The 287744-nt window shown below is 51.1% G+C and overlaps 3 protein-coding genes across 9 annotated transcripts; 1 reads left to right on the plus strand and 2 right to left on the minus strand.

Moving 5' to 3' along the window:
* Positions 1 to 5870: 5870 nt before the first annotated feature.
* Positions 5871 to 13119, minus strand: Asphd2 (aspartate beta-hydroxylase domain containing 2). The gene is made up of 3 exons (XM_059249327.1): positions 12105 to 13119; positions 7849 to 7962; positions 5871 to 7381 (listed from the first exon to the last, which is right to left on the minus strand). Exons 1-3 carry the CDS (start codon positions 12910 to 12912, stop codon positions 7272 to 7274), a joined length of 1032 nt encoding a protein of 343 aa, XP_059105310.1. The 5' UTR covers positions 12913 to 13119; the 3' UTR covers positions 5871 to 7271.
* A 40326-nt stretch (positions 13120 to 53445) lies between these two features.
* Positions 53446 to 217483, minus strand: Sez6l (seizure related 6 homolog like). 7 transcript variants are annotated; one of them, XM_059249854.1, is made up of 17 exons: positions 217387 to 217483; positions 111534 to 112103; positions 109304 to 109437; positions 108610 to 108802; positions 107867 to 108052; positions 102695 to 102860; positions 99006 to 99172; positions 98072 to 98266; positions 96613 to 96751; positions 77702 to 77898; positions 74515 to 74709; positions 71842 to 72033; positions 62646 to 62840; positions 61093 to 61125; positions 58796 to 58904; positions 57786 to 57888; positions 53446 to 55447 (listed from the first exon to the last, which is right to left on the minus strand). In XM_059249854.1, exons 1-17 carry the CDS (start codon positions 217481 to 217483, stop codon positions 55418 to 55420), a joined length of 2901 nt encoding a protein of 966 aa, XP_059105837.1. In that variant the 3' UTR covers positions 53446 to 55417. The 7 variants fall into 7 exon arrangements, with proteins under 7 accessions (XP_059105837.1, XP_059105836.1, XP_059105835.1 ...); XM_059249853.1 differs by having other exon boundaries at positions 58796 to 58907; XM_059249852.1 differs by having other exon boundaries at positions 58796 to 58910.
* On the plus strand, positions 84790 to 87123 carry LOC131898647 (coiled-coil domain-containing protein 121-like). Its single transcript, XM_059249860.1, has one exon. It carries the CDS (start codon positions 84989 to 84991, stop codon positions 86348 to 86350), a length of 1362 nt encoding a protein of 453 aa, XP_059105843.1. The 5' UTR covers positions 84790 to 84988; the 3' UTR covers positions 86351 to 87123.
* Positions 217484 to 287744: the final 70261 nt, after the last annotated feature.

The raw sequence follows: 287744 nt of genomic DNA on the forward strand, positions 1-287744 counted from the left end.
GAGGCCCTGAATACAGGGTCCTTTAAAATATCCCCAGGGGTTTTCCTATAAATCAGGAACATGTTCTGTCTTGAGCATGGACATGTCAAGTGGTTAGTTTTGTGTGTATGTTGTGTGGTACATGTGTGTGGAGGAAGACAGAGGACATGGGATATCCTGTCTTCCCCCACCTTATTTGATACAGGGTCTCTCTCCAGAATGAGCTAAACTGCCTTGCCCCTCAGTGCTGGGGCTGCAGGCGCATACATAGCCACACTCAGCACTTTATGTGGGTCTAGGGATTTGAACTGGGGTCCACATGCTTGGGCAGTAAGCTTGCTCTTACCCTCTGAGCCATCCAGCAGTCCACACCTGTAATCCCAGCTCTGAGGCAAGGCAGGAAGACCCCGCGTTCAGGGCTGCCCGCACTACTGTGTGGCTCACCGCCAGCCGTGGTTCTTGCCGAGTCCGTAACTGGAAATGAGGAAGGACTGAGGGTTTAGCTCAGATAAGGTGCTTCTTGGCATGACGCTCCGGCCTCAACCACTGGTAGCACACACGCTTATTTGGGGGGTGTGGGCTACACGTCTTGAAGACACACAGGTAGCCCAGTGGTAAAGCCCCATGAGAAACTGTAGCCTCAGCCAGCAGCCTGTGAACCTTGTTGGGAGTGGATCTGTCAGGCTCCATATGACCCTGCTGGCCGCTGCCGGTGAAGCTGAGGTGTGAGGTGAGGATATGCATTCATAGGCTCTTCCCAGGAGTACGCTCGAAGTCACATCTCCCATGCGTGGGGAGGCTTCCACACACAGTGCCCAGAGACCCAACTCCCTCCTGCCTCAGCCTCACTGGTCCCTTTGGTGCAGCCTCTTAACAGGATGTGACGGAAGCCCAAGGCTCTGCTTGTTCTCGGGGCCGATGGAGGGTTGGGATCTAAGGTAAGAGGCATTCTCTGGTCCCAGGATGCCTCACTGGGATGTGGACAGGCAGTGGCAGGGGAGGGGGAGGGGCAAAGGTTCCTCCCCATTCCTGATGACAGCCCAGTGGCCCAGTGCCTGAAGCAGGGAGCTGCTTGCCATTGACTTTGTGTTTTCTATCTGTAAACTGTCACTTCGGCCAGAAAGAGCCTTCCTGTTACTTCCCTCAGATCTGCAGACCCCCTTGTATCTCATCCCAGGGCTAACTCAAGAATCCGGGTCCTGAAACACTCCAGGCATCGTCTCTCTCCTTCCCCAAAGCCAGCCGGCGCTGCTGGACTTACACTGAGCCATCCCAGGGCCTTCCGAGCCTTCTGTCTGCTTCTGACATGGAGGTTCCACTGAGGCCCGTCTGAGCCCAGGGAGGTGTGGTCCACTGCTGCAGCCTCTTCAGCTGGCGACTGTCCTGGAGGATGCTGGGAAAGAGTATCCGGTGTCCTCGGTGCAGCCTCTCAGGACAGTTTGTGCAGAGCCCCACACCCACAACCTCCAAATTACCCTCTGAAGTGGTTTGTCCCCACAGCAGAATCTGTGGCAGACTCCTGGTGGATGGGCACCAGGCCCTCCATGGCAGCTTCGGGGCAGTGTCTGCCAGAGAGTTCTAACTGCAGCTTCGTAGTTGACACCTGGAGTGTCACTGTGGGTCTGGACAAAAGACTCCACACAGCAGGAACCACAGGAGGAAAGAGGATATCAAGCCTCGCTAGGGTCACTCCCTGCCCTGCCCCACTATGAACTGTGGGGCCCACGTTCCCAGGAGAGATTCACCTGGCCATCATTCGAACTGGGGAGAGACCCAGATGTACACTGAAGTACATCCATTCACATCACTTCCACGTGACACCGTCGTGGTAGGCAGAGTCCCGGTGCTGTGTCAGAGTTGCCCACTCGGGTGGGTGGTCCCTTCCAGGTGGCTCAGTCACTCTTCTCACCCCATTAGTGTCCCCACTCTGAGGCGTGCTCCTGGCCCGTATCTGTGACTGTTACATATGTTAACAGTCCTGTGTAGCCTCGTGGTGTCCAGGCAGGCCCTGAGTGCCGTCCTTGGTGCTTCTGAGCAAGGCTGAGGAAGATGAGTCACAGGGAGAGGGGCTGTGTGAACAGGGAGGCTGAGGGGGAGGCCAGTGGTCACTGGGTGTCAAGAAGCAGCGAGTGGGCCTGTTTGAGAGCCTGTGAAGGGGCCTGGATGGACTCCTGCCCTCCAGAGCTGTGAAGGGGAATTCTGGACACTTAAGCCAGCAAGTTTGCAGTCATTTGTTACAACCACTGCAGAATTCTACTACATCCGTGTGTCTGCAAACTGGACTCCTGAGTGCGCCGTGGGGCCAGGAGGCTTGTGGAGGGGCAGGCCTGGTGAGGTTGCTGAAATGCCAGCTCCTCACAGGAGCCTCTGAGCATGACAGCATGCCTGTCCTTGGCTGGAAGGTCACTACTCCCAAGCGGGTAGGAAGCAGGGAGGGTGGTGGTGGTGGTGGTGGTGGTGGTGGTGGTGGTGGTGGTGGTGGTGGTGGTGGCTTCTCGAAGGCTGTGGCTGTCCCTGGGGAGGGTGTGCAGCCTGTAGCCCAGGGAGAGTGGACAGTAGGTGGACCTGGCAGTAGACAAGGGAGCGAGTCTACTTGATGGGTGACAGGTACTCACCATCTTGAGATGTAAACAGCAGTGCAGGGGAGTGCTGGGGTGCTCAGCCTGCATCCACCTTCCGCCCAGTACACACACCTCCCAGCCCTCAACTGCTGGCTTCTGCGAGGACAGTGGCAGGAGGATGGCACCTGCCTCCAGGCCTCTCTGTGAGGGGACAACTGTCTTGTGTTCTTCCCGGGTGTCGGTGAACCCTGGCAGGAGCCCAGAGCCTGCTTCGGAATTGCCGAGTGGCAGTCCCTCTCTGTCCTACCTTCCTACAGCCAGGCCCGGCATGCCACGGCAATGGCTCGGGGCTCTGGCCGGAGGCCTGTGGAGGCTGCTGGTGGCACCACATTGACCTCCCTCCCCAGCTGCCAAGCTGATGCCAGCTTCAGCATCCGGGCTCCCATTACAGCACCTATTATTACCAGGGACAGTGAGCGGCTGCCGTGTCCTGTGTCCCCCCCCCCCCCCCCCCCAGTTTGCTCAGTATCGTTGTCCTCAGGATGCTAGTTCCCCCAGGGCCTCAGGAAAAGGCCTTCTGGGAGGGTCCAGGACATCAGCTGTTTTGGGCCTCAGCACCAAGGCATGTCCACACCCTAGGAGATCTGCAGTGCATGGGCACCGGCAGGACACCCAGATCTGGACACTAGAGTCCCTGTGGTGTAGCTGTCCCCACACCCCAAGCTGCCTCTGGGTGACTACAGTGTAAATCACGGGAAACTATGTAATCTTTGCTGAGAAGCAATGACAAAGGGTGGGTGTCCCCAACACGGCTGCTGCCGTGGAACCTGGGGCCTCACACACGCTAGTTAGCTTCTACCACTGAGCTCCCTCCCTTATTATTTTTTAATGTGTTTGCCCTCTGGTGGTGTGGCTCAGTGGCAGAGCACCTGCCTCGAATCCCCCAGCGAGGGGCTGGGCTCGTGGCTCATGGTAGAACATCTCTCTAGAATCCCTCAGTGAGGTGCTAGGGGCGTGGCAGTGGCAGAGCACCTGCCTAGAATCCACTAGTAGGAAGGAGGTGGCTGAGGACAGAGTGACTGCCCAGGATCTTACCAATGGGGTATATCTCAGCAGGAGTCTGCCCAGTGTGCAGCAGCTCCGGGTTCCGTCCCCAGCAGTGCAGTGAGCCAACCTCAACACTCACTCTTACCATGAACTTGGGGTTGGCTCACATGGGAAGTGGGGTCAGGGAGGAAGGCAGAAGGGAGGTGACCAGAAGTCACCTGGGAAGGTGGCAGGAAGTGATCAGTCCAGTGCACCTCCAGCCACGGAGCCCTGCAATCTGCTTGAGCGTGCCCACGGCCATCTGTCAGCAGCTCTAATGTACATGGCCTCATTCTGTCCTGTTCCCATGTTCACAGCTGGTTAGCAGCCGTTGGCCGGGGAGGTAAATGTCGGGGAAGGCTGCTGGCAGTTGTGCCTGCGTTGGGGATCCTTGGAAAAGCATTGGCCCCTCGCCTATCTGCATCAACGTGCATGTGCGCCCCTCCCTGCACAGGCCCTCCCATCCGACATCACTGCCTGATCGAAAAGTCAGGCTAAGCTAACAATGCAAGTGAGAGACCCACCCCGTGGACGAGACTGAGTGGGCTGGGACTTCTTGGTGGCACAGCTCAAACTGGGCTCAAGAATCAGCGCGGCTTCTTGGCTCGTGGAACCGAACACTCAACAGGCAGGTTTGGCTCCAGGCAGAGTTGCCTGCGGATGCAGATGGACTCCACAGGTGGGGCCGGCTAGTCTCCTGTGGTTCATGGGCTTTCTCAGCTGTCTCCTTCTCTTTCATGGTCCCGGGGCGTAAGAACTTGTATCATGTGCCCAAACCTGAACCAACAGGATAGGACTTCAGGAGGCTGGTTGGTCAGGCCTGGGTCAGGGGTCCAACCTTCAAGTTCAGATTTGCCAGACCCGAAACTCACGGACTGATTGTGGGGTGCTAGTTTATTGCGGGACTCAGTGGTAGGGTGTTTGTATTGTTGAAGACCCTGGATCCATCCCAGCACAGCAAACACACACACAAAACTCGGTGCCCAGGATTCTGTTGTCAATCATTGCAAACTGGCTGTTGTAGAGACCAGGGTCAGGTGGCCCGTCCAGCATCACACAGAACATGGTTCAGACCTACCCACTGCTGATTCTCCTTGCTACGCAGAGCAGCGACCCTCAACCCCGGCTGTTCAAACCCCAACAGCAGTTAGGTCTGAACTATAGATGGGTCTGCATTCCACCCCAGAACAGAGAAGGCAGCTGCTGTGGGGTGGGGGTGAGGGGCACCGAAGACCTGCCTCGGCTGCATGCAACCAAGCACCCAGTTGTCACCACAGCACCCGCACAGCCCAGGAGAGGTGATGCACAGGAATGGTGAGGGTCTAAGGACCTGATGGCGACCTTAAGCTGATCAAGTAACTGGTGTGGTCTTGGCTGGAGAGGCACGAAGAGCTGGAAAGAGCAGAGAGTGGGGATTCCTTCCGTAGCAGGCCCTGGCTTGCTCCCCTTTCTCACCTCCAGCGGTCCTAGCGACACACAGAAATAGCCTCAGTGACTGCTTAGTTGGCGGTGCACGTGGCGGAAGGTGAAAAACATCTTGGCCCTGGGAAAGCCTCGCTCTTCCTTTCCTGGTGCAGCAGCTCCGTGTGGCTGCTGGCTGGCATCAGGCATGTGTGCCAATACCCTACAGTCAGGCTGCCCCCAAGGCACCTGGCTGCCACCACTGTGCCCTCTTAGAAGGGGACACGGGCCGTCCTCCTCTGCCCCTGCCTCTCGGGCATCTGTGGCTTTGCTATGCAGAGGGATCCCATGCCTGCCCAGCACCTGTTCATTCTGTGACAGGTCCTGTCTTTCAGGAAACCAACTGAGACTGCGAGAGGGGACTTGAGTTTCCATAAGTGGCAGGGGAGTGAACTCCAGGTGCTGAGCCTGAGTCCAGAAAATGCAAGAATTACAAATTCTTACCATACAAATATTGTCCATTTCACCATTCGAGCCGACTCAACGCCGCAGACACTGGCTGGTTCCTGTTCCCGCCCTCCCTCGATCGCATACGTAGTGCAGATGGAACCCAGAGCCTCAGGCGTGCTAGGCCAGCGCTTCACCCCGGGTCACAACCCTAGTACTCTCTGTTAGGACGACCATTTGGCCTCACCCACTGTTGACCGTGGCCTCAGCCATTGGTGCCGATTCAGAAACCAAGAGTCACCCTGCCACGCCAGCCCGTCACTTCTGGCTGCCCAGGCCCTGCCTTCTCTCACAAGCTACATGACCACATCACTTGTCAGCAAGCTCTTTATTTACTTCCTGTTCCCCAGCCATGTCCTCGGTGTGTGGTGGGGGCAGCTGGGATACGTGGAAATCGTGCACTTTGTAGGTCTCTGCTGAGACCCCGAGTGCAGCAGCTCCGGAGCCCGGTAGTTCCCTTCCCGACTCTGAGCACAGAAATGTTCTAGGTGTGTTTCCCTCCCATTGTGGACTGACTTCATCCAATTACCTTCTAGAGGTGTCAGGTTTTCATTTGGACCTAACACTGGACCTGGACCAGCATTACATAAGGCAAGTTGCCCATTGTGTCCTGCTCTGGACAATGCCCATGGGCCACTACTCCCAAAGTGTCCTGAGAATGGCTGGCTGATTACATTCTCACATCTAGCTGGGCCTCCGGCTAGCCTTCACTTTGGGAAGAGAACTGTGTGTTTTCTCTGGAGACCAAAGGCCAGTGGCATGTCTGTGGCTCCAGGGGTCTGTAGCTCTCTTCAGCGTCCTCAGGCCCACATGGGCTTGAGTCACTGTTTTGACCAACATGGGGCTGACTCTTCGCTGTCTCCGAGTCTAGGATTTGAACATTTAAATACACATAAATAAATGCCAACTCTAGGGCAACAGACTCCAAAGCATGATGGACACTCTGGTCACATGGTTGGTGGCAGAGGTTCAGCCTGGCATGATTCTGGCCAATCTCGGTGGACTCCCAACCACAACAGCAGCATGTGTCAGGCCTGGCTTGGCAGTAGGCTTCGGTAGGCAGTGAGCTAAGTGTATCCCTGTTCTGTGCTGACCTGGGCGCCCTCACTGGTCATCAGCTCTGTAGGAAGCTGTGGTTAAAACAAAGGCCCTGGTCACAAGCTACCAGGACTCTGACAGACTTTGTGTGACAGCAATAATGACAGATTCCCCGGGCCCCGACCTACGCACCACCCTGATGGTGTTTGGCAAGGCCCTAATGAAGCCGACCAGGTGTGCGGGCTGCAGGCCAGCTCCTGCTCTGGGACAGTGAAGGGTCCTCCGAACCCCAACATCAGAGGTCAAGCTGTCGGGCCCGATGGCTTGCGGTCTGTGCTGCTTTGATTTTTCCTCTTGAGACAGCTACAGAGTTTGAGATGATTACATTCAGACAAGTGGCCATTTGGTTACTCTATTCCGGGACACGGAGAAGGAGACACCAGGTAGCAAAGTCACAGACTTGAGGGACACGGAGTCTCTGGTCACAGCCAAAGGGACACACTAGTAGGCCAGAAGTCCCAGCAAATAACTGGAAGGGAAAAGAAACCTAGGAAGTTCCCAGTAACCAAAGGAAAGAGGGCTCCCACCGTGGCAGGAAGCCACTCAAGCGTCCAGTGTGGATCAGGGCAGGGACTGAGCTGTCCCCACAGCCCACCTGGGTCCCACTCAGCCTGGCTCCAGCCCAGGCAACGTCCTCACTCATCGTCCTGGAGCAAAGATGAAGTCCAGGGCCTGCCGCTCGGCAGCTGCCACGTTGGGGTGCCAGAGATCCACCATGAAGACCACCCGTGGGCCGTCCTCTGCGGAACCTGGGGAGGAGGAGCGTAAGGGGGGTCAGGCTGGCCTTGGCACACTCAGTGTGGCCTGAGCTGTAGGACCAGCGGGCACGGGAAGACCTCCCTTTCCCAGATGGAGAATGTTCGTGCGGTCTCTCCCATGCCTGCGAGGAAGGTGGATGAAAAAGGGTAAAAGCGGGGGAAACCGGGCAGGACAGTAGGGCTGTCACTGTGGACACAGTCAGACACAGAGTGTCTGACACTGAGAGTGAACCTGAAGGTGACGATAGCCTCTAGGTCATGATAGCTGGTTAGAGTTGGCTTGTCACCTGTGACACCAGCTTACCCATGTGGAGAGATTACATTGGAGGGTGAAGCAGGGGAGGGGGCTTAGGAATTCCTGGTCAGTTTTGTCTGGCACCTGGAAAACTTCTCTTGAAAGAAGTCCGATAACCATAAAAAGCAAGCAGTGGGCAAGCTCTGGGGGAGGTGGCGCCCACCTTCATGGAATGCAGTGTGCAGGAAGGAATCATCGAAGAGCAGGCAGCGGCCTTCCGCCCAGCACTGGGGCTCACCCCCCACCACCAGCTCACAGCCATTGGGAGTCTTCAGACCTTGGGGAGAAACACAGGATTGAGAATGAAGGTGCCCAGGGGTCAAGGCTGCTGGAAGGTGGAGCCGGGCTGCTCCGGGGAGCGCTCGAAAGCCTCAGGCCTTCCACACCCTCCCCTGGAGTCCACACTGTGGGCTGTCTGTGACCCACGATTCAGAGACCGAGACCACCCTGAGAGGATGGTGTTGGGGGTCTTTGGGGACCAGGTCACGAATGGGATCTGTACTGTAAAACGGACCTTTCTACCACATGAGGTCACGGCAAGAGGGGGCCATGCCCACTGCCCTGGCGAGTCTTACGTCCACTTGGCACACAAACTAGAGTCATCTGAAAGGAGGGCGCCTCAGCTGAAAAGACGCCTCCATAAGATCTGACTGTAAGGCATTTTCTTAATTAGTGACTGACGGGGGAGGGTCCAGCCCACGGTGGGTGGGTCCAGCCCACGGTGGGTGGGTCCATCCCTGGGCTGGTGGCCCTGGGTTCTATAAGAAAGCAGGCTGAGCAAGCCATGGGGAGCAAGCCAGTAAGCAGCACCCCTCCATGGCCTCTGCATCAGCTCCTGCCTCCAGGTTCCTGCCCTGCTTGAGTTCCTGTCCTGACTTCCTCCAGTGATGGACTGTGATCTGGAAGTGTAAGCCAAATTAACCCTTTCCTCCTCAGTTTGTTTTTGGTCTAGGTGTTTCATCACACAGCAAACAGGAACTCTGACCAAGACACCCACCTGGCAACCAGAGCAGCCTTGGTCTCACAGAGCTCCACCTCGGGCCTCCAGCCTCAGAACCATGAGGAGTACACCTCTGGGCTGTTGGTTTGTTGTTCAGGCAGGGTCTCACTGTGTTGCCCAGGCTGGCCTTGAACTCTCAATTCTCCTACCTCAGCCTCCTGAGAACAGGCACCACCACCCGGCTGTTTTTTTTGTTTGTTTGTTTGTTTTTTGTTTTTTTAAATTTAAAACTTTGTATGATTATTGTGTGGGGTGTGCTTGACACCACATGTGTGTGGGCATTAAAGGGACAATTTCCAGAAGCGGTTCTGACTTTCCACTGTGGGTTCCAGGGATCCAAGTCAGGTCATCAGGCTTGTAGGGCAAGCGCCTCCACCCACTCCCACTGAGCCATATCCCCAGCCCTTTTCTGTTTTCTGAAAGCCATCCAGCAATGTGGAACTTGCCCTCACAGCCCAATAGATAGGTCAGTCTTCCACCTAGGTCCTCAGCAAAGCTCCTCCTTTGCCAGTTTCATCTGGTCTGGGTCCTGGACTCTGGCTTACATCAGTAGCTTGAGGGTCTCATGACCTCAAGAATTCCTGATGTCTAGTACTGGGACCCATGGGAATCCAGGGATGCTGAGTTCAAACCAGCTTCATCCATGCACAGCCAGCCGACAGCAGGGCCTCTTCAGAAGACGTTTTCCTGCTGTACCCAGGGATATCAAGGACCCATTACCTCCTACAAGTCACTAGCTGGCCTGAGAAGGGAATGAGAGGTGTGCACATTACACATACACACACACACACACACAACCTACCTGGTACACGCCCCGTATCAGATGTTAACACAGGAATCCAAACCTAGTGTCCTCCTCCCAGCCTGCCTACTCCACACCCCTGGATCCCCGCGACATCAATCTCTGAGGCCTTCCCCTACTCTGCATTCCAAAGCTTCGGATCAGCATGGTAGCTGAGGGCACACTTCAGGGGTTCAGCACTGGCCCAGCATGCCTGAGACTCGGGTTCATCCCAGTACCGCGTAAATCAAAAGCTCCCACAAAGCAAGACCTTTCAAAAGAAAAACCTCATTTCCATGGCCGACAGTTCCGAGCCCCAGCCAGGCCCCAAGTCAGCCACTGGCTCCCACCTGATCTACCTCAGCCTTCCTGCTCTGTTTGCAGCCTAGCTCCCTTCGTGGATTCTTGCCAGAGGTTTATTAACCAAAGCCACTGTGTGGATCAAAGCCTACCTGGTAATAGTGATGGACTCTGACTGCCAGGAACTTCAAATGCACAAGCTACTTACTTTTCCTCAAATAGCCCCGAAGGCAAGAGTTGAGCTCCCCTCCTCCCCCGGGGTTCAAAGAGGAAGCTTGGCTTCCAGGGCCTGACAGTGGGGGATGAGTGAGGACCTGAGTCCAGAACTGCTGGCCTCCAGTGCCCCAGGGTCACTGTTCCCTGGGGAAGAGGCCGTGCCTTACAGAGCATTGCGTAGTCATGAGCGCCACTACCGCGCTCCAGAGAGACTGCCAGGCACTATGCCAAACGGCCACTTAGTGAGTTGTGTCCCCAAACTTCTCCACAGCACTGGTGCTATGTGTCCACTTTGCAGGGAGGCCGTGAGGTCTACAGACCTGGACTCTGTCCAGCCCCACAGCTGCTCACGGATCCAGACGCCAGCTTCAAGCTTCCGCCCTGTCCCACCCGCCTGTCAAAACCCCATCCACAGCAACCCTCTGACAATAGTACTTCTGCTTCTCAGCACAGACATCTTCAGTCCAAACCGTACCTTACCCAGAATCCTCACCCAGAGAGCAGAGGGAAGGAACAGAGCTGCTGGGGCGAGAGGGGGTGGGTGGGGGGCCTAGCAACTGGCACAGGCTCCCTGCAAAGCACATTAGCGAACCCCACCACAAGCCTGCTCAGGACGCGCATCCCCCGCTTCCCCCATCCCCTGCAGGCAGCCAGCACCGCCTCTTACAGCTGCCACCCAGCTCCGCAGGCTCTGCCCTGGCATGTTCCACCAGCAAGGCCTGTCCCCATTCACCAGGAAGAAGGTACCACATAGTTTCGAAGCCTGCCTCCATGCACCTCATTTTGCACCTAGCTCTGGCGACCACTCTGAGACACACCTCATCTGACTGGATCCCCAAGGGAGAGCTGCTCCCTCGCTTTCTATGGAAGCTCAGAGGAGGCAAGCAGCTGGCCCAAGGAAGCACCGCTAACTCATAGGTGGGCTAGATAAAAAGGCAGCTTAGTTTGACACTCAATTTGCACGCCACACACACAGCGCACAAGATTCCTAGGCCTTGAATAAAGTGACCAGAATACTGGGCACCATTTATCCGTGGTGACTCTCACATTCTCCCGGGCACCATCGGGGACCTCCGTCATCGTCAGAACTCCCGTGGGTTCTGTGTCAGCCACCACAGAGCACAGCAGCCTCCAGCCAGCCATACCTGGACACACAAACTTAAATGAAAACTTCTGGTCAGCTGTTCCACTGACCACAGCCCACGCCCTCAGCAGCCACACGTGGCCAGCAGCTCACGTAATGGACAGAAAAGATGGAGGACACGGTTACCACCCTCTCCTCCAAGAGTTCTTCCAGGCGGAGCTTTTCCTGCCAGACACTAGATTTAAGTGGGTGTGTGGCCTGGCGGCAGAGAGCATGCCTGAGTGCCTGGGTTCCATCTCCAGCGCCGTGAGAGAATGAATGAAAGTTTGAGAGGATAAGATGAAATGAGGTTGACATTCTGCCATTACAGTTGTTTACGGACCACCACCAAGGAAAGGTTTTCTAAGGCCGGGGATATGGCTCAAGTTTTGTAAACCGCTTATGGTACAACATGAGGACCTGAGTTGGAGCTTCAGCATGTGAACCAGCTAGGCACTGTGGGACACTCTTTTTGTTTTTGGTTTTTCAAGACAAGGTTTCTCTGTGTAGCTTTGGTGCCTGTCCTGGAACTCACTATGTAGACCAGGCTGGCCTCGAACTCACAGAGATCCACCTGGCTCTGTCTCCCAAGTGCTGGGATTAAAGGTGTGTGCCACCACTGCCCGGCTCCTATGGCACACTCTTATAGTCACAGGGCTGGTGAGTCAGAGACAGGAAGACAGACACCCTCTCTCCCCTGGGGCTTGAGGCCAGCTAGCCTAACCTAGCCAGTGAGCCCTAGGTCACAGAGAGATCCTGTAAAAACAAGGTAGATAGCTCCTGAGAAATAAGACTCAATGCTGACCCCTGGCCTCAGCACGCACATGCATACAAGTACAGGCTAGCCCTTCAAGCCTCGACCCTTCTGCCTCAGCCTCCTGAGTGTTTGGACTGCAGGTATGTGCCACTGACTGCATCCAACTGAATTGTCTGTATTTGACCAAAGCACTCAGGAGGCAAAGGCGCCTTGCATGCTGGGGCTCCGCCCCCTCCACGTACCTAGGTGGCACCGGATGCGGATGTTGGTGGGTCCATAGTGCTCCGTGATCACAGTCCCAGGACTCAGCACCGAGATGCAGGCGTTCCCGAAAACATTGTTTCCAATACAGGTCCGGAGGCTGCCGAGCAAGCGGTACGTCCGTGGGCACTTCCTGCAGTTCCTGGGGACACAAACGCCCTGGTTGACAAAGTCAAAGGTGAACCACTCCCCGCTGGGGGTGCTGTTCACTTTCCACCCCTGCGGGAGGCTGCAGTTGGAGAAGGCCTTGTAGAGTGTCTCGAACTCGCAGAGGATGGCCTGGAAGTTCCGCTCCAATAGCTCCACGTCATGCTTCTGGGCGTCCCGGGAGAAGTAGGGCGTAGTGGGGAGATCAGGCAGGAAGAAGACCTCGGGCTTCTGGATGGAGGGCTGGCTGCTGAGGTAACGGCCCTGCTCCCGGATGCCCTTGTGGATGCGGCCCATGCCGGACCATGAGTACCGTTTGGCGTACTCCTGCAGGTTGTGGTAAAGCTTCTGGTTGAGGCCATCGTGGTGCGTGCAGCGCACGCACTCGGGTGACTGGCAGTACGTGGACCCGTTCTGCAGCCCGTTGGCGTCCACTCCCTGCAGGAGGGAGTTGACGGACACATGGGGTCGAGGCTGCTCTCGGCCCACATGGTAACAGTACCACACAAACATGACCAGCAGGCAGGCCACGGTGACGACAGCTGTGCTGTCACAGTCCCGCACGGACTGGATGCCAGTGGCAATACAGTCCCTCAGGCCATCCAGAGACCAGCTCCAGGCCACCAGCCACTCCAGCCACATCTTGAGGGACTCAGTACGTGGAGTGAAGCTGGCTCAGATGATCAGTCCTCTGGGGGTCGCCGGGGCACCCACAGCACGCAGGTTAGCAGACGGTGGAAGGAGCGGCTGGAGCAGGGGAAGGCATGGCTGCCACTGTCCCTCAGTTCCTGCCAAGGGCGCCATCGATGAACAGTGAGGCCTGCCAATGGGGCCCACCAGGAAAAGTCACTGAAGTTGGGCGCAGGGCGCTGCCTTATATCCCATTGGCAAATGCAGCCAGTCGCTGGGAAAGGATTTTCATGATGTCCAAACCTGAAAACAGCACCATGAAAAGTTATGACTAGAAAAGTCCTAAACAGCAACCGTCTCCGGAGAATGGAGATGCATCATCAGAACAGCCGAGGGCTGCTGTCAGAATGGCATTCTCCCTTCTCTCCTCAAGCACGCTGTAAATCAGGCTAATATGACGCCGGGAAAGGAAGTGGGTGCCCTGGAGCGGCCTCTGTGGCAGATACACCTCTTTGTGCCACTCAGCTGGAAGCTGACCTCACCCACAGGATTACAAAAGGGAAAGCAGGAGCCTTCCAAGTCCCTGACTCAGTTTCTCCACCTCTGACAGCGGTGATACTGCTTTGGGGAGGTGGAGTCCACATCACTGTAAACCACGATGCAAGCCCAACTGTGCCTCCCAAGTCTCTAGAACCCGCAGTGTCCTCCGGTTTCTCTGAAACGCTCTGTCCACCCCACCGCCAGGTCCTCCTGAAAGCCCTCCATCACCTGGAGGAACTCATCTGGGAGCATGTCAGTGCTCTACCCCCCCTCCTGCCCTAGGGGAGAATGACAGCGAAACTGTGTCTCCCGCGGCCTGGACCAGCGAGGCCTGGGAGGTCCGCAGCACAGCGGAGAGAGTTACACACCCAAGCTAGACATGGCCTGGACCAGGTGTGGCCACCAGCCGTGTACAGGGCATTCCCCCTCTCTCAGCCTCAGTGTTTTCATCCATCCGCTGGCTGGGGATAACATCACGGTAAGCCCTCCATGTGCGATTGGCCGGCAAACCAAACGTAGGGGGTGTCCCAAGACTCCCACCCCAAGCAGAAGGCAAAGGCCGAAATACCCCGACTCGGAGTGATGTCCACTCCTGGACTCAAGGAAAACCTTGGGTGTTCATTCACCACCTACTGGCACCACCCCGGTGTCAGCTGAATAAAGAATCACTTGACTATAATGTTTAGGAAGTAAAAAACACACATACTGAATATTCATGGGGACTCATGCTTCTAGGAAAAGAACAGGAATGGAGAGATGAGAAGCCAGTTTCTTCTCAAGATGCAGAGCCTGGGTGTTAAGCTCCTTCACCCGCCCCTCCTCCATGGGTGATACCATCGCTCCGCTGTTTCCACTTTAGGAAAAGGGAAAAGGCCCTAGAAAGGCATCTTCTCTGCACTTGCTCTTCAAGACAGTCCAAGGTTCCCGAAATTCCGTGTGAGACTCTCACCCAGGTGAGGAAACACATTTCTTCCCTAACCAAAACTCTAAACTGCCTCCAGCAGCCAGGTTTCCTCGGATGCCCTGAGACTGAGTTGGTGGCAGTCCCTGGCCTGAGAAACTGAGTTCCCACCAACCTGCTCCTGTCAAAATGCAGATTAAAAAAAAAGAAGAAGAAAAAGAAAAAGAAAAAGAAAAAACCCGGGTAGGTGGCTAAGGGAGCTCTCCAGGGGCCGTGAGCCCTTCCCGGCGTCAAAACAGCCTCCTTCTGGACAGAGCAGACAGGAGTCCTCCCCAAGACAGAACTGTAGAAGATTCAGCAAGGAGAGACCCTCACCTCTTCACGGGATCAAATCCAGCACTAAGAAAGTGAACTGGGACCTGCCAGTCACTTAGAGCCCCGAGAGGCTGGCTGCCCCTACCACCAGGGAGGGATGTGCAAGCCCAGAGCCGACAAGAAAACAACTCTGGGTTTGGTAGAGTGAGTGGCAGCAGGAGGTTGGATGGATGCACACTTCTGGCTCCCTTCACACATCCGTTCCCATCAGGGATGGGCATCATGCAGCCCTGCCCCTCAGATCTCAAAGATCAGCGGGCTCCGGGGGAATAAAGGCCAAATTCAAGTCCAATCAAAAGATAACTTCTAACACGAGGAATGCCTGGGGAGACAGTCTCCATTTGACCCAGTTAACCCGGGTCAGATGACCAGCTCAGGAGGCTTTCTGATGCTAAAGAGCCCGGGTCACCCTGAGGTGAAGCCAGGAGACCCCGGAAGCCCCCCGCAAGGCACAGCACAGCCCGAAAGGATAGGGCTGGCTGTGTGATGCTTGCGATCCTCTCTACCAGGGAGCTAGAGAGCCGTCCTGAAACAAGCCCTCCCTCTCCTCCAGGGACCTTCCCTCCTCACAGTCTCCCAGTGTCACAGGCCCTGGAGAGAGTACGACAGGAGAGAGGTCAGAGAGATGCCTTAACGCAGGTGGTGATGCCAGTAGCCAGGGGATGAGATGGTGAGGCGAAGGCTACCTGGAAAAGTGGGAAGGAGGTCCAGGGCGCGTGACAATTCATGGGACAGGGAGGTGGGTCCAAGTGGGCGATGCTGAGGAGGAATGGGGGACCAGGAGAAGAGGCGGTGGAGGAGGGGAAAGGGAGGAGGAGGAGGAGGAGGAGGAGGAGGGGGAGGAGAGGAGGCGGGGGTGATGCTGCGCGGCGCCATCCAGCCCGAGCGGCACTCAGCACGCAGCCGGTGCTAGGCGACCGCGGGCCCTGGGCCGGCCCCGGGGATGCAGGCGCGGGAGCCCAGAGCATCGTCCTCCGCAGCCCCGGCAGTCCCGGGAGACGCCGCTTACCTGCGCGGGCGGCTGCGGGGGACCCGGGCGACGCCACTGCCCCAGGGACGCGGCCACCCCCTGCCGCGCCCGCAGCAGCCGCCCGGCCCGAGCCGCGAGCCCCGCCGAGCCGGTGCCGCCCGCGCCGCGCTCCGCGGCCCCGAGGACCACAACTCCCACAATGCCGCGCGCGCCTGTAGGCGGGGAGGGGGCGGCGGGGCGGGGCGGGGCGGGACCCCCGGCGCGTGCACCTGCCGCGCGTGTCCCGGGGTGGGGTGGGGGGCTCCGCGCGCGTCCCGCCCCCCTCCACCTCCATCCCCCCTCCCCCCCCCCGCCGCGCGCCAAGTTGCGCGCCTCGGGCTCTGGGTCTTCGTGTTTCCACCGCCCTGGGTCCAGCTGGGTCCTTCCTCCCGCATCCCCCTCCGCGCGGTCCTCCCTCCCGCATCTCTTCCCCTCGGCGTCCTTCCCCTTGCCCCTCTTGCCTGTGATGGATCCCACACGCGCGCGCGCGCGCGCGCGCGCGCACACACACACACACACACACACACACACACACACACACACACACACACACTTTTGAGGCCCTGCGGACACGTGGGATGAAATTGCAAATGGAACAGCCTGGAAGATCCGCGGCTCCGTGCCCCGCCTGGGCGCTGCCGTCTGGAGCTGTTGCAGACCTGGCGCCTGCCCACAGGGAGGCCCAGTCTAGCCAGCAGCGGCCGGTCCTGCCCAGCTCACAGGAGGGAAAGGGGCGACTGAGCCGGGCCTGGGGACACCGCGCTGCGAGCACCCGGGGAAGCGTGGGCTCCGAGGAACAGTGCATGGGCGTTCTGGGAGCGTGGGGTGGGATGCCAGCCCACGGCCCATCTGTGTCTGTCCTCGAACCTACTGCTTCCAGTCCCAGCATGCATCTCTGTCATGGCCTAGAATCCTCATTTTTGTTCAGGGTCCATCTCCCGGGCCTGTCCCAGAACCCCCTGGCCCTTCACCTAAGCTCGAACTTTTACTGTTGGTGGCCGAGAACCCTCCTCCCTCACCCAGAACCTCAGTTTCCTGGCTCAGAGCCCACTCCTCGTGTCCTGGAGTCCCCGCCTCTATCACTTAAGCCCTTGTCACAACTCCAGAAGTAGACAAACATTTTTTTTCCTTTTTTTAAAAATTTTAATACAATAACCCAGCCTGCGCCCATTGATATACTAGGTTCTTCCATATGGCTGCGACCGAAACATCTGACAGAAACCGCTTCAGGAGGAAAGGCTCCTCCGGGCTCGTGGGTCAAAGGCTTTTAGTCCATCATGGCAGGAAAGGCAACGGAGAAATGGTGGACATGGAAGTGTGAGATACAGGCTCCGGAAACTGGGGTGAAAAACAGCCTATCAGTCTGTCAAAGCCCGCTTCCGCTGCCTGCTTCCTGCAGCCAGACCCACCTCCTGTCTGCTCCAAGGCCTCCCCAAATGGTCAATCCATGAGCACGACTTAGATCGGAACAATTAAGAGCCTGTAAAATGCACCCCGGGCGGGTGCTGAAACAGGGGCATGGGCTGCCCCAACAAGCCCCTCCTGCTCCAGCGAGTACCTGGGCTGAGTGGCCAGAGGAAGAACGGGGCTTGTGTCCTGCTTCACATTTAGAAAGTTGCTCAAATTTAGCCTTGTCCAAGGAAGGCACTTATGCATAAAGAACGCTGTTTTTCACACGGTCGTCCGTATGTGTTCCATTCCCGGATTACACCATCTGCAGTGCATTATGAATTAATATTGTCTATGAATCTTGTAATTATCTGTGACCAGTGTGATTAGAGGGCTCCGTGTTTGTTAAGGAGTGTTTACTTGTTCGGTGGCCAGATTCCAGGGTACAGCTCTGCTAACCTTTCTGGCCATTTCATTTTTTTTTTTTTTTTAATTTGCTGGGAGTCTCAGAAAATGAAAATGACCCCAATCTCTGTCAAGCTCCAACGGCTTTAGTAGGTGAGTTCTGCCAGCAAAGGGTGTCCAGGACTTGCCGAGGGGACTCTGGGGGTGAGAACTGTGGACACACTGCCACTGTGCTCGCGGAAGGGCTGAGAGCGGGACTAAATGCGTCTAAATTGCCTGCCTTCAGCACAGCTGCCATGGTCTTCTCCTCCCTCCTGTCTGTGGAGGGCTGTCATTGCAGCCCACTCTAGACTACACAGCCCATCATTACACTATACCGTAGGAGCTGGTGGGCCACCCAATTCCCTGCTTCTACTGATGGAGTGTGTGTGTGTGTGTGTGTGTGTGTGTGTGTGCGTGCGCGCGCGCGTGTGTGTGCATGTGTGTGTGTGCGTGCGTGTGTGTGCATGGGGGGGTGGGGCAGGCTTGCATGAGGACACGGCTCAATCAAGGTCACAGTAAAACCGCGGAGAATGCGTGAAGGGACCGGCATGGCTGCTTTAGAATGGGATTCGGAGTATCTGTTAAAATGACAAATGTTTATAGGTTAAGAACCAACAGCTTAGTTTGGTGTAGGGACCGAAGGGCCCAGGTAGGATGGGAGTTCTAGGCCAACCTGGGCTCTATAGCTAGGCCCTGTCTCAAAACACCACACCAAAGAAAACAAACAGCCTGTCTCAGTTAGGGTTTCTATTGCTACAACGAAACACCATGACCACAAGCAAGTTGGGGAGGAAAGGGTTTATTTGGCTTACACGTAAGCATTGCTGCTCATCACTGAGGGAAGTCAGGACAGGAACTCAAACAGGGCAGGAACCTGGAGGCAGGAGCTGATGCAGAGGCCATGGAGGGGTGCTGCTTACTGGTTTGCTCCCCATGGCTTGCTCAGCGTGCTTTCTTATAGAACCCAGGACCACCAGCCCAGAGATGGCACCATCCACCATGGGCTGGGCCCTCCCCCATCAGTCACTAATTAAGTAAATGCCTTACAGCTGGATCTCATGAAGGCATTTCTTCAACTGAGGCTCCTTCCTCTGATGGCTCTAGCTTGTGTCAGGTTGACACACAGAACCAGCCAGTGCACTGTCGATAACTTACTTCACTGTGCAACACTTTCATGATGTAATACAGTAACGTTTTGAGAAGGAAGGGGTGGATTCATGGATGATCTAGAAGGTTAAGTTTCTAGGTAAATTATACAGCAAAGAAAATACAATTACATTGTGGTATCATTTTACTCTGGGGGGGGGGTTTGCACGAGAATGCCCCCCATAGGCACATCTGTTTGAATGCTGGTTCCCCTGGTGGTGGAACTGTTCAGAATTAGGAGGTGTGGCCTTGTTGGAGGAGGTGTGTCACTGGGAGCGGGCATAGACCCAGTTAGCGCTCTTTCTCCTCTCCTCTCTCCTCCCCTCCCCTCCCCTCCCCTTCTCTCTCTCCCCGTCAGTCTGTCTGTCTGTCTCTTCCCCCCCTCTCTCTCTCCTGCTTACAGAAAAGATGTAAGCAGCCAGCTACTGCTCCAGCGCCATGCCTGCCTGCAGCCATGCTCCCAGCCATCACTCACCCTCTGGAACTGTAAGCCCAATAAACTCTTCTGTAAGCTGCCTTGGCTGTGGTGTCTTTACAGAAACAAGGATGCAGCTGAGACGCCTGCTTAGTGTGCGTGTGCAGGTCTATATGTGTGTTCTTGTGGGAGCAGAAGAGGGACGCATGAGTGCTCTCTTACATAAGATGCTCTGTGTTCATACATGCACGCAGAAGATATCCCTTGGAGAAGGCATTCTGAAATCACAGATTTTTCAAGTTCATGGAAAGCTAAGAAAGGAAAAAAAAAAAAGGACTTGGAATGGAGGACAGGGAATACCTACATTTTTCATCGTGTCTAACTTAACGCGTTTTTAGACAGGTTTGCTCGGCAACCCAGGCTACAACTCAGGCTGTCAGGTGTGGTGGCGCGCACCTTACCCACTGAGGCACCTCTCTGTCCTACTGACAGAATTTTAAAACTTGTCTGTGATCATCTTAAATATACAGAAAACAATTTTGACAAAACTCAGCACCTAAGAACTCAGAGCCAAGTATGAGTAGATGGGGGTGACAGACAGCAGGAGAGAGTGCCTGGTGGTGTAGTGAGTGGTGTGTGTGTGTGTGTGTGTGTGTGTGTGTGTGTGTGTGTGTGTGTATGCACATGTGTGTATATGCATGTGTGTATGTGTGTGTATTTGCACGTGTGTGTATGCATGTGTGTATGTGTGTGTGTATGAAGAGAGATCCCAACATATGGTACTTTTCTGACAGTGCCTGGAAGTTAGGAAAGTTTAACACTCTTTGTTCTGGATAAATTTTCAGAGTAGGAGATACACACACACACACACACACACACACACATACATATACATACACACATATATATATAATATGTTCAAGAACTTTCCTTGCATTTTTTTAGTGTAGAAAAATGAATGCAGTGAGCATTCATGGAGAGAAAAAGAAAATAATGAAGAGGAAAAATGGGGGCACAAGCCAGAGACAAAATCCATTGGTCTAGAAAGATCTCCAAAGCATCATTTCTGTAATCCCAGAATTCAGAAGGTTGAGGCAGAAGGATTGCCACAGGTTTGAGGCCAGCCTGTAGCACAGAGATGAGTTAGAAAAAATCCTGTATTGGTGTGTACTGTAGTATAAAGTGCAAAAATATATACTAATATTTATTAATAGCAAAAACATTGTGTGGGGCCGATCAACACAAACGCAGGTTAGTAGTTACTACCCAGGGCTAAGAAGGGCAGAAGTCACACATTTGGGATCCAAGGGCTGTGGAGACGGCTCAGCGAGTAAGTGTGCTTGCTGTAGAAGCTTGACCTGAGTCCAGAAGCCCAGAATCCACGTAAGAGCCTAGGCATGGCTGTATGTGAGCTGGTAACCTTAGTGTTGCAAGGGGCAGAGACAAGAGGATCACTGGGGCTCTCTAGTCACCAGCCCAGCTCCAGCTTCAGTGAGAGACCCTGTCTCAAGGGATTGAGACAGAAAGTGACTGAGCAGGGCACTCCCCTGGCATAACACACACACATGCACACTCACTGTTAAGAATTACCAAAGCCCAGGCTAGAGAGATGGCTCACTGGTTAAAAGCACTGGCTGCTCTGGCAGAGGACCAGGGTTCGATTCCCAACACCCACATGGACACTCACAACTGCATGTAACTTCAGTTCCAGAGGATGTGACGCCCTCTTTTGGCCTCAGCAGGTATCAGGCATGCATGTGGGGCACATACATATATGCAAGCAAACATTCATACACATATATGAATAAAATCAAATTTAAAAAATTTAAAAAAAAACACCAAAGCCATGAAGCTAAATGTTAAGATTTGATAGAGGTGAGCATGACATGTGGCTTGTTTGATTTGTCTCTCTGCATGGGGGAAATGTCCCAAATAATAAAGGGTCAACGTGACTAGGGGAAGTGAGTTTTTGAAAGTTTGGATTGTGGGTTTCAAATGTGATGAGTGTAGTTCAGCTTGGGGTTGCTGGTGCTGCCTTTGGGGTTTCTGGTGATGATTCCCTCTGAGCAGCTGTCTGTCTGTCAATTGTACTCACCATCGTGTGTGTGTGTGTGTGTGTGTGTGTGTGTGTGTGTGTGTGTGTGTCTGTGTGTGTCTGTCTGTGTGTGTGTTTGTGTGTGTCTGTGTGTGTGATGGGCAATGTTACCATCGAGTTCACAGGATGTGTAGTCTCCTGGGAGACACCTCTGGGCGAGTCTGTGAGGGTGTTGGGATATATTTAACCGAGGTAGGAAGGACCACCTTGAGTGTGGGAAGCACCATCCCATGGACTGCAGATCCCGGCTGAGGAAAAAGAGAAGACAGGGCAAGCGGAGCGGAACGCCGGCGTTCCTGACCTCAGGTGGTATGGGACCAGGTGTCCTGGACTCCTGGCTGACTGTGGTCCCTGAACTAGGTGTTTGGTCGTAAGCATGAGGAATCAACTATTACAGGAGATAAAAATAAGTTCAGACCGCTTCCCTCAAGAGCCCCAGAAAAAACAGGAACCTCCATTCCGGGAATCACCAAGAGAAGTCAGAACCCAGATGAGATTACCACTCTCCAAATGGGTCCCGCACTGGATGGTAGCGTTTGTCTGGTTGGCATGGACGCCAGGGGCATTCTGTCCAGAAAACAGAGCCACAAGCAGGTGTTCCAAAATGAACACGTTCCAAGCATGGTCAAAAATCACCCGCGCTAATCCAATAACGCACTGCTGACATCCATTTAGCATTTGAACTTCCTGCTTATGGCGTAAATTGTGGGGCCAGACACGTGGGCGGTGAGGACCTGCTTCCAGATGCTGGCGTAAGTAAATTACTCAGAACCTCTCTGCACAGCCTGCCTGTCACTGGGTCAGCCTGCTTCATCTCCTCGTTACTCTTACTGGGTCACTGTGTTACAGTCTGATTGTGGAAAGCCCAGGCTTGGTCCCAAGCGGATGGAGCTGTCCGGGAACATCCTGGAATCTTTAAGAGGATGGCTTCACGGGAGTCGGCCTTGAGGTTTGCAGCCCAGACTCTCTTTCTGTCTGCTGTTTTCTACTCCACTGAGTTGGAAGGAGGCGAGCCATTTGCCACCACATGTTTCCTGACATGGCATGTGCCATGCTGGTATTCTGCCATGGTGACGACAAAATTAACCGACATGATCTGGGTGATTCTGTGTCCCTTGGATGCATCGGACGAGCTTTGAGCAAGTGCCACACGCCTACAGATAGGTTCTCGAGAGGATAGTGTTAAGAGAGGATCGGAAGTTTGATGGATGAAGTAGTAGGTGACTACTAGGTCACTGTGGTTGATAGTCTCAAAAAGGATTAATGTAGGCCTCCAGCGACTTGTATTAGTTCCCGTGAGAGCTGAGTGTTATACAAAGGACATTCCCGGCCCCCAAACCTTTCTGGCTTTCTCTGTTGTCCCGTAATGCTGTACTGACCTCTTGTTCACATCCCTGCAATGATGCAGACTTTGATGAAGTCCAGGATCCCTCAGCGGAAGTCAGACACAAGAGGCTGCCCCATCATGGACTGTCAGCCTCCAGAACAGAATCAAATACCCTCTATTCTTTATGCAGTTATTCAAGTTTGGACATTTTGCTATAGCAGCATCCAACTGGCTGGCTTGTTGGGCAAAAAGGCGAATACTCCCAATGTCTCCCATAGGAGACAACAAATGAGTAGGGGTTAGGTTCCGATATCGAAAGAGCCAGCCCAGAGCCAAACCTGAAATCAGATTCAGCTCTTGTATGCAATAGATCTTGTCTTGATGCTGCACTTTGTTTCCAGGAGACCTTCTTATGGGAACAGACTGGACCAAGTACACAGGCTCCCATTTCTGAATCCAGCTAGGGTGATACTGACACCGTTGAACTTGCGCTGGGGAGTTTACTGAGTTGGCCAAGTGCTGGCTGTGCTGGTGTGAGGAGCTGAGTTGGATCCTAGGACCCGCCTTCCAAGGGTAGTGGCACATGGCTACAATCCCAGCCATGGGGAAGTGGAGACAGACACCTTGGGGATTTCCTGGATAGCCAGTCTCATCTAATCAGCAAGCTCCAGGCCAATGAGAGACACTGTCTCAAAAAAACAAAACAGTCAGCCCCAGAAGAAAGACAGGCAAGGTTGATTCCTGGTTTCCACGTACACCTCTCCCCAACATGCACCACACATATGCAAATTATTGAACAGCCAGTGCCCAGACGATGTACCCAGAAGGAGCAATAAGAAGGAATACAGACATTTAGTCTTTTTATTTACTCATTTTTTTGAGACAGGGTCTTTCTACATAACCTTGGCTGGCCCTGAGCTTGGTGTAGAGACCAGGATTGGCCTTGAACTCATGGAGATCTCCCTGCACAGCCTGAGGCCTGAGATGAAGTGTGAGTACTACCACACCTAGCTTAGGAATCTTGTCTTTACGAACAGTCTGAGCCCAGGGGCAGATGAGCCAGGGCTAGCTCCACAGGCTTCCCAGTGGAGACGGATTCTCCCCCATCCTCAGCCCACCTTTCCATACCCCAGCAGAAGAGGCCTCTACCTCTCAGCTACTTCTAAACTGTGAAAAGCTTCCTGGGGAGGCCTCTGGAGTTCCATGACTCACTCGGCACACAACTGGATATACAACGTCCGTGGGATATGGGCAAGCACTGTGGGAACTCGGTGCCTGTAATGCAGTCTTCAGAGAGGTTTTCAAACATGTCAACATTTAAAAATTACAAGACACCTTTTGTCCCAGCTCCTTTCTCTGTCGCTGCGACCTGATAGCTGACAGAACAACTTCCTGGAGAAAGAGTTTATTCTGGCTCATGGTTCCAGGGTGTAGTCCATGTGCGAGGGGGCCATGGCAGCTGGATCACGAAACAGATGCTCATGTCACATCCACAGTCAAGAAACAGCAAGGAAGGCTTGTATTCAGTACACTTTCTCCTTTATATTCAGTCCAGGATCCCAGACAAGGGTGTGGTGCTGCCCACCTCAACCTAATGAGGGTAGACTCTCATAGGTGTTCCCAGAGGGCCATCTCCCAGGTCATATGAGGCCTATCAAGGTGACAACTGAAGATTAACCATCATACAAACTAAACAAACAAAGAAGCAAAACACTGGGGCTAGCAAGATGGCTCATCAGGAAAAGGGGGTTGCCGCACACATCTGAAGACCTGGGTCCCACATCTGGGACCCACATGGTTGTTAAGACTATTGGGGTCCAGCCTCTAATAGTCTTTTCCCAGGGTTCCAGAAGAGACGCTACCCGTGGCGAGAATTAATCTAAGGGAATGAATCTAAGTCCACCGTGCTCTTTAGTCCGTTCACTTTATTCTTCTAAGACAAAATTCGCCAGTCTTCTCTGGGACCAGGTCTACACACACTTACAAGCAGTAGTTCTTTTACAATGCAGTGCAAGGCTTCCAAGGTCCCCACAAGAGCAGTGATAGTCAGCTTCATTTGCAACCCCAAAGGGGAGTGAATAAAGGAGGTGGGGTCAGTTAAGGGCTGTAATTGGTTAATAAATCAGAAAGGGAATTTATGTGCTCAAACTATGTTCTGAGACGTGATTAGGTGAAACATTAAGAGCTTATAAGTCACTAGGTCATGAATGTGCTCAAACTATAATCTTGGAAGTGGTTAGGTAAAATGTTAAGAGTCACTAAAATAAAACTGCTCTTTTTTTCCTATGTTGCCATTTTTTAGCATGGCAGGGGAGGAATACACATTTGCTAGGTAACCTGCGTCACAGCTTGATGCACCTGGTATGAAAAAAGCCCTTTTGTTCTGAGTAAATTGTTTGAGGGGAAGTCTAGAGGTGCCACTTGGGCTGTGAGAGAAAGGGGGGGGCTGAGCTTAATTTGCATAAGAGACAAAGCTATGTACCTAACAGCTGTCTGGCCTAGGTGGCATCTCTGTATGAATATTTACCTTAATTCAGGAGACTAGCAGATGGTCTGGAATGCTTATTCTGTCTGCTCCGTGTCTGTAGATATTTGAGGGATATCCCAGATAAAATGCTTTTGTCCAGAGCTGGCCATGGCCTTGGATGCTTGCTGAAAGAGATAATTACAGAAGGCAGACATCTGAGTCTAATTCGAAGAAGAAGAAGAAGAAGAAGAAGAAGAAGAAGAAGAAGAAGAAGAAGAAGAAGAAGAAGAAAAGCCAGTGACTGTTTATCTAAATACCTTAGTTGTATATGCCCAAAGAATGATCAATCCACACTGTTTAGAAGTTCTTAGGAAAAAGAATCAATGGGGTAGCTATAATAGCATGCATGAAATTCATAGTAGAAAACAGCTGATATATTAAAAAACCAAATAACACCAATACTCCTTGAGCCTTGGCTTCCTCTGGAAAAATTCCTTGACTCTTGGCCACAGTCAGCTGAATTCCTACTTCATATTTCTGCATCTTGTAGCACATGGTGAAGGAGAGACCTAACTCCACAAAGCTGTCCTCTGACCTCCACATTCAGGCACCCCCACAATGTGTCACCCCCATAATCATAATAAACATTTTAAAAGTCTCTTAAGAAGAAAAATTTCCAGGCTCTCTTGAAAAGAGGCAATATTCAGCCATGGTGGGACATGTTTATGAGATTACATATCAGCTAGTGTATGAGGCTTGCTGTTGTCCACGGCACCAGTGATGACTGTTACTCGTCACTGTCTTTACTCTGTACATGTGTGTGAGTGCTGATGGTGATGTCCCTATCACCGTCAAAAGTGGAGAGACAAAAGCCAGAGCAAGAGTGTGGGCTGGTCCGTTGTCAGCCTCTGTGTCCCCATAGACTCTTGAGTTTGAAGACCCCAGAGCCACGTGGCAAAAAAAAAAAAAAAATAGAAAGGAAAAGGTGGCTATATGCTACAAGAGTTCACAGGGTTGAGGATTAGGCTTGGCAATGTCTGAGAATTCTCCACCTGGAACCTGAAGCAGGCAGAGATGAAAAGGGACAGGAATATGAAGGCTACGGTGTGCACATACTTGGTTAGGGGGTGGCACAGAGCTCATGTGGCAGAGGTGGGGTGCATGAGAAGTGTGGGTGAACAGGAACTGGACAACAGCTCAGTGTGTGTGTGTGTGTGTGTGTGTGTGTGTGTGTGTGTGAGAGAGAGAGAGAGAGAGAGAGAGAGAATGTGTGTGTGTGAGAGAGAGAGAGAGAATGTGTGTGTGTGTGTGTGTGTGTGAGAGAGAGAGAGAGAGAGAGAGAGAGAGAGAGAGAGAGAATATGTGTGTGTATGTGTGTGTGGTGTGTGTTTGTGTGTGTGTATGTGGGTGGTGTGTGTGTATGTGTGTGTGTATGTGGATGGTGTATGTGTGCGTGTGTGTATGTGTGTGTGTGGTGTGTGTTTGTGCATATGTGGGTGGTGTGTGTGTGTGTGTGTGTGTGTGTGTGGTGTGGCTAGAGGCTGACATTGAGTGTCTTTCTCTACTACTCTCTCCACTTTATTTAATTTTTCTTTATTCTTGAGAATTTCATACATGTATACTTGAAATATGATCATATCTAACGCCATTTCTCCCTTCAACTTACCCCAAAACTTCCTTCTCCCAATTTTGTGGGTTTTTTTCCTTGTTTTTGTTTTTTTGAGACAAGATTCCTCTGTGTAGCTCTGGCTGTCCTGGAACTTACTCTGTAGACCAGGCTGGCCTAGAACTCACAGAGATCTGCTTGCCTCTGTCTCCCAAGTGCTGGGATTAAAGAGGTGCGCCACCATTGCCCGTTTTTTTTTTTTTTTGTTTGTTTGTTTTTGTTTTTTTTAATAATCCACTAAAGTCCAGTTAGCGCTGCCCATGGGTGTGGGTCATCCACTGGATTGTGGGAAATGCTTGTGGCCACAGTTTCAAAAAAGAATGGTTCTCCCTTGCCCTCCAATGCCAATAGCTCAGAGAGGGGTGAGGCCTGGAGGTCAGGTACCACGTTATGCTGGAATGCTGGCTGATTTGATCTTTTGCAGATAACCACAGCTGCTGTGGTTATCTGTGAGTGTGGTTGTCTGTGAGTGAGATGGCCATGCCAGGTCCAGAAGACAGTGTTTCACAGCCCTTCTCCTCACCCTGACTCCTACACTCTCTCTGTCTCCTTTTCCGTGATGTTTCCCAAGCCTTGGTGATGGTGGTTGTGGGGTTAATATGGATGTCTCACTTAGGGCTAAAGCACCTGCACTCTCTGCACTTTGGGAGTTCTGCATCTCAGCATGGGCTGCTGCTCACGGCACAGGAACTCTTCTCCGATCGAGGCTGAAGATGGCCCAGGTCATGGCTATAGACACTAACGTTTACAGGGTGTTTTAGTTTCTGTTATTGTGATAAACACCACAACCAGAAACAGCTTGAAGAGGAAAGGCTCCATTTCAGTTTTCAGATCACACTCCATCATTGAGGGAAGTCAGAGCAGGGACTCAAGGCAGGAGCATGGAACAGAAACCAAGGAGAAGTGCTCCTCACTGGCTTGCTCAGGTTGCTTACTTACACACTCCAGGACCACCTGCCCAGGGGTGGCATCCTTCCAGTGTCCCCAACTGGATGCCAAAGAGGAGAGCACCCACTGTTGGAGTCCTCACAGTGAGCCTCCTAGGACACCAGGACAGTGAGGATGATTGAGAGTGGCCTTTTGAGACACAAGAGGAAGGTACCAGCTCACCATCAGGGACACAGATCAAGCACATAGGATCCTTGCTTGGGACACTAGAGGCCTGCTTTGGTGTCTTGTGGGTCTGCTCAACTATTGCCCAAGTCCTTTGACTTCCAGCCAGAAAGGTGTCTGGGTTTCAGGAAACCTGGGGCCCAGAGCAAGGGCAAACTTTAGCATCAGAAGCAAAGCTGTCGAGGTGCTGACTTAGCGCAGTCTGGATGGAGTAAGCGGCACCTTCCATTGGATTGCCGTCCCTGGAGACGTGTCCCTGATCTGCTGTTTCTGGAATCTGCAACTCCAGTGAAAAGTTGCCTGGGGCATGACTCATTCAGTGCACATCCAAACCAGTGCTTCTGCAGTATAGGGCCAGGCGTGGAGCACCAGGCTGGAGCACCTCCTTCCTGCTGCAGCTGCTGTTCCAGAGGCAGGTGTTGCTCTGAGAGAGGAGCCTGGGCCTTAACAGCCACCTTGCCTGGCCAGCTGGCTTGGCACGCTGCAGGTACGCAGACTTTCCTGGTATCCAGGGAGAAGGAAACAAATGAAGTCCAAGGAAAAGAGATAGTAAGTCCCCTGGTCACCAGCCACATTCCTAGAGAGGTTAGAGTCATCAGGTCATGTGGGGGGTGGGGAGGTGGGGGGGTAGGGTGGGGGGGTGTTCGGTGTTCTAAGCTGAGCCTTTGGAAATGAACACAGGATAGTTCCACAGAGATAAGTCTTCTTGTATTCATCATTGATTAATTTGGCTTTCCCATACCTGGGAATTTGTTGAGACCTAGAGAGGAAGGATGAATGCCTTAGGGCCATCCCTCTCATCTTTTTGTGCACGATCTTCCTTCCTGCGGCCTCTTGGCCTGCATCTTCACTTTCTTGGGTAGTGATTTATCAACTCTGCCAGACGCTGTCTCACTGATTTGGCGGTGGAGTCAGGGTGGTCAGGTCATGATATAACCATCACAGACTCACTGGCTGATGAGTTTGAAAGGTCGTGGAGTCCAGACTCTGTCCAGTGACTGGGCAGCAGGGGAAGGGACCGTGCTTCCCGTCTCTGTGAGATTGCTGCTCAGCACTTTCCTCTGTACAAATACTCACTTCACTTGGCAGAAGAATACAAGGAGCTTTAGAGTATCGTGAATGAATGAATCCCATTTCTACCCATCACTGCCTATGGGTCTTTAGACATGGCTCAATGGGCCTCAGTGTTCTGTCTGTGACAATGGGCCCATGGCTACCTAGGAGCAGTGTCTTGTTTTGATGGGATGACCTAGGCAGATCTCTAACATATTCTGGCTTAGGGTGAACAAGCGTTTAGTTTGTGCATCCTCAGCTTCCTAAGCCACAGGATGTAGTGATAAGTTTCTCTGGTCCCGCTGGGCCCCATGGTCCCACACTCACTTATAAAATAATCACACAGAGGCTTAATATTATTTACAAACTGTATGGCCTATGGCAGGCTTCTTGCTAGCTAGCTCTTTCATCTTAAATTAACCCATTTCTATTAATCTGTGTTTTGCCACATGGCCGTGGCATTACTGGTCTGCTGGCATCTTGCTGCTCCCTGGGTGGCGGCTGCTAGGCATCTCTCCCTACTCTTCTTTCTCCTCTCCATACCTCTGCTTGGGTTTCTCACCTGCCTGTAAGCTGCCCTGCCACAGGCCAAAACAGCTTTATTTATTAGCCAATGGGAGCAACACATATTCACAGCTTACAGAAAGACATCCCCCAGCAACAGGACACCTTCACATTAGCATCTCCCTGAAGCTGCTCCCCTCCATTCAGGATCTTGCATCATAGAAAGTGTCACGCTTCTCACTGGCCAGCCAGTCTAGGTGACCCACTGCACTCCAGCCCCTCTCTGACGGACAAGGTGGCTCACTGGTCAAGGCCATTGCTGTACTAACTAGTCTGATGACTAAATTCAAGCCCAGATCCCACAGTGGAAGGAGAGAACCAACTCCTGAGAGTAGTTCTCTGACCTCCACACCCATGCTGTGGTACACACACACACACACACACTCCCAACCTGATGCACACATTCAAGAATGATAAGAAAAATTAATAATAATAATGATTAAAATATAAAATGTAAAAAAACAAGTGGAGAAGTGATTGAGGAAAGCATGTGGCCTGCACAGCATGTACACACACACATGCATGCACACACATACACACACACATACTAGCCACAGAAGGTGTTGGATTTGAGTGACGTGTTTGGGAAGTTGTACATGTACAGTGATGGACTGAAAGGGCAAGTGTGGGAGCCCGTTTTCAGGTTCCTCGTGGCTTTACCCAGCAGGTCCCCATAGAGAGGATGATTAGGACCATGGGCCTGAGTGCAGGTGTCTGAGATGGTCTGCACTTGGCTGTGCTGGGGGGGGGGCGTCTTTTGCTTTACCCCTTGGCATTTCTATAAATACTCTGGGGCAGAGACAGTCAGGGCTTGTTGGAAAAGGTTCCAGGTTCTCTCGAGGCTGTCCTGTATTTTCTATCTGTTTATCTCCACAATATAAATCCTTCTAAAATTTCCTGCTGCTTGCACTCAAGAAAACTCTGGGGAACTGTGGGGTTGATGGGTAAATGCCCCGCAGGCAAGGGGGTAATTATGGCATGGGGATCATGAAGGGACTGTGAAAAACCGTAGTGCTGCTGAGAAGCACAGAGAATGCAAGCCAGGCACCCTAGATGGAACTGGGCCGGGAGTACAGGAGACAGCGGTGGGCAGGAGGTCCTGAATCAGCATCAGCGGGTGAGTGAATCCAGAAGGCTGGAGGAGGAATAAATCGACAAGCTAGTGGTGGCCTTAGAGGACTTAATGGCACTTGTCAGAGGGGCCCCTCTCAACCTCGGATACACGCTACTGTCCCATGATGCTTTGGGACCCCACTGTGCCCCTTGTCACTATGACAACGACACCAGAGACAGACAACCTGAAGGAGAGGAGGTTTAGTTTGGTTTATAGTTTCAGGAGTTTCTGTCCAAGATGGCTGGCTCCACTGTGGGAAGTAGAAAAGTGTGTCTGAAGGGCACGGTGAAGCTATGGTGCTCGCCTTGTGGGAGCCAGGGAGGAGGGAGGGGAGAAGAGAGGGAGAAAGAGGAAAAAGGTGAGAAGGAGCAACAGGGGAAAGAGGAGGAGAGAGGAGAGGTGGAAGGGGCCAGGGGCAAGAGTTACCCTTCAAAGACACAACTGCCCAGGCTGGCCTCGAACTCGTGATCCTCCTGCCTCCACCTCCTTCAGCAAATCCTACCCGCCTGTCTCAAAAAACCAACCCCCCCCAAAAAAAAACCCAAAAAACAAAAAACAAAAAAACACAGCCGCAGTCACCCATGTCCTCCAACTTTGTCTCACCTCCTGATTTCCATGGCTTCCAATAATGCTATTGAATCACCAACATATCACTGAGGAAGGCTGATCCCTCAAGATCCAACCACAGCTCAGTGATGGGATCCACCAGCTGAGGCCAAGCACATGAGCCTTTGAAGGGACACTTGGCGTTCAAGCTCTAAAAGCCCACCTTGCCTGGGCTCCCCACATTTCTCATTAGTGCGGGAGGCCAGATCCCACCTTTTAAAAGGGTTCCTATGAGGAGGAGAGAGGGATAAGAAACTTTTAGATAGAAAGATAGCGAAGAGAAGAAAGACGGGAACACAGGATAGTTTTGGGAGGACCTGGGTTAAAACCCAATGGTTCCTTCTGGCTCTTCAAAAGAGCTTTTTATAACAATGCCAAGGGGCGGGGCAAAAGACCTCCCCCTTGCTAGATCAAAGCACACCGCATAGCCAAGCGTAGACCCTTCCAAACACCTGGTAACCATGTCCGTGGTCCAATCATCCCCTTATGCAGCCCTGCTGGGTAAAGCAAGCTCAGATCCTTGGACCCTGAATAAGTTCTCACTAGAAAACCTCTGTTGGTCTCTACACATCCGCAGACTTCATGTTGAGTCTACACACTTGGTTCATTCTGTTGCTGAGATAAAATACTCCAATCAAAAGCAACTCACAGAGGAGAGTGTTTGGCTTACATTTCCAGGTCACAGGCTGTCACTGAAGTCAAGGCAGGAACCTGGAGCAGAAACCAGGGCTGATGCTGCCTGCTGGCTCGCTCAGGCTCATACTTAGCTTAGTTTTCTTATGCAGCCCAGGGTTACTCACCTAGGGAATGGTGCTGTCCACAGTGGGCTGGGTCCTCCTGCATTGATGGACATCCAACACACTGCCCCATAGACCATGCACACAGGCCAAATTGATGTGGATAGTCCCTCAACTGAGACTCGATTCCCAGGGTGACTCTGTGTTTAGTTGACAGTCAAAGCGAACTAGGACAGCTTGTTTGATTCATAGACTCCAAGGGGAAGGACTTTGTCCCTTTTGTCTTCCCCTCCCCGTCTGCAGAGCCTGGGACCAAAGCTTGGCCCCAATGCTCAGGCTTGGGAGATCTGTTTTGTGGTGATATTGTGTTCCCCAATATATTGTGAACACTAATAAACTTATCTGGGGTCAGAGAACAGAACAGCCACTAGATATAGAGGCCAGAAAATGGTGGCACTCACGCCTTTAATCCTAGCATTCTGAAGGCAGAGAGCCATCCAAATCTCTGTGAGTTCAAAGCCACATGCCTTTAATCCCAGGAAGTGATGGCAGGAAGCAGAAAGGTATATAAGGCATGAGGACCAGGAACTAGAGCCTGGTTAAGCTTTTAGGCTTTTGAGCAGCAGTTCAGCTGAGATTCATTTCGGATGAGGACTCAGAGGCTTCCAGTGTGAGGAACAAGATCAGCTGAGGAATTGGAGAGGTGAGGTTAGCTGTGGCTTGTTCTTTTTCTCTGATCTTTCAGCATTCACCCCAATACCTGGCTCTGGGTTTGTTTTTATTAATAAGACCTTTTAAAATTTGTGCTTCATTGTTTGAATCAATAATTGCACACAGGGCATTAGAGCAGGAGCAGGTGCAGGTGGCAGGTTCTGGGGAAACGGTCTGCCAAGGTTCTCAAATTCACAGGGTCCCAGATTCACCAGGGACTGCTGTAGATGTAACCAACCTTCTTATTTAATAAGAAACACAGAACCAATGCAAAGAAGAAAGCCAAGAGGTCAGAGCTAAGAGCTAAAACCTTACCCTTCCTCCTGCAGTGGTCCTACCTCTCAGAACTCACTACCCCTGTGTTAATGTCTTTATATAGTGTTCCTGTTCTGCCTTCTCATTGGTTGTAAACCCAACCACATGACTGCCTCGTCACGGCCTGTCTGTATAGGCCTCCAGGTTTTCCTTGCTTGGTATTGAGATTAAAGGCATGTGTGTCCAATAATGGCTGTATCCCTGAACACACAGAGACTTACCCAGCTCTGTATACCAAGTGCTGGGATTACAAGTATACGCCACCACTGCCCTGCTTTCCTATGGCTTGCTAATAGCTCTGACCCCCGGGCAACTTTATTTATTAACATACAAATAACATTTTAATACAAATAAAATATCACCATATTTCCCCTTTTCTATTTTAATAAAAAGGAAAAAAGAAAAAGCTTATAACTAACATAAGAAAAACTATATACAAAAGTACAATAACTATATACAATATATACAAGTAATAAATACCTAAACAATGTCTAGTTCATTTGTATTTGACAAATTCAGAGAAAATAATTCCATTATCTATTCTATTGTATCTAATTCACTTTCTATCCTAATTAATCGTCAACTATAACTAACTAATCTTCAACTCCCTCAGAGACCCAAGAAGGAAATAGTATTAGCTAACAAAAAAATAAAAACAGGAAGTATATGCAAGCAACTTCCAAAAACTTGTGAGTTGACAGAAACAGCCAGCTGCCTGGACAATCATCTGAGGTTTCTCCGCAGTGTTGGGGCATCATCTTCAGCCTATAGGCTTAGCGTATCTGACAGACTCATTTGTGAAGTAGAATGTACACAAGGTCAACAGTTCAACCTCACATTGGGTGAGAGCAGTCTATATACCAGAAATACCTGAATTCCACTAGTTTCATGTCATGATTCAGGATTTTAAATTCTGGAAATTGTTGATGTTTTTTGAATTCAGCTGTCCATTCTTCTTGGCTATGTGTGTATGTGGCTTCATTTCAGCATCCCGTTCTTCTCCACATCCCTCTATTAAATGCCATTCTTCTGTTGAGAGGTGTGAGCTTAATTACTCTTCAAGAATAACTGTTTCAGCTACCTCCCCATTACACATCAGAAGCCATCGGCCCACTGCCTGTTCAGCTGCCTTCGAAGAAAAGGGCACTGTACCTTTCCCGGATTACGAAGGCCACTTCAGGGATGGTGCCATATTGTCCTGGCCTCAGAAGATGCCTTTTAATAAAGCCATAACCACACTTGTTTTGACAAGAATCAGTAGTCCTTTGTTTCGTGTCTTGTCTGTCCTGTTCGTCAGCAGTTGATTTGAGGATACTTTGTTGTCCAGTGGCTAACTTTTGCTACAATGAAAGTTAACTCCAATTACAGTTTTTTCAATGCCCATATTTTCTCTGAAGTAGATTGGTACTGTCAGGAGCCGACATGTCTCATAGTCATAACAAAAAAGAAAATTTTTCTAAGTTATTAAAACATTTTAAATGCCATATTCTGTAGATCTCTGAAGGGTTTGAAGATAACCTGTCTATCTAAAATATATCTACTCAATCTTGAAAACATACCTAATATAACTACAAGTTCTATTATAATGTCTAACTACTAACTTTCATTTCTTTATATCCTAATAGTTGGTAATAACAACATTCAAGGATTAGAAAATTGCATTACATTGTTAAATGAATGGTACAATTAGAAATATACATATAGCATTTTCTAATAATATCAATTTCAATATATATAATTTATATACACTATAAAACAATCCAATCCAATGTAAAGTATTTACATTTTTTTCTTTCTTTCTTTCTCTCTCTTTTTTTTTTAATAAGAACCTTAAATCTAATCTCCTTTGCTTAGCCCTTTTCCTCACCCTTTACAACAACTTATAACCAACCCCCCTAATCAATGAAAATTATCCCAGACCCAAAACCCATTAAAAGACCTAAAAGACCAAAAAAACCAACCACCCCACACCACCTCTTTAGGAATGTGGGCGTCGTATTCTTGAAATTGCTTCCTGCTGGGTATGGGCGAAGTTATCTTTATCCTGAAAGAAAAATTTTAGGTTAATTGTCAAATTCTAGGAAAGGTAACTATATCCTTCGTTATCCAGTCTGTGTATAATGCCAAAGTTCAGGGTTTATCTCAAATCCTTATTCAAGTAGTCTTTGAGACTGGATCATCTCAGCTAGCGCTCTCAAAATTGCTCTGAGCACTTTGTAGTTCAAAGCTGATCTGTAGATGATGTTTGTCAGATTAGTGATGTTATTATTGTCCATGTGGAATTGTTGTTGTTGTGGGGCCCCATCTTCTTCCTGGAGACTTCAGTTGATGTTAGGCCTGACCGTGATTTCCTGCAAAAAACTGATAAGAGACTCGAACACAAAGACTATATATGCGGCTTTTTAGAATTAGTACTCTATATGACCATTTATATCTTAACAAAGTTTAAAATGTATATATATCTATATATATTAATCTTGTAAATTTTGATATAAATTTCATACTTTAAGAAAAGTTTAAAGAATCAGAATAGAATCAAAGAGTTGAGATTAGTAATAGAATAGTCCCTTAATTAATTTGGCTTTTCTCCTGTCCCATAGCAGAAGATGGCTCTTTTCCTCTGGCATGATACAGAGAGTCTGTATTTTCCTTTTAACAACATGCTTGAGTTTAAAGAAGGAGCGAGCCATTCTCCAACTCCAAAGTCAGCTTTAAATTTTAATTGAACTGGGACTATTAGAAGTTAAATAGTGTTAAATCTTTAAAGAAAAGCAGAAACAAACATTTAGGAAGACATAAAATTTTTTAGATAACATACCCATACGCCATTTCACTCTGTTTCTTAGGATAGACGATTTGTCCCTTTTCTTCAGTTGTCTCATTTGTCCAGTGTTCTTCAAATTCCTTAACCTTCATTCTCCTAAAAGACAAAAACAAAAACCTTTCCCCAAGGTTTTTTGGGGATGTTCCTTTTTGGCAAGTTACTATCTGATTAAATGAAAAGATATATGTTACTGGTGTAAGTTAGTTTAAATTGGATGTTCATGATAGTTGATGAACTATCACCTCCTCTAATTAAGAAGTCTCTCTTGTTCAAATCGAACCTTTATCAATTTTGATGGTACCCACAGCTTATCTTCTCCTGTAGAAATAAAAGCAAAACCTCGTCCCCAATGTAATACATATCCTGGTTTCCATTCTGAGGTCAGCACATCCTTAAAGTATATAGGTTGATTTAATTCTGTAGTTTTTTCTATTATCCAATGTCTCTCTGCAGCTGTTGTTCCTTTCTCATTGGCATTAAGAAAATTCAAAGTTAATAGAGCATTATGTAGTCTATTTCTGGGGGTTTTTGTTACTCCTTTCTGTTTATTTAGCATATCCTTTAGAGTTCTGTTTGATCTTTCTATAACTGCTTGACCTGTAGGATTATGTGGTATACCTGTAATATGGTTTATATTATAATAAGCAAAAAACTGTTTCATTTTAACAGAGACATATGATGGAGCATTATCAGTTTTGATTTGTGCAGGTATACCCATAATGGCCATAACTTCTAGCAAATGAGTGATTACAGAATCAGCTTTTTCAGAACTCAAAGCAGTTGCCCATTGAAATCCTGAATAAGTATCAATAGTGTGGTGTACATATTTCAATTTTCCAAATTCTGCAAAGTGAAACACGTCCATCTGCCAGATTTCATTCCTCTGAGTACCCTTTGGGTTACATCCTGCTGGTAATGGCGTTTGATTGTAGAAGGAACAAGTAGGACATTTCTTTACTATTTCTTTGGCTTGTTGCCAGGTTATGGAAAAATCCTTTTTTAAACCTTTACTATTTACATGATGTTTTTTATGAAATTCTGAGGCCTCCAACACATTTCCTATCAATAATTTATCAATCTCATCATTGCCTTGTGCTAGAGGGCCTGGCAGACCAGTATGGGATCGGATGTGAGTTATATATAAAGGATGACTCCTTTTTCTGATTGTATCTTGTAATTGAATAAATAATGTAGTTAATTCTGAAGTATCGTGGATAAATTCTGCAGTCTCAATATGTAATACTACTCTTTCAGCATACTGAGAGTCAGTTACTACATTGAGAGGTTCTGAAAAATCCATTAATACCAACAGAATAGCATACAATTCTGATTTTTGAACTGAATTATAAGGACTTTGAACCACTTTACTTAATTTTTCTGATTTGTAACCTGCCTTTCCTTGTTTGTTGGCATCTGTATAAAATGTATGAACTCCAGATATGGGTTTTTTCCTCACAATTCGAGGCAAGATCCAATCAGCTCTCTTTATAAGATCAATTCTATTGCTTTTGGGATATTTGCTGTTAATTTCTCCCAAAAAATTACTACAAGCTTTTTGCCAAGCTTCATTTTCTATCCATAATTTTTCAATATCCTCCTTAGTTAAAGGTACAACAATTTCTGCTGGGTCTATTCCTGCTAACTGACGAAGTCTCAATTTTCCTTTCCAAATCAAGTCAGAGATTTTTTCTACATAAGTTTTTAATTTTTTATTTGGTTTATTTGGTAAAAATATCCATTCTAATATAATATCTTCCCTTTGCATTAATATTCCTGTTGGAGAATGCCTAGAAGGTAAAATAACCAAAATGCAATCCAGCTTTGGATCAATACGATCTACGTGCCCTTCATGTACTTTCTTTTCTACCAAGGCCAATTCTTTTTCAGCTTCAGGTGATAATTCTCTTGGACTGTTCAAGTCCTTATCACCTTCTAAGGTTTTAAACAAATTATTCAGTTCATCATTTTTTACCCCAACAATAGTTCTTAGATGAGAAATGTCTCCAAATAATCTTTGAAAGTCATTAAGAGTCTGTAGTCTATCTCTCCTAATTTGCACCTTTTGAGGTCTAATTTTTTGAAGTTCTATTTTATATCCTAAATAATTAATAGAATCTCCTCTTTGTATCTTTTCGGGGGCAATTTGTAAACCCCAGCAAGGCAAAATTTTCTTTACTTCTTCAAACATTCTTTCTAAAGTATCTGCATTTGAGTCAGCTAATAAAATATCATCCATATAATGATAAATTATAGATTTAGGAAATTTTTTACGTATCACTTCTAATGGCTGTTTTACAAAATATTGGCACAAAGTTGGGCTATTCAACATTCCCTGTGGGAGAACCCTCCATTGAAATCTTTTAACCGGTTGAGAATTATTATAAGTAGGCACTGTGAAAGCAAATCTTTCTCTGTCTTTTTCTTGTAACAGTATTGAAAAGAAACAGTCTTTTAAATCAATAACTATGAGAGGCCATCCTTTTGGTAACAGAGTAGGCAAAGGAATTCCAGATTGTAAAGAGCCCATTGGCTGAATTACTTTGTTAATTGCTCTAAGGTCTGTTACCATTCTCCATTTACCAGATTTCTTTTTAACAACAAATACAGGAGAATTCCAAGGGCTGGTTGATTCTTCAATATGATGAGCATTTAACTGTTCTTCCACCAGCTCTTGTAAAGCCTGGAGTTTCTCTGTTGTTAAAGGCCATTGCTGAACCCATACAGGCTTATCTGTTGACCATTTTAAAGGTAGAGCTGTTGGTGTTTTTGGAAAATTATCAGTTGTGCCCTGTTCTTGTATGACATGGATGGCTGGTGAGCACTCATTAGAATAATATCTTTTAATATTTCTCTCAGAAACATGTACTAATTTATGATTTGTTTCTGAGATTGGAGGGATATTAATCTGAGTATTCCATTGTTGTAACAAATCTCGACCCCACAGGTTCATAGCTATGTTAGCCATATATGGTTTTAATTTTCCTTTCTGTCCTTCTGGACCTATACATTCAAGCCATCTTGCACTTTGTTTCACTCGAGATAATGTCCCAATTCCTAACAGTTGAACGTTTACCTCCTGAAGAGGCCAAGTTGGATGCCAAAATTCTGGTGCAATTATGGTAATATCAGCACCTGTGTCTACCAGACCAGACAACAAAACACCATTTATTTTTATTGTTAGTTTTGGTCTTTGTTCATTAATAGAAGTTTGCCAAAAAATTTTCTTTATGTTTTTTCCTGAATTCCCTATTTTCTCTGTTTCATCATCTCGACTAACATGATTTATTCCTATAGACATTTGGTTATTTAGTTGCTTTGAGTAGGGGTTTCCTCTACAACTGCAGGAAAGGTTTGAACTGGATTTACTGTGGGGGCCTGCCTGAGGCCCCTCTGGGAGTTTCCCGAGGCTCGAGGCAGAGGATTACCCTGTCTGTCCCTTGTTGATCTACATTCGTTGGTCCAGTGTTTTCCCTTACCACACCTTCTGCATACTCCAGAAGGAAGGGGCATTCTGTTGCCAGTGTTCCTTGAAGAAACATTATTTCTAGGAATGACCTGTTTACAATCCCTTTTCAAATGTCCTTGCTTTCCACATCCAAAACATCTAACATTGCTCAAACCTTTTGAAATTGCTTTTCCTACCCACATATCATCATGGTCATAAGCCTCAACATTAACTGTATCTCTAATCCAATCTTCCAAAGGTGCAGATTTTGCCTTTAACGGCCTGATTATCCTTTTGCATGCTGCATTTGCATTCTCAAAGGCCAAAGATTCAATTATTATCTGACTAGCCTCTGAATTCGGGACCATTTTCTGTACTGCTGAAGTCAATCTTTGTAAGAAATCTGTGAAAGATTCTTTTGGGCCCTGTATAACCTTTGTAAATGACTCAGTTTTTTTTCCTGGTTCTTCAACTTTGTCCCATGCATTCAAAGCTGCTGTTCGACATAGAACTAGGGTTTGGACATCATATAAACTTTGTGTTTCTACTGAAGCATATTGGCCTTCTCCAATAAGCTGATCCTGACAGACTTGTATTCCGCTACCCCTCCATTGTTTTTCTATATTTTTAGCCTCATTATTGAACCACATTTTCCACTGGAGATGTTGTCCAGGTTCAAGAACAGCCTGTGCCAATTCCCGCCAGTCCTTTGGTATAATCCTATTACTAGTTGACCAGTTGTTTAACATTTGCTTTACATATGGGGAGTGCATGCCATAAGATGCTATTGCCTCCTTAAATCTTCGTAAGTCTAACATTTTAATTGGAGCCCAAGTATTTTGTTCATTCTCTTCATCAGGTAGCGTTGGAATGAGAGGCTGTGGTCCCGATGCTGACGAATATCATAGTTTGGCTTTTTATTGCTGTGATAAACACCATAACCAAAAACCTCTTGGAGAAGAGGGCTTCATTTGGGTCACAGTCCTCCATTGAGGGGATAACTCAAGGAGGAGGCTGGGAGTGGTTGTGCACACCTTTAATCCCAGCACTTGGGAGGCAAAAAAAAAAGCAGGTGGATCTCTGTGAGTTCGAGGCCAGCCTGGTCTACACAGAGAGTTCGTCCAGGGCCGCATAATAGACCATATCTCAAACAAACAAAGAACCTCAGAAGGAATCTGGAGGCAAGAACTGAAGCAGAGACCATGGAGGAACAGCGATTACTGGCTTGTACCTGACAGCTTGCTCAGCCTGCTTTCTTAACCACCCTGGACTACTTGCCCAGGGATGGCCCCGCCCACAACCCACTGGGTGAGTCACCAAGAATATTCCCACAAGCTTGCCTCCAGGCCAGTCCAGACAACTCTAGCTTTTGTCAAGTTCACAAAACCCAACCAGCATAGGTTGAACCCAGAGCCTCCAGGGCAGGGCTTGGGTCTACAAGTCATGGCTCAGGTGGTCAGTGCAAAGGTCTTGGGGGTCACACTAGAACTATGTGACTTGCCATACAGATCTAGTGGCTTTCCAGTGCCTCCCTTTGCTGTGGACTTCTCCCAGCTTACCTCCGAATCGCTCAGAAACATCTAGGCTCTGAGGTCGGGACAGTCACACGTGAAGCCTTTCAAAGCTGTCCAGGGTGACCTATGAAAGGAAAGAGTTACCTACCCCATGACCACTCCTCTCTACTCTGTCCGGGTCTGCCAGAACACGGCCACATATCCACCTTGCTCGCACACTAAGATACTGCCATCTTTTGCTCACCCATGTCTATTAGCTAACACGTCCACGCTCTGTCAGATGCTCCTCTACACGTGAATCTGCTCAGTTGTGCCTGCTGTGCTCTTAGCAAACTTAACCCAGTGACCCATTAGCAGCCAGAGCTGGGCTCTAAGTGAGTGCTTGGCGTGTGAACATGGCACCCAGGGCAGTCCTGACAGCAGCTTGTCAGAGACATGACTCCCCTCCTCTGCTTCCCAGAAGATGTGGCGTAGGAAGGAGGAATTTTCCTATTATTTTATAACTGTCTCTTTTGATTCTCTCTACTCCTGTTTTCTTTTGTTCCCCCTACCAACAGCAGCTGTCCCCGAAAGCACTGGTTTCGCCGGCCTCAGGAAGTGTGTGCCCACAGTCATTGTTTCCATGGGCACAGAGGGGCGGGCTTGGCAGGGAGAGTGACAGGAGAGCCACACACTCTTGCCTCTGATGACTTCCTGAAATTTAAAACTCATGCTGACAGGACAGATGGCCCCGACTCTCCAGCTCTGTGGAGAGGCTGTAGGCTCCGGGTCTGTTTCTGATGACAAAGCACTTGTGGGGAGCGTGAACGTGGCGGGGACCCACACCTGTCTGGAGCTGCTTGCAGGGTCAGGGCGGTGCTGAGGGTGAAGACGAAGGTGATGACAGAGTGATGGTCGCCGTGGTGATGGCAACATGATGGTGGTTGTTGTTGGTGGTGGTAATGATGGTGTTATTGATGGTGGTGGTAGTGGTAGTGATGATGTTGGTGTTGGTGTTATGGATGATGTTATTGGTGTTGGTGTTGGTAGTGATGATGTTATTGATGGTGGTACTGGTGCTAGTGATGATATTAGTGGTGGTGGTGGTGATGATGGTGATGGTGGTGTTGATGATGATGGTGGTAGTGATGGTGTTGATGGTGATGGTGGTAGTGATGGTGTTAATGATGGTGGTAATGGTGGTGGTAGTGATAGTGTTATTGATGGTGGTGGTGGTGGTAGTGATGGTGTTATTGATGGTGGTGGTGGTAGTGATGGTTTTAATGATGGTGGTGGTGGTGATGTGTGCATGTTCATGCAAATGTATTGCAGCAGGTAATCCTGTCTCTTATTAAAGCGCTTGTAAACAACTTTTCAGTATTTCTGCCCATGCCATGGTCTGTCTTTCCTTTCCCTCTTGCTGGACCACATTCCTCCGGAGTCTTTGCTTTGAATATGAGCTACCAAGTCCAGCCATGTTCCCTCATTTGCTATGCCCAGATTTAGCTCCATTGTCTCCCTAGTGACCATCTCGCTCTCACACACGTGCCTGGTGGCCATAGTGACTGTATTCATGAGGACTTCCACTCTGCACTCCCCCCCTCACCCCACACATGGGGGCAGCTGGAGCTGCCTATGCCACAGCATTCCAACAGCCAACCCACCACTTGAAGCCCTTGTGTTGCATACAGTTTGGATTTTTGTCCCCGAGCCCTGTGTCAGCGACAAGGCTGCCAGACCACAGTCCCCTTCTGGTAGAGCCTTTAATCTCCCCTCGAACAGGCTAACTACACTATGGATAGCCTGGAGGAGGGCAAGTTCATGGAGCAAAAGTGTTAGGTAGGAGGCTATTGCAAGTGCACCTCTTAAATAAATACTAAATAGCGTCTCATGGATAGTGGTCACAATCCTGGAAAAGACAAAGTAACTTGAGAAACGTGGAGAATACAAAGTGGACAAGATACAGCGGTTGGAGGCTGTGGTTTGTCCTTTGAACTCACGCTGAAGTCTGGTCCCCACTGTTAGGTGTTGAGTGATAAGAAGAAGTCCTACTGTGGTATTCAGGGATGTGGTCTGTAAGAGGTGACTGTGATGGGGCAAGGCCACTAGGGTGAGCCTGTGTGGCTTTAGAGGAAGAGGGGGAGAGATCAGACACGCACAGACCCACTGTTTCTTGCCACGCAGCCTTCTTTCTGCGCCATCTTGGGACCCTGCCAGCATGAAGGCCTTTAGCCGATCAGGCCCTCAGACTGTGCACCTCCTGGGCTGTGTCCCAAATAAAAACAAAATGCTTGGAACAGGGTCTCACTCTGTAGCCCAGGCTAGGCTGGAACTTATCTGTTACCCGGGCTGGCTTCAAGCTCAGAGCAATCAGCCTGCCTCACCCTCCCAGTTCCGTACTTGATACCCAGCCTTCTTAAGGTGGCCCCGCTGAAGCTTTAGTAATAGCAATGAGAAATGGATGAAGACAGTGCATGGAAGGGCTAAGGAAGGATCCAAAGTTAATCCCAGTTTCTCTCTTGGGCAGCTGGAGGGAGAGCTGAGACGGCAGTGTTTGAAACAGATGTGTCACTGGCCATTTGCATCATGGGAAAAGTGAAATGGCAAAGACCACAGGTATTTTTAGGGGCGTGTGTGCAGGTGCACTTGTGAGCACGTGGAGGTCAGAAAACAGCTTTGGTGTCTTTTCCTCAGACACCTTCCTCCCGTGTCTTGAACCGGTCTGTCACAGCTGACTGGCCAGCAACCCTCTCATCTTCCACCCCAGCTAGGATGACAATGGATGCCGCCAAGCCCGGCTTTTTTACGTGGGTGCTGGGGATTGACGTCAGGTCCTCATGCTTATGTCCACGGCAAGCACTTTGCCCACGAAACCGTCCTCGGCCAAGACCAAGAAAATCCACTAGCAATCAAGCTTGGACTTCATAACAGGAAAAAAATAAAGGGAAATTTCTCTTTGTCACCTTGCTTTGAGTCAGGGTCTGGTAGTTCACGTGGTCTGAGCTAGCCTCGTCTTCTGCTCCACCCACCTCTGCTCCCCAAGTGTTGGGATTACAGGCATCTGTCCTCATGCCTAGCTTTGGTCTATAGCTTTTGCTCTAAGTACTTTTTCAATGTCCTTAAAACAAAACAAAACAAAAAAACAGAGTCTTTGGTTGTCTTTTAAAATCCCTTCCTGTGAAGCGCTGGCCCGGCAGCTGTTAGAAGTCCTTCCCTTTCATTTTGCATTCCTGTCTCACATAGTGGATTTTGAGAACAGAAATATAATCACCTCAGAGCAGGCAGCCCTTTCTCAGCCTGGGGAGGAGGAGGGAGGGAGATCAGCAGCAGGGGACTCGGGGTTGGCGCGGTGCCCCCAGGCACGTTGTGACCCGTGGTGACTTGTCAGACCACGAGGCTTATAATCAGCATGCCAGACCCTAATGCCAGGAGCCCGAGCATCCCAGATCCACCTTCTCTGCATCCCCTGGGAGATCATTTTGAAAAGGAAGCAATCCAGTCAGGTTGCTGGGATCGAGAGAGTGTGATGGGGTCAGACAGGACGGTAGGGTCTGGAAACACTCAAGGCTCTGCCCCCACCCCTACTCCACCCCCACCCCATCTCCTCCAGTGCAAATCTGAGCTACTGTTTCTCCTTCAAATCTGGGCTTAGAAATGAGCTGCAGGGGTAGTTTGGGGCATCTTGATTTGCAATTCCCAGCAGCTCTTCCAGCAGAAGAGTGCTTTTCGGTTTCCGTGGCAACCAGCAGTGTTTTGAAGAGGCGGTGGCAGGTTCAGAGCCTAGGAACTGCCACCGGGGAATGCCTGTCAGTCTGTTAGTGAAAGGGAACAGTGAAAGGACTGTGCTCTGGGGTTTCCTCTGACACTGTCCACTTGACCTTCTCAAGAAGAAGAAGCGGAAGAAGGACAGCCCCAACCCCAGCACTCACCATTCAGTCGCTGTTCCAAACGTCTACAACATTGGAGCAGTAGGTCAGATGTGGCGACCCGCACCTGTATTATTCCGCTGATCATGGAGCTGGGTGGTGGAGCTGGCTAGGTGGGGTGATGTCCTCACTGGCTGGCATTTCCTAGCCCGGAAGATTTGTTCCTGATGGGACATATTCTTAGCAGCCTGAGGTATTGTTCCGTAGCAAGTTTCAGGCTGGACTGGTTGCTTTAGGGGTTTGTGGGCTTTACATATTTGCATGTATGTGGGAAGGCAGAGCCTGTGTTTTTCTCAGCTCTGGAATGCTGCTGGAGGTTCCTGGTCAGTCCACAGGCGTGTGATCTACCTATATAAGTGTGCAGGGACCATAACTGGACTCCAGCTGCAGCTGCACAGGCTGACCTCGGTCTCCATCCGATTCCCACCCTAAAACCCACAAATGGCCGCTGGGCAGACCACACCATGGCATTCCTCCCTTAGAGGCCCCACGCTGGAGAGTTCCTCCTCCCTTTAAGAAAAAAGAAAAACAAACCTGCATTTGCTCAGCTTGCCCTTGCTTCCTTACTATTGGGGTGGGACAATGACAGGGTAAGCCACTGGCTTGAGGTGGCTCTGGTGGCTGTTGAAGACCCAAAAGCAACACCCCGCAAGTTAAACCCACTCCATCACACTGAAGCCACATCAGCCGCAGCAAGCTATCAATATGAACGTATCATGAAGAGGAGGCAACATACATCCCGTTTCTACATGGGATCTCTGGTGCTTTCATGAAAAAAAAAGCCATGGTGGGGAAGGGCAGACATCACACGGCACACAACAGTGTGTCTCAAACATGGAGTGGAAAGGTATGGGATCTGGGCATTAAGAAAGGGTACTTCCTGCCTTTCAGACTGGTCCTGCAAGATTCAATCATTACAATTACCACGAGGCTCTTTCATACTTACTATGTAGTTCAGGCTGGCTTAGAGCTTGCCATCCTCCTGCCTCAGCTTCCTAGGTGCTGGGATCGCAGGCCTGTACCACTCAGCCTGGCCAGAAAGTGACATTTAAAACATCCATATATTTCACACACAGTAAAGCAAAATGGAAAACCACTGAGACTCACATACAGGACTGTGCTTGGACACGGGATAGGTGACACTTTTATTTTTCTTTGTGATGAAAACCTTTGTTGTGGGCAGAACACCACGTGGGCTTTACCCTCAAAGGAGTTATCCAAGTGTCCCAGGCAGGGTCACGTCTACAGGCTGCAACACTGTGAGTGGATCTCAGGATGGTCCAGGGCCTGCTGCTAGACAGAATGTGGCGTAGGGTGGTGAGACAGTGGGGTTCAGTGGGCAAAGGCGTTGCTGCCCCGCCTTACAACCAGAGTTTGATCTCCAGACCCATCAAGTGTGAGGCAAGAACAGACTGTTGCAAACTGTCCCTTGACCGTCACACATACAAGCGCACACACATACAAGCGCACACACATACAACTAACAGCACAGCCAGCTCATATTTAGAACATTTTTTAAAAAATTCACTTTAGACTTTATTTATAAAAAAAAGTTGCAAATGAAAACAATCACACATTGAAATTAACCTGGGCTAAAGATTATACAGCTCCACGAACCCATATGTCATTAGAGTTGCCATTCAGGGCGGAAGCTGTGGAGCCTCCCCCTGCATTTTATGCTCTCATTATCGAGTCTATTCTTATACACTTACCCACTACCAAAAATGAAAAATCCACAACAGGGTTAGAGTGAGACGCTTAGCTCTGTATCCCCTTCCATGACCCGTGTCCACTGCCTGCATTGCCTGCGTCCTCGTCCCCGCCGGCCTGTCTTGCTCTCCCGTCTGTCTGTTACACTGCACCCACATGTACATCTGTGTACACGCACACACACATCGTCTGGATGCCACATAAGAGAGAGAACAGGTGGTTTAGCTCTTTCTAACGTTGTGTGGCCTCACTTAATAGTATACACTCTCAGCCAATCCACTTTCCTGCGAATTTTGTTATGTCATTTTCCTTTAGAGCTGGATACTATTCTATTCTATACCTATGCACCAAATTTCCGTTCTCCACCCACATGGGGTGCAAGCATCTCTGTGAAGGGGATGGAGTTTCCAGGAGAGAAATAGCCAGGTTGTATCAGAGTTCTATTCTTAATTTTTTTTGATTAACCTCTAAACTGATTGCCACCATGCTTTTATTAATTCACGCTCCCACCAGCAGTAAATCAGGATTTTTCTCTCTCTCCACAGCCTTCCTGACATTTGTTGTAGGGTTTATTGGTGACAGCCATATGACTAGGTGAAGTGGTCTCACAATGTTTTCATTTCCAATAATAACATTGTTTTCGGTATTAGTATGTTTCAAATTCCATCTTTTCCCACTGGCCCAGATTAAGTCATGATGCACATCTGAGCCAATAGTGAACTGTCTGCACAGTGGCCAGGGACTCCAGAACCATGGCCAAGGACCCCAGAAACATGGCCAGACACCCCTGAGTCATGGCCATGTGCTCTCAAACCATGGCCAGGCACTCCAAAACTGTGGACAGATGTCCTAGAACCATGGTCAGGTATCCCTGAATTGTGAACAGGCACCTCAGAACCATGTCTGGTCACCACAGAGTTAAAGATACATTGAAGACTTTTTCATTATTATTTTTTAAAAAATCATTTTGCGTCTTGCCTTTTTTGTTGTTTTGTTTTGGGAAGACGAAAGATTAGGACAAGTCTTAGGAAATATGTGGCACAGGGCAGAGATGGACACACAGGATTTGAAAGGAAGTTTCCCTGTGTGGTGGGCTTGACATTTTGCTTCCCATTCTGTCCCCCTTAGGAAATCTCAGAAGTCAGATTTTCCCATGGATTGAACACGGGTACATGCTCTAGACTGAGCCACACCCCAACTCACTACCTGCCTTTTTTTTTTTTTCTGAGACAGGTCTAGAAGTTAGGTTAAACATCTTCGTGGACTAGAGGTGAGTCTCTGTGAGTAAAACATAGGAGCCAGGAGTCCATGGTAACCATGCAAATCTATATCCATCATCTCTAACTACATCTGTCTCTGTCTTTAGCTGTATCTTTTATCTCTATCTCTGTCTTTCTGTCTTATCTCATCTCTGTCTCTCTCTATATATCTACTTCTCTTTATATATATTCATATATATATATATGTGTGTGTATTTTCAATCTATAAGCTGGGCCTCCTTCATGAGCAAGGGAGAGATTCCAATGACCTTGGTTTCTTTTTCTCTGCCAAGAGTGAAAGGCAGCCTGCCACTTCTCCAGACAGAATTCTGCTTCACTGGATAGAATCCATTTCATCAGATGTCATTATCCACAGAAAACAGCCAGCACCCTGCAGGGCAAGTGTAGAGACGAATGGTGTATAAATAAGTCAGGGTTCTCTAGAGGAACGGAACTGATAGAACACACACACACACACACACACACACACACACACACACACACACACACACACACACGGTGGGGTGGGTGGGTATTTATTAGAATGGCTTACAGGCCCAGTTCCAACAATGCCTGTCTGTCTACCAATGGACAGTCTGAGAATCCAATAGTTGTTCAGTCCACGAAGCTAGATGTCTCAGCTGGTCTTTAGCAGATGTTGGAATCCTGAAGAAGCAGGCTTTAATGCCTTTGAAGGAATTGCCTTAGCAGCAGGACGGAGTGAGGGAGGGAGCCGGCAAAAGCTTCTGTCGTCCGTGTCCCTTTGTGTGGGCTGCCACCAGAAGGTGTGGCCCAGATTAAGGGCAGTCCTTCCAACCTCAGATTATCTACATTTAGGGTGGGTCTTCCCACTTCAAGTGATCCAGTAAAGAAAATCCCTCACAGCTGTGCCCAGGTGCTTGGGTTTTAGTTAATTCTAGATGTAGTCATGCTGTGACCTGTTTTTATGTATGGAGGGTAGGATGAGGAGGCTTGGTGTGAAAGTGGAGAGCTGACTGGCAGAGCCCCTGCTGGCACTGTCTGGAGCATCACAGGGCTGGCCTCAGGCCTTTGGTCCTAGCAGACTCCAAGTTAGGTTCCTGGCTCATTGCCTACCTTCCTCAGGTGAGTCTTGATGTCACAGAAATAGAGGCAGGTGTGCTTAGGGGTGCCATGGAGCGTCCCTCTACTGGCTCCATTCCTGGAGCCCCCTAGCCAGGGTGATGCTTGCATGAAGCCCCCCTGGGGTAGACAAACAGGCTCCACACTTCTGATGTACCCGAGTAGGAGCTGGCTCAGCCCAGTGGAGGACCCAGGGAGCCCCGGAGGGTTGGACGGGGCAGGCCCACACGTGGATGACTGAGGAGACCACGCTGGGTTCCGATCCCATTCCTCTTCCCACAGGTCCTGCTGTGACACCTTGGGTCTCTGTCTAGGCCCAACCAGTGCTGGCTGCCTGGCTGCTGGGTCAGGAAACCAAGTTGTGTCCATTGCCAAGGGAGCAGGGGCACCTTGGAGACCGGAACCATGGCTGTGACCCCAGGGGTCTCCTGAGGAGCCTGAGCAGCCGAACTGGTGAAGAGATGGGAAGAAGCAGGTCCACCCTGCCGGACTCTCGACAGCACCCAGCACTGACCTGCCCGACTCTGTGCTGTGGTGGTATTGTGTTCTCCAAAATATTGTGCACCCTAGTAAACTTATCTGGGGTCAGAGAACAGAACAGCCACTAGATACAGAGGCCAGAAAATGGTGGCACACACGCCTTTAATCCTGTCACTTGGGAAGCAGAGATCCATCCAGATCTCTATGAGTTCAAGGCCACACTGGAAACAGCCAGGTGTGGTGACTCACGCCTTTAATCCCAGGAAGTGATGGCAGAAAGCAGAAAGGTATATAAGGCGTGAGGACCAGGAACTAGGCGGGTTAAGCTTTTAGGCTTTCGAGCAGCAGTCCAGCTGAGATTCATTTGGATGAGGACTCAGAGGCTTCCAGTCTGAGGAAACAGGGTCAGCTGAAGAATTGGCAAGGTGAGGTGGCTGTGGCTTGTTCTGCTTCTCTGATCTTCCAGCATTCATCCCAATACCTGGCCCTGGGTTTGTTTTTATTAATAAGACTTTGAAGATTCCTGCTACACTGTGCTCTCAGCTCCTTGGCACCCACTCCATGCCACCCTGGTCCGAAATCACTAACTGCACTTACTGAGCACTCCCAGCCCACGTTTCGCTGTGACATTCTCTGGTGACACAGAAGTGTGAGCACAGTGCCACACATGGCCGTGTGAGCGGGCTGCTTGCCCCTTGCCTTGGCCGGATGGCTTTTGTGAGTAGTGGGGATGTTCAGGAGCCAGAACACGAGATGTAATAGTACCGACTACCATCCTCTCAACCCACATCACCCCTTCCCCAGAGCCTGCCCATCACCTGCAGCACCTCTCACCTCTAGCAGCCACGTGACCACCCTGGCTGGTTTCTAGGTCCGGCCCTGTCCTCAGTTTCTCACAGACACCTGTACACATGTTCAGAGTCTCTCAGTATTCTTTCACATTCTCTCTCTCTTCCTCTCTCTGCTCTCTCTGTCTTTTCCTCTCTTCCTCTCCTCTCCTCCTCCTCCTTCTTCCTCTCTCTCTCCTCTCCTCTCCTTTCTCTCTCTCTTCCTCTGTCTCTCCTCTCTTTCTCTCCTCTCTCTTTCTCTCTCTCTTTTCCTCTCTCCTCCCCCTCTCTCCTCTTCTCTCTCTCCCCTCCCTCTGGCAGGGTCTTGCTGTTGACCCCAAGCTTTCCCCAATCCTCTTTTTTTCCACTTTCCATGTTCAGGGGTTCATTTTCTTTCCTCTTCCCGGTCACATGTAGCCCAGGCTGGCCTCAGCAATCACACACTCACATCAACTACAATCATTACCCTCTGTGCTCTGTAGCCTTAACTCCATGTAGGGAGGCCTGTGAGAAGATTGCCCCAGGGCAGGCAATCCTTGAGTCCCTGCCAGCACAGCAGGGCACTGACCCCTGGGCTCTGCCTTAGCCTGGCCATGCCTTCCCTGCTGGGCCGTCCTCTCCACATGTTCTTCTGCAGTCTCCTCAGCTGGTGAGAACCTGCAGCTGACAGCAGAGACTGGTATTATTAAGTCACACCCACCGCTTGGCCTGGCACCATGTACATGCCAGCTCCAGACACTCCATGGAATGAGACTCACTGACATACCTGCTTGACATTGTACTGGCTAGTCGTATGTCAACTTGACACACGGACTAGAGTTATCTGAAATGAGGGAACCTCAATTGAGAAGATGCCTCCATGAGATCCAGCTGTAAGACATTTTCTTAATTAGTTATTCAGGCAGAGCCTAGTCCACTGTGGGTGGTGCCATCCCTGGGCTGATGGTCCTGGGTTCTATAAGAAAGCAGGCTAAGCAAGCCATAGGGAGCAAGCCAGCAAGCAGCACCCCTCCATGGCCTCTGCATCAGCTCCCGCCTCCAGGTTCCTGCCCTGTTTGAGTTCCTGTCCTGACTTCCTTTGATGATGAACAGCAACATGGAAGTGTAAGACAAATAAACCCTTTCTTCCTCAACTTGCTTTTGGGTCATGGTGTTTTTGTTGCAGCAACAGAAACCCTAACTGAGACACACATATATGTGTAGGGCAGGTCTGTGACTCCAGGCTTAAATGTCTGGATAGTGAGGTTGCCCATGTGTTCTCTCCTCCTGGGGCCTCTGGGGCATAGTGTCTCCTTCCCAGGCCAAAAAAAAAAAAAAATGTCTCTACAGAGATGCCACAGTGGCTTAGTTTGAGCCGTGTGCAGTGGCTCACCTGTCACTCCAGCACTTAAGATGCTGAGGCAGGAGAATTGCTGTAAGTTTTAGGCAAGCCTGGGCTACTCAGGAGATCCTTAGCACTGGGAAAGCAGAAACAGGAGGATCCCTGGGTCTTGGTGAGCTCCAGGCCAAGGAGAGACCCTGTCTCAAAGGAGTGTGTGGTGGTCGGAGGATGACAACAGGGGTAACAGATGTGAATGAAACCAACCTCAACCCACAGTCTGAGGCTGTGCTCACTGTGGCTCGTGGCTGAGACCCTGTCTCAGCAAAGGAACACACGACAGACACATAGAAATTGCTGATGTAGGAACCAGCACATTTCTTTATTCGTGTTTACTGGGGAATTCTACTGGGTTCCGATACATGAACCGAAAACTTTCTAATCTTTGGAAATGTTTTTGGTTTTTGTTGTTGTGTTTTTTTTTTTTTTTTTTTTTTTTTGAGACACACTCTTACTGTGTAGCACAGGACAGACTTGAGTTAATAATCCTGCCTTTGTCTCCCTTGCTCTATTACAGGAACACATCCTTTCCAACCTTGTTTTCCCTTTAGAAACAATCTGGAATTCTCTTTTGAAAAACACAGTTGAAAATTTAGTACTCAAATACATTATTACCAGAAGGGAAAAGGTTATCTTATTGGATCGCTTTGAATTTTTTGGTCTATTGAATAGAAAAAAAAGTATTAAATTACACTTACTTTTTTAGTGTGCTTGTTTGCTAGGTGTGTAGGGACATGTCACGTGCACGAGGAGGTCAGAGGGGAGCTAGCCTCAGTTTTCTCCTACCTTGTGGGTCCCAGGATCAGATTGAAGTCATCAGGCTTGGTGGCAAGCCCCTCTACCCACTGAACCACATCACTGGCCCTAGTCCATTAACTTTGCTTTCTCCTTTGGTACCCAGAGGCAGGGAGTGTGGGAATGGGCCAGCCTGTTGCAGAGCCACGGAGGCGATGCTGTCCTGCCCTGGGAGCCTCTAGGACTGAAGGAAGCAGATCATGCCTGAGCCTTGGGGTCTGCTGGGATGGATTTTCTTGGGACCGGCACCCTTCCGCTCCTCTCTCTACTTCCTTGGCTATGTAGAGGCTGCATTTTAAAAGGGGCCACTTCAAGCGAGAACAAGAATCCTCACCAGGAACTGAACAGGCCAGCGTATTGATGTTGAACCTGCAGCCTCCACAGCTTTGAGAGGTGGGTCTCTCTTGTCAAGACTGCCTGAGATGAGTACTGAGACATCTAGGACTGAGACTGGCTGTGTTGGTAGCCGTCCCCCAGACAGGCCTTGTTCTAAACATCCCTTAAACATGCCTAGGGCCACTGTAGAGAGAGCAAGTCCTGTCTCTGCATCCCAAGTACCTCACCCCAATCCTCAGAAGCTGGAAACATGGCCTTTGGTGTCAGCCTGGAGCCTTGGGAACAAAATCCACACCCATCACTCTTTTACATCTGTTTTATTAGCAGCAATATATACAAAGTGGAAAATGATTTCATTTCATTTTTCTAGCTTATAAAGTTTGCTTTTTTTTTTTTAAATTCTGTTTGATGATAAATGAAAAAGCGAGCATCTGAGAAGACGCCTACCTCTGCAGGTGCTGAGTGCTGCCCAAGACGGGACCTGGAGTGCCATGTCACTGGGCCTCATCAAAGACACAGAAAGGTCACGCCCAAAGGGAGAGGTCGCTTTGCCTGCGGTTTCTGAAGCTATCCATTGGTTCGTCGGAGTCCCCGTGGCGCCACCCATTCCGGCCGTAACCCTTCTCTTTCTCCGGGGCTGTGCGTGGATTTCCAGAGTTGTCCCCTGAGGTTTGTGAATTCTCCAAAGAGCTGGTTTCAAAGGCTTGGGGTGGGATCGCTTGGAAAGACGGCTCCCCCAGACAGAGGTCAGAATACGTATGTTGGCAAAGTGAGTCAACCAGGGAGGAAGCTAAGGGGGGGAGGTGGGTTCCAGGCAGGAGAGGGAGGAGCTGTGTGCATGAAGGTGGTGGTGACAGGCACAGCCTGCATCAGTCAGCATGAAGGATGCACACATCCTGGAGGCCTGAGCTTTGGAAATGCGTCTGTCTCCCCACTGACGTCAGAACAGGGGACCGCTTGTGGAAGGGACTCACGAGTGCATCCAGTTCAAAAAAATATTTAATCCCCATGGGTTCAAATTTCCATCTTGTAAAAACAGACAGGGATGGGCCTCGATGAGGATACCTGGTATACATTCGGCACTGATAGCATCATTTTGTTTTTGTTTTTGTTTTTGTTCTTTTCAAACCTTTACATGTTACAAATACAGAGTCAGGTATTTAAAAAAAAAATAGACACCAGCATGTCCTTTCAATCTTTGTACATTGTGAGCTCGCAGGAGCCAACTCTAGGCTAGAACACATTTTAAAACATGGTTACAGACACTGCGCCACCAAGACAGAATTAAGACACTGGTCTCCTGCAAAAAAGAAATCAACATTTGTTTTTTTTTAAATCTACCCCAATAGCCAAGAGACGACCTGGGCATGACCTGGTCAGCTTTAGGGAACGGGATTAGAGGGGCCTCACACACGTCAGACCTTATAGAAGGCAAGCGCTCAGTTTTCACAGGGCCATAGAGTGAACTAAAACCAAACATCACGGACAGTGTTCACAGGTGACCCAGTGCTGGGGTTGGAAGCATCTCCGATAGGTTCTGCCTCTGGGAGAAAGGGTCTTTCCCCAAAGGGTCGCTGTTCCCTAGAGCCTGCACGGTTTCTCCTCTGGTTCCTCTGTGGGTGGATGGGCTGGATGGCCAGACACCCCTAGCCACAGTGGTCAGGCCTATGCATGCAGGGGCCTTTCCTGGAGGAAGATGAGTCCTCTCCTCTTCCCCACATGGTCCTTGAACATACGGTTCCCTCTAGCACCTCACCCCTGCACCTTCCTTCATGACTGTACTTAGAAAGTAAACTTCTGGAGAGCCAGGACCCTGATGATGGAGCCGTAGATGAAGACTGGGAAGGGCCTGACGTTTGGGAACATTCTGTCTTTACTGAGGTTCAAGCTGGGCTTTGTGTCTCGTTCTCTGTGGTTTCCACCCTGCTCTGCACACAGGGCATCTGCTTGGGCTTCCCCCACTCAGAGCCTCAGAGGCCAGGGAGGGGATTCTCTCTTTCAGCCCTTCCCTGCCAGGGAGCACGTGAGAACCAGAGAGCTGGAGGTAATACCTTCCTTACTTGAGTCCCATCTACATCAAAGGTCATTCGAGAAGCCCCGGTGAGTGAGTGTCAGAGCTGATCCCTGGCTTTCGGGTCATGGCGTTCCTCCCTCCCCACAAGACCCTGTGACTCTCTAGTCCAAGCTGCCAGTAGATTTCTGAACCTCACCTCAGGGTGATCCTGCCAGCAGAGGTGGGTTCCAGCTCACCTGGTATCCATCCCTCTTTGGAGTCCCCTTCCCCAAGATCCCTGTGCCTCATCCCTGACAGTCCTCCTTGGGACTTATCACCTTTTAAAAAGGGGGCTATTTTCTTACTTATTCAGTGTTGCCTGAGCCCAAGGAATGCTTAGAAAATCTTTGCTGCCTTTGAAGGCCTTGGGAGGGAGAGGGTAGGCTCCGACCTTTTAGAAACTTTTAAAGAGGAAAAGAGGACATAGCTTTTGTTTTGGAGGAGAAATAACTGGGCTTAAGGACTCAGGCTAAATTCCACTCCAAGGCAGCCCTGCAGGGACACTCTGACAACCCCAGGGCTTCCGTTTGTACCAAGTACGCTGTGGCCTGCTGTGGAAGACCATGCAGGGCGGCGCGGCCCAAGCCTGGCACTGCTGATCCATCGTGGCCTGCTGGCCCTGTTACCCGCTGCCGTTTGCCGCTCTGTTCGCCTTGGGAATGAGGCTGTCACGTGACCTTGGCTGCAGTCCCAATGTACCAAACCCGCCAATTTCAATGCCTTCGATTTTAAATATAGTAAGGAGTGCGAAGAAACAGTGAGTCTTTGAATCAAAAGAGTAGAGGGAAAGAGGGGCTGCAGCCCAACACCACGAGGTCGCTGATGGATGTCCGAGGAGGTCCTGACAGTTCACGTCTGCACGTCCGTCTCTGAAGTCCCCCCTTTCCAGGGCAGCTCTGGTTAGATGGAAACTTCGTACTCTCTCGTTTCCTGCAGGACAGAGTGGCACAGATGGGTCAAGTCCTGAGTGGCAGAGTGACATCCCAAGTCTTCCAGGGTGCCACATCTCCCTGTGTCCCTGGCCTTGGCCCTGTGGCTCTGGACTGGAGGTCTGCTCTGTCCATTCACTGTTACATGTGTGTGCGTGTGTGTGTGCGCGCGCGCGCGCGCGTGCATGTGCGTGCACTGTGGCATTCTCTGGGGTCTGACCTCCCTCCAACACTGTGACCATAAAGATGGAAAGGACAAGAGTCGAGCCCACAACAGCTGGTCCTCTAGGAGTCCCACCCCACTGATGCTAGCACCTCCTACTGCATCAGGCAGACTAAGGAGTGTGTGCTCCGACTCTCGGGTAATTGGAGCCCCTTGCTCTCCCCAAATCGATACAGATCCGTCCTCTGAATGCCATCTCCACCAGCTGTGGTCGGTTGCCTTTCTCCAATGCTCCCTGAGCCAGTCCCAGGGGGAGGGTCAGGAGCCAATGCAATCACAGGCCCCAACTTGGAAGCGCCGTTTCCTGTGAGGCTAACACAGCTATGATGGCCGCATCAACACTTCCTGGAAGATGGGAAGTACAATGGGCAGAGTGTGAGGTGGTCCCACGGTCCCCACCTTCCAAAGCGCATGCCTGGGTAGGTAGGTAGAATAGAGCACGTCATGGGAGGGGGATTCCAGAGGCACCAAGACAGACATGAAAGAAGCCAAGATCAGATGACCGGAGGCCTCCCCAGGCTTCAGGGGACAAAACACCCTACGCAGAGAACTCCAACAAACACATAAGGGACCGTCAGAGGACACAGGGCGGCCAATCCAACCCTGGCTCATTTCTAAGCTCGTTCATGTCTGGTGGTAAACTGCTTCTTTCCCTGTTACTATCCACAGGTCTCCCTGTCCAAGGCTATAGGCAACCATGGGAGCCAGGGTGGCGTGGATCATTCCCTGGCCAAGCCTGTGGCTATGGCTTGTGAGCCGCCCCTAAGCAGAGTGTTTATATAGGAGATATTTTACACAGGGGATATTTCACACAGGGATCAAAGGAGGAGGCATGGGGACAGGTCAGTGTGGACAAGGGACAGGTTTGCTGTTTTCCTAACAGCAGGGAGAATTACATGTCATGACACAATGACTTGAGGGCAGAGCTGTCACAAAGCCCCGAGCCTGGCGGCTCCCCATGTGCACGCTTGGACCTTTTTCACACACCCCATCTGCCATGTATTTTAACTTTCACCCACGTCCGTATCTCCGTTTTACGAGCTCTTCCTCCAAAAGTGTTCCCAACCCTCTCAAGGGTCCCCGTCATGCAGCCATAGAACCTGGCTAGCTTTTCACGGTCCTTCAGAGTGGGAATTAATCATAATCACGGACATGCTCGATTGAGGCAGGAGGGCACGAGGGCTCGGGATGTCAAGCCAAGCTGGCCTCCTTCCTCCTGGCTGGGTACAGCCTTGTCCAAGTCGCTCTCATCTCTCTGGACCTCCATGCCCTCATGAGTCACAGGGTAGTGTCTGAGGGTCACATGCCTGTCACATGGTACACCACCCACCAGCGTGATGCCTGCGTGCTCTGCCAGGCTTTAGCGCTCACTGGAGTGAGAGATCGTACCTGTAGCCAGCTTTACAATCACAGCCACAGCTCCTGGTGATCCTGGAAGGTTCTGCGCAAGCTGCAAGAGCCCCACTGCCTTGGGTGGACGTAGTCACCCACCCCAGCACTTGGGAACAAGAGGTCAGGCTCTGGTGCCTGCGGTGCACAAGCCCAGCATGTGCAGGTGCACCTGCCCAATGTCCGAAGAGGACAGGGGACGCCAGCCCAATGCCTGAACACTGTTCCCTGTGTTTACACTGCTCACCCCACTCACACAAGTGGACTTGAAATGCAAGTCATGTGGGGCCTCAGCTTACCCTACATCTATGGTTTAACTCTCAAGGCCCCAAAGAGAGAGTGATCCGGGCCATCCAGGTTCATGGGAGAGTGCTCTGTGAGGTTTTCCTGACAGGGAGGTCAGGAGACACTTTTTTCTCAGATCGCATGCCTGTCTGTCAGTGAGGATGGCTATAGCATCAGTACCATGCCTGGCTGCTGCACTGCAAGATGGAGAATGGACCATGCTACCTTTAAAGACTGGAACTCGGTTAGACACAGCAACTGTCCCCCGCACCCCCACATGCCTCAGCCGTGCTCTGGTCACACTGGGGAACAGAGCTGGCTCTCCCAGCACCCTGCTCAGGAGGGGATCTGGTAGGGATGAGGCAGGACTCCCCACTGGTCCCTCCGCCAGCCAAGCTGTGGGCAAGGGGGAGCCCTCCAGGAGAACAGTGGTCCCACTTACCCCAGTCTCATAGATGGGGTTGTCAAACTCGGTTTCCACGGTGATCTGGCTGTAGGGATGGGAGTACATGAGGGGCAGGCGGAGGCTGGAATATTGTCGGCACCTGAGGGACAGACAGCAGAGCTCCAGTCACACCTCTGCCCCACTGGCCCCCAAGGCTCTGCAGGAGTCTCTGCAAAGGGCATGGGGTACTAGACAGCCCTGAGCGTGTGAGAATCCCATTGAGGGCAAGCGCTCTCCGCTCATCGCTCTACAGGGTTGTAGGGAGCCGGCCCTGTCACCTCCCGCCCTGGGAAGGAGGAGCCCAAATTGCTTTGACTTGTGAAGTAATTTCTGTGTCTACTGACTCTTCCCCCTGCCTCCCTGGACCATGCCTCCGTCACACACTGCGCTGCAGAGAGCAGGGATGAAGGCCCTAGGAGGGCCTCTCCTGCACCTTTCTCTGCCTGCTCACCTCCTGGTTCACTCACTGTCACTTTAAAGTTGGTTCAAAAGCGTTCCTCATTGCAGCCTCTCCTACCTGCTCTACCCACCCACCCAACCTCCAACCCAGGGCCTTTGCTCTCCCTCCCAGGCTCTCTTCCGTTTATCTGGTGCTTGCTTTCCTTCTGTGCTTGGGAGATCCGCTATCTTTCCTCACTGGGATCTGCTTTGTTTCCCGAGCCCAGAAGCTGCTGGCACACGGCGGCAGCTCTGAAACCATGCAGTGGATGTGCCTATGACTGTGTCTGGATGTGGCTTTTTGTCCATCGAGGGCAAGCGCTGTGACCTTCAGCACCCAGGACCAAGCCCTGGGACCACGGCACATTCCTGTGCATTTGCTAAGTGACCGAGTGAACGGAGGCCTGGCTATGGCTGAGATGTGGCAGGGGAACCGGGAGGCGCCAAGATGCTTTCTGATTCTGACCACAGCACCCCACATCACAGGAGACCGCTATATCCAAGGGCCAGGTGGAGACGTTGAGGCCCCAGAGGTGCAGTTCCGGGTGGCACCCCCCCCCCCCACCTACCTCGTGATGTAGATGTAGGCTCCTCCCAGCAGCAAGGAGATGAGAAGGACCGGAATGAAGATGGCCAGCGCCATGTTCCCACCTTCCAGTGAGGACTCTGCTGCCGCTTCTGCTACTGAGCACAGAAGCCACTGAGGTCCTTGTTTCCCACCAGCTCCACACCCACGGGGAACCTGGTTCTCAAGTGGGTGCCCCACCCCGGCTGACATCCCACAGAGGGACAGAGGCAGAGAACAGAGGCCAGGTTGCTGACCCTTGCTAGGGAGCCCAGAGTCACCCTTGGCTGTGGTAGCCAGAGGGTGGCTGAGAAACAGTTTGGATCTGGTCATTCTAGACCCATTGGAGTACCGTGGAGAGGGTAGACATCTGGTTCAAATTCAACTCAGGGGGCGACTTGGACAAAGCTCAGGAACAATCTTGCCTTGCTCTCTGCCCTCCTCTCTGAGCAGCTGCACCAGGCTGGGGGACCCTTCTAGAGATTGCCAGTGGGGATGCCACCCAGCGGTGGCTCGGAGCAGTGGGGACAGTTCGGCTGCCCAGCCTCCTCTTGCCCCCCAACGCATGTGGCAACTGCAGAGATCATGGCCGCTATCTTGGGGTCTGGGGGCACTTGCCCAGCACAGTTTGAGGTTGAGTCCCCCTCTCTCACATCGCTTCTAGAAGCTCGACCTCCTCTGCCCCTCTCTGTGGTTATGTCTCACCAAGTTCAGCTGCGCCTCCATCTGTAACCCGTTAGCCACCACCTACGTGGGTGGAGATAACGGATCCTGATCTCCACAATGAATATGCACAGCTGGGATTCTGGCTTCGTTCACACTTCCTGAGCCCCGGGGCCCTGGGTGGTCTTCCCACCGCTCACTGGGCAGCAAGAGGCAGCGGGGCATTCCCAGGTAGAGGGACACGGTGGGGCCACCCTGCTTCTCACGAACAGCTGGCCCGTTATCCTCCCAACATTTATCTTTGTTCCCTACTCTTCCTGCCAGATTAAAGTGAACATCAGCTAATGACCTGTAGTTCACACGGCCTGATACCCAGCTGTGTTGGCAGAATGACGCTAATGGTGCCAGAGACAACGGGAGCAGCCGTCGAACTGGTTAACGAACGGGTCACCGCCATCTGTGTGCACAGCCCTGCACTGCACTGAACGGACATGGTGCACAAGGGTGGGCTGCTGCATGTGTGGGAGGGCTCATCTTCAACCGTTGCCCTGACCGGATCAGGAGACACACCTAGGAGATGTGGCCACCTGTGGTGTGAGGTATCTGGAAAGGTCTAAGTGGGGCGGGGAGACCCAGCCTGGATGTGGGCAGCTCCGTCCCATGGGCTGGGGTCCCTGACTGAATGCAAAGGAAAAAGTGAGCTGAGAGCAGCATTCATCTCTGCTTCTCAACTGTGGGTGCCGTGTGAGCAGCCGCCTCATGCTCCCGCCGCCATGCCTCCCCTTTCACGGCAGATCGGACCCTGGACCGGGGAGCCACAATAGGCACCTCCTCCTCTTAAAACGCCTTTGTGGGGTGTCCTGTCATACCAGGGGTGCAAGTAACTAAGACGAGGAAGGAAGGAAGGAAGGAAGGAAGGAAGGAAGGAAGGAAGGAAGGAAGGAAGGGAGGGAGGGAGGGAGGAAGGAAGGAATCTAAGAAATGAGAGACCCTGGTCAGCTGTTGTTGCCTGTCCCACAAAGCACACTTGGGAGAGGGAGACAGGGCTGTGCCAGGGAGAGGGGGCAGAGGGAGGCAGGGCCTGGATGCCCCCAGCAGGCTTTCACTCAGCTGCCAGAAGATGCTTTGCCCAGGAGGTGAGGTGAGGCTGGTTTTATCCCCACTGCGCCTATGGGTCAGAAGCGTCTGGCAGGGACAGGGTTCTCAGGCTTCTCTGGCTATATTACCACTGTTATCCCTTCAGGCACTACTTAGATACCTAAGTTGAAAATGCCTTTATTATTGTCCCCCCTCCTCTGTGTGTGTGTGTGTGTGTGTGTGTGTGTGTGTGTGTGTGTGTGTATGTGTTTGTATGTGGTGTGTGTGTGTGTGTGTGTGTGTGTGTGCGTGCCACGTGAGTGCAGTTGCCCACAGAGGCCAGCAGAGGGCATCAGATCCCCCCAGAGCTGGAGTTACAGGTGATTGTGAGCCACCTGACATGGGTGCTGGGAACAGAACACTGATCCTCTGCAAGAGCAGAGCACTCTTAACTGCCTAGCCTTCTCTCCAGCCTCAGTAGCTGCTTTTGGAGCCCCCAGGGAAAAGATAACGACACAGATGCCGGATGTATTGGAACTTTTGAGATGGAGTAAAACTCACCTTCTAGCGCGTGTTCGAAACTGTCTTGATTCACTGAAACAGAAACCAGGAAGCAGCATCAACACCAAGGGAGTTCACTGTTTGCATAAGGAGAAGCCGATGGGCCTACATTCGAAAGCCCAGGGTGCACGGTGTGGGGGTGGTGCCTCTGGTGTTACGCAGCATGGTTCCCCCCACAGCACCTCCCAAGGTGGTGAGGGGAAAGAGATGGGCAAGTAGCCTGGGCATCACGGATGGTGATGGCGCCTGCTGTGTGTTCTGCATTGTGCCAAGAGCTCTTGCATGCTCCCACCCACCCCTTGCCAGTCTCCTTTGGCACATGTGATTGTTGACTGTCATCGACATTTTACAGATGAGCCAATGGGTTCACAGAAGTGCAGCAAGCAGAGAGCCTGGGATTCCAACCCGGCAGCTCCAGCTTCGTTCACAGCTCTTAACTTTTTTTTTTTTTTAAACAGCCTCTTGTGCGGGCCTTGAATATTCAGTGTCAGCCTCCCAATGGCTGGAAAGACAGTTGTGTGACCCCACACCACCTCTAACTGCTGGTCTTTTCATGGGGTCTTTTTATATTATTTCCAAGGAGGTGTGTCTCAAGACCCCAACACCGACTGCAGCCGGGGTGAACCGGCTCCAGCTTCGAAATCCATGTCACTCAGGCCTTTGCATTGCATCTGTCACCCGTATTTATTGACCGGGGTCTTCATTCTATATCAAATTATTTCCATAAACTCCTATTTCTTACAAAGCCCTGAGGTTCAAGGTACCAGGGATGATATCCCATGCTCTGTCACCAAAGTCACCATGCTGGCCGAGCGCTCAACTGCCCAGACCAGGGCACTCCCAGATGCAGAGCCTGGAAGTGAAGTCTTAAGTGGGAAGACTGTACCCATAGCGGCCAGGCAACCCTGGCCACTCTGCATTTACTATGTCCTGGCTGGTCCCAGGACTCCTGATTACACTTCGACTAACTGAAGTCACCATCGATCGGTGACAACAACCTTGGCTAAGAAGCTGGCTAGCTGCAGTCTTCCAAAGGTGCCCCCAACTAGAGAATCGTCCCCAGATTTACAGGCTGATGTTGTTTGAGGCGGGGGCCTTTGGACGGCGACGGGGCATAAGATAGCCTTGCCATGTCAGCAGGCGGCAGGGATACCCTACAGGTGCAGAGTCAAGCTTTGGGCTCTCAGCCTTCACTACCCTGGACCAAACAGACTTCTATTCTATATAAACTACCTGTTCTCAGATGTTTTGTTACAGTCACAAAAAAGGGACAAAGAAGAGATGTGGTGGGGGCACATCTGCAATCCCAGCACTTGGGAGGTGGAAGTAAGTGGATCGGGAGTTCAAGGTTAGCCTTGGCTACCAAGGAAGATCTAGGCTAGCTTGGGCTACATAAGACTGTCTCAAGAAACAAATGAATGGACCAAAGAAAGAAAGTAGACTGGACAGGAACCCACTGGATTTGGATTCCACGAAGCCACAAAGGCCAGCCTCAGAGCAAGCTCGGCTTCTCCTGGAGCCAGCCCTGACCCTGGCTCCTCTGGTCTCTTTACCTTTACAGATGGGCAGGGGCCCGCTCCAATGGGACGGCTGTCCCAGAATGCAGCGGATGGTCACTTCGCCCATGAGCTCAAAGCCCTCATAGCACATGAAGGTGAGGGATTCTCCAGGCAGGTACAGCCGCTTATACAGGATCTGGTACCCATTCTCAGGCAACCCTGGATTGTCACATGCCAGGGACTCCTCAGCTGAAACGAAGCCAGACACGGGCTCTGAGAGTCTGTCTCAGACTCAGTACCATTCTCTGGGTGAGCTAGCCCACCCCACAGCATCCCCTCTCCAGAGCCCCATCCTGCACCCAATGGTTTCCCCTCATTCTCTCTCCCATCTCTGGGTACACACTACACATGAGCATCGCAGGATGAATAGGGTTCCAGAATCGGGTTAAAAACTATCAGTTCTTTCATTTACTAGCTCGGTGACCTCCAGAAAGTATTACATCTTCTCTGATCTCCAGTTTTCTCCTTAGCAAATGGGAATAGGACTGCAGGACTCCCTAAGAGAATGGATGTAAGAGGTGGAGAATGTCCTCGCCAGGTGGAGGGTGCTCACTAAGTGATGGATCTTGGAGGCGATCGATTGAAAAAACTGTCCACTCCTCCAGAGCCCATCTGGCATGTCCAGGTCTGGTCTCTGTCACTCATCATTTCTCCTCTAGGAGTCTTTCCCTGATGCCACCAGCCACCAAATTTCTTAGTGTTTTCTTCTTCCGCCCAGCAGCGCCCACACTGTAAAATGCTGCCATTATTCAGGACAATTGTCTGTGGAATCAAATGACAAGAGCCTGAAGTGGCCGCAACTAACAGGTTCACACTCCCCTCTGGTGGCTGCTTTTGGGTACTGCCGACACCAAGTCCTGGGAGACCTAGAGTGTGGAACTTGCTGGGTGAGCCTTGTTTGCCCCTGGGTAGCAGCCAGCAAACATCGCTCAGCGCCACAAATCCTGAGACAGATGCAAGATTTTAAATCGCGGAAAAATCCTCACAAAGGTTACCGACTTAGCCGTGAACAGCTGACCTCTAGGACTCGGCACACCTTGCCCCAGCTTCCAGAAGCCATCTTTCCACGTTCAGTGTCTGTGAACCCGAGGAAAACAGGGATTCACACAGGTGTGACTAGACTCTGGGAGGAATGGCTTATTTCTCTTAGCCGAGGTCCTCGAGGCTCCTCTCCGTGTCCTAAGTGCTTCCGTTTTTAAGGCTGAATAGTATTCCGTTGACAAGCAGACCATGGCCTGTGCCCCCATTTCCCAACAGTACTGATGTCACTCTGAGTGTTCGAATCCAGCTGAGTTCCACTTCTGGTTCTTTTGGGGGTAGACACCCAGAAAAATAACTACCGGGTCCCAGGGTGGTCCCCATTTTGATTTTTGAGGACCTGTATGCAGTCTGGGACATCAGCTACCCCATGCCACGTTCTCACTAATGATGCACACAGGTTCCAGTTTTTCCACAGAGACCCACCGGTGGGACCGACCTCTGGCTTGAGAAGAGCCGTGGCTCCAGGTGTTGCCTCCTGCACCAGCTGCCCGCCGTTCAGAAAGATGAGAGGGAGGGAGTTTCATCAGCAGCTTTAGGTGCCCCCAGGTGAGCAAGCCTCAGGAGGGACCCAAGGCAAGCCTGCAGCCTATGCTTCCATCTTCTGAGTGTAAGCCTTCTTCTCAAACCCACAGTGCCCAGACCAGGACTCAGGGGGACTGGTCTGTTGAGACTCACAGGACCTGGACGCATTTGACAGCTGCTCTCGACGGTCCCCCAGGGCCACTCCATCTTCCTTTCCCTGCAGCTGTGCCTACCTCACACTAAACACCTTGCTGAGTGAAGGGCACTCTCCTCTCCTCCCTGCCTTCTCTTCTCTCTCCCTCCCTGCATGTTCTCTCTCCCTTTGTCACCGGTGAGCTCCACAGACGGAAGTGGAGATAGCTCTGAGGTTCCTACCTCCTGGTATTCCTGTCCCCTGGGTATTGCCAGGACCCCAGACTTGCTTTCGGCTGTGAACCTGGGAAACCTCCTCTGATGACACCGCCTGGGATGGGCACTTCTTTCTAACAAATCACCATGGTGGGTGAGACACCCGGCTTTGGTGTGTGCCGCCACCTAGATGGGTCCACATGGTGCGGGCTGAAGGGCCCACAAGGACCCCAGACTTGTGACCCACAGCAAGGCCCTGAAGTGGTTACTACCTCTTCTTCTGTAAGATGTATCATCTAAAGACCCCTTGCTGACCCAGGTCTGTCCTTGGGGATTTCAATGTCCCTGGAGTTTCTGTAATGTCCCCAGCACTGCATGTGGCAGTGGTGTGTGTGTGTTCTCTCTAACACTCCTCCTTCCTGGAACTCAATATTATATTATGCTCATTTTGAGATCCTAGCACCCGGCACAGGGTTTGTTTCACAGGAAGTACCAGTTATTCCACCAGCTAACATATCCCATAAGCATGAGGTGTGTTGTGGTTTGAATCACACCACAAAGTGTCACCTGCAGGCTCATGTAATTGAACACTTGTTGCCTGGCTGGGAGCGCTCCTTGGGAAGGTCACTGAACCTTTAAGAGGGGAAGCCTCTCTGGAGGATGTATATCTTTGGGGGCGGGCCTTGAGGTTTCATAGCCTGGCACCATTTCCTGTTCCTCTCTACCTCCTGAGTGTAGATGCAATGTGACCAGCCGGTCTACCTGCTCCCACCCACACTTCATCCCCCACCCCCACCATGCTGGACTGTAGCCCCTCCACTGTAAGCCAGAATCAACCCTATTCCCTTTAAAATTGCATCTTGATGGCGTGTTGTCCTCACAGTATTCACAGAGATAAATAAAACAAATCCAAACGTGGCCCCACAAGACTGAGGCCAAAGGCACACAGCAGAATACAGGGCCAGGCTGGAGCCTCTTCTCTGCCAGAGTGACCAATACAGTGTGGATGAGGAGAAAGGGATCTTCCTGGCCACCATACAGTTGGAAGCTTATCAAAATTATACAATGGAAAAAAGAAAGTGTCTTCAACAAATGGTGCTGGCATAATTGGATGTTGGCATGTAGAAGAATGCAAATAGATCCATATCTGTCACCATGTACAAAACTCAAGTCCAAGTGGATCAAAGACCTCAACATAAATCCAGTTACACTGAACCTGATAGAAGAGAAAGTGGGAAATAGTCTTGAATGCATTGGCACAGGAGACCACTTCCTGAATAGAACATCAGTAGCACAGACACTGAGATAAACAAGTGGGACCTCCTGAAACTAAAAAGCTTCTCTAAGGTGAAGGACACCATCAATAAGACAAAACGGCAGCCTACAGAATGGGAAAAGATCTTCACCAACCCTACATCTGACAGAGGGCTGGTCTCCAAAATATATAAAGAACTCAAGAAACTAGACATCAAAATATCAAATAATCCAATTTAAAAATGGGGTACATATCTAAACAGAGAATTCTCAACAGAAGAATCTCAAATGGTTGAAAGACATTTAAGGAATTGCTCAACATCCTTAGTCATCAGGGAAATGCAAATCAAAACAACTCTGAGATACCACCTTACACCCGTCAGAATGGCTAAGATCAAAAACACTGATGACAGCTTATGTTGGAGAGGATGTGGAGCAAGGGGAACACTCCTCCACTGCTGGTGAGAATGCAAACTGGTACAGCCACTTTGGAAATCAATATGGTGGTTTCTCAGAAAATTGGGAATCAATCTACCTCAAGACCCAGCTATACCACTCTTGGGCATATACCCAAAGGATGCTCAATTATACCACAAAGACACTTGCTCAACTATGTTCATAGCAGCATTATTCATAATAGCTAGAACCTGGAAACAGCCTAGATTCCCCTCAACCGAAGAATGGATAAAGAAAATGTGGTACATTTACACAACGGAGTATTGTTCTGCTGTAAAAAAACAATGACCTCATGAAATTGCAGGCAAATGGATGGAATTAGAAAAAAAAATCATTCTGAGTGAGGTTACCCAGACCCAGAAAGACCAACACAGCATGTACTCACTCATAAGTGGATATTAGGAGTAAAGTATAGCAAAACCAACCTGCAGTCCACAGCCCCAGAGAGCCTAGATAATGAGGAGGGCCCAATGAGGGATGCATGGATTTCCTTGGGAAGGGGAAATAGAAGAGATCTCCTGGGTAAACTGAGGGCAGGTGATGGAGGGATGGGAACTTGAGGGAGCAGGTTGGGTGGGCTGGGTGCTGGAGGCGGGACAGAGGGGGAGAGTAAAGACATCTTGATGGAGGGGCATTTTGGGGTTAGGGAGAAACCTGGCTCTGTGGAAACCCCCAGGAATACACAAGGATAACCCCAGCTAAGACTCCTAGTAATAGTGGAGAGGGTGCCTGAACTGGCCACCTGCTGTAATCAGATTGGTGTCTACCCTGATTGTCAGCAGAGATACTCTATGTAGTAACTGATTAAGCAGATGCAGAGATGTTCAGGCAAACACTGAGCTGAGCTCTGGGAGTCTTGCTGAAGAAAGGGAGGAAGAATTGTACGAGCCGGGGTGGGGGGTGGGTCATGACGTTGGAACCCACAGAGACAGCTGATCCAACCTCGTGGGAGCTCATGGACTCTGCACCAGCAGTTAGGGAGCCTCCATGGGACCGACCTAGGCCCTCTGCATGTGTGTGACAATTGTGCAGCTTGGTCTCTTTGTAGGGCTCCTAGCATGAGATCAGGACCTGTCCCTGGAGCTTAGCTGGCTTTGGGGAACCTGTTCCCCATGGTGGATTACCTTGCCCAGCCTTGACACAAGAGGAGGAGCTCAGTCCTGCCTCAACTAGATATGCCATGCTTTGCTCAAGCCCATGGAGGCCTGCCCCTTTCTGAGTGGAGATGGAGGAAGAGTAGAAGGAGAGGGGGGAGGGAGACTGCAGTTGGTATGTAAAATAAATGAAAAAAATGTTATTTAAAAATAATAAATAAAAATTCCATAGAAACAACAACAATTGGAGGCTTATCTTGGCTGATGCATTTCAGATGACAGTGATAGTGTGGACATGTCCTGGCAGGCACCCACACCTGTTTCCTAGAGCCTTGCCTGGCTGTGGGACCTGCAGAGAAACTAGGGAGGGTCACTCGGTGTCCTGCCTTTGAGAGTGTGTGCTCTCCACGTTCTCAGGAGTCCACCAGACACACAGGTGGGAGGAGACAGCTGCAGCCTCCTGTGCCGGAGAGCACCCCTTCCCAGGGAGGAGGGTGTCACAGCCGTGACGGGTGGGGTACAGACCAGCACAGAGTCCCCTTCAGATCAGCTCCCCAGAGTGGCTCATGAGGACCAGGCTTGGCCAAGGCTACTGTCACATGTGATGAAGGTTATCCACAGACTTCAGGTTTGCCCTTGGCTCTGTGAATAGTTTGAGACTTAGTTGCAGCCAGGTCCACAATCACGCCACAGCACCTCCCTTCAGTCAGCCCTGGGAAATCTCCAAGACTCCTTGTGTTACACATCCGTGGATGAGACCCGAGGCACAGCAAGGGGTTGTTAAACCCTGAAGAGTGAGCCTGGGCTTGTGGGAGGGAGGACTTTTAAACTTAATTCAATTTTCAGTTTATTTTCTGAGTCTTAGGTAATCTAAACAGCGAGTCATACCCCTAGCCTTTGCTTTTCAGTGACAGGTTGGCTTGAACTCATGAGCTTCCTGCTTTAGCCTTGCCACAGGGAGAGAGGACAAGGGTGTGCTGTGACATCTAGTCTAAACGTTGGTTCTAATCTTTGCTTAGATGAAGTGAGTCATTAACTTCATGGAGAGAGTTCATCAGACTCTGTGACACTCGGCTTGGTAGACAGCTGACGTGCACTCAGCCTGTGCCAGGCCAGTGCTGGGAGCTGGCTGGAGTGGAGGTGGTGAGCTGGTGTCTGTTCTGTTCTGCCAGAGCTCAGCCGTCCTGAGCACTGAGGAGAATCTGGACCCCCATGTTTCCAGAGCAGAGAGGCACCTTGAAAGTCCCACACAATTCCTGTAGTACCCAGAAGGGACCAGCAGATGGCAGTAGCACCCCAGGCGATTTCTCTATAATCCTTTCGGGAATCGTCTACCTTGAATGTTCAAATGACTCCACAACCCTCTTGCCCCACCCGTGTGCTGGGATTGCAGGTGTGGGCTGCCACGCTGGCTGCAGGGTGCTGTTCCGAAAGGCCCAGTGAGATCTACAGTTCTCTTTGACGCATCTGTGACTTGTTTTCTGGCTGCTGAATGACCAGGTTTCAACCCCGGAGTGGCTCAGGAAGGAAGGGTCTAGTCGGTCACCCAGTTAAGGGTACAGTCCATCGGGGCGAGGAAGGCGTGGCGGCAAGAGTGTGTCACACTGTGTCCCCAGTCAGGAGGCGGAGAGATGAAACCCTCTTTTTATTCAGCCCATAGGATGGTACCACCCATACCAAGGGGTCACGGTGACAGTGTCTTCTCTCTGGAAACTGCAGGAGTATGTCCAGAGGTGTGTCTCCTAGGTGACTGCAAATCTAGTTGGGGCCACAAGGGAAGAGGTGAACTCACAGGATGGTCAATGGGTCAGTCTGTCACTTAGTTCATTTTGGATAGATGACAGCCATCCTAAGTCTCCAAAGTCCCGGGGAGTCAAGACCACAACGCCTGTGCTATCTCACGGCAACAACCTGCAGCCAGCGTTGTTTGGAGATGGGGTCTTGCTACTATGCTGCTCAGGATGGCCTTGAACTTGCCATCCTCCTGCCTCAGCAGTGCTGAGATTATCAGTATACACCAACCACCACAGATGGTTCGGAAATCTTTTCTTTATATAGGGTTGTCCAGTGACCCGGAGACACAGATCCTCCTCCCTGCTTAGCTGGTGGCCATCGGGTCACCTGACACTCAGCCGTCAGGGAGTGTGGACAGGCTTGGTGGGGAGGTTGCCTCCACCGGCCAATGGCTCGCTGCACTGCCATTTTATAGACAAGTAAACCGAGGCCCAGGCAACTCATTTGTCAAGCGTCTCACAAGGAGGAAGGGGCCGAGCTATCATCGGAGTCTGGTGATACTTTGACCCTCAAGCTGGTTCAATTCAGTTTTCAGCCTCCCCATCATGAGAAGGAACTTTCCCTCTCCCCTCCCCCAGTGAGGCTGCTCCATCCCTTCTCTGTTCCCCAAGGTTCTCTAGTGTCCTGACACCTCCTGTGACTTGCAAGCTCATTAGCATGGGTGTCAGGGAAGCTGGTACTACTCAGCCCTGTACCTGATAGGGAGATTTCCAGGAACACTGGTCCCGGTGGGGGGAGGCTCCAGGGTTCGGTGGCCTGGGGAGTGTCTTTGGAGAGAGTTAGCTTTCTCCATCTTCTCACTTGGGGTCTCTGCAGCCTTGATTGCAAGAACAGTGCTTCTGAGCACTCGGGAGAGTCCAGAACTCATGCTTTAGGCTCTGGAGGCTGCCCCCCTCCCTCCTCTGATGTTGCCTGTTCTTTGGAGGTCCATGTGTTGACGGCTTGTCCCCAGGCTGGTGCTGTGGGGCATGAGACCTAATGGAGGTCCAAGCGTCATCTGGCTATTCCTTTAAAGGCGAGGGGACCCTGGTCCCAGCTCTTTGCTTCACAACAAACTCTGGCCACGATGTACATCAGACCAATTGCCCTTGGACTAGGACCTACAGACTGGGGCTCAATGAACCCCTTTACTTTCTAAATCAATCTGTCTCAAGTGTCTAGTTATAGTAACACAGGCCTGTGGATCTCAGCTTTCTTAGTTTGTACATGTATGCGTAAGTATATATGTATACAGGCTCTTGGTCACAAGCCGAGGAGAGGAGAAGGCCTCTAGGACTTGGTTTTCTCTCTCTTCTCGATCAGAAGCGACACACCTCGGATTTCTTTCCTTCCAGCAGCAGAGGAGTTGAGGCAGGGGTGCACTGCCCAAGGCAAGGCGCACCAGCACCGTGAGCAGCATCCTCGGGACAGGCTCCTTGTTTCCCAGTGGCTTTGACTGCCTGCTGGTGGGCCTCCTTGCTGCTGCAGTCATTGGGGGCCAGGCCTGGCTGACAGGTCACAGAATGTATTCCCCCTGGAGGAGCAGCCAGGCCACCAGCTGTCCACTGCCAGGGTTCTGTTCTCCCCTAGGCTCCTGAGTCTCAGGGGTGTTGTCTGGGGTCTCACTGCCCACACCCCTCAGTGACCTTCTCCCAGCCTACTGTTCCAAAGTCTCTGTGTGGCCGACTGAATTTAAGTGTAAGCATGTGCATCTGTATGTCCATCAGAGGATGTCACGAGTGTGGCCATCAGAGGGCAGAAGAGGGGGTCAGGTCCCTTGGAGCTAAATTACAGGCAGTTGTGAGCCCCGGACATAGGTGCTGGGAATGCAGCTGTTTTAAACCTCAATGGCCTGTGAACTCTCTTCTGGCCATGCAACTCCCCTACTTCACACTGTCTTGGTCTGTAGTTGCTGTGGGCAGGACTCCTGGGGGCTCATCAGAAGCCTGGCTTTGCAACTGAACTCTCTGTTAAGTAGGTGGCGGCCAAGGCCTTTCTGAACCTTGTATCCCTCCCCCCATCTCTGAGGTAGGGTCTCCCTGTGACGCTCAGCCTGGCTGAGAACCCCTAGTCCTGCTTCAGGCTCCCCAAAGGGATGACAGGCACACGCCACGCCTGGCTTTAGAATCTTCTCCTTATCCTCGATCTCTCTCCCTCTCCCTCTCTTTTTGCACGGACATGTGTGTTGTGCAAGCACGTGTTGTATTGACATACATGCGTGTGACTGTGCGTGTGCAGGTATACGTGTGTGTGTGTGTGTGTGTGTGTGTGTGTGTGTGTGTGTGCCGAGGCCAGAGGTCGATGTTGACGTCTTCCCGTACCACTTGGGGCAGTATCTCTCTCTGAACCGGGAGTTCTGTTTGGCTAGTCCAGCTCAGCCTGGATCCCTTGTCTCTGCCTCCTCCATCGGCGTGGGTGCTGGGGATTCAAACTCCAGCCCTTAAGTTAGCAGAGCAAGTCTCCAAGTCTCCCCAGCCCCACGTCTCATGTTCTTCTGAACATGAAACAAGAGAGAAGTGAGGGAAACCCGGGCAGAGGGCTGACGTGTTCACCTGAGAGCCATTGCCCCGGCAGTGCCCGCTGCTGTGGTGTGTGGTGGTAGCAACACAAGCGTGCAATGTGATGCCTCCCCCAGGCCGGCCTCCTCTGCGGCAGGAGAGGCAAGCCCGAAACAATGACCCCAGTTTGAACGCAGGACTCACAGACACAGTGGGGCAGGCGAGATGTCCAGATGGGAGTCCCGGTCTCGCGGCTGTAGCAGGTGAGAAGCGAGCTCCCTTCGAGCACAAATCCGGGGCTGCAGGTGTACTGGATGGTGGTGCCCACCAGCAGCACGGGGTCGGAGATGAGGCGGGTGGAGTGCTCCACCTCCCCAGGGTCGGTACAGTACATAACTGCGGACAGAGGAGCACATGGGTGCACGGGGACACCACAGGTCACCAAGACTGACGGGAGGATCTAGAAAGTTCCTCAAGTCAGCCCTTTACCCTTTGCGGATACAGCACACGGCTCCACAGAAGTGGCTGGAGAACAGGTCAGGTGGGAAGAAACCTGAATTTTATTCCTGAGTGTGCCCCCAAAGTTTTCGCCAGGCCCCAAACCTATATCTAAGGTATAAATCATCACTGAGGAGGGTGAGCATAGTGTGTGTGTCGGGGGTGAGCATGGTGTATGTGTGGGTGAGCACGGTGTGTGTGTGTGTGGGTAAGCACGGTGTATGTGTGTGTGTCGGTGAGCATGGTGTGTGTGGAGTGAGCACGGTGTGTGTGGGTGTGGGTGAGCACGGTGTGTGTGTGTGTGGGTGAGCACGGTGTGTGTGTGTGGGTGAGCACGGTGTGTGTGTGTGGGTGAGCACGGTGTGTGTGTGGGTGAGCACAGAGTGTGTGTGTGGGTGAGCACGGTGTGTGTGGGGGTGAGCAGGGTGTGTGTGTGTGTGTGTGTGTGAGCACGGTGTGTGTGGGGTGAGCAGGGTGTGTGCGTGGGTGAGCACAGTGTGTGTGTGTGTGTGGGTGAGCATGGTGTGTGTGGGGTGAGCACGGTGTGTGTGTGTGGGTGAGCATGGTGTGTGTGGGGTGAGCATGGTGTGTGTGGGAGTGAGCAGGGTGTGTGTGTGGGTGAGCATGGTGTGTGGGGTGAGCACGGTGGGGAGGGAAGGGCTGTTTGAGCATCCGTTCTATGAAATCCCTCGCAGTGGCCAGAGTGGGAGGAACAGAGTGGGGGTTATTCCTGCTCTCTGGGATGCCTGACCCTGGGAAACCAGCATCAATTGCACTTTAATTAGAAAATCAATACAGATAAAAGGGAAACAGTAAACTAATTAACAAGGAAGGAAGTGAACACCTGAGTGATGTGAACAACGTCCACCACCCTCAGAATGGGCAGTTTACACACGTGCATCCCTTCGTGTAGAATACCCTTCTGCAGCCATTTCCATCTGTAAACCATCTGTCTGTCTATCCACCCATCTGCCAATCCTCTGTCCATCTGTCCACCCATGTAGCCATCTATCCTGTCTCTCTGTGTATCTGTCCATCTAACCATCCATCTAGATATAGTTTTATATAGATACAGAGAGACAGAGTCATATGTCACATACAGAGTTATGCATTAGTTACCTTGTACACATATATCATACACATTGTATATTAAACGCATGGTCTATAACTCCATCTTACCTGCATAAATATCCATGTCTAGGAATCTGCACACATTTATCTACCAACAGATATGAGCAGACATCTACACATGGAGAGATGTAGAGAAATACCTACATAGAAAATGTCAGGATCTACCTATGCACAGACCAGGCTCATCCGTATCTTTAAAACCCATCCATCCATCCATCCATCTGTCCATCCACCTGCCTCCCTGCCTCCCTGGGTCCATCTGAGTGTTCCAGGTGCCACAGGTACCACACATGTGCACGTGGCTGACCATGGTTCTTCGGTAGCTCTTCCCGTGTTGCCTGGCTACTGTCTTTCCCCTTAGGTGGCCCGGTCCCTGATCTGTCCCTTCCCCATCTCCCTCACCCTCTGCCAGCACTTGTTATTATTGAGCTGTTCTGATTCCAGTCTTGTGGAACAGGGACATTAAACTGTCACCTGGAGGTCCCTGCCACAGGGTTGGAGTTGGGAGTTTGATGCGGGAGGTGGGGTAAGAAACCGGCCAGGAGAAGAGGCCACATCAAAGCTCTGCTCCTTCCCTTGCTGTAGGACATCAGCAAGAAGCTAGCAGTGCTTCCTTTCCTTAGCCCCCTGTCAGGACAGGGAGCACTTCCCCTGTCAGGACAGGGAGCACTTCCCCTGTCAGGACAGGGAGCACTCCTGGGGCAGCACCCAGGAGTCAGCAGGAAGGAGACTGGCTGCCTGTGCAGGGAGCTCAGAACTGGAGGAAGATGGCTTTTTTTTTTTTTTTTTTTTTTTTTTTTTTTTTTTTTTTAAGATTTAGCTATTTATTATAAGCGCCAGAGATGGTTGAGAGCCACCATGTGGTTGCTGGGAGTTGAACTCAGGACCTCTGGAAGAACAGTCGGTGCTCTTAACCACTGAGCCGTCTCTCCAGCCCCGGAAGATGGCTTTGATTTGCTCTGCTTGGCTCTACAGACATGTTAAAGACTCAGCATCACTTTCACGAGGCTGGGCACACTCATTTGCTACAGTCCCCACTGCTCCCTGTGACCCTCCGCCCAATATATTTCATTTATTTTCATTTCTACTAGACTGTAGGCAACAGAGCTGGGGTTCTAGTGAAACCATTTGAGAAAGGAGGCCAGCTCCCACTTTAAACAGGTAGGGTTGATTCCACGTGACGTGTGTCTTTGGGAGGGTCTTTCCACCCAGTTTGACTTAGGGAGAGAGAAAAAAAATGACTCTTACTTTTTTCACAAAATGGGGGGTCACTGCTCCAACTCAGGTCCCACTGGCAGGTGAGGGTGTCGCTCCCCACGATGTCATAGCCGGGGTCGCACTGGTATGTGATCCGGGCTCCCCTGACCAGCTCTGTGTGGGAAGTGGTTTTCCAGCCGTTCTGGATCTCGGGCAAGTCTGAGCACGAGTCGTTCCGTGACACCTCTTTAAAACAAAACATCTTCCTTAGGTTTGGGAAAAGCAGTTAGAGGCAGGTGCACTGTAGGGGGATCCTGTAGCCTGTGGAGGATCAGTTCACGGCAGGACAATAACTTACCACTCGTGAAAGCCACCACTGGCAAATTCTTCAGTTCAAATGGCACATTTCTGGAGAATATTTGCCACAACCTGGGACACCCAAAGGTGTCACTATGGCGGGATCCTCTCTCCCTCCTACAGACCTGTCACTGAGGTGGTCCAAACCCGACTCTTGGCTGTCTTTGTGTGTGAGAGTGCACGGTGAGCAGGTCTAAAACAGTTTAATATACTTCTGGGGACAGCAGTGGCCTCGACTGTCAGGAAAGCCACCCCGAGCAGCCAGAAGGGGCTTTCCCAGGATTTCAGCACACTTTTATTTGGAGAAAAGACCTCTCCTGGCTGCCTGAAGGAAGGGGCTGGGGAAATGACTTCTAGAGTTTCCTGGACGGGAGCAGGGGCCCCTATTTTTAGGTCTTTGAAAAATCAGCCAATCGCTGGATTTGGGACTCAGCTGCACATGCATGCTGGAAGATGGATGGGAAGGAAGAAATGGGGTGGGTGCTGCAGGCTTTCTCTGGCCAACTGCCTTCAGACAGAAAGGTCTGCTCGCCTGACCCTCAGTGGGAGCTACCATGCCACATCCTGTGGAGGACCCTGTCCCCTCAGTGGCAGGAGTCACGTTGGCACCATTCTCTACCTGGGTGGCCATGGCTGAGTTACCTACACTTGCCATGTTTCAGTTTTCAGAGGCCACTACCAGGAAAATGGCGATTCTGCTTTTCCCCAGCAGGTAGCATGGAGGCACCAAACTGCCCGTCCCTAGAGGCTCCTGTTAACTCTACGAGCAAGGAGACCGGCCTGGGAGTCAGACAACTCTCTCTCTCTCTCTCTCTCTCTCTCTCTCTCTCTCTCTCTCTCTCTCTCTCTCTCATCTTCTACTTTCATAAAGTCTCATGTAGCCTGTGTCAGCTTTGAACTCACTGTACAGCTGAAGGTGACCTTGAACCTCTAATCTTCCTGAGTGCTGGGGTCACAGCTATGAACCACCCTGGGATGGAACCCAGGGCTTCCAGAGTGTCTTTTCTTTTTTCTCCCCCACCCCCCCTTTTTTTTAATAGGGTGTCACTTTGCAGCCTCGGTTGGCCTGGAACTTGCTCTAGAGACCGGGCTGGTCTTGAACTCACAGACATCCATGTGTACCTGTCTCCTGAGCGCTAGCATTTAAAGGATTTAAAGGATTTCTGTTGACTGCACCAGAGCCCAGCCTGGTCCTTTTTTCTCCCTTAAGGAAGACATCCAGCTTCAGTTATGTTTGATACACATTCAGCCTCACTGGCGTCCTCTGCAGAGTGAGGCCAAGCATCACAACCTGTCTATCCCACACAGCAATGTGAGGGTTAATGAACATGCACATAGCATGTCCTGGCAACATGTATGGATCCTTCTGTGTATTCGCTTCTGGGTCTGTGAAGGCCTTAGCAGGCACCAAGGATCTGAAATCATGACTTCAGGTTTATGGTCAAGCTAGAACCAGGGTCCAACCAACCTTTGGGCAAAAAAAAAATTTCTAGAAGCATCAAACTTGCTGATTTCTCTTTCTTTTTCTTTCTTTCTTTCTTTCTTTCTTTCTTTCTTTCTTTCTTTCTTTTTTCTTTTTTTCTTTTTTTCTTTTTTTATTTTTTTTTGCTTTTTCGAGACAGGGTTTCTCTGTGTAGCTTTGGTGCCTTTCCTGGATCTTGCTCTGTATACCAGGCTGGCTTCGAACTCACAGAGATTTGCCTGGCTCTGCCTCCTGAGTGCTGGGATCAAAGGCATGTACCTCCTCCACCCAGCCTGATTTCTTGTTCACAGCAGACATCACTAATCAATCACTGCCTTTGAATCAAGTGGAACCCTCCGGCCTTCAGCACATCACTGCAGGGGCCACTGTCCCTTAGGTTGGACACGTAATGTGTATGACAGGACGTGGTGGTCTTGAACTGTCACAAGATGCCTGGCTTCAACTTCAGCATACAAGAACACTTTAAGACATTGCTGAAGAGCACTGGCCAGGCACCGGGTCACCTTGACCAGCCTTGGACAGAGTCAGAGCTTTGCCATCCAGCAGATGCTGGTCTGAAGGTTGCCTCTGGCACCAGGGGAACAGAGGAAGCTGAGGATGACTTCATCTTTCAGCCGGGAGGGAGAGGGAGTCTCTGGAGATAGATGGGAGCCAAGCCACCAGAAACCCTTCCTCCGAAGGCTTGCCGGTCAAAAGGGCGACCATCTGTGCCCCAGAGAAGAACTCAGGAGCAGCAGCAGAAATGTTCCCAGATGTTTGTAACACAATGAAGGGAAAAGGGCCCAAGAAGCAGAACTCAGAGGATGGATGCCTTCGTTAGCCTCTTGGAAAGAGTAATGGGGGCAGACAAGGCCACACTGAGAACCAAGGAAGATGTACTCTGCTGTATGCCCAAGCCTGAAGCATGTGAAGGAGGCTAGGCAGAGCTGCCCTGTTCAGTGACTCAGAAGAAGTGGCATCCTTAGGGAGAGCGGGCCGCAGGACAGGGGACAGGGAGCAGATGAGATGTGAGAAGTTGCAAATAGAGGGAAGCAGGTATGTGCAGTGAGGTCACAGCCGACAAGCCAGGAAACACCACGCCTTAGCGTTACGAGGCCTCATTTAATAAGTTCTCACATCCACCCCTTCAATGTTTCCACTTTACTCATGATAGAAGCATGCTCAGAGTGGCTCACTGAATTGCACAAGGCCACACAGCCCTCGACAATAGTGCGAGGATATAAACCCTGGTCCTCATGACTAGAGAGCCCGTGCTCCTAAAACCACCCAGGACAACTATGCCACTGCATTGACGGATCCACCAGCCCCAGAGCATCCACACAGATGTACCCACACTAGGAAACTACCATGCACAATCTTCCTCCAGCACAAACAAGGTTGATGGGTTGAAATACCTACCTATATAGTTCATGATAAATCCCTGGCCCTTGCCAAAGATGAGGCCGGCAGGGTCCGAGTGGAACTGGATGGTGAGGTCTGGCGTTGAGGAGTACAGCTTCTGAGGGCTGCTGGTGCCAAAGTACTGGCCCAGGACATGGGGTACAACCTCATCACCATCGTAGATAGTCAGGATATCGCTGTTGCTCAGGTTCAGGCTTGATGGGCAGAGAGAAGAGGAGGGAGTCACTGTAGGCTCGTCTGTCCGCGGAAACACCAAGTCACCTTTTCAGGGACACAGAATTCCTTCAGACATGCAATGTGTCAGGCCCTGGCTAGGAAGCAGGGATGAAGTGGTCCAGATGGCAAATGGGACCAGGACATACTGCTCCCTCCTATCAACAGGACAGGCAGACCTGTAGACGGCTGGGTTCTGGAAGAGATCTTTGCAACATGGCTCTCCCTGTCTGAGTCTCACTGTGAAGCCAAATCATGCACAGTAATGGGCCGGCTTCCCTGTCCCATGAAAACACTGTTTTGTGGTGCATGCTGTGCTGGGCATGGGGCTACATGCTGGGCTTGTGACATGGGTCTGTCCCTCTTTGATGCAGAAGATGCTGAGCAAAGGTGGGGAGGTCATCGGAAGCTGGTGTTGTCCTCCAGGCCCTGCTGAGCACAGCCCACCTGTTCATGTGGGAAAAACAAACTGCTTCTTATGATCCCTCCATCAGCAGAGTTCTCCACTGCATGCGGCAACAGTGAGGTGGGGTGCCTTGTGCAGGAACTGTGCTCAAGCCTGCTACCATGACCCTTATTAAGGGGTGATGCAAAGATGTGAGTGCAGGACTAGGCCTTGCCACTGACACAGAGGATGGAGGTGATGGTTAATGACGCAGAGGGCGGATCCAAGCCCAACTTGCTGTGTCTGCCCTACCCTAGCTTGCTTGTACCATGCCCAACCTCGAGACCTAGTGGGGGGTCACACATCTGTGTTCTTGTCCAGCCTGCTGGGTCTGCCTGACCCTAACCCATCTGTACTATCCTCCACTACCAGACCTAGCCAGAGTCTCACATCTTGAGCACCAGGGCAGTCTGCTGAGCCCGTCCTGTGTCCTTCCCAACCTCCAGGCTTGGACCCGGAAGCACATCCTGTGGACCAGCTTAGCCTTGCTGAATCTGCCTGAACCTGGTGCTTACTGATTCCCCGGCACCCCATCCAACCTCCAGACCTAGCATGGTCACACTTCCTGTGCTCCACTCCCGTCTGGTGAGTCACAAGATGCTAGCCCATGCATGCCATATCCAACCTTCAAACTTAGCCCAGGTCCCACATCCCGGGCACTGGTCCAGTTGACCCTAGCCAGCTTGCAGCACACCCAACTTCCAGCCCTAGACTGGGATGTACGTCTGTGCTCCAGGGCAGCCTGGCGAGTTCTTGGCCTGGCCACACCACCCCAAACTTGAAGCCTATTGCATAGCTTGTAAGGCAGCTGAGCCGGGTGTGTGCCCAAGACCCCAACCATGCCACCCTCACATTCCCTGGCAGAGCTCAGGTAGCAAATCCTAAGTAGATCGAACCATTTGTCCCACTGCTTTCTCTGTCACTCCTCAATTGGAATCACCTCCATTCCTCCAACCAAAATGACCACTGAGCAACTGAAGGCATTGCCTACCAACTCCCCATGTCTGATTGATTGAAAGCAGCCAAACTCGGGCAACAATAGAAAAAACAAACAAACAAAAAGCAAAAACAAAAATATACAAACAAACCCCAAACCAAGGTTACCCTCCGTAGAAGCTACCTAAAATCTCATATTAGACACATAACCAATGGAAGCCTGTGAGTCTATTTGTGTGTCTTATCACAAAGACACAAATATGAAGGGCCAGTACAGTATGTCATGGTCACGCCCCATGCCCATACACCATAGAATCATTCTCCAATAAGAATTACCTAGATGACCCCCAGGACACAGAATTTACAAGAACAATCATAAAATTTAAATCAAAGAACATAAAGAATCTCAAGGGACACACAGCTTAATGAACGCGAAGAGATCAGCGATGAATGTGATGTCCAAGAAAGCACAAACATACAGCTGAGTGAAATGATGAAGACAACTGAGACTCTGAAACTCAAACTGAATGAAGAGGTAGAAATAATGAAGAGACTCAAGCTGAAGGAAATGAGGTAATCGAAAAACTCATTCACCTAATTAGAAAATGTGGTGGGAAGCTTTGTAAATAGAACGGAGTAAGTAGAAGACAGAAAATGTCAGGACTTGAAGATAAAATAGAGATATTAGGGCCAATGGCATAGACTAGATATTTAACAACATCATAGAAGAAAACTTCCCCAAACCAAGGAAAGACACACATACACACACACACACACACACACACACACACACACACACACACGAAACACACAGAGCATCAGATAGACAGGGCTAGAAAAGGAACTCCCACAGCATAGCATAGTTAAACACTAAAAATACAGAACAAAGAGAAGGTATTAAAAACTGCAAGAGAAAAGTCGCAAGTCAGGAAACACCCAGAAAAACAACCGATTTCTCAATAGAAACATTAAAAGCCAGAATGGCCTGAAGCAATGTACTTCAGGTTCTGAATGATCACAGATGCCAGCATAGGCTATTTTACCTAGAAACGCTACCTGACATAGTTGAAGGAGGAAAAAAAAAACTTTTCCAAATGATGTGAACAGGCTAACTCATGTCCACTAAACCCTCTCTACAAGGAATACTGGAAGCAATACTTTAGACTGAACAGAGGAATAAGCTTAGCCAAGATAAGATAGAAAAGAAACAAAAATATAATTATTGAAACACAAAATAGGACTAAGAACACACACATACACACATACACATATACACACATACATATACATATACACATATACACACACATACATATACACATATACACAGAGGCAGCACCAATACATACCTTTCTTCCCAGCCCCTCTTCTTTAGACGAGAAAGGTCTCACAGTGTAGCCCTGGCTGACCTTGAGCTCACAGAGATCATCTGTCTCTGCCTCCATAGTAATAGAATTAAAGGTGTGTGCCACCACACCCGGCATCATATACCTTTCAATAATAACTTTAAATATTAATGGCCTCAACTCCCTAGTCAAAAGACACAGGTTGGCCGAATGCATTAAGAAATAAAATCTACCCACTCCCGTCTACAAGAAACTCATCTTGCCCTCAAAGGTTAGAACTGCCTTAACATGAACAAAAGTGTGCCATACAAATTGGACCAGGACGTGAGTGGGTGTCACCGTCTTACAAGATAGAATCCAAACCGAAATGCATCAGAAGAGATAAAGAAGGACACTTCATTTTACCGAGGGAGTTAACCAAGAAGACATTACCACCCTCAACATACACACATTTAATGTCATAGAAAGTGAACAACTGGACCTAAGGAGACAGATCAGCTCCAACTCAGTAATCAATTAATAAGTAAGTAAGAATACCCCACTTTCTCCAGTAGACAGGACATCAGAGAAACATCAGAATTAAATGACATCATAATTAGGTGGACCCAACAGTTGTCTACAGAGTATTCCACGTAGACACTGAAGAATGTACATTCTACTCAGAAGGTGATGGAAGCCTCTCTGAAATAGACCACATCACGGGATAGAAAACAAATCTTAACAAATTGAGGGAAACCGCAATAACTCTGTGTATTCTGTCTGACCACAACGCTATAAAGCTTAAAATTAACAACAAAGGAATCTCTAGTAATGCCAGAGATTAAACAACACGTTACTGAATGATGAATGGGCTGAAGAAGAAACCCAGAAAGAAATTTAAAACCCCCTCAAATTAAACGAAAATGAAAACACAACACAACAAAACCTCTGGGACATACTGAAAACAGTCTTAGGAGGGAAGATTTTAGCTTCAAGCACTTACATTAAAAAAAAAAATCAGAATGAGCACTAATAAATGACTTAATGATGCTGCTCAAGAATTTGGAAAAACAGGAACAAACCAAACCCAAATCCAAGAGATGGTAAGAAATAGTAAAAATCAGAGCAGAAATATTAATGAAACGGAAACAAAGAAAACAGTACAAAAGAATCAATGAATCTAAGAGAAGACAAACAAGGTTGACAGACCCTTGAAACAACTAACCAAAAGAAAGAAAGAAAGAGAGACCCCAGATGAACAGAATCAGAAATGGACAGGGAAACAGTACAACAGACACCAAAGAAATTCAGATGATTATGAGAGGATACTGTAAAAACCTGTACTCCATTGAGTTAGAAAATCTACCAGAAATGGGTGAATTTCTACGTTCATCCAAACTACCAAAGTTAAGTCAAGAAGAAATCAGCAACCTAAACAGACCCGTAACAGAAGAGGAGATAGAAACAGTGAAGAAAAGCCTTCTGGCTAAAAACAGTCAAGGCCCAGATAGATTCACAGTGGAATTTTACCAGATGTTCAAAGAGGATCTGTAAGCAATGCGTCTTAAGTTATTAAAAAACAAAACAAAACAAAACAAAAAACCAAAAAAACAAACAGAAGGAGTACTCTCCCCAAAGTCCTTCCATGAAGCCAGTATTACTCCAATTCTAAAAAGAGGTAAAAACACAAGAAATAGAACTACAGGCCAATATTCCTGATGAACATAGATATAAAAGTCCTCAATAAAGTATCTTCAAACTGAATATATAAAAGATCATCCACCATGATCAAGTTGGCTTAGTCCTAGAGATATAGGGATGGCTCAACATACATAAATCAATAAATGTAATAAATCATACCAATGGGCTCAACATAAAATTCACATGATCATCTAAGTGGATGTAGAAAAGTACTTTGACAAAACCCAACATGCCTTCATGATAAAGTCCCAGAGAGAGTAGATAAATACTGTATATGACAACTCCCTGCTAACATCACCCTAAATGGAGAAAAATCTCAACAATTCCATTAAAACCAGGAAGGAGGCAGGGCTGTGCACTAGCCCTGCTATTTCCAATGTCATGCTTGAAGAACCAACCAGAGCAGTAAGACCAGAGAAGGAAATCAAAGAGATACAAATAGGAAAAGTCAAATTATCCCTACCTCTAGATGTTACGATTTTTACATAAAAGATCCCAAAACTCCACCAGAGAGCTTCTAGAAACTGAAAGAAATGAATACGTCCAGCACAGTGGCAGGGCACAGAATCCACATACACAAATCAGTAGTCCTTCCTATAATGCTGATAACGAAGACTTTGAGAAAGAAGTTGGGGAAACACTCCCATTCACAACAGCCTCAAAAATATCTAGGGATAAACCTATTCAAGGAGTTGAAAAACTTCTAGAACGAGCTTTATGTCTCTGATAAAAAGAGATAAAGGAAGACATTAGGGAAAAAAAAAAACACTCATGCTTCCTATCTGAACCCCACTCTACCAAAAGAAACACAGATTCCATGCAATCTCAATCAAAATTAAGATTCTCCATGACATTCTTCACAGAAATAGAAACAAAAATCCTAAAATTCATATGGAACCACAGAAGACCCCCTAGAGAACCAAAGCAGGCTTGAGCAGAGAGAACAGTACTGAAAGGGTTACTATTCCAGATCTAAAGTGATACAGAGGATGGAGGTGATGGTTAATGATGCAGAGGGAGGGTCAGAGGTCACAGAAGCCTGTGCTTACATCCATCACTGAAAGACAGCATCCCAGGTTCCTTCCTCCCTTCCTTCCTTCCTTCCTCCCTCCCTCCCTCCCTCCCTCCCTCCCTTCCTTCCTTCCTTCCTCCCTCCCTCCCTCCCTCCCTCCCTCCCTTCCTTCCTTTTGGGATCAGGTCTCACTGTGTAGCCCTGGAACTAGCTCTATAGACCAGGCTGGCCCCAAACTCACAGGGATCTGTGGCCTCTGCCCCCTCCTCCCAGTGCTGGGATTAAAGGTGCGTTAGTGACCTCCTCCTTGTCCTTCAGTTTCCTCCTCCTGTTCACTAGTGTTTCCCAGGCACCCAGTCTGTGTCTGCACACAGAGCAGCCACGCAGCCGTGCTGAGACCCAAAAGCCCAGGAGCAGGGTAGGATTTGAGGTCAGTGGTGGCACACAGGGAAGGGCATCAGCTACACATGGCCTATCCCAGAAGCTCCTCCAAGACAGAATGACACCTCTCCCTGCTTCCTGCAGCTCCCTTGGGCCTCCTTGCCAGGAGGTGGGAAACTTGTGCCACAAGCCAAGTGATTTCTTCCCTGGGGAAGTGCCTCGGCTGTCCCTCACAGCAGGGAGAGCCAACCAGTGCAGTGGCCATCCTGGGGGCCTCTGCTCTGCTCAGCTCCTCTGCTCCCGGGAGGTCTTTCTCCATGTCCCTCCCTGGAGCCTTCATTCCACACTCCGGGCCTTCTCACTTCGCTTTCCCTGTAACCGCGGTACCGTGGTGTCTGTACAGGGCACCATTCTGGGCCGCTTTCCCTTCCTAGGACACTGAGGTAGCTTGATGTGCAAGCCCCACCCTTCAACACCAGCCATGGCATCAAGAGGACGCTCATGCTCCAGGGAACCCAGAGAGCACGGAGGGAATCCGAAGCTGGTGGAACAGACCCAGGCTGTACCCAAACCACACTGCAAAGCGAAGCCAGAAGCCTGGAGCCTCTCGGCCCTTGGCACCTGCCCAGCCCGCACAGTGTACATCACGACTGCAAAGGGTCATCCCAGGGCCCCATAATGGCACAACTGGTGTGCAAGGCCGAGAAAGCCCAGGTGCTGCCCTCCGCAGGAGCAAGCCGCTGCAGCTTTTCTTCCAACCTTGATGTATGCTACCCTATGGCTCCAAGCCCAGGGTCTATCTAGGCCCCACCCTCACCCCCTCTGCAGCTCCTGCCCGCCCTCTGGCAGGTCCTGCCTCTTTCCTCCCTCAGGCCCCTCCCATCTCTCCTGGGAGGTCCTGCCCTCCCTCCAAAGGCCGCCCCCCTCCCATTCTCCCACATAAGGCCCCGCCTTACAGACCCCGCCCATCACCATAGGCTCCTCCCATAGACCACACCCTCCCTCAGGCCACACCCTCTCCCACCTGGTCCTTCCTTCCCTCTCAGAGGTCCTGCCCTCCCTCCAGCAGGTGAAGCCCTCTCTCCTCACCTACTAGGGCATAGGAAGCCTGAGGAACAGAGACTCCCAGAGCATTCCATATTCTGAGCCCTCATTGTGCAGAGAACCCATTTGGTTCCAAGACTTGGACAAAGGCAGTCGGCTGTGCCAGAGCCGGAGCAATGTAGAGAAGGTGGTGACTGAGCGACGCAGAGAATGGATGGCTGGGGTCTATGAAGGGCCACGCCCTGTCCCGAGGAGGTGGAGGGACTATGGAGTCCCAAGGTCAAGGCTACCCGAGCTGGGACACTCGGGGCAGGCGTGCCACCATCTTTCCCCAGAGAGAAGGGACCAGGACTTTGGGACCCTCTGCACTCCCTGCTCAGGATGAGACTGATTCCTCAACGCCTCGTGAAAGGAAGTACAGGCTTCCCGTGACCAGGAAGAGGGCCGTGTGTGACTTCAGGGTGAGGTGGCCAGAGATCGTAAACAAGGACCAGGAGGTGCAGAGAGAGGACCTGCTCCAATCTGGACTGCAGCCCCTGGACAGGAAGTCCCTGGACATGATAAGCTTATGCTCCTCAGAAGCCAGCGTCAGCCTCAGACAACAGGAGAGTAGCCACAGTGATTTCCAGGACCCCCAAGAAGTCCCCGCCTGCTTCCCGGAGGCTCCGCACATGGCCATTCTCAACAACTATCTGAAGCCAGAGTCAATGACCAGGCTGGAGAAGAGGGTGAGGAAGAAGACCGTGGTGGCCATGAATCGGCTGGAGATGGAGATGGAAGCTGCCAAGTTCCGGAGGGCAGTGCTGCTGAGGGACACAAGGGAGCTGCAGGATGAGAGAGCGCTGGAGGAAGTAGAGGACAAGCCCTTCTTGGAGTACCTGAAGAAGAGACACCAGATAGCCCAGGAGAAGTACGACATCCTGTGGAATGATTACATCCAGCAGAGTCAGGAGATTGAGGACAGGAGGCAAGAGCTGGCCTCTGACTTCACCTCCCGCCAGGCTGACTTCCAGAAGCAGCTGGTGCAGGGCAGGAGGCTGGCGGCCAGTTTGAAGAGGAAACTGAAGGCCCTGGAGCCCATAGCAAAGATAAAGCAGAGCCAGGACGAGGAGAAAAAGGCCCTGGAGCTGGAAGAAGCCAGCATCGTGGCTGACATCCCTTTCATGGACCGAGAGGCACACCTCCAGTTCCTGAAGGAAAGGGCCGACCTAGAGAAGCAAGTGGAGGAACTGAACCTGCTGGACTCAGGAGAGGACATCACCAGGGAGCTGAAGAAGAAGACCAAGGCCTTGGAGGCTAGGATCCAACAGGCTCACAGGGCCTTCTGCAAGGGTGTCATTGCTGAGAACAAGCAGCTGCGAGCAGAGATCCAGCAGCTGGATCAGGAATTCTGCAAGCTGGAAGCCATTAGGGAGAAGCTGGAGCAGCGGAAACAGCAATGGAAAGAGCAGCAGTGGTACCTGGAGGCCCTGGCCCGGGGGAGGCAGCGCCTGTGGCAGATGGAGCACCGCCCCCCCAAACCACAGGCCACCCCACACCCAACCCAGGGCCGTCTACGGGGTGCCAGGCCGAGAGCCACTCCTAAGTAATGGCTGCCGTGTCCCAGGAAGGAGACTGGAGCTCAAGCTGGGAGTAGCACACAAGACTTGAAGATGTCATCAGGATAATGCACGGGGGGCAGACGCACCAAGGGGATGGAGGGCTGAGCTCCTCAGAGAGGCAGAGGGGTCCTGGCCTGGCCTGTCTCTCAGGCTTGGGCCCCTCACAGCAGCCTGAAGGGCTCTCCTAACCAAAGGCTTCCCAGCATATGGGAAACTTGGCTCTTTAGACTCCATACCCTCCTTGACAACAAGTTCCCTGTGGTAGTGTAGACTTTGGTGCTCAATCCCTGCTCTAGTGTGGACTTCATGACAATAGGGTGCATTTGTAATCAGCACCTTCCATACAGTCACCCCATCTCACAGTAGTGGGAGTGGTGTCATAGGTGGGTGCAGGGTGTTCTCTGGGGAAATGGGTTCTTCGCACTTGTGCGTGGCTGAGGCTGGTCTGCAGAGCTGTGGGTTGTGATGTGGCCTGTGGCCCCGGGTTTGGGTCCTGTGATCCTGTGTGACAAAATATAGACAGCTCTCTGAGTCCTGGGTGTTGCTGCAGACAAAAAGCCTCAGCATTACATTGTAGATTTTTAACTTTTACTTAGCTATAAAATGAACTCATTTGAAACTGTGCTGCAAGTGAAAATGAATGTACCTTTGGCTTACAGATTTTGCTTGCATGTGAAATATTTTGTTCTTAAACCATGTTATTGAAAAATAAGAGCCTGGCTGTGACTGTTCACAATAAAAGTCTGTTTATCGTTATCCAAGCACACGGCTCCTTCTTTTTATGTAGAACAAATAACTGTGGGGGACTTAAAATGAAAGCTGCTCACACCCTTGAAGCCTTGGCTACTACGTACAGATCGCTAAGGGATAATGGAATGAAGCCAGGCTGCACTCTGCTGCTGCCGGAACCTCTGGCTTAACTACGAAGTCCGTACCAGGCAGGGCTGTCCGGTGTCCACCTGCTCCCTGGAGCCTCACCCAGCTCTTTGAGGAGCAATTGAAGTGTTTGGACTAACTCAAGCACTCTACCCAGAGACCTTTATCTGGCTCTTCCTCCTTGTTATTGAGCACCTACTGTGTGCAGGGGAATGTGGTAACCCCACAGATTCAACACAGTAGGATTCAGGGGACCCCTGGCTACTTGGAAACAGGGGATAGGAGTCCAGGACCTACACCCTTAGACATATGCAAGGCAGACAGAGAGCTGCCTTAGGATAGGCTGGCTTAGGGTGTTGCTGAGGAAACTGGTGGACATGATGAGGACTGATTGAAATCTTCCCTAAAGCCACCAGACTGGCCTTAGTCTTCATGAGGTGCAGAGGCAGGTGTTAGGTGAGGTACTGGGGTATCACATGACCTCCCAGCCTGTACCAGCCACCCTTTCTGCCATCTTCATCCAACTCCCCGTGCAGCATTTACTGTTCTGTGTGCCGTGTCCACCCTCATGTGGGTGTTTCCAGTGGTCAGGACTGAGCAGCAAAGGATAAAAAACCAGTGAGCAGCACCCCTCCATGGTCTCTGCATCAGCTCCTGCTTCCAGGTCCCTGCCCTGCTTGAGTTCCTGTCCTGACTTCCTTCAGTGAAAGGAATAAGCCCTTTCCTCCCCAGCTTGCTTTTGGTCCTGGTGCTTCGCCATGGCAATAGAAACCCTTACTAGGACAGGCCCCTACCTGACTGGATTTTCACCTGTTTCAGCATTGGCCTGGGCCCCATCACCTGGTTCCATGGAAGCCTATGGGAAGCATGATGGTTCCAGCATTTCCCTGGGGCTCCTGTTGCTGCATCCCCATTTTTCTTGGACCTGAATGTTACTGGATAACTGATGATACTTCAGGCACCCTGCACACAGGATGGACCACAGCGTCGAATCTTCTCCAAATGGACCTTGCCCTAGGCACAGTCACAGTCCTGTTCCGGGGGCTCTCTCTCACTTCACACACCCCCATTCCTCCTCAGGGCCATCACCACAGCAGCCCCACTGGACACCCGCCAACAATAGCTTCAGAGCAACAACGTTTCCTGCAGCGGGGCAGCATTCAAACGGCAGTCCACTTTGGTTGATTGTTTCCAGGTTGCAGACAGGGAAACTGAGGCTCAATTGGGAGAAGCCGTTTGCCCAGGCCGCAGGAAATCAGATCTAGGGCTCACGGAAAGCCTGTCTGTGCTGAGCCTGGGTTCTTAACTAGCAGTTCACACCATGCTCTGAGAAAGCCACAGGTCCATGTCTTCAAGAAGTGTGTCTGGCTCAGCTCTGTGTCAGAAGATGGGATCAAACCGTTACAAGTGACGCCATGAGGTTGGGTCTCACTGCTCCCTAACATCGTCACAAATGCGATGCTGTCTGGTATCAGGTGTCCAGCCTTGCTCCTTAAGAAGGCGCTGTCTGCTCTCTGGGGAAACCCTGCCATCACTTTACCTCATTTATTATATATTCCTTGGTAGTAATTAACTTCATTTCATGTGTTGCTATGAAGAGTGCCTAACAAAACCAATGTGAAACTTGTTAAGTCTGGGTGCCTTTATTTTGGTAAATAAGCCATCTGTGCTGGGTTTTTTGGAGGTGTTTTAGAGGCATTCTGAAAGATAAGGATGAGAGTAATATGACAATGCCTTTGTGGGGGAGGAGCTGGCTTCATGTGGTAGGGGTCGGGGGTGGGTAATCCTTCCAAAAGTCTGTCTGTGCCTTTGAACTCTGGATCGCGTGGATGCATTGCCCCTTCAACAAGGATGCAAACGGCCCGCAAGAAGGTCATGCATCGTAGCTTTCACTGTGGTCCTGAGTGAGGTGAGGTCAGGACATCGGCGAAAATCTTCATCTGCCAAGTGAGGTGAGGTCAGGACATCTGCGAAAATCTTCATCTGCCAGGGCTTCCAGCCCGGCTCTGGGAATAGAATTCTCCCCATTGCCAGCAGAGGACAGTGTTCGGGCTTCTTACCCCAGCCAGGTGTGGAGGAGCCTCGGCGCAGGGAAAATGCCTTAGGTGAGGTTTATAGCTATGCACCTGGAGTTTGCCTTCCATAGTATTCCTGTGTAGGAAAAAATGACGATCCAGCCGTCCTGTCTCCCTTTATCCCTTCCAGACAAGTGTTGGACCCTTACGTCGTTATCATGCCCTTGAAAGGTCATCCAAGAGGCATTTGCAAGATGATTTAGGCAGGCAAACAGGGAAAAGCGCCAAAGCTTACACACTTATTTAAATGTGAATTATATACACGCATACACATGATTCATCCATCAATCTGCTAATTTCAGTGGAGAGGCAAGTCCATTTATATGCACCCTTAAGGCACTCAAAAGCAGCTGGGAATAGAACTGGGCTGTGAAAATAACAAAATGCAGAACAGCCACAGAACAGCCCTGTTTTCTTAGTCCATTCTCCAGCGAGGTCGGGAGTTGGGTCTCATGTTTTATCAAACGTCCGCAGCAGGGGACTCTTGGAGGTCCTAGATCTGCCTCTGGGCTTCCGCAATGCGTCAGTTCTCCATTGCTGTCACATTCTGACAAGAAGATCCTCAAGCGAGGATGGGGGTACCTTTTTTTGTCTCCCAGGTTAAGAAGGGACACAGTCCATCGTGACCAGGAAGCATGGCAACAGAAGCATGTGTCATCTGGTCACACAGGGTCTGTGCTCGGGAAGCCGAGTGTGGACAGGAAGTGGGGCTGACTACAGAAATCTCAAAACCCACCCCCAGTGCCTAACTTCCTCCACGGAGTTTCCATTTCCTAATGGCTCCACCACTTTCTAAAATAGCATTAGCGGTTGGGGACCAGGTAGTCAAACACACGAGTCTGTGGGGGTCATCTCACAATCACATCACGACATTACGTCCCCAATGATGACCATATAGTCTCATGGCCATCTCAGGCATCCACCCCAACCTCAAAACTCCCCAGGGTCTTTTAGTGGTCCCTTAGCTGTGTAAGGTCAAAAGGCATGGTCCATATGTCTAGGATAGGACGGTCGAGTGAATGTTCACATTCCAAGCAGGAGGGCACAGCAAGAAAAGATCAGACCAAACCCTCCAGATTCGTGTCAGGCATCTGGGGCTCATGATGGGATATACTGGGTCCCAAAGGGCTTGGGTGTCCTTCTCTGCTTCTACGACCTGCAGCACCCAGAGCCTCTTCCTCGGTCTGGCTCTATTCTATGCCTGCAGCTTTCCTTGGTGGACGCCCCATGGTCCTGGCACTTCCAGTATCCCACAGTCTCCATCGTAACTTCATTTTTATTTTCACATCTTCACGCACTGGCCTCTTGGGCCCTCTTTGCAGAGACTCTGATCCTGCCTCACACGGCCGGGCCTCGGTGGCTGTCGGGAATCTTCACACAAGCCTCTAGGACTCCCTTCACTACAAGGAGTCTCTTCAGGCCATTCTTAGTTCAGGCTCTTTTTAAAAAAGCATTTGCATGCTCACAATTGGGAGCCTTCGTGGTGGGTTCTTCTCTCACAGTGCCTTTCTTGTCAACCTGTGTGGAGCAGGCGGTTTCTGACAGGCCCAGCCTTTGCACGGCTCCACACCTCACATTTTTCTGGTCGCTCTGCAGTACCTGGTGCTCTCTCTCACACAGATGAGAGTATCAGCTATGCCACAGATCCTGTAATGCTCGATTCCAGCCTCACTCAAGTTCTCAGGACATAGGCAACATGCAGGTCTTTACCCTCATGTCACACAGGTGACCTCTAGCCCAGTTCCCATGGAGCTCTTATTCCCTGTGCTGGCTAGTTTCAATGCCAGTTTGACACAGGCTAGAGTTGTCTGAAAGGAGGGGGTCTCAATTGAGAAAGTGCCTCCATAAGATACAGCTGTAAACCGCCGGGCGGTGGTGGCACATGCCTTTAATCCCAGTATTCTGGAGGCAGAGGCAGGTGGATCTGTTCTAGTTTGAAGCCAGCCTGGTCTACAGCATGAGTTCCAGGACATCCAGGGCTACCCAGAGAAATCCTGTCTCAAAAAACAAACAAACAAACAAACAAGCAAGCAAAAAAGGAAGCCACGAGGAACAAGCCAGTAAGCAGCGCCCCTCCATGGTCTCTGCATCAGCTCCTGCCCTGTTTGAGTCCCTGTCCTGACTTCCTTCAGTGATGGACAGTGAGTGATAGGGAAGTATAAGCCAAATAAACCCTTTTCTCTTCAAGTGCCTTGGTCATGGTGTTTCATCACAACAAGAGAAACCCTAACTAAGACAAGTTGATACCAGGATATTACCTGGTATTGCTGTGACAGACTTGACCACACTGCTTTGGGGAGGATTGTGGAAGGACTTTGCAACTTTGGACTAGAAATGCCACTGAGTACTGAGAGCTCAGTGAGCTGTTCTGAGGAGCTTGGAAGATAAGAATGTTGAGAGCAGTACAGATGATGGAGGCCTGGCTTGTGAAGTTTCAGAGGGAAACAAAGACTCTACTGGGCCATTTGTGTGAAGAATCTGTGGTGTCTGCTCAGCTGGGGCTGAAGAATCAGCTGTGATTAACAGGAGACCAGAACCACTGAAGTGAAACCTTTGCTTTGCTGGGACGATGGATGCTGCTCATCTGGGGCTGAGAAATTAGCTGTGATTAATGGAGACCAGCATCACTGAAGTGAAGTCTTCTGGGAAGGGTTTCCTCAGGGTCAGCACACAGAAGCTGTGTTCCAGAGGTAGCCAAGGTTGCACCTCATGCTGGTAGCTGGACTTGGTCATGTAAGAGTCACCCAGGTGGTGCTGGTTTTGAAGGCATGAAGGCGTCATGGAGAGCAGCTGAGGCTTAGCACTGTGTGGCAGGACTGGAGTCCCTGAAGAGAGCCCAGGAGAGGCTATAGGTGAAAGTGCAGCCCAGTTTCGGCAGAGACCCCAGCATTTTGGAGATGCCAGTGCCATGGGATGACCACCAAGAACAGCAGCTGTGGAGTGGAGCCAGCCAGAGCCTAGAAGACAAGCTGTGAGTGCTGCAGAGGGTGGAGCCGGAGAAGTGACCCAAGTCCTTTGGAGGAGCCCAGAAGACTGTGAGTGAACCCCAGGTAACTGGTCACTGTCTCTGCCCCCCCCCCCCCCCCGCCACAGGATCACTGAGATTATAGAGGCACGCTAGCACACCTGGCTTTAGAGGAGCTCTGGGGACTTGAACTCAGATCCTCACCCTTGGGCGGCAAGCACTTTGTCCACCAAGTTGTCTCTCCAGGCCCTGAATAAGGTAACATATGAAAAGAGCCAATCATGGCCCAGAGGCGAGGGGCTCACACTGGAGACCTGCAGAAGCTTGACCCCAGCCAGCAGTGGCTTCCCCCACCCCCAGACTCTGTGCCGTCATGCCGGTGCCCCTCCCGACACGCCACCACTGTCTGGCCCCACAGTGCTGGAGGCCGCATCTCCCCTTAGCTCTCCTCTGACATCTGTGCCAGGGAACACATAGCCCTAGAACCCTGGGAGGAGGGGAGCAGGGGTGGACGTTCAGTCCAGCTGCCTGAATAACCAGAAGAGAGGGCGGCACCTGTGCTTGGTGATGGCCCGCCCGATGCCGGTGCCACGGCCTGGCCGTGGGAGAGGACTCTGAGTTAATGGTTTGAGCTTCTCAATGCATGGGCTTCGAGATGGAAATAAAGCCCAGTGTGGTGCCAAGCTCAAGGTTAATGGAATCGCAGCAAGGATGAAAGGAGATCCCACTTTCTCTCCGTCCTCAGCCGAGCTGAGACACCGACAGATGTGGCCAGGTGGATGTGGGCAAAACTGCGCATCTTGGAGGCTTCTGAAGGAGAGGAGGCAGAGATAGGCAGAAATGGGGGAGGCAGGGAAGGCGTCCTCAACAGCTTACTGGGTGGGGCTCAAAGCTGGGTGGGACTCCCTCCAGGAAAGCAAGAACCAGGAAGTCAAATTTTCCTTTTCCCCCTGAAGCTCAGGGAGTTTGCCTGGTTACTTCTTCAGGGAAATGTTCTTGTAAGTAGAATCGTGTGTTTTTAACTTATCACAGGAGCAATAGGGAGCCACAGCAGGCTTCTGAGAGCAAGGGGTGTGTGTGTGTGTGTGTGTGTGTGTGTGTGTGTGTGTGTGTGTGTGTGTGTGTATGCGTGCACGTGTGTGCCCATGTATGTGCGGGCATGTAGAGGACAGAGGTTGGTGTCAAGGGTCTTCCTCAACTGCGCTCCACCTTATATACTGAGGCAGAGTCTCTCACTGGTTAGTTAGCTTGCCTCGGGGGTCCCTGTCTGTCCTTCCTGGTACTAGGATGACAGGTGGGCTGCCATGCCCAGGTGGCATTTGTATGAGTGTAGATCTGAACTCAGATCCTCTCGTGTGTAAGGCAAGCCTCACTGGGCCATCTTCTCAGCCCCCCCATGCCACTCTAGAATGCAGTTTTCTCCCCAAAGCTTCAGAGATGCCCCCAGCATTGGTTCTTTCTTTGACGGACACCCCCAGCTTCCAGCTGAGGCAGACCTCTCTGAGTGGACCACCCTCCCTCACCTCCAGCTTACACGGATGTTGTCTTTGCTGCTGGGATGCTTGGCCTCTCTCTCTTCACCCACTTTCCTTCTTTTCCATCCTTTCTTGGAAAATGCTGCCTCCTCGCTACCCTTCTTGATTCATCCAGGCTCCCTGGCTGCCCATCCACCATTCAAGACTATTGCCACTCTGTGCGAGGCCCGCCTCCAGGAATCACAGACGTCGATGTCCCATGACCCCCACTGAAGATGAAAGAAACTGCAGCCAGGGAGAAGGCCTGGGTCTCACAGCTGGGGAGAAAAGGAGGTGGAACTCTGTCCCTGGCCCGTGAGATCAGCTGTTCAAGATTTGTGGGGCTTTTGGCTCAGCTGGAACGGGAAGGCCAAGGCCAAGCTCCAGGGACAGCTTTACATGACAGTCCAGTCACACACACACACACCCCTTGAGGAATAAATAGAAGATCCAGAAATGAACCCACACAGGGACAGCCGTGTGATCATTGACAAAGGTGTCCAAATCAGACACTTGAAAGAGAAAAAAAAAACCTTCAACAAATGGCACAGGGGAAATTTGTAACATAACAGAAAAGGATCTATACCACCCTCCAAAAAAAAAAAAAATCGATTCATCGTGGATCAAAAACTTCACTTTAAGACCAGAAATGGCAACTGTTAGAAGAAATAGAAGAAAACACCCCAAGATACTGGCACAGAGAAGGGCTTTCTGAGGGCGTCTAACAACTTAGGGAAAAACCAGCAAGAAGCAAGAGACTGGACTTCATCGGACCCAAAAGCGAGAGAAGCCGCCAGCCCAACTAAGGGACGGCAGTCGGAGCACTGGCTCTGTGCCAACGTCACGTCAGAGGATTGATAGCTAGTGTCTGTAAAGACCATGAAAAATAAACACCCCCCAATAACCTTATCAATCAGTGAGCGCATGAACCAGACAAACAGTTCTCCAAAGACAAACAATAAAGACGAGGAAAGCGTTCGGTGTCCTTAGTCACAAAGGAGAGACAAATGAGGAATCCATCTCTCCTAGTCAGAATGACAACACATGCTGACTCGGACGTGGGGAGGGGAAACTTCGCCATGGCAGGTGGGGGCTGTGCCAAGACAACCACGGGTCTCCAGAAACCGAAGGTAGAACTCCAGGCCATTCTCCGGGTAGACCACAAATGACCTAAGTTAGCCTTGCGCAGAGAGCTCACGAATCCAGGCACAATGGCCGAGTGATGTGGCTAGCTTAGGTATCTGGACAGATGTGTGGATAAAGAAAACGTGGCGTGTTTACACAACGGACTGTGTTCAGCCATAAGGAAAAACACAATGACGTCATTTGCACAAAAATAGATGGAATTGGAGACCATCCTGTTGAGCAGAATAGCCAGATTCAGACAAATGCAACATTTTCTCCCATATGCAAAATCTATTTTTTTTTTTTTTTTTTTTTTTTTTTTTTTTTTTTTTTTTTTTTTAGGATAAGAGGGATTTTTTGAGGAAAACTGAAAGAGTGGATGGGGGGCAAATCAGGGTGTAGGGATGGATCTGGTCAAATTGTATCAGAGATACCACAGCAACACCCATCCATCAGCGTACCCAATGAATATACACTACAAAGATTATTCACTGCGAAGATAACTAGTAGGCACGTGGGACCCGTCTGCGGCTCACAGAGCCAGAGGCCCTTGGACTCCTGCTCCTGGCCTCTTCCCAGCTACCTGGCTCTGCCAGAAAGACTATTTCTCCAGACACCACCATCTGTCCCTGTCCCCATCTCACAGAGGGCAGTGGGAGGAGGCGGCTGAGAGGCCTCCAGAGGCGCTCTCTCTCTCTCTCTCTCTCCTCTCTCTCTCTCTCTCTCTCTCTCTCTCTCTCTCTCTCTCTCTCTCTCTCTCTCTCTCTCTCTCTCTCCCTCCCTTCTTGGAAGCTGTCCTCCAGGCAGGGCTACGACCTCAGATACAAGCACCCAGAGGTAGCACCTTCACTCTGGGCTCAGCGTTGCCCTCCTGGGGTGCTGGGGGCTGTGTTTCCGATGGGCACGTTGTGGTTGTGCCCAGGGAGTGTGGTAAGCAGGCTAGGGCAGCAGCTGTCCCCATTCATCAAACATTTCCAGCCATTTGTCACTTCCTAGTCACCTAATGTAGTCCAAGGTCTGGCTGATGAAGACCAGACCCTGACTGACAGGGACAGCTGCACTAGCTGTGGAAGGCAGACAAGGAGAAACTGTAGTGGGGTGGGGGTACATGGCACAGCACCCTTCATTCCCGCCCACATGAGCCATTTGCTCCTTAAAAATCTCAAGATGACTTGGTGCGTAAAGGCACCTGATGCCAAGTCTGACAGCGCCCGTTTGATTCCTGGGACCCACAAGTTGCCCTATGACCGCCTCACACTTGCTGTGACATGCACGCCCCAACCTCCACTCACAATAGATACATAAATAAATAATAGAAATAAAACAAAAGGACCTCCGCACATCTCGCTCCACCCCATCTTTAGTCTGAGCTTTGCCGCGGAAGCCTTCCTCCCCTCCTGTATGTCAGATCCCCGGCCGCCACGACCCTCCCTTATGCTGTAAACTGAAGCCACGTGTGGATTATCTGTGCACACCCTCCCTGAACATCAGCCACCTTAGAACGAGTTCATGAGACTAGGGACCACTCTCTTCATGTGCTGCTGGCTGTGTTGCTGTGGCAACCCCGGGGCTCTGCAGCTCCCTGGCAAGTACTAGATATTCAGTTAATCCTGACTGAAACAACAAAGCAGGAACCTGCTCCTCCCCAACCACCTGCTGCGGTGGGCCTGGGTGAGGGGCGCCTCAAACACTCACAACTGGATGTCCAAGAAGATCCGCTTCTCCTCCCCCACGTGAATCTTCCACACACAGTCTTCGCCTTCTGCATAGGGCTCTGGCCAGTTTGGAGACAGCACCACTCCAGCCACAGCAGAGAGCTCCCCACCACACATGGCTGTAACAGACAGACAAGAAGACACCATTGTGAGGAAGCCAACAGAGCATAGTGGTTGGGAGTATGGGGGATAAAGGTGGCATCTCTGGGTCCCTGTGCAACATGACTATGCACCCACACGGGGTGGAGCTGGGGGACAGCATGTGTGTATATGTGCAGGCATGCACCTGCATGTGTGTGTGTATGCATTTGTGTGTGTTTGTGTTTGTGTGTGTGTGTGTGTGTGTGTGTGTGTGTGTGTGTGTGTGTGTGTAGACGGCTGGCCTCATCTGCATCTCTGAGAGGGCAGAGGTTGGCAGTGTCTTCCCCACTGAGGACAGCTCACACTGTTCTGCTAACTTTGGATAAGGTGTGTATGGTCTCATAGCCTCAGCTTCCTTCCTTGTGTGGTCAGGAAATGCCCTTGCCGGCCCACTGTCATATGATGGAGCATGACCGAGCTCACCATATCAGCTTGCAGCACCTCCCCTGGACCCACTGAATGCCCAGATGGCAACCAGGCTCAAGGTTCTGAAAGATTCAGCCTGGACCAGAAGCGGAGATGTGGCGGTTGCTTTCTCAGTTCTATTCTGTTTACTGCCTTGGAAAGTCCTCAGTACGGCAGAGGCTAAACCCTCAATAAATGCTGCTCTGTTAATGTAACACATTTAATTCAGGGGCCAATCCCTCACCAGGGCAAGGCTGTGACTTCACGCCAACTGCCAGGTGGTTGCCGGGAGTGAGGACACCCTTTATTCCTCCATATACCAGAGCTCAGTGGCCTTGGATACAGGGACTGGGGAGCCAGTGTGGGTGGGGGTTGTCACATCCAACATTGTCCAGGCCCTGAGAACAGGGAGGCAAAGCTCACTCTCTCTTCCAGTGACCCTAGAATGGGCTTGGGCGTGCACCTTCCTTCCATGTCTGATTCATTATCATGAATGGGGCTGGTGTCTACTGTGTGTGGCTGTAGAGACAGTGTTGTCCTGAGGGACATGCAGCCCTCAGCAGGGTGATGGTCCTTCATGACACCCAGAGCTGCCATGTGCAGTTGACTGGGTTGTGCACTGAGGCAGCGTTATGAGGCAGGGGGATTATATAGAATATGACACCAGAGAGGGCTCTCCTGCCACAGCAGCTGTACACTGCAGGTCTTGGGCCAGCAGGAAAGAGCAAGTTCCTAAAACGGACCATTTTGTGACTCCCCAAGAACCAGCAGCAACCAGATCCAGAGGACCGTTGGTAAGGGTCTCATCCTAAAACCAGTGTGTCGTGCGGCCAACATCTTCCAGGCTGAGGCCTTGTTCTTTGCAGCCGGTGTTGTGGGAGGCGGTGACTCACCTCTGCACAGAGGCTCTGTGTCATTCCAGTATGGGTCACGCATGTTGACACACTCAATGACAGCTGGGCCCTGCTCCAGCGAGTGGCCGGGGTCGCAGGTGAACTCCACAATGGTGCCGATGTTATAGGTGGGATCCGAGGTGGTGAAGTTCCCGTTCTGGATGTAGGGTTCATAGCAGTGACCTTTCTCAAAGGCTGAAGTGGGGACACAGAGAGCGGTAGTGGCCAGATGAGGTAAAGGACACCCTTTACCATTCAAAGAATAGGCACCCCAGAGCTAGGCCTGGAGGCTCACATCTGTATTTCTAGCTCTAGAGAGGCCAAGACAGTGTGTTCAAGGCCAGCCTAGGCTACATAGTGATTTACGGGATAGCCTAGCCTACTGAGTGGGACCCTGCCTCAGAACAGAATGGTGCCTTTGACCTGGGCCAGGCACCTGGACTCTTGGGGCCTCATTTTTTCTCATGTGTGATGCTGATTAGACTTTCTGTCTCCAGCCCTGAAGAAATACAGTGTTTTCATTTCCATGCCTCAGCACTGTGGGCCCTATCATTGGACACACAATGTCTGGCCTTCATTAGGACCACCCACTCCTGGGGAAGCCTGAGATACAGTCCCTAGGTAGGGTACATGGAATACCATGGTCTAAGCAGGAGACCATGCTGTTCTTGGAAGGAGGAAGAAAAGGAAGGGAGGAAAGGAGGGATAGACGGACGGATAGATGGAGGAAGGGGGTGCACTAGGTGCCAGCATAAGAGGTGCTTAGCAGGACGATGACATTAATAAAACTGAAAGCCCCTCTTGGAAATCACGGGCTAGTCTGGCACTGCGTCTCTCACCTTTATACCTCTATATCCCCCATCCCAGGCCCAGGTTCAGCCCTACATACTTTCCCCGCTCCCAGGCTCCACCTTACAAGAAGGGGGTCCCTCACCCTCAAAGCGGATGTTGAAGGCGGAGGCTGCCTGGCCTTGGTCAGACGTGAACTCGATGCGGATGCTGCTGCCCTCGCTCAGCAGGCCCTCGAAGGGCACGCTTTCTGTTCGGAGCGAGTCGTACAGGAGGGCCGATGTGTTTGTCCGTCCACTGTAGACAGTCATCCTGGCCGGAGAAAGGACAGAGGGGTGCTGACATGTCTTCTTGGGTCAGTGACACTGCGGCCAGAGGGGAGAGGCGTGGGAATGCTGATCTGTCTGAACTCAAATCCCGCCTCTTCCGTCTTCCCTGTTCCTTACAAAAATGGAGACCGCCTGCTCATCCTGAGTCCCTCAGGGATGCAGGGTGGGTTGCGAGTGAGGGGGTGTCCAGGGTAGTCACTGTGTCATGGGTTACTCTCCTGAGAGGTGGGGTTTGGACAGCAGTGCAGTCAGGTGATCCCAGTGAAGGTTACTATTGCTGTGATGAAACGCCACAGTCAAAAGCAACATAGGGAGGAAAGGGTTAATCTGGCTCACACTTCAACTTTGCTGCTCATCACTAAAGGAAGCTGGGACAGGAGCTCAAAACAGGGCAGGAGCCTGGAGGCAGGAGCTGATGCAGAGGCCATGGAGGGGTGCTGCTTACTGGCTTGCTCCCCATGGCTTGCTCAGCCTGCTTTCTTATAGAACCCAGGACCACCAGCTCGGGGATGGCATCACCCACAATGGACTGGGCTCTGTCCCATCAATCCATGGGGAGCAAGCCAGTAGCTCCTGTGCTTTGGGGTCCTTTCAGTGCAATCCTCTGAAAAGTTTCCATCCCCCTTGTTTCTGGGTAGAATCTTGTCAGGGATCTAAGTTTATATAACTCACATCCTGGGACATGTAAGCTATTTTTTTAATAACGTGCATAGGGTACATGAAACTGTCCAGGCAGTATCTTCAGCCACTACAGACACTGGAGCGCTAGGATCTCTGGGGCCAGCTGGGCTTCTCTGTAGGTGCCCTGGACAACAAGCTGAGCGGACTGTCTCTGGATCATTTGTCAGAATCTGCACAGCTTTCAGAAAGTTCCCGTTTTGATCTATCTCTCTGTCTCTCACTGTATTTGTCTCTGTCTCTCTTTGTCTGTCTGTCTCTGTCTCTCACTATATCTCCTCCCAACCCCTGCTCCAGTTATCACTCAGGTCTTGTACATGCCAGGCAATAGCTCTACCATCCACAGCCCTTGGTGGTATATATGCTGGCCCTGAATTTACAGCCCTCCTCCTGCAGCCTCTTGAGTGCTGGGATTACAGATATATGACAACGCCATTCTTGGTTTTCTCATTCTTTTTCTTTTCTCCTCTGCCTCCTTCTTTTCCTCATTCTTCTCTGACAGGGTCTCTGTATGCATTCTTTGTTTTGAGACAGGGTCTCACTAGGTAGTCCTGGCTAGCCTGGAACTCACAGAGACGTGGCTGCCTCCACTTCCTAGTGCTGATATTTAAAGATGTGTACTGTAGTTCTTTTTTTTTTCTTTTTGCAGATTTATTTTACGTGCATGTGTGTGTGTGTTTGCTCGTGTGTCTGTGCACTGTGTGCATGCAGGTGCTCTTGGAGGCCGGAAGAGGGCGCCAGGTCCCCAGAACTGAAGTTACAGAACACAGGCAGATCCTCTGCAAGAGCAGGGAATGATCATAATCACTGAGTGTCAGTGTAGCCTGGCTTTCCCATTCTCGTCTGCAATAACTGCCAGCTCTGTTCACCTCCAGTGTCACACAGGACAGGCAGACTGGAGATGACTGCTTGAAAATGTCCATTAGCAAGGTGTGCATGCCTAGCTATGTACAGGCCAGTCTTCTTGGGAAGGGCTGCAATCTGACACTGGAGCACCCCAGTGACGCTGGAGCACCCCAGGTAACACTGCAGCACCCCGGTGACACTGCAGCATCCCAGTGATGCTGGAGCACCCCAGTGATGCTGGAGCACCCCAGTGATGCTGGAGTACCCCAGTGATGCTGTAACACCCTGGGTGACGCTGGAGCACCCCAGTGATGCTGGAGCACCCTGGGTGACGCTGGAGCACCCCAGTGATGCTGGAGCACCCTGGGTGATGCTGGATCACCCCTGATGACACTGGAGCACCCTAGGTGACACTGGAACACCCTGGGTGATGCTGCAGCACTCCAGTGATGCTGGAGCACCCTGGGTGACACTGGAGCACCCTGGTGATGCTGGAGCACCCTAGTAATGCTGGAGCACTCCGGTGACACTGGAGCATTCCGGGTGATGCTGGAGCACCCCAGTTACTCTGCTGAGAATCTGTGGGAGAGCCCTCCTCCCTTTCACATTTCACACTGGTTGGTGACTTTTTGACATAAACCTACTCTATGTCCGATTCTAGAATTCCAAAGTGTTGGTGCTCTGGACACAGCACAGCTACCAAGTTCCTACCCCTCCACATCCCTGCAGCTCTGGTTGTCCCTGAAGCCTCCACTGGTTCCTCTCCGCTCAAGCCCCAAGGTCTGTAGCTCACCCAGCTCATCAAAGCGGGAAGGCGAGGCTGGAGAGACTGTGACCGTGAACACAGTGACTGATAGCTTCTCTGGATAAATTCACCAGCTCCTTCATCATTCCAGTATGTCCACTGTGAGGTCCTGGGGGCTAGAATCCCAGCTGTCCTGGGATCTGCTGATCACTCATACTGCATTCCCTTCCTGCAGTTTCCATGACACCCCACTGCTTACCAGGGTGTGGTGGTTTGGATTACTTGGCTCCCATAAACTCACAGGGAGTGGCACTATTAGGAGGTGTGGCTTTGTTGGAGGAAGTGTGTCACCGTGGGGTTGGGCTTTGAGGTCTCCTTTGTTCAAGCTTCGCTCAATGTGACACTGAGATCACTTCCTGTTGCCTGCAAGATGTAGGACTCTCAGCTCCTTCTCCAGCACTGTGTCTGCCTGCACACTGCCATGTCTCACTGTGATGATAATGGACTGAAGCTCTGAAACTGTAAGTGAGCCACCCAATTAAATATAAGTGTTTCCTTTATAGGAGTTGCCGTAGTTACGGTGTCTCTTCACAGCAACAGAAACCCTAAGACACAGGGCAAACTCCCCTCCCCCACATCCCCATCCCTCACCTGCTTTCAGAACACAACCTAAGACAGGCTCTGGTTTTCTAGAATGTTCTAGAATAAGGCCCTAGAATATTAGTCTTGAACCTGGATTTCTCATGTTTATTTATGGTCTGCACCCACAGGCCCGGCAGAGCTGTTACCTGCTCCTGCCTGCCTCACTTTCTCCAGCCCAGAGTTTCTTCCATCCCTGCTTCCTGTCTTCCCAGGAGTCAAGGCTGTGTGTGCTGGGCCTGTTCTCCATGGAGAATATGTCTTTGTCCAGAAGAGGTGCCCAATAGATGCACCTCCTTGTTCCACTAAGGAAAGAGATGCCTAAGAGGAAGTCCCAAGTCGTGTGTGTGTGTGTGTGTGTGTGTGTGTGTGTGTGTGTGTGCGCGCTTGATTTTCACCACCCTCCCCTAACTTCCTAGGTGGCTCAGGCAAGTTCCTCTCCCTTGAGTGCCTCGGTTTCCTGATGGTCGGAAGCAGAGAGGTCATAGGCTCTTGGTCATCCTCCCCCAGGGCTTTCTTTCTGGGGTTCAGCCACATCCAGACTACACACCCTAACGTCCCTGAGCTGGGGAGGGGCAGCCAGTGTGGACGGCTCACCTGTCCTTCTCCTGAAGCAGCAGCCTTTCAAGATGCAAGTGCAGCTTCTGGCCTGCTGGAGCCTCGATGGTCCACACGCACAGCTGGCTGCCGTTGGCGTTGCCAGGGTAACTGGGGGAGAGAACTCGGCCGATGGTGGCATTGTGCACGGCTCCTCCACACGGGGCTGGGTGCAGAAAGTGAGGGGTGAGGTGGTGAGAGAAGAGCAGAGAGGAAGCAGCGGGCTGGGGCTCCCCTCACTGCACTCAAGTCCTTAGCTAAGGTGGAGCTGGGAACCCAGGGGAGGGGGTCTGCTGTCGCGCCAACGCCCCACCCCCATGCCTGGAGCCACCAACATCTGTGTGCTGCTACAGAGAGGGCCTCCGTGTAAAGACCGAGCCTAGACGTTCATTAAGAAATCCACATTCACTCACTCACTCACTCGTTCATTCATTCATCTCTGTGTGTGCATATGTGACAATATGCCCCTGTGGAAGTCAGAGGACGACCCACAGGAGTCAACTCTTTCCTTCCACCACATGGGTCCTGGGGATTGAACGCAGGTCTTGAGGAGAGGCAGCAAGTGCATTAACTCACTGAACCACCTCGCTGGCCTTGATGCCTAGACTTTCGGTTATGAAATGGCTCGCGGAGGCAGATGGGAGCAGTTCGCAGAAGGAGAAGCATGTATTTAGGACTTAGTGCGCAGACACTCCAGCACAGTAAGGATGGAAGGTATCAATAAGATCAGAGCATTCTGGGCAATGGGCAGGGTCTTATTTATTCATGGTGGGTGGGTCACTCACCGGATGGATTGTGACCATCTCCTGAAGGGCAATTCAGCAAAAACTCTTTTAAAACAGAACACCCTGACCCAGAAATAAGCCCTGGCAGTATATCCTACGGGACGCTTTCGATTTGATCTGACTTGTGAATGAGGCTGCCCAGCTCCGCCTTCATCCTCGAATCCAAAGCCAGAACCGGAGTGAATCTCCCAGCACACACTGGGCTTCCACAGACCATCAAACACCGCATCTCAGGGACGGCTTAGGAATCCCAGAGCCTGAAGCAGCAGCGTGCTGGCAAGCGGCCTGCCTGGTCCTTTCCTGTGAGTGAGCTGCGGCGGGAGGTTGAGACCATTGGATATAAAAGTGATTTGTTCCTGTCTTCTGTACATTTGTGTTTCTGGAATCTTCTTTTAACCGGAGCCATATAACACTTTTACGTTAAAATAATATGGCGAGGTGACATTGCAAAGTGATTTGTGACCCACGGGAGCTGCACAGCTGTCAGACCACAGAGGAGAGGAGGTGCCGGGACTCGCTCTCAGGGGTCGCGGTGTGGGTCTGTTTTAATGTGGTGTTTGGGAGAGCTGGTCCAAAGCCTCTCGGTCCAGGGTGATCCCTGTCCTCGAGGAGGATTGAGGACGCATAGGCATCCTTCTTGTCCAAGCACAAGTGCCCAGTTCCCCCTCCAGGGTCAGAGCAGCAGAACACACAAGGACGGGGCCTCCATCCTGAGCCAGATCAGACAGGCTGTGTTATGGACTGCCTCTTCCTGTGGGGACAAACCTGGTTCCTGGCTCCTCCCCGTGTCCTGGGAGTCACTACTCAGGTGTCGCTTCTCCCCAACTCCTTTCTTTGATTTTATTTTCTTTTAAAGACAGGGTCTCATGTCCAGGCTGGTCTCAAATTCACTATGTAGGGGAAGACGACCTGATCCCCCTGCCTCCGCCTCCCGAGGGCTGAGATCACATGTGTGCTGGGGATCGAACCCAGGCTTTGTGCAACTTAAATTAATGCCCTCAGCCACTCATTGACATCCTCCGTGTTCCTCACACCTCTTCTAGACCAGGCTGGCCTTGAACTCAGAACTCAGAGATCTGCCTCCCCGGTGCTGGGATTAAAGGGTTGTCTTTCTTAAGAGTTTCTCTGCAAAACACATTTTACAACAGTGTGGGCTCTTGGCTGTGATGACAGTGGAGTCTTAGTGGACCCCAGCACCTGATGATATGGTTTATATAGTATGTGCACAGAAATAATAGAAATATTAATTTCTATCTATTTGCTTCTTAGAAACGTGAGAGAGGATCTTCATCTGTAGCCCAGATTGGCCTTGAACTGTGAATTTCCTGCCTCGGCCTCCCAAGTGCTAAGATTGCGGGCCTGGCTTCATGAAATATTTCTGAATGAATAACAACTGTTCACTTTACAAACGGGTCAAAGAAGTTAAGAGACATTAAGTCACTTGCTCAAGGACACACAGCTAACAGGTGGAGCCACTGGGATGTAGGCCGGGGTTGCTTCAAGCCCTGTCTCATTCACAGTGGCACCTGATGATTCAGAGAGAAGCCAGGGTTGGGGGTGGAGGGCGGAGCGGGTGCTTTACAAAGGGCAGATGCAGAGAGGACCGCTCTTTGCTTCGGTTCACTTGGCACCCCAGCTCAGTTTTTGACACGAGGCAGATGTTCACAGAGTGTTTGCTGAACGACGACATGATGGAATTGGGCTGGCAGTGGGAGACAAGGTTCAATAGCCTTCCTCTGCCTGGGACTCAGCTGTGTAGCAGGTGGAGAGAGTACCAGGAAGCCATCCCTCCTGAGTGCAAGGTTCCCTTCCTGTTCCACCCTAGGGACACTGTCCTGTCTGTCAGCCTGAGGCTCACATCACCATTCTGCCACATATCTGCAATGCACTATACAGCCAATGAAGCCCTCTGAACCTGAGGTGTGCCCACGGTGACTGGGGGTGGGGTATGATCTCACCCCTGACAGGTCCCTGATGGGGAATAGGCTGATGCCTCCCAACCTGTCCCCTCACCTCTGACATGTCAGTATAGTCTTTTTTTTTTTTTCCCTTTGGGTCAAGTATGTACCCCTGGCTGACCTGGAACTCGCTGTGTAGACCAGGCTGGCCTAGAACTCACAGAGATCCTCCTGCCTCTGCCTCCTGAGTGATGTTGACATATTCTGACTTCCTCAAACCTGCTGTGCCCTTTCACCTCTGGGTCTTTGCACAGATTGGCTCACTGGCTGGGACAACTTTCACCCTCTGCCTCCACTTAGCTTCCACAGCCTATTCCCTCGGGGGCTCCTTCCTGGGTCTCTGGTCTACCGTCACCTCTTGTCCCTGAGCCCCTTTACCCAGGGTGACAGGGTTTCTCCTGTCCCCACCTGCTCTATGACATTACCCCTGTGACCCCCTCTCTGGTACTTTCCGCTCTCCCGTGTCTGCTCATCTGGTCACATATTGTGGTGGTTTGCACGAGAACGGTCCCCACAGGCTCTTATATTTGAATGTTTATTCACCAGGGAGTGGAACTGTTTGGGAAGGATTGGGAGGTGTGGCCTTGTCGAAGGAAGTTTGTTACTGGGGGTGGGCTTTGCAGTTTCAAAAGCCCACGTCAGGCCCAGTCTCTCTCTCTCTGCCTCCTGCCTGTGCATCACGGTGTAAAGCTCTCGGTTAGTGCTCTAGCACTGTGCCTGTCTGTTCCCCACCACAATGACCACAGACTCGCCTGCTGAAACTGTAGGCAAGCCCCCAATTAGATGATTTTTTTTTTAAAAAGAAGGGTTCCCTCAGTCTTGGTGTTTCTGCACAGTCATAGAGCAGTAACTAAGACACACACCCTACACCAAGTTGCAGACTCTGAGAGAGCAGACTCTCACAGCTCCAGCCATGAGTATAGAACCCAGTAAATAGTGGACACTAGTGGGTGTTGGCAGGATGACAGACTCCCTGGGTCAAGAATCCTTGAAGGATGATGGGTCCTGGCTGTCCTTGGAATCTAGGATTCCACCTGCAGACCCACACCATCCACTTCTCTCCACCAGAGGGCATTAGATCGCCTTAGTGGGTGGCTGTCACCAACTTTTGAGTTCACATTAACTAAGCTCAAAAAACCAAACCAAACAGCACCAGCCATCCCCAAAGTCCAAACAACAAGAGGAACAAGGGACAAGTCAGCCCTCATCATTATAAAAAGGGTCATGACACAGGCCAGCCACATGAAGAGGTCAAAAGAAAACCACAGAGTGGGGGAGTGGCCTACACATCATTACTGTATCAAGGTTTGGATTCAGCATATATAAAGAGTGCTTTCAGCACAAACAACAACCCAGTAAGTAGCCTCTTGAACAATGGGCAAAGGGTTTGAAGAGCCTTTCTTTGGAGATGGCATCCGGACAGCCCCTGAGCATAGAGAAGCATTTGAAAAAACATGTGATGTCAGTACTTTATCAGGGAAACATGAGAACATGGTAAGATGCCTACAGACCCACAGTGCTGGTTACAGAGCACAGAAAATAATGTGTTGGTAAGTGCTGGGGCAGGACAGAACTGCTCTACCACCAGGGGGAAGGTGAAATGGTACAGCGGCTGTTGGAAGAGCCTGTAGGGGTCACTCTATAGGACCTAAGGATCATATTTAAGAGAAATGAAAACGTATTTCCATGTTTATAGCAGAGCAATTACTAAGATAAAAAGTGGAAATAATTCTAATGTCCAGTGATGGACAGGTAAACAAAATAGAATCTAAACCACATGACGGAATATTCCTCAGCCACAAAAGGAACAGCACGCTGATCTATCCTGAAAATCCCATGGCTAGTGGAAGAAGACAGACCCAGAAGCCATGTGCACTGATCTGCATGAGATCTCACAACAGAGACAGAAAGGTGGCCGCTAGGGTGTGGGCAGGACGTTGTATGTCTGATGAAGGCTTAGCATCCAGAATATGTAAAGAAGACAGCCGAAGCCACTAAGTAGACTGTTGAGTGACTGCTGAGGAGCAAGGTTCCCACTGGACAGAGCGGTGGTAGCACAGAGCACCACAGCATGCTAAGTGTCCTCGAGAGCCAATTTCATGCATTTTATTATCACAGCACAATTTGGGGAGTAAGAGCCTGGCCCAAGGTTACTCTAGATGCCACAGAGCAGCGGGTTTCTCAACCTGTGGGTCTAGATCCCTCTAGGGGTAGCATATCCGATATCCTGCATATCAGATATTTGCATTATGATTCAAAACAGCAGCAAAATTTACAAGTTGTGAAGTAGTAATGGATATAATTGTGTGGTTGGGGGTTGCCACAACGTGGGCAACGGTATTAAAGGGTCGCAGCATCAGGAAGGTTGGGAACCACTGCAACTCTAGGGTGCTGCCTCCCACCTCCCGGCGGGTGGATACTGGTGGTACCTGAGCAGACAGGCTCCTGGCTGCTCCAGTGGGGTTTGGAGGCATTGATGCAGGTCAGAGTCTTAGCTCCCTGCAGCTCATAGCCCAGGTGGCAGTGGAAGTGGGCCACCCCACCCGAGTGCAGATCCATCACCGTGACATCTCCAGCTTCAGGCCGGCGGGGGAAGCTGCAGCTCAGCATGAAAGCTGCAGAGAAAGGAGAAATGCAAGCGCATCAGCTGCAGGACAGGGAGCCTGCAGGACAGGGAGCCAGCGCGACCCACATCCCGGCAGCAGCCTTGTGCTGAGGACAGAGGGGAACTGACTCGGGGGAGGGGGAGGATGGGCGCTGGAGTTGCCAGCATTGTGGTTCCCCCACCTTATTTTTTGAGGTCTCTCACTGGCTCGGAGCTTGCTGATTTGGCTAAGCTAGTCCTAGGAATCCTCCTGTCGCCACCTCCTACCACTGGGGTTACAGCTGTGCCCCGCTTTGCCTTTTATGCGGGTTCTGGGGATGGAAGTGAAGTCCTCATACTTGCATGGCAAGCTCTTTCTTTACTTGAGCCCTCTCTCCAGTTCCAAAATTACGTATGTTCCATTCTTGGCTTTAAAAACCATTGCTCTCAGACAGGGAGGAGGGGTCTTTTGATTTAATCAGAGTGACAGTGGGGTCCCTGGCACAAAAATAAAGCCTAAGAGTGTGGCTGGGTGTTGGAGGAAACTGAGGCCGGTTTCTCCACCTCGCTGGCCTCAGCAGACCCTACCCTGGTAGTGCAACTGGAAGGTCCCGAGGCCGTCGTCCTGGAAGGTCCGGAAGTACACAGAGATGGCATTGGTGGGGCTGCGGATCACCTGGCCCTCCACCAGGAGAGTCTGGTTGGCTAGGACGGTCAGGGTGGGGCCGTCCACTCCACGGATGGAGAGCAGTTCCCCCTCGGACAGGTTGACACTCTTCACCTGGAACACATGGGATAGACAGGGAGAGAGCTGGGGCAGCAGGGGGGCAGCTCGGAGAGGATGGGGAGAGGCCCCTGTGCGGACACTGGGTGCTGAGTGGCTGCGTGGACTCAACACACTCCCTCCTGTCTGTGTGAACTGGTGAGCGAGGGGCGCTCTCCTTTCTAGGTCTCTCTTAGCTTTCTCTCTCCTGCTCTGTGACGGTGCTCCAGGCTGACCCACCCTTCTCCAGGCTGCTCACCTCTGTTCTCTGTGTTGTAGGGGGTAGGATGGGAGGTACGGTGGACCCAGGTGCACACATGCACATATGTGTTGTATGTGATGTCTGCTTGTGTTTAATAAGCGGGGTGTGAAGGGACTTCCTTTCTGGATAACACATCCGACACTTTGCCAACACGTCCTCAGGCTTCCACTGGACATGCCCTTGTGGGAAGTCCCACTCTGTAGACCCCGATTTGAGGAAAGGAGGTGTGACAGTCAGGCCAACCGAGGCTAGGCTACCTGCAACTCCACTCCGTAGCCGGTGTAGACCGTCACGTTGTATGTACACTCCAGGAAGCTGCCGAAGGGCTGAGGTGGGAAATCATTCGAGTCGATGTATCCCTCGGGGTCAGAGAAGCTCACACTGCAAAGAGCTGTGAAGAGACAGACGCTGCCGTCAGAATCAGGGGGCTGCGGCTGGCCCAGGAGCTCAGGGATGGGCTGTGGGTGGAAGCCGACCTCTAGGGGTCTGTGCTGTATCGTATGTCCACCAGACCCCATCCACCCTGGAGTCAACACAAAAACAAAGCCAGCCACAAGTTCTTACCTCTACAAAATCCTCAGTCTAAAAAGAGAGAGTTCCTGTTTCCTCACGCCTTTTATACCTTTCTCTGCCCTGCCGTATTACTTCCTGGGAAAAGGCATGTGTGCTTCTCAAGCAAAGGCATGAGATCTCAAGGGCTGGGATTAAAGGCTCTGTTCCCAGTGTGGCCTTGAACTCACAGAGATCCAGACGGATCTCTGACTCCTGAGTGATAGGATTAAGGATATGTGCCACCACTGTCTGGCCTCTATGTCTAATCTAGTGGCTGGCTCTGTCCTTTGATCCCCAGTTTATTAGGGTACACAATATATCACCACAGAGAAGGATGTCCACGGAGGTGCAGGGGAGACAAGATCAGAACCCTGCAGCTGTAAACTTGAGTGACGATTGCTGTCTTGTTTTCATTGAACCCTTGCTGACCTCTGCCCTCTCCTGACCGAGTTCCAAACCATCAGGGGCACCCCCATTCAGCCTTAGACAGAATGGCATTCCACTCCCATCTTTTTTTTTTTTTTTAAAAATAACAATTTATTAAGAGTTATTTATTTTATGTGTATGGTGCTCTATCTGCATGCACACCTGCAGGCCAGGAGAGGGCATCAGATCCCATTATAGGTGGCTGTGAGCCACCATGTGGTTGCTGGGAATTGAACTCAGGATGTTTAGAAGAGCTGCCAATGCTCTTAACCACTGAGCCATCTCTCCAGCCCATTCCACTCCCATCTTAAAGACAGTTAGGCCAAAACCCAGGGAGGGCCCCATCTGGGCCGAGCTCACACACACACAACACACATTCAGACCCAGCTGACAGTCTTAGTTGTTAGGTACAAAGCAGCCTCACCCCCCTAAATGTCAGTGCTGGTGACAATGTCCTAAACAGAAGGACTTTGGCTGGGAAAAGAGAAGGATTATTCACTGGTAAACAGGGGCCTGAAGGTGGCTTTCTATTTACCAGGGGCATCCCACAATCTGTCCCAAAGGTCAACTACTTTTGGCAAGGGCAAAAGGTCCTGGTCAATCTGAACAGCCTACAACAGCTCAAAGACCCCGCCCTGTCATGCAAAATCCCATTGCTTTTCCACATTTTTGCTCTTCTCTCTGCGCCCCACCCCAAGGGGGTGGATGTGGCCTTCAATAAACCTTTCTTTCTACCCATGGGGAGGTGTAGTTCTGTGGTTTCACTTCACCTTTGATTTGCACAGTGGGCAGCTGCATTGACGCATGCTGGACAACTGTGGCCCCTCTCCGTAGGAAAGGATTCAAACACAGGCACCGAGCGTTTCCAGTGTTTTCTGGGAGGGCAGGGGACCCTGGGCGAGCAGCCTCAGATGTCTGTCCACACCATGGTGGGTGCTCCTTGGCTCCCTGGCCCATCAGTTTCCACCTGAGCTTCAGCCCCTCCCTTTTGCTCTCAATCATCCTGACAACCCCCCCCCCTTCGCTCCTCCCACCATGATGACAGATGTCTGTGTGAATAGCTCTTGTGTGGTTTAGGAAATAAGGTGAGAAAAAAGTCTGGGGGCTCACAGGACTGATACAACTAAAGTTTCTGAAATCTCTATCTATGGTCGACTGACTGCAGAGGGGAGCCCAGAGATAGGAAGGGTGGGAGATAGGATAGCCTGGAAGAGTCAGCGCACTTCGGGTGAGGGCGTGGCTCCGTGGTAAAGAACTTGCCTAGTATGTGCCTGACCCTGAGTTCTGTTTCTAGGATGCACGGGCGCGCGTGCGTGGACACACACACACACACACACACACACACACACACACACACCTCTCTCTTGCTCCCAAAACAAAGTTAAAAAAACGCTGGAGTGGCTCAGGGCTAGCGTGCCCTCCCTCCAGGTGCAAGGCCCCGGTCCCACGCCCACTGTGGAAAAATCCAGAAATGAACTACGGTAGGGATAGGCGGCGAGTGTGGCACACCTGGGGCCTGCTCCGTGGTGATGATGGTCGTGGTGATGATGGTGGACGTGGTGGTCTCCTGGCTCTCCTCGGAGGCCGACCCAGTTAGCTCGTTGTCCCCCTTGTCCAGCGGGCTCCCAGGGGGGCTGCTGTCGTCGGGGGCCTGTGCTGGCTCTGGGCTGTTGGGGAGCATGGTCACCAGCGTGGTGAAGGGTACGATTTGCAGCGGGGCGGGTGCTGTGGGCTCTTCAGGGTCCCCGGGCACAAGTGGCTTGGTGGTGGCCGAAGCAGGGGACCCTAGTCTCTGCGGAGGTATCGGGGTGGCCTGGGGCCTCAGCTGCCTCCGGGCAGAGTTGAGTTGCTTCAGGGACGGTAGGCCCTTCCGGAGGGCTGGGGCATGCTGGATGCTGGCCTCGTCAGGGAGCGCAGGGGGCAAGGACCCTTCCAGCCCTTCCAGCGTTTCCAGTGCTTCCTGGGAGGGCAGGGGACCTGGGGCTGCTGACGTCACTCCCTCTTCCAGGTTGCTCTCCAGCGAGGCGGAGGGCAGGAGGTAGTCTGTGGAAGGGTGCGTGTCTCCCTCTGGACCACTGTCTGGGGAGAAGGGGAGAAAACAGCCATTAGCTTGGACCTACCTCACCTCCTGTCACCTGGGAGGGTGGCCTCTAAAGGGGACACCCCGACCTCTTCCCTTCCCTTCCTTCCTCTCCTCACTTCCTTTTTTTCTTTCCTGAAGAGTTGGGGCTCATCGTGCTGGAACCCGCTAAGGGTTAAGACTACAGAAGCTGAGGGTAACAGCCTCATGGTGGTAGCGGGTGTGGGTCCCTCAGGGGCGCTGCGTGTGGACCAGGAACTGCACAGGACATGGCGGGAGACGCAGTTATCTGCCGACTGGTTCAGAGGCAGATTCACCAGGTATGTGTGAATACAGGTGGAGGCCTGGTGCTGGGGATGAGGTTTGCCACAGAGCAAGGAGCGTGGGGAAGGAGGCCAGAGCTGGGAAGGGTGGGAGCGTTGGCACGTGGGGCCAACCTTGCTCTTCTGACTTATTTCTCCCTACATGGTCCTTGAATGACCGTGGAGTGATGTCCTAACATGCCGATTGCGAGCCCAAGGCACACAGAGCACGCTAAACCCGCTCAGTTCCACAGCTTAGTGACCATGCCCCCCGGAGGGAGTGCCCTTTGGTCACCTTGTTGACCCACATGTGACCAGTATTCAGCTGCCTGTGGCTCTCAGTGTCACTAGGGAAGACAGGGCCACACATTGTCAGCCCAGGAAAAGATCCGAGTTCTATCAGAGGGTACGGGTGAAGGGGGGGTGCGGGTGAAGGGGGGTACGGGTGGAGGGGGGTACGGGTGAAGGGGGGTGCGGGTGAAGGGGGGTGCGGGTGAAGGGGGTACGGGTGGAGGGGGTACAGGTGAAGGGGTGCGGGTGAAGGGGTGCGGCTTTGGCCACATCATTGGTTTTTTTTCTTCCAGTGGTTTAAAATTAGCACTTTATCTTTCTCTTGACAGAGGATTAAAGTGTCCACACCACCTATAATGAACAAACAACAGCACAGAGAGAGAAGACAGCAGATTTGAATGTGCACAGGGAGAGCCTGGACTTGGGTAAGTCCCCTCAAGCACACAAACTTCCGAGTCCAACTGCCAAGTTTCCTTGTAGAGACAGGGTCTCCTACAGCTCCCGCGGGCCTCAAACTTGCTATGGAGCTGAAGACGACCGAGGTCTCCTGCTCCTCCTGCCTCCACTTCTGCAGTGCTAGGATTCCAGGGGTGTGTCACTACGCCCAGTCTTAGGTGGTATTAAGGCTCAAACCCAGGGCCTCAGGCATGCTAGGTAAGTACTCTACCCCACTGGGCCGCATCCCCACCCCCAAACTTGTAAGTTTCCAGTGATGACTTGGTCCTGTGTGACCTTGTGCATGGAGTCCCCAGCTCTCAGAAACTCGGCTTTGTTCCTTATCAAACGAGGAGGATAGTTATGGCAGATGTGCCAATTAAACGGAACGCCCATTCGACATGCCTAGCACTGAACCCGGCAGAGAAGAAAAGCATTAAGCTGAAGGAAAAGGAGAGGACATTAAGAGAGCCGGGCGGTGATGGCGCACACCTTTAATCCCAGCACTCGGGAGGCAGAGCCAGGCGGATCTCTGTGAGTTCGAGGCCAGCCTGGGCTACCAAGTGAGTTCCAGGAGAGGCGCAAAGCTACACAGAGAAACTCTGTCTCAAAAAAAAAAAAAAAAAAAGAGAGACAACATGTTTCCTGCAGAAGTGAAATAAAGTACACCAGCCTGCTGGGTTATTTTCCCCACTGCTGTGGCCAAACACCCACCAAAAAGTTGCTTAGGGATGAGCGGCTTGTTAGGGCTCACTGTGGGGGGTTCTGTCTACCACGGCAAAGAAGCATGGTGGCGGTGAAGCTGACTGAGGATTGGAGTTCCTGAGAGCTGCTGGTTCACACCTTGGCGGAAGGGAGGGAGTGGGGGAGGGAAAAGAGGGAGATGCTGCCCTTGACTTGCTTCCTCCTTTCCCCTTTATATTCAGTCCGGGGACCCCAGTCATCCAATCCTGCTGCCCATATTCCAGATGGGTCTTCTCTCCTCAGCTCGTTCTCTTTGGAAATGTTCACAGCACCCGTCTTAGTTAGGGTTATTATTGCTGTGATAAGATTGCATTTACACCATGACCAAAGCAGCTTGGGAGGAAAGGGTTTATTTGGCTTCCAGATCATAGTCCATCATCAAAGGAAGTCAGAACAGGAACTCACGTAGGGCAGAAACCTGGAGGCAGGAGCTGATGCAGAGGCCATGGAGGGGTGCTACTTACTGGCTTGTTCCTCATGGCTTGCTCAGCCTGCTTTCTTATAGAACCCAGGACCACCAGCCCAGGGATGGCCCCACCAAAACAGGCTGGGCCCTCCTCCAGCAACACTAATTAAGAAAATGCCCTCCAGCTGGATCTTATGGAGGCATTTTCTCAATTGAGGTTCCCTCCTTTCAGATGACTCTAGCTTGTGTCAAGTTGGCCTAAAACTAGCCAGAACAGCATATCTTAAATTGGAAAACTCTAAGCTGAGTTTTTGTGGCACATACACAGTTTCTTCAACGAAGGGCTGGCCCAGCAGCTGCCCAGCAGAGCTGGAGAAATCAACTTCATTTCATCCCTAGATGCTCCCAGCTGCAGCTCCCTCCCTCAGAGCCCCAGTCCGCTCAGCTGTCCAGTGGGGCTGCTCTCTCTCTCTCTGCTGCTCACTGGAGCTGTCATCCCTCAGCAGGCGGATGTGCAGGGCTCTGAGGAGAAGGTCTGTGTCTCAGCCAGCTCTTTCCAGGTGCCAGCTGCTGCTGTCTCTCCGCATGGAAATCATAGCATCTCCCTCTGTGGGAAGCCAGAGTGGCATGAACAACCCCAGCAGAGATCTTGAGAGATTCCCTCCTGTGGACAGAGGTCCCTGGTTTGACTGCTGTCCTTGTCCATTTCCTGCAGACGGACACCGGCTGAGCCACAGCCTCTGGCCTGTCAGGTGCTGCCGTCCACATTGGTTTGTGCAGCAGCTGGAATGTCTGGTTTACTTTCATGGAGCCGGCGCAAGGGTGTGATCTCTGTGGACCCCAACCGTTACAGCTGGCCGCAACCCATACACCTGTTGGGTGTCACTGACCGTCAGCCAGCATTCCTCCGAGAATGCCGGAAAGTGGGAATCAAGGAGGAGGGGGTGGGTATGGGTGGCAAGAGAATAGACCAAGGTCATCTGGGAGTCAAACATGGATTCCTGATCCAGTGCTGAGACTTCAGAGACGTAGGTTCAAGAACTGCCAGCTGCAGTTCCTCCCCCGACCCCGGGGGAGCTGGCTCATTCACCTTTCTACAGCTCAGCTCCTGCTATAAAGAAAGATCTTCCGATCAGGGATGTGGGTTTGCTCAAAAAGCTGTGGTCCAGCACTCACCAGGGCTGTTCTCTAGGGATTGATGGTGACTGTCTTAGTAGATAGGGGACTGAGAAAGAGGTCGGGGGACTTATTTAGTGACAGGTCAGGGTCCCCAGTCCAGGAGACCCAGCTGGGGTTGGATGTATAGCGTCTGGCTGTGGTCAAGATGGGGACCCTGGGCACAGCTCCTTTGTGGGCCATGCCTTGTCTCTCTCTACAGGTCAAGTGTGCGGCCAGGCAGGATGAAGCCAGGGCTGCCAGCTCCTATACCGTGGGGGATGGAAGCAGCAAGTCCCGACTGTCTTGTCGTGATGACTCTGCAGAGTCAGGCGATGTGAGTGGTGAATGGCCACACTGACTGATGAACTGTTGGGTGCTGTGGCTGGTTGAGCGAGCCCTTCATAAATATATCTTGTCTTTCTAATCACGGGGAGGATGGGAAGGGTGAGGAGGAGGAGGTGTGAGGGGAGGAGGGGTGCAGAGGAGGAGGAGGAGGGGTGCGGGGAGCCCCTGTAAGTGGGGTTGGGAGGATGCGTGGCACCGCAGCAGGAACAGGAAGCAGGGTTCACCCCTTGGCCACAGTGGCAGTGAGGGGCCAGGCCTTCACTCTGGCTGCTGTTGGACTCTGCTGGTGGCAGGGTGGGCATGTGTGGTGTGCTGTTATCTCTGTTCCCCTCTTGGCATCCTTAGGAAGGAAATTTTACTCCTGCCCCTTAGAGGAACAGACAGAGGCCGGGGACACAAGGCGATTTTTAAGGCCACGCAACAAAGCCAGGGTCAGTTCTAGGGTTACCTGTTCACCCTTTCTCCCCCCTCCTTTGCCCCAAATCTATCGCTCTGTCGTTCAACATGACCACCACATGGCTTCAAATCCTAGGCGGGTCTCCTGCCTCTATCTTCCTTAAGGAACTGGGGTGCTGTGTCATCTGGCATCCCCCCTCTTCCCCACTACTGTGGCCTTCTGTGAGTTCTCTCTCTTTTTAAACCTTCCCCAAGATAATCTTACCCTCTTCCCAAACTCACACCTACCAAATCTGAAGCTACAGGAGTGCATCTTGGGAAGTGGAAAATTAAAAACAAAATAAAGCAAAACCCTGCTGGTGAGTAAAAAAAAAAACCAGTCAACACATGTCACTTGTAGATATTTACAGCTGTGACTTTAATGGTCAATTTGAAACAACCTAGAAACCCCTGGACAAAGAGTCCCCATGAGGGATTGTCTACATTGGGCTACCCTGTGGGCACGTGGGTGCTGGGACCTGAACTCAGGTCCTCTGCAAGAGCAATGAGTGCTCTTGACACTGAGTGTCTCCTGGCCCTGCTTTCAAGCTGTTTTGAAATGTGTTCTAGGTTGTTGCAGGTTGCAGAGCCCCAACTGTGCCCCCAAACACCATCATCGAGACCCCCCCACCCACATTTCTCTCTATCCTCATCTCTACAGCTCACCTTTCTACTGCCATCTTGTAGGAGACCCGTGACACCAGCGTCACAGATGAGCAAGACCATGTGGCGTCTGCCTTCCGTGCTGGCTAATTTTACTTCACGCTGCACACTCTAGTCCCGCTCAGGCTCCTTCACGTGTCACAGCTCCTCTTTTAAGGTGGCATAGCACTCCACTGTGAACTCAGAGCATAATGGCTTCAACCTTCTGCCTGTCAGCGGCCATCTTCACTAGCCCAGTATCTCACTGACAATGTAATGTCTGTCTGTTGTAGGCACCAGCCTACAGGTACCTCACAGACACGTTGCCTGCATTTCCTTTAAGTACTGCCTGGGACGAGGGGTCCCAGACACGATGATAGATCTACTTTCATGTTTTGAGGAATCTCCAAACCCTCTCCATAATGGCCATGCTTATCTGTGTCCCCACAGCAGGATGTGAGTGCTCCCTCTCCATAAAGGCCACACTGATCTGTGTCCCCACAGCAGGGTGTGAGTGCTCCCTCTCCATAATGGCCATGCTTATCTGTGTTCCCACAGCAGGGTGTGAGTGCTCCCTCTCCATAAAGGCCACACTGATCTGTGTTCCCACAGCAGGGTGTGAGTGCTCCCTCTCCATAATGGCCATGCTTATCTGTGTTCCCACAGCAGGGTGTGAGTGCTCCCTCTCCATAAAGGCCACACTGATCTGTGTTCCCACAGCAGGGTGTGAGTGCTCCCTCTCCATAAAGGCCGCATTTACCTGTGTTCCCACAGCAGGGTGTGAGTGCTCCCTCCTCACACTCACACCAGCATTTCTTGTTGTTATTAACCCATCTGTTTCGATAGTCCTTATTCTAACTGGGTGGGTGACACCCTGGTGGAAGTCCCTGTGCATCAGGGAGGATCAGACAACTGCCTTTTTCTCTCTTGCCATGTGGTTCTCCTCAATTTCACCTCCTAGGTGTGGGTGGCATGGGGGGGGGGCGCTACAAGGTCCTCTGCCGAAACCTCCTTACCCTCAATAGGAACAGAAGGGGACATTCATGTGAAGAAGGACTCCATGACTCCACCACCATCTCACCCACCCTCTGGGACCTCAGGATGGCCAGGTACCATCTCCATAGCTAGAGCCCCACAGGAGGCGAGTCTGGCTGCTGTTCTCAACCTCTGTCCATCCAAGGACTTTCTGATCCACAAAGGCCTCCCTCTCCTATACTGAAGTGCTCTCCCCTGCACGCAAAGCAGATCTTGCTGGCTGACTCCAAACTTCGGGCCAACTTCAGGGCTGATGAGTGGTGCCTGTAGCCTGCCTTCCGTGCGGCCTGAGGACTCGGCTCAAATGCCAGCTGGCTGAGCACCACGCAAAGCCGAGTCCCACTGTACTCAGTCTAAATTGGATCCCGGGCTTCAGAAATGCAGCGAGTTAATAACTCGCTCTAATGGGCTTTTCCCCGGGCCCCAGGGACCACTGAGTTAAACGCATTCCTCTATTTCAGAGCACTTAGAAATCTCAGTTACACATGACAGATTCTTCCCTTATCATGTGTGCTCAGCACTCGGCCTGGGTACTGTCAATCAACCCATCCATCCATCCATCCATCCATCCGCCAGCCCTTCTGTGAAAGAGAGGCTACAAACTTTCTCCTCTGGCCGACCCTCAGCACTGTGTGATATCGCCCCTGCTCTTAGGAAGACATATGTGGGAAACCAAACACGACTGTCACACAGGAGTGTGTGTGTGTGCGTGTGCGTGTGCGTGTGCGTGTGCGTGTGTGTGTGTGTGTGTGTGTGTGTGTGTGAGTTGTTAATGAGACACTCCCACTGCGGCTGCTCTCTCTGGGGACAAGCTGAGCATCTGCCTTGCTTTGTCCCTCTGTCCCTCTGTCCCTCTGTCTGTCAGGAAAACAGTTGAAATGGAAGAGGCACCAGTGCTCATTAGCCTGGGTCCTGCGAAGGCTGGGAGTTCCTCCAACGGTGATAACACTTCCCTGTAGATGACACCAGCAGGTATCTGCTGAATCCACCAGGGAGGGGAGCAGAGAGAGGATGAGCCATGGTAGGAGGGAGCAAGGCAAGCTGGGTAGGAGATACCATCATGTTTGGACTCCTGACATGCACCAGACACCCCATGAGCACCAAGGGAGCAAGGAGGAGGATTCAGACGTAACCAGGGGCTAATGACGGTGGGCATGGTATACACGACCGTGTCCCCATGCTACATTCTAGCAAGTCCTTCTGCAGCCTGGTCCTCAGGCTTCTCCCAGGCCAGTTCTAGCTCCCTCCCACCACACCCGGGCATTGGTTATCTTTTTGATTATTGTACCAACGACACACAGGAAGCAACGGAAGGAAGGGGCATTATTTCCCTCCTGGTTTAGAGTAAGGTCCTTCACTCTATGAAGGCATGGCGGTGGGGGTGTGTGGCTGCCTGCTCACACCTCAGGGGATCAGGGAGCAGACAGTAGGGGATGCAGGCTCTCAGCTCAGGTCACCCCATTTCTGCTTTTTATTCAGCATGGGATACTGGGCCATGGGAGGGCACTGCTCACATTCCATGGTGACTCCTCTTCCCTCAGTTAATCCTCTCAGGAGGCTCCCTTGGAGAGGAAGTGTGCCTAAAGGGGTGCCTCACCAGCACTCCAGGGGGTTCTGATTTCTAAAAATTTGTTAGCACAGTACTAATTGCACATAATGGGTTTCCTTATGTCATTGAGATTCATGTGTATAATGCATTTTGAGCATATTCACCCTGTTAATATAATGATCTTGCCCTCTGGGGCCTCCCTGCATCCTGATGTAGGCGCCTCTTCTTAAAGGAAAAACTCCCCCCCTTTCTCTCTCTGATTTCCTCCTACAAGGTGCACACCCTCGAATGCTCCCCTCCTTCCTGTCTTTTCCTATCTTTCTCTTTATCCCTTATTATAACAAACCATTCCTCTCGGGTGTAGCGTCTAGGTTGAGAATGTCCACCCGCTGCCCCACCACCATGCCTGCATGGAGTGGGTCGCCTGCCAGCCTGCTGCTGCATCTGCCCAGCGTGCCAGCATGGTTCCCCATATGAGTGGGATACCCTGGCCTGGCCAGCTAGGGCATGCATAATAAATAACACACCCAATCGCTCTCTCTATTCTGTTAACCCCCTGCCTGTTTCCAGCCCTCCAGCCCTCCAGCGCCCCCCCCCCCCCCCCCCCCGTCTACCTTCATGTCATTTTTTTTTTGGGTGGTGACCCAATGTATTTCATTAGGGTTACTTGCAGGAGCACGGGTAAAGCGAAGATAATTTGACAGGAACAAGGATGGCTTCTCGGTGTCTACACCACTGAGGAGAAAGTGTCTCCCACTCCCTAGGCACTTTTTTTTTTCTTTTCCTCAAGCAGAGAATTAACAATCACAAACTGGTTTGCTCAGGGAAGAAATGAGTGGATGCTCTTCCATTCTCTCTTTCTCTTTGGAGGAGAGCTGATTGCCAGCAAGGGGTGGGGGTGGGGTGATGGAAGAAGGGTGGGAAGCTGGGAATCCCTGTAGGGATGCAGGGAAAACCTGAGACTACCAGCCTTCCTTTTGTTTGTAGAGTTGGTGTGAGCTCCATTGGACTGAGATGCGCACAGGAAACGGACTGGCCAGGTGTGTCTGTGGGGGCCTGACTCAGGAGGGGAGATCTGCCAGAATGTGTGCCTATCCTATGGCTGGGGGCCTGGGAGGAATCAAGGGAGAGGCGCTTCCTGATGGGCAAGCACTCTTTCCTGCCACACTCCCACCTCAGGGCTCCACCCATCACAGACAGACAGACTCTGAGCCAGTTGGATTTTCTCTCCTCTAAGCTCTTCCTTGTCAACATCAGTGAGTCAAATGCAGCCAGTGCCCGGACAGGAAGACCCTGGAGCACTCTCCTTCGTCTGCCTATCTTCAGGGGAGACACGGGAAAATTCCCTCTGTGCAGAGATGGCTTGCAAGGTTCATCTGAAATGACCACTGGAGGCGAGCTTTCCCGATGGCATGCTCACTGGCAGAGTGCAGGAGATGCCTGAGGTAAATCAGTGAGGCCCTGGGGTCACATCCACCCTGCTTGCAGGTGGTCTTGGATGAAGCCAGCTTTTCATCTTTACACAGCTCGGAAGACCTTGGCTTTTCCGAAGGAGGCACAGACAGCAAGCCCGTGGGACAGCTCATCACGGTCAGCAGCTGTGATGAAACCTGCCTGCCTAGGCCTGGCTCTCATAACGCTTCCAACACAACCATGGTGCCTTTACGAGCCACACCCCCTTCAGCTCACTATCTTCAAATCCGTGGAAGAAATTCCACAGAAGGTTCTGGAGACCTGTCTCTGTGTCCTCACTGACATGTGGCGTCTCCGTGGCTTCAGCTGTCTTAGGTCCCACCCATCAATGTGTCTCTCCCCATCCTCTCTTAATCCAGTCAGCCCCTGACTTAAGAGGTCGGCGCCTACTACAACTTTCTGGTGATGTGTTCAGAGTTCCCAGTGTTCAGAGGAAGTTGCCCTTTGAACCTTTTGCTGTTTTCTGGCCGATCTCACATGCTCACAGTGCAGCTAGCTCCCAGGTCAGGGGCATCAAGAGCATTTGGATTTATAATGTCTGTGATTTATTTTCCCCATCTTAAATGGAGGGGTATTGGCATCCCATCCCTTGCATAGGCTTCTTCTCCTCTGGGATTTAGTCCCCTCCCTTAATTCTCAACACCACCAGCGGATGTCAGTCATAGCATTGGGGGTGGGGCTCTCCTCCATGCAGGCTTCTTTCCTGTTCTCCCCCCACCCCCGAGATAACCCTCTTAAGGACAGAGCTCATGTCTTCTCTACTTGTCCATGCTTCTCTAGAACCTATCCTGTGACCACGGACCTGACACCTAGGCGCCCCGATAAACATTTCTTCACGGGCATGCTTCTTGTGTAGACACTAAGACTTGATGCCTTAGACAAGGCCCACTTCTGTCTAAATGACGTCTCGTGGACAGTTTATGCTGCGGACTGAGCATTCCTGAGTATCTGGAAACCCAAAATGCCCCGCATCGCACCACAGATGGAAAATTTCATACCGAGGAACTTGGTTTTGTGAATAGCGTTATTGAGCATATTGTATGTAAACAGCTTCAGGCTGTGTGTGTAAGGTGCCTTTGACATGGTACGGGGTTGCTGTTCAGTCTCAGCTCCACACCCAAGATGACGCACCGTGCTTGTGTGTAAACAAACTGAAATAGGAACCACTTCCGGCCCCAGGGATGCTAATGTTGGTCAAGTCGGTTCCCAGTAACCACGCTTCAGCTGACGGGCAGAGAGCAGGAGGCAGCCGAGTCACACACAGCTCCTGGTTGTGTCAGCAGGACAGATGGACACTCAGCTGGTGTACTTCTTGCTTGACTGTCGTGGTTTGGGGCCCTGAGGAGCATGCTGTGCTCGCAGGGGTAGGTGTGCATGGGGGATTCTGGTGCCAGCACATGCCACTCTAAACCCAGCAGAGTGTATGTGCAAATTGACCCCCAGACTGGCCCCCAAGCCTGTGCAGGAGTCTGGAGGCTGCAGGGAACTCTGGCAGGTGCCAAGTGGGTAAGTGAACAGAGGGAAATGTCACAGCGACAGGAGTGACTATTTGACCATTGTCCTCTCTGCCCTGGCTTCTTCCCAATCCACGGGTGTCCTTTGTAACTCATGCTGGGTTCAGAAATCCTGGAACGTTCTTTGTGTCCATTTACATTCCATCAGCATGCTGGCTGGCCGCTGTGTCCTCCCTCCCTGTGAATAAGCCCAGAGAGCTGTTGGCACCCTGCGATTGTGCCTGTGTCTTTAACCCTGATTAACAGGGCTGGCTCACTACAGTTGAACCTTCCTCTCCCTGCCTCTCTCTCCAGCTCCTGTCGTCCACCCCCCTTCATGCCTCACGGTGGACTTTGTGACTTCTTACAGTATGGCTTCAAGGAGAGGACACAGCGTGATTTACTTGAGTAAATGAACCTCTCAGTCTCTGAGGGAAAGAGGAAGCCAACGTGGAAATCTTGTCAACATCAGACTGTTTATATTCCCACGAAGAGAAATCAGATCCATGAAGGAGGCCACGTGGTCCACAGGTGAGCATCAAAGGCTCGAGTTCAGTTAGTGATTTGTCTCCTTCAGCCGTGAGCCTGGACTGGTAGGCAGAAACAAAGATCCTCCAGGGTGCACATAAAGATGCATTTAGAGGTGCACTGAGCCAGGACAGCAGGAGAGCAGATTCCATCCCCCAAAGCCCCACTTGGTAAAATTAAGACATTAATCTTTGCATTCTCATCCTTAAGCAAACACCGGGGTTGGGGCTGTATTCTGAGTTATGCAGATGACGGAGTTGTGAGGGACCAGAAGCCAATTCACCTCCCTGCAGAGATGGGGATGCTGTCTTTGCTGATATAGGCTGGAGAGCGGTGGCTTTGTTTCCTGAGGGTGTGAGAAATGAAGCTATTGTAACTTTCATTTTAGAGATGAGGAAATGCAGGAGCAGAGAAGTCTGGTCAGTTGACTCTGGAGCCTCAAAACTCTGTCTGGATGAGGTGAGGGCCTGGGCTGTGTCTGTCCGACTATGTCTGTCCCATGCTCTCTCCTAGCCTGTCTGTGAATCCTATCCTAGTGAGGCTGTTTCCAGGGAGAATACAACTTTGCAAGTCATCTCCAAGGTCCCCAGGAACCTCCCAGGGAGTCCTGGGGCAATGGAGGGGGTGCACACTGGCCCCCTCAGTAGCAGAGGGCAAAGTGCTTTATCTGAGGACATGACTTAGGAAAGAGGCAAAGAATAACCCATGGGACAGCAGAGTCAGGAGGCAGCTGCGGTGTGTGTGTGTGTGTGTGTGTGTGTGTGTGTGTGTGTGTGTGTGTGTGTGCGCGTGCCCACACCCTCTTCTGACAGAAGGGAATCTCCTTGGTAAGCCCATTGGAAAATCTGGGCCCAGGCCAGATTTTGATGCTTGCAGAATAGCATCATTTCAAGGGAAGTCTTCAGTGGGACAAAGGTTCAGTCGGCCCTTGACCTCTGTAGATGACACGTCCGAGCTGCAAGCAGCTGCAGGTGGAAGGCATTTGAACACGCGTGTGTGCTGAGGCTGTGCAAATGTCCTGACCGTGGCAGCAACAGCTGTGTGACAGATTAGGTTGGGTCAGCTGTGGTGAACTCTCTGAGGTGACCTCAGGCCCACGGGAGGTGGAGGTGGGTGTAGGCTCTCTGCAAACACCACATTGTCTTACGACAGGGACTAGGTGTCTTGGGATTCTGACTCGTGGCAGAGATGGGTAGAGAGGGCCCTGGAGCTACCTGAACATCCTTACCCTCCTCACCCTAAATACAGATGTGTCCTTCGCTTCCCTGACCCCTCTCCTAGACAAAATGCTTCAAGGTTTCCTGGTACTCACGTAGTAGAATCTAACTCTTTTCAATGACTAAAATAAAATGAATACTTGGCCCTTGACCTTGGTGATCTCTAAGCCCTTAGGTGTGTCCCACCTAAGAGTGTCCTGGCTATGTAGGGACTTTAGACCATAGCAGTGGTCTGTGCTCACATAGGGTTTAGTGGTGAGGCCTTAAGGTCGGGGTTGCCTTGGCTTACGGAGGGACTGGATCCTAAGGCCGACCCTGTTTGCACAGCCCATCCTCCATAGAACCCCTGAATGCCAAGGGCAACAAGTGTTCCTGGAGCAACACTCATCTGAGGGGAAAGAAGCCAGAGCTTGTCGCCGTCCCCTTGGCTCTGCCCTGCCCACCTCTGCCTCTTACCATTTATTAAAACTTATGGTAGTCTTGGTGAAACCTGTTCTCCATCTGTCAGCCAAAACAGGAGTATATGGATTGAAGCAGGGCAGGGTGGGTCTCAGCACTGCTTCTCCAGGTTGCTCCTGACTGGAGTTACGTGGTGATGCTGGGGATGGTGGAGGTAGATGATGATCAGAGCTCATGAGCCAAGCCCTCTTGCCAGGGGTATACATGGGTGTTCATGGATGGATTTGTTTACTCTGATACTTGTGGTGATATACTGTGTATCAAATAAAGCTTGCCTGAGGATCGGAGGACAGAGCCAGCCACTAGATTAAACATAGAGGCCAGGCAGTGGTGGTACACACCTTTAATCCTAGCACTCTGGAAGGAGAGATCCATCTGGATCTCTGTGAGTTCAAAGCCACCCCGAACTACATGACATTGATTCAGTCTAGGAGGGAAACAGAGCCAGGCAGTGGTGGCACACACCATTAATCCAGTACTTGGGAGTTACACACCTTTAATTCCAGCACTTGAGATCTCATGCCTTTGCTACCAGTATTTGTGAAGCACACACATCGTTAATCCCGGAACTAGGAAGGAAGTGAAATGGCTGGGCGGAGAAAGGTATATATAAGGCATGGGGAGACAGGAACTAGGCCTTTTCTTCGACTGAGGATTCAGAGGCTTTCAGTCAGAGGATTTGTGGAGATAGGATCTCAGCTTCCATTCGGCCTGAGGATTCAGCAGTGGTGAGAAGTTTCTCCAGTAGCATGATCCTTTGTCTCTCTGATCTTCCAGCACTTACCCCAATATCTGGCTCCAGGTATTTTATTATAAGACCATTTAGGATTCACGCAACAGATACTATTAGTCCATTTCATAGAGGAGAATACAGAGCCTCAGAAGTGTAGATGCTTATCCAAAACAACATGGTGGGCAGACAACAGGATGGGGTTTAGCATAATTTGCGGAGAGCCAGTGGGACAAATCCCCATGTTCCTTCCAGACTGATGACCTTGGGCAAGTGATTTTAAGGGGGAATTTCTGTTTTGAGGTTATAGCCTCAAAATTTTATTATAATAAAAAAAAATTCTGGGGCCTAGAAGGAGAAATGATTGGGTCTCATTTGGGGGTTCACTTAACAGATGTGGAAACTGAGGTTTAGAAAAATGAGCTGCCATCACCAAGCCCTGGAAGCTGGCTCAGGACCACCTGGGCTGTGTCTAACCCTGGGCCAGTATCCTTAGCGTTCTGGGCTCCCTTTCCCACACAGCTTTCCTGCGGCCATTCTGCTGCACCCCAGGCTTCTCTTCCTCTCCCTGCAGGACATCTCTGCTGGTCTGATGGTTCCGTTTCTCTGCATGAGACTTGTGACATTTCATTGGTGCTGTGGGCCAGGTAGCTCAACTCCTGGAGCCAGGTGGAAAGGAGACTGACACATGGCCTTGGCAGACAGCATCAGCAAGGTGGTGACAGATGGGACCACATGCTTATTAGCCTCACGAAGACCCCACGTTCTCAGTTGCTTTTGATCATAGGCCACAGCAGGAACGGCACAGTGGGTCTATGCTGTGTAAGTAGCCAATGACAGAGGTTAGGAGCTTCTGGGATGGAGGTTAGGGTTCACCTGGCATTTCCAGAGGGACAACAGAAACACGATCATTTGCTCCGATGGCCAAAAACGTCAGGCTTGCAGTGAGCACCCTGGGCCAGCGTGGGTGATCGACACTTTCTCCACCTGCACTCCAGGCATGGTGTTTCTTGAAACAGCTGAGAGCTGTAAGTGTGGAGTCTGAGGGGGGTCTGGGGACCCTATGTTTCTTGGAAGAGTCCCCCCAGGGTGGTATTTGAAACATACTGCTGATGCTAATGCTCTAAATTAGATACTGGGGAAATGGGGCAGGAATCTTCCCTAGGCCAGTCACATCCCATAGCCCAGTGAGAATCACACCACATCCCACAGTACCAAGGCTTTGTCCAAGGCCAGCCCTCTGCACTCCCTCCCAGTCATCACAGGACATTTTTTACACCTGCACTGTGCATGGTCTTGTCCAGCATTCTGAGTCCTGAGCCAAACCTAACAGAATTGGCATTGCTTGTCTCATCTGAGAAATAAATGAGTGGGAGCTCCTGGGGGGTCGAAGGGCCACCCCAGAGGCCCCCTGTCCCACAAGTAAGCCCATTGCCATTTATTCCTTCCTTTAAGCGTTCCTGCACTGACTTCTGTGGCTGGTGGCTTGCAGCCGGGGTGGTTTTCCGTGGTCATGGTGGGAGACATTTTTACCAGTCCAGATGGGCCAGGGTGCTGTTCTATCCTACAGTGGGAGGAACAAGTCCTTCCCCAGTGGAAAGGGAACCAGCCCAAATGTGCTCTGTGACCAGGGGAGAGGTCTGGACTGTGTGCACCCTGCTCCTGTGCATGTAGATTCTAGGCTGACTTCATTAGCAGGCTGCATTTTATCCACACGTGGCCTTCTGCCAGATAAAGGCTGCAGAACCCCTGGGTACCAAAGGAAGCTTGGACTGAAGTGGAGAAAAGAAAGGCTGGGCTCAGGGGACAGATAACTTTGTTGGTAAAGGGCTGAGAAATGAATGAACGAGGACTCAGTTTGATTCCAGAACCCACCTAAAAAGCTGGGCATGAGCTGGGCGGTGGTGGCGCACACCTTTAATCCCAGTACTCGGGAGGCAGAGCTAGGCGGATCTCTGTGGGTTCGAGGCCAGCCTGGTCTATAGAGTGAGATCCAGGACAGGCACCAAAACTACACAGAGAAACCCTGTCTCGAAAACCAAACCAAACCAACCAACCAACCAACCAAAAACAAAAGCTGGGCATGGTAGTACATACTTGGGATCCCAGCACTGGGAAGGCAGAGGCAGGAGAATCCCTGGGTTCACTGGCTAGCCAGTCTAGCCTGTTACCAAGCTCCAGGCCAGTGGTAGACCCTGCCTCAAAAAAACCAAACAAACAAAAACAAGGTACATGACACCTGAGGTTGACCTCTGGCCTCCACGCCCATTTCACCATACATAGGTAGGAATGGGGAAGGGAGGGAGGAGAGAGAGAGAGAGAGAGAGAGAGAGAGAGAGAGAGAGAGAGAGAGAGACCACCATTTAAGAAGCCCTGACCTTGGCTGACCTTGGCTGACCTTGGCTGACCTTGGCTGACCTTGGCTGACCTTGGCTGACCTTGGCTGACCTTGGCTGACCTACCCACTTTACTGAGCCTGTTTTCTCCCAGGTAATGCGGAGGTGAAGTGGGATGTGTTCTTGGGGTGGGGAATGGGACGTGCGGATGGTGGATTGGGATGGAGGGGGGTAGTTAGGCCACTCTGAATTCTTTCCACTACTTTAAACCGGCGTCAGGATCTACTCCAGCCTGCTGCTGCAGAGGATGACCTCCTTCGGAAGGGAGATAGTTGCTGAGGGGCCGCTCCAGTGCAAGACAAAGCCGAGGGAAGGTTTGGCCCGTCCGTTTTCCTGCCTCAGCAGCCAGATCCACTCCCAAGGCGGCGGAAAGCTTCGGAAGGAAATTGGATTGCAATTTAATTGATGGCCTGGAGGATGGGCTACGGTCATTAAGCTGCCCTGGAAAGCCAGCCATTGTTCCGTACAGCGCGACAGAGCTCTGCTTGGATGACACCACACGTGTATGTACGTGCATGTGTGCCCAGTCTCTTCCTCACTGGGCCCACTGAGAGCAGGAGCGTGCCTCCGCTGCCAGGGGGACCCCAATGACCACCGTCACATCACATGCTTTCTGGGAGGATCTTAAAGCCAGCAGCCCCCCAGCTCTGCCTCTGGCCTCTCATTCCTCTCCGGTCCCCAAACCTGCAGCCTGGGAACGCCCTCTCCTCGGACCTTGCCATAGTCGCCTAAGTCCCTGCATGGTCTCTACCACCTGCGCAGTCTCCACCAGACTCCTCATTCCGTCAGCTCCTGGGAAGCCCCACTGTGAGCTTCCAGATGCTTCCTCTGGGTCTTGGAAAGCTCCCTGGTCAGAGTTCTGACAAGTCTCACAGCCAGCTCCGTTGAAATCTCTGTTTCCCGAGCCATTTCCATAAAGATGTTCCTTCTGTTCTGTTCTCTTTATTCATGGCTCACTTTTTTTTTTAACGTATTGTAAAATAGCATTTCCCAAATTTCCAGTGTTATCCAGATCTGGCTGAAACCTTTAGCCTGGATTTCAAGTTTTTGAAGGTAAGGTCTTGCAGTCAGCAGTGGCTGGGTAAGAGAATGCAAGGCTCACTTTTCCTCATCTGTGAAATGGGTGTGTGTGGGACACCTCATGGAGTGGTTGAGAATTAAAAGGTCAGAGCCCTGTCCAGAGCAGGAGCATGGGACCCCCAGGCAGCACTGACTGCAGGGACAGAGATTCCCACGTGACATGTTCTCTGCTCTCAGGACCTTTTTTCACTGCCAGCCATGAGTTGGGTTGATCTAAAGCCAAATCCCTTTGGAAGAGAGATTCTCTCTTCCCAGAGCTTCTACAGAACCTCAGATTCATTCACTCACTCATCCATCCATCCATCCACCCATCCATCCATCCATCCATCCATCCATCCATCCATCCATCCATTGCTTTCTTCTTTTGATTAGTTTCCAGCTCAGCTTCTGTACCTGACACAGAGCTTAGAAGAAGCCAAAACTCAGCCTTGGTGACCGTGGTACCTGTCCTGGGATGATAGGGATGGGAATGTCTGTGATGGCCGCAGGCTCTCTCTGTCTCTGTCGTCTCTGAATCTCGGTCTCTTTCTCTATCTCTCCCTGTCCCTCAGTCTCTCTCCCTCCCCTCAACCCTCCTCTCTCCGTGTGTATGTGTCGTTATTTTAGGAGCTTCTTCCCTCCCTGACTGGGAGCCCCTTCCAGGCCTCAGACCAAGGGGAGGGAGCCTGTTTGCTGAGGAGAGGTCATGTGAAGCCTAGAGTGGACCCCCTCCCCTCCATCCCTGGCCCCTGTAATCAGACATTTCTATCAGCTCCTGGGACAGAAAAGACACTCGGACCACATGCAGCCAACTCTGTGTAGCCCAGCCCTCAAGGAGACAGAGTGACTTGGCTCAGCTGCATGCAGGACTCAGAGTTCCCAGCACCCTGGGCACTCTCGGAGAGCTGTTTCATTTCTTGGAGAAAAACAGTGAGCCAGGCTCCAGGCTAGCTCACTAAGGTGAGCCAGGCTGCAGGCTAGCCCACTAAGGTGAGCCAGGCTGCAGGCTAGCCCACTAAGGTGAGCCAGGCTGCAGGCTGCTGGACAGCTGCTCTCCCAGGTTCTCCGCTTGTGGGATCCGGGAAGAGAGAGAGTCAACGCCACACTTCAAACAGCAAGTCTCTTTTTAGGGAAGATGCCATCGTCTCAATTAAAACGCAGACCAGAATATTTAATGGCACGGAAATTGATTTAGATGCTATTTAAATAATTTCCCCCTGGAGAAGATGGGAATTACTTGGCCTAATTTTCTGGAAGCATCCATTTCCTCACCGCTCACAACTTCCACTCACTGCTCCGTTCACCCGGGTGAGCTGCAGTGCGCATCAGCCTCCTGGGACTCCGCTCCCGCAGGAGGACAGAGCTCAAGATAGGCCAGCTGTGGTCAGCGGGAGGACAGGGTGGTAGCTCCAGGAAGGCTCTGGGTGTCTCACCCTCACCAGGTACCCCCCCCCCCCCGCCCCGCCCCATGTAGTTCCAGAAGGCCTAGTCACAGGGACGAGCTTGGGGGTGGGGCTGATGAGGCATGGTGGTCCATGATGTCATCAAGAGTGGGCGGGGCAAGTGGAGGCTTTCTCAGTAGAGGGTACATGTAGCATCTCAGGCCACCACAAGTAGCCCACAGGATATTGGGGGTGTTTCTGAGCTGTAAAAGGATGCAAGGAGAGTTGGAAATGGATCTATGACGTGCCCTTTGGGTCACAGTAATCTATGAAGAGTCTAGACTTTGCCTCCGATTACTTTCTATTTTCCTTTCATAGTGAAAAGTACGAGGGTTCAAAGTGAGTGAACTATATAGATTATAGCTCATGGACCGAATCTGGCCCTCTGACTGTATAAATAAAACTTTATTGGGACATTGTGTACTTTTCCTTTTAGATGCTGTCTATGGCTACCTTCCTGTTTCCTCAGCAGTATCAGGCAGCCTAAACTTTTTACTTCTTGACCATTTAAAGGAACATCTTGCCAACCTCTGTTTGAAGTGTAAACATATGAAAATGGCTGTTTTATTTTATTTAGTTAAAAATTTTAAAAGGGAAAATATCACCAATTTCACGTGACTGGACCTAAGATCCCACTTCTCAGAGAGATCAAATGATGGGCCCAGGGCTGTACAGCTGGAGAACAGAAGGATGAGGACACCAGCATAGAGACTTCGCTGAAGCCAACGTAAGGGCCCTGCTGGCTTTCCGCGTCTCCAGTCTGAGCTCTGTGGTCATGTGACTGGCCCCTGCAACTGCCAGATACTGACTGGTCCCTGAAGTCCTACATTGCCCGCCCTGGAACACCCCGCCCCGCCCCCCCCCCCCCCCCCAGCATGCTGGGACTGCAGAATGGGAAGGACCCTGGCTGACTCTTTGCTCTGACTCAGTGCTGTGACTGGAGCACGGGACAGAGGAAAGCATGATCAGACCAGCCAGGGTCCCTCCACCCTCTGCTTTCTGGCTACAACGTAAGAGGGTAAGAGGTGCAGCAAAAGCCTGGTCCAGACGGGAGATGCTGAAGCCACGAGACTCAAAGGGCCGTGAAAGTCTGAACAGGTTGGTTTGGAACCAAGGGTCTTAGGGTTCAGCTGGATGAGGTGTGGGGGTGAGTCTCAGAAGGGGACAGACAGTAGGACACTCAGACTTCCCTGGTGGGGTGGACACTTTCCTGAGACAGCACTCACTGAGCAAGGCACAGCTGGGGGATGGTTGAGCACGCCCCTTGGGTCGCTACGGAAAGTGGAGACTGTTTCAAACAGTTTCCGGGAAGGTCGAGCGGAGGCATGCACAGTGCTGAACACAGCCCGTGTGGCTCCAGAGCAGGGTTAAGAAGGATACCAGCAAAAGCATCAAGGCGGGGTGGAGACAATGCTGGCACCGCAGTCACAGTGACAATCTGCAGATTTGCCACTCACTTAGTCACCGTGGACACCTCATCTCAATATGGCATGCTCATGCACCTGCACCCACGCTTAATCCCTACACACTCTGTGTCTTCTGTGGACAGCAATCATTTCTCCCATAGCTACGTGGTCAACGCTGTCTTCCTCATTCAATTCTTAGATTTGTGAGAACAAGGGGCTGTGAGCTGAATTGTGGTTCCTCACAGAACAAAAAATGCTTAGGAAATGCTTGTGAGTCACTCACTAGGTATGTGCCTGCAGTGGGTGCTCACTTTTGGGGTCACGTGATTGATTCCTTCATCAGGTGTGTGACAACCCTGAACATGTCACATCAGGTAACAGGGAATGATTTTTCTCACTCCAGTACCCTTGGGAAAATAATTTTGTACTTGCTGGAAACAGAACCAGGAAAGTAAGTGTTTGCCTAGTCACACCCAAGTCACAGCACAGTATTTTTCTTCAATAGCACACAAATCACAAATTCTCACAATGTTTTTTCAGTTAAAAAAAAAAAAAACTATTGCTAGGTGGTGGTGTTACCTGCCTTTAACCCCAGCACTTGAGAGGCATAATCAGGCAGATCTCTAAATTTGAGGCCAGCTTGGTCTACAGAGCAAGTTCTAGGACAGCCAGAGCTACACAGAGAAATCCTGTCTTCTAAAAACAAAAACAAAAAACAAACAAACAAAATAAGCTATGAGGCCCAGGAAACTAATGAGGGGAGAGTCAGCATTCCAGGGGCAGAAGAGGCAGCCCTGGAACAGGATATTTCAGACAAGGCAGCCCTGTGTGAAGGACAGGGACTCAAAGATATGGTGACCTTAAAAGCTCCTACATCTCTGTTAAGACACCTGACAGACCAGTATCCTCTTTGCCCTTATGACTCCTTACTTTTCCGTTTTCAAACCTGATTTTTCATGATTTCAACTCAGTCTTGACTCCTCTTTCTCCTTTGGATCTCCACCTTTGCTCTTTTTTTTTTTTTTTTTCTGGAATATGTTCAGAATGAAAGCTAATCAGAGCAAGGACTTTCCCTGCTGTGCTCTCACCAGCCTCTCAGATGGCCCTTCAAGGCAAAAATACTTTGAAATAATTTCCCCAGGCATGGGACATTGGTCTCCGTCCCCAAGTTTGTCAAGTTCTGAGAGCAGGGGCACTCAGTGTCCCCCACTCAAGTGGTGTCACCCCCTTTTGTCTTCACGTGGTGCCCCGAAGTTACCCCAGAGATCTCTTCTTTCTCCCATTTTTGGTGAAAGATTATTTCTCTATTCATTCCAGCTATTGTGTTAGACAACCTATCAGAAGCCAGAAACCTCAGACCCGCCTATTTCCATTCTCATGGCCAATCACAACACTTGCTTTTCTCATTCTTGTAATGTTAACATTTGCCTCACCACCTAGATGTAGCCCAGGCCAATTTCAACTTCTGATCCTCCTGCCTCAGTTTCTCTAGTAGCTGAGATTGCAGACAGGCACCTCCTCCCTGCCCTTAATTGACCACCATCTCTTGCCTAGATGTTCACAGCAGCCTCCCACGGTCCTCCTGGACTCAACCTCTCTCTCGAAAGACTCTATTTCTATGGTCTGTTCAAAACCCTTTAGATTTGGGGCTGGAGAGATGGCTCAGTGGTTAAGAGCATTTGATAATCTTGCAGAGGACCTGAGTTCAGTTCCCAGCTCCTATGTTGGGTAGTTCATAATTGCCTGTAAGTCCAGCTCTAGTGGGTCTGATGCCCTCTTCTGACCTCCTTGGGCACAAACATATGTGGCATATACATACTTACACACACAGTCTTTCACACATACACACACACTCTCACATACATACTCATACAACTCACACATACACATTAGTAAAAATAAAATGAAATTCTCTAGACTTTCCCTTCAGAATGAGATTTGACTCTTTCAAACCATGTGCACAGGGCTTCCATGTCAGCCATTGTAGCCTCAGCTTTCCTCCCTAGCCCAGACCCTTCACCCATTGGCAGAGTTAGACATTCTAGACCAGTGGATTCTACAGTATGGTGGTTGGAAACAAAAGTCCAGGATTCCAGACAGAACCGCAGTGCAGCATGAACACAGAGAGGCAAAAGAATGCAAGGACGTATGTTACTGTGTCGTGGATGCTTATCGAGAGAGTGCAGGATAGATCAAAGCCAGAGAGGGAAGGAACTGAGGTTCTGGTGTGCTGCAGGGGAAAGTCCCCCAGGAGCCTCCCTGCTCACTCTTTCAGCGTGACACACAACTGGGTCCTCTGACCACTTCCATTGAGGTCAATCTGCACTCAGTGCTGCTGCTGCTGCTGGACCATCGACCCTGAGTGCTGCCGTCCACCCTGAGTGCTGCCGTCCACTCTGAGTGCTGGGCTGTCCACACTGAATGCTGGGCTGTCCACACTGAGTGCTGGGCTGTCCACACTGAGTGCAGCCGTCCACACTGAGTGCAGCCGACACTGAGTGCAGCCCAGCATAACTGACCTTGCAACGGCTGAAACTGAGAAATGGCAGCCGAATCATCTCTGGTGCCAAGGCCACCAAGGGTCAGGGTTTGACCGGTTGCCATGCACCTATAGAGGGACCCCTGCAGCTGACTGCTTGGCACAGAGGGTAACTCAGCACAGTGTCTTGCTGTGGCCACAGCTGATCTTAAAGGGAGAGACCAGAAAGTCCCTGGAGCTCCTGTCACATACTTCTCCAGACACAGACACATCATGTGGGTGCCAGGTGTTGACGTAACCATCAGTTCTGAGTCTTAGCTGACAAAATTAGTCTGCCTGCCTTTGGTCACCTGTCTCCGTTATTAGTCCGTTGAACCCACTGTTTGATGCTTTTTGAAACTGAAAAACAGAAATCAAAACTAAAACAAAAAACCAACAACGATTGAAAAAAAAAAAAAAAGCCCAGCGATCAGGAATCTGGGTTTAGCTCCACTTCCTGTAAGCTCTGTCCGAAACCCCTTACACGTATGTTTTCTCCCTTAGACACGGGGTGAAAACACACTTCTCCATCAGAAGGCCACTGTGGCGCCAGTGAGTGAATCCCCTTGGACTTGCACACTGCCTGTGCCTATTCCAATGCCAGCACACGGTGTTATCCTTGTCCGGAGCATGCCAGGCCTTTGTCTTCTGCTGCACCGGCCTTTCTAATGCCTCTTCTTGACTCTTCCTTTGGCCCTTGGGATTCTTTATCTAGATCTGGGGCTCTTTTTATGTTTTGTGACAAGGTCTCACTGTGTAGTCCGGCTAGTCTGGAACTCACCATGTAGACCAGGCTGGCCCCAAAGCCTCAGAGATCTGCCTGCCTGTGCCTCCTGAGTGCTGAGATTAAAGATGGGTATCACCACACCTAAGTGCTGTTTTTCTTTAAAGGTGGGTGAGTGTGTGTGTGTGTGTGTGTGTGTGTGTGTGTGTGTGTGTGTGTATGTGTGCATCCATGTGGAGCCCAGAGGTCAACCTTGGGTGTCATCCTCAATCACTTGACATTAGGTGTTTGAGGCAGGGTCTCTCCCTGACTAGTCTCACTGGCCAGATTGGGTGGTCAGTGAGGCTCCAGGCACTGCTCATCTCTGCCCTCCTGGTGCTGGGATGACAGGCAGGAACTGCTGCTCCTGACTTTATCGTGGGTGTTGGGGATGGAATGCAGGTCCTCATGATCACCCGATAGGCATTTTGCTGACTGAGCCATCTTCCCAGACCCAGATCTGGAGTTTTTAATCGTGGGGCTCATGGCTGCCTGTTTGCTTTTCAAGGTGCTCGGCACACGCCACCCATCAGGAGGCTGAGTGCTGTTGTGTTGCTTCCTCTGTGCCTGGTACATGTGGTGCTTTCAGGTCACATCTGTGTGATGGATGGGGAGCTGCACATCCTCCTCTGCAGAGCCTGGACAGGCTTCAAAGGTAGGGGTTGTGCCTTCTCCCGGCCCTGCTCCCTGCCGCTCTCTACTACGCAGAACTGGGTAGATACTCACAATAGACATTTTAGTTTGAACCAATGGGAAATGACAGGTTCATTCCAGGAGTCCTCCCATGGCCGTCTCAGTGAGAGGAGAGAGTGGCTGGCTGGCAGAGCACATAGATAAAGCGGTGTGGAGTTGGCAGAACCATTTATCCTTCCGAAAGAGCTAAGGCTAATCTCGAGTGAGCAGTCTGGGTGGCTTCTTGTTCCTAATACAGATGGTATCAGGGTCAGACGTGATAACCTCCCGAGGTTTCCGTAAGACACTGGATGCTGGCTGGAGCTAAACACTTGCCTTCCTTCTGGATCTGCAACTCCCTGTCACATCACAGTGTCAGACACTGGACTGCAGGGACCAAACAGGGTTTCCACACAGGCTGGAGGTCAACACCTGCATCCTTTCCCAGGGCTTCCTGCTTCGGGTTAAAGCCTCAGCATAAACATCCTCTCAGCCATCTTAAGTTAAAGAATCTGTCTGTCTGTCTGTCTTCCTACTTGCCTGCCTACCTACCTATCATCCATCTACCTTCCTACCTACCTACCTATCTATCTATCATCTACCTATCTGTCCATCCACCCACCCATCCATCCATCCATCCATCCATCCATCCATCTATCTATCTATCTATCTGTCTGTCTATCTGCCTGTCCATCTATCCAGCTAGCTAGCTGTGGGAGGTGGGTGAGCAGTCCTGAGCATGTGCCTAGGGAACGGATCCATGCTCACCTTTCTTTCTTTTCTTTTCTTTTCTTTTCTTTTTTTTAATAGCCATGCTCACCTTTCTAAGGCAGATCTTTCATCACAGTTGGCATAAATCACTTGCTTGCTTGAATGTGCCTTCTATTACGGGATGATGCAGCAAACAGGCTCCCCCTGGTGTGGCCCCTTCAACCTTGGATTTATCACCCTCCGGGATCAAGAGCCAAGTGAACTCCTGCTCCTTATAAACCAACCACTCCCGGTTTTCTGTTATAGTATCACACAATGAATGGAGTACCAGGTCTGGGTCAGGTCGTACACTTTGCATTTCCAATCTGTTGGGGCCAAGGTACTGCTGCTGTGGGGTGAGGGGTCCCATTATGGAGTGAGTACCTCATGGAAGCAGTTACTAGCCTTATAAGTATGTGAGAGCAAGCTGGAGGCCTTCAACAACTCAGTTGTTTGGATGTCTTCACAGGCTCACGTGTTTGAGCATTGGTCCCAGGTAGTAGGTGTGGTAGTTCGAATGTAATTGGCTCCCATAAGCGCATATGGCACTAGTAGGAGGTGTGGCTTTTTTGGAGGAAGCATGTCACTGTGGAGGTGGGCTTTGAGGTCTCATATATACTCAAGCCATGCCCAGCGTCTCAGGCCACTTCCTGTCGCCTGTGGGGATCCAGATGTAGCTCCTTCTCCAGCACTATGTCTGCCTGCATGCTGCCATGACCTGCCATCATCATAATGGACCAAACCTCTGAAGCTGTAAGTCACCCAATTAAATGTTTTCCTTTTTAAGAGTTGTCGTGGTTGTGGTATCTCTTCATAGCAATAGAAGCCCCAACTGAGGCAGCAGGGGTGTTTGGAAAATTTGTGAAGCCCGTGGGGGAGGAATCTCAATAGAGGAAGCAGGTCATTGAGGGGTGGGATTTGAGGTTTTATAGCTAAGGTCAACTTGCTTGTCTGTTTTCTAATTCCCCTGTTGGGGACATGGTATGGCCCTTCCTCGCCCTCTGGGTGCCCTGCCTTCCTCTAAAGCCAGGGTCAGCTCATCTCTTGTTTCTTGTGTGTTTGGTCACAGTCTGCAAAAGAGACCAGAACAAAGCCCTGAGGCCTGGGTCGCCCCCCCCCCCCAGGCAGCCTCTGGAGGGGGGCATGGAAGCAAGGAGGGATCTTCAAGGTGATGACCTCCAGGTGGCTCCACCTTGCAGACGAGGGCATGGTGGCCAGAGATCTGAACAGCCTCACTCTTTCGCATTCTGTTGCTGTGACACCCTCGGGGCTGTTTAGATTTAGGACTCTGGGAACAGAAGGCTGCTTTGCATTCAGGGCTGGCTCTTCCTCTCTAGCATCTCCGCAGGGCAGCTTTGCCCACTTGTCAGCTTATCTCCTGGTCCAGTCCCTCTGGTGCCTTCTCCTAGCACAACACTCCCTCCCCTTGCATAGGCAGCACCCTCTTATCTGTTTCCGCTCTTAAAGCCTCAGACTCTGATTTGGTTCTCACTTCTCTGCTCCCCAGTTTTATCTTTGCCCATTCCCTTCCACGGCTCTTTTTGTGAGCAGAGTGCAGGGGCCAGGGTGACTAAGACAACAGGTTGTTCTCTACAATAGAAGCTCCCCTCTTCCAGCCCCTCCCTCCCCACCTGATCTTCCTGAGGACTTCAGCTTAATCATCTCTCCCAGGATTCCCGGGGACCAGCTACTCCACAGGAACCAGCTACTCCACAGGAACCAGCTACTCCACAGGGACCAGCTACTCCACTGCCGTGCAACACTGTAAAACCTAGAATTTTAAAACAGACTGCCCTTGGTCTGTCCAGCAGGGCCATGGGCTGGGTAAAGGTGAGACTCCGTCTATCTCACATACTCTTATTTCCCAAGGCCTGGTTAGTGTTTGTTCTGGTCAAGTGCTTCCCAAGCCTGCTCTAAAACATCCTTTGAGGATGCTGGCATCTGCTGCAGCCTGCTCTAGCCTGTCTGCCCCTGGCAAGGTCCCAGGTGCTGCAGACGGTAGGCATGCACCTCTCTAGCATCCCAGCAAGGAGCTAGGGCCAAAGGCGTGCCCCGGCAGCCTGCAGAGCTTCAAAGATGCCCTCTTGTGTTGATAGCTAGCTACTCTCTTAGCTTGTTGCTTCCTGGGACTGTGTTCTAGGCTCTTCTCATCAGATCTCTTGTCCTAGTTAGCACTAATTATCAACTTGACACAGCCTAAAATCACCGGATGTTTCAAATGAGTCTAGCCTTCATCAGGTTGGCCTGCGCGTGTGTCAGTGAGGGATTTTCCTGATGTAGGTGGCTCAAGTCCACTGTGGGTGGCACCCTTCTCTAGGCAGGTGGGCTTGGGCTGTATAAGAAAGCCAGCTAGCCATAAGCCCGAGAAAGCCAGCAAGCAGGATCCTCCATGGTTTCTGCTTCAAGCACCTGCTTGAGTTCCTGTCCTGACTTCCCTCAATGATGCGCTGTGACCTGGAAGTATAAGACCAAGAGCCCTTTCCACCCCTCAGCTGCTTTTGGCCAGGGTGTTTTATTATAATAACTCCAGACACCCCCCATGGGACAGATGCTCAGGTCTCTGACCTCGCTGCTGGTCAGAAGGGGCACTAATAGGGGCCCTCACCAATGCCAATGTTTCCCTGGGCTCCTCTCTGTCCCGTCGACTTTTTCTATCCTCACGTCTGCTTCTTTCGACCCTGTCCCCAGTGCCGCCACATGGCTGAGGAGCATCTTCATCCACAGCTGTTGCTCCTGTCCATCCTTTACCAAGCGCGGACTCCTGGAGGAATAGAAGCCCTTGGGCGAGGGCAGGAAGCTCTTACAGCTCCTCCTGACAGGATGTGCCCATCGATCTCCAAGGGACCTTTCAGATTCAAAACAACCCCGCCCACTCATGTCACCTGGACCAGCTCCTCTTGCTATTGATGTAAACGTCCTAAGCTAATTTAGTCACAAAATTGTGGCCTTGCCAGGGCATTTTTGGGTGCCCTCTACGAAGGACATTCCCCACAAGTTCTCACTTGTATTGCATCCTTGAAAAATTATCTAATATCGTCTCTGGTGTGGATATCATCTGTATTTAAAACATTATAACTCTGAATTACATCATCAGACTGTTATCTATTTTTTTTTCCTTATCACTCATCCCACAGTCCCTTTTTAAACATAAATTTCCATGAAAATATAACACAGCTGGTACATTCCACGTCTGTCTCCACGCGGAGTTACAGCGGCTGTGCTCTGTGCACACGGGAACGCAGGGGCTGAGTTTGCTGAGGGACGGTGCTGTCACTTGGAGAGTGTGTGTGGTGAAGGGGCGAGTTTATTAATTACGTGTAAATGGTGACCAGGAAATACTCGACGAATTCTGTTTATCTCCGAGTGTGTGTTGGCTTCAGAAACGAGGAATCCAAGGTCCTGATCCCTTTTCTTCTGGCATTTTAAATGCAAATAAAGGAGCAGGTAGGAGGACCGGGCTAAAGGGAGGTGTGGACAGGAGAATAATAAGCAGACTCAGAACAACAAAGGGCAGGCTGAAGACAGGGTGGGTGGATGGGTTTCTCAAGTAAGAGCAGCTGGAGGCAGAGCCTGGAAGATAAAGCCCGGTGGCCGCAAAGGGGCCCATTAGCAGAGACCTGGTGGGTTCCGAGCCTGACCTCATCATCACAGATCCTGGATTCTATGACAGGGAGGGGAGAAGGTGCACACTTCCTGTGCTTCAGGCAGGAGTGAGGATGGGGCCAGCTGAAGCCCTGAGGCAGCCAGCTTGAGGTCAGGCTCAGATGTTGGGTCCAGTCTGCTGCCTGTCAGGATCAGGAGGGCTTGTTGATTTGGAGACAGCAGCCCGTGTGTGGCTTATGTGTCTGGGGGAGTGGGACCATGCTGGCTCACCATCCTATAATGAGCTGACTTGGGTAATTTATCCACTTGGTTTTAATTGTTTATGTTGGTATTCAAAGTAATGGGCTGCGTTATGGCGTGTTCTTATCTGTCCCTCTCCCCGTGACCTGCCCTGTTCCCCCACCACCCTTTGCAGATCTGCTTTCCTGCCACAGGCGTACACCATCCCGTCTTCCCCCCTCCTCTGGACCTCTTATTCCCCTTCACAATCTGCTATCACACACACACACACACACACACACACACACACACACACACACAGAGACATACAGGCACACCGGCACAAAAACACATACAGACACACATATACATAGACACACAGACACACAGACACACAGACACACGGGAGTCACAGAGTCACACAGTTACATAGGCACACATATGCACACTGGCACACACAGGCACACAGAAACACACAATCACACACACAGAGGCACACAGGAACACACACACTATATCACTGAACATAATAATGTCCAATTCATCCATATTTCTGCAAATGTGATGCTTTCATGTTTCTTTAAATGGCTGAGGCCAGCAATCCTCCTGTCTTATCTCCCCGGTCCTGGGGCTGCAAACACACTCCACCATGCCAGGCTTTCCCCCAGGTGCCGGGAACTGAGCTCAGGTTCTTGTGTGCGTGCTAGGCATCTTACTGGGTTGTCTGTTTTCTTATGCAGTATTGCACTCCCAGAGGACCCTCCATTTGGACAGTGGATGTGAGCTCTAAGAGTTACTATGTGAGCCAGGTGTAGTGGTGCACACCTTTAATCCCAGCACTCAGGAAGCAGAGGCAGGCGGATCTCTGTGAGTTTGAGGTCAGCCTGGTCACAGAGTGAGTTTCAGGACAGCCAGGGCTGTTACACCGAGAAACCCTGTCTTGAAAAACCAAAAAACCAAAACCAAAAAAAAAAAAAAAAAAAAGTGCATTTCAAGTGGGAGGGACAGACTTGCAGTCAGCTCTGAGTTCAAATCCCACTTCAGTTAGTCCCTGCAGGGAGGCACCTCTCTAGAGAAAGCCTTCTGAAGAGGGATTTTTGGTTCAGGGACAGTTCAGTGTGCAAGCAGAAAGTTCAGATCCAGGCAGGGCTGTGTTGCATCTGTATGCAATTATACATCCAGTCTCGCCTCTGAGCCAGGGCCAGGCCTGTGTGCAGCCAAGCATCCCACAGAGTGAGAAGGAACTGCTCTCTGCTCTCTCCACCCCTCCCTGGCAGCCTGTATCCCCATCCCTCCTACACTTTGGCGCACCAAGGGAGCTCAACTCCAAGGCCACCGACCAATTGTAGGACAGCATTTCCAGGTTGCTCCTTAGACACTGAGTGTCTTGGAGCCCGTCCCAGACCCCACTGAACCAAAGCCCACGTTGCAGCCAGTTCCCAGGGTGACTGGTGTTCCCAGAAGCCCTAGGCTGGAAGAGAGGAAATCCTGGGAAGGGGGTCTCTGCCATTCTCTACGATCTGTGACTCTTTCCTTTCACTCCTCCTGATTCTTTGTAATCCCTCACCAGGATGCTGCTGCCACTGAGTGCTGCTGTCCCCCAAGGTCTCCTGTTAAAGGCCTGGCCCCGAGGTGGCGCTGTTGAGAGGAGAAAGTGCCTTTAAGAGGTGGGGTATTTTATTTTTATTTCCAGCCCAGACACCCACGGTTTGAGTTGGGGCTGGACCTTTCAAACGTTGAACCAAAGTAAGGTCCTTAAAAGCCTGTTGCCTCCGTGCATCACATGCTTGGAGGACTCCAGCCCCGCCACAGACACCTGCACGTCGGCTGCATCCAGCTTTATTCACAAGAACCGAGAATCAGAATCAGCCCAGATGTCCATCAACAGAAAATGCAGTTTATATCCACTCTGCTAACAGAATGGCAGTGATCACGGCTGGGGTGGGGAATGGACAAGAGATGTGGATGTCAGGAAGGCAGGGGTCGGGCTGGCCTCTCTGCTTCCCTTCCTGTGGGGGACTGTGGGGAGTCCAGCTCCTGCCTTTCCCAGCTTTTCTAGGGTTCATGGGAGGAGAGAGGATTAAGAAATATTAGGTAGAAAGAGAGACCTAGACAACGAGAAGAAAGACGGAAACAGGACAGCTTCGGGAGGGCTGGGTCAATACCCAACAGCCCCTTCTGTCTCTTCAAAAGGACTTTCTATAACAATGCCAAGGGGCTGGGCAAAAGACCTCCCCCTTGCTAAATCAAAGCACACCACACAGCCAAGTGTAGATCCTTCCAAACACCTGGTAACCATGCCTGTGGTCCAATCATTCCCCTGTGCAGCTCTACTGGGTAAAGCAAGCTCAGATCTCACTAGGAAACCTCTGTGGGTCTCCACACCTTCCTTCCCCTCCCCTTCTTTCCTTCCAACAAATTGGGGTCAGGTTGGGGTAAAGTCAAGGTTAAGATTAGGATTAGAGTCAGGGTTTAGGGTCAAGGGTTAGGATGTAGGGTTTAAGGTTAAGGGTTAGGGTTTAAGGTTAGGTTTAGGGAGTAGAGTTAGGATTGGGGGTTAGGTTTTAAGGTTAGGTTAAGATTATGGTTATGGTTAGGGTTTAGGGGTTAGAATTTAGGGTTTAGCAGTTAAGTTTACGATTAGGGTTAGAGTTAGGGTTAAAGTTGTAATTTTAGATGAGAGGTTCAGAGCCTACCAAACCTCCTTCAGAGGTGCAGGCAATTCTCTGTAACTGGGACTGCAATTGTGTAATGGTCTAAACTGGGTCATCACCGTCTAATTTAGGGTTTGTGGTTCAGAACTGAGGCTTACTGTCCACACACGGTGGAAACGCTCAGAGAGAGGAGGTCAGAACATCAGAGTAAGTCAGAGAGCACTCGGTGTCAACCTGCCCCACCTGGCTCTCCGGCAGACTCAACCCTGTCCTCCTCAGTGTATAATACAGATTTCACTCCAGCTGACCTGCTCTTGCCACTGAGTCTCACACAGGGAAGTCATCAAAAGAAGCCTTCCTCTTTGGTATACAGTCATTTCTCAATTGTGTGGCTGTGGATGCCTGTAGTTACAGTCCTCAGGAAGTTCGGGCAGGAATATCAGCTCCTGGACTATGAGTTCTTGGTCAGCCTGGGCCACATAGTAAGACTTGGTCTCAAAAAGAAATTAAAATGGGCTCTTTCCATGGCTCGCTCTCTTTGATCCTTGGAGGGGGGATCAGTGGTCAAGGCCAGGAACAAAGGCTCAGGAAAGCAGCCGCCGTCTCATAGGATGCATGGGGACAGAATATGGAACAGAAGCTAATGGACCCTGTGAAGGTCACCTGCCAGTGTGTCATCAGTCAGAAGGAGAACATAGTGTCCCGATAATGAGGCTGGCATTTGTTTATGGTGATGGCAGAGAGAAAATAGACCCTGGTTTCTTTCCTCACCTACCTGGGCCTAGAGTTATAAAGGAACCTGGAAAATGGGCACAACTCACCTTAGTAGCCTTAAAAGTCACCTTAGTAGCCTTAAAAGTAGCCCATTTTCCAGATGCCCAGCCCAGATGGTGTGGACATCTGCCAGTGGGGGAAGGGCAGGCCTGGAAGCCTTCTTACTTGGAGGAGAGGGGGTCACGTGGGGAGCAGGGCCAGGAAAATCCCGAATGTTGCCTGGGTGCCCACATCCCAGTGGCGGAGAGAAACCAACGTTGTCTGGCCTCTCTCTCCCTCTCTCCTTCAATTCTGCAGCACCAAGTCTCTAAAATCAGGTTCTTGGCTTGGCTTCCTGGGATGTAGGCTTCAGGGTCTACTGGAACAGTGCCTGGGGAATTTGAATAGCTACATTGGCTACAGGCAAGCAAAGGTTGCCATGGAAACCCTTCATCCCTTCCTAGACCTGCAGCCTCTTCTCCCTCCCCGGATGCTCCATTCCCAGCCTCCCCACCACACAGGGGCAGGGGGACCACACAGAGCCTGATGAAGGCAGAGATGCGACATCTCTTTCCTCTTGGTGCCTCTGGCTGCCCTCAAATCCATCCTGGACAGGGTGCCCGAAGATGATCTCCTCTCAAGGTCAAGTCCCCGCTTAGGACCCTCTGGCTCTGCACACACTCGTTGTCTTGGTATTTTGCTTCCCCTGCTCTCCCTAACACAGCTGCCCATGGGGTAGCCAAGTCTGTGTTCAAGGCTGCTCGCTCAGTGCTGTCCACAATCCTGAGCCCAGAGCTGGCACATGGAAGAAAAATAAGAAAGGTAGGGGAGACAGAATCCCTGCCAAGTCTATTAGCAACAGAGCTCCAGTTCTGGCTGCCTAGAGACCCACTGGAGCCAGCAACTGCCTCCAGAGACAGCTGAGAGCATCACTCCACCCCTGCCAGACCACCCAGTCTTAGCTTTGATCCCATGTCCTTCTAGAAGGCTTCCTGGAAATGATGCCCCCAGGGGCTGGAGAGAGGGCTCAGTCGTGAAGAGCATTTCCTACTGTGGCAGAGGACCTGGGTTCAGTTCCCAGCACTCATGTATGTGACTCAAAAGCGCCTGTAACTCCATTTCCAGGAGCTCTGGTGCCCTCTGCTGGCCTCTGCAGGTTTTTATGCACACGGTGCACAGACAACACACGGGCAAGCTCATATACACAAAATAAAAATAAACCAATGATGCCCCTGTCTTTTAGAACTCACAGGGCTCTCCCTGCATAGAACACCCCTCCTCACTGCGGCGGGACCTTGCCGAGTAGAACTCTTGGTCCTTGCTTCCCACCACAGGAACTCAGAAGATGACTAAGGCTTGAATTCTTGCTCATCCAGCGTTGCTGGGATTTCCTATCAGAATTTCTAAGACCTTTCCACCTGGCTCAACACATAGCAAAGTTCACAGCATCAACACATGCACACACACACACACACACACACACACACACACACACGCACACACACACCTGTCACATGCTGGATTTTCTTCCCTGGGAGTCTCCTTCCCGAAACACATCACCAGACCAAGAGCTGTCGTGTCGTGTGTGTGTGTGTGTGTGTGTGTGTGTGTGTGTGTGTGTGTCCCCGGTCAACACTCTCTTCTTTTCAGTTGCTCACAGCACACTCTCCATGCATGAACCAGAAAGACCCTCACAAAGTACCGAGTGCAGCAAGGGCGGTCCTGAGATCAAAACCCAAGTGTGGCTGTGCCACGGGACCTTCGAGTCTGCTCTCCTTGTAAAGTAAATGCTCTTTCCCCAGCCGCCTGGATGGGCCTTGTCTCCATTCATCCAGCTGCTTCTCAATGTCACTTCCTCAGAGAAGACTCGTCTACCTGTTCGTCATTTGAAATCCTCCTTAACCCCACTTGACCCTCTGACATAGTAATATATATATATTATATTTCATATATATATATATATATTTCACACACATATACTTCCTTTACGCCTCTCTCTTCATAGCAGCTCAAATTGTTGCCCCTAAAGTGATATGTTCAAATTCCATCCCCACTCCTGTGCACGTGACTGTTTTAGAATCTAGAATCTACAACTAGAAACTCAGAAGACTAGATGGCAGATGGACTCTAACTCTCAGCAGTGAGCAGTATTCAGTGTTCAGGGCACAGCTGGACTGAGACAGAAGTTGGGGGATCGGGCACCACGGTCCTAGCATCCAGTCTGACATGAGCTTGAGAGATTGAGCTGTGTGATTTGGCCATATGACTTTCTGTCTCCAAGCTTTGGGGCTCCCCACAGGATGTCTGTACCCCACGGAACATCTGTACCCCATGGGTCATCTGTCTATACCCCACTGAACATCTGTACCCCACTTAAGAAGTCAGTTTTCCATGAGCCTCTTGAGGACTGTGGTCTCCATCAACACCACCACACTCCTCACCCCACAGGCAGCTGTGACATCTCCCCTCTAACTGTCCAGGAACATCAGGTCACTTTCTGTGACTCCCTAGCTCCCCATGTCACCACAGGGAGTGGTGTCTCCAGCAACCTGCAGCATGAGGCAGAGGCCCAGGAGCCGGAGGACGTTCCTTAAGGGGATACTAGAAGCGTTTGTTTGTCTTTAAAATATCTTGAAATGGTGATTGCGGGATTTTATTTCTCCCCCTGCCTCCTTTCCAATCAGGTGCAGTGAGCGCAGTGGTAATTTACAAAGCAGGATGGCGTCCATGTCAATTTGCTGCTAATGAGCAAAACACACCGTGTAATTGCCGCGTATCGAAGGCGGCAACAATGAGCTGCGCTGGGCGTTTTAATGTCGGGGCTCGGTTCCGCCGGTGTGCTCACAGAGGGGCTCTGAGCCGAAACTGACACTCTCTCTTCAGTGTCTGTTCAGGGCCGTGTCCCCCAGAGGACAAAAGGCAAGGTACTTGGGGTTCCTGGAGGGACCTGGACCTCGTTTGGGCAGCACCCCCAACCCCACACGCCTATCACAGGGTCTTACATTGCGCCTGGGATCCTGATGGCCCGAACGCCTCAAGCACCATCTACTGAGTGAGACATTACCCAGGGCACATCACAGACCTTCCTGGCCTGGATGCTGTGTGTGACACATCCACGGAGCGTACTCCATCACGGGGGTGTGTGGACTGTTGTCACAGGTGGTTCTCTTTTCTCTGCTTCTGGAAAAGACCTTCATGCTGCAGGTCTGGAGGTCAAACGCCTCCTTCAGGGGCCTTGGAAGACACTCGTGTGTGTGTGTGTGTGTGTGTGTGTGTGTGTCCCCTCACTTAACAAGTGTCACCCTTTCCCACAGCCCCTGCCAACTGTTGTACATGTGTGTGTGTGTGAGCAGGTGTGTGTTTGTATATGTTCGTGCTTGTGTGCTTGTGGTGTGTGTGTATGTTCACATAGGTGTGTGCTTGTGTGCATGCTCCATGGTGTGTGCGTGTGTGTGTGTGTGTGCATGCACGCGCGTGCACAGAAGCCAGAGGTCAACTCCCGGTATCTTTATCATCCCTCACCTTGTTTGTTTGTTTTGGTTTCTCGAGACAGGGTTTCTCTGTAGCTTTGCACCTTTCCTGGAACTCACTCTGTAGCCCAGGCTGGCCTCGAACTCACAGAGATCCGCCTGACTCTGCCTCACGAGTGCTGGGATTAAAGGCGTGTGCCACCGCCGCCCGGCCTCTCACCTTGTTTTTTGAGACAGTTTATCACTGAACCTGGGACTCTCAATTTTGGTCAGACGGACTGCCATTGTGTACCTGGATCCTCGTGTCTCTGTGCTGGCTCCTGGGTGCTGGCCTGATAGACACATGCTACGTGCTTGGCTTCTGTGTGGGGGCTGGGATCTGAACTCAGATCCTCAAGCTTGCAGAGCAAGCGCTTTGCCTTTTGCCCATCTCCTCAGCACCCCCCAGCCCCTGCCTGTCATTCTTGATGATCAGCTGCCCCGGTTGCCCGTCCTCATTGGAATGCCAGCCACAGGAGGACACAGACCTGTGCTTTCTTTCAGCGAACTCCCAGTGCCTAACATGGTGTCTGGTATACAGTAAGGGCCTGATTAATGCTGAGCGATCACCCGAGGCCTGCAGCACACACAGCAGCAGCTCCACGAATGCAGCTTGTTGGCTGTCATTCCAACACCCCCGTCAGTACATCTTCTCCTTGGATTAAACATCTGCTGTCTGCTAGGCATGAACAGGAGAGTCGCCACCGTCCGGGTCCCTGAAACGTCACAGTCAGGCGGATGCTGTTGTCCATTTGGAGAGGCTTAGGGTTGCCAAGTGCCACACCCACATCTGTACATAGGGAGCAGGCCTGGTGCCCCTGGCAGTGTGGAAGGTGTAGAGAGGAGGTTTTACTTCTCAGTCCTCCCCTCCTCCATGCCCTGGAACTCAGAAGCCCACCACCGGGTGTGTGCTGCTCAGGCCTCTAAGGGACCAGTTGCCCCTTTGGATGAGAGGAGGAGATGGCCAAGGGGTTGGAAGAGTCAGGGTCAGGGTGAGGCTGCTTGCTTATCTTGAGTTGGTCCTTGAGGGGGTTCCAATGTCAGGGGAAAGAACTTGACTTCAGAGTCTTGGGGACTGGGATTGGATTTAAATCTCATTCCCTACCAGCCTCAGTCCCCACTCTGTTCCCTGCACCATGAGAGATGTTTATTTATTTATTTGTCTATTATTTTTTATTCCTCTTCATGCATTTAATGGAAGACATCACCCAAAGGGGGAGGAGCTGGACCGGTGGTGCCTGAGAAGGCTTCCAGAGAGCCTGGGGGTCCACGGGCCAGGGCTTCCTGACTGACAGTGTAAACACAGAGGCATGATCTGGGGGTGGGGGATTTAAAGTCACGGTGGCTGAGAGCTCACCCCACCCAAGCTGGGGGGATGCTCTTCTTTATAGACTCCCTGCCCGGGAAAATCCACTGCAGTCCATTGGCGAGGAAGCACAGCTCAGTGGTCACTCATGGGGGTTCTGGTCAGAGGGACCTGGTTTGATGTGACCCTCCACAAAGCAGTGCCCCCTCCCTGCACCTGTGACCACCTGCCAATGGAAGGGAAAAGTAGGGCCAGTCTCATTAAGCTACCATAAAAACTCAGAGGAGTCTGTCTTAGGAAGCCGGGCTCACGTTCACAGCCTGGCAATGGTGTCTGCCGCTGGGGGCATGCCTGTGCCGGGACTCTGACTGATGGCAGCTCCGTGGTGGCTGGAGCAATCTTTACCTCTTTTTCTAACGCCACACACTGCTGTGTCTTAGGAAGCCGGGGCTGAGCCTGGTGCCAAGTGGGCATCTTAGGAAGACGGGCCCCATGCCTGCTCGTCTTGATGCTAACAAACAGTTTAGAAGCTACTGAAGGAAAAAAGCTGAGTGGATGCTGCCTTGTCACACGGCCATCTTTATAAAACGCCTCTCCAACTCTCTGTGTCTTCCAGATGGAATGCTTATTTTTAGCTCTTACAAGGCCCAGTGTGTTTCCCCCTCCTGAGCTCTCTGCCCAGTGGTGCTCACAGTACTCACAGTAGAAGCATCCGCAATATCAGCCTGGGGCTGAGAGACAGGTGTTGGCAAGGTACCTGCCACATAAGCACAAATAACTGAGTCTGGGTTCCCAGCCCCCACATAAACACCACCCCAGCAGCATTTGTCTGTGCTGGGGAGGAAGAGCTAGTCAGGTCCCCGGAGCTCACTGGTCAGCCAGCTTAGCGTAATCTGATGAACTTTAGGTCCAAATAGGTAGAGACAGCTCAGCCGGTAAGGGCGCCTCACCAAGCCTGAGTTTGATCACCGGAACTGGCAGGGTGGAGGGGAAAGGTGAGAACTGACTCCCACAAGCTGTCTTCTGGCCTCTATACACACACACACGCCGTGGCACACATCCTATGTCAATCTCTGGCCTCTGCATTCACAGGCACACAGGCACACACATATACATGAACTCAACACACACACACACACACACACACACACACACACACACACACACACACACACATACCACATGCTGGGACCATCAGAAGCTATGCCTTGCCCCCTCAGAAGCAAGACTTCCACACCCAAGCACAAGGTACAGGCCATCACCTTCTATCTCCTCCAGCCAGCTCCTGTTCTAGCCCCTGCATCCGGGACCTGCTTTCCTGGATGTCAGGCAGGGGTGAGGCTCTCCCTCCTCCCTGGAGATCTGGGAATCTATACAAAAGTAAAACCCTACCATAAAAATATCTTTCAAAGGATGATTTTCTAGTTCATCATTTTATGAATCTTAGCCATTAGTCCAAAGAGGTCCCCTTTTTTAGTTTTGAGATCTAATGTAATTCTGGGCATGAATTGTTCAGTTTCCATCACTGTTTACAGAGGTTTATAGTGGGTTTTTTTTTCAGGGGGCAGGGGACATAGAGTTTTTTGAGACAGAGTCTTGCTGTGTAGCTCAGATTGGCCTCAGACTCTGATGCTCCTGCCTCTGCATCTCAAGGTCTGTAAATTGCAGGTGAAGGGGTGGTATTAACGAGGTTCTTGGCCTCGTCAACAGTGTCAAGTGTGGGTTCCACCCCATGCAGCAGGCCTTCAGTGCAAGCAGAGTGGCTGGTCACTCCTATAACATTTGTGACACTGTTGCACCAGTGAGACAATTGAGCTGGCCACTGGGTGAGATTAATGGTTACCTTTGACCTTCAGTAGTGTGTGTAGTACATTCTGGCACTGTGAACACCAGCCAGTAGGGGTGAAGCTGGGTGCCTGCTTGGTTTCTCTACGCTCCATGACATAAGTATGTGGTATGTCAGGTTGTGGAGGGTAACCGGTAACATTGGCCATAGCCCAAAATGTCTGGGGGATGGTCTATGGACCTCTTTGGTCAGTGACTCAACAAGACATGACCCATTCCTGGCACTGGAGGTTTTATTTGGTGGCATAAGAAGTTTAATTGGGAGATAACCTCTCCCATTCTATGGTGTCTCTATTTAAATTTCTTACACACACACACACACACACACACACACACACACACACACTATGCATTTTAAGGAGTTTTTACAGTAGCAGGTTCTCAAATGGCCTTTAGTGTCAGTAGTCCCTCCCCACAGTCTGCCTTTTACCCTTTCCTCCCACTTCTCTCTGGATTTAATCCCCATATTCTAGTTTTCCCTTGTCTCTCCATAACACTGTGTTCTATTTCCCCTTCCTTGGGACACCCTCTCCTTCCCCTGTTCCATTACTAGCGACCTACAACCTCTGTGGAAATGGAACGCACATTTCCAAAGCTTAAAAGCTAAAGCATCCGCACCTAAGAGAAAACATATAATCTCTGTCTTTCTGGGTCTAGGTTACCTCACTCAGGATGATTTTTTTCCCCCTAGCTTCATCCATTTACCTGTGAATTTTATAATTTCATTTTCTTCTCAACAGCTGAATTATATGTTATTGTGAAAGTGTACCACATTTTTTCATTATCCATTCATCAGTTGATGGACATCTGGGTTCTTTTCCAATTTCTGGCAATTACGAATAGAGCAGTGATGAACGTGGATGAACAAATATCAAACCTGAGACTAGATATGTCCTGGGCCTACGGGAACTCTACTGCTATGATTCTGCTGAAGGAACACAGGATTAGCGGAGTTCCAGTGATATTGCTATACTACATCAGCACCTTGCTCAGCCTCATCAGAGAAACTTCTTGGAGGACATGATAATTAACACAGAGACCTGTAACTGGAAAATGTGCAGAGAGTGAGAAAATTCGGAGCACTCAGTCCTAAATGGGATGGATGCCTTCATCATACTCCCCTGTCCCCGTGGCTCAGGGGTCCATGTGGACCAGGAGGCACAAAGATTGTGAGAGGCGGAGGTGGATGGCTCTGGGGAAATGAGACTTTCTAGACACTACAGGACTGATACACATATGCTCTCACAGAGAGTGGACAGCATGCCGAAGACCTGTGTTAAGTTCATGCCAGACAAAATCCCAGCACAGACACCCCACCATGAGACACCATTGGTGAAGCTCCAGCTCACGTACTCCCAAGGGCCAGGACCTCACCTGGGGAAGTGGGTTTATATCAGAGGGGGTGTTGACGTCGAACCTGCTTTCTGCCTAGGAATCAGAGAACCCAGCTTCAGGCTTGTGCTGTGAGACCTCCCCAGTCTAAGAAACTTTACCTCTGTCACATGGACTGTGATTTCTCTCCCCAGAGACCCTGCCACGCTGTTGTCTCTCTGTCTATATACATGGCATTAAATAAACCTCCTGGACTCAAGGACAGCTTTTGTCTTGGTGCTCTCTAGCTTATCTGAGGCCTTCCAGGACCCAGCAGCTCCTCCATCAGGAGCACTTCCAGGCTTTGGGTCTAGCACTGGGAAATGAATATTCTAGATGCTTTTCAGCTTGCAGATGGATTGGGGACAAATGGGAACTTGCCCCTCAACCAATCATCGGAGGCAGTCAGCTGTAACTAGGTACACACTCAAGCAGCCAGTTTGTGAAATAGCATGCCTTCACTCTGCTGATTAGGAAAAAAAAAAAACCCTGCAGATGTTCTTTTCCGTGTCGTGGGTCTAGAGGCCTAGGGTCAGGGTGGGGTGGGGCAGGGACACCACAGAGGGTCCTTCACGATGGTCCCCATCCTCCCTGTACTTCCTTGGCCAGGAGATAATTTTGTGTTTGATGTTGTCTTGGTACGACAATGAACACCCAGTTCTGTGCTTTCTCTAACTATTAGGAATGGTCTCTACAGTGTTGGTTTTGTGTAATCCCCTCATAGGTGTGACCTGTCTCATCCTCCCCAGCCCCTCCTGGAGGAGGTACTATCACTGTTCGACGATGCAGATTAGCAAAACGAGGCAGAGAGGGCTGGAGGCTTGTCCTGATTGGCCCAGCTCCAGAGTGGCTCTGTGTCCTCTGACTTTGCACTGTTTCCTGCAAACGTTTTAAATTATTTATTTAGTTTCTTTGCAGTGTGAGCTGTGCAAACCCAGGACCTGGCTCACACCAGGCAGCCACTCTGCTGCTGAGCAAAGCCCCCAGCCCTCCTTCTTGCAAACACTCAGGAGGAGTTTTGTGTTTGCTGGATTGTGAGCTCACCCTGTCCTCTTTGAGAGATGTGGAAACACATGGAAAAGGAGATGAGGGGGCTGAGACGGCCCAGGGAGTAAGGTGCTTGCTGAGCAAACACAAGGACCGAGTTCGGATCCACAGTACCTATGTAACAGCTGGGCGTGGCTACATGTGTCTGTAGTCCAACACTGGGGCTGGAGGATCCTTGGGGCTTGCTGGCCAATCCAGCAGAAATAGTGAGTTCCAGGTCTGATAAAAGACCCTCCCTGCCTCAAAAAGTTAGGCAGAGAAGCGATTGAAGAAGACGCCCAACTCCTCCACAGGCACAGACACTTATGTGCACAGGTACGTGTACACACACACACACACACACACACACCACACACACACACACACACACCATACACACACCACACACATATGCACACACACACCACACACACACACCACACACACACACTCATGCACAGGCACACATGTGCACACACACATGCACAGGTACACACATACACACATACACACATACACACATGCACAGGTACACACATACATACATACACACCACACACATGCACAGGCACACATGTGCACATACACATGCACAGGTACACACACACACAGACATACACACATTCATCCACAGGCACACATGTGCATACACACATGCACAGGTACACACACACCACACACACACACCACACATATACACACCACACACACACACACACACACACCACACATACACACACCACACACACACACACACACACACACACACACACACACACACACACGTGCACGTGTACTCACGGAGAGGAAGCCACAGCTAAGTTTCTCTGGTCCTTTCAGCTGCTAGTCAGGGATAACAACCTTTGCAGGATGGTTACAAACCCCTGGTCCCTCTCAGCCCCATGCAGGGAATCTTTGGGTGGGTGTCATGGTTCCTACTGCCAACTTGACAGGATCTAAAATCACCATGGAAACAAATCTCTGGGCGCATCTTGGAGGGAGTTTCTAAACTGGGTTCATCGAGGTAGGAAGATCCACCCTAACTGTGGGCAGCACATCCCTGGGGGGCCCTGGACTGAATAAAAAGGAGAAAGCAAGCAGAACCCCAGTGTTCACTGCTTGATCCAACAGGAACCCAACCAAGCCCTTCCGTGAGCCTTTTAATGGGACTGTCCCCAACAGGCTCATGTACTTGGATGTTGGCTACCAGCTGGTGGCGCTGTTGGGTGAGAAGCTTGCTGGGGGAAGTGCATTGGGATGGCCTTGCTCCACTTCCTGCTGGCTTACTTTTCTTCTGGTGCAGATACCGTGGGGTCGGTCAGCTTTGGGCTCCTGCTGATGCCATTTCATCCCTGCCATGGTGACCTTTAACCCCCTGGAATCGGAAGCCAAAGTAAAATCTTCTTCTCTAAGTTGCTTCTTGTGTGTTTTTTATCACAGTGACAGAAAAGTAATTAATGTATTGAACTGTGAACCCAAGTAAGCCCTTCCTGAAGTTTCTATTGTCAGGCATTTTGCTACAGTAACTATAGAACAGCAGGGGAGGGGGACGGTCAAGTTCACCACTGGTGTTTTGCAATTCAACTGCTGTGTTTGAGGGACCTTTGAAAATAGATGTCACAATTCATACGAATCATACTGGCGAGTCTTACGTCAGATTGACACACAAACTAGAGTTATTTGAAAGGAGGAACCTCAACTGAGAAAATGCCTCCATAAGATCCAGCTGTAGGCAAGTCTGTAGGGCATTTTCTTAATTAGTGATTCATGTGGGAGGGCCCTGTCCATTGTGGGTGTCCTGGGTTCTATAAAAAAGCAGGCTGAGCAAGCCATGAGGAACACGCCAGTAAGCAGCACCCCTCCATGGCCTCTGCTTCAGCTCCCACCTCTGGATTCCTGCCCTATTTGAATTCCTGTCCTGACTTCCTTTGATAATCAACCGGGATGTGGAAATGTGAGCTGAATTAAGCCTTTCCTCCCTAAGTTTCTTTGGTCATGGTGTTTCATCACAGCAATGGCAACCCTAACTAAGACACTAATTATGGTCATAGACTTTAACATTGTATCCTTCTGGAGCTTCTCAGCATCAACTACACTTACCTCCCTGGGCAGATCTGACAAGTGAGCATAAAAAGTTATGCTCACGGGCTGGAGAGATGGCTCAGAGGTTAAGAGCACCGACTGCTCTTCCAGAGGTCCTGAGTTCAATTCCCAGCACCCACATGGTGGCTCACAACCATCTGTAATGAGATCTGGCACCCTCTTCTGTGTACATAATAAATAAATAAATTAAAAAAAAAGTTATGCTCACAATTGTTTAGGACAGGGGCAGCTGTGTGAGCTGTGCCCACAGTCACACACCACCCAAGCACGTGGACAGATGAGCATCCAAGTCCACCAGTGTCCACGGGCTCCACCTGGAAGACCTAATGGATTGGCAGGTCTGGCTCCTCCCAGAGGCACAGTATACTCTGCCCCAGCCTAATATAAACTTGAAATGCTCAGGCAGGCTCAGTGACATGGAGAAGAAAGGCGATAGAGCTTTCCTGCCCCCACTGCATGGACCCTTGGGAGCAGGAAGGTGATGGAGAGATGGAGATCTTTGTGGATATGGGCATAGATGAGATGAGGACTTAACGGCCCAAGACCAGATCCCCCTGGAGGGCAGAGCTGAGCCAGACCTATGCCAAGAGGGATCACTGATGTCCTAGGTCTCCTTCCCAGGCTGTGAATATGATGGCGGCCACGTTCTAGAGACCGGACTCTGTAGTCCAGGTCCTGGGTTCATGGATCTAGGGGATGGAAGTGAAGATGAAGTCTTGTTCCTATTTCTAGCAAGCATGTACTATGGGGAGACACACAGATGTCATGTCCAAGCAACTTCCAGAAAACAGTATAGGGCATTAGTAACCACAGATCATCACCCCATCAAACTCTTCCTCAGACTCAAGACCCATTTTAAACATCCCTGCCTCCAGTCATCTTCCCTGATGCTCCAGCCCCAATCACTCTGCTCCTGTCCCCAGCCCTCTGCTCACAAAGGTTTCTGTCACAATGTCCTGCCTCTGTATCTGGGATGTCTCCCTACAGCACTGTGACCTAGTCAAGTCTTTCTTTCGTTCGTTCTTCCTTTCTTTCTTTCTCTCTTTCTTTCTCTCTCTCTCTCTCTCTCTCTCTCTCTCTCTCTCTCTCTCTCTCTCTCTCTCTCTCTCTCTAACTGCGAGTGAATACCATGTAGTTTCTTAAGTGATTTTTTTTTGGCGGTGGCGGGGGGGGGGGGGAGGGGGATGATGGACATTTGAAATAGGCCTGTTATAGTTGCCAAGGTAACACATAGGTGTTGCCACCTTCTGCAGTACCCCTCTGCTGAGAGCTCTCCTTCACCCAGTGACCTCCCACGGGGGAGGAACACTGTCCTGGGCTGCCAGGAACTCACCAGCGTCTTTGCTGCCAAGCCAGAGAGCGAGATGCCCTCCCAAGGATCACGTCAGCTAAGCAAGCCACAAATTAAAAAGGAAAAAGAAAACCCCCGCTGGTTCCAGCCCACTCTATTTTTTCCTCCACAGCTGCTCAGAGGGAATACGTGGCGTCTTTGAGATGGAACATTTCTTTGGCTCGAGTCCCTGTGTGCGGTCCCTGTGATTTTTCCCTCCTCCAGAGTCCGGCCTGGTGGATGGTAGGCTTTGTCTTGGGCATCACATGGACCTGGGTTCTAATCCTGGCCCAGAGGCTTTTTTTTACCCTTCCTTCTGAACCCTAGGCTGCACCCACAGAACCCCGGGGAACATGAAAGTCTTTAAGGTGAGGGACTGCACGTCCTTTACACCAGCCTTCCCCAAATGCCAACAAGAAAATCTCAATGGCCACTTCTGCTCCAAAGGGAGATGGGGCTTCAGGTCCTTAGCGGGGTGTGGGGTCGGGGGAGGAAGTGGGGTGGTGGGAGTGGGGGTGGTGCCCTGCTTCTGCCGTTCTGAGCCTCTTGGGTGCTTTCCAACATTTGCTGTCAATCTCTGAAGATGTGAGTACTTGCTCGCGTAAGGGAAAGACTTCAGAGACAAGGCAACTGAGTAGGCTCAGCTCACAAGGGGAAACTGAGGACTCAGAGCTCCATAGAGAGGGACAAGGCACTGGATGCCACGCTGTGCCTTCTGCTCCATCCTTTCCTCCATGGTGACGTCTGCCACCTGGTGAGCACTGCATACTGCATCAGGACATGAGTTCTGACAGTCCCAGGGGGCAGAAACAGCCCCAGGGAAGGAGCAAGACTAAACATCAAAACAGAAAGTCTCTTTGGAAAAAAAAAATGCCAGCATAAAAACTAAAAGCCAAGCCTGGCACTGGAGGGAGTGTCTGCCTATCTGATCTGATAGCCCAAGGACCACCAGCCACCTCCCAAGGGGCACAGTGTTCAGAGAGATGGTGCACCCAAAAGATGGCCGGATGGCAGGAAGCTCCACGGACTGGGACCCACAGCACTCGTCACTGGGAGTGTGCAGGTTAGCAACAGGAGACTCCTAAGGCAGGGTACAGCTGGGGTGCCTCTAGGTGGCAGAGCGCTCGCCTAGCATGCTCACGGGCCCAGACCCACCCAGTTCCAAAGAGAGGAAAAAGAGAATACACTAAGGGTCATCAGGACGGCCCCAGCTGGGGCTCTCCTGCAGACCCGAGGACCATGTCAAATGTTTCCACAGTTTCAGAAAACAATTATGACACACACTTACACCTACCAGAAATTCCACTCCTTGCTTTGACCTAAGAGAAATGGAGACTTGTGTAGGGAGCTGGGACAGCTTCCTCATGAGTGACAGCCGGGCACAGCAGGAGCGACATACCTATCCATGGAAGGGTGCATGTGTCAGTCACTGTGTGTGGCGTACGTAGGTAGCCTGGGCAGAGAGAGACCATTCTCGAAGATGCAGACGGGTGTCTAGTGCCAGGAAGTGGGTGAGCCGTGGCCTGGAGACCAGAGAGGGGCAGAGAGAACAACGCCCAAAGGCCTGGAAACCATTGATTGACTAATGTGACAGTCGCGATAGATGGTATAAAACTGCCTGGGAATGAGTCCAATCCATATTTTAACTGTGTGTGTTTGATTGAATGGCATGAAGGAGACGTTGCCAGAGGTTCCCACACGGCGAATACTGTAGGACTCTACCTCCAGTTTGCAGAACAATAAATGGAGACTCAGAGAGGGCCGGTCGCTCTCCTAAGGTCGCCCAACTGGTAAGTGGTGCAACTGGGATTAGGACCTAAACGATGGGAACCGATAACTCTACTTTGCTAATGCAAGACACTTTGACCTCAGATGCAAGAGGGGTGCAGTTACATGTCCAGGCAGCAGCAGGGATAGGGAGAAAGGAGAGAGAGAGAGAGAGAGAGAGAGAGAGAGAGAAAACAAGTGAGGAGACGGAGGAAGAGATGCTTAGTGGTGACCCGCAGAGAATGGGGTGGTTTTCTTTCCATGCCTCTTGCAGCAGCCCTGACCCAGACCTCAGTGCCCAGAACTGTGGGAGACCAGCTGGGAGACCAGCTCCCACATTTTACCTCAGGACACTCTTGAGGAAAAAGGGATGAGAGATTTAGATAGAAGGATAGAGGAGAGAAAAACAGATAGAAGCATAGGGTAGCCTCGGGAGGGCCTGGGTCCTTATCCACTGGCCCCTCCTGTCTCTTTTAAAGGGCCTTTTATAGGAATGCCAAGTGGTAGAGCAAAAGACCTCCCCCTAGCTTAACCAAGTGTAGACTCCAGTCACCTAGAAACCATGAACATGGTCAAGCAATCCTCTAATGCAGCCCTGCTGGGTAAAGCAAGCTCAGATCTCACTAGGAAACCTTTATGGGCCTCCACACAGAACCCTGGCCTCCCACACTGCCCTAGCAAGGTGAGCTGCTGCCCAGTGTCCACATTAACCTGTGAAAAGTTGATCTCACTCTGGCAACAGTTGGTCTCTTCTCATTAGTAACAGTCCGAGGACCTCATGGTGCCCAGCCCCACCCTCTGCCCTGGACTTCCATCTCTACATCTTCTCTTCCACCACTAACTGCTTGCCCTTCCCTGGAGCATCCCAGGGTGCCACAGGGACTCTGCCTGATGCGTCAGGAGTCACTGCTCTGCTCCTGTGTCCCTTAGAGTGCAAGGCGGCCAACTCATACCCTGCACTGAGACTAAGCTCAGACTCTTAAACTGGCAACAGAGCCCCATGCTGAGTGGCCCCTGCTGGCTCCCAGCCTCCTTCCCTCCTCTCCAGTCCCCACGCCCAGCTCCAGTGGCCCTGAGAGGCTAATCTTCCTCCCTGTGTTTGGAACCCTCTTGTCCCTGGACTCCGCTTGTCTGCCTCCTCCTCACTACCCAATCTCAGCTCAAATGTCACGTTCTGAGTGCCACATCTCCTTCCCAAGGAGCTACGTGTCCCCGCCCTGACATCCAGTCACACCAGTCCTGTAGTTGTGGGTTTGAGTCTGGGGATCATTAACTTGTACGTTCTAAGTGTTTGATAAAGGTTTATGGTCCTCGTGACGTCATGCCGGCCAATGGGCAAACCACAGTGACGGTGTTCCTTGAGATTCTACCGTTGAGTGACGTCATAGGGATTTTCATTTTCGTGAGCGTGCTCTATGGTAATACCCCCTCTAGGTGTCTTTCTCAGGGTGAACCTTTTTTTATGACTGCAGATGTGAATGAAGGAAAAAAAAATGTGCCAACTGACACATTCTTTCCTGGGGAATTGTAGACTGTGTGGCCTCAGTCCCGGTTCTTGACTTATCCCATCTCCAGGTTCTTGTGTATAAAATTATGTGTATTACATATTAATTATTATTACATAATTAATAATAAAAATATTACAGTGGTAAGAATGCACAGTGGCACTCTTCATTGGCTGCTATTACTACTTCTTTGTGGGTGAAGAAGGGGAATGGGGGCTTGGAGGCATCCCTTCAGGAGCCCCCTGAGTCTCTGGTCCGTCACAAACACTCCTCCTACCACTCATCTGCATGACCAGACTGGGCCCCCGTGTGTCAGGAGGAAGCCACCAGAGAGCCCCAGACAGCATCTCCTTGGCATTCCTGCCGCATGCCAAGGGACACCACGGCTCTAAAGAGAGAACAATGGGACATCAGGGCTGATTCAGTGAGAGGAAGCCATGTTAAAGTCTATTAAAAGAGCGAAACAGTCTGCCAGCCTGAATGGAGTCTTTGTGTTTGCATTCTGAGGTGAGATTAACCCGTGTTAGAGCAAGGTGGGGGCCACACGGTGTGAGCGCAGGGTGAGCTGGCTGACATGTAGGGGGAGGGTTCTGAGACTCTTGTGTACAGGGGTGCAGTATAGCGGTCCCTGGCTTGCCTGGCATGAACAAGACTCTGGCTTCCAGCCAACAAAAAAACAACAACAACAAAGTAACAGAGGAGTTAGTCCCCTCAGACCTCCCTCAGAATCTCTCTGCCGTGGGTGTCAAGGTCACCCCAGTACAGAGGAGGAAAGTGAGGTTCACAGTGGCTCCATAGCTTGTGTAAGGTCACAGGTCATAGAAAGTGAGGTTTAGATGTGAGGGGATGTTTTCTTTTTCTTTGTGAGGCAAGGTCTCACTATATAGTGCTAGACATCACTCTATCCCAGGACAAATTAGCTTCTGGGGCTCGTGGCTCCCCCAGTGCTCACACCATCTGTTGTCAGGGATGAGGGTTGCAGCTGGAGATGAAGCTGACATGGGACCTGTGCGCCATTGGGTGGAGATGAGTAAGGTCAGGTTTCAGTCTCCATGGAGACCGGAAGGAGATGGCCAGGCAGGCAGATGATGAATCCTCTGTCTCTTGGGACTTGACAGGCAGCCATGAGCTTTGAGGCCCGGCTAAAGGGGTCGAGGCCAGCACGGGCATGTGTTCATCACCTGGTCATCGTGCAGATTGGCAGGACTCCAGCCCTCACCGCGCACCTGTGACTCCAGCCAGGCCAGTGGGAGTGGGGTTCTTAGAAGACGCGTTTGTTCCAGTCCACAGCGGGACAGAATTCCCTTCACACTCAGGCTGTTCACGACCTTCCCATGAGTTCACGCGAACTGTAAACTTCATCCCTCTGGAGAACACGGGTCACAGAGGCAGACCCTCATCTATTTGCTCCTGGATGTGACTCTAGCACTCAGCTCTGTGCCCGGAGCCAACTCGGTGCTTAGTAAATACTTGCTGATTGACTGATGCGCTGCCTGCAGGGCCCATGGGAACCTGTGCAGGACACATGGGAACCTGTGCAGGATACATGGGAACCTGTGCAGGGCACATGGGAACCTGTGCAGGATACATGGGAACCTGTGCAGGGCACATGGGAACCTGTGCAGGATACATGGGAACCTGTGCAGGGCACATGGGAACCTGTGCAGGATACATGGGAACCTGTGCAGGATACATGGGAACCTGTGCAGGATACATGGGAACCTGTGCAGGACACATGGGAACCTGTGCAGGATACATGGGAACCTGTGCAGTGCACATGGGAACCTGTGCAGGACACATGGGAACCTGTGCAGGATACATGGGAACCTGTGCAGGGCACATGGGAACCTGTGCAGGACACATGGGAACCTGTGCAATCAGCAGGCTGCAGGGGGAGCAGGGGAGCAGGCGAGCAGGTGAGGGGGGGGAGAGTTGCTTTCTCATCTTTCCCTCCCTGACCCAGGACTCAAGTGGCTACCTTTCTCCGGCCTCAGTTTCTCCCACTGTAAAGATGAACTCTCCAAGTTCATGGTGCCATCCGCTCCGATGCTGGCTTTTACGGGCCACCAAGCTCTGCTTGTCTCTGTCATCCTTGACTCTGTGCTAGAGGACTGTTTGCTCAAGGGTCCTGGTGCCATGAGCTTGGCTCCGCGCCAGCTGTACACAACAGGGGTCCTCACAGTAGTGGAGGCATTTGTGCCTGGGCCCTGATGAGCATGGCAAGTGCCGCGCTGAGGGCATTGATGGTATTCTAAAACAGAGAGGGTGTGCCTGAGCTTTGGGGGCCCCTATGCCTTCTGGAAGTCCTGTCTTTGTGAGCAGAACTGGGCACTGCTTCTCACCTGCACCTGGCTCCTTAGAACCACGGTGAGTAAGGATGAGCACCTCTGGCTCAGGGCGGGCTCAACACTCCCAACCCCCCCACCCCACCCCCACCCCCTGTGTGTGTCTGCAGCTTCCGAGAGCCATCAAAAAATAACCTGCCAGGCTGAGACTCATTGCCAGAGAGATGTCTTCACAGATGTGGGATGAGGCCCAGGATTTAAGCTTTTAAATCTCCCAAGTGACACTCAGGTTCAGCTGTAGCTAAGGGTGTGGGCCCCACAACAGGGGTAGAGGGGCAAAGGGACTAGGGGCTGCTCCTCAAACCCTACACTGTTGATCCCACCCCGGCCAAGGTTGCGGCTCCCCATCAGCTATTGTGATATTTTGGTTGCTTTAGAAACAGCTTTGTTTTTTTTTCCATCAACACGTAACTGCAGAACCATTGATGACATATACAGGTACACTATACACATCATTCATTCATGAACAACCCACATGTAAAGAACATGCCGTGGTAAGTTCTGACACGCACACACCGATGAAACCAGGTGTAAGGCAAGTCTGAATTTGCACGACCGTAATCTCTAACTACTGGGGATGCTGAGGCAGGAGGATCATAAGTTCAAGGCCTGACTGGGGGACAACTTAATGAGACACTGTCTTAAAAGTACCAAGAGGGCCAGGGGCCCAGGAGCAGAACACTCACTTAGAATTTGTGGGGCCCTAGGTTTGATCCCCAGTATCCAAAGACATAGCAGAGTTAGTGGATGTAGCCTCTGTAGTCACTAACGTGCCCACCCTCCAAATGTCCACATACACACTTAAACGTGGGGCTTCGCTGGCCCGGAGTGCAAACTCTACCAGAGAAGCAGATCATGGCCTCAGGTTCCTCTTCTAGAAGTTCTGCTATTTAGTGGCTGTGGCACCCAGGGAGTTTGCTTCATGTCTGTGACCTCAAGATGGTCCCCAGATCCTCCCTGGACTCTGGGGGTCGTTGACAATGGGAGAGCCCTTCACTCAAATGACATGGTGTCATCTCTGCTATCCCATGGGCCGGCCGAGGTGGTGGCGGCTGACCTGGGAAGGTGTCCTGGAAGATTCTCTGTTGCTGATGACACAGCAGGATCCCATGTAGCTGAAGTTTTCTCCAGTCCTGCCCAGCCCACAGCCACTCAGACCCAAGTAAACACACAGAGACTTATATTACTTATAAACTCTATGGCCGTGGCAGGCTTCTTGCTATCTAGTTCTTATATCTTAAATTATCCCACTTCTATTCATCTATAAGCTGCCACGTGGCTTGTGGCTTACCGGTACTTTCACATCTTGCTTCCTCTGTGTCTGGCTGCCAACTCCTGCCTCTGCCTTCCTGTTCCCAGAATTCTCCTCTCTGCTTATCCCGCCTATGCTATACTTCCTGCCTGGCTACTGGCCAATCAGCGTTTTTTATTTATCAACCAAATCAGAGCAACACAGTCACAGCATACAGAGTGATATCCACAGCAATCCCACACTGAGAAAGCTCTAACGAAAAGAGGCTTGGCTTGCTTTGGTTCCAGTGAAGGAGGCCCCGTGACTGGTGATGGCCTCTTGGCTCACACAGTCCAGAGAGCGAGAGCGAGAGCAGAGTGTTCACGGCAGGAGATGAGGTACACGCAAGGCTCCTCTGTTCTTGTAAAACCACCATGATTGTCCAAGAGCCCCACCCTGATGACGCTATTGGACTCTAACAACTCTCAAAGCCCAGCTGTACCTTCATGGATAAAGACCCTTTGGTCTGGTCCCCTCAAAGTAGAGCCTGGAGGAACAAGTTATACCTGTGAGCCAGGCATCTCTGTCTCCTCCATGGGTACCCTCTATCCAGCTCTGTGCTGATGCTCACCTTGCTCCCAGTTTGACAGGGAGAAGCAACGGTGGTCTGTTACATCTGGGACCTGGGGGCAGGGTCCAGAAAGTGTGGGGCAGCACACTTTCCCACCCTGACTGTAACCAGCCCCCGCTGCCTCTGCCTCCTGCCTCACCATATGCCTCCCTCTACTGGGGTCCTTGGCCTGCTGCCTGGTTTGTTGGGAGTCACAAAGGGAATGCTAGTTCTGTGTCGTGCTGGGGGTTGACTTGACAAGATCTGGCCTGGAGCTGGAGCCAGGGCCTCGAAAGAGCTAAGGTTTCAGTTACAGCGAACCTTGCTTTTTCCCCTGGAGAGACCGGAGTCATCAGTCCCCAGGCCGCTCCGGGTTCTGTCTGTGACACTCTTGAGACAGCGTTTCCTTTGTGCAACATAGCTTGATTAACTTCCTGCTGACTTGGTCCCATTGTGGGGTTGTTTTCTGCTGAGTCTGTCTCATTTCCCCCGCTGAAACCTGTATATAAGATACTGTACTTCTTAATAAACTTGCTTGCATGAGAGCCATCAACGTATGCAGGACCTCCTGGTCCCAGTCTTTTCTGTCTTCATTTTCTCATCTCTGGTCCTCCCCCTCTCCAGAACCTATCATTGAAGAACTGGCTACTGTAGGTACAGGTCACTGGTTGACCATCTCCCGATGCACAGCTGATTCTCCAGGAACACCTGCCCATGCCAGCTTTCACTCATTCACACACACACTCCTCCAGTCCATCCTTCAAGATGGACAGACAGCTTGTTCTTACCCATGCATCTCGGTAACCATGTTCTTGTGTTCCCCTGACATTCCGCCACCTCAGGGCAGGTGTCTTCATGAGGTTGTTAGTTGAGGGGAGAGAGGAAGCTGGGCTCCTGGGTATCCCAGGGACATTACTATGTCCTTTTCCTTCTGCAATATCAGCCCACATCTATCAAGAGGCATTGCAATTGCTTCCTACATTTAAGCAAGCCTCTTGTTGTGGGCTAAGCTGGAAGATATAGCCTGTTCCCCAGGCCTTGGCCCCACCTGCCTTGAGGGCTCACCACAGATCTTTGTGCCTCACTGGCACTCAGGGTGGAGGTTACAGGTAAGAGGGCTGCCACTCACGATCACAGCACCAATGACTGTTAGAGAGTTCCTCTAAGGTGGGATGTCACTGGCTACTGGGCACGTTCTTAGACTCCCCAGGAGCATGGTGTTATTAACGGGTTTTATATGGAAGGGAATTGAGGCTCAGAAAGGCTCACACACCGAGTCGTGCACTCAGAGCTGTGGCAGCACAGCATTCCCTCCAGACAGTCACACAGCAAGTGTTTGCTTGGACAAACGCCACAGGTCAGATCCTGCCCTGGGACGTTCACGGGTAAACACCAAACCAGACTAAAACGACACACCCAGGTTGTCCCCTGATGGAGTTTGCAAGGCTGAGGATTGAACTCAGCCTCCAGAAACAAGACAATAACCCAGGGGCACCGAGAGGTGAGTGACGTGCGGACAGAAGCCAGCCGGGTCCCTAGATTTCAAAGAACCGTCCATGGAAAAGAGCATCAAAGGGGAGTCTGCCCTCCTTTGAAAAACCACACCTATAGTGTTGATCAGAGCTTAGGTCTCATTGGGCAGACAGGATCACGTGACCGTTCTTCCCTGCAATGGAGGCTGGGAAGTCAGCTGTGGTAGAGAAAAGCTCGAGAGGGCAGGAGTGAGTGTTCAGTGAACTCACCCACTGAGTTCAGAGACAGGTGCAAACGCACAACCCCAGGAAAATGAAGGGACCACTACCTGCCGAGGCCAGCGCTGGCTGGGGCAGCTCGGGTCTCGAGGTCCGGCCACAGAAGTGTAGGTGGGGGTTCAGGCGGCCACACTGCAGAACTGTTATTTGAGTGGGAACGTGAGCACAGTGAAGTGAGCTTGGGGGAGCTGCAGGGACATGAGCTCCAGGCCGTGGAACAGCTCATGATGTAGCGGCGAGAGGCAGGCAGGTTACCTGGTCGTGCTGGGAACAGCGGATCAGAGGGATAATTTTGGTTTTTGTTCACAGAGCAATGATGAGATGAAGCTGGGAGGGGGAGACCAGGGAGGGGGCTCTCAAAGAAGCCAGGTGATGGTGGCACATCACGCCTGCGGATGATGAAAGCAGGTCATTTTGAGGAACCCATGGGAAGAGGACCAGACTTGGGTGAGTGGGGGATGTGAAGGGGCGAAGAGTCTTTCAAGCTTCCTCCCTAGGAACCAACAACACATACGGTGCTGAGCCAGCAAGCCCTGTGGGGACAGGGACAAGTCTCCGGCACAGGGGCAGCAGGATGAGTGAGCTGAAGAGTGAGATTCAAGGGAAGCTCGGCTGTGAAGCAAGATGCAGTTTCCCTGCAAAGTCCTTCACTTCAGCATCCATGCAGGCTCACAGATTCCCGATGAATTCTGTCCATGTTGCACACAGCCATCATCATGGCGGGAGTTTTCCTCAAGCGAGCCCATATCCCCCTTTCTCTTCAGGGCCCATGTTGTATTACTCTAACATGTCCGGGGACATCTTGTTGAATGTCGTTCTTCTCTGGTCGCCCAATGCCTCATGCTCATCAAGTGTGGTTGTCAATGCCTCTTTCCATGTGTGCAGCTTGTCCTTGGAAGGACATCCACCCCCTGTCTCCCCATTAGCAGCCGGAGCTTCTAATGGCTTCTGACAGATGGAGTGATCCCACAGTTCGAAGCCTGTGATGGAGGAGCAGGGGCCAACTTGGCGGCAGTTATGATTCGCCGCATCGTGGGGTTGGCATCGATTAGGGGAGGCAAGCCAATCTCTCCCACCAAGTTGGCTCCCTGACCAGTGACAAGCTCGTCCTGTGTTTAACGTGACAAGCTATCTGCCCGATAAAGTCCCTGCTGGCTACACAAAGCTAATCAGAAAGCTGAAATTGCCTGGACCCGGGATAAATGGGCACCGACGCCTCTCTTCTCTCCGTGCCTCGAACTGTAGGACGGCTGGGACAGAGCTCTTTAAATTGCTTCAGAACTGTGTCTCCACAGCGTCTTTGACTATTGATTTTTCTCCCTTTGTCCAGCATGCCAAAGGAAAAACACATTCATTGGAGAACTTTTGGGATAGTCCAGTGTCTAAACCAGGTTTCCTTCTTTGCAGTCAGCTGACTTGCAGATGGCTTCAGACCCCCTGCTGTAGTTCCAAGTTCCTGTGCTGTGGGATGCCTTTCTGTATGCTGTGAATATGTGTGGCTCCCATTTTATAATAAATAAAGCTGTTTTGGCCTATGGCAGGAAAGCTTACAGCCAGGGAAGAAATCCAAGCAGAGATACAGAGAGAAGACGGGCAGAGTGGAGAGAGACTCGAGCCGTTGCCGAAGGAGAAACAAGATGGCAGAAGAACGTAACACCATGGCCACGTGTCAGCATGTAGATTAATAGGAATGGGTTAGTTTAAGATGAAAGAAGATGGAGCCATAGGCCATACAGTTCATAACTAATTTAAGCCTCGGAGTGATTATTTTATAAGCGTCTGCAGGACCACAGGGCTGGGGGAGACTGAGAAACTTCTAGTTAATTCCTGAATTGGGGTTGTTTGTTATGCGGCATTATCACTGTGGTAGCTAATGGATGCAGGGAGCCCCAGCCACCAATCCACTTCAGCTCTAATAGGGGAACCTTCTCCCAGAACCCCTGCATTCAGCCCACTGGCACCTGCTGTGGTGTGACCTGATTTGTTCTCAGGGTTTGGGGGTTGGAAGTTTGGTCCTCTGTGGTGATGGTGAGAGATGGTGGGACCTTACAGTAGGAGGTAATTGCATCACTGTGAGTACCACTCTTGGGAGGGATTAATGTAGATCTCATGGGACCCTGGGTAGTTTTTTGGGAGTGAGTTATAAACTGACTAGCTTGACCCTGTCCTCTGCCTTCCTAATTGACACATGATCACATGGGCCAATTTACTAACACATCCGTGTGTGTGTGTGTGTGTGTGTGTGTGTGTGTGTGTGTATGTGTGTGTGTGTGTGTGCACATGTGTGTGTTTCCTCTGGGGAGCCCTTACATGACTTCTTGCCAACTTGACTTACCAAACATGTCCTGTGCTGTGTTTAAATGTGTCTCCCAAATGTGTTGTGTAGGAAAGCTGACCCTCACATTCATGTGCCAGACAGCCTCGTAAGGGCTGGGCACATCCCGGCACCACAGCCTTGGACTTCTCGGCTTCCAAAAATCAAGCTAAGTGGACCTCTGTTCTTAATAAATTTGCCACTCTGTGGGTTCTAGTTATCACATATCACACACACACACACACACAGAGGGCAGGCTGGCCCAGGAGACAGACAGACAGACAGACAGACAGACAGACACACACACACACACACACACACACACACACACACACACACGCACACACAGCAGGCTGGCCCAGGAGACAGACAGACAGACATAGACACACACACACACACACACACACACACACACACACACAGAGAGAGAGAGAGAGAGAGAGAGAGAGAGAGAGAGAGAGAGAGAGAGAGAGAGCATAAACTCAGCCCCCACTACCCAGACATTTTATGTGGTGACTTTGGGACGCTTGAATCCACCATGGACCCCTCAACGCTTCCTAACGAGGACACTTTAAGAGTAATTAATTCCAGCAGCAAGTACATTTTCATTAAAAGCAGAATCGACAAGGCAGGTTTTGTGAGCCATGAAGCGTCAGAGCTGGACCGCCCTGCTCTGACTTACAGACTCCAAGTGCCCGCTCTGCCCCGAGACCTTAACTGCCACGATGGCCACGACAATATCATCCACAGTCACCGAGAGTGCCCCACAGATGAAGTGCCACACTAAATGCCCTTTCCGTCAGATTCTGTCACACCCCGTGTTACAGATGAGGAAAGGGAGCCCCAGAGAAGTGAAGACACTCTCCAGAGACCACTCCCTCAGGAATATCGGACAGAAAGAGCCACCTGTGGAGAGACCTCAGGTCAGCTGTACTCCTGGGCCTCAGGCCTTTCTGTACAGCAGGAGGCTCTGCCTGCCTCGGTGGGATGAACATAAGGGAAGCCCAGCATCCAGGGCCTTGTGGTCGGTCATTGCTGCTGACTTGATACTCAGATCTGCACAGACACCAGCGCTGTGGTACAGCCTTGCCTCTCTCCCTCAGCCTTGTATCCCCAGAGCCGGCCTGGTCACAGCTTACACTAGAATCTGTTTGCATTTTGCAGACTCAATAACTAGGGGCCAGAGAGGTGGATCCACCCCCCCACCCCCCCACCCCCCACCCCCACCCCCCACCCCTGTCTCACAGCCCCACACGGGGTAGGAGTAGATTCCAGGCTTCATCTACAGTCACCAGACTTCAGCATCAGCGCCTGCCCATCTCCACCTGTGACGCTCCCTGATCTCAGCCAGCTGCTGCCTTGACCACCTTTGCAGCCGTGATGGCTCATGTTCACTGTGAGTTTGGCTGGATTTGGAGACACCTGGGAGACACATCTCTCGGGGGCGGGGAGGGGGGAGATGTTTCTAGGGAGGTTTAACTGAGGAAGGAGACCCACCTTGGACCTAGGCAGCTCCATCCTGTGGGCTGGAGTCCCAAACCGAATACAAAGGAGAAACTGAGCTGAGCATCCGCACTCATCTGCTTCCTGACCGGGTGCCGTGTGACCGGCCGCCTCACACTCCTGCCTTTCCTGCCACGACGGACTGTGCCCTGGAACCGCGAACCACGACAAATTCTCCCTTCTCTGGGTATTTTGTCACAGGAGTAACTTGGTACCAAGCACATTGTTCTGTGACCACTGCCAACACCAGGCACCGGGTGTCCTTCTTGATCACATGGCTACATCTGCTTCTGGGAGCCACAGAGAATGCCCAGCGTGTACTGTTGAAGCCTGCCCCCTCGGGAGGCTGTGAAGCTCTGGGACCTGGGGCCTGGGGCCTGGCTGCAGGATGTAGGTCGCTGCGGGTGGGTTCTCTGGAGTGTGTTCTCCGGTCCACTTCCCACCTGTCTTCTGCTTCCTGGGACAGTGGGATGTGTTTGACTCCTTTTAACCAGGTGTGGATCAAACCCTCAGAAACCATTGAGACCAAATCAGACTTTCTCCTTTGGCATTTTGGACACAGCAGCACAGTCTGGCAGCCACGGCTCTGCTTTGCTGACTTCCCAGACGCCGCACCTGGCGAAGGGAGGTGGCCAAGTCCTTGCACCACAGAACACGTGCGTGGGCTTCACTTCTCAGTGGCGGATCTTTCGCCAGCTCTCCCAGCAGTCTCCTGTGTCTTGGGCAAGGTGGCTGCTGTCACCTGGGCAGGTCCCGACTCAGTGGCAGCGATCGGTTCTCTTAGCCTTGGTTCCCCCCAACCAGCAAAGTAGGAAGGAACCGCCTTCTTCACAGGATACTGTTCATGTTTACACGAAGTGAGTCTGTAAACATCACGGCTCCTCTTCACAGAAAGTGCTCTAGGCACGTGAGCCTCAACATCCAGGAAAAACAGGGAGGACCAGGAAATCCCCACACGGTGTCAACAAAAGTGGGATTGGCTTAGACCATTTCATACACAGACAAGAAGAATCAGGGACTGAGAACTCACTCCCCCTCCCCACAAATGACCTGGGTAGGGTTCATTTCCCATGTGAACATTACAACTTTCCGGAACCTTCCTGATGAGAACCTGTTCCTGAGCCCAGGGAGCCAGTAAATCTGCCACTTTCTGAAGAGACTTCTTCACTGTGGTCCAGGAGGAAACACAATGCAAAGACAGCCTGGCAGTGGCTGGTGCCTCAGAGTCCCGGAGGCCGTCAGGCGGAGTGAATGAGACGAGATTTCATGAGTGAGTCACGCTGCCCTGGCCATGCAGAAGAGCACTCCGCAGTCTACAGAATAAGGATCCTGGGTTCAAATCCTCCGCGTTCACTAGCAGTTTCATCAGCCCTGTGAGTCCCCACCTTGACAGCAGACACCACGCAGTCAGGACCTGCCACCAGCCCGGCCATGGAACCTGGACCACCAGGCTTTCTCTTGCTTCAGTTTCTTCACACACAGTCTGGGACAATAGAGGAAGCTTTCTAATGGGGATGTGGAAAGGGGACCGGATGCAAATTGGAAGCGCGGTCTGGGGTAAATCACAGGTGTATGCCATTATTTTTGTGACTAAATTGATTTCCTCCAACTAAGGACAATAAAGTAAGTATTCACCGTGTTGAGGCAGGTCAACTGACCTCCTATGAGTAGAGTGTCTCTGGAGCATTCTAAACCAGCTCTGCAGAAAGGCTAATGCAGGGGAGGCATTTGCTCAACTCTCCATGCTGGCCCGTGGGCCTCCTAGGCCCCAGCCCACCCCACTTCTCTGATCTTAGCCCCTCGGTCTTCGCTTCTGAGAAATGCCAGCCCTTTAAGCTTACTGCACAAGGAAAGTGCTCTAGGCTGAGGACACGGAGGGGGAAGAGGGACTCAGTCCAACTCAATATCCATGGCGTTACCATGCACTCCTGGCACAGGATGAGGAACTGCAGGGGCTTCTGCTTGGTTGGCTCAGCCAGGGTCAAGTGGTGTGAGGCTGGGTCCAGCCTCAGGCCATTCTCTAAGTTCTGTCCATGTGTCCCTGCTCGTCAGATGCAAGCCTTACACCTTTCCCTTAGCCCCTCACCTTCCCAGGAAACCCTCCTTCCCAGAGGCGAGGCGTTGAAAGGATCCTTGAGGAGTCGCTGGGGTTGATAGCCTGAGCCAACTCCACTTGCAACAGCATGTCTTCAAAGTACAGTGTGTGTGTGTGTGTGTGTGTGTGTGTGTGTGTGTGTGTGTGTAGAGGGTCTGTGTGTGAGAGTGAGTGTATAGTGTGAGAGGAGGGTGTGTGTGTGTGGGTGAGGGGGTGAGTGTGGGGGAGGGATGGTGTGTGTGTGTGTGTGTGAGGGTATATGGGGGGTGGGGAGGGTGTGTGTGGTGTGAGAGGAGGGTGTGTGTGTGTGTAGGGGTGAGGGGGTGAGGGGGAAGTGTGTGTGTATGTGTGAGAGTATATGGGGGGTAGGGGGAGGGTGTATGTGTGTGTGAGGGTGTGTGGGGTGTGAGGGAGGGGAGGGGGTGGATATGGGTGTGTTTTCTCTACAGTTGATTCTCTCCCTCTTCCTCCTTCTTCTCGAGGGAGCTGGGCCTCTGATTTCCCATAGAGTCTGTCTTCCACTCCTTCCTTGATCTCCTCGAGCTTCTGTGCTCGCTTGAATACAAGGGGCGTGGCCTCAAGGGGGTGTGGCCTCAAGGGGGTGTGGCCTCAGCCCTTCAGCTCCACCATTCCTAGCTGGTTGGGAAGAATCTACCCAGAAAGAGCTCTAGGTGAGGAAGGAGAAGACCAGGGCCTTCCATGATCTCACTCAACACTACAATTTAAATAAGTTTAAACCTGGGTGTTGTGGTGGTGCACACCTGTAATCCAAGCACTTGGAAGGCTGAGGCAGGAGGATCAAAAGTTCAAGGCCAGCCTGGGTTATGTGATGAAACCCTGCCTCAAAACACACACACACACACACACACACACACACACACACACACACACACACAAACCCCCCAAAAAACCCCAAAAAACAAAACCAAAACCAAAAACAAAAAACACCAAAAACCAAACCAAGCCAAAACACACACACACACACACACACACACACACACACACACACGTAAGCTAATCAATTTAAGTAAATTCCACATTTACACAAACATATCTCAGTCCTTCCAACCAGCCACAACTCACATACACTGGGGGAAATTCAGTTCTGAGAAACATTTCCTGAAGCCACCCTTCCCCGCCTTTGGGAAGGATGAACTAGACATTTCTTTAGTTCAATAGACATGTATTGGCTCTTGTCTAGTGGCTACCCAGCTGCTCACACCAGATGTTTCTAAGTTTATTATTATTATTTTGTCTTGTGTGTGTGTGTGTGTGTGTGTGTGTGTGTGTGTGTGTGTTTACCTGTTTGTTGGTATGTGCACCACATGCCTGCAGTGCCCATGGAGGCCAGAAGGGGGCACCAGATCCCTGGAACTGGAGTTACAGACACTTGTGAACTGCCATGTGGGTGCTGGGAATCGAACCTGAGTCTTCCTGAAGAACAGCCAGTGCTCTTAACCACAGAGCCACCTCTTTAGCCCACACCAGGCACTTCTGACACTGCACACCAGGCCTGCAACTTGTCTTGTTGAGTTGTTTACACATGCCTTGCCATCAGCACAGAAAGTCCTAGGAATTCCATGTCCCCACATTAGGCTGTTCTTCGGATCCCACATCACGCTCTGCCCTGGCGTCTCCCGCTCTTAGATTGGTTCTGTCCATGGGTGGCCCATACGTCCCTCCCTCCTTTCTAAACTGGGACTGGATTGACAAGGAGCCCTTTGTGGAGGTTTCTGAAGAAGCACGGGGCGGCTGTCTTTCTTTTGGACAAACGACTTCCTCCCTGAAACTGGCTGAGCTCAGGCCAGGGCTTCTCACAGAGACCACTGAGGGCAGAGGTCTGACTCCTTCAGGGCTTCGTAGTGTTTCTTCGTTCCCACCAGGGGAGCCATGCTCTGTGGTCTGGGATCCTGCCAAATGTCCTCCCTGGGAAAATGGGTCTAGAACAGGAATAACTAAGAATAGCTGACATTTCTAACTTCTCTCTCCCCTGCACTGGATGCCTCTCACGGATCAGCTCTGTGAATCCTAAGAATAGCTTGGCAAGGCAGGTGTCACATCACTTCCCCTTTGCAGATGAAGAAACTTGGCTCAGAGAGGTGCTTTGACCCAGCCAAAGACACACAGCAGGGTGTAGGGCAAAGCTGGGGAGCGTCTGGCTTCACAGATCCTTCCCCTCCAAGCTGGGCCAGGTGTTAGGTTTCTCTTGCAGGGGGTAGGTCTGAGGCATCTAGCCTGAGGAGTCTGCCTGCCACCAGATTTGCAAACAATGGAAGGCAGAGGCCACCATTCTGCAGCCTGTGCCGGCTCTGTCTCCACAGCTCTGCGAGGTTTGTGCTATGGCTCAGATCCCTGCCTTTGCACTTGCCGCCCAAGGAACTGCAGCTGAGAGCAGACACCAGATGCCAGGGAAGGAGGTCAGAAACTAGTGTCTGTTCTCAGAGACAAAAGGGGCGGGGGAGGCAGGGTTTCCCGAGCCACAGTGCAGGGGCGCCTTTGGGGTGTGGCCTGTGAGCCAAGTGGAGTTACAGACCCAGTGATGATTCCTTCTCAGGTGGCGGCTCACAGCTTTCTGTGGCTCAAGGTCCTCTAAAGGGGTGAAGATGGGACCCATCTCACGACAGCCTCCCCGATAACGGGGTGCACTGTTCTTACCTTGCAGATCAAAAAGTGCAAGCCCCAGGTGCTCACGGATGGGGTCAATGGCATCCAGCCAGTGGCTGAAGCCAGCAGCTGGAGTCACTCTCTTACCCGTTCCTAAAGAATTCTTGTTCCCTTCTACCCCAGGACCCTTACACTTGCCGCCTTCTGTCTCTGGAACGTTCTCTGCCTGCTCTCCTTCATCTAGTTATCCCCTGTATTTCCTTCGTGTTTGATCACTTCATGGGAGGACTTTCCAAGCCTGCGTACCCAGGCTGGAGTCCGTTATACCAACACAAGCCCTGGGGAAGACCCTTACTTCCTCCTGACCTCTTTTGTGGTATGATGGATCGTGTTTCTTTAGTTCATCACAACCTGCCTGTTGTATAAACGGGCTTTCGATGACAAATATTTGCCGAATGCCTAAGTGGGATGAAAAGCTTGGAAAGCCTCTGGTCTGGCCATCCATTTTCCTGATACCAGGACCACTAGGCTGACTGGACTCTGTGTGTGTGTGTGTGTGTGTGTGTGTGTGTGTGTGTGTGTGTGTGTGTGTGAAGACTTGAGTCCGCCTCCTTCCACGACCCAGAGAGGGGAGATTAGGTTGCAGCTCTGCCCCTAGCCCACTTCCAGATGGCAGCGAGTCTCAGCGAAATGGCCAACGTCATTAGCCACCCAAGCTCATTCCCTCAGACCCCATCAACTAAAGAGTTGGCAAGAGGGAAGAGTGACAGGGGCATAAACCTCCAGACTGAAAAACAGTCTAGGGCCTGCTCCTTCTTTCCTGTGGCGTAGCGATTTCCACCCAGCAGAGCAGGGCCTGCCCCCATCCATGCAGAACTCTGGCCACTGTATAGATGAGATCAGGGTTGGGGACCTGGGGCTTGGAGGCAGGATAGGCAGGGCCAGCTGCACACAGAGGGAAGGAGGAATAAACTTCCCCACATGGAGCCTGCATTTTAGGGAAGCCTGGAGAGGTGTGCCTGCAACTCTCCTGGCCAGCTCTCTGCTCTGGGGATGTCGGGTTCCATATTGGTTCTCTTTTGTATCTTCCAGGGATATCTGCAGCTGTGATCAACATGAAAAACCCTCACGTATTGGATATCAGGAACAACACCCTTCAAGAAACTGTGAAGAACTTTCCAGGGTAAACCACAACACGAATGCAGATAGTTTAGGCTCACGGACTTCTGATCAGGGACGTGGAGAATTTCCCTTATTTCAAAGCCCTTGAATTTAGTTCTTGGGAATGGAATCAGATAATTGCTCTGAGAGAGGAGACGGGGAAGGAGGAAGCTTCCATGAGGGTGCAGGGCAGCCTGGGAACGCGCCCACTCTCTACAGGATAAGCACAAAAGCATCCACCTCCGGGGAGGCTGTTGGGGCCCGGCAGTGTGTCACTGACATGGAATTATGGTAAATTATCACCAGAGAGCGCCTTCCGCTGTTGTTGTTTGTGTTCCAAAATGTCCCGATGAATTCTGAAAGAGGCACCATGTTCCCTTGAAGAGAGAGGGGAGAAAAATACACCCTAATGTTCTGGCCTCAATCAGAACCCACTCAGGGAAATGAATGTTCTGGGTGTACCGCCCCTGCCTCCCCCGGGGGGGGGGGGGACGGGATGGATCTAAGCTTTCCGGCTGCTCAGGGAAAGTTCTGCTTCACCTTTCCGGTGGTGTTGTCTTTTTAACAATAGAAACCGTCCGACGATCCAGGGAGCAGGGCCAACGGATGTGCAGCCTGCCGGCAGGTGAGGCTGGATGAGGCTGCCCACCTCAGAACCAGCTCAGTGCCAGCCTTCCTCCCTCTCTCCTTGGTTTACAGGTGCACACTGTCTTTTGCTCATAGGTATACTGTATCTACAGATGCTGGGAGGTGACCCCCTTCCTCCTTCCTTCTCTTCTACCCTATTTCCTTTTCGCTCTCCCTCATCTCCCTCCTTCTCCCTCCTTTCTTCCCTCTCTCCTTTTCACCCTTCAGTGGGTTCACCGGGAACTAAGTACATCTTATATCAAATACGTTCAGTAGTGCCGAGTGTCATAATGCAGCCCAACCTGCCTTACACACACTCAGAATACTTTAAAGCAGATGGCAGTCAAACATCATCACCTCACCCAAGGCCTGTGCTAGAACCTGGCATTGAACACCGCACGGACCTTCTCACATACTGAAATTATCACCAGAGAAAGCAGAAGACAGACAGTCCTGTGGTACGGCTGACGTCACAGAGTTGAGAGACTGTGGGTAGAGCCTCTGTGTGTGGGCTGGGGAAGGACGGTTAAGTAGCTTGGACACTCTAGCTCATTCTACAGAACGAGTGCCAGCCAGGAGCCCCAGGGCAAGAGGTGGGCATGAGTCCGTTCTCTCTTGGAGAGCAGATATCTTGTGTAGCTGGAGGTGCCAACAGAGCTGTGTAATGGGGGCTTCTGGGCATCCATTAAAACCCATTTCCTTTTCCTCTTGGGCACTGAGCTTTACTACACATCTCAGCCTCCCTGGTAACTATGTACTGACCGAGTTCTATGGCACAAGGACACACATCGTTGGACCACGTCTGGGCCTGGCCCATAACAGCCCCTGTGTGACTCCATCACCCTTCCCTAGATTTCTAGATGGATGCTGAAGGAACTTCAAGGAGATCCAGAAGCCACAGATGTCACTATTGGGGCCACACGGGACTGAAGGCAATGTGATCACTGGAAGACTCCTTCCCATGTGACATCTGCTTCATGAGCTGACTTTGGAACCTCGTCTGTGTGTCTAAGTGTAGTGGGTAGACATTCCAGCTTTGATCTGGAAGTTCAAACCCCCATTGAGGCTTTGGTAACTGTCATGCCTACAAGGCGGGACCAAGAGAGGACCCTGAAGACCCGAGATCCAGATGCACCGTGTTCCAGAACCCTGGACGCTGGAGGTAGACCAAGCAGAGTTCTCCAGAGAACACCGCCGGGCTGCGCTACGTCTTTCCCAGACCCTGCAACCTACCTATTCCTTCATTTGTAAGTTATGCCACTAAATAAACCTCCCTTTTAACTACATGGAGTGGCCTCAATAATTTCACCAATATTTAAGACATCTGTGTGTCTAAGATGACCACCCTGTGTGGAGTGTCCTCAAGAGCGATGAAACAATACAAATGAAGGAGTGTTCACCTTCCCAGAACACGCTGCCCACACCAGTGTCAGCCTCACAGATGCCTCGGAACAGCTGGGATATGTACTTGGCCTTTGGGACAAGGGGATCAGAGTGAAGCATGCCTGAGCCGCTCAGAATCCACTCAGTTATGTGTAGGTCAGGATGAAATGGTGTTTGCCAATGTTATAGCTAGGTGGCTTTGCTCTTCTCAAAACAGAGACAAAATACTGACCCAAAGCTTGTGATATACATGAGTCTCTCTCTCTCTCTCTCTCTCTCTCTCTCTCTCTCTCTCTCTCTCTCTCTCTCTCTCTCTCTCTCTCTCTCTCTTCCCCTCTCTCTCCTGCTAGCTGGCACATTCTAAAGCTCCTATAAGGACAGGCTGGGATCCCAGCAGTGCTTCCTGGTGCTTTTGGTTTTGAAAATGTAGAAATAGAAGGACAGAGGCCCCTGAGCAAAGACCAGGGTGCAGACCCTGGGAGGCTCTCCAATTGTGTCCCACCACAGAGGGTGACAGCAGGGTGGTGAAATATGCAGGGTGGGGCGCTCATGTGGAGATGCATGTAAGCACCAGATCCCCAACTCTCACTGCACCCCACATCTTTTTTTTGTTGTTGTTGTTTTTTATTTTGAGACAGGGTTTCTCCGTGTAGTTTTGGCACCTGTCCTGGAACTCACTCTGGTAGACCAGGCTGGCCTCGAACTCACAGACATCTGTCTGCTTCTGCCTCCCGCATGCTGGGATTAAAGTTGTGCGCCACCACTGCCCGGATGCACCTACATCTTAATATCACCTTTCAATATTGCTGCTGTGCAAGTCCACTTTCTTAACCCTGAGGTCAACGCACTCAGCACTCAGTCCATCCTGAGGCCACAGCAGCGGCTGTTAACATCAAAGGTTCTAGAAGATGAACAAAAACAGGCTGGCTTCGTAAAGTGGGCGAAGTACGAAAGACGCAGACAGTGTGGGAGGAGCTGTCTCGTGTGGCTTTGCAGCTTCTGCTCTGGGTTTTGTTTTGTTTTGTTCCTTCATTTGTTTGTTTTTCTTTAGCAAGAAAAACCTCAAGTTGCTGGTGTGAAGGATGGAGGGCAGGCTGATGGGAGGTGAGGGGGAAATTCCTGCAAGGATGCAGGGAGGGAGAAGCCCCATGTTCTGTGTGTTGACTCCCTAAGTCTTAGTCTCATTCCAAAGCTTCAGGCGTCTGATGGCGAGTCGACAGTCGAGCTAAAGATAGACCTGAACCGGGAGTCAGGCTGCCGAGGAAAAGGCAGAGCTTGGGTGGAGTCCAACCAGATCGATTGCCAACGAAAACAAAAATTAACACTCTTCAGAGGAATATAACAAAACCTCAAGTTTGTACAATATACTCTGAGCATGCCCAGGACACCCCAAATGTCCCCACACAGAGTCAGGAGGGCTGGGGAGTACTAACTGTCCAAGTAGGAGGACCTGTTGGGGTTCCTAGAACCCACGTAAAAAAGCTGGGTGTAGAGACAAGTACAAGTGATCTCAGTGCTGGGGAGGCAGGGGCAGGAAGGTCCCCTGGCTTGCTGGACAGGTAGTCTAGCCAATCAGTGAGTTTCATGTTCAGTGAGGGGCTCTGTCTCAAAAAGTGACATGGCCTTCACATGCACCTGGATATACTCGCATGTTCATCCCTCCAGGTGAGTACACACACACACACACACACACACACACACACACACACACACACAGAGCACACACATTCTCTCACCCCCCCTCTCACGCACACACAGCACATGAAATGACTTTTAATCGACAGCCATCCCAAGGTAGCCCAGATGTTAAAAGTCAGAGGTAGGTCTCAAGGAAGCTGCTTCGACTGTAGTCAGAAAATACGGTCAAAGGTCAGTGGGGAGACAGACATCACTAGTGAATAAGAGAGCATAAAAATGGGTGCAGAGTCTACAACAGAAAACAGGGTCTACTTCCACAGTATGAGTTAAAAGCAGCAGACTCAAGAACAGGCCCCCAGGGGTTTCCCCACCTGAAGAAGGAAAGAGGAAAAGGGGTTCCCAGGACACACGGACATCAGAGGCGGAACGCACCTATATTTGGAGCCAAGAAATAGGAAGAATAGATCACAGGGAAAGGTGGAAAACGTAAATGCATGATGGCCGAAACTGCCCCATTTGGTGAAATAAACCCATTTATAATCTCAGGTTAGTCAAATCCTGATCATGGTAAATTTAAAGTCTCCCAGAGCATAGTGTGGTCAAAGTACTAACAACAGAGATGAAATCTGAAGGCATCAGAGGAAGTCAGCAACACAGTAAGTGCAGAATGAGTCAGGCATGCCTCCTATGTGCGTGCATGGTGTGTGTGCCCATGATGTCTCATGGGCTTGTCCTGTGGACTGCCAGAGCTCAGTGGGCCAGTATCTTGGAGGTGCTAAAGGAAAAAAAAAATTCAAAACCAAATTTTATATCCGGCTAAAGTATCTTCTAAGAATAAAGTGAATTAAGGTCAATTCTGAAAAAAATCCTAGAACACATTTATCACCCAGCACTGAAGGAAGCCTTTAAGTTGAAGAGAAATGACCAAAAAGTGTGAGTCCATTGGAAGGAGTCAACATTTAAGTTCAAGTGGGCAATTCACAGTTTTCTTACTGTCTGTAAGGTATACAGGATCATTTTCATTCTTTCTATCTATCAACTAACTATGTATCTATGTATCATCTATCATCTATCTATCTATCTATCTATCTATCTATCTATCTATCTATCTATCTATCTGTCTATCTATCATCTATCTATCTATCTACCTATCTACTTATCTATCTATCATCTATGTCTGTCTATCTATCTGTCTATCATCTATCTATTTATCATCTACCTAGCTCTCATCTTATCTATCTATCTATCTATCTATCTATCTATCTATCTATCTATCTATCTATCTATCTTCTATCTACATATCTATCATCTATCTATCTATCTGCTATCTATCTATCTATTTATCATCTACTTATCATCTTATCTATCTACCTATCTATTTTGAGACAAGGTTTCATGTAGCCCAGGCTGGCCTTTAGCTCACTGTATAGCCAAGTATGACTTTGACTTGTTAATCCTCCTGCCTCCACTTGCTGAGTGCTGGGGTCACAGGTGTGTGATTTTATCTGACTTTATGCAGTGTAAGGATGGAAGCCAGAGCTTTATTTAAGTTAGGCATGTTCTCTACCAACTTATCATATTCCCAGTTCTACACATGATTATTTAAAACAAATAGGGTCGGGGAGATGGCTCAGGTAGTTCAAGTCCTTGACGCCAAGCCCAACAGTTGGAGCTTGATACCAGGGAAGTCATGGTGGGAAAGAAAGAATGGATCCTGAGAGCTGTCTTCTGACCTCCCCACATGTACACACACAGCACACAGACAGACAGAAAGACAGACACCACATACACTAAATATAAAAACAAATGCAACCTAAAAGTAGGATTTTAGTCTTTTGTTCCTATTTGTGTGTGTGTGCTGGAGCTCACAATTAAGCATTTGAGCATGTACATGGGTGTTTTGCCTGCATGTGTGTCTGTGTAACACACTCATGCAGTGTCCATGGAAGCCAAAAGAAGGTGTCAAATCCTCTGGGACTGGAGTTCAGACAGGTGTGAGCTACCATGTGGGTGCTTGGAATAGGACCCAAGTCTGGAAGAGCAGACAGTACCCATAACCACTGGGCCATCTCTCCAGCTCAGAGAGAGAGAGAGAGAGAGAGAGAGAGAGAGACAGAGAGAGAGAGAGACAGAGAGAGAGAGAGACAGAGAGACAGAGAGAGAGACAGAGAGAGAGACAGAGAGAGAGAGAGACAGAGAGAGAGACAGAGAGAGAGACAGAGAGAGAGAGAGAAACAGAGAGACAGAGAGACAGAGAGACAGACAGAGACAACGAGAAAGAAAGGGAGAAAGAAAACATGGCCTTGTGGGCTGGTGAGGAGCATGGATGGAGCGTGAGTGAGAACTGTGCCCTGAAGAATGAAGGTTGAAGGCCCCAAGGTTAAGGTCAAGGCTTGGGAGTTTCTAACATTTATGCAATAGTGGTTCAGTATTAACTCTAAGCAGGGCATGAGAAGTTTAGGATGTATTCTGTAATCCTATCATGGTCATTAAAAAAATGCAAAGATCTAGTAAAACCATCGATGGATAAAGTGTGATTCTAAGTTTATTTTACTGTTACTATTGTGTGTGTGTGTGTGTGTGTGTGTGTGTGTGTGTGTGTGTTGGGGGAGAGGCACACTGTGCTGTAGTGCTCATGTGGAAGCCATGGGACAACATTGTAGACTAACTTCTCTTTTCCCACTTTTTTGGGTTCTGGGGACACCACTCAGGTTGCCAGTCTTGTACGGCCTGAGCCATGTCACTGGTCCAGATAAAATGTAATTCTAAAAATTTTTAAATGTTTTGAGGGAAAGAACAGAAGGAAGAAAGGCTGGAAGGAAGGAAGGAATAGAGAGAGAAAGAGAAACAGAAAATGTTACTAATGTGGAATTAATTCTTGAATCTGCTTGCAGCGGTAGGTGCTAGCATCGGACGCCTTTCCCAAGTCATCCTAAGATTCTGCCAGCAGACACGTGAAAGAAACATGCAACTTTGCTGGAGAAGGGACTGGGAGTTGGAGACATGAAAGGCCCAAGGAGCTGGTCTTAACATAGCTGAAAGCTGAGGTCTCTTGTTGACATTATTTCCTTCGACAGTGTCCGGCCTCTGAGGTGCTTACACAGTACTGTGGTGCCCTGATCCTCTGGTCACACAACAGCCACAGTGTGTACAAGAGGCTTGAGAGACAACAGAGGGTAAAAAACACAGGAGAAAGCGTCCACCCCAAGGTTTACTGTGGGCAGGAATGGCTGTGTCAGCACGTATAAAGCTAAGATTGAAGTTCATGCTTTATGCTTTAAGTGGAATGTTAGATGCATTAAGTAGGAAATCAGGGTTGTCAGGGTTCAAAACAATTCCAGCTTATTCCAGCGGTCCCCTTTAGGAACAGATTGTCCTCCGAGCTTTCAAAATAAATGACTGTGGCTTCATCAGGCACAGAAGATTAGCTGGGAGCCCGATGCCTCTGCTGCATTCTAAATTGCTTGCTCAGACAGCGATGACTCCGTTTCTCTGGGTTCATCCACCCTCCTTTGCTTAAAACATGTTTTTCCCAGAGTCCTACCTTAGTGCCTTTTTTTTTTTCTATAATGCTTATATTTCCTATTTACCTGATGATGGAGTCAGGAACCGCCAGATAGGCTGTGTTTGTAAGCAGGATCACTCAGCTTTTGGGGTCTTTGAGATTCTGTGAGTTCCTGAAGAGAAGAGTTAGTTGGTTTTGAATCTTCACTGCTCAATCCACTGCGGCTGCCTGTGGCGGGTTTTTATCTTTCCTGGTTAGCTTCCTCATTTTCAAAGGGAGGGCGATAACGGGAGTCCTGACTGCATAAAGGTCAGGCCTGATATGGGAAGTGGAGACCTAACAAAGAAGCAGCTTATTCAGTGAGCCCTTAATTAAATGTTGAAATCCCATTTACACGCTCTACGGAGCCTTACAATCAGAGGCAAGCACATTTTTATCTGTGTCCTGGGGTGGAGATGGGGGGCGGGGCATGAGTCACACTAAATGACACTTAGGCTGGGTCTTGCAGGGAGGGTGGTATTTTCTTCTTTCTTTAAACAAAAAAGCATTTTATTATTTTATGCACGTAGGTGTTTGCCGGCCTGTGTGTCTGTGCACCATGTGCGTGCCTGGTGCCTGTGGAGGCCAGAAGAGGGCATCGGATCCTCTGGAACTAGACTTCAGACTGTTGTGAGTATTATGTGGATGCTGGGAATGTAACCCGGGTCCTCTGAAAGAGCAGCCAGTGCCCTTAACCGCTGAGCCGTCTCTCCAGCTCCAGCATGGCGTTTTCTAAGGGATGGCCCTCCCTCAGAATGTTTTCAGGAAGTGTTCTGCAGCCCTGGGTAGAGCCTTGGCGGTTTCTCATGTGTGAAGTTGTGAGGGCTGCTGCAGAGGGATGGACTTGAGTCCTGCAGGAGAGGAAGGCAAGGTGGTACATGCCAGACCATGTCTGTGTGAACATGAAGGGGAAACCTTGGGTGTCATTCCCCAGGACCCCGGCCCATCTCATTTTTGGGGGCTAACTCTATTGGCGTTGAGTTTGCTCGTAGGCTGGACAGGTTGGTCTGGGAGCTCCGGAGGTCCACCTGTCTCCACCTCTCAGCCTTTAGTTAGTTGTGTTTGATGTGCTACTATGCCTGGGTTTTGGGGTTCTGGGGCATTGAACTTGGGTTCCTGTGCTTGCGAGACAAACATTTTATTGACTGAGTCATCTCTCCAGCCCTGAGACGATATTCCTGGAGAAAGCTGTCTGAGGATCCAAAGATGCCCTGCATTCAGCTCCCTGGCCCACCTCTGCCCCTGTTGCTAGTAGACTTGATGTTCTCAGCCTGCCTGTGGTTTTTCTCTGCCTCTCCCACGTCAGCGAGAAGACATCTCCTGAGGAAGCTTTTCCCCACCCCTGAACCTAATCACGCACTGAATGTAGCTATCTCGAAGCAACAGATCCTGATAGACAGTGGTCCTCAGGGCACAGGCTTTGGAGACAGGCTGTTTGGGTTTAGGTTTTGCAGGTTAACAGTCTGTGTGACCTTGGGGAAAGGCCTTAACCTCTCTGAACCTCATCTGTAAAATGGAGTGATGGTAGTTTACATGCACATGCTAACAGCCTGACTGTTAACACATGTAACATGTTCGCGAGAGTGACCAACAAGTGTTTGCTGTTCTGCGTGTGCCCAGCTTATTTTACACCCCCCCCCCACTGTTTTCCCAGGAACTCCTACCACTGGGAGTCCATGGCTTCCTGTGAAATCATGAGCGCCTTGGCTGGCTCCAAACATGGAACAGAAGTCCTCAAAGGATTGCTTATCAAGAAACGGAGAGCTCCTCTTCCTGCTCCTCCTCCTGCTCCTTCTCCTGCACCTCCCTTGCTCCTCCCCATACTCTTCCCCCTGCTCCTCCTGCCCCTCCCCCTGCTCCTCCTCTTACTCTTCCTCCTGCTCCTCCCCTCTCCCTCCCTTTGCTCCTCCTCCTGCCCCTCCTCCTGCTCCTCTTCTTCCCCTCCCCCTTCTTTTCCTCCTCCCCCACCCTTCTTTTTCATCCCACTTTTACTGCCCTTCCTTCTCTTCAATCAGACTCAGGGCTTTCGGCACTCTAGGCAAGTGAACTATCACTGAGCAGTATCCCCACCAAACCAAAGCTGCATTGGAATGCATGGTGCCTCAGTGAGAGCGGCAATCACAGAAAAGCAGTGACGGTATAAGCTGGTGAGGATGTAGGGAAGAAGAGCCATGGCGCTGCTGGTGGATGCATGCTGGTGCATCTACTGTGGGAATCAGTTCCTCAGAAACAGACAAGCGAACAAACAACAAAACTACCCCCTCCCCCACCCCTGAAAACAGATGTATCTACCACTCCATCCTGACGATTGCTCTTGGGTATACACCTGAAGGATTCTGAGAGACACCTGCACAGAGCCAGGGTAGGGTGGGGGGAGTGGGACAAGCCGAGACGCCCGTCATCCGACGAAGGGACGAAGAAAATGCCGCACATACACACAAGGGACTTGTGTTCAGCCGTCAAGAAAACTGAAATTATGGCATCGTCAGGGAAACAGATGGATCATCACATTAAGCAAAACAAGCCAGGCTCAGAAAGACAAGCCGGAATGTTTCTCTCATGTGTGAACTGTAATCAAAAAGACAGGGACATAGAGGGAGACTATGTGGGGAGAGGGAGGGAGAGGGAGGGCCCTGCAGGGAGGGAGGGTGGGTACATGTTGGTACGGGAGGGGGGGTGTTTGGCACGATCGAAGTGCTTTATAAACATGTCTGGAGATCTGGAGACGTCACAATGAGACCGACCACAGCTCACGATCAGCAAACACTAACCAAGGGCAACTGAGGACAGAGGCGCCTTCTCTGAGGTCACCCCTGGGCTGTGGTGCACTTCTCTGAGGTCACCCCTGGGCTTGTGGTGCAGAGACGCACTGTCCTCAGAGAACAACTCAAGTGCAGACAGGAACCTCGAGCACGCCACACTAAATGGTGCTGCTTAAGTATCGCAATTAAGGAAAATGATTGCAGCCTAGTGAAAATTATTCTCACTATTTCTATTAAATGTTAGTTAATGATGATTGGCGATCCGTGGCCCACAGGCTCACTGACACAGCTGGTGGAGAATGTTCTGGACCACACTGGGCCCGGCTCTGTTTGCTGTGGTGGGATGGAATAGCAGGGCTGCCCTCAAGCCTACACCATCCTTAAAGCCCCGCTCTCCTCCGTCACTCACCAGAGAAAAGGGAGATGGAACTATGAAGTGTTTACCAAGAAAAGAATATTGGCATTGGCGGGTTCCACCTTCCCGCCCCTCCGGCTCAGACCTGGTGCCCAGAACGCATTCCTCGCTGCCTCCTCCAAAGACATTTGAAACAGTCAGTGTTGACTTAGCATCTGCCAGGCTCTGCATAGGGCTTGGGCTCAGAGTGGGATAAAATGTTGCTGGAAGAGCTGGGAGTGAGAAAGGCATGCTGGGAATGAGACCTGACTGAGACAGGAGGAGGGCTTCAGGAGGGAGGGCTGTGGTGTGGCTGGGACCAGCGGTGGATGACACGGAAGCCTTGGAGTTCGGCTGGGATTTGGGGTGGGCTGCCATGGTAGCTGTGGCCGGATAAGCTACGAGGAGGCTCCAGGCTTGAGGAAAGGCTCGGAGGTGGGGAAAGTGTCTGGGGACAGTGACGCACCCTGTTCTAACCCAGCAGAGATGCCACAGGGTCCACATGGGCAGGCTGTGTGCCTTGTGGAGGGAGACACAAAATCTGTCTAACCAAGACATAAACACGGCGTCCAAGTCCTTTAAAACACAAACCCCACTCCACTTAGGAGAGAAAAAAAAACATATGGTGTTCGTCTTTCGGAGTCTGTCTTATTTTGGTTAGTATAATGAACCGTGTGTGTGTGTGTGTGTGTGTGTGTGTGTGTGTGTGTGTGTTCATGCACTGTGTGACACTCAAGTAGAAAGGGAATTGTAAGACTGATAAAGGGGAGAGAGGTGGGGAGGGTAACAGAGCACTGGGGACATGAAAGGGTGGTGGAGGTGGGGAGCCACCTGGCGAGAGGAAGGTGACCACCAAGACAGGGTCAGAGGAAGGTGACCACCAAGACAGGGTCAGAGGAAGGTGACCACCAAGACAGGGTCAGAGGAAGGTGACCACCAAGACAGGGTCAGGGCCAGAGGACGGCAGTGGAGGAGAACACGATGTCTGCAGATGCTGAGGTGGAGTCCATGTTTATGACTTTAAGACGTATAACCTTCAGAAATCATTTTAAACAGAAATTCTACTTAAAACAAAACACTCTAGCAGCTCTCTGGCAACCGGGAAGTCTTGGACGCGTGTGCACTCACACAGCCCCATAGTTTTCAAGTAGAATCAGGGAGAGGAGTTAAAGGCACACACTCATAGTGAGGTGGAATTCATTTGAGGCAGGGGCGGGATGAAGAGGAAGACTCAGGGAGCAGGACAGTGGCTGGGCCTCCTCTTCCTGCTTCCTGGGCGTGTGATCTCTGCTGGTGACTACCAAGTCTCCTTGTCTCATGGACACGCCTCTCTCTGTCCTCCTTGAATGCGTACAATTATTTGTGAGTCTATAAAATAAAACTTAACGGACAGGACCAAGTTGCCAGGGTTGTGGTGGGATCTGAGGGCCGGTTTCATGGAACGGTCCGGCTCAATCCTGGGCTCTTGAGAGTCTGAGTTCACTGGCTGTAAGAGGTGCCCTATGCCTGCAACCTTATCTGTTTGGCTAAGCCTGAAGGTTGGGGGTGGGGGTGTGAGACCATAGTGATCCCCTTCTTGGTGTGTTCAGCAGAGCTCTCCCCACATGAGGAGAACAAAGACACCCAACCCTATTGTAAAACAGAATTGACAGCGAGGATGAATCCTCATGTCTGTCTCAAGGGATCCCTCTTTGCTTCAGTTTTGACACATTAATATGTTTGGAAAACAGTCCAAGGTAATGGGACTTCATATATGAGAGGCTCAATTAAATTAACCTCTCTCCCAGGGCATCAGGCAGACGCAGGAAACTAATGTAATTAAAAAGATTGTGTCTCCTCTCTCCCAAGTTATCTCCGGGTAGAAAGCGGCTGCCGGTACCACCAAATCGAGGGATCCACTCGGATGAACAAAAGCGAGGTAAATAAATCTCTCAGACACCCTCTCCCACAAGCTCTCCCCCCTGCAGAGGGGGCTGGAGAACAGCCTAGAGCAGAAACAGTAGCTGAAGCAAGGTCCACGAGCCATGAGATAGGGTCTCTTCCTGGTCCTGGAGCTCACCAGTTTTGCTACACTAGCTGGCCAGTGAGCCTGGGAATCCTCCTGTCTCTGTCACCCCAACACTGGGGTTACATGGGTTTTGGAGATCAATCCATCATCTCATCCCTGGACCAAAGTCTCAGACATAGCAATTGATTGGAGTTGGCAGTGGGCTGGTTTTCTCCAAGGCTAATCTGTAGGTGGCCTGAGTCAGGCTTTCCTGCCCCCATGTCGTTAGCTCCATCCTTCCCACGGCAGAAGGATCTCCTCTCATGGACCTGTACAGAACTGATGTTTCCTAACATCCCTTAAGGGGTCATCATCTCCCCCAAGTACTTGAGAAAACTCTAAGGACCCGGTGAAGCTGTGGTTGTTAACGGCCCCTCCCAGCGGATCCTGGCCCCTCCTTAGAAGAAGTCTCCACTTCTTGACTACAGACACAGCCATTGAGAATGTCCAGCCATGCACCACACAGCAATGTTCCAGTCAGCAACAGAGCTGTGCCAGGTTAGTCCCACAAATGAACATGCATGCTGATGTTTCATAGTAGCCTCATCTCCTGACACACACTTCTCAGCACGTCTCCACCCATGGAGTGACATGAGACTGTTGTAGAATTCTGTGTCTCTCTCTTAAAGTCAGTTATGGAAACATGGATAGGTTCTGGCGAATGGGCAGTAGGTGGAAGTGAAAGTTTTAACTTGTATTGGATGTCCTCAGGAGAGGAAGTGTCCACCACTTCCTCTTTACCTCTTTTCATGGACTAGAAGATGCACATGAGGGCAGGATCTAGAGCAGCCATCTTTGATGATGAAAGGAAGCCAGAAGTTGAGGAGGTCAGAGCCTTGAGTTGGAAGGAGCCTGGGCCCTGATGGCTTGGAGCTGACTTGTCGGCTCAGGACTGTCTACACTGGCATGACAGAACAGTCCATTGCCATCTTGCTTACGCTAGAGTTCTAGCTTTCCTTCCTATCAGGGCAGTGACCATAACACTGCCAACAGGGTGTGTAGAGGGGGTCTTTGTTTTACCCCAAAGTAAGATTCTGGAAATATGTGGGGAAAGGGAATGATATCAGAGCTTACACATTTAATGCACCGGGAGAAACAGAATCCTGGAACACAGGAGAGTGGGATTCTGGAGTTAGAACTGAGTCTCCACCACACTGCTGCCCGTGCAACTTTGGGCACGTCACTTGGCTTTAATGAAGACCATGATGAGGAACGCACACCCCTTCCCGAAGTGCCAGCATGTGGTAGAATGCTCTATGGAGTTATCCGGGAAATTAAAATTCTAGAATCCACTAGCAAGGGTCTAACTTCAGACTGAGTGGTGTCTGGCCACCTGTACATTTAAAAACTTCTCCAGCTCTTTGTGGACTGGAGAGTGACTAAATTAAAAGACTCCAGTGGGAGGCCTTTCTATAAATCAATTCCTATTTACCTAGTATGCAAATCAGATGCGCCTGCCATGAATATTCATAGTCACGTCTCCGTGACAAGTTGCTCTGACCCTGTAGTTGCTTCTTGCTATGATTTAAATGTTCGTTCAAAATTCAAACTCAAGGCCCAGTGGGATAATACTGTATGAAGTGGTGGGGGACGCGAGGGTGATTAAAATGGGATTGGAACCCTCTCTGTCCTCCTGGCTTCTGTCATGTTAGAGAGCTTGTCCCCTCCAGAGGACACAGCAGTAACATGACACCTTGGAAGGAGAAAGCAGCCCTGGCAGAGAGCAAATTTGCCCTGCCTGCTCAGCGGTGAGAAATACATTTCTATTGTTTACAAATTACCCAGTCTCTGATACTTTGTTACAGTGGCAAGAGTGTCCAGCCAAATCTTGTTTCCATTTTATGGGTTCTTCCTGTTATCTCCACCCACAAGCTTCTGCTTGTCCTGCTCACCCCAGGGATCTACTGGAATCCTCCGCTTAGTTGCTAGCCTTGATCCATCTCCACCGGACGTTCACAGGATTTCTGGAACACTTTCATCTTCTGATCTACTAGATTTTGGCTCCTGCCTTGCAAAACTCTCTAGGCTGGTTTGATCATGAAGGGTGCCACCACTACCGACACTGAGTCCATTTCACAGATGAGAACAGTGAGGTTCAGAGTGAACTGAGCCATGTGTGTTTCACTCCATCCTCTCTAATACTGTTCCTTGGGGGCTAAGCAGCCTTATCTCTGCTCAGGACACATCTGGGAGCCAGGAGCCAGGACACAGTCAGTGGAAAGGGCTACTCAAGCCTGGCCACACCAGTTGCTCCTGCTTTGCACCAACCCAGCTCTAGGCTCGATCAAAGTGGCATCATCCGAGCCCTCTTGGGAATCCACAGAGGGAGAAAGAGCCAGGAGTTGCCTGAGAACCCCACGTGCACGAGGGAGAAACCCAGGGGTCTCATTTGTTCCTTTCTCAGAACTGGTTCAATTTTAGATGGGGTCAGAGCAACTTCAAGACTACCCCAAGGCTATGGTCACCAGGTCCACCAGAGACGGGAAACATCAAGGTGAAGTGCCTCCATTACTGAGGAAACCCTGTTCCATTTAGGAAAAAAAATAGTGTTTCTCTTTCATATTACATAACTCTGGGAGGCAGTTGCTTAGCAACGGAGCCCAGTTGGCTGGGCCGGGAGTGGCTATTAACTCTTCCCCCAAGTCAGTTGACATTGGGTCTCCCTGGAAGGCTACCAACCACCCCATTTCCATAACACTGATGCCTTTCATTTGTTCCTACACCGGGGAACAGACCTGGTCCCTTTGTCCCAGACCTGCAGCTCTGTCCTCCTGGGGAGGAGGGATAGGCAGCTCTCTGGGAAGACTCACTCCAGTTGTCTACAACCCCTAGGGAACCATCAAGAACCCACTGGGCCATATGACATGAGTGGAACAGAGCACCTGGCGAGCAGCTGAAGCCATGTGCATACGTGGCTGTGGGGTAAACACCAGCAGGATGGCTGAGCCTCCAGTGTGTGCCAAGACCAAGGTTAAACAGTGAGAATCAACAGGGAACAGGGTTGCCATGCCCTTCCCCCACGCGCAGACCTTATGTCCCCAAGGGCCAGATGGAATAAAAACAGATGAACGATGTCAGGTACGGTGGTGCACAGTCAGAAGACTGAGGCAGGAGGATGGTGAATTTTGAGGTCAGCCTTGGGTTGCAGAGTGAGACCCTTTTTCCACAAAACTAAACCGAGTGCCTAAGTGATGTGAAGGAAATTACATAAACTAGATCGTTCTGGTTGCTGCAGTTGCTTTGAAGGAAGTGAGTGGGACAGGGAGAGGGCCTCAGTGGGGAGAGGGGCATGCCCACGTGTAAAGCTGTCTATGGGCATCTTGATGTGTCATTCTGAGGCAGGTTCTCACTATGAAGTTCAGGCTGGCCTGGAACTCACAATCCTCCTGCTTCAGCCTCCCAAGTGTCAGGATACTGCATGCATCTCGCGACGTGCACACGTACTGCAGCCCCGCATGGCTGCAGATCAACATTCTCCACTCAGGCCTGAGCCACCGGAGTCCTAGAGATGAACTCCTTCCGCCTCCCTCATCACGCTCAGTGGCCGCCTGATTCAGCCACTGCTCCTGCAGTGATGAAGGCACTCTTCCGTCCAGTGCATCCATGCACAGGTCTGTTGGCTTGAATTTCACCCTTGGCCCCGCCTCCTCCCCACGTCTACGCAGCTTCCACTGAAGCTCAGTTCACTGAGATGTCCAAGACGGTCCCCCTTTCATTCTCCACCAAGAAGTTGAAATGAGTCTCCAAAAAAATGAGCTCAGACCCATTCTGGTGTCTGTCAGAGCATCTTCACTGAACTTAGATGGTCTCCAAGCTCTTCCTGCAAGGCCACGCGTGTTCCGGAACCTGTGTCTCCTGCCATCACTCAGAAGTGTCACAGTGCTTTTCTGGGTTCGCACACTACCAGGACCAGCCACAGTCTCCTCAGGGCCTCTGCGCTCACTTTCACAGCTTCCATTACGGCTGGTCCACAAGCCCCTCATCTGGAGACTGAAGTTTAGGGTCATCTCCTCCAACCCCAGTGACCCCATCCCAGCATCCATGAGCATCTGGAAACTTGAGAGCGTGCGCGCGCGCGCACACACACACACACACACACACACACACACGTCACACACCATACATGTCACACCACACACACGCCACACATCACACACCACTCAATTAAAAACAAATCTTTAAGAAATGAAAAAGCATGACTATAACAGCAAAGAGTGGCTGGAAGTTCCTGAGGCTTCTATACCCTGAACACAAGGCTACACACTTGCTAAGGTTTAGATATGATTAAATTTCCATGACAAGCCAATAAGGCAGGCATGACTCCTCCGTTGGACAAAACTGAAGTCCAGAGAGAGAGAGAGAGAGGAGCTGGGGAAACTCAGGCCCCACAGCTAGGCTGGAATTCGAACTCAGCTCCACCTGACTCTCAGAGACGGAGCTGCTGGCGCTCTGCAGAGTCGGGCAGCATCGTTCTCCCTAGTGCCTCCCCCCTGCAGTGCAGCATGGGCAGCATCTCTCTCATGGGCAGCAGGGGTGTGTAGTAGAGAGCCCGAGGGCCACAGCTCGGCTCATCGTAGGAAAAACAATAACAATAACAACAAAACCCAGGCAGAGTCTGCCCATCTGAACAACTGGCATGGAGAAGACAAAGGATGAACAGAAATAACTCGGCTCACTGAGTCACTCCTGACCGGGCCGGGGACATGTGGGGACGCTCTGCAGCACGCGCCTCCCCCAGCTCTTTATGTCCAACACCAACTGCTTTTTAAGTGTGTCAGTGGAGGGAGCTGGCTCCAAACAGTTCTGGAGGCTGAGGGACTTAGGCTGGGTTAAAATAAAACCGTGCGAGCCGCCCCTGTTTCTTGGGAGCTTAGCGTGTGATGAGCAACGAAGGAAGGTCTTCTGTGTATCTGTGTCTCGCACAAAATCCCTCCATCTGGGCACCGTTTGGGGGGCAGATTGATTTCTTTTTAAATACGAGGTCTTCTTATGTAGTCGAGGATGGTTCCAGGCTGGTCATGAACTTGAAATCTTCCTTTCTCGGCCTCCTGAGGAGGGATTGCTGACAGGCAGGCGTCACTGTGACTTGGGCTCTTTCTTGTTTTCTTCCAAGGGAGGACTGAGATGTGGCTGCCCAAGGTGCACAGCTTGTGATTGGTGGGGCTAGGATATGTACTGTAGAGGGTCAAGGTTGAGAGGGCAAGCTCTTACCAAAGGGGTTGATGTCCTCGACCCCTAGCATCCTTGCCAGAGTCCCCACTCACCTCCTCCCCGAGACACTGTGGCACACTAACCCAGCGGTCAAGTCAGCCCAGATCCCCAGAGAGCAGGAGATCAGCTTGGTAGGATGTGTGGCTGTGCAGATCACAGATGGCTGGCCTGCCGGTGCATGGGGCTTCTACTTTCTGAATTCAGGGAAGAGGGCAGAGCCAGCCCCCATCACCCTCATGTCAAGATGCAGTCATTCACAGATGCCTGAGGACCAGGGACCTGAGACAATGCCATTAGCTTTTGTAGAGGCCCCAGGAGACAACAGAACAAACCAGCCTCAGAGCAGTACACAGGCCTCCGGGGACTTTGGTTTGGCTGCCTGTGAGGCAGGGCTGTGAGTTCAGCCCTGCTGTCCCAAGGCGTTTTTTCTGTCTTAAGCTTCTTCACTGAGCTGAGATCTCCAATTCCCATTCATCCGACGTCCACAACCTCTGGGCACTCTTCAGAGTTTAGTTAGGAATTACTTCCTCCAGGAAGCCTTCTTTGCCCCCTGTGTCCCTGGGCTTACATGCCTTAACTCAGCCACAGAACACAGTGCTTTCTGTCAAAATTTCCTGTGTACACATCCAACCTCCCCGTGCCAGCCTCTGGGTTTGGGGGCCAGAGGTTCTGCCCTTGTCAATTTCTTTACCCTGAGAGCCAGCATCCTTCGACAGCACCGGGGAAAACTTAACACTGCTCACTGTTCATAAAGCACTGATGTAATCCTATCAGGGACATTGGGAGAATTTGATCCCAACAGCCACAGGGAACTGGGCGGAGCTGAAAGCCTGGGGTGCCCAAACCGCACGGTGTCAAGAAACAAGGAAACAATGGGGAGATGGCTTTTCAGAGACGTAACATACAGGACAGGTCTGCACGGGGCTTGTGGTGGTGGTGGGGTAGGGGCTGGGGTGGGACAACTGCCGTTTCCCACACATCCCCGAATGCCTGAGAAGATACATTTTCCATGTAAAGGTAAATGGTGAAAGAGTCCTTTGCGAGCTCACGTACATCACCTCTTTTGGACAATATGGTGGACACAATAAAGAACTCACCAGGTCAGGTGCAGTTCAGGAGACATACTTGCTCCATGACAGGGGTAGGTAACTCACCGCCCCTCTCTGAATGTGTGGGAGACGGAGCCCCGAGCATCATTTCCCCAGGTGCTGCACACCTCTGTTTTTGAGACAGGGTCTCTCACTGGCCTGGAATGCCTCACGTCGGCTGGGCTGACTGGCCAGCGAGTCCTGGGGATCTGTCTCTCTCCGCTTGGCCAGTGCTGGGCTTTTTCATGTGGGTTCTGGGGATCAAACTTATGTCTTTGTGCTTGCCAGGCGAACACTTTCCCAGCTAAGCCACCTGCCCAGTCCCTGCTGTTTGTTTCTTGATACAGAGTCTGTATGTAGCCCAGGCTGGCCTCAAACTCACCATGTAGCTGAGGATGACCTTGGACTCCTCATCTTCCTACCTACCAAGTGTTGAGACCACAGGCTCCCACCTCACCCTCTGTCTTTAAGTAAGGCAACACTTGCCAGCTCAGGCACATTCCAGAGTTCTTGACACGTGGTTTTTTTGTGTTGACAGAGTGGCTGCTCCGCCCTGGGGCATTCTGTCATCTTTCCATGATCAGAAACATACACCACACCACACCATACCACACACACACACACACACCATACATATACCACATATTACACACACACACACCCCACACACATATCACACATTACACACACACACCCCACACTCCCCCCACACACACCCCACAAAAACCACACACACACACATCACACACCACACATACCACACACACACACACCACACATCACACATGCACCAACACACACACACACACACACACACACACACACACACACACATTGTGCCACTGTTCACAATCCCCTGCTGCCACAAAAGCAATTTGCCTTCACCATCTCCAATCTTTCAGCATTTCTTCAAACCTCTTTTTATATGGGGGGGCGGGGGCGGTGCAGAAATCCTCTGTTCTCAATGTGATCACAGGAAATAAATCTGCAATTTCACATTTCAACAAGCCATCCACACACACCCTGTGGGAGGAGGGCCTGGGGTCTACAGCCAAGGCTTGGGTTCATCGTTTCTGTTGGGGACAGGAGTGTCCAGGAGGCAGCAGGGAGAAGGTTAAAGCCTCCCACTGGCTCCTGTGCCCAGGCAGCTGTTCCTCACCTACCCCCTCTGCTAAGAACCTGGGAATTACAGGCTGAACAGCTTGGGAAACCGGCCCATTTTACCCATTAGGTCCTGAGGCCTACAAGCTTTTTAATAGCCCATGAAAACACCTGAGAGCTGCCAACACTATATTGGCTAAAAAAAAAAAGGCAAAAATAAAACCGCAGAGCAAAATTAATAAAGGCTTAAATGAAATGTTTCTAGAACACTCCATTATGTCAACCTTGGTATTTTTTTTAATTCAGTGTTCATAAAAGTTTCATTATGTTTAGAAATAAGGTTAGGTTGATGGGTTGCAGTCTCATTTTATAAGGATTCCTGAGGATGCATGCTGACTTTGAAGAAATGGGAACATACCTACTAATGAAATAATTTCAAAATTATCAGTGCAATGTATGATAATCTATGATGCCGCAATAAAAGAGGATTTAAATTTGTGTGTTCTGAGGCAAGCAGGAGACTTCAACGTGAGCTTGCTTAGGGCCAACAAGGTCTTTAAACGGTCTTGCATGAGATGGGCTGGCATGCAAAAGGAACTAAGTAGAAAAGACATGTATTCATTAACACATGGGTGAGTGGAGAGGTGACTAGGAACGGGAGATGTATGGAAGGTTGGGTAAGCCTGTGAGTATGTTGATGAGCCAATAAATGGATGGATAGAGAGACAGATGGACTTTAGGGAAGGCAAGATGGCTCTCTGGGTGAAGGAGTGAGCCGTGTTGCCAGGCCTGACCACCTGAGTTTGATCCCCGGGATCCATGTGGGAGGAGAGAGCTGACTCCACAAAGTTGCCCTCTGACCTCCACATGCACCCACACAAATCCATAAATGTAACAGAGGAGACTTGCAAGGGTTAATGAATCAATGACAGGATGGATGGACGGGCAGATGGTTGGAGAGGTGAGCAGATACAAGGAGAGACAAATGGATGGAAGGAAAGAAAGATGGATAGAGATACAGATGGACAAATTAGTGGATGGTCTGATAAATGGGTGGGCGGGGGTTGATGGATGGGTGCTGGGTGGATAGATGAATAGATTAAGGATACTTGCGTGGATGGAAGGAAGATGGATGATGTAAGGTTGACGACTAAAAGTGAAATGGACAGTGAACGGGCAGGGAAAGAGTGATGGGCAGACAAGTGGACAGACAGACCATTGGAAGGATGTACGGATGGGGTGATGAGGGTGACTTTCTCAGTGTCGTGCAGTGCTTGTGCCTGTCCCCTGATTCCTTATACTTTTCCCTTTAGGAAAAACATCAACACTCCTGAGTCTCCTCAGGCTCAAGGGTGGGAGCACCCTAGAGACGATGTGATCCAATTCAGTCTTTTACAGGTGAAGAAACTGAGGCACGGGGAGTGGAAGGGGTTTGGCTGATGTTAGGGTGTCTTTACTCTCACTGGGTCACGGCTTCACGGTTGCCTCTTAGCAAGCTCCAGCTAGAGCCAGTTGCTCAGACACTTGGAGCATGCTTCATATCCAATAGAGGCTCCTGCTATGAACCCCAGCACCTCCCTGCACCCCCTTACTGCCAGAAGTCAGGGTTGTCTCAGGGCTGGGCTCATATCACCTTTTCTCTGTCTGTGAGGTGCTTCTGCCTAACTCACACGCATCACTTTATTCCCGGGTGTCTGGGGTGCTGACAATTAAGACTTGATAGGAGGAAAGGGAAGTTCTTCACCTCCCGACATCCCTGGGTGTTCCTGTGGCTTTCCCCTGGTGAGAGCTTTCCCATTCTCTGTCTTTTCTCTCAGTCCACGTGCTGGGAACCCAGGGATAGATTCCTGCACAGTGGCCATAGTGGCTTTTCAAGAATGACTCCATAAGCCACACCACTATACGGAGCACCTTATAGAGCACACCAAGTACCTCCACTACCTTGTGAAAGATACGCTGTTATAAAATCCCCGTTAATGATGAGGTAACTGAGGCACCAAGAGATTAAATGATGTTTCTGTGACTCTACTGGACAACAGGGGATTGAACTCAGGGAACCCTAGCATGCATAACCCTGAACTAACTTGCATTTTAGACTTGGACTTAGGCTGTATAGGAAATCCCCCCCAAAACACTTCTTTTTTTTTTTTTTTTTTTAAAAATAAACTTGATTCCATCAGTTGAAGTTGAGTCCCAGCTTCCCAGGAGCTGGCCACAGAGCACCTGACTGGTGGACACATAACTCCGCACAGTGGGCAGCCTGAATTTCTGTGAATGTACTTCCTGAAAGGATTCTATCCCAAGTGCTCATTCCAAACAGGGTCTCTTTTCACCCAGGAGACCACTGGGAAACAGTGCAGCTGGAATCTACAGGTGGATAGGAATACTCACGTCGGGATGGAGACTATGTAGAGAATAAATACTTTCATGTGCCCAAAAAGGCTGTGATGAATGGCTGGAGACCTGGAGGGTCTGGGCAGAAAGAGCTCTCGATCCGATTTTGTGGGATGATTTCCTAAACTAATTTAATGTGTGTGGTAGGTGGGGGTGGTTGAGTGTGAGTGTACATGTGTGTGGTGAGGTTGGAGGTCACAGTGTGCCTCTTCTTCAGACACATCTATTTTGGTTTTGAGGCAGGGTCTCTCACTGGGGACCTGGGGCTTGCTGGCATTAGAAGCAGATGCCCCCACACCCCAATTTCACGGGGGTCCTGAGCATGGAACTTAGATCCTCAGGTTCGCTCACTTTATCTCCTGAGCCACCTCCTCGGCCACTTGAATGCTCTCTTTATATAGACGTTACTTAGGATCTCAGCTCAAGGTAGTTTAGGAAAAGTGGTGATTTAGGACCTGGGTTTGTGATTCACACCTGTAAATCCAGTGTTTGGAGCCTGAGGCAGGGGGCTCCTGAGCTTGAGGCTAACCTAGGCTACATACTGAGTTCATGACTACTCTGGACTCCATGGTGAGACCCTGCCTCCCCCCCCCCCCCCCCCCCCAGCCAACGCTCTGGGAGAGAGTAAGTATAGCATTCTGGAAAGAACCTCGGACTCCTGAGTTAGAACAGCACAGAAGTGAACCCAGCTGTGAGAGACCCCCCCACCTCCACCCCCACCCCCCACTCCCCCTCCCCGCACAGGACTTCACGTCCCCACGGCAGCTCCTCATCTGTGACATGGCAGTACAGGACTCACAGTGTTGCTGCAGGAGGGACATTTAATTTCTTCTGGGGCGGGGGGGGGGGGGACACACGCAGCAGGCACTTTATACATGATCTCCAAGCAAGTTGATGGATTCCATCCCTGCCTCAGTTTCCATATCTGTAAGCCGTGGATTCTTTCAAAAGTCCCTTTGGGGCTTACAAGGTTTCTGGGTAGACTAGCAAGGTAATGAATGGAAGGAGAGGCCTATTCTGAAAGCCAAACGCAGCCTAAGTGCCGGCAGTATCACATCTGTTAGTGCTAAAGCAATCGGAGTTACTCTGTTATTAATACTTACAGCTGGTATTAATCCTTGTTATGACGCCCTGCCACGATTATGGCCACTGACGCTGTAAATGAATACTAATACCGTCTCTTAGATCCCGCCCGCAATGTTTCACAAGGCCCTTTGGGGTTAAGAGGGACTACGCTTGAATAAGAACCTGGGATTGTGGCATTTCTGTCGAATCCGCTGCATTTCAAAAACAAACAAGGCGAGGTCTCTCTGTATAAACAGACACAGATAAACCTACAACCCAGCATGGGGTGGGGTGGGGTGGGGTGACGGTGATCACACACACACACACACAGCAGCCCACCACAGCCCACAGGGACAGCTCTGATCACAATCAGGAAGGGAAAAAGAAATGGCCACAGGGTCTCTGCCACACCCCCTTCAAGACTCAGATCTTTTTCCTTTCTTTGAATCCAAGTTGGCTTCTGGGACTTGATCTGATTTCAGGAGTGCAGTGTGCCCATCCCAGTGCCGCCCCCCCAACTTTTGGCTTTTATTCTTCTAGACAATTCCCCCTTGGAATGGGGCCACACTGGGAGAAACCCGAGCCAGGGTGGCGTACATAGGAAAGGAGCCTCACTTGCAGGCCCAGGTGATCAGTGTTACCAATGGTGACTCCTAAGAACCTTCCAGCCCACGGAAGCCTCTGGATGCTTGTATATCTGCTCAGTACCCCATGTAGCAGAACAGCTTCCCTGCAGAGCCCAGCCAGATCCCAGACACATGAGACTCCTGGTTTTTTTTTTGTGTGTGGTTTTTTTTTTTTTTTTTTTTGCCATTAAGCTCTGGGATTGTGTAGCAGCAGGCAACTCAGAGCATGTGACAATGCCCACAGCACTGGGAAGACTCCCTGGAAGAGGAGACATTTGGACATCACTGGGGAAGCATGCCATGCCTATGCAGGGACAAAGGACTCCAGCTGTCAATCACAGGTCGACCCTCTTCTCATGATGCTACCAAGTCCAGGGGGCCAGGACAGAGCTCTGTGGATAAGCAGCATTGCAAGCCTCCTCTCATCCGGATAATGGAGTATTCTCTATAGGGATCAGCCCGGCGCCACCGCTTTAAATCATAACGACAGGCCCTCCAAACTGGTTCAGGTGGTTCGCGCATTTATAAAAACGTCTTTTGCCAGAACGAGCTTGCGACGTCTAATTCCTGCCCCAAGCACATTTTTATAGTTAAGCTGTACTGTAAATGTCATTTAATTTACCCAGTAACGTTGGGCAGATAGTAAATGGTAGCATACACTGGATTCTTTTTTTTTTTTTTTTTTTTTTTTGGTCTGGTCTGATCAGGATTCTGGAGGAGGGACTGTGAATTAATCGTCATAGGCTCCGATTGATAGTCTTTTAGTCCCTTCTCTGCTGCGTTTCCTGTGTTCTAGATGTTAAGGGAGGAACAAAGAAGGGCTGTGACGTGCCTGGTAGGTGGGAGGTGGGGTGGGGTGGGCCAAGGTGAGCTGGGGGTATCAGCCAGGTGGGAGCCCTGGGCTCCTAGCATTCTCTCGCCATCCACCAGCCCCTCCCTCCCTGTGCTGGAGAGAGGCTGTGGCCAGAGAGGGTGCTGGGGCAACGTTCCAATGTCCATGACCTTAGCTGGGGCAAGAAGCAACCAGTGGGCTGCCTTATGGAGAGCAGGGGGCAATGAAAATCATCAAGTCCTCTCTTCAAGGAGCTCCTGAGGGACTCTGCTTCATCTGTTTAATGCTTCTGCGTCATAAACAGCGTTTTCCATCTCAAACAGGCCCCACCCTGCTTGCACACGAAGCTGAAAAGACCCCCTCCTCATCTCCTGTCCCCCATGGTCCTGTGGGAGCCTGTCTCTTCCCCTCCAAAGATTCTCTGTCTGGCTGAACATCACGAGCTTCCAGGATCCTGTGTCAAAGTCCGGCGTGGAGGAAGACCTCTGCACATGGGCTCAGTTAGCGCATTGGTGATTTTTCTCGACCAAATACTTGAAACAACTTAAGTGGGAGATGGATTTATTCTGGCTCGTGGTTTAGACTACAGTCTGTGGTGACGGAGAAGGCGTGGGAGGGGCAGGAGCATGGGGTGGGGATGTCCACATTGTGTCCTCAGTCAGGAAGCAGAGAGCAGACAGGATGAGGGGCCGGGCTGTGATGCCTCAAGGCCTGTTTCTACTACATCTGCAGACATTCCCCTTTCTAAAGGTCCCTCAATCTCCCAGACCATTCCAGCAGCTGAGGAGAAAGCCTTCAAACACAAACACCGTCGGGGACACTTCATGTTCAAATCACAACCCCTTAGCAAGCACACCCCTCCCCTACATCTCCACTCAGAGTCAGCACCCTCCATGTGACCCCAGTAATGGCTGAGTTTCCTGATGCATGCGAGTGTGTAAGTACGTGCGTGTGTGTGTGTGTGTGTGTGTGTGTGTGTGTGTGTGTGTGTGTAAACCTGGGGTTGGTGTTGAGCTCTTCCTCCATTGCTGTCTACTGTACTTCCCGAGGCAGGGTCTCACAACTGAACCCAGAGCTCCCAATTCCACTAGCCTACCTAGCCAGCTTCTCCAGGGTCCCATCTCTGCCTTTTGAGCCCTGGCATTTGTGTGGGTTCTGGGGTTCCATCCTGGTGCGGAAAGCACGTTAGCCTCTGAGGCATCTCCCATCCTAGAACAACTTTCTCTTTAATGTCACCTCTGAACTCCGCCGCCCTCTTCTTGGGGACCCAACCACACTGGCTTTACACTCTTCATTCAAATGCTTTAAGCTCCGGCCAGCTCCCCATGGAGAGCAGGAAAGAGAGGCTAGAGTGTCCCTCACCCCAGCTGCAGCCGGTCCCCTGCAAGTGAGGGAGCAGAAAGGCAGGCTGAAGGCCGCCATAACTCATGTCCACCCTGCCATCCCTGGAGCACCACAGACCTGCACCTGGCACAGAGGGGGCCGGGGTGTGATCGATTACACACTTCACGGGGCCACATTTCCCCGGCTCATTAAAAGAGTTAACTGGATTTACCAGGAAGATGAGCCATGAGAGTATGACTACCACTGAGGGGGGGGGGGAAATGAGGTGGGCGGAGAGGAGTGTCCACCTCCATCCATGTCACTGGGAAGAAGCGGACCCTCTTAGGGTCACAGAGGTAGGATTCACACCTGGGGCCTCGTGGGCTGCAGCCAATCACTCCATCTCTTCAGGTCTCAGTGGTAGTTGTGCAGCGGGGATACAGGAGCTGACTCCAAAGGCCAGTGTGGGGCTTCGTTGAGGAAGAAAATATAAATACAGTGACTTCGAGGAGAGACTCACAGAGGGAACTGGCTAGTGACCAGCCTTCCTGGCAAGAGTGGCTGGGGAGACGGCTGAGCCAGGGAAGAGTTTGCCACCAAACAATCACAAGGACCCGAGTTTGGGTCTCCCACACCCACATAAAAAGGTGGGCATAGAGACACCTGTCTGAAATCCCAGAACTGAGGAGGCAGAGACAGGGGGACCCTGGAGCTAACTGGACAGCTGAACTAGTGAGCTCCAGGTTCAGTGAGAGACTCTGCCTCAAACAATATGGTAGAGAGCAGTAACAGAAGTGTAAACCTCTGGCCTCCACACACACGCACACACACACACACACACACAGACGGGCACACACACACACACACACACACACACACACACACACACACAGAGGCAAGGTTGACCAATGCATCAGAATACCCAGAAGCCAGTGTGAGAAGCTCAGTTATGGATTCTGGGCAGTGGGCATGGGATTACCTGGGCTTCCAGGTCTTGCCAAATTTCTACATGACTTCTTCTACTGATCTAACACAGCCTCTAGAGATGGGGATCTGAAGGCCCAGAGAAGGATAGCTACAGTCCCAAGATCACAAAGCTGACCCTGACACTCGGATGCTGTCTATTACCACATCCACACATGCCTGCCCCCTTCTCTGACACACTAGGGACATGTGTCACCACTCACCCCATTATTCAAATGCTGGGTGATCTGCATACTGGGAGGATCCAACCCAGTTCATGAAATATTAATAAATACTGATGGACTGAATGAATGGGTGAACTCGTGAATGAGCAGTGGCGGGATCCAAGAGAGTCAAAGTTCCTGGAGGGTGGGCACTGCTCTCTCTTGCTCCAGTGGCCAGAACAGAGCCCAGGAAGGAGTCATACGAACGGTTTGCTGTTTAAGGGTGAGTCAGTGGGCCAGCTCCTGCCTTTCCCAGGGCCTCCTGTCAGAGGTACTCATCAAAGACTGTGGATGGAGCAGGCCCGTTAGCCCACTGTAGCAGAGATACCTCCTAGGTGCAGGCAGCAGAAGTGGGGAGGCATCTGAGATGAGATTCAAGAAGGGCATGCGGGTGTACTTAGGGGAATTCTGCATCTTATTCCCATCACATCAAAGAGAGCACTAAAGGAGGAAACTAGAAAGAATAAGAAATGCGTACGCTTCACTTGAGGCCGCCCTGTAAGACACCACGCCTGTTCTCCTCAAACTTGTGTCAGGGAGCAAAGCACCAGAGGATTGTTGCGTCACGGAGACTCTCTCAGTTTCCTTATCTGAACAGTAGGCTTCACTTTCCACAGCGCTGGTTCTGCGGCTTTGTTTGCGAACAGCGAGTGCAATAGTGGAACCCTCCACTGTGCGTCAGGGACGGCCCTTCTTCTTGCTATTCGCGATAAACCTCCCCAGGACCTGGAGTAATTAATTTGTTTGGGAACAAATCTCATTAAATGATTGTCCAAGTTAATACTTTATGGGGCACGCTTGGCTGCCTCTCTGGACCCCTCAGCAGAGCACCAGGTTGTGTTTTCCCAGGCAGAGCACAGAATGAAACGCCAGCACATTACCATGACCACCAAAGTCAGATGCATACGGAGCAGGCTCCTCTTCTGCCCTGGCGAATTCTGGGGTGGGTATGGAAGGCTCTCTGGGAATGACACGTTTATTTGGCTCATTAAAGAGCATCAACCAGGTAGTTGCTTTTTAGGGAGGAGGGCAAGCCCAGGCTAGCTTTTTTGGCTATAGACAGCGGCCTTGGAGTTCATGGAGTTCCAGTGCTGGCTCCCTGGAGGGCCGACTGGTCCACAAGGGACAGCAGGGGGCGAGGGACACTGGAGTTTCAGCTGAGTTCAAAGCACAAGTAGTTATACTCCTTGTTTGTGTATTACTGTGCTGCTCACACCTACTAAGCATTCAGTACAGGCAGAATGTGCTGAGGTAGACAGTAGGTCTTCAAGAGTGGATGGATCCTGACTTCACTACGAATTGCCCCTCCGTCACCACAGGCCCTAGTAATTAAACCCAAGTCTGTACATGACATGACGGTAGGGATTCTAGTACATTCCAGGAGTCTCTCCTGTGCAGCATTCTGGATCTACTTGATTTGCAACTCGGGGGGGGGAAGTGGTTGAGAGAAGGCCCTGTCCTCTTGACCCCCTTGCTCATTCAGAGGCTGCCCCACAGTATCCTCATGCCCACAGGTGCCTGGGCTCAGGGAGGTCCCAGGACCCCTACTTTATTTCCAGGGTTCTGTGGTTGAGCTGAGCTCATCTGTGCTTGTAAACCACCAGCCGGAGAGTGAGGGATGTGCCCACCTGTGTCTGCGCCTTTTGCTCGGAGCCTCGGTTTTATTAAAGAAGATAGTAAAACACCTTAAATTGGGAAGTAGAGCGTAGATGTGGGGGGTCGTAAAGCCACTCCGGCGCTCTCCAGCGCACCACAAAATGTTTTATCTACTGGGAATTGTAAAAGTGTGAATTCTGACCTGGGCTGTTATTATACACCGAGACGCCGCCGCTGTCATCACAAGATTCCAGGAAAGGCTGCAGTTTCATTCACGCCCAGGAGCAGCTAGCTGAGTAACCTGCTTGCAAGCCACTGGGCGGGTGGGAAGGGCTCGGTTACTTCCCTTGCACACGCTGTACATTAACAAGGTGGGACACCTGCTGATGCCCTGAGTGTTTGAGGAGACCAGAGCATCTCTCTGTAAGACCCACCACCCAGGGACTGGGCTCAGTGGGTGAAGTGTTTGCCTGCCACCCACGCAACCTAGGTGCATGTTGGTCACCTCAGCTCTGGGGGATGAAAGGAGGGTGTCCTATTAGCTAGCTAGTATAGTCAAATGAGGGATGCCAGGCTCAGTGAGAGACTCTGTCTCAAAACACAAGGTGAAAAGCTATTGAAAAAGATATGCATATCCAAGTCAACCTCTGACTGTCATATGCACACACACAGGTTAGTGCACCTACTCACGTGCATGCGTGTGCACGCACACACATGTCCTCTCCAACACGGAACAGTTCCTGCATACTGACTCAGGTGACACACACCGATCTGTTCAGGCTACATCCGGCCTTACCTGAGCTTTCAGCATGTAGGAAGTACAGTAGCTGGGAGCCTCTGTCCCTGCCTTGGAGACTCGTAGGACCCAGCGAGGAAGCAAGGCCACCCCTGATGACGGTGACACATCTGTCCGGTGCACCCGTCACAGGGTCCTGCTGTGTGTGAGGACACACCTAGGCTCTGAGTTCTTCAGCTTGTAAGTCCTCCCTGCAGCCCACACACTGTGGGCCACTGCCATTTTCACTTCATAGTTGGGGAGGCCTAGGCACAGAGGACGGCAGGGGCCTGCTTACACGTTTATGCCTTTGACACTTGGATCAGTGAGAGAGATCTAAAAGCTAGATGGAAGTACATGAAGAAAGAGTGAAAACAAAACAAAAAAAGAATTCTTTGTCTTTAACCCCCAACTGAAGCAAAAAGTATGCAAATCAGCCTCAGCCCATCATTTTTATTTATGCCATAAATTAGGCAAATTTCCCCTCCTGAAGCCCTGGAAAATGAGGCTTGATTCCACATATTTTGCATTAATTTCCAAGGCAGTTGGCCCCAAATTAGCTTTACAACTTGCTAAACCTGCTTTAAAAGGGGTGCAGAAAGTAGAGGGCCGTTCAGAAATCTTCAGGAATGAGATGTTTGAGGGGGTGCTCTGTGCCCTCTCTTTGAAAATTAATGTAGGGGTGTGGTGTACTTCCACACCCGGGGCTGCTGCACACAGCTGCATAGGTTGTACACTGATTAATTCCAGGCTACTGTCTGCCTGGAGTGTGGTATGAAAGGCTCCTTGTGGGGCTGTGCAGTGAGGTGATCCTGTGCATCCCCTCTGGACCATACAGAGTGAAGGGAGCTCTTGGAATCTCCTTTTACAGATGGAAACAGGCTGGAGGAGAGTGTGTGGCTTCCTCCTGCTCACGCAGACTCACCAATCCGGTCAGAGTTCAGTCAGTTCTGTGCTGGTACTTCCTCCTACAATCACCCCACCCCACCCCACCCCCGACCCCAGGAGAGCTCTCAGGACCTGGTCAGTGAGCCTGCACCTGCCTGGAGGCTTGCATTTGTTTCTTTTTTCTTTCTTTTGGTTTTTTGAGACAGGGTTTCTCTGTGTAGCTTTGCGCCTTTCCTGGAACTCACTCTGTAGCCCAGGCTGGCCTCAAACTCATAGAGATCCGCCTGCCTCTGCCTTCCGAGTGCTGGGACTAAAGGCGTGCGAATCCACTGCCCGGTGAAGCTTGTAAAACACAGCTGGCCATTGGGCATCCCCTCCCCACCCCAGGCTAGCATCCCTCCAGGCCAGTGCATTCCCCCATCTCTCCCTCTCTACTTGGAGCAGGTCCTGGTCCAGATCGCTATGCCTTCTCTCTTTATACTCAGCTTGACGTTTAGAGTGGTTAACTTTAAATGAGTTCACATTCAGCTTTCTCATGTCCTCTGCTCCATCAACTCAAACTGCAAATTCCCATCCCAAGTCAAGGGTGTGGAGAATATATATCTTCTGTAAATGGTTTTGTCTTGTGTCCAAATACTTTACATCTTGGTTGAAGACTGGATGCCATCCATCCATCATCTATCCATCATCCACCCACCCATTCATCTATCCATCATCTATCCATCCATCATCCATCCATCCATCCACCCATCCATCCACCACCCACCCACTTATCCAGTCACTCTACTCATTCATAGGAGTGATAATTAACCTTTACCATCCATCATCCATCCACCCACCCACCCATCCATCCACTCATCCACCCACCCATCCATCCATCCATCCTTTCAGTCACTTTACTCACTCATAGAAATGATAAGAATCAACTTTCACTCTCAAGGATCATCCAGAGGAGAGGAATACAGTCGCCGTGGCTGTGGGACCTCCTAGCTTGTTGGCCATGATTGTTTGTGTGTCCCTCCCCCAGCCTGATGAACACACATGTGCCTGCTGGAGTCACATCTTAGCACCTTAAAAGTGTCAAGGAGACAGCAGAGCCCATGAGCATTGTCTCTCTTGGCCATTGCTCTATTTGGCTTATGGATCTGAGTGATCTCGCTTCATGTCTGGGTTAAGCAAGCCAGCCCATTTCGTGGCACAAAGGGCAGTGCAGGACCAGCCCCATTCTTCTGGGAACTAAGAAAGAGCTGAGTGTCCTTAGCTTAGTTAGGACAGAGATGGCCTAGAATAGTCCTGTGCAATGGTTGGGAAAATGGAGACTGGTGCTCACTCCACACTGTCCAGCATGGCAGCCGCCAGCCATGGCAGACGCCTTGAGATGTGGCTGGAAAGACATGGGAAACTCTAATCCTACTGAACGGTCTCCACATGTGCCAATTGGCAGGGCGCAATCTCTGGCAGAAGCTAGAGACATCATAATAGCCCAGGATGAGCTGAAATGGGAGGGTGGTGGACATGGCCAATGGGAGTCAGGTGACTAAGAGGGAGCCAGTGCCAGCCGACGCACAAGAAGCAGGGAGATGGGAGGGTGGCTGCTCCCTGCAGCATCCTGGATCCACACTTGCACCACAGCTGCCTGTGACTCAAGCACTTCAGGAGGCCTAGGAGTTCCGGGCTAGCCTGAGCTACACAGCAAAACCTGACCACAACAAAACAAGACAAAAACTCTGGGGCAAGCCATCCTCCGATCTTGAGCTGTCCTGACTGAGTCTTTGTTTCATGTTCCATTTGGGTTTCCACCACACAGTCCCACCCACTGGGAGATGTGTGGATGTTAGGAGCTTGTTTTCTCACAGCTGTGGAGATGAGAAAATCCAGTGCCTAATGACAGCCTGCTGCCTACAACCCAGCCTTCTCAGTGTGGAGTCCGGGATTGTCCTCTGGCCTGTCTTCTGTTCAATCCCATGTACACGTGTGCAGCATGTGTGTTTGTGTGCATGTGGAGGCCCAAGGCTGATGTCAGGAGTCTTCCTCTGTACCTTATTCACTGAGGTAGGTTCTCTCCCTGAGCCCAGAGCTCACAGATACTAGTCTAGCCAGCCAGCTTGCTCTGGGGGAGCCCTTCCTCTGCTTTCTGAACACTGGAATAGCCGGCAGGCTGCCGTGCTACCACAGACCTGACATTTCTGTGGGTTTGGGGGATCTAGACTCCCATTTTGATGCTTGTAAGGCAAGTGATTTACCAGGCACTGCCTTTCCTCAACTCTGGCCTCTTTTTTAAGGTCACTAATTTCATTCTCAGGGCCCCACCCTCTTGCTGATTGCCTCCCACAAAACCCCTCCTACCCAGGGATGGGGTGGGATTTGAACATATGAAGCGTGGGTGGGCTACAAACATTCCACTGCACATGCCCATTTACGATGCTCAGTTTTGCATGTGCCTCCAAATGGGGGGCGGGTGAGGCTAGACCAGGAAACTTCTACCCAGAGGCCCATGCTCAGCACCTTTTTCCTCTATGGTTTGTCCAAAGCTCTTGACCAACCCTGGGCACTGGACTGAACCCACCAGCCTGGTCCGGTTTCTTGTCCAAGGCTGGTACTGACCGCATCACTTTTGTCCCAGTCAACCTCCCCAGCTCTTCACAACCCAGGCCCCCAGGTTTCTCCATCAGCAGCTCTCCAAGATCCACAGAGGAGGGGTCAAGGGAGCCCCACAGGGATCTATGGCTGTGGCTGGATCTCCCAGAGCCCCTGGGGTTCTGCCCACTTGACTCAGACCATCTGTGCAGATGACCCTATTCCCAGGGGCGAGGCGCTCTAAGGGTACCTCAAAGATGAAGGTGCCAGCTCATCACAGAGGCTCATGGCTTGACGTTGGCTTCCTGTCCAGCTTCCCCATGCGGCTCTATTTCTGATGCCTTCGGCTTTGTGGGCTCAGGTGCCACAGAGCTCCCATTGCTGTGACTTTTCAGCTCAGAAGACGTACATTTGAGACAAGCGAGGACTCTATACTTTCCCTTCCTCCCCCTCTCTCCTTCCTCCACAGGGTCTAGACATGTAACTGAGGCTGGCACGGGAGTCACTCTGTTTCCTCATTCTGGTGATCCTCCTGCCTCAGCACACATCACTGAACCTAGCCTGCTTCCCAGAGTCCCTTTAGAATGGGAGTCAGACCCAGGGTGCAGCCCCTCCAGTAGGACTTTGAGGCACATCTTCCTTGTGTCTGGCTCTTTCTTTAATAAAAACGGGAATATGGGAGAGAGACAAAGGCAGGTGGGGACCCTAGAGAGCTGCCTCAAGAGGTGGACACTGCAGACCCTGGGAAGGCCAGCAGAACCCCACCCACCCAGGCACGTTGTCATTAGGGTGGGCAAGACAGAGACTTCCACCATACGCAAGGTCCGTGCCAGCTCAGGACGTAACACACATCCACCAAGCAACAGATTTAAAAGCCAGGCTGCTGACTCTGAAGCCTGATGTTTATTAATGTCTCTGTGTTTTCCCAGGATTCAGCGGGGGGTATGTGTTGATTCTGGAGCTGCCTGGGACCTAAGAGACAGATGCCAAGGCCACCTGTAGGGCATCCACAGAGTTTCTGTACGGCAATGAGCTCGGCTGCAAGAACAACCGTGTCCAACATTTCTTCTGGAAAGAAGGATGGCTTCCGGAGCACCCGCCGGGAGCACCCATTATCATTGTACAGCATTTTCACAGAGGGGTCTTCTCTCATTACAGGGTGTATCTCTCTCCTCCCTCATGTTTTGATTTCCCTCCGTTCCTCCTTTCACTGTAGACGTCTCCAGCGATTTCCCATTTGTTGCCGCATTGATTTTCCTCACAGCCATCCTACAAGGGAGGACCCCGTGATCGTCCTCTTGTAAGATGAAGCTGCCTGGGATCACATGGATCTGGGAGGTTCAACTCCAGGTCACCATAAAGAAGGTGAAAACAACTTAGCATCGTTGACAAATGGTCGGTGTGCTCACACTGGGGCAGATCCAGGCTGAGGAGTTTTTGGATGCTTAATGTTCAGGCAAGCCTCTGCAAGAGGACATCATCTAGGAAAGGGGGGTATGTGAGCGAATAATGAGTGAGGGATGAATGGGGGGCAGAGAGCCACATGGCTGGCATGGGAGGAGAGAAGCAACAGGCAGCTTCTGGGTTCGAGGCCAGCCTGGTCTACACAGAGAAATCGTGTCTCGATAAAAGAATCTTCAAGGTCAGAGAATGGTGTTCATCTTTTGTGGGGGGCCAACGTAGGCTCAGGGAGCTACAGCAAGCAGCTCAGGGCTGCACTCTGGAACCAGCCCACTGGGAATTTTATCTGGTGGCCTCAGTTAAGCCAGCTGGAGGTTGTCCTCGGGGGATGGTCTGGGCTGCAGGGTCAACCTGAGTAAGAACGCTGCTTCACATAGGCGCCATCTCCCTGGTCTGAGCAAAGCTGAGGTGACAACTTTCTCGCAGGGCAAGCCAACTCGGGACACCTGACATCTGCTCCTGGATGAGAGGACACCTGCCAGTGTGGAGTCCTGCCAGAGGGACATGCTCTCCAGGCTACCTCAACATCTAGAACAAGGTCGGGCTTTGGGATCCAAAGACCCTGGGTTTGAATTCCGCCCTAGTCATGCATTGTCCATGACACCCTGTCTTAGGGTTTCGGTTGCTGTGATGAAACATCACGACCCAAATCTGGTTGGGGGAGAAAAGGGTTTATTTCAGCTTACAGTTCCACACCACAGTTCCCCACTGGGGGATGTCAGAGCCGGGATTCAAGCAGGGGAAGAATCTGAATGCAGAAGCTGGAGCACAGGCCACAGAGGAGTGCAGCTCACTGGCTTGCTCCTCATGGCCTGCTCAGCTTGCTTTCTTATCTACCCAGGTCCACCATTCCAGGGGTGGCACCAATACCAAATCAGTCACCACTCAAGAAAATGTGCCACAGGCCTGCCTGCCAATCTGGTGGGGGCATTTTCTCCACTGATGAAATTTCCTCTTTCCAAACAACTCTAACTTGTGTCAAGCTGACATCAAACTAGCCATCACAGACCCTGAACAAGTGCCTGGGTGTTCCTGAGACTCAGTTTCCCCTTCTGTAAAATTCAGCTGTTGATGTCACCGGACGGAACTGGACAGGATCAGGTGGGAGAATGTAGAAAAGGCACAGAATAGGCTCACACTGGTCTCATGAGAAAGCCAGGAAGTGGGAGTGTTTGGGGTCTTCAGCTTCCAGAGCAGCCCCATCTCCCTGAGGTTCAACTGTCTGGTGAGTGCCAAGCTCATGACTGTCCTGGCTTTTCCCAGCCCTGTGAGGGCCGCCTCACGGTAATGATCAACCCACCAGCAGAGGGAAAGACTTTGGCTTGTGGCTAGGAAGTGACTGTGCTGGTCCTGAATTCTGATGTCTCGTCCATTATGAGAAATTTCAGTCAGTTTCGACGCGAGCCAAGGCTGTTGGGGCTATTGACTGGCCTTGCTTTATTCTTCTTCTTGGCTGCACAAAATAAACCCTGAGCTCCCTCTTCTGAAGCCGTTGACTTAGGAAAATTCTAGCCGACCCAGTGATCTCCATCCCAGTGGCCTTCGGGGCTCAGTGAGCTCAGAGCTGGCCCCACCCGGTGGCTGTACCTTAGTGGAGGTTCGTTCCCTTATGTTATTATTACCCTACAATAGGGCAGGACCCAGTGTGGACAGCCCATCCCACAGGCTCTGCCTGGGTTCAAGGCTTCCCTGGCCATTTCTGGGCGATGGTGGGAGACTTAGCTGCTCTAAGTCTTAGTTTCCTTATCTACAGAAAGGGGGGAAGCTGGGAGGCCTAGAACCTGGGACCATAACCACGACGTGTTCTCACCACGTGCTCACCAGCCACCACCTCAGTGACTCGGCACCACTCCCTACACCTCCACTTCTGACTCAGTTTACCCTCCTTATCCTCAGCCTGAGCACCAGGCACTGTGCCAGTCACCAGAGTGCATTCAACACCCATCTTGCTCATGCCGGTTGGCCCCTGCTGTGCGGGGCTTTGGGACAGGGTGGCATCAAGGGACTTGGTGTAAGGGGTGTATTTTGAGGATAGGAGTCGGGGGACTGCGGGAGTGATGCCGGGGGTGAAGCATTTGCTGGATAAGCGTGAAGACTTGAGTTCAGACCTCAGCACCCGTGGAAAAGTTAGATGCAAGAATGTGTCCCTGTCACTTCACTACTGGGGAGGCGGAGGCAGGCGGAACCAGGGGACTCCAGATCCAGTCTCTAAAAGTAAGGTTGAGAGCTACTGAGGAAGGCACCCAGCATCAACCTCTGGTCTGCACACCTGCACGCACACACACGCGCACGTGCACATGCACACACACACACACACACACACACACACACCACAGACACAGACACACATACACACACACAAGACACCCCCCACACCACACATATACACACACTCAGACTCACACATTCACAGACACACACCAAACACAGATATACACACACTACACATACACACACTCAGACACACACACACAGACACACACCACACAGACACACAGACACACACAGACACACACAGACACAGACACACACACACACACACACACACACACACAGAGGCCTCATTTTGTAGCCCAAGCTGGTCTAGAACTCACAGTCCTCCTGCCTCAGCTCAGCCTCCTGAGAGCTGGGATAATAGGTGTGTGCTGCCACAACCAGCCAAGAGACTGGTTTTCATAAGGGAACAATAGGTTTTGTTGCATTCATATCAAAGCGGATAGCATGATGTCATAGAGCACATGTGTGAGCCCTATGTGGTGGCACATAACTGCCACCAAGCACTTGGGAGGTAGGAGTTCGAGGCCAGCCTGGGATGCATGAAACCCTGTTTCAGCCCCTACCCTGCAGTACACGTACCTACATACACAGTAAAATGGGCACTACAGCAGAATTCATTGACACCCTGTTCATGTCACACAGTTACTCATCCTGCCTCCCCGAATGAGAGTCCTAAATGTGACACCTACCCTCCAGGTTAAGAGTAGCACACAGGCCTGGGATTGACACAGCCTGCTACCCATTTGTGATCCCCTTCTCTCGGTGCCTCAGTTTCCCTTATCTGCACATCAGGAATAACACGCATTTCTGTCTGGTGGGTTTTGTGGTGGAGGGTTCTCCACACGATCCTCACGAACCACTCAGCACAAGGCTTGGAACAGAATTCTGTAATGGATGATTTCATGACTTACACACTCTGCTACAGTTAACCGAGTCCACACAAGTCTCCAAAGGTACCCCATGCCCCTGCTCCAAGCCCCCACCCTCATAAAGCCAACATGTTTACTCTGTGCTGTTGTTACAGACACCTCAGGGCTGCTTCCACATACATACCAGTGGGAGGCTGCAAGGGGACTTGTATGTTCTTAGCAGCTGGACCCCACTCCTTTTTTTTTTTTTTTTTTTTTTTTTGGTTTTTCGAGACAGGGTTTCTCTGTGTAGCTTTGCGCCTCTCCTGGAACTCACTTGGTAGCCCAGGCTGGCCTCGAACTCACAGAGATCCGCCTGGCTCTGCCTCCCAAGTGCTGGGATTAAAGGCGTGCGCCACCACCGCCCGGCCCCACTCCTTTTTGAAGAGACCCCCTCTCCATCTGTAGTGAAGGGCAGTGAGCACTGTGGCTCACTGAATTCTCACTCTCTTTTGTTCCTTTGCATCTAGGGAGCTCCTGATGTCCGAGGGAGCAGGGAGAGCAGCAAGTGTATCTGTCTCCATCCTCCTCCTGCTGGATCCTGCCTGCTCAGGGTTTCCATGCCTGATGTGGAATTCTCTGTGTGGTACTTGCTGCATCCATCCCTCCAGGGCTACTGGCTCAGCAAGTCTTTACCCATCAGGCCCGGTAGGAACCATATATGGCCACCTGTTAGATTATTCCTCCACCAAAGCACTTAGCTGACAACCCGAAACCTGCAGCTCTCTTGCTGGGGTGCAGGTACCGGACAGGAAACAGTACCTGGCACAGGAGCACTGTGTCTTGAGCATTGCCCATGTCCCTCCCCATCCCTTCATCAAAGCCCCGATTCCTAATAAGATGATGCTCAGAGCACAGGTTTTGGAAAGTAATTGAGTTGAGATGAGGCCTGAGGGGTTGAGCCCCAAGATTGAAATAATGGCCCTTGGAAGGTGAGGGCACCAGGCCTCACTACCTTTTGTAGCCATGTGAGAGTGAGAAATCCGTCAAGCGGACAGTCCTCATCAGACACCAACTCTGTGGACCCTGTGAACTTGGACACCACCAGAACTGTGATTAACGAACTAGTATGTTTCCAGTCATATAATCTAAGGGATTTTTGTTACAGCGGCTTGAACAGAGCCACGTCAGAACCTGAGCCATTTTCTAGAAGGCTCTCTCACATCTTCTTTCCAATCTGTCATGTTTCACTGTCATTGACGGTGAACTCCGATTCCTGGTGGTGGGTTCAAAGCCACACAGTCCCGAGGGTCTGGGAAGGAAAGCTGTGTACATCATGTGGTACTGAGTTCTCCCTTGCTAAAAAGACTGTGGGCAGGTAACTAGGGTGACTGCTGGCCCTCCTCCCTCACATTGGCTTAAATCACCTCATTATTTATGTGAACATCTGTGTCAGCCAACTTCAAGAGACTGGTTTCTTGGTGCCGGCTCATAGAGGAAGTTTGCTCAGGAAAGCAGGGAAGCATTAGGTGCATATCGAACGTGTGTGTGCCGGACGTGTGCCAGCTTCTTTGATACCAGTTACAGAATCCTATAACCACCCTTCCAGGTTGGTCCCATCATCCCCGATTCTGCTCATGTCCCACAAGTAGCAGAATGGAGTCCCACACAAGATGGTCTCCTTGAAGGTCAATCGCAACCAAGCAATGGAGTGAACTTTGGGCTGGGGTGGCTCTGAGTTCAAAGCTACTCTTCCTAAACCCCGTTAACCTGACAGACACTCACCAGAACAGCCTCGTCTCCATCATGGAGTCCAAACCCTGGCAGAAAAGGATGAGTTGGGGGTCTGAGTTCTAATGATACCTTCCTGGGAACAGCATCCTTCTGCCTGCTCCTCATCTCTGCTTCCCCCCTGTTCACTGTGTGTCAAAAGCTGGCAGGGACCTCTCCCCGAGAAACAGGGATCAAGCACAACCTGAGGAAGCAGGGAGTGGAGCTACCTGGCCAGCTGAGGAGCCATCCATCCTAGCTTTCAGCGTGACACACACACGTGGAGCTTCTTTCTACCTAACCAAATCTGCCTCTTTCCTTCTCCCAGGCACCGCAGCTTTGGGAGCCCCTAGTGGAGGTACACAGTACGGGCCTGCAGCAGCAATCAACACCCAAGCGGGAGAGCCCGTGTACTGCGCTCCTTTGAATGCCTTGCAAGAACGGACTCCTGACCCAAAGTCACAAAGCAAACTGCTCTGTTCGGGAAATGTCCTTTCTCCTTGGGGAAGAAAAGGAAGGAGACCGGGATAGTTTCCTAATGCCATGCCCGGCAGAGCTGTGCGAATACAAGAAGAATCCTTCAAGTTTGGATCAGGTAGTTCCTGGTGGGGGCAGCCAAAACTCCTTGATAAAAGGACAGGAATTCAAAGGAAAACACAGTTAAGGGGGATATAACAGCGACACATGCCAGAGACTGGGGGAGGCAGCAAGTTAGAGTCTTACTGAGCAATATTGAATTTGCTTTGTCGATCCAAGGGAAAAAGAAAAGAAAACTGAGTCTTAGCATGCATGTGCAATCACTCCCCACATGCATGTCTTAGACAAGAAGGGTTCTCTTCAAAAACAAGCTGCACTTCATACTTATTCCAGCCTCTCAGCAAAACAGCCCAGAGAACACGAGCCCTGCATAGGAACACTACAAGTCCCCACCCCTCACAGGCAAGCAGAAATACCAGTCTGCAAACACTGGGCTCCTCCAACACCTCTCCTATCTGGTTTGAGTGGATTTGAGCTACAGGCTAAAAATAGAATTTATTGTGGAAGATCAATTATTTCTAAATGGACCATTTGGAACTGGCAGTGCCCATGGGCCACCCTGGCTCCCTTCTTATGACTCAGTCAGAATCCCATGGTTAGTAATGAGCCTTTGGAAGAAGTGTATCAGTGGACTTTGATTTGGTGGTGACCTGAAGTTAATTAAAAACATATGCTCAATAGCCATGGTGTGGAGCAATTGGAAAACACACAATGTCTAAAAAGAAAAAATCAAAACACAAATGCACACACCCTGCTCTTTCTTCTACACACTGGCACACACTGAGGACTCAGGATGCAGAATCCTGATCTTGGGTGACATTTCTTTACATACCATTAGGACCCCCCCCCCACCATGCCCATAGTGATGCTTTAGAGAAGATAAAACTAAAAGGTAGAATCACTTTAGAAAAGACGGCAAGCCCCTGAACATTTTTGAGTTTCTCGTGTGGAGTGTGTGTGTGTGTGTGTGTGTGTGTGTGTGTGTATACAGATTTAAGAGCTGGGGCAGGGCAATCTGGATCCCATTCAAGGCCACCACGCTATTGTTGGAAAGAGACAGCTAATTAAGAAAGGGCATGCTGGGTAGAAACCATTGATTTAAACCACATCTCTTTTCCGTCTTTCCCAGGGAAACTGCTCAGACCTGGTATAAATTGGAAATACCACAGCCTCACAAAGGTGTGTGTGTGTGGGGGGGGGGCAGGGAGTTCTTAAGGATATGTTTTATTAAAGAAGGGCAAAGAATGTCCCTGCTCTCACTTCTGGGCCCAACAGTTAAAGAAAAGAGACTGGGGATAAATGCCTGATGTTTGCTGAGGAGGGCACTCCAGGCCACGAAGAAGAGACACCAGCACCCAGAGGTAAGGCCTGAGACAGCTGGGAGCTGTCCGGGGCCTCTGGTGCTGAACTCAGGGGTCCAGAATTCCCAGCCGAGATGCCGCAATGCTTATCCGTCCCCTGAACTTCAGATCAGGAAGACCCAAATGAAACGGACCTCATGCTGCAGTCACCTCAGGCAGACACTCAGCCATGTTTTGAAGTTACCATAGGGGGGGTGGGGGTGGGAAACAAGAGTCACATCTTGCCAAAAGGAGAGGTTAAGCGGTACAAACCCAATAGCCCGACTCACTAGGCTCCCCCAGTGTCTCCAGCCAATCCCCATAGCTCTAGGGGTCAGCTTTGGATAAGTTAGATTACCCATGCCTCTCCACCTCCGTTTCTCACTGTAACTTCCTGGGACCCCAGCAGGGTGGAGCGAAGGTATGGCTCCAGGTTGGCGAAGGAACTGACAACCTCCACAAACTCAGACCCCCTTCCTAATCTGCAAGCACGTGGCTTGCACTAACACTCTTACTTCATTCCAAATATCGATGAGGGAGACTAGGCTGTATCCGGGGAGAAGGGGCCCAGCCACTGATGTTCTGACATCTCTTTTCTCACCAAGTTCTGGGAGCCCCGAGCTCCCCTTTATCCGAGAAAGCCACACCCAAGTCCAATTTCTTGACACCTGGCTGGGACTCATCCAGGGGACATCCCCTCCGGGTAGCCCGAGCCAGCGTGGGATGATGGGATGGGAGGGAATTTGGTTCTGGTGACAAGCAGTCAGCTGTCCCCTTCCCATACCTATCCTCTTCCACAGAGAGGGACAAAATAACCTGGCAGTCAGCCCCGGGTGCAGTTACAGAGAGCTTCCAGAATCTGGAGGTTTGGAGAGGACTCCACTCCAAGGAGCTCCCCCGGACTACAAAAGGGAGTCTGTCCCCAGCCCGAGAGACCGACGAAGGACCCGAAGCCCAAGGCAGGAGTCCTTCAGATGCGTCCCCACCTCCGCGCTCGGGCAGAGACGAGTTGCCCAGCCTCGAATCTGGGCGGCCCGGCGGGTGGCGCGTGTGTCCTCGGACCAGCCGCGACCCCCTACTGCCCAGGTCAGCCGCGACAACTTTGCCCCCTCTGGGCTGGGGTCCTCGGGGTACTTACCTTCCGCCAGAGCTGCTGCGGGGCTCCCCAGAAGCAGGGCGACCAGAAGCAGAGCGATCCTGCCGGGTCCCGAGGCGTGTGGCCGTGCCACGGGCATCGTGGCTGCGGAGCCGGGATCCGCGCAGAGAGATCTGTGTAGCGGGGTCCAGGCAGAAGGATCCAGGCAGCGGGGTCCAGGCAGAAGGATCCAGGCAAGCGGGGTCCAGGCAGAAAGATCCAGGCAGCGGGGTCCAGGCAGAAAGATCCAGGCAGCGGGATTCAGGCAGCTCGGTCCAGGCAGAGAGGGATCTGAACAGAAGGCTCCGAGCAGCCGGGTTCCGGAACGAGGTCCAGGCAGAGGGATCGGTGCAGCGAGGTTCAAGCAGAGGGGTTTGGACAGAGCGATCCGGGCAGTAGGGTCGAGGCAGCGGCTCCTGGCGGACGCGCAGCCCGCGGTGGCTCTGGCCAAGCTGCACCGGGCGCGGGCGACGGGCGAGTGAGGAGGAGCCGCGGGCGGCGAGGGAGCGGAGGGCGGGGGCTGGGGCCCGGGCGAGCGAGCGAGCGAGCAGGAGAGAGAGCTAGCGAGCTGGCGAGCGAGCGAGCGAGGGGGAGTGAGCGCGAGGAGGCGGCCGAGGGCCGCTCCGGGGCAGCCTGGCCCTCCGGCCCTGAGAAGTTGGTGATCTCGCCGTGTCCCAGATGGGCCCAGGGTCCCCTCTCTCTCCGCGGATGCTGGGGCAGCCAGTCAAGGCGGAAGAACGCCTGACGTGTCCTTGCAAACCCAGTCGGCCAGCAGCAAGGCTTCTCTCTCCACTGCAGAGCCTTCTTTTCGGCCCCTGAGGGCCCCACCGGGCCCCACCCGCCCAATGCCCTGGAGCTTCCACAAAGAGTCCCAGTAACCTAGGAAGTCACACCGACTGCATCCAGGGACCTCGCTGGACCAATACACAGGACCGTGGAATCCTGTCTGATACCAAGTGGCTCTCCACCCTGGAGACGCCCAGCCACAGACTCCTAGGTGTAGACCCACCACCACCCATGTTAGGATCCCAGTTCCATCCGCTCCATTCTCACTCTCAACAGGGTCCTGAAGATCCTCCAGGCTCTCCAGAGCCCGAGTCCCATTTTTCCCTCCCCCAAGGAGATCTTTGGGTCCCGGTCCATCCTCGGGCCGCCGCTGTCCAGTTCAGATTCTCCAGCAACGGGTCTTTCTCCCACAAACAGGAGACAAGCAGCCCCTTGTAGCCAGGCACTGGCCAGGGGCCCCTTGAGAGATGCCTCACACCGGGGGAGACCGACCTCCTTGTTCTGCAGTTTCCCAGGCCCAGCTGGCTTCCCAGGCCCCTCACCCCAAGTGAAAAGTCCTCCCCTCCCCCGCCCCACCTTGCCACTCTGCAGCGGCAGGGAGCAGATGGAGGGAAGGTTGTAGCAATTGGGAAAAAATAATGTCTTTAGCAGAGTGGAGGAGCTGGGAATCCCTAAAAAAGAAGTGGGGGAGGGGAGAGCTGCAGGTGGGAGGAGGGAGTATTCTGGTCCTGGCTGCAGAAGCCCCTGCACCCTCACTGTTCAGATGCTCCTGTACAGGCCATGCACGTGAAGCTTAGACTCTATCAGCCTTAAGGTGATGGAGAGCACACTCTATTTTCTCCATGCTCACCCGGGCTCTTGGGCCAGTAAAGCCATATGGATTTCAAAAAGTGCAAGGTTGAGACAGGCACTTAGAAGGCCTGCTTCCTCCTCTAGGGGAACCCCAGGGTGCTGTCCTGCCTTCCTGCCCTGTAGGGAGCAGCCTGGCCCATCCTCTCCTCTCAGGGCTTGCACAGGACTAGCAGCAGGTGGTGGGTCAGTAACTCCTGAAGAACAGAAGCATTAAGGAGGAATACAGGAAAATGGAATGGAAAGAAGAATAATGGAGACACAGGTGCCGGCTTCCTCCTTGGAGACTCTGTGGCAGGGTGAGGTCTGTCTGTTTCGGTTTCATAATGAGCATCAGTGGTCATTATGATCAGCATCTCCACTGGACCCTTACAGAGTGTCCACCTCTCCAAAGGCACTCAGCCAGGAAGTGGCAGGATAAGTTCAAGGCCAGGCCTGAGTTGAAAATCAGACTCTTGTCCCCATACATGATCCTTCCCAACAACAAGGTGGATGGCTCTGGGCTGTGACTGGGTAGCTCCTCCTGGCTCTTCAACACATTACAAGTCCATCACTGCAGTCGCCATTTAGGAAGGGTGGGGAGTGTCTACCATGAGCTTGTGTAGATACAGCGGTATTGCCATAGACTATCAACCCACGGTAGCTGTGGACTAGTTCAGTTTGTGCTGAAACTCTGTAAAAGAAGGAAACTCAAAAATCTGAAGACGTGGCATTGAGAGTGTCAGGTGGATGAAGGTCACCAGCAAGAAGCACCAGCTGGGGATAGAGCTAGAACAAAAGCAGTGTGTGTGGGAAGATCTTCCCCATCACCAGACCCATTTCACAGAAGGGTAAACTGAGAGGTGGGGAGGCAAGGTAACATGCTTCACACCGTGCATGGTCCAGCTCTGCCCAGGTTTGTGCTCTGTCTACTGCCATATTATGCCTGGATTTGGCTTTGGGGTCAGTGTGACTCCCCATGGCCACTGTCAGCTGGGTAGAGGACCCCAGGTTCTGTTCCTGCAGTTGGAGTGAGCCTGCAGTTCTACCCTCCTTACATGCTGCTGTGCAGCCAAAACCAGTCTGTGAGGGTAAAGGCTGGACCCTGGCCTCATCTGTCTTTGCAGAAGGCCAAGAACAAGAGACTTGTGCTCTCTGAGTTCCTGTTTCCTCTCTTGAGGGGGCAAAAACGATGTCTTTCATGTGGAGTGATTGAAAACATGCAACAGTCTCCTCCAGGCAGGGCAGGATGCTCTGTGCATCCTCACAGACCGAGGGAGAGGACCACGGGGCTGGGTCAACTCAAAGCTTAATCTGGGTTTGGCCTCAGTCTGAGTAACTGTTGTCAGCAGTGCCCTGGACCATGAGGGAACTGCGTTGCCAACCCAGGTACCTGTGGTCACAACAACAGCGCAGACAGGAAGCTGGAGCTTCTGACCCCAGCTCCACCTTTCTGAGAGTCTTTCTGTGAGTCACTCACCTCTATGGACTTCCTATCAATTTACCCATTCACTCATCCACCCACCCACCCACCCATCCTTCCATCCATCCACTCACTCAACCATTTATTCACCCAGTTATTAACTTTAACCATCCATCCATCCATCCATCCATCCATCCATCCATCCATCCATCCATCTTTCCATTCATTCACTCACCATCTATTCATCTAACCCATCCACATACACATACACGTGTCCACTCATTGGCAATCCATCCATCCATCCATCCACCTGCTCAACCACACAGCCATCTACCCATCCATCCATTCTTCTGTGCATCCATTCATTCCATCCATCCATGTACCCAACAACCCATCCACCCATCTCTCTCTTCTACCCATCCATTTACCATACACTACCTTTCTATCTAGCCATCTACCTAATCAGTTACCTATTAGCCCCTCCCTTCTCCTTTTTCCTTCTCTCTGTCCCATCATTTCCTCTTCCTGCCCCCTATTCATCCAGCTGTCCTCTGTTCATCTGCCAATCTGTCCATTTACCCACTATCTATCCCACATTCTTTGTGCTCAATGAATGGTACCTACATGTCCAACTCAGTGCAAGTGGCAGTGAATGCAAGTATATGTCATCTCCTGCTTTCTAGGACTGTCTAGTGAGGTCTGCAACCCAAAGGCTCAAGTCCTTTCCTGTTAACCAATACTCTGTGCCAGGGAAGCAGTTTCACAGAGTGGTCAAAAGTCTGGGCTTTGAAACTTCACAGCCTGAAATTGAATGGCTTTCTTAATGATGACTATTGACCTTCAACAAGAACTGAAAGACATCGAGGTCCATCTTTCTTCACACATTGCCCAGACCAAGCATCATGCGCCTCTGTCAGGAACACTGGTCTGAAAGACTTTTATCACTGGGTACTGGAGGAGAAGAAAATAACCTGCTATTTTGAAGAGGGGAAGCAATATAAATGAAGACATCACCAGTAAGAGGGATATAATAAAAGGCAGTATACCCTTCCCCCCTGCATGTCTTTGAAGTGAAGATGGAGCCTCCAGAGACATCTCATGTGGTCTTCATCACAGAGCACAGCTTCTGCAGCCCCTAGCAGGAAGCCTGGGTCCTCACTATCCTCTGGCTAGAAGCTGACAAGGACATGGTCAAGTGTGAGGCAGCCCACCCCACCTGGGCACACACATCACCTGTGGAGGACAATCTACCCCTTTGGTTTTCTTGAAGATGGGTCGTCTCTTAAATGCCTGTGCAAGAAGACAGTGCCTTTACTTTGCTACTGAGAGTTCATAGAACACAAAGCCAGCTCATGGAGGGATCTGCATTCTCCAGGGGCCAGAAAAGGACAGGAAGCTTCTGCAAAGCCAAGAGCATGGAGAAAGCTCAAAGATGGGGAGAGAAACGTCCATGTGACGGGGCACCACAGCTGAGATCTACAAGCCCAGTGGGAAGATTCTCCTCATGAAGGGTTATGTGCCCTGGCTTCAGGAGGGAGAAAAAAAATCAGTTAATGACTGTGTGTATTTATATCATCTGATGTTGCAAACCATGACACACATTTTCTAGGCCACTGAGAACAGCCTTTGTCTGCAGAGATGCGCTGGTGGGTTATCCTAAGCCTTGAGAGACTGGGGACCTGTGTATAACTGTGCCCACGGCTCAGTAGGTTCGTTTGGAGTCAGACATGCCTGGAGTTGAGCTAGAACTCCCTCCCGGGATGCAGTCTGTGAGGCTCAGTTTCCTCATCCTCGGGCATCATCAGTGACCACAGGGTCACTGCTGGGGGAGGGTGGGTCACTCCAGGAAGCTGAGCACCCAGCCTGACTTAGTGGGGTGCTCAACAAATGTGAATGAGGCTGCCGCCCCCAGAATTACTGATGAGCACTGGGCGGTGAGGCACACAGGCTGCAGAAAAACACTTATGGGGGGTTCGCTCAGTGAATTCGTCAGCATCTAGACCCCCCCAGAAACAAGTCTGGCTGAGGTTAAGGGCACAGAGAAACTAATGCTCCCGAGCCTTCCAGACTCTTGGCCAGTCAGATCTGTTTTCTGGGTGACTGGCTTCCTGCAGAATTAACACAGACAGCCTGCTCTGTTCAATTCCAGGAACATACTATAGTCCTCTGCCTTCCTCTCCAACCTCACCAGTCTCCTCGGTGTGGGATATGGAAGGGGCCAGGCTGGGTCAGTCTCCTGCTACTCAATATTCCATCCTTGTTCCTGGCCACAGCCAGGCCTTGGCACCCAGGAGGACAGGAGAGGGAGGGCGAAGGGCAAGGACATCTGAAGAACCTCTGAGGCTGGCAGGGAGAAGCCGCACACCCAAGCTCACCAAGTCTACGTGGATCTCTTTTCCAACACTGTCCCAGAGGAGAGCCACCTTGGCATAGAGCCCAAGGGATTGTGGGCTTCCCTTGCCTCCACAACTGACTCCTGGGCTCAGTCTAGATATCCCTTATCCTCTCTGATGTGGATTTTACCCATTTGAAGGAATAGAATATTTAGGGAAAAAAATCACCTCCCAGATCTGAAGATCAGTGATTCTATGTTGTCAGCTTCATACCTGGTGACTTCTGGATTCTACTGGACCTGCCCTGGTGAGAGAGAAAGCCAACATTTGTGAGCACGTGCTTGGAGTTCAACCTCTGATGTCCACAGAGTCCTCAAAACCACCCAAGAGCTCAGACTATTATATACCAAGCCAAACTCCTACTCAGCCCACAGAACCCTCTTCAAGTGACTCCTCCACACCGTTTAAGATAAAGTCTCACTCTCTGTCCTAGGCTGGCCTTGGACTCAGTCTTCCTCCCCATTTCCCAGTGCTGGAGTGAGAGGCATGGGTCACCCACCACACCCCTCTTTGTTCAAATCTGCCTGTGTACCTTTCCGAAGATTCTGACCTCAGACCTGTCGGATCTTTTCCTCCTGACTGGTAGCTGGCTCCCCTCCAGAAAGGCCCTCCCTCAGTTTGAAATCTTTATTAGCTTAGGAAACTGTCCACACACCTTCTGAATTTATTTAGGTGCTTACACGTGTGTTATTGATGTTCTGCTAGACCGAGCTCTGCGGATACAGGGCCTTTTGCGGACACGAAGCTCCAGCAGGTTCTCAACAAAAGCCTTGTTAAATTTTGAACAACTTCCTGAGTCAATCTTCACTCTGCAGGCCGGTAAACAGAGGCTCCTTCTCCCATCACCAGCCTGGAAAGAGCAGAGCTTGGATTTGCACTCAGGGCTGCTGGGTGTGGGACTGGGGCCTCTAACCACTTGGCCACCTGGCTTCCCAAGCCCGGGAGCTGGTGGCCATGGTTGGCAGTCAGGGTCTACACCAGTGGGGACCCTCAGCTGGTGACATGATCTGAGTTCCAAGGCCCATGTGTCGAGAACTCTTCAAGCCGTCTCAAGAGAGGGCAATGTTGGCAGGGCGCTGAAAGCCTGCTGCTCCCGGCCCCGCACGGCCATCACCGATTATTAAAATAATGGTATGGAAACCACACAGGCTTTGTGTACAGCCGCTCGATGTGAGCTTTGTTTGTTCCTCCTGCTGTTACCATGGCAGTGAGGCTGACTGGATAACCAGGTTTCTGCTTGATGGAAGGGAATGGATTCAAAATTGCTCAGGACAGGGAAGGGGTGTGGGGCGTTGATTGCCAAACACAGGCTTTTCCTTGTCTGTGTGCCTCAAGCCCCACAGTTCAACAGCAGCCATGCCCTGATAAATGCTGCTCCTGACCTACAGCCTCCGTGGCTCCCCAGGACCCCGCACCATCAGGGCTGCAGATCTTAGAATGGCTGGCAGCATTCCTGCCCTGCACACAGACCTGTCTGCCGGAAGCCCCTCTCTTCCTGCTGCCCTCTCCCGGGAGCTTCATTCCTCACAGAGCTCATCTGTGGCTGCTGCCGGCCTGTTAGTCTTCCTGGTGGCCTACCAGACCATCTAAGGCACGACCTCCCAGATCCACGCCCCTCTTCCTTGCCCGCCCTCTCATTGGGTAGCTTCCTTTCTCCCACATCTATAGTTCCTTCAAACTCGCTTTAGCCCTTGTGGGAGCCTGAACCTCAAGGTTCTCCAAGGTGGGCAGGATTGGAGTCTTGTCCAGTGTCTGACATGGTCTAACACAGTTAGGGGTGAGCTCCAGGACCCTCCTGGGACACCAAACTGTTCATATGGCACAGTGTCTGTCTGTAACTGCTGCCCATAGTGATGTACAGCCTCCTGGAATCAGCATTAATACCGTATTGTCGTTGAGTGCTGACAAGGAGACGTGTGTCTGTGCTGGATGGGTGTGGCTAATTGTTTTCAGCCATTGTTGATTGAACTGGGGATGTGGACCTCAGGATATGGACCACGCATGTAGACAATCGACAAACTCTGGCTGAACCAAACTAGAAAAACAAAACAGAACAAAAACAAAAATAGAATGCTCTGGGGGCCGCCTGAGGGTGGCTGGGTGTCTCTTACCCTTCCAGGATGTAAACCAGGCCTGGCAATACTTCTCCCAAGCCTGGGTCCCAGCCAGCTCATGCTTTGGGAAACTCAACATACAATTTAGCCTCTGAGACACTGGCTTGAGGTTCTTATCCCAAACTACAGCCACAAATGAATGCCCGAGGGCCTCCTTGGAGTCCAAGTCCGTCTCAGAGTCTGTGGGTCCCAAACACAGGGTGCCAGATTCCCCATTGTTACAGACACAGCACACCTATTGTCCACTGGGTGCCCACTCTGTGACTAGACTCAACCGGGTACTGACTGGGCCATGTGCCCACTTTTTGGACAGAGAAAGGGAGATTCACCAGAGCACACAGGACACTGGCCAGATAGAAACAGTCCCCAGGAAAAGGGCAGGACTGTGGGACAGCTGTAATGCTGCAAGCCATTGGCTACGGAGGTGACCAGGAGTCTGAGGCATGCGTCACCATCTCTCAGGGCACAGGAGCGCATGTTTGTGATGAGAAGACCATGGCAGGCCTCACTCCACCTCAAGCATGGCTCCAACCCCTTCTCCCTCTCAGTACCTGAAGGTCATGCTTGTTTTACAAATTTGGGTAGTAATAGGAGGATCTGTCTAAGTTACTGAGTGGTCCAGGCTGCAGGCCACCTGGGTCCCAAGCCTCGGCGTTTCCATGGTGATGTAGACTCCCTCAGAGCCTCAGTAGCTATTGTAGAAGTCAACTTTTCTGGATGAAATTAAAGATGTTGGGGTCGGTGACGATGACGAGGATCACAGCAACTTCATCAGGAGAGAGTTGGAGGCACAAATGACAGGCTGAGTTCCCTCCACCCCCAAATCCAAACTCTGAAATGCTCCAAAATCTGAACTCTGTTGGGTACCAACACACAGGCCAGAGTGGAAAATTCCACACCTGACCTCAATGGGTCACAGTCAAAATGCCACGAATATTTGCTATAGCGATCTTCATCTGCATGGGGAAGATGAAAATGAAAAAGAAGCAAATGTCAGATTTAGTCTTGGGTTCGAGGTAATTTATTATGAATATGTGAGTATCCTAAAACCTGAGGCATTTGCATCCCAAGCCTTTCAGGAAGGGGGCCTACACCCCACTACATGTGAACCCTTCAGTAAGGGACAGGCTTCTGCTGGGTCTCAGCCCACAGCTGTGGGAACCAAGCTTCTGCTATGCAAAATCAAAATTATTATTATTATTATTATTATTATTATTATTATTATTATTATTATTATCATTTGTGTGTGCATGTGTGCAAGAACATGTTGATGTGTGTGGGTGCCTATGGGGCCTGAGGACAGCCAGCCTAGGGTGTTGTCCCCTGGGCACTGCCCACTCTAATTTTGAGACAAAGACTGATCCCAAACTTACCAACCAGACCCGATCCATCTCTACAGCCCCAAATGAAGCTCTCTGGATCATGGGCAAGCAAGTTTGGAGCAAGTGATCAGCAGCAAGGCCATGAACGTGAGGCTCTTGGGGTTCAAAGCCTCCCCAACACACAGACAAGAGAACAGCTCATTACCTTGTCTGCGTGTTGCCGATCACCAGTGGAACATACTGTTTCTCTTTGTCTCCTTGGGCGTTTCTTTGATGTCTTTATGACACACATATACACATCTGTTTTCAAAACAGTTATCCAGAGGGAGGGTGGCACAGCCCAGCCCATGCAGGGTCCAGGAAGGAGAGGACCAGCCCTGTTGCCCGTGGCGATATACCTCCCCACCTCACTGTCCCTGACAAGGGACAGATGCTAATGAGAGTCTCATTGGCTCGGGTTTGTTTTAATTGAACCAGATCTCAGATCTAACTTTACTGTGGCCTTCTGAGGAACAGGGAACAAAATCAATAAACATACCGAAAAATTGGGGCGTGTTATACAGCTAATTCAAATTTTATGTTATAATCACGCTTTAATGTGTCTTCTAATTGGGATAATTAAGCTGCCTGTGACAGTGTTGACTGGGACAGAAGCTGCTGCTGTGCCAAGATGATCCGCTGAAGGCTTTTTGCCGATTTCGGATGCTTTTTGTTATTTGGTTGGGGTGTTTCGAGGGTGGGAGTGCCTTGGTGTGGAAGGACGATCCCAGAACTCTGGATCTTCCTAGACAAGCCTCAGGTCTAACACAAGGGCTGACCAGGAGACCCTCCACGCCCCTGAGCCTCTGTCAGATGCTGGATGAGCAGGAGCCAGGTGCCGTGATGGGCACTGAGAGGCGGAGTCAGCCATTGGATGTGGGAGATCCCGAGGATGGTGAGGACCATGGGCCTGGCACAGAGAGTCTGGGTGGGTGTCCCAGAGGAGGCAGCTCCTCAGAGAAGCTCAGAGGACAGCCCAAGTCAGAGGACGCTCATGGTAGCAGCTGTGAGGTTCCAGCCAACGTAGCAGCACTGTTCTGTGATGGAGATGAAAGGGTGGCGAGGATTGCCACACAGAGGGACTGAGTGACCTGGACCACGGAGGTCATGGATGATATTCATGATGCTCGACACCTGCAGGTGAGGCTTCACATTTCTGAGGCTCATCTTCCCTCCTCCCTCACCCCCTCCTTCAACTCTCCTCCACCCCTCCCTTCTCCCCTGCTTTCCTCCCTCCTGCCCTCCCTTCTTACCCCTGTAAAATGATGAATTGGGTGCTCATTCTGTGCAGGTCTCAGGTGTCTCCCCTTGGACTCCGCCCTGGTCCTTCTGTTACTGATCTTTTCAAAACATGCTCTGGCACCCTAGGTTAAGTGCCAGGTTACGGGTACCCCTTAGAGTTCTGGCTGCCCATGGGGCGACACCACTCCCACAGCGCCTTACTATGTTCTGGGCCTGTGATGCTGCAGCTCTCTGGGTCTGTGTGTTAAATATTCAGTCACCCATCCATCCCATAGTCATCCTCTCATGGGGCCCTCAGCAGCTGACTTTGAAGCAAAGATTGGGGTACATAGTGAAAGAGAGAAGTGAGCCTGGGAAAGAGAGAGCAGCCATGAAAAGCGTCACCCCCATTCTGTCTGTGACTCCACACTCCTGGGCTGTGCAAGCAGAGCCCTGAAGCACTGTGGCCTCAAGGTCATTCCCAGTAGGCAAGAGATTTGGGGATCTGTGTGTGTAGTACCGGCTTTTACCAGTCCCCAATCCCTTAACTGCTGGGTGTCATGAGGTGACTTCCCAGACATCTGGGCTGCCACGCTGTCGGGGATGCAGATGAGAATAGCTAGGGGCCAGTCACTGAGGTACGAAGGACTTATTGACACAGGACAGGCTGTGGGCTGCGGTGTTCACATTGCATTTGACACGTCTGTGCACACAGCATCTGAAGCTCACCTTCTGGCCCATGCCTGCCCAGTGAGTGACCAACCACTCCTGTCCTGCCCTGTGACTACCCCTGACCTCTTATCATCGACATGTAATCTGCATTTGTATCCCTTTGTCGCACACGTATCGGTGTGTGCAGACTTCAAGGTTTCAGGCCCCTTGTCTGACTCTCGCAGAGACAGGCTCCCCAGGGACAGCAAGCAAGCTGGACAGTCTGCATTCCCCACACCGGAGCCTCAGACGAGGGCTGAACAGCTCCCGAGGCCTGAGCTATCACAGGCTAGGCTGCCCATAGCTGTCCTGGCTTCTGCCCATGGCTGCGGGGAGTTCATGTGGCAGCAGCTAGGCGGGTAGCCAGGTTGCACTGCTCTGACAGGTGCACAGGAGGGCCAGGTGGCTGACACCAGGTAGGCCCCTCCTTCCTGGAGAAAGAAGATGCAGCTGTCTCCAGGTTGACCCCGTGAGACGCTCAGCCATGTGTGACTCTCCACCTTTTCTGGCCCACAGGGACCGACTGGGAGACGTATTGACTTTGTCGATCCCGGGGCTAACCCTGACGGTGAGCTGGTGTCTGTACTGTTTGACTGGTATGCAGAGTACGTTGAAGTAGATGGAGCTCTGTGTGCACAGAGACACACTACTCTAGTGAAACAATGTTTCTCTGTGTAGCCCTGGTTGTCTTGGAATTAGCTCTGTAGACCAGGCTGGCCTCAAACTCAGAGATCTGCCTGCCTCTGTCTCCTGAGTGCTGGGATTACAGGTGTGCGTCACTATGTCCGACTTCATCTTTTTTTTTTTATAGGTGGTGAAACTGAGGCTCTAAGGAAGAGTCCCAAGTGGCAGTATCCTGAAGGGCCAGGCTCTGAGGCCTCCACTTGGCAAGTCCAGTTGCTCTGGGTTGGAATAGAAACAAGACTTCCAGAGATCCAGGGCACTGCACGCAGCTGCTGTTATTGATGGATACTCACGGGTAATGAACTTCAGTGACCCAAGTAATTACAGGTGAGGTTGAAAGTGTAAATAGGATCCTCATTAATATAGAGCAAAGTTCTCTGCTATACAAATGACCAGAAAAGGCATTGGCCAAGCATATCTTTAAAATTTTTATTTATTTATTCATTTAACTTTCAGGAAAATAAACATTTCAGAGTGTTTCTAAAACACACAGAACAAGAGAAAGCAAAGCCAGACTCAGTTCTCCAAATGTATACAAGTACAGCTGTCATGGTGTGTATGAACATCACTACACACACGTATAGGATGAGCCTGTCCCACTGAATAGGACCTGTAGGAGAGTGTATGGACCCAGGACCTGTCCTCAAGTGGTCACCCATAGGAAGCAAGAACATGTTGCTGTTTGCCTTTGTTCTTTTAGGGAGCCCGCTACCCAGCTCCCAAATAAATACACATAGAGGCTTATTCTTGATTATTAATGCCTGCTCGCTCTTCTTTCATCCCAGATTTCTCCTCCTATTCATTCTCTCTGCCTACCAGCCCCACCTATCCTTTCTCCTTCCTAGCTATTGGCCGTTCAGCTCTTTATTAGACCATCAAATGTTTTACATAGGCACAGTAACACAGCTTCACAGAGTTAAGCAAATGCAACATCAACAAAAGTAACACACCTTAAAATAACAGTCTACAACAAGAACAGTTGAAGGTGCACAAGATACATCATGTTGATCAGATACAGGGAAGATACAAGCTTTACCTGTCATGGCAGTGTTGTGAAACTCTAAAACTCCACCCGGGGAGTCTTAAAAAGAGCAAAAGAGGAGAAACTGCTTCTAAATAACCATGTGCTTTTGTTTTGCAAGCTATCCCCCCCAACCCACACAGATGTAAAGAGAATACATTGAAGGGGCAGAAGAATATGATGGGGTGGGTGAGCGAGTAAGGGAATTGAGAGCCAGGAACACTTGCCACAGACCAGGGTTCTGAGAACCAACTCTCTCCCCTCCCCTCTCCTCTTCTCCTCGTCCTCCTTCCCTTCTCCTCTCCTCTCTCTTCTTCCTCCTGCTCTGGGAATTGACCTAGCATCTGACACATGCTAGGCAAGCATCCATCCACTGAGCTGTCTGCCCCAGCTCTGGAAGTTTCTTGAGCTGGGGATTTCCTGGAGCCTTTGGTACAGTGCAGACTCAGGCAATGCTCAGCTGCACTGACCGGAGGGAGCTGATGCTATTTGATGCATAGAGTGAGGACATGTGCAGACAGTCATGGGGCTCCTGGACCCTCTTCTACCCCAGCCCCCTTTAAAACCCCAGTTGGAATTTATTTCCCATTGCATGGCCACTGTCTACAGAGACTGCTCATCAAAGCCACGAGGGATACAATGAATCAGACCTTGGGACCCGTTCCTGAAACCCGGCTTGTATTCTAAAAGTGGCAGATACTGCTTGATTGCGGTTGTGCACCCCATGTGTGTGGCTGTCCCATTGTTTCAGCGTCGTTTAATAGAGGGTTGTCCCTTCTCTATCGATCTGTCTTGGTGATTTTGTTGCAGATCAATGGGCTGTAAACTGCTGGTCTATTTCACTACTCCTCAACTCTATCTTATTCCGTCGATACACATTGTGTTTAGGCCACTATCACATGGGGTCCTGCTGCCCGTGACCTCATCTTACAGTCCAGAACACTAAACCCATTCATTTTGTTCTTTTGTCAAAATGGTTTCACATGAGGCTCCATCTCAAGCACCACAGAAATATTCTTAACCCTCTAGGTCCTTTGTCTTCCATATCAATTATACAAATTTCAACAGGCAAAGAGTCAATGAGGTCTCTACTGGGGATACATGGAACCTGTGGCTTGATGTTCAGGGCCCTGGGTAGCTTTTCTAACTAGCATGTTAGTGTCTACAGTCCCACTCTTCCTCCACCCCCAAGGCCATCAGCGCCTCCTCTGGCTCGTTTGCGTTCAGGACAGAGTTTGGCACCTTTTGCTAATTTTTCACCAAGAACTGGTTTTGTTTCCATAGATTCTGTTTCTTTTCCTTTCTCCTTCCTTCCTTCCTTCCTGCTTTCCTTCCTTCCTTCCTCCCTCCCTCTTTTCCTTCCTTCTTTTTAAGTATTTCCTTTCTCTGAGTGACCTTGGGTTTAATCGGATCTCCATGTTCTCAGTCTGTAAAGGTGCAAACTGGCCTCACTGCCTCAAGAACTTCCTCCCTTTCTAATGCGCCAAAACACTGGACGCCAACAAGTTCTGGTCCAGCCTTGGTTTCCAAAAACAGGAATTTTCTAGATGTCTGTTCTTGCTTTTTGATTTCACTCCACTTTGCAGTATTAAATCATATTTACTGAGACTTGTTTGATGGCCCAGAAAATGATCTCTATTGGTAAAATATTCCATGTGTACTTGAAAAATAAGTATTCTGCTGGCGTTTGGTCTGCCATTCCATAAATGTCAATTAGGCCCATTTGGTTGATTGTGTTTCTCAGCTCCCAATACCCGTATTGATTTTATGTCTGCCGGTCTATTAATGATTGGGCTAGGGGGACTGAAATCTCGGGTTGTAATTGTGGGCTTGTCTGTGTTTGATTTAGTTCTATCAGTTGTTGGTTCTCATATTTTGAAGTTTTGTGATAGATAAATACATATTTACAATTGTTACATCCTTTCAATGAATTTACCCCTTTATCACCGTGGAATGACCCTCATTATCCCGAGGAGGGTTCTCCAGCCTGAAATCAACATTGTTAGGATACGATCTGTTCTCCCAAACCACAGGGATGAAGTTATCAAAAGTGTCTAGATTGGTAAAGTTGATAAGTACATTTTGGTTAAGGTTGGTGATGCTGGCAATGATGGCGATGATGGTGGTGGTAATGATGGTGGTGGTGATAATTGTGGTGGTGGTGATGGTGATTGTGGTGGTGATGATGTGGTCATTAATGGTAATGATGGTGATTGTGGTGGTGATGGTGATGATGATCATGATGGTGATGGTGGTGATGGTGATGGTTATTGTGGTGGTTGCTGTGGGATGTCTTTCTGTATGCTGTGAATATATGTGGTTCCCACTGGATAATAAATAAAGCTGCCCTGGCCTATGGCAGGACAGGATGGAGCCAGATGGGAAAATCCAAGAGAGATAGTGAGAGAAGAAAGGAGAGTGGGGGAAGGCACCAACCCGCTGTCCAAGGAGCAGCAAGTGATAGAGCACAGGTAAAGCCTCGGATCACGTGATACATAGGTTAATAAAACTGGGTTGAATTAAGTTATAAGAGCTAGCTAGCAAGAAGCCTGAGCCATAGGCCATACAGTTTGTAATTAATATTAAGCCTCTGAGTAATTATTTTATAAGCGGCTGAAGGTCCACAGGTGGGAGAGATTTGTCTGGACCTCGGGGCCGGCGGGACCAGAGAAACTTCCCTCCACAGGTGGTGATGGTGATGATGGTGATGATGGTGATTATGGTAGTGATGGTGATAAAGGTGATGATGGTGATGATGGTGATGGTGGTGGTGATGATGATGATGATGGTGGTGGTGATGGTGATGATGGTGGTGATGATGGTGGTGGTGGTAGTGGTGGTGGTCATGATGGTGGTGATGGTGATGATGGTGATGATAGTGATGGTGGTGGTGATGGTGGTGATGATGATGGTGGTGGTAATGATGATGATGATGGTAGTGATGGTGGTGATGGTGGTGGTGAGGAACATAACGGACATTGGTGAACTGTTCCTGTCTTCCAGGAGCTGATAAGTCTACTTCAGCTACTGACATAGAAATACAGACACTAGACTTGAATCTGAAATGTCCCATAAGTCTTGTATTTCAAGCACCAGGTCCCCAGATAGTGGTGCCATTTGGGGAGGCTGCAGCACATTGCCGGGCTGGCTGGCAGCTGTGGACTCTCAGAGGCACCGTTGAAGGCTGTGCCCGCCTGTGTTCTGGACTAGCTCTACACTTCCTGGTGCCCGAGATGGGAGAGCCACCTTCTCATTCTCCCTTTGCCCGGCTGGAGCAGCCCAGATGGAAGGCTTCACAACCCTCCGCCCTCCGGGTGTGTGCACCAGCTTCCTCACATTGAAGTCGTTCTCTGTCCTGAAAAGGGGACGGCACTTCCTGTCCGTTGTCCACTAATCCCACTTCCATACTGTTTGAGTCCCCAGTGGTGTGAGGACTCAAGCCCGCTGATTGACAGCTGTGGTTAACCTGAAGAAAACTGTTCAGTGGGGGCATTCCCACTCTATATCTACAGGTGTGGGGCTGAAACATGGAGATGAGGGGCTACAGAGGCTGGATTCCAGTTCACACGACTTGAGCAAGCCTGGTGAGCTGAGTGGCTACATCACTTTCTCCCTGGAGTTAAGTTCATCTCTGGTCGTCTCTCCTGAGGCCAGTGATGTAACCAGACTTCAGATTTGATTCTGCTTTCTCCCTGTCATGGTGAGGAATGACCAGGCCTCCAGAGTTCCTGCCTAGTTGTGGCTGTGGAGAAAGGGCCCCGCACAGCCCTGCCTCTGTGGAAGTGGTGTAGAGAACAGCTGACTTCTCAGGTGAGTCAGAGCCCTGCATTTTTATTCCCTGATTGGTATTCAGACCCAGGGCTCTGGCTTCTACTTAACACAACCCCTATAAATTGCAAGTTAGGCTTGTCTGAGTCTGTGGCTACATTACTGTTGCACAGAACCCCCTTTTCAGATTGCTGAAGAAAAAAAAAGGGAATAAAAACACATGACTATGTGTTCCTGTTCTTCAAATGCCACTTCTCTGAGGACACATTTATTCAGCAGCACATCCTGACACCCTAAACCCCTGAGCCACCCCCAAAGCCCCCTGCAGAGCAGGGCAGGCTCTGCTTTCTAAACAGCTGCCTGCAATCCCAGGCTGGGCTCTTGATCTGGTTCTCTCCAGTCTCTGGGAAGCATGAGAAGAATAATTCTGGGAGAGTGCTGGGAAAGGCACATTTATTCACCATAAAGGGCTCTCCTGGATCCGGCCATCCTAATTCCCGGCTGCCTTTACGTGCTCAGTGTCCTTTATGAGGCGGTGCTCCGCAGAAGTGGCCACCCTTTTTAAATAAAATATCTTATTTGGCAAAACAGAAACCAGAATGTGCTCCATCCATCAGTCAATCAGACAGTTGGTCAGTCAGTCAATTTCTTTCTCTTTCTCCTCTTCCCTCCCTCCCTCTTTCCTTATACCCAGATATGTACAATGTACACACACACACACACACACACACACACACACACACACACATACATATATATTCATGCATACATACACATACATACACACATGTACATAGACATAGATAGATAGATACATACATACATTCATGAATGCATACATACATACATACATACATACATACATACATACATTCACGCATACATTTTTAACTTATAAGTTATGTTGAGACAGCCAAGAGTCACTGACCTGGTGTCAGGGTCACTGGGAAGAGGAAACACCATGCACTCCCTCTCACTTGTCACAGGGTCTGTTTGTGAGTTAGCGTCACCCCTGCTGTTTTGGTTCCATTTGCTCTTGGGTAACAGTGATAATGACAAGGACTTCTGCAGCAGAGATACTCCTAGGGGATGTCTGTGCCAAACATGCCCGGATCCTCCCGCTCCAACTGTATTTGACCTCTGCAATCCCACGGGTACCATGGCGATCGCCGTGGACTGTGTCCAGGGCTGAGTACAAAGGGGCCGCTCGCTTTCCATCAACGACAGGGCTGGGGACGGGGAGAAGCCGAGGTGAGAGCCGGGGCTTCAGCACCACCGTAGTGTCACACCGGCCTCACTCTCGAGCCTCTGAATTTCTTCACCAGGCAAATAGCTGGTGAGGGCTGGAGAAGCGGCTCTGAGTAAGAACACCTTGATGTTCCTGCAGGGATTCCTGGATTCGGTTCCCAGCACCCACGCGGCAGCTCACAACTGTCTGTAACTCCAGGTCCAGGGGGATCCAACTCCCTCTTCTGACCTCCATGGGCACCAGGCACACCCACGGTACACAGACATACATGAAGGCAAAACACCCACATATAGATATTTTTTGTTTGAGAAAAGAAAAAGAAAAAACTAGCTGGTGGAATTTGCTTGGAGCCCAGAACTTAAAAGACAGAGACGGGGGATCAGGAGTTGAGGCCAGCCTGGGTGACTTGGCAAGGGCCTGTCCTGAGCAAGCTAACAACCAGAATTTGGGCTGTGGGGGATAAAGTAATGTGGAAAACTGGGATGTGTGGCTCAGCCACGGGGTATGCCTGATGGGCACAAGTTTTTATTTTATTTCATTCTTCCAGGCAATTTTCCCTCAAGACTTCTCAGAGGAAGCAGGTTAGCTGAGAAGTCGGAAGGTTCTGGAATTAAGCCTGGCTGCCTCTCTCTGCTGGGAAGCCCTAGGTAAGCTGCTCCCTCTCTGTGCTTACCGACGGCTGAACCAAGGGACTTGGCTGCTACGGAGGAGGCTGACGTTCCTCTTCTGACCACCATGCCTGGATTCTGTGTCTCTGCTTCTCCCCTCCTGGACAGGATCCATCGCTCACCGCAGCGGTGTGTGACTCGGAGTTCCTGCCCTAGGCCTGGTCGGGCTGTTTCCCTCCAGGGCTGAGCTGCCCGCCAAGCCGCTGTGCCAACCTCCACGAAGGGAGGCCTGGCCAGCCACAGAGGAGTGTTCATGAGCATTGAGTTAAACTCCATTTCCTTTAGCAGAGGGAGCCTTGCCCGCCTGGGCCAGGTGCCAGGCCAGAGTGCAGCTGGCAGAGAGCTGCCACGGCCACACCTGCTTCTAATGCCTACAGTGTGCAGCCATGCGTGGAGCCAGACTTCTGCTGCCAGGGCCGAGGGCATCCACTCTGAAGCCCATTGTGCCGTCGGGCAGAATGAAGCTCGGCTTGACAAGACGCCTCTGAACGATGCCAACATCCGAGGCCGGACTCGGGCCGGTTCTCCCATCTTTCCTCTCATGGATTTTTTTGTTTCTTCCCCGTCCTCTTAGGAACTCAACGCTCACCAAGGGCGTTTGGGCTCCGGAGACGGCGCAGTGTGGTTCTCGTGCAAGCTTGAGGACCTGAGTTCAAGACCCAGAACTGGTGTGAAGAGAAGATGGGTGCATGCACCGGGGACCCCAGGGCTGGGGAAGTGGAGACAAGAGGATCCGTGGGGCACCCCGGCCAGTCAGTCTCGCCTAATTGCCTGGAGCGGCAAAGACCCTGTCTCAACCAAGTAAGGTGGATCTGGGCATGGTGCACACATCTCAAACCCCAGCACGCAGGGAGCCGAGATGAGAGGATCAGCCTGGCTACAAAGTAAGACTCAGTCTCAACAAATAAACAAATACCCAATCAGACAAGTGAACGAAACCCTGTAAGACACCCAAGGAACAAATGATGACACCTAAGGAACAAATGACATCATACCTCAAGAGTAAATGATGATGTCATATCTGAGAAATAAATGATGTCACGCCTGAGGAATCAATTATATGGTACCTGAGGTTGTCCTCTGGCCTACACACACACACACACACACACACACACACACACACTCACACATCACATATATTCACACACACATACATATTCACACTCATGCAAATACACATACACCCACTCACACATACATACACACATTCACACATACACATATACATACATTCATTCACATACACATACACATGTTTACATGGACACACTGACACATGCACACACACAATTACATACACAGTCGTACACACACACACACACACACACACACACACACACACAGAGGCAAAGGTACAAAGAGAGAACCTCAACTACATACAGCTCAAAGCGCCAGCTGCTTCAACTGAAGCCCTAGGTGTGTGTGGCCAGGAGGTCAGGTTTTCAGACGTGGGGTTCGGGGCTGCCTTGGTGTCCGCAGTGGCCCTACAGAATCTGGAGATAGAATCACACCGAGACCACTTCCCTGGTGGCTGCAGCCAATGGGCTGGTTGGCCAGACCTCGGGGCTCATTTGTCCCTTTGGAATAAGCTCAACCTGACCGAGGATCTTTCCGCCTGCGGCCGGACAGATGGAGCGGATCTTGCGCTTTGATTGGCACAGCCACACGTGACCCAATGCCAGGGACACACCAAGAAGCGTGTCACCAGGCATCCTCATCATGGCGTGAGAATCACAGTGTGACGCGAGGTCGTGGGGTGGTCGGGTCCCCACAGCTTGGTCTGTGGTGGACTGAGATATTGGAAGCACAGGGATGGAAGGACCTGGCTGTCCCAGGCCTCGCCCTCCGTGTGCCCTTCCCTCACCCACCGTGACATCAGGGCTCTGGGAGAGTGACTTCCTGCTGGTCCCGGGACATGCAGCCTGGCTGTGTTCCAAAGCACACGGACACGGGCAGGTTCTGCTGTGACCCGGCGGCCTCACCGGAAGTGCCTCACGCTCGCTCATGGTGTTCTCCGGGCTGGGCAGCTCCTAGGGCTGGAGGTACCACGCAACCTGGGAGCCATCTGTGGTGCCAACCCTACAAACACGTGTGTGGCCCTGGCAGCAGGGGCCCTGGCAGCCTCGCAGCTGAAGACACCTGTCCTCCTGCCGGAGGAGGCCGGAGCTGTAGGCCTTCCAGGGCCCTGGCGACTCCATCAGCTCTCGCCAGCTTAGGAAACCGGAGCCCGGGGCTCCCTCCGTCCCTCTGCGCTCCAGCCTGTGCTCTGGTTCTTGGTATTTGAGGCCAAAAATAAGGAGTTTTTTTCCTCTTTGTTGTTCAAACATTTGACATTTTCCGCTGAAGCACGAGGTTTTCCGTGCGGTAGGTTCTGTTGCAGACACACAAAATCTGCCCGGAGAATTCACCGCCAAGGCTTTGATCCCGGAGTCCCTTTCTTCTTCCTTCCCCAGGGTGATCAGGGAGCTCTCTTCCCACCGCTGGGAAGGTGGGCCACATGGGGCCCTGGGGCTGTGCACAAGCATGGTGTTTAAGATAAATGTATCACGACACACCAGACACCTTCAAACAAGCCAGAAGACACAACCCAGAACGGTTATGGGAAACATAGGCTATATACATAGGTACAGGGAAACACAGGTTAGTGATCAGAGCTGCTGAGATCTTGTGTCTGGGGCCTCCTTCCCAATGGGCTTTCTGTCCATCTGTCTGTCACCATGGTGCCCTCCGCGGCCACGTGTGAGATCACGCTGCGCTCTGCTAGAGTCCTGTTAGAGTCCTGGTGCCAATCCCCGTTTGTTCTCTTGAGCGTGGACCCCTCTGTTCTTCACTGTCTCCCTCCTGCTCCATTCCCGCCTCCCTGTTCCTCCCTCTTTTCTTTTCATTTTTCTTTCTCTCTCTCCTTTCCTTCCTTCTATTCCTCCATGCTTCCTCTCTTCCCCCTTCTCCCCCATCTCTCCTTCCTTCCTTCCTCTCTCTCTTTTCTTTTCTTTCTTTCTTTCTTTCTTTCTTTCTTTCTTTCTTTCTTTCTTTCTTTCTTTCTTTCTTTCTTTCTTTCTTTCTTTTAAAACTAATTTAGGCCACATGGTGGTGGCACACGCCTTTAATCCCAGCACTCAAGAGGCAGAGACAAGTTGATCTCTGTGAGTTCGAGGCCAGCCTGGTCTACAGAGCGAGATCCAGGACAGGCACCAAAGCTACAGAGAAACAATGTCTTGAAAAACCAAAAACCAAAAAAAAGCTAAGTTAGTCTTACTTTTCACGGTAACTGTAGGTATTCGTGGATGCCATCCCAGCACACTGAACTGACATGTCAGGACAGTCGACCAGGCTGCTGGTGTCCCCTGGCCTGATCCTTTCTTTGTGTCGGGAGCTCTCACAGTCCTCCGCACAGCTATTGGGAACATTCCATGGGCAGCTGCCAACCACAGCTGCCCTACTGTGTGTAGAAGGTCAGAAATGAGCGCTCTGTGCAGGTGCACCGTTCACCCTCCCCTTTGTACCCCCCACTCTGTGCGTGTCAGTGTGGGATGGTAGGAGTGTGGGAGCACGTGTGTACGTGGATGTGGGAGCACGTGTGTACCTGGATGTGGGAGCATGTGTGTATGTGGGTGTGGGAGCATGTGTGTGTATGTGGGTGTGGGAGCACGTGTGTGTGTGTGTGTGTGTGTGTGTGTGTGAGCCTGTGTGTACATGGGTGTGGGAGCATGTGTGTACGTGGGTGTGGAGTTCATCACGTGTGCTGGCTCCTGCCCACAGCTTCTGGTCTCCACAGCTTCCATGACTTGGCCGACACCTGTGCACCTGCACGTCACGCCTGGGAGTGAAGCATCCAGGTGGGTGGGGCACAGAGGGCCCCCGGGGCCTGGACCAAGTAAAGAGAGTAAAAAAATTAAAATCCCTCATCTTGAGCATTTAGCATCAGTGTTTCATTATTTTGTGGGCTCCTCCTACCCCGGTTTGGAGGTTGATGAAAGAGTGATGTGCTTTTTTTTTTTTTGTATGTGTACATGTATGTGTGCACACATGGGTTTGCATGTGTTTGTGTTCACATGCGTGCCTCTGTGTGCTGGTGCATGTGCTCAGGTGTGTGGGTACATATGGATAGGTGTGTGCTGGTGCATGTGTGTACACACCTGTGTGCTGGTATATGTGCATGTGGCCGTGTGTGTGAATGCATGTGTGTGCTGGTGCATGTGTGTGGTGGGTGTGCAAGTGTGTGCATGTGTGTGTGGAGCTGAGAGGAGGACCTCTGGCATTGCTCCCTAGGTACCCTCCCCCGCCCCGCCTTTCTGACTCGGTTGAGCTGGTAGGCCAGTGAACCTCAGGGACTCCCCATCTCTGCCCACTCAGATCTGGGACAACAAACATGTTACTGTACATGGATGTTCAAACGCAGGTTCTGGGAATTCAGCTCAGGCCTCACTCCTGCAAAGCCGGCACTTTGCCCTCTGAGCACCCCGGACCACCCTCAGCTCGTGGCCTGCAGAGTCTCTGCATCAAGATGTTGTTGGCAAATGTTTACCAAATGCCCATTCCTCCTCCTCCTTCTTCTCCAGGTCCTGGGGGAGTCATGGCTCAGAGGTGAATGTGAGAGAGAGGCTGTTCCATCTCTTCATTCCAGAGTCATTCATTCATTCACTCTTTGTTCATTCATTCATTCACTCATTCGTTAGGCTCCTGCCCCCGCCCCTGCCCCCGTGGTTGACACCGAGGCTACCGTCACAAATGACAGTGGCTGTTCATCCATGCTTGGCCGGTGGCCCCTGAGCACCCACTGTGTGCCGGACAGTCCAGCTCACCCTTCCCTCCTCCCACACCTGCCAGCAGCAGCTCACACGTGCCTCAGGCTGGGGACACAGAATTTAAAGACAGACGCAGCCTCTGCTCTTGGGCATCTTACAAAGTCACTCCTGTGCTGGGGGCCTTGGAGAATGGAGACATCTACAAGAGAGGGGCCACTGCGAGGGGTGGGATAGACAGACAGACAGGTTCTGCTCCTACCCCTACCTGAGAGCTGCCAGGGTGGGAGGCATGGGAGCAAACTGCATCCCCAGCTACCCGGAGCTGGGCTTCAGGGTTTTCCTCATGGGTAGCTTCCCTCCTCCCTCCTCTGCTCCTGCAGGAGAAGAAGAGCCAGGTTCTGCTCCCTCGTTGTCACCCTCTCTGGCCCGGGACAGCTCTTCTCTCTCTGAGCAGCTCTGTCACAGCACGAGGCAAGGCTGTTTCCACTTGGAAGCACTGTCAGGATGGATACCCTTCATCGCTCCTCTCAGCATCACGGCGGTGACATGTGGCCAAGGGGCCTGTGCATCTCAGCCTGCCCCGGCTTGTCTCCCTCTGGACTGCAGCACATAACCAGCCAGGCGGTGTCTCCCTGGTGGCTGCAGCTCTGTAGCCTGTTCTCCTGCAGGGCTCTAGCTCCCAGCCACCTTCTGGGGATTCCTCAGTTTACCGCTTTTGCTGGAGATGGAACCAGCTTGTAGGAGAAGGGGGAAGGGGAGGGGGAGGGAGAGAGGGGGGGGGAGAGGGAGAGAGGGAGGGAGAGAACATTTGTGCAAAGACTGCAGCTTTTCATAAAGTAGGTTTTTAGCCTTTAAGTCAAGGGGGTGGGATGCAGCAGTGAACAGTGTAACTGTTAGGGAGAGCCCGCTGGAGACGACCACTCAGACACAGCTTATAGCCAATTGCAAGTCTTTATTCCAGCCAGCTGGGACTACACTCAGGTGTTCAGGGACCCAGTGTAGCCCAGAGCATTGAGACCAAGGGGTTTCTTCTAAAGGTGAAAGCTGCATCCTGACGTCTCTCTCGGCAGCTGCAGAAGAGGTTTGCAGAAGCAGCGGGCCGGTTAACGGAAGCTAAGTTAGCTGGGGCATCTGGCCCTGAGTCTCAGAATAGACTTGGGTAATTTTCCATGGGATTCTCCATCCAGGAGATCAAATTAAGCCTGAAATGTCCCCAGCAAGAATACAAAATGAACACAAACCTAACCCTGTGGCAGCGTTTCTGCTGTTTGTTTAAAGGCCACTCGGGTTCCAGCCCTGGGAGAGAGACTGTCTGGAACGGAGGCCAACAAGGGCATCATGCTGAGGCACAGCCAGGGTCAGTCAGAATGATTCCAAATAGCAGTCAACCCCACTCACCCTTCCTCCCTCCCTCTGTCCCTCTGTCCCCCCCTACCCCCACCTCTGTCCCTCTGTCTATCTGTATTTACTGAGTATCTTTGCCCTCCTGGCACCTGCATCTAATCAACACTCAGAGCCAAAGGCTCCCACCCTTGTGAATCCTACAGTCCCGGAGAGAGGGCAAATTATAAATTACCCAGCTGAGGGGGGTGGTGACATGGGCCTGTCACCCCAGCATGCAGGAGGCTGAGGCAGAAGGAGCTAAGGCCAGCCTGGGATACAGAGTGATTTCAAAGCCAGCCTATTTAAAAAAAAAATAAAAAAGAAGGGAAGGGATGCAGATTGGTGTGAGGAGGTTTCACAGGGTGTGAGAGGCTGGTGGGTTCCATCTCTGGATCCACAGAAGGAAAGAGAAGAGCAGAAAATAGCAAGTATTGGCCTCTCAGGGGAGAGACTGAGCTGTGGGCACTGTGGGGTGTCAAGCAAGTGGAACTGGGCAGCCTGGGAAAGACAGATGGTTAGGGTGGACATGTGTCCCTCTGGGACACAGTCACAGGGACACAGGGAGATGGTCAGGCCAAGGGACAGCAGGACAGGGAGGTACTGTTCAGTTGTTGTGGAGCATTAATTAGCAAGAGCATGGGAACATGGAAGTGAGGAAGGAGATGGGTGGGGCCACCGCATCCGTGATGAGAACCCGCCCCCACCCCCCAGCTCTGCAGGTGTGCCTGTGGGGTACCGTGCATACCGGATACCCGGGAGCGTTGGGCCGCTCCACACATGCTCTGTAGCTGCCATGGTCAGTTCTGCAAGGCAGCAGAATGTCCTAAAGGGACCTCCACACTGGAAGCCGTTGCTGGAAAATTCTAACGCTGAGCCGTGTGGAGGAGGAAGGTGCCTGAAGCGACCTATTCTTGCCTTAGAATGCAGAGCTCGCCGGAGCCAGTTTTCCTGGGCTGCTATAGTAACCGGCCTGGATGGAGAGCAATGGAAGGAAGGGCCTGCAGGAGTTGAGTGGACGCCGCCGCTGTCCCATTGTCGGGAGCCGGGGAGATGGATGGCGTGACCTTGCGGAAGAAGCCTCTGCTCGGGTTTATTAAAGCCTGTGCTGTCGCTCCATGACGCACAAAGCTGACTCGTGTAAGGAAATAAAATCAAGGGAGAAATACACCGCTGAGCCGCTCACTGCCGGAGGCTACATGTCTGGATACAGATGCCTGTTAAGCGGCAAGGGTGGAGAGACACCGATGTTCCGAAAATTGTTTATGACTTTGGTGGCAATAACTGTACTTCTGAGATTCCTCCTTCACAGAATAATCTTAACTAGGAAATAAGAGCTTTATGGATAGGGGCAGGCTTGCTGTCTCGTCACCCGTAAGAGGCTAAGAATGAAGGGCGTCCTAACTGCCTGGTTCCAGGCAGTGGAATATTACGTTGCCATTAAAAGTGACGATGACAAAGGGTCCGTGCCATTTTGGACATGGCTTATACCAGCTGAGTCCCTGAGACGTTGTGCTCACGTGCAGGACGGAAGTCTCACAGACCGGAGGAAACTTAGCCACACGTTCATCCCACAGCACTGTCGGTGCATTCTTCTCTCACGTACACAGCTGTTTCCAGTGTGGACCACATTACCCCTGCTTCCTCTCGCCTTCATGAGTCTTTGCAACATGGAGAAATGTGTGGGCGTTTCCAACAGAAACTCACTTGGGGGGATGTATATGCACGTGTGTATCTGTGTGTATGTGCTGTGGGATGTATGGCAAACGTGTTACTGATTAATCAATAAAACACTGATTGGCCGTTGGCTAGGCAGGAAGTATAGACGGGGCAAGGAGGAGAATAAAGCTGGGAAGTGGAAGGCTGAGTCAGAGAGACACTGCCAGCTGCCACGATGACAAACAGCATGTGAAGATGCCAGTAAGCCACGAGCCATGTGGCAAGGTATAGATTAATAGAAATGGATTAATTTAAGTTGTAAGAACAGCTAGCAAGAAGCCTGCCACGGCCATACAGTTTGTAACCAATATAAGTCTCTGTGTTTACTTGGTCGGGTCTGAGCGGCTGTGGGACTGGCAGGTGAGAGAGATTTGCCCTGACCGTGGGTCAGGCAGGAAAACTCTAGCAACATGTATGTGTCTATATGTGTGTGTCTGTGTCTTCTGTGTGCATGTGAGCATCTCTGTGTCTGTCTATGTGTGTGTGTTTCTATGTGTGTGCATCTTTGTATGTGTGCATACCTGTGTGTATGTGTGTTTATATGTGTCTGTGTATCTATGTATATGTGTCTCTATGTCTCTATGTGTGTGTGTGTGTGTGTATCTGTGTGTGTATCTACATATCTGTGTCTGTGTATGTGTGTGTCTATGTGTGTCTGCATACATGTCTCTTTCTGTATGTGTGTGTGTGTGTGTGTGTGTGTGTGTGTGTGTGTGTGTGTGTGTGTTTGGGTGTGATTATTGAGGGCTGGGGGATGGGCCACTCCAGGCGTGCGTCTGTCTGTCTCCTGCTTCTATGAGCAAACTCCTCTGCAACCGTCAAAACTTAGCCCACAGGTCACCACCTCCTTCTGTCTGCTGCTCTGCACCGTAAACATCTCTAAATTTTCCTCAGTTAGAGGCACGCCCTTGTGGCCACGTGGGTGCGTGTGGCTCCTGTCCCACCACAGAGAAGTCATTCCAATGGAGCCATCGAGGATCTCTGTGGAGGCAGCAGTATCATTTCTGATGTCACGGAAGCCGTCCACAGCTCTTGGCTCTTTAGTCCATGCTGGAGAGTGAACGGAGGAGCACTCCCACACATCCATTCTCCCCTGGCTGGGCACTCACACTACCTTGTCCACGGACTGGAACAAAGCCCTGTGAGCCTTGTCTCCATCCTGCGATGGGTGTGGACACACAGCCAGGCTCTCTCTTTAGCTGGTGGAAAGAGCTGTGATGTCAGTCCAGCGTGGATGGCTCCGCTTGAGAGAGTCACTTTCTGAGAGGGTCACCCCTCCCTGGTGGCCCATACGTAGTGATTAGTTGGGGTCGAAGGCAGGTTGTTGTAGCCAGATATGGAACTAAGGCAAAGGGACATCTTACCGCCAGGCTGAGAGATATCACGAGAGCCTCAAGGACTGGCTTGGGACGACATCAGTCTCGTTCCTCACTGCCGCTGTCACCCTCCTGTCCTGCATGGACACGGCCTGCCACAACTGCTGGAGAACCTGCCTCCAAATATATATAATATATATAAAATATATAATATATATATAATATATAATATATTACATATAATATATATAAACTTTATTTAGTTTACAGTAATATATACAGTCTACAGTTGTTGCATGAAATCTAACAGGTCTTTTAATAAAAAACCCGGAGCCAGATACTGGGGTAAATGTTGAAAGATCAGAGAGACAAAGGAACAAGCCACAGCTACTTCTCACCTCGCCTATTCCATGAATCCTCTGACTGAGTGTCCCTGAGCCTTCAGCCAAAAAGCTCCAGTCAAAAGGCTTCAGCTGAACAGGGCTCTAGTTCCTGTCTCCTCACGCCTTATACACCTTTCTCCGCCTTATACACCTTTCTCCGCCTTATACACCTTTCTCCATCCAGACATATTACTTCCTTCTCAGAACTGGGATTAAAGGTGTGTGCCACCACCGCCTGGCTCTGTTTCTCCCCTAGACTGAGTCAATCTCTTGTAGTCCAGGGTGGCTTTGAACTCACAGAGATCCATTTGGATCTCTGCCTCCCAAGTGCTAGGATTAAAGGTGTGTGCCACCACTGCCTGGCCTCTGTGTTTGATCTAGTGGCTTGTTCTGTCCTCTGATCTTCAGGCACATTTTATTAGGGTATACAAGATATCACCACAACTTCACTCCTAGGAGTCTGGAACTCTGGTTGGGGCGCTGAGTGACAAAGTAGAGGATAACCCCACCTCTGGCCAAGTGGCAGCTCTCTGCCTCTCTACTTCCCACTCTAAACAGGGATCCCCATAAAATGGCTCACGTCTTTACACCTGTCACCTCCGCGCTCGGCACCATTCCTGATGTGCTGCAGATGCCGGAGGGCTGCTGGGGACCAGGATCCCTCCGAGGAGTAAAGGAGAGACAGGTGAGCTTCCCACACCCGCATGTCAGGCCGTATACACAAACACTTGATCGTCTGTGGCTCTGCTTGCTGGGAGGAGGAGCAAGGCTCCCAGAAGGACCTGGTGTATGTGACTGGAGAGTTTCTCCTTGGCTTCTCTCTCCAAAGGCCTCTCTGCTCTGCTTGCTGCAAGACAGATGGGGACTCTGAACACAGCCAAGGCTGATATCATTAAAGATCTGTGCAGAAACGCTTGCGGGCCCGGTGACAGGTCTCGGCAGGCACCGGGTTGTGCGGGGTAAGCACAAATTGGTCTGGCAATTACGAGGACTGGAAGTCCCCCCTGGCCCAAGCTCAGCCTCCCCGCTCAGCCTGAGGGGGCTGCTCCCGCTAAGATGAAGGTGCCAGAAGACATTCAGACCCTGGGACAACCTGCGGGCAAATGACTTCCCTGGGACATGGGGCTCCTCCAGGCTCAAGACTACCATGAGGTATGGGGACAGTCCCTGTCCAATGAAACTTCAGCTGCAGCTGCAGCTCTCCACCCACAGGAACCTGACAAGGCTTCCTCCGGATTTCATTCTAGCCAAGTCTCCCTCGGTTCACGGGCAAAGGGCCTGAGTTTCAAATCCTGCCCCTGGCCAGCTGTGTGATCTTGAGAAAACCACTCACCCTATCTGTGCCTCAGCTATTAACCCTGTGAAATGAGGCTCATAAAGCTTATTCTTAGAAGGAGGACTGATGTTAGCCTCTGACTTCCACGTCCACACAGGAGCTCCCAATATGGCCGAGAGGCCTCACCTGCCTTATTTCCAGCTGTCCCAGCCATTTCACACTGACCACCACACACCACACACACACACCACACACACACACCACACATACACCTTCGTTTTTGGCCGAAAGCCACAGTCCACTGCGCATGATTCCCATGTTCCCTGAGGCGTACCTGAAAAGTACAGAAGAGCCTGAGAAACAAACAATTATCACCCAAGACAATCGCTGCTAGCACTGGCCACAGCCTGAGCCCGGGCTCCACTCTGTGTCCACGCCTGCACTGGTACAAACATCAGTGCTCCCCACTCCCCTGTCAGGTTGTAGGGCATATCATGGCCTCTTCCTGTGTGGTGGGATATTTGATTTTTTATCATTTCACAGCTGTATATTATTCCTTAGCCATTTTCCCAATACAAGTTCTCTGCCCGAGTTTCATTGTTATAAACGATACCCTGGTGATGGTCTTCATGCCTAAATTGTGTGTGTGGTATGGTGTGTTTGTGTGTGATGTGGTGTGATTGTGTGTGGTGTGGTGTGTGTGTGTGTGTGTGTGTGTGTGTGTGTGGTGTATGTGTGTGCGTGGTGTGTGGTGTGTGCATAGTGTGTGTGGTGTATGTTTGTGGTGTGGTGTGGTGTATGTGTGTGTGGTGTGTGTGTGTGTGTGTGTGGTGTATGGTGTATGTGTGTGTGGTGTGGTGTGTGTGTGGTATGTGTGTGGTGTGTGTGTATGTGTGTGTTTGGTATTGTGTGGTATGTGTGTATGTACTATGTGTGTGTGGTGTGTGTGTGTAGTGTGATCTGCTTGCCTGGGCACAGAAGAGTGTTTTCTTCTAATTTATGGTTTATACTTGTGGATGAACTGCAGTTTCCCTGCGCTGTCTGCCTCACCTAGCAGCCCTGTGTGGCGGCTGACCTACCTAGTGGGTCTTACTAAACTATAGAAATCAAAGTGAACTCAAGCCAAGCGGTGGTGGCACACACCTTAAATCCTGGCACACAGGAGGCAGAGGCAGGTAGATCTCTGCCAGTTCGAGGCCAGCCTGGGTTACGTGGTGGCAAATTCAAGGGTAGCCAGGGTGACGTAGTGAGACCCTGTCTCAAAATAAAAACAAAACAGCAGAAGAAATAATCAAACAATAACAACAAAACCAACAAACAGAAAGTCCAAATGAACTCAAGTACCTCCCCCCCAACTGTTTCCTAACACAAGCTTGCTAGAGACCCTGGAAAGATCTCTGCAGCTTTGTCAAAGTTAAGTTAATAGGATAATTTTGGTTTCAAGTCACTTGAAAACTCAGCTTAAGACCAGAATTGAGAATGGAATGCTTTGCATGTGTGGTTTTGGGGGTTTTTGTTTGTTTGTTTGTTTTGTTTTTTGCCTGCATGTAAGTCTGTATCACATGTACCCCTGGTATCCTCGGAGGCTGGAAGAGGGCATAAGATCCCCTGGAACTGTAGTTGCAAACAGCTGTGAGCTGCCATATGGGTGCTGGGAATCAAACCTGGGTCCTCTGGAAGAGCGGTCAGTGCTCCTAACTGCTGAGCTGTCTCTCCAGGCCTGTGTGTAAGTGTTTAGCTTTGGGCTAATTTTGACCTGTAAGAACTGTAAGGAAGATGCAGCCCTACCCTCAGCATCCCCTCCACCCCACTGTTTCCTCACAAACTACAAGTCAGATCTCAGTGGGGACAGTGGCCCTGATTGCTCAGACATGAGGAAACTCCTCATTTCCCTTACAATGTCTGCATCCTCCCACCTCACCCCCCTGAAGACACCCATTTCCCTTCCCTTAATTCCTAACATCATTCCAACGAAGTTCTGCAGATTCTGCGACCTGCAGCTGCCTGTCCTTCATAGACAGGAATTCTCTGCAGCCCATCTTCCCCAAAATGCACAGCAGCCCACCTTCCCCCAATGCACAGCAGCCCACCTCCCCCCCCAGTGCACAGCAACCCATCTTCCCCCAGTGCACAGCAGCCCACCTTCCCCAATGCACAGCAGCCCACCTTCCCCCAGTGCACAGCAGCCCACCTTCCCCCAGTGCACAGCAGCCCACCTTCCCCCAGTGCACAGCAGCCCACCTTCCCCCAATGCACAACAGCCCACTTTCCTCCCAATGCACAGCAGCCCACCTTTCCCCCAGTGCACAGCAGCCCACCTTCCCCCCAATGCACAGCAGCCCACCTTCTCCCCCCAGTGCACAGCAGCCCACCTTCCCCCATGCACAGCAGCCCACCTTCCCCCAGTGCACAGCAGCCCACCTTCCCCAATGCACAGCAGCCCACCTTCCCCCATGCACAGCAGCCCACCTTCCCTCAGTGCACAGCAGCCCACCTTCCCCCATGCACAGCAGCCCACCTTCCCCCATGCACAGCAGCCCACCTTCTCCCCCAGTGCACAGCAGCCCACCTTCCCCCCAGTGCACAGCAGCCCACCTTCCCCAATGCACAGCAACCCACCTTCTCCCCCAGTGCACAGCAGCCCACCTTCTCCCCCAGTGCACAGCAGCCCACCTTCCCCCCAATGCACAGCAGCCCACCTTCCCCCCAATGCACAGCAGCCCACCTTCCCCACATCCTTAGATGCCCACACACTGCACTGTTATGATCCCTTGTCTTAGGCATTCTAATGGAAGGGTGGGGATGTCTCACTGGCTTTAATTAACATCTCCCTGGTGTCCCACCACCTCGATATCCCTGCACACACTTCCTTCCCATCTACGATCCTCTCAGATCACCCACTTTGATGAAGAGCCCCTCCTGTAACAGGTGAGAGCTCCTGGGAAATGTGTTCAAGTCCAAGGGAATCATCCAAGCCTGGCATGCCCAGGGCCCATGTGTCCTCGTCATGGCCCAGACTCTGTCACCAAAGGTTCAGATGCCAGCGCTGCACAGGGCACGCAGAGGATGGTAAATGTCATCTGGAGAGGCCCAGTGCCTGGAGACCCACACTTGCTGTGTAATTAGGTCTAGAGCTTCTATGACCGCAGCCCCAGATCATAATCGCTTTTTAATTATATTTACCTTGTCGGCGGAGAGCAGAGGTGCATTATTGGCTCTGGGAGGTAACAGTCCAAATCTTCCAAATCCAGAGAGGTGGGGCCCCAGAGAGGAGATGGGCAGACACACCAACTCAGGAGGAAAACAGAGAAATGAGCAGAGGCCGGGAGACAGTGAGTGGCTGCTGACTGAGGCTGGATGCAGAGCATCTGATGATTTGTGTCTTCAGTACTCGAGGAGGTGGGAAGGCCATGACCGTGGGCATTCCCGATGGACTTAACTGGATTTAGAGTCACCTAGGAGAGACACCTCTGGTTGTGTCTGTGATGGTTTCCAGAGAGACTTAACTGAAGGACAAAGACCCACCCTAAATGTGAGCGACACTATTCTGTGGGCTGTGGTCCCAGGCTAGCCCACCATTATTCCCCTCTTTCTGCTTCCTACCATCATGCCTTCCCTGCCATGATGATGCACTCTTGGCTAAAAGCCAAACAAAACCTCACAGCAACCCACCTTCCCCCCAATGCACAGCAGCCCACCTTCTCCACAATGCACAGCAGCCCACCTTCCCCCCAGTGCACAGCAGCCCACCTTCTCCCAGTGCACAGCAGCTCACCTTCCCCCCAATGCACAGCAGCTCACCTTCCCCCCAATGCACAGCAGCCCACCTTCCCCCAATGCACAGCAGCCCACCTTCCCCCAATGCACAGCAGCCCACCTTCCCCCCAATGCACAGCAGCCCCCCCCCCCGCTCCCAATGCACAGCAACCCACCTCCCCCCCCCCCCGCCCTCGATTCACAGCAGCCCACCTTCCCCACATTCTTAGATGCCCACACACTGCACTGTTATGATTCCTTGTCTTAGGCATTCTAATGGAAGGGTGGGGATGTCTCACTGGCTTTAATTAACATCTCTCTCCACCTTAAGCTCCTTCATGCCAGGGATTCAGTCACATCAATGAGTGAAGTAACTAAATCCAGAGAGGAGTCACAGAGTTTCCTTCCTGGGCTCTGACTGTGTGGAGGACTCTGCTCAGCACTTCCTGTAGTTGTCGGCAGGAACTATGTTGGTGTCTGCAGCATCAGCCCTGGGGTAGCCATGGTTACAGCCACTCCCTGTTCATAGAAGAAATGGAAGCACAGGAAGGGCAAGTGTCTTTCCAAAGGCCACACAGCCAAGAAGAGCCAAATTCTTTGAACTTAGCTCTGCTAGATGCCAGAGCCCTTGCGGTGAGCCCCAGAAATGTACAAGGCTCTGACTTCCATTTGTGAATCTCCCGAGTTACACTCGAGCACCGTCTCGGTTAGATTTCCTTGTCAACTTGATTCAAACTAGAGTCATTTGGGAAGAGGAAACCATAATTAAGAAAATACCCCCACCAGATTGGCCTGGGGGCAAGTCTGTGGAGGGTTTTCTTGACTAGTAATTGATGGGGAGGGCCCAGTCCATTGAGGGCTGGTGGTCCTGGGTTCTATAAGAAAGCAGGCTGAACAAGCCATGAGGAGCAAGCCAGTAAGCAGCACCCCTCCATGGCCTCTGCATCAGCTCCCGCCTCCCGGTTCCTGCCCTGTTTGAGTTCCTATCCTGCCCTCCAACGATGGACTTGAAACTGTAAGATGAGGTAAACCTCTTCATGCCCATGGTGCTTTTGATCATGGTGTTTATCACAGCAATAGAAACCCTAAAAGAAGCACATTCCTGGCCCCTTCTGCTCACCCACTGCTTCCAGAAATACCGTTGTAAACAGGTCCTTTAACATTGTCTTCTGGAGCCTTCCATGGCCTTCTTGTCTCCTGTTGCCTCTGTGGGTAGCAACATGCAGAGCCCCTCAGTAGCAAGCTCTCAGCCCAGTGTGTCCTTCAGTGGTGATGCTGACGATGGGAAGGAAGGAGCTGGACATTTATTGAGCTCTTACTGTATGCTGGGCACTGTCCCATCCTTCACAGGATTTCAGTGGTTTTGGGAGCATGGTCTCTGGATTAGCCCCATCACCTGGGTGAGATGCAAATTAAACATGCAAACTCTCAGGTTCCCACCTGGCCGTGTATCTACAGAATCTGGTGCTGATGGTGGGGCCTGGTGACCTGTGCTATATATAGCGTGACCTCTACATGATGCGGATGCTGGCTTGGTCTTGAGCATCACTATGGCAACCTAGCTAAGCCCACTCTCAGCTTTGCATGGATGGGACACCACAGTCTCCATTTTATAGCAGGAAGCTGGGGCTCAGAGAGGGGAGGCCCAGTGATCAAAGTTACATGAATGATAAGGAGCTGAGGGAACCCATCATTTCCTGGCCTCAAACCAGGCCGCAACTCTCTGCTTGCTGGGTTTGAAATCTAAAGAGCATGGCTACATCCTGAAGCCTGGTTCACTTGCAGAAGAGCTCAGTGTGATTGACAGCTTGGCTGCCATCATGTTTTTTGTGTTGGCCTGGCCTGTGCACAGAAGGGAATGCAATATTGTTCCTGGATTCTCCCCAGTAGATTCCATTAGGTCCACTCTGCTCATGGCCCAAGATGTCTCTAAAATCACTGAATGCCCCTTCGTGGATAAAATTATCCCATTTCAAACACTCACCCATCCTCTCCAGGAAGGAAGGAGACATCTGGGTCTCAACTCTCACTGACTGAGTTTACTGCATACAGGGTGGCCCTGGGTGAGTGACTTTCATGCTCACTTGACATTGCTTGGCCTCCACCTTCTTGCTTGTAAAATAGGAAAGGGCAGGGTAGGGTCCAGGCATCTCACTCACCCCTCCCTAGAAGAATCCATACATTTCCAGAAAATGGGAGAGTTCCTGCTCATTTTTCAGACCCACCTTGGCTTCCTCTTTATTCACAAAGCTCCACAATCCTCCTCTCCTTTGCTCACCTGATATATTTTCTGTGTGCCATTCAGGTGACCTCTGTACTGCAGACCTCACAGCGAGCCCCATCACTGCTGTTCTGCATGTTTCCCCTCCTATCACTTGTTTCTTTAGAATGTTCTTTAGAAATTTCAATCCATCCATCCATCATCCATCCATCATCCATCCATCTATCCATTCATTCATTCATTATCCATCCATCATTCACCATTCATCATCCATCCATTATGCATCCATCCATCCATCATTCACCATCCATCCATCCATCCATCCATTATCCATCCATCATCCACCATCCATCCATCCATCCAACATCCATCCATTATCCATCATCCATCCATCCATCATCCACTATCCATCCACCATCCATCCATCCATCCATCCATCCAACATCCATCCATCCATCCATCCATCCATCCATCCATCCATCCATCCATCTATTATCCATCCATCATCCACCCATCTATCCATTCATTCATTATCCATCCATCATTCTTCCATTCATCATCCATCCATCCATCCAACATCCATCCATTATTCATCCATCATCCATCCATCTATTCATTCATTCATTCATTATCCATCCATCATTCACCCATTCATCATCCATCCATCCATCTACCTTCCCATCCGTCCATCCCCTCCAGCCACCTACCCACTCATCCATTTGTTCACCAATTTATCAACATGTTCACTCATTTTCTGAACCAGAAAGCATCTATCGGCTTTTGTCCTATGATTGCTAATTTTCTTCTACCGTGGCAAGCTCTGGTGAGCTTGTGTTTAAATGTTGCTGTGAATGCATTATTTCCACATTAACACCGGAATAAAGCAGGTCACCCCATAGCATGGGCAGTGGGCCTTATCTAATTAATTAGCAGCCTTAAGGGGGAAAGAGGAGACTCGGCCTCCGAACTGCCTCTGACCCCAGAGCAGGTTAACTCTACCCCATCGCCAGCTTTGGGACTCTTTAACTTCCTCTTCATTGGTCAGTTCCTTTCCACCGTGCCTCTTTCTTCTCGTGGCTTGGTTTTCCTCCATTTGTGTTGCTTGTGGTTGACTGCAAGCAGGTAATAATATCAAATGGGAAGTTCTAGAAATAAACAGCTCATATATCTTAAACCGTAAGTCATCCGGGAGGTGAGGTGAGCCGTGCTCTGCCTGGCCGGATGTGGGTCCCATCTTTGGCCTGGCATACTTGCACCGTCTCTGTGCCCACTGGTAGTGCTTGCCGCCATCTTGGTTGTCCGGTCTGCCGCTGTGTGTGGAGGGAGGGCAGGCCACCTCCACTCAGGTCTATAAACCTTTTAAATCTATTTATTGCTGCTGACCTGTCACTGCAGCTAATTTGTGGATTCAACTTTATCATCAAAGATACGTATGTACAGGGGAGAGGGGGTTGTGTATAGGTGCTCCCCAAAGACTCTGAGAATGTGCCCCCACAGACATGGTTTGAGCTGGATGACCCAGGTATGGACGGTCGCACATCCTACTGCTTCTGCTCACCTGAGTGACTGAGTAATAAACTTGTAAGTAGCTCAGAGGTCTTTGGTTTCTTGAAGTTTCCTCTGCCTCTTGGAGAAAACTGGGAAATAAATTTTAAAAAAAATCAACACATACTAGGTTGGTACAGAAGACATACAGAGTCCTATAAAACCCAAAGCCACTTAGGTTCCCCAAATGTTTGGTGGATGAACTAACCACCAGCCCAAATGCCTCCTTCCATTTCCCTATTGAAATAGGATTTGGGGGAGCTTGGATGGTGTCTGATTGAGGTGAGGAGACAGTGAGGAGACAGTTCACTGCATCTGTGAGAACTTGAACTCCAGACCCTCCTGCCTCTGTCCCCCAAGTGCAGGCTGGATCACAGGTGTATGTACCAGATCTTGTCTTATATGGAGCTGGGGAATGAAACCCAGGGCTTCCACGTGTTAGGCAGGCAGGCTAGCAACTGAGCCGCACTCCAGCCTCACGGCAGGAAGTTTGAAACCAGATCAGGAGAGTCTCCTTGATCATTTCATTGTATTCTTGGTTCTTCAGTAGCATTGCCTAGAAATGGTGACCAAACACCATCCCAGGCCTGGCGTGAAGATTTGGACGGTGCCAATGGTCCGGGAGGACCCTGGACGAAGTGGGTGTTCAGCGATAGCAATGGCTTCTCTTCTGTGCCACTGAAGTTGGCTCATCGACAAATGATCCCAACTGTACGAGAACCAATGTCCTTAGTTCATGGGAATCTCATTTATTTTCACAAATGGAACCAGGGTGTGTGTGTGTTAGGGAGAGGTAGTGTGGGTGCACTGGCTGCTGTTTCTCGCCGTGGTCTGGGCTGTGATGGAGGGTCTTCCCTAGTGAAGACCTCACAGTGACTGTCACCCGCCACCCGTGAAAGCCAGCTCACAGTGAACTCCCACAACGACGAACCTACCTGCCCCCATGCCCTTGGCACACACAGTTGACAAGAGATGACAGCTCCACCGCTCAGCCTTTTATTCCAACAGTGAATTTCCAGCAAACGGGGGTGTGTATATAATTACGAGAGATGTCGGATCTTGACATACAAACAAACCGTCTCCAAACCCAGTCATCTCCAAGGGGTGGCAGCCGAGGAGGGAGCCGGGGGCTGTGCTGACATGTCATGGGTGATTAGGGGAGGCATACAACTCCGTGCACTGGGGAGCGTGCTGCATAAAAAAAAAATGGAGGCGGAATTTAATAGCGCAGGTTATGTTTTTAATTACCTCGGCAAATGAGCCGTTCTTGAGCGTGAGCGGAGCTATTGGAGAAGCCACCCCCAGCATTCCCAGGCTGCCTCTGCATCACCAGAGTTTCCAAATTGGATGGGCTTGCCAGAGTGTCCCCTTCCCAGGAAATCCCCCACCCGTCCATCTCTCGGACAGTCAGGTTGTAAATGGCAGGTTCACGGGCACAGAGACTAGAGATGAACTGATTGTACTTGAAGCTGGCATCATCGGTTATCAGCTGTGTGATGTTGGACAAGATGACTGCTATGGATCCGCCTGTGTCTTATTTACGCTGGTGCTCCAGCTTTGGTGTCTCAGAATGTGGGCTCACTTGGAAGGAGTTTCGTGGGAGCTGTGGCTAGTTAAGATGCGTCCTTGAGCAGGGTGATAATGCAGCATGCTGGGGTCCTTATCAGAAGGGGCAAATTCACAGAGATGCACACAGGAATGCTGTGCTTTGCATTCATCCAGAAGGTGTTCTAGTTGGGTGGGGTGGTATACACATGTAGCCCCAGCACATAGGAAATGCTACAAGCTGCAAAAATATATAAAGCAGGATTTCAGCTGATTATGACAAAGCTAATACCTGGAAGAAGCCAAGGGCCTTCCAGAGGTCAAGCTGAGGCTCAAGGAGCCTTGGTGATATTTGGCTTTTGATTATCAGCCATTTCCTGCTATGAGTTTCTTGTGTGTTATTGTAGCTTTTCCATCATTTCTTGGGCACCATTTCCCCTCTACTAAAGGAATATTTAGGTAACATTGTGCGCTGACAGTCAGAACCCCAGTTCAAGCCTCCCTGTAATTATCATTATTGGCAGCATCTGGCCAGGACCATCCCCGGAGTGAAGAAGGTATCTTATCAGAGATACCTTTGTACTCTAAGAACAGACTTAAGCATCCAAGGCCAAACGAAACAACACCTGTCTCCTAGGTAAGGAGGATAGCTTTATTTTTTGTGCAATTTAGGGTGAGACCCTCCTTTCTTACAGCTTTACTAATAGACCCCTAATTTCTTACCTAACCACTTCCAGGAATGTAGCTGAGCACATAGATCCCCTTCTTGATATACTAATTGATCACTAGCTCTCAGTTGACCTCCTCTTTAACCACTCCATTTTCAGGTTGTAAAAGAAAGCCTGATGGTCACTGCCTGAGGAAAATTCTTACCTGCCTTTATGACCCCGTAAGAATTCAAGCCTGGTGACCTTGCTCAGCCAGAGGATTGCTATTGCTTGGGTTTATAATGGAACACCTCAGAGACTTGAGAGGACTTAGAGGTAGGAGAGGAAGATGGGGTGAAGAACGTGTGGACGTGATGGAAGATGAAGAAGAGCCAGATGGGGAAGTACCAGCTGGGTAAGAATGAGATGAGATAGAACTTAGAGGGGACAACAGATAAATACAGAGAGATATCAGGCAAGAAAGGAGCGGGGCACGAGAACAGAACTGAGGCTGTGTAGACAGGATTTTTATCCCCGAGGAATAAAGTAGATGGACAAAGAGCTTGGTGTACTTAGATTCATTTCCCGAAAATAGTTCTCACTGTTCATAGTTTCTCTTCTGAGCCCCTGGGAAGTATATTATTAAGGCTGGCCATTTAATAATATACAAGAAGGAGGCAGATGCAGAAGGATTACCACAAGTTCAAAGCCAACGGGGTTTACACAGTGAGTTACAGGTTAGCCGGGGATACACAGGGAGACCCTGTCTGAGAACAGGACATCGGGCGTTTAGTCCCATTTTACCGACAAAAACAACTGCCACTTGAAGAGATGAAGTCACAGTTTCATAGGTCACATGTGGCACAGGGACTCAGGAGCTGGACAGCACACAGCTTGCTATCTCCACGCACTCTGAAGGGTTCCTGTAGTGACACTGTTCATGAGACGAAAAAGCTGTGAATTATTTCGAGGCCCAAGCGGCGGTGGTGGTGAGCAGCGTATGGCTGTGCTGGGTACGCATTAGTCACCATCATACTCTGGCTCCTGACCACAGCTGTCATCCCTACTCAGGACACTTCCTTTTATCACCCGTGGAGTGGGAACAAGAACGGCTCCCCTGGGATGATGGTTGATCTTTTGTGAACTTGATGACAATTAGAATCACCATGGAAACAAGTCCCTGGGCATGCCTGGGAGAGGTTATCTAGACTAGGTTCATTGAGAGCGAAGACTCTCCCTGAATGTGGGCAGCACCAGCCTCCGTCTGCCTCTGCTTCCTCCTGCAGCCGGTCCTTCTCTGTGATGGACTGCACCCTCACACTGTGAACCAGAAGAAACGCTCCCCAAAATAAGTCGCGTTTGTTGTGCTTGTTGTCAAAAGTAACCGCTACATTCCTTAAAGAGTGTGGGGATGATCTCGGGTGACAGCCCCACCTCCCTCCTGCAGCCAACCTCCCAGAGCACACAGGCTCAAGTCTTCTGCTGCTCAAGTCATAGAGACAGTTTCGTCCTATGTGAAATGGGGTGTTAGGTCAGCATCTCTTAAAGTGGCCGCTGTCTTCATTTTCTATTTGTTTAAAAACAAGTGTCCTGTAGACCAAGCTGGCCTCGAATTTGCTATGTAGCCAAGGATGTCCTTAAACTTCTGACCCTCCCGTCTCCATCCCCCAAGCACTAGGATTACAGATGTGTACCACCATGCCCGGTCTTCACTACTGCCTACTTCCTACGTGCTAGGCAAGCACTCTGCGGGCTGAGTGGCAGCCCCACCCCCACGGTGCTCACCTTTTTTCCTTTAAATGTATTTTTATTGGCATTTAAAGGAAGGTGTTCCGTGCTGACATTTGCATAGCACTTACTTCTTCAGATGTCACTTGCCCTGCATGCCCTACTTGTCTCCCCTCCCCTCCCCTCCCCTCCCCTCCCCTCTCCTCCCCTCTGCATTCCTCATGACTTTGTGCCCTTTTCCATGGGGGAGAGAAAACATGGAATATCTGTCAGGCTCAGAAAGGTGCTTATCTTTCCTATCCTCACCCAGTCGATGGTTCTGACTCCAAAGCTTGCACTCAGGCATGAATAGGAGCTGTGTCTCTTCACACACACAAGGGACTGTGTGTCTTCACACACATAAGGGACTATGCATCTTCACACACACACACACAAGGGACTGCATGTCTTCACACACACACAAGGGACTGCGTGTCTTTATACACATACACAAGGGACTACGTGTCTACACACACACACACACACACACACACACACACACACACACAAGGAACTGCATGTCTTCACACCGGGGTGTGTCTTTGTCTTTCTGCAGCATTTCTGCTTTGCATCCTGGTCTTGCGTCACATACTGTGACTTCCTCAGGTCAGCCTGGCTGAGGTAGGCGGCCACTTGGACTCACAGAGGCTGGGGGCCACAGTGGGGGTGGTCGTCGGTCTCTGAGCCCCAAGGCCTTGGTCTGGGCTAGAAGACTTGAGGGCCCAGCTTGCATGTTCCTGATGGGTGACCCTGGGCACAGCTGGAAGCTGCTGTTTTGGTTTGTGTGGCTCCTCTCTGTGGGGTTTCTCAGTTTGGCTGGCTCAGCCTTCCACACAGCACATAAGGTGGGTTCCTAAGGCGAATGGAGTAGGAGAGGGAGGGGGATGAACAAAGTGGAGAGGAGAGGGGAGAGGAAAGGAAGGAGGCTGTTTTTCTTTTATGACCCTGCCTTGAACACACACACACACACACACACACACACACACACACACACACACACACGCGCGCACACACACACACACACGCACGTGCACACACGCACGTGCACACACGCACGTGCACACACGCACACACATGCACACACACACTTCTGAAAACTATAGGCTGCCACACTCTGCCATGACTCAGAAGCAGCACATCACTAACGTCAGTTCTACATGTTTTCTCCGAGTCTGCTCCAGGATGGGACCCTGTGTGGTCAGTGACTGCCGAGGCCAGAATGAGCAGGTGAACGACAAACATGTGGCATGCTGGTGGCCCCGGTCCTGGCAAAGAGGACTCTGTGTGTGCCTTTTCCCTGGCTGCCCACAGCGTAGGGGAGGGAAGACCCAGAAGCCTTCACTAACCGTAGGGAGCACTCTCTCACCTGGAAGGAAGGAAGAAGGGAGCTCACACCAGGTGCAGAGAGCTCACATGCACTGTGGAACTCACACCAGGAGTGTGGATCACACCAGGTACGGGGCACTCTCACCAGGCAGGGGAATTCATACGAATTCACACTAGGCGTGGGGAGGTGACAGCAGCTGCTGGAGCCCTCACCAAGGGCTCGCACCAGGGTTGGCAGATACCAGATACTGGGAGCTCATGCCGGCTAGGGGAACTCACACCAAGTGCAGGGATCTCACCCCAGGTGTGAGTAATTCACCCCAGGTGTGCGGAGCTAGCCCCAGGCATGGGGAGCTAGCACCTGGGTCACACTGGGTACAGAGGGTCACACCAGGTGCAAAGAGTCACACCAGGTACAGAGAGTCACACTAGGTACAGAGGGTCACACCAGGTACAGAGAGTCACACCGGGTACAGAGGATCAAGGTTAGGCCCAGGAGGCCCTTTTCTGAGGCACACTGTCCCTTCGTGGTTGAGAAGGTCATTGCAGCTCTCATCCCAAGGGTGCCATCAAGAGCAGCCTCAAGTAAAAGATCAGGATCCATGCTCTGCCCGTCCCAGCTCAAAAATCTCATCGACATTCCCCAAGTACCGCTCTGTCTTTCGAGCCCAGAAGTGGCTCCTGTGGCTGGGCCTGCTCATCGCTCTGCAGGCTCCGAAGTGGATTGTGCATTGGTTGACCAAGGCCATGGCCTGCCCAACCCCCACATTTCCCTGCTGGGTCTAAGAAGCCCCTGTCACTGGGCATATTTGGGGCCATGGTTTCAGACAGACTTTGCTATGTCCTGGCCAGGCCACTCTTGCACACACTTGGGTCTCTCTGGGTGTTCAGGCATCTAAAAGGATTCTGCCACTCTGCCTATGCATGTCCACACCTGTGGGAGAGGTCTGGAGCGGTGAGCACACAAGCCCAGACAGCCTGGCTCTCCTCCCCCAGAATTCAGAAAGCTCCCTCCCACCCTCAGAGCAGCCTGGGGTCGCCTTGTCCTCTGCGGACAGGGACACAGAGGCACAAGTGTGCGGGGTGAGACTGCAGGAACACGTGGCTTAATTCTGTTTGCATCTCAGTCCCAAACACCCTGAGAGAAATGGGTTCATTCAACTCATCTCAGCGGGGAGGTCACGCTGGCAAGCGCCGGAAGCAGCTAGTCACACGACGCAGCTAGTCACAGGACGTCCACAGTCCACATCAGAGAGAAACAAAAGCATCCAAACCTGCGGAGCTTGTCTCTCTGCTCTTCTACAGTTCAGGAACAGAGCACGGTGCCACCCACAGTGGGTGGGTCCTCCCACACCAATTAACTTAATTAAGATGATCCTTATAAGCCAACACACTGTAGACATCCCTACACACACAGACACATGCACACACACTCACACCCACATGTACTCACACATGTGCACACTCACATGCACATGCTTGCATGTACACACACGTACACGCTTTCATGCACACACATACACACACACACACCCTTCCTGGTGGGACAGCCCTGTAAAGAGCAGACTTCCCTAAGCTTCCCCCTCATCTATAAAATAGGGCAAAGATCTGTGACTCAGCTGAAGATGCCTGAGATACACACAAATTAGTGTTGTTAATAAAAGAACATGCAACGTCCAAAGTGTGATGTACGCTCAGTCACGTTCACAGCCATGGTCATCATGCAGGAAGATGCTAGAGGCATCGGCGTCATCCACAGCGGCAGACAGGATGGAGGCTCAGGCCAGCACAGTGCTGAGAACCGGCTCCAGGCTGAAGCTGTAGGGACAGAAGGTAGATCTGAAGGAGAACCGGCAAGAACACGAAGCTTGGTTAAAGGGCTCACGTGTATAGAGGGATCTGTAAACAGCAGACATTGGAGAGACGGCAACTGGGGATATTTTCATCAGCTTTATTTCTCAGGCCCGTCAGCCTTGAGTCTCCGGAGAGAAGATACCATTTAATTTTCCCAGATCAAATATTTAACAAACACAACATTGGATAAACCCGGCTTCGCCTGCTCGGCACGCGCTCCGCATTTTCAGTTGCCGAGTCAAACTCCAGAGATTCGCCACGTTGGCTGGAGCTCCTCAGTGCTGGAGATGGTTTGTCTGCGGCGGGGACTGAGCGCAGAGGGCTCTTTCTGGCCGAGAGCGCGGCGTCTGCAGCCCGGTTTCCTGGATTTGAGTCAGACCTCTGCTGTGGGTTCACCCCTGGGCCAGCTACTCGGTCTTCTGCGTCCCTGTTGGTAAAACAAACGGAACAGCAGCATTGCTCCGTGGAGCTGTGGTGAAGACTGAACACAATGGTGGGAGATGATTGTTTGTGTGAGCATACTTAGCATTACCATCTGCATATCACCATGACCACCGCCATCACTACCGTCATCACCACAATCACCATCACCACAATCACAATCATCATCACCACAATCACAATCATCATCACCACAATCACCATCACCACAATCACCATCACCACAATCACCATCATCATCACCACAATCACCATCATCATTACCACAATCACTATCATCATCACCACCATCATCACCACCACAATCAACATCACTATCATCATCACCATTGCACAATCATGATCACCACCATCGTCACCATCATAACCATGACCATCACTACCACATCATCACCACAATCACCATCACCACCATTGGCATCATCACCACAATCACCATCATCAACAACACCATTATTATCACTACCATCATCACCATCATAACCGTGACCATCACTACCACATTATCATCACAATCACCCTCACTACCATCACTATTCTAATCACTATTGACATGTCACCATCATCACTATTATCACCATGATTGCCCTCATCACCATCACTACTTTCACCACCGCCACCATCCTTCATCACTATTATCATGAGTGACGTCATCAATGATCGACGTCATCACCATCATCACTATTGGTATTGTCGTTGGATTATACAGACCTTGAAGGTCTGTCCACACAGTGAGGTCAGAAGGACTAGGAGACAGGTCCCTGTTCTCGGTCACTACAGAGACGGGACACTGGACACTAACCCACGGCTCCCCTGGACACTAACCCACGGCTCCCCCACCTTCTGTGTCTACGTTTTAAACACTGAATTAGCATTTGCTAAATTGAGAAACCAACACATAAGCTCCTGAGAGTTCCAGGTCCTGGGTGTCCCCATGTCTGACTGCGTATTTGGGTGGAGCTTGATTGTCTTCACGGCCTTCAGCTGGAGCCTAGTGGACCTGGGCCCTCGCCTTGGGCACCTGAAACCAGCAGGGATGCACCGCCCACGTCCTCCGGTGCACCCAAATCCGCCTCTTTCCCCAGCAGCATCCTTTGTTAACTGGCTTTCTTATTGAGATGTGCAAGGGAACCAGCACCTGATTAAAATCATGTTTCTCATTTTAATGTCTAACACAGTCAATTCTACAGATAGGGCCTTCGTACGGCGCTCTTCACGGCCTCCAGTCAACTGTGCGTGTGTATGTGTGTGTGCATGTGCCTGAGAGTGTGTGTAAACTCATGCTCTGTGTGTGTACATGTGTCTGTGCATGTGTGAGCCTGTGTATGCCCATTTGTGTGCAGACAGGGGTTCTGGGAGTGGGACTCACTCCTCCATGCTAGGCAAGCATCCACCACTGATACCCACCCCCACACCCTGCCGGCTTCCCTCAGTCATTAGGTGTGCAAACAGTCTTAGGAGCCCACTGTGAGGAGGGAAGAGAGGTTGGGCCTGCCAGGCTGTGAGCACCTTGGCTGCTTGTAGGGAGCTGGGATCTGCCCCAGGCTCAGGCTGCACTGAGGATCTGGACTTGATCTGGCTTCCATGATTCAGCAGACGTTCCCAAAAGGCAATGAGGGGATCTGACTGCCCCCTCTGCCTGCTCTTGGGCCTCTGCCAGCCAACGCCCTTCAGGAGCCCCAGACTGCAGCCCTTCTCCAGCTGTTCATCTCCTGCACAGGGCCGCTCTGTTTGTTCCAGGGTGTGGCTTTGTGTCTCTTAACGTGGATCCAAGGAACACCACACTGCTAACTGAGGAAGCCTTTAGCTCCGAGTGAGGGTGCACATCGAGCTGAACTCTCAGACCAAGGACGCTGCTTGTCTGTCCTGGGGACATGAGCAGGAGGGAAATGCATTAAGTGTGATCTAGGAGTGATGCAGTTACCTGGGTTCTCATGTGCTAAGATTAGCATCAGGCTGGGCTTGGGAGGATGCCTGCTCTCCCAGCACTCTGGAGGCCGAGCAGGAGGAATGTTAGTTCCAGGCAGCCTAGGCTAAGAATCGAGACCTTGTCTAAAGAAAGGAAGTGTGTGTGTGTGTGTGTGTGTGTGTGTGTGTGTGTGTGTGTGTGTGTGGTAAGTTCCTGCAGAGTTCACACTCGCGGTGTCACTTTAGGTGAGTGTTGGAGCCTCTCTGGTCCTCACATCTGTGCCTGTACAGTAGTTACGCTCCTCAGACTGGCTGTTGGAGGACCGTACTGAGAATCCTTCCCAGAATGCTCAGCACCTTCTGGTCAGGCCAATGCCATCCCTGAAGATGGATGGTCACCAGGGTTTTGGCAACCCTCCCCCAGACCATGTGGCAAACACAGGATGGACTGAAGGCTCAGAGAGGTAAAGTCAATATGCAGGGTCACACAGCCTGAAGTAGAAAAGCTGGGATTAGTTCTGCTAATTCCAGAGCCCCACGGGCGGTGATGCTCTGCATAGGCGGGCACGCTGAATCAAGGTGCTGGGAACATCTCTCTGCTCCACTCTGAGATTCCATTTCCAGCCTTTCACCTTGAGGCAGGTTGCTACTCTGTATTATATAGGAAGCCCAAGGAACAAAGCCAGGCTAGTGTAATCATTCAGTCTCGGCTTCCTGCTGGGTCTCTCACTCCGCATTGGGAGGAGGGCGTTTGCTGACAGGATTCAAAATGAGTCAAAGACACTTCAAATCATAATCCACCAAGGATATCAATTGTGGACAAGGGTTTGAGGGAGAAAATGAGTCTGATTTGCATTGAGCAGCAAAGTGGTGATGTCACAAGGAGCAGGTGTGGGGCGGGGAGGCGGAGAGGCTCGGGAGGGACAATGAGGGGAATGGCTCTGAAATTGAGCTGTTGAATCAGGGAATCAGGAAAATGGCCCAATTACAGCATCAAATGGAGGGGAGAAAGAGATGGAAATTTACCTGGGGAATGAGGAAGGTGTCTTCCATCCAGAAGGTTTGGAGAAAGAGCGACTGCTACTCCACCCCCACATCATCTGGAGGAAGAGGTGCTGTTGGGAAGAAGGAAGGGAGGGGAACTGATAGGAGAGAGGTGGAAACAGAGCCGGCAGACACCCAGTGGTGTACTCAGCCTCCTTGAGTGTCCCAAGCTAGCAGAGGTCCCCTGGGGATGGGAGCTGCCACACGTACCCCAAGGCCTCCTGTCTTGTCTTCTAGGCAGGGGAGCCCAGGAGCCATCACCCACATGGAGGTTCCTAAGGTGTGTCCCCTGTCTATGTGTAGCACAAATCTTAGAAGTTCTTATTAACAAAATCAAACCCAGGGCCAGGTATTAGGGTGAATGCTGGAAGATCAGAGAAGCAGAACAAGCCACAGCTTCCTCACCTTGCTAATTCCTCAGCTGATACTGTTTTCTCAGACTGGAAGCCTCTGAGTCCTCATCCAAATGGATCTCAGCTGAACTGCTTCTCGAAAGCCTGAAAGCTTAACCCGCCTAGTTCCTGGTGCTCACGCCTTATATACCTTTCTGCTTTCTGCCATCACTTCTTAGGATTAAAGGCACGAGTCACCATGCCTGGCTGTTTCCAGTGTGGCTTTAAACTCACAGAGATCCAGACAGATTTCTGCCTCCCAAGTGATAGGATTAAGTGTGAGTGCCACCATTTTCTGGCCTCTATGTTTAGTGGCTGTTCTGTTCTCTGACCCCAGATAAGTTCATTAGGGTGCACAATATTTTGGGATACACAATATCACCACATCTATGAGCGACTCCCACCTGGCCCTGCAGGGCAGGCCAGGGAAAGGTCAGGTCTGAAGTGCTCCGACTGAACTTGCTGTGTGGCTGCGGCCAGGGCACCTGCCCACGCCAAGTCTCGGGGTGCACCTGTGAGGTGAGCAGGGCTGTGCCTGTGGTTGCTCCCTGCTCACCCCAAAGCCTGGTGTGAGGCTCATATGTGACTGACTCTGAGCAGCCAGTGTGTTCAGAGACAAGATGTCTCTCCCCTCATGACCCTACCCAGCTTGACATCTATACTCTGGCTTTCTCCTTACCCATAAGTCCTCAGTCTATCACAAATGGAATCACTGTGTTCCCAGACTGAGGGAGAAGAGCAGAGAAATCACGACTTACTCTATTCTAGAGGAAAAACCCTTCTGGTGGGCCATGGAACCCAACAGGGACAGGTGTGATGATGACCATGATGGCGGTCCATGGTCAACATGAGGGACCAACTGCCATTCTGATCAACAGGCATGGTGGATGGTCCTGCCTTGCAAAGAACTGATGAATGGGGAAATTACTCCTGGGAGGAATTTGATAAAAAACAAACAAACAAACAAACCATTTGCACTGACCTGGTGTGTGTGTGTGTGTGTGTGTGTGAGAGAGAGAGAGAGAGAGAGAGAGAGAGAGAGAGAGAGAGAGAGAGAGAGAGAGAGAGAGAGAGAGAGACACTGAGGGTGAATCCAGATCTGAGCTCATGCCACACGAACACTCCCCAGTGAGCCCTGTCCCCAAAGGGGCCAGACTGAGAAAGAACAGGACCCAGAACTTCAGAACACTCCTGGTTTCCCTGTAGGGCCTCCTCAGATGCCTTCAACCAAGCCTGGGAAGGTTGCCGGCAGACAGAAACACTGTCTGTTACATAGTGCCCATCACATGGCTTCGTCTCTGATGCACACTGGGGGATTGGGTGGCCCTCCCCAGGTCTGCAGGTGGGGAAGCCAGCCATGATACGGCAATGGCTGCTCAGTCAAGGGTCTGGTGACAGGGAGTGGTGCTGGGGCTCGCCTTCCTTGTGGCATGGAAATTTCAGGTATAAAAACCTTCTAGATCAGTGGTTCCTCAACCTTCCTAAAGCTGTGACCCTTGAATACAGTTCCTCATGTGGTGGTGACCTCTGACCATAAAATTCTTTTCATTTCTACTTCATAACTGTAATTTTGCTACTGTTATGGATTGTAATGTAAATATCTGATACAAAAACCCCTGTAAAAGGGTAATTCATAGCGACCCACAGGTTGAGAAACACTGTTTGAGACGAAGTGGCTGGTTGCAGTTGTCTGGGGTCCGGGAGATCCTTGCCATGTAGGGACTTGGCACGGGCTCTGTGGGCATTTAAACGGTGGAGAATTAGCCAAAATAATGGGGACAATCGCTGTCCTAGACTCTCACTGAAGGGTCTCTGAGTGGTTCTGTGACTCCTTCCTGGAGCACTGTTTGTGGCTGGCTGAGCCTAGGTCCCAGCATTCCAGGAGTTTGTGCCTTACGGGCATGTCCTGGATCATTTTATGTCAGCTTGACACGAGCTAGAGTCATCTGAGAAGAGGGAACCTCTATTGAGAAAATGCCTCCATAAGCATTTTTATTAAATTTTTTCATTTGTTTTACATACCGACCAGTTTCCCCTCCCTCCTCTCCTCCCGTTCCTCTCCCTCCCTTCTACCCTCCCCCATCCACTCCTACTCTGTCTCCATTGTCTCCGTTGTCTGCCTCCCATGGGGATCAACAGAGCATGGCACATCAAGTTGAGGCAGGACCAAGCCCTCCCCACCCCATGTCCCCACTCCGTGCACCTAGGCTGGGTGAGGCAACCCAGCTTGGGGAATGGGTTCCCAAAAGCCAGCTCAAGCACCAGGGACAGGTCCTGATCCCACTGCTAGGAGTCCCACAAACAGACCAAGCTACATAACTGTCACATACATGCAGAAGGCCTAGGTCAATCCCATGCAGGCTCCCTAGCTGTCGGTCCAGAGTTGGTAAGCTCCCAGGAGCTCAGGTCAGCTGTCTCTGTGGGTTACACTGTCCGCAACCTTGACCTCCTTGGCTTGTACAATCCTTCCTCTTTCTCTCTACAACAGGATTCCTGGAGCTTGGTCCAGTGCTTAGCTGTGGATCTCTGCATTTTCCTAATTAGTAATTGAAGGGGGAGGGCCCAGCCCATGGTGGGAGGGGCATCCCTGGGCTGGTGGTCCTGGGTTCTATAAGAAAGCAGATGAGTATGTCCATGAGTAGCAAGCCAGTGAGCATCACCCCTCCATGGCCTCTGCATCAGCTCCTGCCTCCAGGTCCCTGCCCTGCTTGAGTTCCTGTCCTGACTTCCTTTGAAGATGAACAGTGAGATGGAAGTGTAAGCCAAATAAACCCTTTCCTCCCCAGGTTGTTTTGGTCATGGTGCTTTGTAACAGCGATAGTAACCCTAACAAGGACAGGTATCAAAGTTGACACTTAGACATTAAAATGTCAGGGGAAATGCCACCCACCAGCCCCCGGCACCATATAGTCCTGGGTACTGTGTGGCTTCTCACTATCCCTCCTGCACCACTGAATCAGCTTTAACTGTCAAGTTCACACAAGTTAGAATCACTTGGAAAGCAAGTCTCAATGAGGAGTTGTCTACTTCAGGCTGGATGTCTGGGGAGGACCATCTCAATTAATCAGTGGATGTGGGAAGACCCAGCCCACTGTGGGCATCACCATTCCCTAGGCAGGGATCCTGAATGGTGTAAGAGAAGCCAGGCTGAGCCCAAGCAAGTGGGCACGCGTGCATTCATTGGTCTCACATTCATTGGTCTCAGCTCTGGACTATGGATGTGACGTGACCTGCTCCAGGTTCCTGCCTCGACTTCCCCTCAGTGATGGGTGGTCAGCAACCTGGAATTGGGAGCCCAATAAACCACTTCTCCTTAAAACTGCTTTTGGTCAGGGTGTTTACCACAGCAAGAGACACCTCCCTTCCCTAGAAGCACCTTTTGTGTGAGGACAGGAGCTCACCCACCCACGGCTCCCACCGTCTTGAGCTTAGCTCCCAGCTGGCTTTAATTAAAATCAAGTGACCTCCAGAGACAGAAAGGGAGAGCCTGAGTGGACATGAGACACCGAGGAGCCTCAGGGCTGCCAGGAACCTGACTGAAAAGCATTGCAACTAAAACATATTGACACCACCAGACAGGAATCAGTCTCGGGGCGCCACGCAGCTTACAGGCTGCTTGTGACCTTTGACCTGGCTTAATTTTCACACTCCACACAGAGAAACGCTGCCTATCCACAGACAAGGCATTGACAAAGTGGCTGAAGCCACAGCGGGTCAAAAGCCACGTCGGGGGTTGGAGACCCAGCTCAGTGGGGGAAGGACTCGGCAAGCATGCCGGAGGACGTGGGTGTGGACCCCAGCAGATGTGTCAAAAGCCAGGTACAGTGGCATGCTGATTACTCCAGCCCAAGGGGCGGGTTATAGATGGGTCCCTGGGGCTCCCTGCCCCACCCCACCCCCTAAGCCTAGCTGAAATGGTGGGCTCTATGCTCAGCAAGAGATCCTGTCTCAGTAAGCATTAGAGAGCAGTAGAGGGGACAACAGAGGCCGACATCTGGCCTCTGCAGCTGTGCACACAAGAACACCCCCACACACAGACAGATACACACATGTACACATATACTATACATACGACATACACACGTACATATGCACACAGACACACACACACACACACACACACACACACACACACACACACGCGCGCGCGGGTACACACACACACTCATGTGTTCACATACACATGGATACACACACACAGCATACATATGCAGGTGTGCACGCACACAATCCAGGGTCTTTTCTGTTCTGAGGTCTAACCTGTGCTGTTGTGTTGACACTGACAAAGCCCTTGTGTCATTTTTGGGAAGACCCTCTGTTGGTGATTGCAGGTAGAGGTACCGGTTGTCCTGTACCAGGTGCTGGTGGTGCTCACCTTTCTGCTCTATGCGTTTATTTTTCACAGAGTAAAGGGCACCATCATTCACAGGAAGTGACTGTACTCACCACTTCCTGTTTGTTTGTTTGCAAACAGATTGAGTTTAAACTCCGAGGCGGGAGATTTTTTAAATTACATTTTAATTTGTGTGCAGGACAGGGGTGTGGGACGTGCAGATCACCTGTGGAAGTCGAAGGACAGCTTGTAGGAGTTGGTTCTATCCTTCCACTGCATGAGTCCCGGCTCAAACTTGGGTCTTCAGGCTTGGGGACCAAAGCCTTTTCCCACTGAGCTATCCCATGGTCCTTACCTGTTTTGGGGGGTGGAGGGGTCCCTGGATCCGCAGGATGCCTCACTGTCACACACTTTCCAAGCCTCTGCTTCTCCGGAGCCAGCCGGGTACTGAGCTCTGAGCCTCTCCCTCCCCTTCTGTTTTCTAGCACTTTCTTTAGCAGGAGGAAGCGTCAGTCACTTCCTTTGAATGCCAGGACCTCACATTCTGCACCTGCCTCTTATTTTGTTCTGTGGGTAAATTGTGAAAGGCCACGTGAAAGGCCATGGGACTGAAGAGGAGATTGAGTCTCCGGGAGGCTGAGCCCCTGACACAAGTGTGAGAGACTGGACACAGGTTGGTGAATCCTCCGCCCCTTGTTTCGTAAGTGGTGAGCAGAGAATGGAAGGACAAAGGAAGAGCTCCTGCCATGGCACCTCCAGAAAACGCCACTCACCTGCCGCCTGGCACCCGGTGCGCGTAGGCTGTGCAAGGGACCGCGCTCACTCGGAGTCTGGAACCTGATAGGGTGATGAGACAAGCAGGAACCCTGGACAGCCCTGCAGAACGGGGACTCAGGTGGGTTTGCTCAAAGCACCGACTCCCTTCTCCCCAGGCCTGGCTGGGCTTCCTTGGAGCAAATAGCAAGGGGAGGTTTTAGGTTTTAAAACCTCGTCTCTGTGCCACTGTGGCTGCCTTCCTCTGAGTCACCCTCTTCTCGATCTGCAGTCAGTTTCCAGGAGCGACGGGCACAGGGAACAAACATCTTGTGACAGAGTCAAAGTGACCTCACATCTCACCACCAACAGGACCTTGCCCAGCCTGTCCAAGGTCGACACTGACCTGAGACCCTTTGCCTTGGAACCAAGACACTTTTTAACCCTCGGAGAGACAGGTGTTCAGAAAGACAGACAGATGTGCAGACAGACCTCCACTGGCCTCTTGGGATGAGTTAGTGGCCAAACCTGGCCCACTGGACTTCAGAGCAGCAGCTCTGACCGGGACACTGGTCCTGACGCCCCCTGAGTTACATTCTCCGCTTCTGTACTGTAAGGATGGACTGAAACAGAACAGATCACAAAACTAAAGGCCTGAACCATCTTGCTGGAGACTCTGGCCTAGGCTACATAGTAAGACTTTACTCAAGGGAGGTGGAAAGTGTGTAAACGCTGAGAATCTGGCTCCCACGGTGGGTGCTGAGCATCCGGTGGCTCAGGCCACACCACACTGAGGCTGAGCTCTGGGGCTGGCACTGGGCCACCTGGGCCAAAGACTGGTCTCTGGGTGACCCTGGCCCTTTGCTAGTCCTCACTGTGCTCCAGTTTCTCGCCTGCCGAGTGGGGACCATGACAGTTGTGGTGTCCGGAAGGGTGCGTGAGTTACTGTTTGTAAAACCCCCATGATGCTGCCTGGACAGAGGGAGCCCCTGGGCAGATCTGCCGTGAACAAAGCCTCTGGCTTCACTCTATTCTGCTTCTGGATGAAGTGAGGACGGGGCTCTGTCTGTGTGCGGCTCACGGCAGGGAATCCTGTGCTGGAGGCAGCACCTGCACACAGTAGGCCTGCAGCTCTGGGTGAGACCCAATGTATGATCCTTACAGTCATTCTGATGGAGGACCGGATAGAAGTCCCATGAGAAAACACTTGGGGTCTCAAGAGGATGCCTGTGGGAAAATGGTGGCATTAACAATGTGACGTTTTCTGCATGCTAGGCTCTTCACACAGTGGGCCCACGTAACACTTTGGAACCCGGGCAACTGAATGACAGAGAGGCTGGTTAACTAGTTCAAGGTTACACAGCACAAGCTGATAAGAGACAGGGTTTGGGGTTACACAGTGGCCCGGGAGCCAGACCTTTCTACCTGCTTCATGGAATTCTTTCTTGGGAGTCGGGGCTGAGAAAAGTGTGGCTGCAGATGGGGTGCAGCTTCTTCAATGCTGTTCACCACTTAGAAAATTCTTCAGGAAAATGCTGAAAACATGAACGGTCTGAGGGAACACAGAGAGAGAACGCTGAGGAAGTTCTCTCTCCACTTGGTCCTCAGTTTCCCCATCTGGGTTATGGGGAGGGTGCAGCCTCTGATGCTCATTGCCATCTGGGGTGCTGGGTTTCTGCCAGAGGCTTCTGCGCTGGGTGCAGACAGTGCCAGGGCTGAAGGGCACCTTATCTCGCAGTCTGATCTCACACCCTTGCAGAGCAGAGCAAGGCAAGGCTGTCTCCAAAGGGCCTGTTTGCTTGGCACCAGGAGGCTGAGGCCAGGGAAGGGAAATCAAAGCAGATTCCTGTAAGAGTTGGTGAAGAAGCCAGTCTGCGGCCGGCGCAGCTCCAAGGGGAAGGGTCTCATGGGATGAGAGCAAGGAAGCCCATTGGTCACCAGCCAGAGCAGACCCAGGAGCAAGAGGGCCAGCTGTTAGGCTCTAGTGGCTGTGGCCGGCTCCTCTTTGGTTATTTGATTGCCTCAAGGAACATCCAAAATCCTCAGGTTTTATGAAGGACAAAACATGAAGATGGGTGTTGCTCAAATTTCTAAAGGTCTTTTAATAAAAAACCAGGAGCAGATATTGGGGTAAATGCTGAGAGATTAGAGAGACAAAGGAACAAGCCACTGCCATGTCTTACCTCTAGGACTCCTCAGCCTGAAAAGCTTCTAGTCTTCACTCGAAAGGCTCCAGCTGAAAAAGCCTTTAGTTCCTGTCTCCTCATGCCTTATATGCCTTTCTCTGCCCAGCCATCTTAGTGCTGGGATTAAAGGTGTGTGCCACCACTTCCTGGCTCTGTTTCTCTCCTAGACTGAGTCAATCTCCTGTAGTCCAGGGTGGCTTTGAACTCACAGAGATCCACACATATCTCTGCCTCCCGAGTGCTGGGATTAAAGGTGTGTGCCACCTCTGCCTGGCCTCTATGTTTGATCTAGTGGCTTGTTCTGTTCTCTCATCTTCAGGCAAATTTTATTAGGGTACACAATGTATCACCACAGATGGTCTTATTTCCTTCGCATTATTTATTATTAAGTGTGTCCGTGCTCAGTGTGACTGTGTGGATGTGTGTGAGTGTGTGTTCCAGGGCATCTATGCTGAGACAAAGGTCGGAGGACAACTTGGTTTTCTTCTTCCATCATGTGGGTCCTGGGACCAAACGCAAGTCATCGCGAGTACTGGCTGGATGCTCCCCTCCCACTGAGCCACCTCGACAGACGGGGGATGGGCTTATTTCGTGTTATTTCCTTGAAGCTTCATCTTTCTGTTCATCAGTGCACAGGTTAGATTCTATCCATCAGCCTGTGCCAGGTCTCTGTCATCCATCAGTATGCTACACTCCGTCACTCACTGCCATGTGTCAATCACTGATCTGTTAGGTATTGTATATCGGAGTATACTGATTGAGGCTCTCTTCAGTCTATCATCTGAGAACATGTTACATTCTGTGTATAATCTATCTAGATCTACCATCTATCTGGAGAACCTAATAGGTACATATTGTGAAGGCAATACAGACCCCATCTTAGGGTAGGGTCAGCATCTTAGACCACCCGCTGTACTCCGTTCCAGGAAGGACCTCAGGAATGTGCCATGACAACTCAAACAGATACAGGGCAGTATGCTCCTGTAGACATTCTGTCTTTTATGGGCCTTGAAGATAACTAGATAATCCTGCTGAGCTCCAGATAATCCTGTTCAGCGGGTTGTGGTTCCCTGCCAAAAGTCTAACCCAATGGTTTCAAATGTGTGATTTCAGGTCCAAAGTCTAGACCAAGAGTTTCAAAAAAAAAAAAATCACCTGGCCCCATATCCCTTCTACCCTATCCCAAGTTGCCAGTTCCAGGCTTGTGGTTTTTCCCCATAAAAACACTCTACACCTGGGCTCGAGGCTGTGTCACAATGCGGTGGCCCAGGTTGAACCTGACCATAAAGGGACCCTTATGTGCTTGCATCAGAACCCGGCTCCGGCTCCTTGGTGGTCTTTGGGGGTTTCACGAAACGTGTACAACACATATCACACACACACACACACACACACACACACACACACACACACACACACACACACACACAAGGAAGGGAGGGAGGGAGAGAGAGAAGTGTTATGGGGACCTCACCAGAGATGACCACACAGACACAGTTTATAGCCGATTAAAATAAAAGTCTTTATTCTGGCCGGCTGGGACTACACTAAGGTATTCGGGACCTAAGTATAGCTCTGAATGTTTAGGGTACGGGGTTTTTAATGACAAAAATCACGTCCTGGTATCTTGCTCAGTAGCTGCAGGGGGAGGTTTGCACACACAGGCAGTTTAACAGATATTAAGTTAGCTGGGGCATCTTGATTCCAGATTCCTAGAATAGAGCTGGATGATTTTTCATGGGATTCTCCATCAAGAAGATCAAGTTCTAGTCAAACCTAAAATGGCCTCAGCAAGAATACAAGATGGAGGAGCCTCTGCCCACTCTTGCTCTGTCAGAGGTTGATGTATTGTCTGGCCCTTGCGCACGGTGTTGTGATAACCACGGTGTCTTGTCTTTCCCAACTGTGTCCTGAGACTGCTGGGTTTCTCTGGATTTCCTTGTTTGGGGAGAGACAGCCATCTTGTTTTCACAATGCCTGTATTGATTGCCAATTCACACTTTCCCTTACACCTCACTCCCTCAGGGGTCTAAACCCTCCAGAGGTCAAAGAGGTCAAAGACCAGACACAGGGCAGGAGGGAATGGCGGGGACTGAGATGAGGGAAAGGAGGTGTCATTAATTCCCTCCAGCTGTGACTGCTAGGGGTTGGCTCCTTCCCAGGAACCAGAAGAGCAGTTCTTGTAGCTGGAGTTTTCCTGCCTGGCCCACAGTCAGGGCAAATCTCTTTCACCTGCCAGTCGCACAGCCTCTCAGACCCGACCAAGTAAACACAGAGACTTATGTTGCTTTCAAACTGTATGGCCGTGGCAGGCTTCTTGCTAACTGTTCTTACAGCTTAAATTAATCCATTTCCTTTAATCTATACCTTGCCACATGGCTCGTGGCTTACCGGCATCTTCACAAGCTGTTTCTCATCATGGTGGCTGGCAGTGTCTCTCTGACTCAGCCTTCCACTTCCCAGCTTTATTCTCCTCCTTGCCCCGCCTATACTTCCTGCCTATCCAATGGCCAATCAGTGTTTTATTGATTAATTAGCAACACATTTGCCATACATCCCACAGCAAGTTCTTCTGAGAGGCATGGAACTCTTGGCCACAGACTCAGTTCCTGTGTGCCCCGGAAGACTCAGAGAGATGGAGCTGGAGATTCGTGGGCTGAACTCTCCTCCTCACAGCTCTTGGCACTAGTCACTCATTTTGCATACCCCCCCCCCAAGCTGTCATCCTGAGTGTGTGTGTTGGGGGGGGGGCATCGCTCCCTCCTCTTGCCAAGTCCCAGCAGCTACCAGCAGGCGAGTACATCCAGACCTTCATCCTGTCCTCACCAGCAACTGAAAAAAAAAATAAATATATAATAGCTTTTAATTAAAAAGGAGCGGGACGAACCCGCAGAGAATCCTCTTCTTCCACAGGAGGCCGTGCGTTACAGAGACAGATCTTCAAGTTCTGTTTGCCAAGGGTACTCCCTGGGGACCTGAGGGAGTTCTGTGCATGCAATGTGAAACCCCCTTTGGCTGGAGGGTGGGGGTGTGGACAGGTGACAGGTTCTCACCCTCATGGGTCTCCAGCAGGGGCTGCACCAGGTTACAGCCCAGGAATGTCTTTTCTTCCAAAACAACCCCAAACAACCCACAGGCTCCCTGCAGGGGACTTCCAGAAACCAAGCATGTATGAATGGGAGCCCTGACCTCCATGCAGCTACCCAAGTGACCTCCAGCTGGGAGTGGAGTCTCCCTGTGCCTCAATTTCCTTTCCTGACAGATGTGGCTAATGGTGGAGACAACAGGATCCCGAGGGGCGGGCCAGCCATTCTAGCCCAGTTGGTAAGCTCGAGGTTCAGTGAGAGACCCTGTCTCAAACATAAGACTGAGGAAGACATTCATGGACATCTGGACTCTGCAGGCACACCCATCCATGTGCACACACATCTGCATCCATGCATGCACATGTGCACATGTGAGTATGAGCACACACACACATACACACACACGAGAAATAAATACAAGAACTGGTATTGCCACTTATGTTAGAAATGCCTGTAGCCTGCATGGAGACACACCATGTCAAAGGCTATAACAGTCCATTTATCCTCACAGGCGCCTGCAGGGTGGCAACAATTCTTTCACTGTATGCACAAGAATAAGGTGGGTGGAGAGAAGGAGAGGGGAGTCTGGAGGGAGGAGCCTGAAGGCAGGAACTGCAGTGGTGCCTCTAGCCTGCCTTCCCGCCTGAGGACTCAGCTCAAACGCCAGTGGGCTGAGCACCATGCAAAGCCGAGTCCACTGTACTCAGTCTAAATTGGATCCCGGGCTTCAGAAATGCAGCGAGTTAATAACTCACTCTAATGGGCTTTTCCTTGGATGATGGACTGTAACCCGTCAGCCGAGTAAACTTTTTCCTCCGTGTTTTATCATGGCCACAGAAAAGCCAAGGAGGACAGTGTGTGTCCCGGTGTGCTCTGTCAACTTGACACAGCCTGGAGCCGCCTGAGAGGAGAGCCTCAGTGAAGGGACAGCCTAGGTCACGTTGGCCTGTGGGCATGTCTGCGGGAATTATCTTGATTGATGTGGGAGAACTCAGCCCACTGTGGGAGGCACCATTCCCTGGGCAGTCCGCCATGTAAGGAAGCCAGCTGAGCCTAAGCAAGTGAGCAAGCCAGCAAGCCGCATTCTTCCATGGTTTCTGCTTCAGGTCCCCGACTGTGCCCCTGCCCTGACTTCCCTCAATGAAAGACTGTGACCTGAAAGCATAAGACAAAAACTCTTTCTTCCCCCAAAATTGCTTTTGGCCAGTGTGTGTTATCACAGCATTGAAAGGAAGCTAGAACATTTGGGTTTCTACTCTACTGCTGTCCTGTAACACGCTCCCACCTGGACTGGCACATTGCCCACACAAGTACCCCGGTTCACAAGCCTCTGAGCCACAGCAAATGCACCAGGGCTCTGCTCTTCCTCTGGAAGACATAGCTAATCAGTTTTCCCAGCAGGTCCTTTTGGATCACCATGGCTGACATGTGATGTGTACCACCATCCCCCATTTTGTGCTCATGGCAGACAATGCCAATCCATCCCTACCATCCCTCCCACTGACATTTTCTTGCACAGAGCTCTGAGTGCTGTTTGCAACATCCTGGGGTCAGGCTGTCTTTGCACACCCTACCTCTGCTTCACCCTACAAGTTTCCTGCGTGGGTAGTTACAAGCCCGGGAGCCTGGGCTTGTACTAGGGAGGAAGAGGGTGCTGCCCAGCCTCGCTAAGCACACAGAGTTCCTTGCTGTCTGGGTCACTGGGACATTTTCACTTGTCCTCTGGATCTGTGCCTGAGAGAAGGAACATCTATTACAGAAAAAGCTATTTGTGCTTAAAAATAACCCTTTATCTCAGAACTGAATCACCTAATTAGAAGTCCTTACAATGAGGTCTAACAGCCTACCTGTACGGGCTGCCACTGTCTGCCCCTGCCCATGCTTTCACTAAGTCTAGCCTCCTCCTTCTGCTTCCCTTGATCCTGAATTAGACACTGATGGTGCAGCTTGTCCCAGATCATCTCTGGGAAGGCTTCTTCCTTCCTGAAGTAGGGGATGACTCAAGGGCTTCGGAGGAGAGGGTTAGATAATCATTGTGTCTCCTCCAGTGTTTTTTGCTTTGTTAGAGTCACCTGGGACTGGGGGCAAAGCAAACCCTCTCAAGCGCACACACACACTTCAGGTCTGGTTGTGGCTCCGTACAGCCTCCTTTCCTGGCAGCCACGGTCTCTGTTCCCTTTGTTCTCTGGTTTGATGGGGGAAGATGCGTAGACTGAAAACAAGCTACTTTGGGGCCAAACATCATTAGCCCACTTCACCATGATGGGAAGGGCCATTATACACCCAGAACTCGCAAATGTTCCTGCACAGCCCTCAGGTCTCTCTCTCTCTCTCTCTCTCTCTCTCTCTCTCTCTCTCTCTCTCTCTCTCTCTCTCTCTCTCCTCTCTCTCTCTCTGTGTGTGTGTCGAGGGTGATGGATATATGAGTGGATTGATGGATGAATAGATGGGTGTATGGAGGGATAGATGGTGAATAAATGATGATGGATGGGTGGGTGGATGGATGGATGGATGGATAGATGGATGGATGGATGGGTGGATGGGTGAGTGTGTGGATGGGTGAGTGGGTAGATGGATAGGTGGATGGGTGGGTGGATGGGTGGGTATGTGGCTGGGTGGGTGGGTGGGAGATGGATGGATGTGTGGGTGGATGAATGGATGGGTGGATGAATGGGTGGGTGGGTGGATGGATGGGTGAGTGTGTGGATGGGTGGGTGGATGAATGGGTGGGTGTATGAGTGGGTGTGTGGATGGATAGGTGGATGGGTGGGTGTGTGGATGGGTGGGTGGGTGGGTGATGGATGGATGTGTGGGTGGATGAATGGATGGGTGGATGAATGGGTGGGTGGGTGGATGGATGGGTGAGTGTGTGGATGGGTAGGTGGATGAATGGATGGGTGGATGAAGGTGAGTGTGTAGATGGGTGTGTGGATGGATAGGTGGATGGGTAGATAGATGAGTAGACAGATGGATGGGTGGATGGATGGGTTGATTGATTGGTAGGTAGGTGGATGAATGGGTGGATGGATGGATAGGCAGATGGGTAGATGAATAGTTGGTCAGATAGTAGGGTGGAAGGTGCCAGGGTGAATGTGTGGGTGAAGGACTAGGGAGGAAGAGTGTGCATACACCAGACTTACCCAACTGTAGAATGCCCTGCTTATGGATACTGAGGTATCTTGACTGTTCCATAATTTCTCAGAACAGCCTCCTGAAACCTGCAACTGCTTTTCCTACTCTGTTACTCATCCTAACGAACAACTTGTTCTCCCCAGTGCCTGTGCTCCCTTCCCGGCCGCTCCTGGGCCTCCCTCTCAGTTGTAGCCCACCCCTCAAACGCCTTCCCTGTCTGCACCAGCTCTTGCACACTATCTGTCTGCTCTGAGATCCCACCAGCAAATCTGCCCACACTCTGCACGCAAGGTCTCCCTGCTCCATTCCCTCTCGGATGTCCTGGTCCTGCAGAGCTTGTTCCTGGGAAACCCAGGATTCCTGATAGTGCAGAACAAGACAGTAGCAGGGCAGGGCCAGGTTTTCGAATAGGCAGAGTTCTGAAGTTCCTTGCTGTATTGCTTTGCTAGGGTCTGTATTTTCTCTGGGACTCAGTTTACTTATTTGATAAGGAGGACTGGAAATATTTTTTTCTCTCCAGCATATTCCGGAACCTCCATTTCTGTGGTTGTAATTTAAGAGCTGTAGTGAGGTCTGTATGGGGCTGTTTTGGAGTTTATCAAATACCAAGCAGAGGAATGGAACCTGCCTGAGAGCAGGGGTTTCATAAATCCTGTGTGTGTGTGAGAGAGAGAGAAAGAGGTATGCACCTAGCACAGGGCATGGAGGTGAGGTTTCTCAGGAGCCATCTATCCTGCATTTTCTTACTTGTTTTTATTGTTTTGTTTGTTTTTGAGATAGAGTCTCACTTTGTAGACCAGGCTGGTCTTGAACTCACAGAGCCATTGCCTCTAACTCCCCAGTGCTGGGAATGAAGGTGTGTATGCACCACCATGGCTGGTCCCTCTTGGTTTTGTTTTGTTTTATTTTGAGACCGGGTCTCTCACTGCCCTGGATTTACCAAGTAGTGGTTGGGCTGACCAGTGAACTACAGGGACCCATTTATCTCCATCTCCCCAGCCCTGGGATTAGAATCCCATCACCACTCCCCTTGAGTCTGGGGTCGAACTCAAGTCTTCATGCTCGCAAGGCAGGGGCTGTGCCACACATCCTTCAGCCCCACCTCAGAGACTCTTACTGATCGTTTTCATAATGCCTCAGAGCTCAAAAGCCATGATGACATCATAGCCTCCTAGGCTGCTGGGAAAATCCCAGGAGCCTCAGATGCTCTTTACATGAGGATGCCCTTGGCCAGACTATCTTCCCAGCTCTGGGCTTTCATTTTTCCATACATTTGAGTCTCAGCTGGGACTTGAGGAGAAAGCAGGCTTCATCTATGTGGAGGAAGGCACCCATGGTAGACTATGAAAGCCTTCCTTTCCATACTTATCCTGCAGGCAATCTTAACAAGGGCAGAGCACCCCCCCCCCTTTATCTTCATCTGCAGATGGATGTAAAACACGCTGCCTGGGGGATGATGGATGGGGCGACTGCCGGGCTCATTGGCTCTCTCTAGAGGGTGAGGATCTGTTCATGAAGGGAGATATGTCATCCAGAAGCCGCCAGCAAAGTCTGGATTTCAGTTGGCGGCGGGGCAGGGGGGCGGCGGGGAGGGACAGGGGTGTTGATGCTTTTCAATAATTAATCCCGCTTAACGTTTTACAATTTTATTGTGAAATGTATCACACAGACCCAACACTGAAAACGACATCCAGTTAAGGGCTAATAATAATGTGCGCAGCTGCGGACCCACCGCTCAGTTCAGGAAACAGGGGCATCAATAATTCAGAAGCCCCTATCAGAAGTCACTGTAGAGATTCGGGTTTAGTAATTCCTCGGCTTCTTCTGTATCATCATTGTGAATCTGTTTCTCCATGATGGTGACAACAGGAGAGAGGAATGGCAGAGGAGCAGAGATGGGCGTGTGTGTGTGTGTGTGTGTGTGTGTGTGTGTGTGTGTGTGTGTGCGCCTGGCGCTCGTTGGGTGTCACACTCAGGCTTCGTGCTCTGGGCATACAGTCACCCGTGTTCCTCCCCAGGCCACTGTGAGGTAGGACACATTGCCATCCAGGCCCAGAAGTGGGAGGGACTTCGTAGTTTCGCTTATCCAGGGAAAGCCGATCCACTTCAGAACTCATCACAGACTGTGTGATTCAGAGACCCCGCCATTCCACTTCCCCACAGAACACAGCTCTGTTTGCATTGACCTTTGCATCCGTGAGCTCACATGCCACAGGCTTATTTATCTCTTTGGGTCGATAATGATCCTTGATCTACATTAACATGTACAGCTACCATTTATTCATTTTCACAGCCGTCTAGTATTCCACCACGGTCATCCTTTCTTCGATGGAAATGTGTTGGCGCCAGTTTCACCAAGCTGGGTCTCTCGGTGAAGAAACTGAGGCTCAGAGAAGGGAAGAGTCTTCATCAGGTCCCATGAGTGCAGAGAAAAGCTCTGTCCCAAAGCTATCTGACTTCTACACTCAGACCATCCCTGTGGGGCACGGCCTTTTCAGTGAGAACTGTCAACGCTTTTGTTGATGTTTTCTGGGGATGTAGCCCCATGCTGTCCCTCCCTGTCCTTCTGGGATCAGCCACCTTCGCACATACAGTGTGCACATACACCTTCACACACAGTGTGAAGGAGAATCCCACTAAATTTGGTGACTTAAGTTGTATAGCTAAAGGTGGATAAGGCTTACCCGCTGTAGGAATGATTTGTGCGCAAGGTGGGGAGTTTTATTTTTATTTTTTATCATCAGTCTTTATTATTATGGCTGAGCTAGTGTACATGTAAGACGAATGGGATTGCTCAAGGAAGATGATGCTCACTCAGTACTGCTGAAAGAAGTTAACGCTGTCATCACTATCACCATCAAAACTGTCCCCACCGTCCCCACCGTCATCCTCACCATCATCATCATCCCCACCACCACCACCATCACAATATCACTATATTACCATCATTATCACCATTATCTCCAAATCCCTACCATCCCCACCATTACATAATCACCATCATCGTCATCATCAAAACCATCATCATCACCACCATCATCATCATCATCATCATCATCATCATCATCATCATCACCACCACCATCATATCAGGATGGTGCACAGTGGAAATTGGGAGGTGGCCCTGTCTGGAAGAAGGTCACTGGAGCACGCACGTACCCATTCCAGCTTCTCAGCTCCTCTCTCCATGATACTCTGCCTCACCACCAGCCCAAGGCAGTGGAGCCTGGCAGTCGTAGACTGACACTTCTGAAAGCGTGAGCCAGCAGGAAGAAGCCTTTCCTCCTTCAAACAGGTTGCTCAGGTGCTCTGCCACAGTGACCAAAAGCGGCCAGCACACGTCCCCATCGAATATTCCTGCAAGATGGAGGATGTCAGGAGAGTTAAAGGGGTGCAGTCTACTCTCTGGCATCAGGACCATATCTGCACCCTGCCAGTGCTCAAAGAGTGACTTTTGGGGGGGCACTTCACTTCCACCATTCATCTTGTCCCCATCTGAAAAGGGACAGTGACAAACCCGAGCTCTGTGGGAGCTGTGATGCTGCTGCAAGCCTATAAAACACTTCAGGGGAGCCTAGCCTGTGCTTATCTGGCCAGTAACCACACTCACCCAGCAAGCCCTTCTGTATTCTGACTCTGGTGTCATTGCCTACGGAGGGGCCGGGAGGTGGCCATTTTGCTGGTGAAAATCCCATGTCTATTGGGACCTACTTCTTCCACCAGTAAACATCCAGAAACAGCTCATGACAGTTCCTGGTGACAGTTCCCGGGTGCTGAGAGGATGGATGGGTCAAGATGGGATGTCCCACTTTGACAGTGCATGGCCCACACGGCTCTCTTCCGGTCTCCTGGCCCATTTCTGTGTTGGTAGCAACTGCTGGGACAATTTGATTCCCAGCCCACCCTGCACCATGAATACTCTCTGTGTGGAAAGGAGGTCATTCTCAGAGCCCCCCACAGCCACTCTCGGGGAGCAGAACACAGCAGAACAAGAAAGGCCTGCATTAGACAGAGAGCAGGGATCCTGGGGCGCCTGCGTAAATGACCCAGTACAGGGCGGCCGCCGTCATGCCTGAAAGACACAATTCAAAGCCGAGCCCAGAGGAGTGCCCCACTTTCCATTTGGGGACATCTAAGCCCGGGGCTGTCCCGGATCCCACCCTCCTTTCCCAAAGGGTCATTTTACCTGGCTGACACACTTCCTGGGCTGATAGCTTTGAAAGAAGCCCTTGATGATGTGATAATAAGGAGACACAGTGCTGAGCTCGAGGATCAGGGTTCCATTTTTTGTTTTCTTTCTTTCTTTCTTTTTTTTTTTTTTCTTTTCAGAAAATGCTTACTTAGGAAGCCGGGTGGGAAAAAAAAAATCCAGGATTTTTTTACCTGCTGGGAACACACAAGCTTCACCAAGCCAATCTGTAATTTTTATTAAACAGTACATTGTTTGGCATTTAGTTTTAAACCACACCAGGAAGAGCGATATGGAAAGAAAGTTGCCTCAGGCAGCATCTGAAGGCTTTGGCGGTGTGGAACCTGGGGCTCCTCAGCTCGGTCTCCATAGGAACCGAGCGTGTCCTACACGGTGAGAGAGATGCTACCGAAGGGGACCTGAGCCATGGATGAGCGGTGTGACTTTGGGCAAGTCCTTGCCCCTCTCTGAGCCCAGCATTAAGTTGCCTGTTCTGACACTGGCGTTTTCCAGCCTAACTCAAGAACAGGTAATAAAAATTGTCCAGGGTCTCCGGTGAGACGCAGCTTCTCTGACATGTTAGCTGCTCTTTGCCTGCAGCTGGTGACCGAAGGGGAGCAGACGGACAGGTACGGAGACAGCTGGTATAGCTTGGGATGAGTGATGGGAGCAGAGCGCAGGCTACAATGCTGCAAGGAGACCTGGGAAGGGCTTCGTGGGCGCATGAGTGTGTAGGCTTAGGCAAGTTTGCACCTGTGTGTGTGCGGGCCTACATGTCCGTTTGCGTGTGTGAACGTGTGTGCGTGCACATGCATATGGACGCGTGCATGCATGTGCACATGTGTGTGTGTGTGTGTGTGTGTGTGTGTGTGTGTGTGTGTGTGTAAATTATAGGTTAGCTGGTTCCCATGCAGAGGGGCCACTAACCAGTCCCCACAAAACAGGAGTTATTGCCAGGCTTACTCAGGTCCTGCCTTCTGCGGGAGGAGGGGCCCTCACCCTCACCCATCCCACCCACTATCACCCATCTCTCTCACACACCTTGCACACAGTGGGTCGGGCCCTCAGTCAGGAGGCCAGTGTCCAATAGCCACAGCCAGGGGACAGGAGCGTGTGGTTGTCGTGGTCACCAGTGACTCTGCCGTGACTTGGGAGACATCCAGAAAGGGAAAGTGGATGGTCACCAGGGGAAGTCCAGGAAGCCACGAACATCTGTTCACGTGATCTACGGGGCATCTGCCGCCTCCTGCACGAGGTGCCCCCTGCTGGCTGGGTGGAGAGTGCTGCTTCAGGGCCTTGGCTGCCTTTGCCTATTTGAGGAACTAACTGCAGTGGGATTGCAAGGTGCTTCATGGGGAAAACCATGCTAGTAAAAATTGATAGCAGAGTAACACTTGGAAGGGTTTTGAAGGCTGAATAAGAGTTTCCCAGGCAAATATTCTATTGAAGGATAGAGTCAAAAAGAGCTCATGGGCCGGGCAGTGGTGGCGCACGCCTTTAATCCCAGCACTCGGGAGGCAGAGGCAGGTGGATCTTTGTGAGTTCGAGGCCAGCCTGGTCTACAGAGCGAGATCCAGGAAAGGCACAAAGCTACACAGAGAAACCCCGTCTCGAAAAACCAAAAACAAAAAAAGAGCTAATGAAAACACGTCGTCACTTCACTAGACTCAGACAATTGGAGAGTGTGGAGGAATGGCTGGATCAGACACAAAAAGAGGTCCATTGCACCCATGAGCATCTTTACGAAAAAGCTCAAGCCAACATTTAAAATCTGACTTCAGGACTTGGCTCTCTGTCTCTGTCTCTCTCTCAACTTTTCTGGAGCTAACATCACACTCCACACAGGTCTGGTGCACTCAGCCAGAGATAGAACACACAGGGTGTCCGTCCCCTTTGCCACAGTCTCCACCACACCCTGGCATGTTCCAGATGCACTTTTTTTTTTTTTTTTTTTTGTCCCACCAAACTCTCTGAGAACCACTCACCGAGTGTTGTGAGATGCCGGGGTGACACTCCTAGCTACAGCCTCTGGCCATGAAGTCCCTGTTCCATTTCCCTGGGACCATGCGGTTAGTTAAACAAAGGGCTTTCCAGTACCCTCCCTGCCCCCCTGCAGGCCAGCCCCCAGCTGAAGCTGAAGCTGAAGCTGGAGCAGGCTCTCTGCCCGCTTGCCTTTGTGCGATCCAAGTGCCACCTTGGCTGTGAGTGGGCAAGAGGAAGGTTTGATCTGCCTCTGAACAGAGCTGGAGAGGATTCAAGGGCTTGCTTTGGAGAAGAATTCCATCTTTGCTCTGTGATGCTAGCTAGCCCTGAAGGATGCTGGGAGTTTCAGAATCAGCCACTTTATTTTACACATGGGGAAACAGATGGAGAGGGCGGCAGAGCCGAGGGGCTCATGGAGTAAGTGAGGAGCCGGCTGGAGGTCAGACTGGGACCTGCACAGCCTCTCACCCCATCAGTTCAACGGAGCAGCTCCTTTAATCCAGGAAACAAGATGGGGTGTGGCATGAGAGTGGGTCACCAGGGGCCACACAGCCGAAGGGTCCCAATGACTCTGAACTTGGGGGTGCCAGAGCCAAGTGGACTCAACCACCAATCAGCTGGGCTGCTGGCCCTGGGGGAGTCACTGGACAACCCTGCTGACTAGCCGCCGCCGCCGCCGCCGCACCCTGGACTCCGGAGGGTTATGCCCTCTCCTCTCTCTGAGGGGGCTGCGCAGTGAGGCTTTAGAACCAGATGCCCTGGGTGAGCCACACTGTAGCACGCATCTTAAAGAGTCTTATTAATAAAAACAAACCTGGAGCCAAGTATTGGGGTGAACGCTGGAAGATCAGAGAAGCAGAACCAGCCACAGCTAACCTCACCTCACCAGTTCCTCAGCTGATCCTGTTTCCTCACACTGGAAGCCTCTGAGTCCTCATCCAGAATGAATCTCAGCTGAACTGCTGCTCGAAAGCCTGAAAGCTTAACCAGCCAAAATGCTTCTAGTTTCTGGTCCTCATGCCTTGTATACCTTTCTGCTTTTGCCATCACTCCCTGGGATTAAAGGCTCACTTCTTGGGATTAAAGGCGTGAGTCACCATGCCTGGCTATTTCCAATGTGGCCTTGAACTCACAGAGAGATCCAAGCCTCCAGAAGGCTAGGATTAAAGGCATGAGTGCCACCATTTTCTAGCCTCTGCATCTAGTGGCTGTTCTGATCTCTGACCCCAGATAAGTTTATTAGGGTGCACAATATTTCGGGGAACACAATACCACCACACCACACAGCTGCTCCCCTGCTGCCTTGCTCCAGTCCTCGGCTTGACCCCTTCCTCCACCTTGCTGTGCTCTCTAAGATGAGAACATGGCCTCTGTTGCACAGAGAGAAGAACTAGGAGGCTACGGGGTGAGGTGCAAACCGCACACTTGCTTGAAAGGTCCAGCTCGGGGACTGCCAAGAACCCTGGCTCTTTCTCAGATACGCTGCTGCTCTCCTAAGGACAACACGTGGTTGTACTTAAGACGAGGTGATAGTATCAGGTGGCTCAGGTGGTGGAGAAAAGACAAAAGGCGTGTGTGGGGGGCTAGAGAAACTGATGCCTAGGTTCCCGTGGTTTCTTCCTGTCACGGGGTCACCTGGGCCATGTTCTCACAGCCACAGGTTTACACTTGCGATGGCCAGAGTGGCCCACTTGAGACGCACACTTCGGCGTTCACGTGTGTCGCGTCCACCTTCCAGATGCCGAGAAGAACAGATGTTCACCCTAAACCCCGCTGTGCGAGCTGTCTTGGGACGTTCACTCTTGCTATCAGGAAGGGCTGTTCTGAGAGCCCTGGTCCTAGTGCAGGATCGGCCTTGCCAGTGGCTTCCCTAAAGATCAGCCCTCAGGCTCGAGGAATCACTGCTTTTCTGGGCAATCCTCGTCCCGGCACTTACACTCATCATCCAAATAATTCTTTCTGTGCTAGTGGGACTCAAGGCCGTGAGCATGCCAGGCACATGCTGGACCACTGAGTCTCACCCCTTGATTTTCTTTTGTGACAGGGTCTCACTGTGAAGTCCAGTCTGGCTCAGAATGCCAAGCCTTCCAGCTTAGCTTCTGGAGTGCTGGAGTTACAGCCCTGTGCCACCTCACTCAGGCTCCACTCCCAGTCTTTATGAATCTTGTGTAGGAGGCTGAGGCCACACATACACACACACACACACACACACACACACACACACACACACACACAGGGGGGGCAACAAGGAGCCACGGCCCAGGCAGGCAAAGATGGAAACTGTCTTAGTTAGGGATTCTATTGCTGGGAAGAGACATCACGACCACGGCAACTCTTATAAAGGAAAACATTTAATTGGGGCTAGCTTACAGGTTCAGAGGTTCAGTCCATTGTCATCATGGCGGGAAGCATGATGGCAGGCAGGCAGGTACAGTGCTGGAGAAGGAACTGAGAGTTCTATATCCAGATCCTCAGGCAGCCGGGACAGAGTGCCACACAGGGCCTGGCTTTGAGCATTTGAAACCTCAAAGCCCACCCTCAGTGACACATGTCCTGTGACAAGACTATACCTTCTAATAGTGCCACTCTCTATGAGCCTGTGGGTGCTGTTTTCATTCAAACCACCAAAGAGACACACAGCACATGTTCCCTGCCCACGAGCCTTGCGAGGCACCATGTGTCCCCCTGAGCTCCTTGGGACAATAGCAACCTTTCTCCACAGAGACCTGCTCTGTCCATTCCCAGTCCTGAAGTGCCTCTGGGGGAATGTCACTCACAGATGACTGAGGACACTTGTGTGAATGCCACACCTGGCCGATGGCGTTGCTTAAGCCAATCTTGACTTTAGTCTGAAGTTTCTGGGGATGGAGAGTGCAGGTGTGGGACCACCCACCAGAGCTTGGTCCACCTACACGGTGTCACCCCCATCAAGAAAACTTTCTCTCCCTGCCTCAGCAGCTACTGACGACTCATAGCATCTCGGCTAGAAGTGGGATTTGTGAGCACCTTTCTGCTCCATGCTGGAGTGTTGACTGGCTTGATCTTGTGCAGGCACTCTGGTCCTCCTGGACTTCTGGCCCTTACAGTCTTTCTATCCCTTTTCACAGTGGTCCCTGAGCTCCGTGGAGGACACAGATGTTTCACATGTGACTGCACTGACACATACCCTCTGTACTCTGACCAGTTGTGAGTGTCTGTATAAACTGC

Source organism: Peromyscus eremicus, chromosome 23 (genome assembly GCF_949786415.1).
Source record: "Peromyscus eremicus chromosome 23, PerEre_H2_v1, whole genome shotgun sequence".
Taxonomy (NCBI): domain Eukaryota; kingdom Metazoa; phylum Chordata; class Mammalia; order Rodentia; family Cricetidae; genus Peromyscus; species Peromyscus eremicus.

What these genes read in the sequence shown, in the direction of transcription:
- Asphd2 (XM_059249327.1), bottom strand. Translation starts at nt 12,912, where the DNA reads ATGTGGCTGGAGTGGCTGGTGGCCTGGAGCTGGTCTCTGGATGGCCTG. An exon ending in CCGCATCCGGTGCCACCTAG is followed by an intron (nt 7,963 to 12,104) that starts GTACGTGGAGGG and finishes TTTCTCCCCAAG; the next exon opens with GTCTGAAGACTCCCAATGGC. An exon ending in GCACACTGCATTCCATGAAG is followed by an intron (nt 7,382 to 7,848) that starts GTGGGCGCCACC and finishes CCTCCTCCCCAG; the next exon opens with GTTCCGCAGAGGACGGCCCA.
- LOC131898647 (XM_059249860.1), top strand. Translation starts at nt 84,989, where the DNA reads ATGAAGGGCCACGCCCTGTCCCGAGGAGGTGGAGGGACTATGGAGTCC.
- Sez6l (XM_059249852.1), bottom strand. Translation starts at nt 217,483, where the DNA reads ATGCCCGTGGCACGGCCACACGCCTCGGGACCCGGCAGGATCGCTCTG. An exon ending in TCGCCTGCCCCACTGTGTCT is followed by an intron (nt 62,841 to 71,841) that starts GTGAGTCCTGCG and finishes GCTTCGTTTCAG; the next exon opens with CTGAGGAGTCCCTGGCATGT. An exon ending in TTTCGAACACGCGCTAGAAG is followed by an intron (nt 58,911 to 61,092) that starts GTGAGTTTTACT and finishes TTCTGTGCTCAG; the next exon opens with TAGCAGAAGCGGCAGCAGAG.